General features: G+C 41.3%; 2 protein-coding genes across 2 annotated transcripts; both read left to right on the plus strand.

The window, feature by feature from the left end:
- Positions 1–32,391: 32,391 nt before the first annotated feature.
- On the plus strand, positions 32,392–46,508 carry LOC137501901 (DNA dC->dU-editing enzyme APOBEC-3H-like). The gene is made up of 4 exons (XM_068229060.1): positions 32,392–32,456; positions 33,276–33,485; positions 38,458–38,686; positions 46,255–46,508. The coding sequence occupies exons 1-4, from the start codon at positions 32,392–32,394 to the stop codon at positions 46,363–46,365; spliced, it is 615 nt and encodes a 204-aa protein (XP_068085161.1). The 3' UTR covers positions 46,366–46,508.
- A 58,365-nt stretch (positions 46,509–104,873) lies between these two features.
- LOC136879326 (phospholipase B1, membrane-associated) lies at positions 104,874–208,542 on the plus strand. Its single transcript, XM_068229061.1, has 10 exons — positions 104,874–105,068; positions 113,868–113,931; positions 124,111–124,358; positions 153,038–153,196; positions 157,223–157,478; positions 161,047–161,273; positions 186,278–186,437; positions 193,627–193,778; positions 203,972–204,140; positions 208,379–208,542. The coding sequence occupies exons 1-10, from the start codon at positions 104,874–104,876 to the stop codon at positions 208,540–208,542; spliced, it is 1,794 nt and encodes a 597-aa protein (XP_068085162.1).
- Positions 208,543–288,358: the final 79,816 nt, after the last annotated feature.

Raw genomic sequence — 288,358 nt, forward strand, 5'->3', positions numbered from 1 at the left:
AGGAACGTCTTTTCAGCAAATGCAAAGATGTAATTTCCCGTAAGAGGGTTCGAGGGTTAGTGATGAGAATTTTAAGAACCAATCATTTAGTAAAGTAAATCTCAAATTATTTGAAATGCTGAAAGTTACTAACTAGAACATTATGGGAAAAATCATTTTGATAATAATAATGTTATTGGCTTTACGTCCCACTAACTACTTTTACGGTTTTCGGAGACGCCGAGGTGCCGGAATTCAGTCCCGCAGGATTTCTTTTGTGTGCCAGTAAGTCTACCGACACGAGGTTGACGAATTTGAGCACCTTCAAATACCACCGGACTGAGCCAGCATCGAACCTGCCAAGTTGGGGTCGGAAGGCCAGCGCCTCAACCTTCTGTGCCACTCAGCCCCGCAAATCATTTCGAAGTTCGAAGGTAGGTATCATGTTTAGTCTCAGTGATAATAGGCACTTAATGTCTCTCAACTAAAAATAGAAAAAAAAAGAAACTAAAATGAAATAATATACTTTTCTTTGTAAACTTTGGAATTAATCCAGCTCCGTGCGAAAAAATATCAATTGCTTTACGGAATGAAATCTGGGTGGACTCAGGGTCTCTTTAGAAGTAAGTCATACTAGATGTATGCATAAGTTTTTTCCGGCTTCACAAGAGACGGCGCCAGCGAACAGCACGCAGCTTATGAATGTGACACATACATCAGTTTGTTCGTCTGACATTAACCTACCGACACACACGAGTTGAGTCCGCCAAACACTAGCGTCTGTGTTGTATCGTTCAGCGATCATGTCGACGTTTGTGCTTGAAAAAGAACATTTGCCGCACGCATTGCATTTCTTATTTAATCAAAAGGAAAAGGCTGCAGAAAGTTATCGTTTGTTTGTAGAAACATATGGTGAACACGCTTCATCGATTAGAACACGTGAGACATGGTTCCATGAGTTACAAAAATAATCGAAAATAGTGTTGAATTCATAGTTTTCGGGGTCGCTGAGATAAATAGTGACACTCCGGATTTTAAAGTCCAATTTCAGTCCCCTTCGGGGCGGGAGCGAGGGGGAGTGAGAAATAATAATAATAATAATAATAATAATAATAATAATAATAATAATAATAATAATAATAATAATAATAATACTAAGAAGAAGAAGAAGAATAGAAAATAGAGCCGAATTGATCATTCTCAGGGAGGCTGAGATGAATAGTGACACTCCGGAATTTGTTGAAGTCCATATTCATCATCCTTTGGGGTGGTAGGGAAATAATAATAATGTTATTTGTTTTACGTCCCACTAACTACTTTTTAAGGTCTTCGGAGACGCCGAGGTGCCGGAATTTAGTCCCGCAGGAGTTCTTTTACGTGCCAGTAAATCTACCGACACGGGGCTGTCGTATCTGAGCACCTTCAAATACCACCGGACTGAGCCAGGATCGAACCTGCCAAGTGGGGTTAGAAGGCCAGCGCCTTAACCGTCTGAGCCACTCAGCCCGGCTGGGTGGTAGGGACGAGGGGGGAATGATACATAAGAATAATCGGAAATAGTGTCGAATCCATAGTTTTCGGGGTCGCTGAGATGAATAGTGACACACTCGGGATTTTTTAAAGTCCATATTCAGCACCCTTAGCGGGGGGGGGGGCGAGGGGGAGTGAGATATAAACATATTAATAATAGAAAATAGAAGTCGAATCCATTGTTTCGGGGTCGCTGAGATGAATAGTGACACTCGGGAATTTTTTAAAGTCCAAGTTCATCACCCTTTAAGTGGGGGGCGAGGAGGAATGAAACATAAAAATAATCGGAAGTAACGAACCCATAGTTTTCGAGGTCGCTGAGTTGAATAATGACACCCGCGATTTTTCTAAGTCCTTTGGGATAGCGGACGAGGGGAGAGCGAGATATAAAAATAATCGGTAATAGTACCAAATCCACAATTTTCGGGGTCGCTGAAATGTATAGTGACGCTCCGAATTTTTTAAAGTCCAAGTTCATCACCCTTTGGGGTGAGGGACGAGGGGAGAGTGAGATATAAAAATAATCGGAAATAGTATCGAATCCTTGGTTTTCGGTGTCGCTGAGATAAGTAGTGACACTCCGGATATTTTAATGTCCATATTCAGCACCCTTAGCGGGGAGGGCGAGGCGGGAGTGAGATGTAATAATAGAAAATAGAAGTCGAATAGATAGTTTTCAGGGTCGCTGAGATGAATAGTGACACTCTGGAAATGTTTAAAGTCCAAGTTCATCACCCTTTGGGGTGGGGGGCGAGGGATAATGAGATATAAAATTAATCGGAAATAGTGACGAATCTATAGTTTTCTGCGTCGCTGAGATGTATAGTGACACTCCGGATTTTTAAAAGTCCATGTTCAGCATTAAGAGATAAGAATTCCGTAGTGTTCCCTATTGAAGTGAGTTCAGCGACCTTGGGGAGGGGGGGGGGGGGGAGTGAGACATAAAATTAATCGAAAATAGTGTCGAATCCATACTTTTCGGGATGGCTGAAATGTATAGTGACACTCCGGATGTCGTTTAAGTCCAAGTTGAGTCCCAATAAGCAGGGTTGTGAGAAGGGGTGAAGAAAAAAAAATGTGCAAATGACCGAGATTTTGGGTGTTTGTATGCATGTTCCAGCATAGGTGTCAACTAAACTTGGTACAATACTAAATTTATTTGATAAATTCACACTATCTGTAAAAAATACTGCAGGGCCAAGACACCCCTAGAAGCCCTATGGAAGGGGGAAAAATATAATTATAACTAAAAACGATCGGTATTAGTGTTGAATCCATAGTTTTCTGGACTACGGGAGACATTTCAGCCAAACTTGGTACACTTATGACTCACTATCGCGAGGCAAACTGCGAGGAGGTATGGTAGACCTAACACGCTAGGGGTGGGGTGGGAAGGGCTGAGATGTAATAATAATCGAAAATAGTGTGGAGTAGTGAGACGAATATTGATACTCCCGGCGTCGTTCTTTGTATGTTTCTTCCAGCATAGCCCTCATACAGAATTGGTACACATATGACTTACTATCTGAAAAAAATACTATTGGGTAAAACACTAGTAGCACTCCTCGTGGAGGTGGTGAAATATAAAAATAAACGAAAATGACTGATATTAATGTTTACGAGTTCGCTGAGTTGAAATGTGACACACTGGATCGATAAGTCATACTTCACCGCAATTGGTATGGAGGTTGAAAAGGGGTGAAAATATATGTAAAAATAACCGTCAAAAATGGGTGTATGTGGGTATATTCCAAAATAGCTCTCAAAAAACTTGTTACATATATGACTTCCCATCTGGAAAAAAAATGGGAGGGCATGACATTAATGTCGAATTTATTGTTGTGACTCCCTGAATATAGTTTAAGTCGACGTTGAGCCTCCATTGGAACGGTACACTGAAAGGGGTTTTGTAGTGAATAGTATAAAATGACCGAGATTAGTGTTGAATCCACTGCGTTTGGGGTCTCAAGGCTGATTGGTGAGAGTCTCAATGACAGTTGAAATCGTGTAGATCATATCTATACCGTGACTGATAAATACATGAAGTTATCACTTATTATCTTTTGGAAAGGATCAAATACTTCCCAATCAATTCGAGCTTCCACAAGGATAAAATTTTACTCAAAAATGAAATTATTTAAAACTTGAAATCGAACACATCTAAATAACTCTAAAACTATATATTAGATGGTAAAAATCCATATTCCAGAAAGGAATTCTATAAAAATTCACTTTAACATAACTAACTGGTGATACTAATCTTAAAAGTAAACATCCTAAACCAACCGGGCTACGCCGGGTAGTACAGCTAGTATCAAAATAAAGGCTGAAATATATAACATTAAATTGAGTGAGGTTGGGAGAGAGTGTTCAATTCCTTATTTTCTCATTGAGCCTGAAAACTGCCTTAATTAAGAATATCTTAATTGTTCATTTACTTGGGTAAGGGAACCTCCGTTATTGATACATTGAGACTTTTTTTTATATTATGACTCGTGATTTCAATATGTAACTAGTCAAGCTGGCAGCAGTGACGAGCCATTAAAAAAGGAGAGAATAGGGCGGTGATATTTCCGAATTTCTAAATAATGACGTTTATTGATTTTCACTCAGGTATACTCTTATTTTTGCTTGTGGTTAGGTGGCCCTTGACAGAGGTATGGGAGAATGGTGGGACCAAAATGCCATAAATTTGACCTAAGCCTAACTGGCTCCTGCCCGAAAGGAACAAGGATCAATTCGTCGGTAGCTGTCGCAAGAGAAAATCCCTCATAAAACTGTGACTGTAGGGGTTCTGGTGCCAGGTGTCAGGCCCATTGTCCATTTCAATACCTTGGGTGTAATATACTGTAGTTAAATATTTACAGTATCCTCGGATAACCATTCGCGGATGCGGATGAAGGAAGTACGGTGCGGAGCGGTTGTGGATATTATTTTGTTTTGTATATCCGTGCAAGGCTCTAGCCGTAAGTGGTTCATGATTTTCGCACAAACTACAAGAAATTACACTGCGAGACGGCCGTGTTCTTTCTCTTATCGCTCTTGTGTACTGTGCTAATGTAAAAGAAAATAATTACACAGTAATAATATCTTGTAATCTATCAGTTGTTTTCTGTGGCCTAAAGTCCCTATAAATCTTAATCTGTATTTATCTAGGAATCAGCAACCGTCACTGGACTCAGTGTTCGCTTGCGCCTCCATCTACCGGTTCGGTCCGAACTACATGGTGTTTGTTGGCTTTGATTTGCTTATCATGTGATTCAGGGTTAATTCCGTTACCCGCGGTTTATTCGTACATGTTGCAAGGATATACTCGCAGAATGGAGATTCATTGGCCGTATTGGCGCACACAATTTACGAGAAGGCATATATTATTAGAGAGGAGAAAATGAAAAAGACGAGCATTTGGCTAATAAAATATAATAATAATAATAATATTTTTAAATTTATTTCATTCACGCGATTGAACTTGAATACATAATACAATCTTCTGGCGTTTTTCCTCTTTTCTTCCCAAAATATCGTCATCCTATCTGAATTCTTCCTCTTACGCTCCTCTGTCCACTTTCTTCCAGGTTGTCGTGATATTCTTGACTCAAATTTTACATTTGTGATTTTATTTCGGCTCTCGGTGCGGTCCTCGAGATTCGCTACGTTGATCTGTTGTAGGTCATTTTGAACCTCACCCCCTCTGGGTGGGGGCGGTAGAATAACACCCATGGTATCCCCTGCCTGTCGTAAGAGGCGAATTAAAGGGGCCCCAGGGGCTCTCAACTAGGGGCGTAGGTCGGTGACCATGGGACCCTTAGCTGAGTCCTGGCTTTGCTTCCACTTACTTGTGCCAGGCTCCTCACTTTCATCTATCCTATACGACCTTCCTTGGCCAACTCTTGTTCTTTTCTGACCCCGACGCTATTAGGTTTCCGAGGGCTAGGGAGTCTTTCATTTTCACGCCCTTTGTGGCCCTTGTCTTTCTTTGGCCCATGCCTTCATTTTTCGTAGTGTCGGATCCCTTCCATTTCTTTTCTTTCTGATTAGTGTTATATAGAGGATGGTTGCCCGGTTGTACTTCCTCTTAAAACTGTAATCACGGTAATTCCGTACCGCATTTACTCTTTGTTACGATGTTGAGTAGTTTCTTTGAACGTGTTGGAGTTGTCCATTCTGTAAATGTGTGTGTAAAACTTTGCTCGGCGTTTTCTGATTTCATCCGTAGTGGTGTTTATATTTTCGTAGAGATCGTCGTGCGGTCTCTTCGTCCAGATGCCATTTGTCTTGACTGCCCCATAAATCTTCCGAAATAATTTTTCGTTCCTGTTTTTCTATGTCCTAGATTTTAGAATGACCGTCGATCACCATTGTTTCAGCTGCATAGGTTGCTTCTGGAATAATTACTTTTTTATAGTGCCGTAATTTTGCATCTATCGAAATGCTTTTCTTGTTGTAGTGAGCCCACTTTAGCTTGTAGGCCTTCTGTAGCTTGGTGATTCTTTGTTCAATGCCGGTAGAGCCCGGATTTTTATGCATTAATAGGTTAGAATGCTTACTTACTGAAGCGAGTTAAAAGTATAGTCTACCTTCACAACCATTGTGCTATGGGGATTGCATAGACACTAGGAGTACGGTCCATCAGAACCCCTATAATTTATGTTACTCTTGCTGCAATATGGAAGAGCGGGTGGCCGACACTTCCTACTAACCGAATTAGTCTGCAATCTAACCTGTTACTGCATAAAAATCTGGCCTTTAATTGGCGATTCGGTTTAGTCCCGAGGACTGTATAGTTCCACCAAGGTAATTGAAATGACTTACTTGTGCGATTTTACTGTATAGTGAAAATATCTAGGTGAGTGACTATGACAGTCAAAGTTGGAGGGTTTCGACTGGTGGTCTTCACTCGAGCTTGAATACATCACCCTCGTTTCAGTACACAAGTGAACTCACGGACGCAAAATTTCCAGCACCTCTGCACCTCCATAAACGGTAAAAATAATGAGACGTAAAACCATATCTCTGCCAGCCACTCTGCTTTCCATAATAAATTCCTCAAATACCACAAAATTCGATATTCGGATAATCCTTTAATTTTGATACAGTGGCGTAGCGCGAGAATTTTCTTTAGGCAATAGTTGACCATAAAATTGGAGACCCGGTCTTGAGCGCGGATTGTTTCCCTTCAGCAGTCACTTATTTGTACGCTTGTCGTCGGGATGCCATTTCGTCCAAGCCTGGAATGTTTTCAGGTTGTTTACTTGTGTGGCGTAGGTTATGTATGGCACCCAGTAAACTGAGAAGACATTTGAATAACAAACACAGTCACTTATCTGGGAAAGATAAGAACTACTTCAGCCTATTGTAGTGAACGGAAGCAAACCAAACAAAAGCTATGGTTCAAGGAGAAACTAGTCCGAAAAAGCACAGGAGTCCAGTTATAAAGTTCCTGAAATAGTAGCAAAGAAATGCAAACCCACGTGAGAAACAGGGAGTGCGTTTGTCTTAAATTCCGCCTCGAAATGAGGCCTCTGTGTAAGAAACAACAAGCTCAAGTTTCTCATTAATAACTCATCTTCTTTTTATTCCAAAGTGTGAGACGATGCTTATTGAACGTACAAGGACTGCATTCAAGAGAATGAGCAAACTTCTCTCTAACAAAAACTTCATGATCAATCTCCTTCTCCGTTTACTTCGGTGTTATGTATTTTGTGTCTTGCTTTGTGGTGCCGATACTTGGACCCTAACAGAGAACACCACCAAAAAACTTCGATCCTTTGAAATTTGGTGCTACCGAAGCCTGCTCAGAATATCATGGGTTGACAGAAGAACACTGAAGTACTTCAACGCCGACTCCTTTAGCTTATCTTACAAGGTAAAATTGAAGGAAGGAGAAGTAGGAGAAGAAAGAGAATATCTTGGCTACAGAATCTACGAGAATGCTATGTGCTCAGTACCCTCCACTCTTTTCCGAATTGCTGAGAACAAAAAAAAACATGGCTCTGATAACAGCCGACATCCAATGAGGATATGGTACAAGAAGAAGACGAAGAAGAAGACAATGATTCATCTGTAAAGTGAATATGTTTAAGCTCTTGAATATTGTTTTTTAAACTCCTCTTTAAAAAACTACTGAGTGGAATGACATTAATATTTCCCATGCCAAAAATATCACAAAACCTCGAAGTTTCGCAGCACACCAAGCGAAACTCACGGTTGTTCAAATACAGGTGTTTTTTCTTTTTTTGCTATTGGCTTTACGTCACACCGACACAGATATGTCTTATGGCAACGATGGGACAGGAAAGGGCTAGGACTGGGAAGGAAGCGGCCGTGGCCTTAATTAAGGTACAGCCAGGCCCCGATTTACAAATGGGTGGACTGGGCATTTGCCCAGGGCGCCAGTTTTTTGAGAGGCGGCGGCCGGCGGATCGAGTAATTATGGCCTGCGTGAATTACGTCTTAAATTCTTCTTCTTCTTCTTCTTCTTCTTGCGTTACGGCCTCTGTAGGACCACGGACAGCTCCTTCATGGATTGCATTTTCTTCTTCTCCTCCCAGAACCTCTTCATCCTTTCTCTTCTTCTCTCCCGCTCTTCTTCCGAGATATTCAGTATCCTCTTCTCTTGTCTACTCCACTGGTGACTCTCAATCCTTTTCCTGTATCCATCCCTATCGTTGATCTCTGGCATATTAGTCGGTATGTACTTCCTTTTCCAATTTTCCTTTTCTTCCACCTTGATCCCCAATTCTGACCAATCTTTCCGGAGTTCAACTACCCACTTGGTTCCTGTCTTTCCTCGTGTCCTCGCTGTTGTTTCCCATACTCTTTTCGTCATTCTATCCATATTCATCCTGATTACATGTCCCGCAAACCGTGCTCTTTTCAGTCTGATTTCTTCTGAGATTGTCCTCATGTTCCGGTATAGTTCTTCCCTGGGTCTCCTCATCCATCTCTCACCTCCTCTCTTAGGGCCTAGTATTTTCCTCAATATTTTTCTCTCTTCTTTCTCTAGTTGTTCCGCACCATTTCTTCCTAGTGCTATAGTCTCAGCAGCATATAATACAGCATTTCTCACCGTTGCCTTGTAATGTCTGATCTTTGCGTCCGTAGATATATTCTTTTTATTGTATATATCTCTGGTCATACAGAAGGCTGATCGCATCTTTTTTATCCTCTCTGTTATTCCTTCATTGCTCCTATTCCTTCCTGTTATAAATTCTCCTAGGTACTTGAATTTGTCCACCTTCTGCACGGTGCCTTCCGGTGTTGTCCAATCCTCAGTGGTATTCAATGTCTTTGTCTTGTTGTAGGCGATCCTCAGTCCTACCCTTCCGGCTATATTGCTTAAGTTGTTGAGTTGTGTCTTTGCATCTTCTTCTGTCTCACTTACTATAACTATGTCGTCCGCAAAGGCTAGACAATCTACTTGGGCCCTATTGTCCTTTTTGTCCCCAACATGCGTCTTTGGTATTCCCATTGTCTCATTCATTGTTCTCCACTGTCTGATGACTTCATCCAGAGCTATGTTGAACAACATTGGTGATAATCCATCTCCTTGTTTTACACCAGTGTTGATATCAAATTCTTCAGAGAGTACTCCTCTGAATCTCACCCTTGCCTTTGTGTCTGATAGAATTTCCATTATGAGTTTACGTCTTAAATATGTCTTATGGCAACGATGGGACAGGAAAGGGCTAGGACTGGGAAGGAAGCGGCCGTGGCCTTAATTAAGGTACAGCCAGGCCCCGATTTACGTCTTAAATTCATTACATTCAAATTACTTTTACATTCCACAAATTATTCCTATCATTTTATTAGACTATATAAAACACTTTAAACTATTCTAACTTTAAAACCTAAATGTAATCTATATATTCAAATTTTATGAAGAAAACGTGTCTTATTTCTAAAATTATTTACTTACATACAAACTATCAAACTGAACCAACGGCTTTTTAAATAAAAATAAAAACAGCATCATTCTTATTTGGCTGTTATCTTTATTTGGCTTGATAACTTTAATTATGAGAATTAATTGTATTTGCATAATGTGCGGTTTCAAAACTCATAATCTTGAAAACTGTATTATTTAATTTGTAAACAATTATTTTTTAGAACGAGCAGAGGGGCGGGCGGCTAAATATTGTTTGCCCAGGGCGCTAACTACTTAAAATCGGGGCCTGGGTACAGCCCCAGCCAAATACAGTTTTCCAGTGTGTTTACTGCTACTACTACTACTAATACTGGAACGCTGAAATTATTAATATTATTATTATTGTTGTTATTATTATTATTAAGCTGAGAGATACAAACTGGGATGCAAAGCTACAAGTTCTTAGAACCACTCCATTGGCTCAAATAATAGTAGTGTCCGGCTCCATGGCTAAATGGTTAGCGTGCTGGCCTTTGGCCAGAGGGGTCCAGGCAGGGTCGGGAATTTTAATCACCATTGGTTAATTTCTCTGGCACGTAGGCTGGGTGTATGCCTCGTATTCATTATCATTTCATCCTCATCACGCGCAGGTCGCCTACGGGAGTAAAATCAAAAGACCTGCACCTGGAGAGCCGAACATGTCCTCGGACACTTCCGGCACTAAAAGCCATACGCCATTTAATTTCATTAATAATAATAATAATAATAATACTAATAATAATAATAATTGTTACCGTGTTTTAGCGATAGGTAGAGGCGTAAGAAGGTGCGGGCGTGAATGGGTTTCAAACTACGGAATCAAAGTTAATGTAAAAGTAATTTAAAATTTAACTAGGTTATATTTTCTTTTCAAAAACAAAGCAATAACAGACATGGCAGGTACAATGTAGCAAAACAAGGGGAGATACAATATTTACAGGTTTTGGGCTTCACGCCCTGACTTCTGCGATCAGCTCAGTTTTACCACAAACACAAGTTTTAACAGAGGGGCAGAAAACCCCATTCATCCCTAGGAGCCCCTGGCTCCGAATTACACAGAAAAGCCTCCACGAGGCATATGACACTCCATTTTCCAAAAGAGCGATCCGCTCTTAAAATTTAAGCCTCTCAAAGGCCACACCCAACTCTACCTTCAAGCTGTCCTCTAAGGACGTATTCACAGGGGTAAAATACCCAACCTACAGAGGTCTATTACATGAAAAGAAGGTTGATTACATGACCTCTAAAATAACAATTTGAGAGGAGGCGATCTTGCACTCCTAATACACTTTGTTTTTTTTAAAACCTAATCTGGCTCTGGGCCGCTAACGCGAGGGCTAATCCCATACTACAGAGGTGACTTAGAGAAGAACACTTTACATTACATAAACGAAGAATAGTTTGAGAAAATAAGTTCACCTCAAAACAAATGTGAGTGGGAGCTCGAGAGGGTTAGCACTCTCTATCCCAATATGTAGCTTTACAAGAAAAAGATGAAAAGAGTAATTACATTTCAGGAAAAGGTTACATGATGGAAATGCTTCGAACCCGCCACGAGTGTTAAACTGCCGACCTAGCAAGAAAAGAAGTTATTAATAGGCCATTACCTGGTGTTGAACGGCAGAGGAAGAAAGAGGCGCTTCCCGCCTCCTGCTATGTACTTAATACACTGAAAGATGGAACAGAAGTGGCCCGGAGACCCCAAAATCAGCAGTTTATATCCTCTCGCGGAAGATTCTAGGCGTTAGGGGAAATAAAACACCCTCCCTCAAAGTTTTTATTGGCTAGGGAAAAGAAACCCCTACATAGAGGAAGAAGAAACACATTATTGGTAGAAAATTAATTAAAGAAATTCGGGATTGGCTAGATCCAAAATAAGGGGAAAAAGAGGGGTATACAGCCAACTTAAACCATGACAGAAAGAAATTTAACAAAGAAAAAACTCTTGAAATAAAAATTTCTCCAACAAAATAGTTCTTTGATTTCGCACTAGGTTGCACTATTGTAATTCTTCAGTAGTGTCCTCTAGAAGAGAAAGTTCACACTTCTTACTTCAAGCGAAACAAAAACACATCAAAAGTGACACAGTTCAAAAACTCAAAATTTTCCACGTGGTGACATCTTCTGAGAAAGTAGAGAATTAATAGAATAGATAAAGTTCAACCTTCCTCCAGAAGAGGAGTTTCAACTGGCGCAACTTTTAAATAAACGGTGTAGAGGTGTACCGCCCGGTACAGACCTCCCCCCCCAAAAGTTCCTCCAGGGGTGACACATGAAATCAGTTTGAAACAAAGTCCAAGTAATGATGTTGATACGAAGATAGATAGCAGAAGCATTTACAAGATTTCTTAATTCAGTTTCAAAATGTTGTTGTTGCAGGTGAATGAAAGTCTTTATGTTTGTAGAATTTGAATTTCTGAAGATAAACTTTTAATACTTAAAGGTGAAGAAAATTTTTGCAATGTCCACCAAATATTGTTGTTGAATTCCCAAGAGTAGTTATTGCTTATGGTGACTGTCCATGTAGTTGATGTAGATTGAGTCGGATGGCCAGACCGGCCGTTGCAGCTTGCGTCCAACGGAGGCCGCTCGGACCCCTCAAGTACCCTGAGATACCGCTCGCCCGCACTATGAGGGGAGCAGAGGTGTTGAAGTACGCCGCGCCCGCGGTGAACAGATACAGGCTGCGGGCATGTAGCAGGTCGTGCGCCGCACATCAGCCTTGGCCGGGAGGAGAGCTCCGGCTCGCCGTGCACATGTCGTCCTCTCTGGAGAGGAGGGGGCCCATCCCCCTCCCCAGTCGCTGCACGGCGCTGCGCGGCTGCGGGGGCGCTGAAACATTAAAGCTAGGCGGCAGAATTGTGTTGGACTATCATCGTCTTTGAGGGTACAGGCTTGTGGAGAGGGTGAGGGGCCAGCGGCGTGTAGATATCCATGGCATTTACTATTATGAAGCCACAGTGTAAGGTGGAGCAGGAGACGGGAGCGTGGTAATGGCCTTGGCAGGAACAGGATGGCAGTTTAACGGGTCGGGGCAGGTTTTACACAAGGCTTACATCTAAAACCAAAATATTACAGAAGGGGCAGAATGCCTTAAAAGTGAAACTCAAAAAAAAAATATAACCTTCATATCCTTTCAAAATAATATGAAGCAAGTTAACACAGAAATTACACCGGTTTCACCTGGGACAGGTGAACTCTAAATATCCTCTCGGAGGCTGGATTACTTAGCAATAAGGTAACCGGCGTAAGAAAATCGAGAATGATACAAGGCCCATGAAATCTGGGGGCAAGCTTGCCCGCGGGAACAAAATTTTTGACCATAACCTGGTCACCTACCTTCAAAGTGGTGGGTCTCCGTCCACGATCATACCTTTCCCTAACCTTTTCATGAGATACTTTAAGATTAGCTTTAGCCTTCTTCCAAAGATCTTTAATGTTGTCCGGATCTATTGTCTCGGGCAGAATGTCACTCAGAGACCAGAGGTTAGAGAGCGGCGTGTTGGGAACAAACTTAAACATCAAAGAAGCTGGAGTAAACTTGTGTGATTCATGAACCGCCGAATTCAAAGCAAAAGCTAACCAATGCAGGGACGTGTCCCACCTAGAATGATCTTCATGATGATAGGCAATAAGTGCGGACCTGAGATTACGGTTAACCCGTTCAGCCAGAGATGGTTGAGGGTAATAAGCAGATGTAGTTACATGAGAGATGGACAAGTCAAAACAGAATTTACGAAACAGATTTGATGTGAAAGCTTTAGCATTATCAGATACAATGTATTGGCACGGACCAAAAGAAGCAAAAATAGAATTTAGGCAAGTAATGGTGGACTGAGCGGTAGCCAGCTTAGTCGGAAATAACCAAGAAAATCTAGTAAAGCCATCTACGCACACAAAGATGAACTTGTTAGCATTACCTTTTGACTGGGGGAAGGGTCCTACATAATCGATATACAGGCGTTCGATGGGGCGCGACGCTTGATGCGAAGACAAAAGGCCTACCTTGGTGGACATGGTGGGTTTACTAAGCAAACAAGATTTACAAGCTTTTACAAGTTCACGGATTTCACCGTCCATACCTTTCCAAATGAACATTTCACGAATTTTTTCACGGGTTTTAAAGATTCCAAGATGCCCTCCTAATGGGGTCTCATGATAATACTTGAAGATCATAGGCACAAGAACAGCTGGAACGACAACCTTCATCAACTTATCATGCCTCGAAGGGCAACATAGAACACCATTCCTCAGAACATAAGGGACAGCATGTTCCCCAGAAGAAAGGGTTTCCATTATCGGAGCCAGCGTCGGATCTTCACGTTGGTATTTCTCAATATCCCTAAAAAGCATGGGAGCATCTGTTAAGATGGCATTAACACCAGATAGTATGGACTCGGAAGGTGATGAACTGTCGACCGGTTCGTGGGTCTCTACGTCGTTATGAAACATACGGCTGAGTCCATCGGCAACAACATTTTCAGTACCTCTGATATGCCGTACATCGAATTGGAAGGCAGAAATACGGATGGCCCAACGGGCTATACGACCTGTACGACGCGGCCTACCTAAGACCCAGCTTAAGGCTTGATTATCTGTCTCCAGATCGAAATTGACGTGTTCCAGATAGAGACGGAACTTTTCTAAGGCGAATAAGACTGCCAAACCTTCAAGCTCATATATGGAGTACTTTGCTTCTTGAGCTGACAATGTCCTAGACGCATAGGCGATGGGTCGCCTCCCTAGTTCAGTCTCTTGAAGAAGAACTGCAGCTACTGCTGACGACGATGCGTCGGTTTGGACGATGAATTTCTTCGAGAAATCAGGCATAGCAAGTACAGGGGCATTACAGAGAGCTAATTTCAGATCTTCAAAAGCGGCTTGTTGAGAAGGTCCCCACTCGAATTTGATGCCTTTCCTACGAAGAAGGTTTAAGGGCGCCGCTCTATTAGCAAAATTAGGAATGAACTTCCTGAAGAAATTCACCATGCCAATGAACCTGGCGATACCTTTAATGTCCTTGGGAGGTTTAAAATCACGTATGGCCTGTGTTCTAGAATGATCGACTGCTACACCATCAGGTGACACAATATGCCCTAGGAATGACATAGAGGGCTTAGCAAAGGCAACCTTGGACAACTTAACAGTTAACCCAGCCTTACGAAGGCGATTGAGAACTTCTCGCAAATGATCTAGATGTTCTTCAAAGGTTTCGGAAAATACGACGACATCATCCAAGTAGTGATATAAGTACTCAAATTTGATGTCGGAAAAGACCCTATCTAGTAGCCTAGTGAGCACAGCTGCCCCCGTGGGGAGCCCGAAAGGCACGCGGTTGTATTCGTATAAATTCCAGTCCGTGGCAAACGCTGTAAGATGTTTAGACTCTTCGGCAAGGGGAATTTGATTATAGGCCTGATTCAAGTCCAAGATGGTGAAGAACTTGGCCTTACGAAACCATGAAAAGCAAGAATGAAGGTCGGGAAGGGGCACAGATTGCAACACCACCTTCCGATTGAGAGCCCTGTAATCAATGACAGGCCTGAAGCCTCCTTGGGGTTTCGGGACTAGAAAAATAGGCGAAGAATACGCTGACTTAGAGGGCCTAATAATACCATCCTTCAACATCTGATCGATGATTTCTTTCAGAGCCTTCATTTTAGGTGGAGATAGCCTATACGGTGGAAAACGGACAGGAATTGAATCCGTGACCTCAATTTTGTATTCAATAAGGTCAGTAACACCAAGAGTATCAGAGAACACCTCGGGAAACGACTGACACAGTTTCCGAATACTATCAGCCTGCTCCTCAGGTAGATGTCTAAGGTCTAACAACATCTCATCCTGGGTAGGCGAAATAGATGAACATGATACAGAATTACACTTTAATAGTGGGATTTTATAACTAGAAGCAAATTTGAATGTGCACGACCTAGACCGGAGATCGAGCACAAGACCAGTGTGAGAAATAAAGTCAGCTCCCAATATAATGGGGCAAGACAATTGCTTGGCCACAAACAATTTAACTTTCCATGTAAACTTAAAAACACGAATTTTGACCAGTAAGGAACCTAGAATTTCTAATGGAGATGAATTAGCCGAAACGTATTGAACAGGAGAAGAGACATAGTCAGGGAGTTTACAAACAGATTTCAATTTAGAATACCAATCAGCCGAAATAATGGAACAAACACTGCCTGAATCTAAGAGAGCTGTTATAGGCTCGTTATTTAACTCAATCTTAAGAAAAGGAACAGGTGCGGGGGTATCCGCCGCAATCCTAAGACACTCTTTAGGGCATTCAAAAGATGAATTTGAAGGCTGGTCGTTCTCTGCATTTACAACCTGTTTACTAGGGGCTGAGTCTCGGGAAGATGGGTTAGTCGGCTCAGCCGACGCCACTAGTCACTTTTTATTATTGGCATAGCTGGAATTTGCACCAGAAGTTGAGCAGGAGGGGGTGCTATTTGAGTTTGGGCAATTCTTGGCGATATGTGAGAAGGCCCCACACTTAAAACAGCCTTGTGATGACCCTGCTCCATTCCTTGTCCCACTTGACTTGATCAGAGGACACTTATTCCGCAGATGTTCAGGCGACCCGCAAGCATAACATTTACGGGGATTGACTGGTCGGCGAGGTGGAGGCCGAGTGTTACTAAAGGAAGGCGGGGGTTCTTTCGCGACACGCAAAGAATCGGCGTATCTAACTCCTTCCGCTGAGACGGCCAATGCTTCAAGTTCAGAGAAGGTTTGCGGACACGCCGCGAAACACAAATATGACCTGTCGGATGGCGAAATACCTTCTACAATAGCCTGCACAATCTGATCTTCAGGAAAGTGCAGAGCAAACACCCTAGTGTAGAATTTGATATCTTGAATGAAATCAGCCAAGTTTTCATCCAAGCGCTGTACACGGTAATAGTACTTCTGAATCAGGGAGGACCTGGCCCTAGCCGGGATGAAGTTAGCTAGCAAATGGGCATGGAAATCCTCAATAGATGATTGCTCGGCAATGGCTCTTACGATTTTATCAGAGAGAATACCAATAGCATACGGATAGATAATTTGCAAAATTTGACATGGCGAAAGAGAAAAAACCAGAGCATGATCCTGAAATTCCACTAGAAATCTTAAAAATGAAATTACATCACTGGTGGTGTTGACGGAAAACTTAGAGATACCTCTAAGCAACATTGCCAATGGATGAGGCAAGCTACTGAACCCAGGTGACATAGTCGTTAAAGGTTTCAATGGCAAAGAAGTTAATTCAGAGCGGATGTTACCCAATGACGCACGGCGTTCAGATTCGTTGTTCGATGGGGCAGAGATAGTTTGAGCCGCAACGGTTATCCTATTGACTTCTCCCTGAGGAGGCTCTTCATCACTACCTACGTTCACTGTGGCGGGTTGATCAGTTTTGGGAGGAACTTCGCCGGTTAGCAATTGAGTGACCTTATTAGACAATTCAGAAATAGTTTCAAGGAGCGTATTAGCGTCCTTCCTCTGAACGTCATTCACCTTTAGAGACAACAGATCATTAACTCTATTTGCAAAGTGATACAGCCTGCCTTGCACACGCTTAATTTGATTAGGAGACGGATCGTTTTCATCAAAAAAGCTGACTACAGATGCTAGCCCAGTAATATTCTCGACGATCGTGGAAAGAGAGTCATCAATTTCTTTCTCTCCCAAATTGGGGATGGAAATGGGCAAATCAAGGGACTCTCTAAGCTTGTTGGTGTCGATTGCAACCGTGCCTCCAGATTGCACATTTCTGATAGTTAACTCGTATATCAACTCCTCTTTGCGCAAATAGTTAAGGAGGAGAACATCGCGAGGGCCGGGCATGATGACAGAACAATTTTGAAAAACTCAAAAATTCCAGCAACTGAGACAATTGTTAGAGTTCGAATCAAAGCAATGTTTAGCCGTCAAAAGGGGCTAAATTGAGACCCATTCAACCACGCTCTGCTACCACTTGTTACCGTGTTTTAGCGATAGGTAGAGGCGTAAGAAGGTGCGGGCGTGAATGGGTTTCAAACTACGGAATCAAAGTTAATGTAAAAGTAATTTAAAATTTAACTAGGTTATATTTTCTTTTCAAAAACAAAGCAATAACAGACATGGCAGGTACAATGTAGCAAAACAAGGGGAGATACAATATTTACAGGTTTTGGGCTTCACGCCCTGACTTCTGCGATCAGCTCAGTTTTACCACAAACACAAGTTTTAACAGAGGGGCAGAAAACCCCATTCATCCCTAGGAGCCCCTGGCTCCGAATTACACAGAAAAGCCTCCACGAGGCATATGACACTCCATTTTCCAAAAGAGCGATCCGCTCTTAAAATTTAAGCCTCTCAAAGGCCACACCCAACTCTACCTTCAAGCTGTCCTCTAAGGACGTATTCACAGGGGTAAAATACCCAACCTACAGAGGTCTATTACATGAAAAGAAGGTTGATTACATGACCTCTAAAATAACAATTTGAGAGGAGGCGATCTTGCACTCCTAATACACTTTGTTTTTTTTAAAACCTAATCTGGCTCTGGGCCGCTAACGCGAGGGCTAATCCCATACTACAGAGGTGACTTAGAGAAGAACACTTTACATTACATAAACGAAGAATAGTTTGAGAAAATAAGTTCACCTCAAAACAAATGTGAGTGGGAGCTCGAGAGGGTTAGCACTCTCTATCCCAATATGTAGCTTTACAAGAAAAAGATGAAAAGAGTAATTACATTTCAGGAAAAGGTTACATGATGGAAATGCTTCGAACCCGCCACGAGTGTTAAACTGCCGACCTAGCAAGAAAAGAAGTTATTAATAGGCCATTACCTGGTGTTGAACGGCAGAGGAAGAAAGAGGCGCTTCCCGCCTCCTGCTATGTACTTAATACACTGAAAGATGGAACAGAAGTGGCCCGGAGACCCCAAAATCAGCAGTTTATATCCTCTCGCGGAAGATTCTAGGCGTTAGGGGAAATAAAACACCCTCCCTCAAAGTTTTTATTGGCTAGGGAAAAGAAACCCCTACATAGAGGAAGAAGAAACACATTATTGGTAGAAAATTAATTAAAGAAATTCGGGATTGGCTAGATCCAAAATAAGGGGAAAAAGAGGGGTATACAGCCAACTTAAACCATGACAGAAAGAAATTTAACAAAGAACAAACTCTTGAAATAAAAATTTCTCCAACAAAATAGTTCTTTGATTTCGCACTAGGTTGCACTATTGTAATTCTTCAGTAGTGTCCTCTAGAAGAGAAAGTTCACACTTCTTACTTCAAGCGAAACAAAAACACATCAAAAGTGACACAGTTTAAAAACTCAAAATTTTCCACGTGGTGACATCTTCTGAGAAAGTAGAGAATTAATAGAATAGATAAAGTTCAACCTTCCTCCAGAAGAGGAGTTTCAACTGGCGCAACTTTTAAATAAACGGTGTAGAGGTGTACCGCCCGGTACAATAATAATAATAATAATAATAATAATAATAATAATAATAATAATAATGTCCACCTCTGTCGTGTAGTAGTTCGATTCCCACCTCAACCATCTTCAAAGTGGTTTTCTGTGGTTTCCCACTTCTCCTCCAGGCAAATGCCGGCATGGCTCCTAACTGAAGGCCACGGCCGCTTCCTTCCCTCTTCCTTGTCTATCCATTCCGATCTTTCCACCCCCACCCCCACCCCCCAGCATAAGTCCCCTGTTCAGTATAGCAGGGTAGGCCACCTGGGCGAGGTATTGGTCCTCCTCCCCAATTTCATCCCAGGACCGAAAATCTCACGCTTCAGGACACGCACTTGAGGCGGTACAGGTAGGATCCCTCGCTGATTCCGAGGGAAAAACCAACCCTGGAGGGAAAACGGGTTAAGAAAGAAAGAAAAAATGAATGAAAGTAATAATAATAATAATAATAATAATAATAATAATCGGAACTTATTATGGCAGATGTTAGTCTCAATGGGAGAAACAAGTATATCCAATTAAAATAGTAATTTATTATTTCAGTTTTTAGAAAGAGTTCAGATGTTCAAGGGGTTGTGGTGGTGTCCTCCGCGACACAGGAACAACTCCTACTAAACTGTTAAGACTGCTAACTAACTCTGAGCGTCTAGAGGGCCACGCCCTCTCTCACGCCAAGGCGGCTTGAAACGGTGAATTGAGGTGCGGAGAAGGTGGCGGAGTGGTGGCCTTGACCTATAAAAGGATCTGTCGTTACTTTTTGCTGTAGTGCAGGAGAATGAAAAACCATTCTCAGGACAGCAGACGATGGGAATCAGTCCGTCCGCCACCCGAACGTAACGTCCTCTCTCAGACCATGAGTTTTTGTGGTAGTGATTGTGGTGCGGAGAAGATAATAATGTTATTGTTTTCACGTCCCGCTAACTACTTTTGCCGGTTTTCGGAGACGCCGATATGCCAGAATTTTGTCCCGCAGAAGTTCTTTTACGTGCCAGTAAATCTACCGACATGAGGCTGACGTATCTGAGCACCTTCAAATACCACCGGACTGAACTAGGATTGAACCTGCCAAGTTAGATTCAGAAGACCAGCGCCTTAACTGTCTGAGCCAGTCACTCCGGCCTACGAAGAACATTGGGAGGTGGCGGCCGTGGCCTGCAAAATGATCTGTTCCGGCATTCGCCTTAGTCCAGGAGAATAGAAAACCACGGAAAGCCATTCTCAGAACAGCCGATGGTGGGGACCAGAGCCTCTTTTTTTTTTTTTTTTTTTTTAATTTATTTAAATGACCTTTGTTGGTACAACATTTGGCCATCCTCTATGTACAAGGAACACTCACTGCACACATATAAAATATAAATTGTCAGTGTAAAGGACATACAAGAATGAAAATCAGATTGTCACAGTCTTCAAGTAGAGAACACGACACTTAAGCTCTCTTCCGGAAGAAGAGGGGGAGAACAAACAAAACACAAAACAAAACAAAACACAACACAAAATACTACCCAACTCTGGCAACAATGCGGAAAGCACAAAGTCAAATTCTTATTTCCGCGGTTCTCAAAAAGTTCATCACAGCATTGAGAACTGAATTGTTTTCACCGTGCAACACCAATGCAGCGCTGGTCGGGAACGGCACTTGTAGAGCAGATAGTTCAGATAAAAAGCGGCTGCGAGAAGCTTCATAAAGGCCACACTTAAACAAAATGTGGTTGAGATCGCCATCCTCCGCATACTGACATCGACAGCGTGGTGAAGCCAAAACTCCTATGCGATAGAGATGTGAAGGGAAGGATCCATGATTGAGCCGCATTCGGATGACGGATACCGTTAGACCTCGTGACCGATGAAACTTATAATACCATGGCTTAGGAGGAATGTTGGGTTGTACGAGAGCATAGGCTCTACCTTTATGCAGTTGAGATGTTTCCCATTCCGTAGACCATTTGTGACGAATTTGTTGTCGAATAGTGGGAATAAAATCCATCCATGGAAGTTGCAGCGCTGTAAATAGCCCTTCCGATGCACCACGTTTGGCTAGTACATCAGCTTTTTCATTGCCGAAAATTCCACTATGGCCTTTGACCCAAAGAAATGCTATGGAGCAACCAGACGAGTAGATGTTAACAGCTCGCTCCACGATGTCATACAAGTAACCATGCGTTTGGAGATTCCACTTGAGATTTTGTAATTTCTGCAGAACACTTTGGGAGTCCGTAATGATGAGAGCAGAATCAAATCGCTTGTTTTGACAAAAACGAAGTGCAGCACATATAGCTAAAATTTCCGCTGTATATATAGAGGTTTCGGGCGGCAGTTTGAAGCTACCACATTCTCCCGTTTGTTGGCAGTAATATGCATATCCTACCGAGTCGGCGAATTTGGAACCATCCGTAAAGATATAAGTACTATTGGGCCACATGGAGCGAAGCAGAGCCGGAATGCAGTTCTGTGTACGAGGTTCTGTGGTGAGATATCTAGGTAGATAGTATATCGGCAGTCGATATGAAGAACACTGAAAGCTGGCTTCAAATCCGGGCATGGTTCGTGTTTTGAGAGTTAGTGCGAAAATCATGTTCAGTTCGTTGTAGCAGCATAACAGAAGCTGTGGCTTGTATCGTGAGCGTCGACCATGTCTCTCCGCGATAACGGTCAATCGTTGAAGTGCAATAAGAATGGGATGCTGTGAAATAGCAGAACGTTGTAAAAGAAATTTCTTGCCTAGCATTTCTCGGCGCATTTGCAAAGATAATTCTCCAGCTTCTATTAAGAGAGCATTTGTTGGTGTGGATCTCATAACACCCAAACAGATGCGGATCGCCCGAAATTGTATGGTGTCGAGTTTCTTCGTGACGTATGCAGGAGCATTCCCATACAAAAAACACCCATAATCAATCATGGAGCGTATCATAGAACGATACAAAGTCAAAAGTATTACAGGATCTGCTCCCCACCAGGTACGGGTCACAAAGCGGAGAATATTAATCGCTCGTTCAATTTTTGGAAGAAGGTGAGCAATATGGCAACTCCAATTTAGTCGACTATCAAAGTGCATACCCAAGAGGCGGAATGATGATTTCACTGGAAATGTGAATGGTCCTAAATGGATATCACCAAGCTGAGGTAAAGTCCTCTTCCGGGTAAAAGTCACCACAGTAGATTTCGATGGAGACAATTCAAGTCCATTATTATGCAACCATTTTGCCAGTTCGCAGGCCACGTAATGTAAACGGAGAGATGTAACCTCGAAGCTAGAGGAAGTAGTGTAAATACAGACATCATCCGCATATTGTAAAACAGATGCTCAAGATCAGCAGTATAAATTGTATACAAAAGCGGGCTGAGCACAGCACCCTGTGGGAGACCTTTACACACGCGACGAGGGCCATGTAAACGACTGTGTCCATCTCGTACGTAGATATATCGTTCGTGTAGCAATGTCTGAAGACCATATATAAAAGCTGGAGGGATATGGAGTGCTTCAAGCTTACTGAAGAGAACCGGAATACTGACGTTATCATAAGCTGAGCTGATATCCAGTGAAAGAGCCGTAAGATATCCATTAATCGCAAAAGCATGTTCTATTGCAGAAGTGAAGATACTGAGAGGGTCCAATGTTCCTCTCCCACGGCGGAATCCATACTGCGACTGAGGAAGCAGCTGCTGGTGTTCTAACCACCACTCAAGTCGTGTTTTCACCATCCTTTCCAGAGTCTTTACCACACACGAGGAAAGAGCTATTGCTCTGTAAGAAGAAGGGTCACTAGGGTCCTTTCCAGGCTTCAGAATAGGGATGACAATTTGAGTAATCCAGTCCAAAGGTAATTCTTCCCGTGTCCAAATGTTGTTAAAAATGTCTAGTAATAGAACATGGGCTGTGCGAGGGAGATGGGATAACATCGAATACTGGATGTAGTCCTTACCAGGGGCAGTGTTATTGTTACATTTTAACGCCTGTTGGAGTTCCGTATAAGTAAATGGCCGTAACAGAAAATGAGTGCGATCCCAGTTCGGTGAAAAGCGCCAACCGGGCAACTGCGGTACAGTCGGTGGAGCAATGTGACTATGAAAAGTCTCGACGCAATCAGACGGAAACGAAGAACGTGGGGAGCTACTCCCCACCCCTTTCAAGGATCTTACTTTATTCCAGATTGTAGTAAGTGGGGTTTCTCTGCTAATTTCTTCACAGTATCTTCGCCAACTGGATCGCTTTTTCTGTTTTAAAAATCTTTTGACCTGTGCGTTGATACGTTGATAATTAGAATAATTCTCCCAGGAAGAAAGGCGTCGATATTGTTTAAAAGCAAGTTTCCTTCTTGCAATCATTCGGGAACATTCTGTGTCCCACCACGGCGCAGGGGGATGTTTTGGAAAACAAGTAGGCTGTTTCACTGGGATACTAACCGAAGCTGCCGCATTTATGATGTGTATTAAACTGGCGTACCTTGGAAGTGGATCTTTAGGGAGAGTTGCAGTACGAAGTTCGGAGTCTATGTTCTCGCTGAAGGCAATCCAATTCGCTCGTTTGGTGTTCCATTTTGTGGTTGGGTAGAAGGTTGTAGGTAAGGCGTAGCTATTTTGTAAATGAATTTCGATAGGAAGATGATCAGATCCCAGGGAGTATCGTCGTGCTTCCCAGGTTAGGTTGGCAGCGATGGCTGGAGAACAAATAGTTACATCTACTGCCGAAGGTCGATGTCCAGGCCGAGATATTAGGGTAGGACTACCGTCGTTGAGTATCACCAGGTTGTAGTCATCCATCATATTTTGCAGGGCTATTCCAGCACGGTCCGTATAAGCACATCCCCAAGCTACACTATGGGCGTTCAGATCTCCACATATAATGTATGGAGGCTCCAGTTGGTTCATTAAACCGTCCCATTCGCCTGGTTGAATTACAATACGTGATGGGCAATAGATAGATATTAATGTAAATGCCACCGTAGGGAGGAAGATACGAGCCGCTACCACTTGGAATGAAAGAGCTCCGGGAAATGTAAGGGGTATTGCTCTGTGACGAATATTGTTGCCTATTAACAGACCACTTCCTCCATATCCATCATCTCTGTCTGAACGCAGAACACTATATCCAGGAAACCGAACTGGTATACCAGCGCGAAACCAAGTCTCGGAGAAAGCTGCCAAGTTGATGTGCCGATCATGTAATTCTTTTTGAAGACTGTGTTTATGAGCCAGCGCTGATTGGCTATTCCACTGTAATATTTTAAAAGCTTCCATGAATGTTCTGTGTTATCATTTCGCGAAGTTCCGATGCCGAAGGGATACCACGATTGGATAGGAGAATTCCGTGTAGAAGCTGTGTAACTAGGTTAAGGATACCAGTAATAAGGGATTCTGATGAAGTAAGTGGTGGTTGAGAAGAGCTGCCAGGCAAGGGACTTGCACTGCGGGGTGCTATTAAGTGCGGCTGAGGTGGGTAAGGGTTGGGGCCCACTGGACCCCCACTGACTTCATGGGGATGGTAAAATACTGGTGGGTGGGGGATAGATGGTCTGGGTAACGTCGGAGGAGTTCGCCTAGGTTGGAACACGGTAATTTTGTGATTTTGGTGTCTTGGTAATGGCGGAAAAGCTTGCTCATGTGTGAGAGGTAATGGCTGAACGACTTCAGCATATGACTTTTTCATAACAGCTTCCTTAGCTTCCTTGAATGGCATGTTATATTTGGCCGAAACCTCGTTTATCTCTAATCGTTTGTTATACTCCGGGCACTCTTTACTGAGGGCACTGTGTTGACCTTGACAGTGTACGCATTGAGGCTGAGGCAATGAGCAGGGGTTTGGAGTATGCGACACACCACAGTTACTGCATCTGTCCTGTGAACGACAGTGTTTACTTATGTGGCCGAAGCGCAAGCAATTATAGCAAATACGTACTGGAGCCACATATGGAGAAACCTCACAACGTGCCCCATATATTGATACACTGTCTGGCAGCGTCTGAGAGTCAAAAGTAACCACACAAGTCCGTATTGGAACAGCAGTTGAAACATTGTCCTTCATTGTGCGCCTGAACATACGACGAACTCGTCTGATTTTAACAGAAGAATCTATCACTTGTAATAGTTCGTCTTCCTCTATTTCTGTATGTACGTCACGAATGACACCCTGTCGAGTTATGACATGAGACGGAATGTAACCTTCTAATTGATGTTTGGAAAAGAAAGTAGAACTAACGAACCAGTTTGCTGCCTCTGCTGAATGAAATTCCATTTTAAGACGATTTTTCCCGATGGAATAAATATCTTTGATATTTCGACGTTGAGATGGACACTCCCGATAAATGATTTTACCAAACGCCATCGGATGTAGTTTACCTATGTTTCCTTCTTTCCCTTCCACATAGATGTAGTAAGGCCCTGAAGAGTCAATGTGATACCGGTTAGCCTTGTTATATTCATATGAACTGAGCCGAGGCTGTGCCCCGCTATTTTGAGGAGGAAGCACAGCTGGTTCCACATTCATATCAGAAACACTATCACCTTGACTAGAAGCTGAGCTAGACCCTGAATCACTGGGAGAAGATATCTGTTGTGAAACATTACCTGTAGCATTTTCTGGTGTTACTGCTTGCTTCTTATCGATGTTACCTGAAGGTTCTTCTAATGCACGCTTATTTGCCGCTGCCACAGATGGAAAACTTGCCTCCACATTACAGTCGTAGGTAGGTGGTAGATTTAGAACCGCCAAAGCACTCCCGACACTACGAGACACCTGCTGTATACTGCTCGGTATGAGCACATTTGACTGTGATATGGGGGGAGGACCGCCCTCCCCATATGGGCCTCCTTCCATAGCACTAACTGCTAATTAAACTGCTAGTTATTTCATGAGGCTACACACCAGTAGACGAAGTCACTGAAAGGCACGGATAAATGTCCACACAACTAAGTCCGTACGTACGTACGATAAGTGAGCGTGAGTCACACAGAGCGAACACACAAGGAACTGCACGCCACGAAGGCTACAAGCACACTCAACCAGAGCCTCTTTGTCTCCTGAATGCAGACCTGCATGGCTAGTGGAACTAGCTGCTGTTGAGTCGAAGCCCACTCTGCTTGGTGGCACAGGAAGTGCGTGTGCGAGCAAATTTTCATCCCCCTCTCTGAAGGGGTGGGGTGGGCCACCTAGAAGGTCACGCCTTCTCTCTGTCAGAAGAGTAGGCGGGATGAAGGGAGGTGGTTTCGGGGGATTTGTTGAAATAGAGAGGAGAAAGCGGCGTGGGGTGCTCTTGGCTAAGTGCTTATTGAGTCCTTTGTTACCGGTTAGTTGGCCGTGCGGTTAGGGGTGCGCAGCCGTGAGCTTGTATCCGGGAGATAGTTGGTTCGAGCCCCACTGTCGGTAGCCCTGCAGATGGCTTTCCGTAGTTTCCCATTTTCACACAAGGCAAATGCTGGGGTTGTACCTTAATTAAGACCACGGCCGCTTCTCTTCCCATTCCTAAGACTTTCCTACCCCATCGTCGCCATAAGACATATCTGTGCCGGTGCGATGTAAAACAAATAGCAAATTGAGTCCTTTGGGGTTACACACAATTATACAGATTCCAAATTATAAACAAAACTAACAAATGAAGTCCGCCTCTGTGGTGTAGTGGTTAGTGTGATTAGCTGCCAACCCCCCGGAGGCCCGGGTTCGATTCCCGGCTCTGACACGAAATTAGAAAAGTGGTACGAGGGCTGGAACGGGGTCCACTCAGCCTCGGGAGATCAACTGAGTAGAGGTGGGTTCAATTCCCACCTCAGCCATCCTTCTCCTCCAGGCAAATGCCGGGATGGTACCTAACTTGAGGCCACGGCCGCTTCCTTCCCTCTTCCTAGTCTATCCCTTCCAATCGTCCCATCCCCCACCAAGGCCCCTGTTCAGCATAGCAGGTGAGGCCGCCTGGGCGAGGTACTGGTCATCCGATCCAGTTGTATCCCCCGACCCAATGTCCCATGGAGGGTAAGCAGTTTACGAACGAATGAACAAACAAATGAAATGTCGCTGGTTGGCTGGAGTGTAAATGGATTTGTCTTTCCGCGTTTCATTCACGTAGAAGTTACTTGACCGATCAAGCTCATATTTGGTACGCTTATCGCTGGTGAAATGAAATGGGGTATGGCTTTTAGTGCCGGGAGTGTCCGAGGACATGTTCGGGTCTCCAGGTGCAGGTCTTTCGATTTGACACCCTTACGCAACCTGAGCGTCATGATGAGGATGAAATGATGATGAAGACGATACATACACCCAGTCCCCGTGCCAGACAAATTAACCAATGATGGTTAAATTTCCTGACCCTGTCGGGAATCGAACCCGGGACCCCTGTGACCAAAGGCCAGCACGCTAACCATTTAGCCATGGTGGGACTTCCTTCGGTTAACATATAGGCTACTTACCAGGGTTGTATTTACGTATGGACCAACATGGCCCAGTTCAGCAAATTTTGAGGGGCGGCAATTTTTTCTTTTTCCAATCGAAGATATAAGATAAATAACCATTGCCATAAACTTTATAACTATTGAAATACTAGCTGATGTACCCGTGCTTCGCTACGGGATTATCAGAAAGACTGACTTGGTGGTTTTCCTAACTGAATTCAACATAGGTCATTACAAAAACGTCAGTAGGAATGTAGCGATTGAAAGCAATGTTATCATATAAAGTACTCGATCAAATGAAAAACCGCACACTTTCTCATTTTCAACGAACAGTACTACGGTGCCGATCCAAGAGTCCAAAGTTCCAGAGCTGGAATAACCAGGTCGTAGACTGCCGTGAACACTCCTCTGTCGTTATTCCGTTAAATATGCACACTACTCATTCCAAACAGTGGCTCAGAGTAGGGATTGTATAGCTCGAATACTATGATGAACCAGTGTGTTACGTACCAGTAGTATCAGAAAATGTATGAACCAGAGGAATGGCATGCTAAAGAAGAAAGTTATCTAACTCCCCAGCTACTTCCCGCCAATATACAGGCAGGCTGTTACAGTCGGTACGACCAGGCGAGTTGGCCGTGTGGTTAGGGGTGCGCAGTTGTGAGCTTGCATTCGGGAGATAGTGGATTCGAACCCCACTGCCGGCAACCCTGAAGATGGTATTCGGGAGATAGTGGGTTCGAGCCCCACTGTCAACAGCCCTGACGATGGTTTTCCGTGGTTTCCCATTTTCACACCAGGCAAATGCCGGGACTGTACCTTAATTAAAGCCACGGCCGCTTCCATCCACTTCCTAGACCTTTCCTATCCCATCGTCGCCATAAGACATATCTGTATCGGTGCGATGTTAAGCAAAAAAATGGTATTCCGTGGTTTCCCATTTTCACACCAGTCACACCAGGCTGTACCTTAAAGCCAAGGATGCTTCCTTCACACCACTATTCATTTCCTATCCCATCGTCGCCATAAGTCCTACCTGTGTTGGTGCGACGTCAAGCAAATTAAAAAACCCTCGGTACGCTGCAGTAATCCTATCTATCGGGGATGAGAGGAAACAGAAGACAAAAAGCATATCACAACAAACAATGGTCAATGTAATGTTATTGTTGATAAAGTTTATGAGCTTTCTATATTGCAGGCCTTCACATTAGTTTTCTTTCGGCTCTGTGATATTAGGGTGTCTTACAAAATTATTTATATCGTAGACTGTCGTTTCTTATTCTCAGACTTTACATACCGATTTTCACTAAATTCAGTTTACCCATTTTCTCGTGACTCGGCCCTGATATGGACTTAGTAACAAAAATTCATGAATATCTCCGATTATATGCGGTACGGTAACAATGTATAATACATAAGTGATCGGAAATTTAATAACTTCTTACATAACTACTACTAACTTACGACATAACTAAAGTTATGTTAGTTATGTAGTATTTATCGATACGACCACTAATAACATAAATAACGTATTTGAGAATTACATTTCAGACCTTCCCCTAAACTACCATTTCACTCAGCGTGAATAAAATAATTTTAGCCTAGATTGCAGTGATTCATCACCCGACATAACATACCGATTTTCATTAAATTCTCTTCAGCCGTTTTATCGTGATGCGTGTACATACATACATACATACATACATACATACATACCGACAGACAGACAGACAGAAAGTACGGAAAAGTAAAAATTGCATTTCGTTGTTACTGTGGACATGACCGATGCAGAAATACCATTATTTTCAAATTCTGAGTACTGTACAGACAAAACTCTTATTTCATATATATAGATTTATCGATACGACCACTAATAACATAAATAACTTATTTGAGAATTACATTTCAGGCCTTCCCCTAAACTGCTTTTTCACTCAGCGTGAATAAAATCATTTATAGCCGAGCTTGTAGTAGTTCATCACCCGACATTACATACCGATTTTCATTAAATTCTCTTCAACCGTTTTCTATTGATGCGTGTACAATCAGACAGACAGACAGACAGACAGACAGACAGACAGACAGACAGACAGACAGACAGACAGACAGACATACAGACAGACAGACAGACAGACAGATAGACAGAAATTACGGAAAAGTAAAAAATGCATTTCCTTGTTACTGTGGACATGACAGATACAGAAATACCATTCATTTCAAATTCTGAGCAATGTACAGGCAAAACACTTATTTTATATATAGATTACCTTTCAGGCCTTCCCCTAAACTACAATTTCACTCAGTGTGAATAACATTATTGATAGCCTAGATTATAGTGACCTATTCCCCGACTTTGCATACCAATTTTCGTGAAGATACGACCACTAATAAAATAAATATATGACAATTAAATTTTAGGCCTTCCCCTAAACTACCATTTTTATCAGCGTGCATAGCCTATATTGTAGCGACTTATTTCCCATCTTTGTCTAGCGATTTTCATTAAGACACGACCACTAATAACATAAATATCTGAGAATTAAATTTCAGGCCTTCCTCTAAACTACCATTTCACTCAGCGTGATTAAAATAATTTATAGCCAAGATTGTAGCGGTTTATCACCCGACTTTACATTCCGATTTTAATTAAATTCTCTTCAGCCGTTTTCTCGTGATGCGTGTACAGGCAGACAGACAGACAGACAGACAGACAGACAGAAATTACGGAAAAGTAAAAATTGCATTTTCTTGTTACTGTGGACATGACCGATACAGAAATACCATTCTTTTCAAATTCTGAGCAATGTACAGACAAAACTCTTATTTTATATATATAGATTTATCGATACGACCACTAATAACATAAATAACTTATTTGAGAATTACATTTCAGGCCTTCCCCTAAACTACCATTTCACTCAGCGTGAATAAAATAATTTATAGCCGAGCTTGTAGTGGTTCATTACCCGACATCACATACCGATTTTCATTAAATTCTCTTCGACCGTTTTCTATTGATGCGTGTACAATCATACATACATACATACATACATACAGACAGACAGACAGACAGACAGACAGACAGACAGACAGACAGACAGACAGACAGACAGACAGACAGACAGACAGACAGACAGACAGACAGACAGACAGACAGACAGACAGACAGACAGACAGACAGACAGAAATTACGGAAAAGTAAAAAATGCATTTCCTTGTTACTGTGGACATGACAGATACAGAAATACCATTCATTTCAAATTCTGAGCAATGTACAGGCAAAACACTTATTTTATATATAGATTACATTTCAGGCCTTCCCCTAAACTACCATTTCACTCAGTGTGAATAACATTATTTTAGCCTAGATTATAGCGACCTATTCCAAGACTTTGCATACCAATTTTCGTGAAGATACGACCACTAATAAAATAAATATTTGAAAATTAAATTTTAGGTCTTCCCCTAAACTACCATTTTTCTCAGCGTGCATAGCCTATATTGTAGCGACTTATTTCCCATCTTTGTCTAGCGATTTTCATTAAGACACGACCACTAATAACATAAATATTTGAGAATTAAATTTCAGGCCTTCCCCTAAACTACCATTTCACTCAGCGTGATTAAAATAATTTATAGCCTAGATTGTAGCGGTTCATCACCCGACTTTACATTCCGATTTTCATTAAATTCTCTTCAGCCGTTTACTCGTGATGCGTGTGCATACATACATACAGACAGACAGACAAATAGACAGACAGACAGACAGACAGACAGACAGAAATTACGGAAAAGTAAAAATTGCATTTTCTTGTTACTGTGGACATGACCGATACAGAAATACCATTCTTTTCAAATTCTGAGCAATGTACAGACAAAACTCTTATTTTATATATATAGACATTATTAGTAATAGAACAGAATAGTGTTTTTCCTTAAGTTAATATCTATCTACTTGTATATAACGTAAGAGTATAGAGAGACCTAGGAAGTGATAGCCTATCACATACATAGGTATCTATCAGTTTTTTAATTTCATAAGCCACGTATACACTTGATCATTCGCCCCGAATGAGCATGCGTTTGCCCAGTTTTGCTCAGATGAGTACAGGGCGAACCGAATAGATCCGCATGCCTCAGCCCGATCCGAATGTTGTCGGTACCTCAAAGTGAGCACGTGCTCGGTTCGTGCTCAGTGTGGACGATTGATGACGAGTGGGGTAGCCCGAACAGTATGAGACGACTGCTTCTGCTATCGCTATGCATATGCGACCTCGCTCGTCCAAGTGAAGTGAAGGAAGAGTGTGAAAGACAATTTCAAGTTGAAATGGAATTGTCCCAGGATAATTCTCTTATCCTCCTGGGATACTACCACAAGTATCCCGTTCTATGGAACCCCAAGGACGAGTTCTATTACAATACCTCCACATAGTCCGGCTCCATGGCTAAATGGTTAGCGTGCTGGCCTTTGTTCACAGGGGTCCCGGGTCATCCTCATAACGACGCGCAGGTCGCCTACGGGAGTCACATCAAAAGACCTGCACTTGGCGAGCCGAACATGTCCTCAGACACTCCCGGCACTAAAAGCCATATGCCATTTCATACCTTCCCATAATCCTTTAAGCAGGATGCGATGGCTTGGCATACTTCAGGAGGTATGAGTCTGCCAATAGCTTGTTTCGAAATTTTGAAGAGGTGCTCCAAACTCGTGTAGGAGTCTCCTGTAGCCAGAAATCGCAGTGTCACAGCAAGGCGTTCCTCGGCAGATATGGCTTTCCTAAATGTTGTGTCCTCTCTCTCAATCGTAGCCATGATACTATGCAATATCCATTCAAAATCCTCGGACGACATTCTCGTAAAAATTTGGAAATTGTCATCTGTTTCTTGTCCGATCATTTTTAACAATTGAACATTGGATCTCTCTTCATACAGTTTTCTTTGTCACCACCGCTTTCTCCTTTTTGTTTTCAAGGAATGCTATAAATACATGCAACAATAATTGGCGACGATCAATTTTCGATTCACCATTGTAGACTCAGGTCAGGCAAAACACTACACTACACCTAAACACAGACGGTGTTCTCGGTCCGCACGAGATCCGAACACAGTGGAAACTTGCTCAACAGATTGGCATGCGGGTCGTACTTGTGCGCTCCCGCATCGGCAACGCATGCTCATTCGGGGCGAATGCTCAAGAGTATACGCGGCTTTACGTCGCACCGACACAGGTCCTACGACGACGATGGGACAGGGAATGGTTAGGAGTGGGAAAGAAGCGTCCGTGGCCTTAATTAAGGTACAGCCTCAGCCTTTGGCTCAAGTGGAAATGGAAAACTACGGAAATCCATCTTCAGGGCTGCCGGCAATGGGGTTCGAACCCACTATCTGCCGAATACTGAGTTTTCTGGTAAAACTAGCGGTAGTATTATTATATTTATAGTAGGTAATAAACATCTCGTCAGCCTCTGTGGTGTAGTAGTTAGTGTGATTAGCTGCCACCCCCGGAGGTCCGGGTTCGATTCCCGGCTCTGCCACGAAAAGTGGTACGAGGGCTGGAACTGGGTCCACTCAGCCTCGGGAGGTCAAATGAGTAGAGGTGGGTTCGATTCCCACCTCAGCCATCCTGGAAGTGGTTTTCCGTGGTTTCCCACTTCTCCTCCAGGCAAATGCCGGGATGGTACCTCACTTAAGACCATGGCAGCTTCCTTCCCTCTTCCTTGTCTATCCCTTCCAATCTTCCCATCCCCCCGAAGGGCCCCTGTTCAGCATAGCAGGTGAGGCCGCCTGGGCGAGGAACTGGTCATCCTCTCCAGTTGTATCCCCAACCCAGAGTCTGAAGCTCCAGGACACTGCCCTTGAGACGGTAGAGGTGGGATCCCTCGTTGAGTCCGAGGGAAAAACCGACCTTGAAGCAGAAGAAGAAGAATAAACATCTCACCTTAGATGAAATGCTGACTACGACACAAACGAATGTTAATTTTATGACTTTTTTAATTGTTTGTTGTTTGTTTTGCAGGACTCTTCGAGCTGCAAAAGTATGCCCAGCTTTCTTTGAAACAAACCGCAGTACAAGCCTTGCCTTCAGTGAACTCTGGTGTACAGCTGAATATCCAGATGGCAACAAGAAGTTGTTCCATACTGCTAGCAGAGGGCAGCAGCAGCACGCCGAGCAACAAGTTATACAGCGCTTGCAGCAGCACACGGAGAGAACTACTTTGGAACCGAGGTAAGCAGTTTAGCTGGTAGATGGCATTAGGAACAATGTCACGTAATGCTTTGTATCGAAGCTGTATTATCAACAACGATTTTTCAAGTATGGATAAGCCTTGCCTCGCAACCATTTTGGGCGGAACTGAAGATTCGTCTAAGCGAGCAGTGAGAAATGATCGCATGTTGATTGCATGTGTTCATTAAATCGTTGAATGTTGGTCTGTTTGTCTTTCTGCCTTTCATTCACGTCAAATTTACTAGACGGATCAAGCACAAATTTTGTAAGCTTATCTCTGGTACCTTCGGTTTTATGGACCAACAACTTTTGAGGAGCGGTATTTTTTTTTTCAAATCGTTCGTTCGTAATCTGTTTACCCTCCAGTGTCGGTTTTTCCCTCAGACTCAGCGAGGGATCCCACCTCTACCGCCTCAAGGGCAGTGTCCTGGAGATTCAGACGTTGAGTCTGGGATACGACTGGGGAGAATGACCAGTACCTCGCCCAGGCTGCCTCACCTGCTATGCTGAACAGGGGCCTTGCGGGGGATGGGAAGATTGGAAAGGGTTGACAAGGAAGAGGGAAGGAAGCGGCCGTGGCCTTAAGTTAGGTACCATCCCGGCATTTGCCTGGAGGAGAAGTGGGAAACCACGGAAAACCACTTCCAGGATGGCTGAGGTGGGAATCGAACCCACCTCTACTCAGTTGACCTCCCGAGGCTGAGTGGACCCCGTTCCAGCCCTTGTACCACTTTTCAAATTTCGTGGCAGAGCCGGGAATCGAACCCGGACCTCCGGGGGTGGCAGCTAATCACGCTAACCACTACACCACAGAGGCGGTTTTTCAAATCGACAATTTGTTATTATGGGTATGCCATACATAAGAAATTTATAAATTTATAATTTATAAATGTAGTGTGTGGTGTAGTGGTTAGTGTGATCAGCTGCCATCCCTGGAGGCCTGGGTTCGGATTCGCGGCTCTGCCACGAAATTTAAACGTGGTACGAGGGATGTTTGTTGTACTTTGTTGTTTAAAGGGGCCTAACATTGAGGTCATCGGCCTACGAGGGATGGAACGGGGTCCATTCAGCTTCGGGAGGTCAAATGAATAGAGGCGGAGGAGGGGGAGTTCGATTCCCACCTCAGCCATCCTCGAAGTGGATTTGCGTGGTTTCCCACTTCTCCTCCAGGCAAATGCCGGGATGGTACCTAACTTAAGGCCACGACCGCTTCCTTCCCTCTTCCTTGTCTATCTCTTCCAATCTTCCCATACTCCCACAAAGCGCCAATTCAGCATAGGAGGTGAGGCTGCCCGGGCAGTGTACTGGTCCTCCTCCCCATTTGTATCCCTAGACTCAAAGTCTAACGCTTCATGACACTGCCCTTGTGATGGTAGAGGTGGGATCCTTCGCTGTGTCCAAGGGAAAAACCAATCCTGGAGGGTAAACGGGTAAAGAAAGAAAGAAAGAAAGAAAGTTAACTTCGGGTCTTTACTGATGTTTGTTGTCAGACCAGACTATATTATCACTTCACATGCATCTCATAATTTACGCTTGTAACTTCCTTATTGTTCGCCTCTGTGGTGTCGTGGTTAGTTTGATTCCCGGCTCTGCTACGAAATTTGAAAAGTGGTACGAACGATGGAACGGAGTCCATTCGGCCTCGGGAGGTCAACTGAATAGAACGGGTTTCTATTCTCAACTCAGCCATCCTCGAAGTGGTTTTCCGTGGTTTACCACTTATCCTCCAGAAAAATGCAAGTGTGGTACCTAACTGAAGGCCACGGCCGCTTCCTTCCCTCTTCCTTGCCTGTCCCATCCAATCTCTCCATCCCTCCACAAGGCCCCTGTTCAGCATAGCAGGTGAGGCCGCCTGGGCGAAGCCCTCGTCCTCCTTACCACCTTACCTTACCGACCCTCGAGTAAACGGATTAACTTTGGGTATTTACTGACGTTAATTGTCAGACCAGACTATATTATCACTTGACGTACTGTACATCTCATAATGGAAGGAGCATATCATACAACTTAGCAACTAAAACGCATTTTGGTTGGACAAAAGGATTTTTAAATAGTACACCCATAAGTGGATATATGTTTGAGTTTGTATCTATGTGCTGATCACTCCATCAGTTCAACCCAATGATCATTTTCGTCACTGCGAAGAATGAACGCGTGTCTTTGTTCTCTTTCTAAGGAAACCTTGCAGGACTTTTGTGTGCATTGAGAATGAACTCTTAAAATCCATAAACTATGATGAGGTGATCGATGTCTTTGCCCAACTAATAGCGCGAAGAGGACCTCTTCAGCAGTGACCTCATAATGATTGGGGCAACCAACCACAGCTTTATTGACTTTTGAAGTGTTACATAATTTTGTGTTTTTTTTTCTCTTTAATGTTTTTAAAATTTATATGTTGATTATTCATTTCACTGTCTTCTTTTCGATTAGTTTCATATATACCAATAGTTTCAATGAGAAGGGGGAGGGCGACATTTTTTTAATGGCCCGGGATGGAAAAAATGTTAACTACTTAACTATCACACTACAGTATGTCTTAAGGAGGACCATTCACCGGGCGAGTTGGCCGTGCGGTTAGAGGCGCGTAGCTGTGGGCTTGCATCCGGGAGATAGTGGGTTCGAATCCCACTGTCGGCAGCCCTGAAGATGTTTTTCTGTGGTTTCCCGTTTTCACACCAGGCAAATGCTGGGGCTGTACCTTAATTAAGGCCACGGTCGCTTCCTTCTAACTCCTAGGCCTTTCCTATCCCATCATCGCCATAAGACCTATCTGTGTCGATGCGATGTAAACCCACTAGCAAAAACAAAACAAAAAGGAGGGCCATTCAGCGGAACAAAAATGCAGACTAAGTCACAGGAAAATGTACTCCTGGTTCCCTTAGAGAAGAATATGTTGCATAATTGGTTACTTCTATTAAAAATGAAGTCTAACAATCTAAGTTAGAACTCGATTTCCCAGAAAAACGTTCATGTGCAAAGTTTCTTACCTCTGACAATTTTTCGAGACAAAAACCTTTTCTGTGCTTCGGCTCATGTTTTATCCGACGAGAATCAAAATAACGGATAAACTGAATTAGACCTACAAACATACACATAGGATTTAGAATTAACTTGTCTATACAAATTCTCTAACGATTTGCTAGAAGAGTGCGCATATAATTTAATTTTACCGAACTCGATAGCTGCAGTCGCTTAAGTGCAGCCAGTATCCGGTATTCGGGAGATAGTGGGTCCGAACCCCACTGTCGGCAAACCTGAAGATGGTTTTCCGTGGTTTCCCATTTTCACGGGGTCCAACAGGACTATCAGTTTATCCGTTAGTTTGATTCTCGTCGGATAAAACATGAGCCAAAGCACAGAAAAGGTTTTTGTCTCGAAAAATTGTCAGAGGTAAGAAACTTTGCACATGAACGTTTTTCTCGCAAATCGAGTTCTAACTTAGATTGTTAGACTTCATTTTTAATAGAAGTAACCAATTATGCAACATATGCAGCTGTATCTTACTTAAGACCACGCCGTTCTTTCCCACTCCTAGCCCCTTCTTTCCCACTCTTAGCCCCTTCCTGTCCCATCGTCGCCATAAGACCTGTCTGTGTCTGTGCAACGTAAAGCAAATTGTAAAAACAATATACAGTATATCTATTTTTTTTACGCATAAAAGGAGCATTCGAACATCCTGCCGAAGGCACTCACACGTCCAGCAGAGTCGGAAATACGGCAGGTAAATTGCATGGGCCTACTTTGTAAACGCCTACATGCTACAATATGTAGGCTGTTTTTGATCAGTAGTATCACACAGGTCCACCTCTGTGCTGTAGTAGTTAGTGTGATTAGCTGCCAAGCCCGGAGGTTCGGGTTCGATTCCGGGCTCTGCTACGAAACGTGAAGAATGGAACGAGGGCTAGAACGGAGTCCACTCAGCCTCGGGAGGTCAGCTGAGTAGAGCAGGGGTTCGATTCCCACCTCAGCCATCCTCGAAATGGTTTTCCGCGGTCCCACTTCTCCTTCAGGCAAATTCCGGGATGGTACCTAACTTAAGGCCAGGGCCGCTTCCTTCCCTCTTCCCTGTATATTCCTTCCGATCTTCCCTCCCCCACAAGTCCCCTGTTCAGCATTGCATGTGAGGCCGCCTAGATGAGATAGCGGTCCTCCTCTCCAGTTGTATCACCCACGCCCAAACGTTTCACGCTCCAGGACACTGCGGTAGAGGCGGTAGAGGTGAGATCCCTCGCTGAGTCCCAGGGAAAAACCACGGTCTTCTGCTTAATTATTAGATTACTAGGAGGGAGGGAGGGAGGGAATGTAGGGTGCGACGGCTCATATGGCGCGGTTTCGGGAAGTGTTCGATGTTGATCAGATCATCAATAAAGGATTATGGCCCCCTCGTTCGCCTGATTTACAGTAAACACTTGCGATTTTTATTTATGAGGAAAAGTTTACAGGAATAATCCACGAACTACAGAAGAATTAAAAATTGAAATTAGGAACACTGCATTCTATCAGTGTCCATAAACTGTAAAGTGTGTTTCGAAATCTCATTACAAGATGTGTAGCTTGCACGGCAGCTCAGGGAGATCACTTTCAGCATCTTCTATAAATACTGGTGAGTTCCGTTTCATTTACTAGTTGATCTGTTTGTTTTATTTATTTATTTATTTATTTATTTATTTATTTATTTATTTATTTATTTATTTATTTATTTATTTATTTATTTATTTATTTATCTTGAGCATTATATAGCTGGTGGGTTCAGATTCATTTAGTTACTATACGCGTATCATGCCGCTTCTTTGAGACGACTACGCCCGCTGGCCATTGCGGGCACTGCGCTCGCTGTCACAGCTTCTCTGCGCTGTTGTGCCTCGGTACTCCGCTTCAAAGTCTTAAAATATACTCTCTGTATGTTTGTAATCGCTTAAAACTTGACTTTTCCTTGTCTAAAATTCCGAGGTCTACTTATTGTATTTTCCAGAATCGTTCACCTCTACATGAATGTGTCACCATGTAGTGAGTGTGCCGAAGCTCTTCTCTCCTACAAAGCTGCACATCCACACACGATAATAACCATCAAATTCACATCACTGTTCGCTCATCATGCCACAAATCATCGCCGTGGTTTACAGCGGATGGCAGAATGTGGTATCAAACTAGCCGTGTTCGACGACAGAGATTGGGATGACCTCACTTCGGTAATTCATAAGGTAACGAATCTATATATATAAAATAAGAGTTTTCTTTTGTGCACTGGTAAAAAATTAAAAAGAATGGTATTTCTGTATCGGTCGTGTTCGCAGTAACAAGAATATTTTTTCCTTCATCTGTACGTCTGTATGTATGTACAACCTATGTCAGAAAAGTTCCAGGACTGAGGTCGTGAAAAATAGAAAAAATGAAATGGCGTATGGCTTTTAGTTCCGGGAGTGTCCGAGGACAAGTTCGGCTCGCCAGATGCAGGTCTTTTAATTTTACTCCCGTAGGCGACCTGCGCGTCGTGATCAGGATGAAATGGTGATGAAGACGACACATACACCCAGCCCCCGTGTCAGCGAAATTAACCAATTATGGTTAAAATTCCCGACCCCGCCGGGAAACGAACCCGGGAATCCTGTGGCCAAAGGCCAGCACGCTAACCATTTAGCCATGGAGCCGGACGTAAAAAATTGATAAGTTACACTTATCAAGTAATGATCTTAGCTCCTCTCGAAGTAGTCACCTTGGTTATCTATACACAATTGCCAGCGTTTCTGGAGGTCTTGGAAACAAGCAGGAAAATTGTCAACTGCGATGCTTGTAAGCTCATGTGTCACAGACCGTTGGATGTCTGCGATATCTTGTTGAAGCTTTCCTTTCAGTCGCAATTTCACTCGCAGAAACAAAAAAAAATCGCAAGGCGAGAGGTCGGGCGAATATAGTGGATGTGGGACGACAGTGACAGAATGTCTGTCCAGAGATAAAGCAGTGTGAGGTCTTACATTGTCGTGCAGTAAGAACCAATCCTGCGAATGCCACAAATCAGGACGGCGACGTTGAATTGCTTGTCGCAAACGTTTTAAGACTTCGATGTAAAGAGTTTTTTTTTTTGCTAGTTGTTTTACGTCGCACCGACACGGATAGGTCTTACGGCGACGATGGGACAGGAAAGGGCTAGGAGTGGGAAGGAAGCGGCCGTGGCCTTAATTCAGGTACAGCCCCAGCATTTGCCTGGTATGAAAATGGGAAACCACGGAAAACCATTTTCAGGGCTGCCGACAGTGGGGTTCGAACCTACTATCTCCCGAATACTGGATACTGGCCGCACTTAAGCGACTGCAGCTATCGAGCTCGGTTGTAAAGAGTTTGGTTCACTGTTTCACCTGATGGAACGTACTCATGGTGAACTAACCCTTTACTGTCTAAGAATGCAATCAACATTGTCTTTGTTCTCGAAGGTTGACGTTTGGCTTTTTTCGAGGCTGGTGATCCAGGACTCTGCCATTCTGCACTTTGACGCTTCGTGTGGCGGTCATACTGGTAACATCAACATTCATCCCCAGCAATAATCTTTGTTGGAAATGTGTGATCACGTCTAGCTCTATCCAGTAGTTCCACGAAAATTCTTCGTCTTTCCTCTTTCTGGTCGTCTGTTAGAGTGTGCGGGACGAGTTTTCCATTCAGTTTCCGTTTTCCTAAATCGTCGCGTAAAAACCTTACGACACACGTCACGATTCAAATTAAGCTTGTCTGATATCTCACACACAGTTACACGACGGTCTTCTTGCAATAACTGCCTTACACGCTCCACATTGCATCGGAATGTGCTGCAGACGAGCAGCCAGTTCTGGGATCATCTTGCACTGAATCTGTGCCCACCCTAAACCTTTTGTGCCACTTGAACACCCTTGACAGTGCATCGCATCCATATGCTTGTGTAATCATTATCCACAGTTCACTAGGGGTTTTTCCGAGCTTAACGCAATACTTAATGTTCACTCTTTGTTCATAATCAGCGTTTATTGTGTCACTGTCACTAAACCAAATAGAGTCTTGCCAAGGCCATCAGAACATACACATACCAGATAATATAAAACCATCATTTTTCCCTTTGTTCGCATTGCAACCAACAATTGTCCCGGAACTTTTCCGACAAAGGATGTATGTAGGTACAGTATGTACGTGTGTATGTACACGCTTCATGAAAAAATGGCTGAAGAAAAATTAATGAAAATAGGTATGTAAGACCGGAGAATAACGCACTACAATATAGGCTGTAAGTACTTTTATTCACGCTGAGTGAAATGGTAGTTTAGAAGAAAGTCTAAATTCTAGTTCTCAGAAATCTTTGTTATTAGTGGTCCTATCGATAAATACTACGTAACTAGAATTAAATTTCAGATCATTTATGTTTTATACAGTTTTACCGTACCGACTATGATAACAGAGACATTAATGAATTTCAATTATTGTTCTTCTTCTTTCTTGATCTGCTTACCCTCCAGGGTCGGCTTTTTCCCTCGGACTCAAAGAGGGATCCCACCTCTACCGCCTCAAGGGCAGTGTCCTGGAGCTTCAGACTCTGGGTCGGGGGATACAACTGGAGAGGATGACCAGTACCTCGCCCAGGCGGCCTCACCTGCTATGTTGAACAGGGGCCTTGCGGGGAGATGGGAAGATTGGAAGGGATAGACAAGGAAGAGGGAAGGAAGCGGCCGTGGCCTTAATTTAGGTTCCATCCCGGCATTTGCCTGGAGAAGAAGCGGGAAACCACGGAAAGCCACTTTGAGGATGGCTGAGGTGGGAATCGAACCCGCCTCTACTCAGTTGACCTCCCGAGGCTGAGTAGACCCCGTTTCAGCCCTCGTACCACTTTTCAAATTTCGTGGCAGAGCCACCACAGAGGTGGTTCAATTATTGTTATTAAATCTATATCATGCCAAGCCACGAGAAAATGGGTGGACAGAATTTAATGAGAATCGGTATATAAAGTCGGAGAATAAGGCACTGCACTCTAGGCTATAAATAAATGTATTCACACTGGATGAAATGGTAGTTTAGGGGAAGGCGCCTAAAATTTAATTTTTAAATGCCTGTGTCATTATGCAACTGAATAAAATCTTATTCCCGACCTGTACATGACTTCATCTAGAATTCTGTATACAATGTACAATTCCGTAACGAAGCACGGGTACGCCAGCTAGTGAAGTATAATTGTGTAGCGGCAAAAAAATACGGCATAGTTTTTAAAAAATAGAGATGATGTAAATTTATTTCTCGCTCAGTCACGCGTATTTAAAAATATAAACTATACCACCAACTGAACTGTATGGATTGTAGACCATCGTGTCTTAACAGATATCCTATTCAAATGGTTCTTCAGGTTTGGATGAGTTTCCAAGGGCACGGTGATTCTTCCTCTATTCTCAGCAGTACCTCATCAGGCGATAACTTGTCCACCCGGGATACACCAGATGTATGCGTAAGTCTTTTTCCGTTTCACTAAGAGATGGAGCCAGCGAACATTACGCAGCGTATGAATTTGAAATATACGTCAGTTTGTTCGCCTGACATTAACTTACCAACACACACGAGTTGAGTCCGCCAAACACTAGCGTCTGTGTTGTATCGTTCAGTGATCATGTCGACGTTTGTGCCTGAAAAAGAACATGTGTGGCACGCATTGCTTTTCTTATTTAATAAAAAAATGGCTATGGAAAGTCATCGCTTGCTGGTAGGAACATATGGTGAACACGCACCATCGATTAGAACATGTGAGACGTGGTTTCAACAATTTAAACGTGATGATTTCGATGTGAAAGACAGTGCGAAGACGAGCAATTGCAGGCGTTACTGGATGATGACCCAACTCAAACTCAAACTCAACAGCAATTCGCACAATCATTAAACGTGTCACAAGAAACAACCAGCAGACGTTTACGAGCAATGGGGAAGATCAGTAAATTCGGTAAATGGGTTCCACAGGATTTGAATGCACGGCAAAAGGAAAATCGCAAAGTCAATTGTGAAATGCTACTTCAACGCCACGAAACAAAATTATTTCTGTACCGAACTGTGACGCGTGACGAAAAATGGATTTATTTTGAAAAAACCGAAGCGGAGAAAATCGTGGCTGCCGCCTGGCGAAGCCGGTCCTTCAACACCAAGGCCAAATCGCTTCGGCAAGAAAACCATGCTTTGTGTCTGGTGGGACCAGAGCGGTATTGGGCATTGTGAACTCTTGAAACTCGGCAAAACCGTTAATGCACAACGCTATCGCCAACAAACGATTAATTTAAATCACGCATTGATCGAAAGACGACCGGAATGGGCCACAAGACATGGCAAAGTGATTTTGTTACACCACAATGCACCGTCTCGCACAGCAAAGACATTTTGAAATCTCTTGGATGGGACATCCTTTCGCACCCGCCGTACTGCCCCGACCTGGCGCTATCTGACTATCACCTCTTCGTATCAATGTGGCACACGCTCGTAGAGCAGAACTTCAACAATTTCGAGGACGCTGAAAAATGGCTCGACGAATGGTTCGCCGCAAAGGCAAGCAGTTTTTCTCGCTTGGTATTCATAACTTTCCTAAAAGATGGGCGAAGTGTCTTGAAGCCGATGGCCAGTATTTGGAATAAAGAAACAATGAATTTCCCTTGAAAACTACGTGTTTTCTTTACCACAAAAACCGGCAAAAACTTATGCATACAACTGGTATTGAGTATCCTGTGACAACGCAACATCTTGAATTAACTCATTCTCTTCTTTTCTCTCTCTTCAAGTTTCCAAGTCTCACATCCATACAGCAGCGTATTCCAAACAAAAGTTCTGACGAGATATTTTCGGAGGTGCGTGTCAATGCTGCTAGTTGTAAAGAGGTTCCGTTTCTTGTTAAAGATGGTTTTAGCCCGGTGGATGCGGCTTACAACATCCGTCCTCGACCTACCATCCTATGTGACTTTACTCCCCTGGTAGGCGAAGGACTGTACTGTCTCTAGCCTCCCGCCACCTAACGAACACCGGGCCCCCGTGCCATTTCTGCTGACCACCATAACTCTAGAATTAACTTTTTTATTTTCATGTTGTAGGAAATGCTGAGGGCGTCTTCCATCTGCATCAGAGTCACTTCTAACTGTTCCTTATCTTCAGCTAACACTGCGATATCGTCGGCAAATCGTGATATATCTACTTATTCTCCTTGGATCTTAATTCCTCCTATTGTTCCAAGCCCATCTCTGACTTTATCTAGTGCCCTCTGTATGTACGCGTGGAACAGCGCAGGTGATAGTTAACAGTCCTGTCGTACTGTACTCCTTGCTTGATGCTCGCTTCTTATTGGTGTTCCCCACACCTCACCGCCGCAACATCGTCTTTGTACAGGCTGAATACCACCTTTCTGTCCTTGTATTCCACGACATATTCCTTCAGCATCCTAAAGAGAACTCTCCAATCAACCTTGTGGAATGCTTCTTCCAGGTCAACAAAGGCAATGCAATGAAGTGGGGTATGGCTTTTAGTGCCGGGAGTATTCGAGGACATGTTCGGCTCGCTACGTGCAGGTCTTTTGATTTGACACCCATAGGTGAACTGCGCGTCGTGATGAGGATGAAATGATAATGAAGACGATACATACACCCAGCCCCCGTGTCAGCGAAATTAACCAATGATGGTTACAATTCCCGGCCCTGCCGGGAATCGAACCCGGGACCCCTTGACCAAAGACCAGCACGCTAACCGTTTAGTCATGGAGCGGAGAACAAAGGCAATGTACGAGGGCAAGCCAATACGTATCTGCAATTTTGCTCTAATTGTCTTGCTAATTGCTCTAATTACAGATACTTATTGACTTGCCTACGTATATATCCTGTCCTTTCCTTAGTCTTTCTTCTATAATCAGTCGTAGTCCCAGAATCAATTCCCGGTGCCCATAATACCTCTTCTGAATACAAATTGGTTATCAGTGAGCAATGTCTCCATTCTTCCCACAATCCTTCTCAGAAAGATAGAGATCAGTATCTTGAAGGCATGTGCTACTAAGCTGGTGGTCTTGTGTTGCTCACATTTTTTTGCGGATGTTTTCTTCGGAAGCGGCACTAAAGAGCATTTTTTAAATCTGTCGGAAGCTCCCCAGTTTCATAAATACAGTATTCTGGACCAGAAGATAAAGCTTGTCGAACATCTGCTGTCCTGCAGCCTTAATTAGCTCAGCTGGGATATCATCGACTCCAGCAGCTTTCCCGAGCTGATTGACTGCTACGTTGAATTCATCACGCAGGATAGAGTCCCCCATGACTTCCGTGTCAACTTCATCGAAGTTTTCAATGTCCAAATCTTCAATGCCCCCAACATACAACTTTTAAAGGTGTCGTTCCCATCTCTTCGCTATTTCTCTCTAATCATACAATAACACTCCGTCTTCATTCTTACTTCCATTGCCTTTCATTCGATGGTACCCAACGATACATTTGATTGATTTATAGGTACATTCCAGTTTCACCGCCTTAATCATCTATTCCGCTTCCTTACACTGGTCCCTTAGATATTGTTATTTAACTTATTTTCCTATTTATTTCATTCCTTAGTTTTTTGTACCGTATACGTCCTTCATCGGCGTTATCTGATTTCAGTTTGCGTCTAACCTCTATTTTCTCTCGTATATTTTTTATAATCACCTCTTTCTTACATCGTGCTTTTTCTTCCAACTACTTCACTGGCTGCACAAATAATACTAGATTTCCACGACTCCCACCTTTCTTCAATATTGATGTGACTATTATTTGTCACAGCCCTGTTCGTTTGTTTGTTCTTTGTATAACGACACAACTTCATCATCTTTCGGTCTCGATAGCCCCCATTTATGTCAAGTGCTCTTTTTCAGATTCTTATACTTGAGATCACCATCACCTATAACCATGTTATGATCATTGTCTATGTCATGTCCCGCCTAGCTCCTACAGTTTATTTATTTTGTTCAGGAACATTTGCCTGACTAGAATGCATTTACAGCCTGACTTTTCATCCGTTTCATCATCACATCTGCTGTTCATCTCACAACATTGTCGAGGTCTTTTTGTATTCACTGGCACTCCTGTAACTTATTTACTACTGTACACAGTATAAAATCATCCGCAAAGAGCCTTATCTCTGATTCAAATGGTTACTCCATCCACAAAACAAAGCCCAGCATGTGTATTTAGAAGACAGTTCCTTGCAAAATAGGTTAGATTCATTTTCTACGTATGTAACTCTGGTGGTTTTCGAAGAAATAATGCTTTTACGCGTTAAATCGCGCGTTCCAGAGCACCCAAGCAAGGTTCGTCAACGGCGAGCATCGCTGACGTGGTAATATTGTTCAGTAGTCATGGTAACAAACTAACTGACAATGGTAGTGGTTGATGCCGTGATTGTTTGCGTAAGGTACGAAACTGCTTGATTTTTAGTCCCATTGATTAGGAAGAAGATAATGAAGGTGACTATAAAAATGACGTGATAAACAAGAAGGAACGATCACGCAAAAAATGAGGGGAAACATAAAAAAGAGGGTTGAAAACCTATGTCTTTAAATCCTATTACCAATTAGCTGGAAATTTGTCAACGATGAGACTTTAAAACTGATCAACAATAACTTAATAGTGATTGACTGTTGTTAGTTGAAGAGTGCTCTGCTCTTATGCAGCCATTGATCTCCGCTAGATGGCTGTAATGACAAAAACTAACCCGTCAACAATGGATGCACAACTTGTAATTTAATATAGTATAATATAAATTAATATAATATATTCTGTTTCAGGACACTGGTGATAGCGGTAACTTGCCTCAAGGAAGTACGAATAAGAAATCTAGAACCCATGAAGAAAACGATTCCGAGACATATTCAGCAAGAAAAAAGCTGAAGGTCTAAGAATGTAACCATTTTCAAGAACCTACATCTACATAATGTACCCAATGGAGGGTGTATTAGCCTGCTTACTGAAAATGAAACTACCTGATAAATCTTATGGCTCATTTGGACAGTAAATTTGTTATATACAGTATATCCTTTGCTGTTTTAAACATGAATGATTAGATTTCGTCATTTTCTGAATTACATAGTTCAATATACCGTTAATTGATTTGACCTAATCTATGTTTATCTCCTTTATTGAAACTTGAGCTAATAAAATGCAATTCATTTTTTTTTCGGGAGTTCACGTATAGGATGTATCAGAGCTTGTATTAAACGCAATGCCTAGCTTTGAACAAGGACGATTTGACCTGGTATGATATTTTAACTTCCTCCTGAACCAAATATGAGTATAGGACAGCTGGGAAGACATGACCCAAACAAAGCAATGCGAGTAGCCACTGCCGATAGGGGTGGTAGGGAAATAGGGTAAGGCGACAGACCAGTCTTGTGCTTTCAGCATGCAGGCAATCTTCTCTTCTTCACTCTCTCTCTCTCTCTCTCTCTTCCTCCCTCTGAAGGTCAGACCATGGAGATCCTTTCCCATCCTGCGCGTGTTCGAGTCATGACCCACCTGTTGACCTATATATAGTACATTGCTGCATTGTACCAGGTCACATCATCCTTGCTGAACGCTATAGACCAGATATTGTAGTTTACCCTTTGTAACATTAATACATTATTCGAATACAGACCCAAAAAGTCCCCAACTATGCTTTTGGAAAACTCAGTAAACTTAGTGTGTTGCTAAGAAATCAAAATAACACACTTAGAGACCTGTGTATTACACCGAACTTTGTCCTAATATTTAAACGATGAGATTCAGTTCTAGATAGTGGATCAGAGAACGGTACATTGTATAGGGTCTTTCATAGACCTCGCCGTTATTGGGCATCTACAATTTCCGCAGCTTCTCCTCCTATTTTTGCCCAGCCTGGTTGCTCGTCAACTCTACATCAGCTCCCTGCCGATCTCAACAAAACAAGCGGCGGAACTCCGCACTGGAAGTTTGCCATCCCAGACTACACTTCGCTCCTACCGCCATGTTCACTACCACCACCACAAAGGCTACCACGAATTTCGCCTTCAACCTTCGATGTATTCCGCCCACAACTTCAACTTACTCCCATCCTTCACCAGTAATGTCTTCATGCGTTCCCATGCAACCTACCTCTGAACGCCAGAGACTTCTACTTATCCCATCCCGCTACTTCCATCACCAGAGAATCCCCGACACACCTGCTTCAACTACAGCAGCCACCGCACCGCCACCACCGTCTCAACCCGCAATGTTTAGCTGCGTCATTCGCGGCGTTGCCACAACCACCACCGAACAAGACGTCCTACGTGAACTTCAAGCAGCAGGCGTCCCAGCACGGCGGGTGTTCCGCATTCTGAACTCTTCTGTACCAACCACATTAATATGCCTCCATCTACCGACAGAAGACGAAGTCCATCGCCTCATCTCCCGTGGAGCACACATCTACCGATGCCATCATCCAGTGGAACACTCTCGCTCCCCTCCTCAACCTTTCCCCAGACGTCCCTCTGTCGCTACACGTCATCGCACCCGGCCAGCTCATCCTCCCTACCTACCTAGTCACTACGTATGCCCACCCCTTACCGCAACTCGTTCTTTCTTCCACCCACCTCCCCCAACAGATCTCTACAGACTCCTCACAACGTCACTAAGTCACATCGCCGCAGCCCTACAACTTCTCAACCCATTATTCCACCATGGCACTCCCGTATAAAACTCCACTCCTTCTACACACCCACTCTTCCTCGCATCTCCCTAGCAAAGAGGCCCCACAACTCCTCCTCCATGACTTCGTTACTTCGTTTTCCCATCTTTCTCCTTCAACACATCTCACTCTTTTCTACACATCGCTAGGCCCGAAAGAGCGCGTCACACTTTGAGGGACCCGCCCCGCCCTTCGGGGAATGAAATACCTTGTCGCCGTCGTTGTCGTCATTGTATAGGTATATAGCTGGATATACTGTATTTGAAAAAACATATTTGCAATCTTCGACCGTTTTCACTCCATAGTTCCCACGAATATACCGTCTCCTTCGACATAGTTTTCATTGATGTAATTTACGTCTTCACTAAAGTTAATTACAAGTGAACTGCTCTTATTGTAACTGCCGGCTCCGTGGTGTAGGAGTAGCGTGTCTGCCTCTTACCCGGAGGTCCCGGGTTCGATTCCCGGCCAGGTAGGGAATGTTTACCAGGATCTGAGGGGTGGTTCGAGGTCCACTCAGGCTACGTGATTACAATTGAGGAGGTATCTGACGGTGAAATGACCGCCCCGGTCTAAGAATCAAAGAACTAACGGCCGAGAGGATTCGTTGTGCTGACCACACGACACTTCATAATCTGCAGGCCTTCGGGGCGAGCGGCGCTCGCTTGATAGGCCATGGCCCTTCGGGGCTGTTGCACCATGGCGTTTGGTTTGTTTTGTTCTTACTGTAAACATTTCCGTCACAAATGTCTTTTTCCTTTTCCAGTCACTTCCCACTGAAATGAAACCCTACAACTTTTCCAGTCAATGACTCGGTCAGAGATGGAATGAATAAAGCCCGCATCTTGCAGCGAGGATAGGAATTGTGCCGGCTGCCAAAGCCTGTCACACTCCTCTGGGGCAATGATTAATGACAGACAGATCAAATGAAATGATAGTGGAAAGTGTCGCTGGAAGGAAAGATGGGAGGGAAAACCTGAATACCCGAATAAAAACCTGTCCCAACTCCGCTTTTTTCAGCACAAATCTCACATAGAGTGGCCGGAATTTGAATCACGGAACCAAGCCAGAGGCCAACGTGCTAGCGTCTGGGCCACGGAGGCTACTCACTTCCCACTTTCAGCCATATGTGTTCACAAATTGACAGATGACGATCATCATTTCATATGGCGTTCTTGGAATTCGAAAGGGCGCGTTCCGCTTACAACGCTCTTGTGCGCCTGTGAACTATATGAGATTCAAAATTCATACAGAACAGTTCCGAAAGTACATGCCAGTGGGTTAATAAAAGTTTGTTAACGAGGCATAAGGTGTGATCGGTTATTTGGTACTAACTAGAATAACGCCACCAGGTGAACAAATGCGTAAAGCACACGATGTGTCCACGTGTACAAACAATTAGTCAGTGGTGGAGCGTCAACATACGACCACTAGTATCTCGAGAAGGGTTCGTTTATGACCCCTCGTTCTCTAAGGAGAAGAAAACACCAGAGTAATTACTCCAGGCTACTGGTGGAAACCTGGGTATCACTTCTTGTCATTGTAGAAACATAGCAACGCATTACATTGTGTGCAGGCAACCATTGTGAACCCAATGTATCCAGAAAAATTGCATCGCTTTGGTTTGGTACAGCATTAGCGCATCGGGGAGCCAGTATTTTTTCTCGATACATTTAACGTAAGCACACTCTTTCATCAAACCTTCTTTGATAACTACTTGCATGCAGCGGTGTGGTACTTCTTTCAAAACCGACAGTGAGAGACTGGGGACATTGTTTGCGGCTATATTTTGTTTTACCATTTCTAAATGAGCTCGGCTGAATTAATGTCACAATGATTAGGGGGTTGTCTCAGAGCAGTAAACTAGGGATGGGATAAACAGCTCGTTTTTCCTTGAAGCAGCTTCAACTGCTTCTGCTTCGTCCGCGAAGCAGTTACAAAACAGCAGCTGCATGAATCAGTCTCCTTCCCTCGTTGGTAGAGCAATTGAGACTCATTGCTTGAGGTTGTGTCTGCTTCTGCTTTCTGCTACTTGCGAACTGATAGTAGCAGAGTATTGACACTGCTTCGCAATTACGGTTGTTTAATTTCCGTCACATTTATTGAATGCGCAATGCTACTTTATGCAGAAAGATTTATAATTTGTTTTATACTAAACAAAACCTTACAACGTGTAATTTTTGTGTGAAAATTGGGATTAATGGATAAACTGGGTAAATAATAATAATAATAATCGTATGGCCTCAGTTACCGTGTGCAGACATTTCAATTTGATGCCATCTGGCTGTCTGCTCGTCAATTTCGACGTTCCGTTTTACTCTAGGCCCACTAGATGGCAGACCGAGTAAACCGAAACTCTCTTGGGCGTCTATGGCTGAGATTTAATGAATTTTGTCGGGTAAATACCAAATGTGTCACCAGAGATCTTTTACATGCCGACATCGTACGACATGGAGTGTCTAATGCACTTTTTTCCGCCCTTCAAAAAACCGACTACCTCTGCCGGGTTTGAACCCGCTATCTTGGGATCCGGAGGCCGACACTCTACCAACTGAATTGACACTGGATTTGAATGCTTCTGGAAAGTGCTACTTGTTTGGAAGTAAACAAATGAGGTTAGGAGTGAATTTACATCTTTAGGTTCCCCCAAGAGCACAGAAAAATCAGTAAAAGTGTACTTTTAATATTTTTACATATGGAAATGAAGCAGGAAAATGTAAAATACTATCACGGAAAGTTGTGAAAGATATTGCTACAAATAAATCATATGGATACTCACTCATTCACTCATTCACTCACTCACTCACTCCGTAGGCTCCTGAGGGACGTGAAGTTCCCGTGCCGATCTCACAATCCTCTTACATCCGTTTTGATCTTGAACCCACAATTCCCAGTTATCAATTTGGAGGGTCTGGCATGCCTTGTTTATTTCCTTCTTCCAGTTGCTTCGGGGTCTTCCTGAAGGTCTTTTCCCATTAAGAGATCCCTTGTATAGATCTAATGGTGCTCTGTTATCCTGCATCCTCAGCACATGTCCATACCAGCGCAGTCTGTTGGGTTCTATCACACTCATTATAGTGTGTTGTTGAGAGAGTGTATAAATCTCATAATTAGATATTTTCTGCCAGCATTGAGAGATAGGATGAACCATGGGACAAATATTTTTCTCTAAACTTCATTCTCAAAGACTTGCAACTGCTGCTGCTCTTTCTTGGTTATACTCCATGTCTCAGAACCATACAGAATTACTGGTCGAATGATTGTATTGTATTTTATATTGTACTTTGAATTCCTTGTTAAAAACTTGGAGCCTAATATAGGTCTCATAGAGTAAAATACCTTATTTACATTCTTAATTCTAGCTTAGTGTTCCTGTTGCCTTCGGTTTTGCTCGGCGATGAATACACCGAGGAATCAAAACTCCTCTCCTCTTTTAAAGATATATTTCTCAATCTTCGAGGCAATCTGTCAACCACCCCATGATTCGGTCTCTGTACAACCATGTAATGTGCCTTTTTATAATTTACCCGTAAGCCAGTTTTTGCTGCCATTTCCTCTAGTTCCACAATTTCTAATCCATTGCGGCCAATAAGAACAATATCATCCGCATATGCAAGGACTTTAGGTTGTCCCCAAATATGATGCCAGCAGGTACAAGAGCTAATTTTCTGATAATCTTCTCCAGTGCAATGTTGAACAGAAGAGGAGACAGTGGATCCCCTTGTCTCAGACCAGTTTCATTCTGGAAGGAATTTGATTTTCTGCCCTTGAGCAAAGCACAGCTAACATTACAATCCATACATTATTTGCATATGTTAATGAATTTTATGAGAAATCCAAACTCCATCATGATGTTCCACGGCCCTTCTCTATGGATTGAATCATATGCCTTGAAGAAATCTATAAAGATATAATGAACTGAATCCTTGTGTTCCCACACCTTATCATTAACAGTATTAATTGCAAATATGTTGCCTGTAGTGGATCTGTTACTACGAAAACCGTTTTGATAGTCCCCAATAACATTTTCAGCAAATGGTTTTAGATGCTGTAAAATAATAAAAGCCAGAATTTTGTAGGCCGTTTTACAAGAGATATACCGGTACCACGAGAATTTTGAAGTTCTTCCTTATCCTCTCCTTTATGAATTGGGACAATAAGTGATTTTTGCCATTCGCTTGGAATAACTTCATCGTGTCATATCTTTAGAATGATCTTATATATGTATAGCAAAATTTACTTTCCCCTCTAATAATACCATAAGCATACATAGTGATATACAATTAGGATTTCCTACATGGAAAATGTGAGCTAATAATGTTAGTCCATACAAAGAAATAAGATCTTCATACAAACTTATCCTCAGGTAGATTACACAAAAAGTACAATATCGGTGCGGCTGTGCCAAAACCACGAATGTGACAATGCTCTTCCTATCCATCATCTCCCTTAAGACCGCTCACACTTCCCAGCCACATATGTATATGCAGTCCATCAGAACAATTTTCATTGAGTTCATTATCCTATGCTGATGTGTAAAGGAAAATTAACCTTACTGTACCGTACTGTAGGAATGTATGTTCGAATGGCATATTTATCCGCTCCTTGAGTGTGGTGTATTTAAGGTTCCAGTCCAACTGTGAGAATACGGTAAGTACAGTCTAATGACCCCTTTTATCATTAACGGTGACACTGTAGATGTATTAAGCTTTTTATATCACTTATTTTTTTCCTCCGCCTTATTAGTGCCATATATTTTATCCAATTCGTACAATCTTGTTAATCGATAGTACTGATAATATAGGGTACTTGCTGAACCGTTGCCTACGAGATATACAACGCCGGGACATAGCTACTAATTTGTCGCTGAAAAAAGCGGCCCGTCCGTGTTCACGGTTTGGCCGCTAGATGGCAGGTTTCTGTTCTGTTCTTGGCGGACTTTAACATTGTGTTATGCGGAGTACTTGTGATGCTGTGTTGATTTTGTGCAGTTTATTGTGAATATTGTTTCTGTCGGTGAGTGTCTCTGAGGTTGAGAAGAAGGTGCACTGTTGTGTACAGTACCTCTCCGTATTTCGGATGACACTAAAAAAGCATGAAAATTGACGTTCCATAGTTTCGTTTCCGAGTGCGGTTTAAGGGAGAAATGGAAGCAAACTGTTTCTAGGCAAGGTGATACAGAAGGATCTCATTAGTTACCTAGCAATTCTTCTCATAAAACAGATTTCAGTGTAAGCACATCAATCAAACTTCCTTCTGTTTTCATTGTGTATCCTGTTCACAAACAGGAAAATGTCAAACGCAGGAAGCGTCCAGCTCCCAAAAATGATGTATTGCCATCAAAATTTAGTAAAAGTTCCAATTCAGATAACGATCAACATACCATATATTCATACGTCAGCCACAAACGAAAAAGGAGTATAAGTCTCGTTTCTATATCAAGGAAAGTCTACGAGTAACTCTGTTAAATCTAAAAAATATACGGATGAGAAAATTAAATACCAGATTACAGAAAACAGTCTGTAAATTGAGAAGTAGGATACGGGTAATGAAAACAGAAAAAAAGTTTTACGGTATCTGAACTTGACCGAAAAGCAAACCAATTGAAAAGCATACTAAAATTGGTCATTTAGGAGCTTTATTCCTGTTAGAACGAATGTAATTTTCTTCTTCTTTCTTCATCCGTTTACCCTCCGGGGTCGGTTTTTCCCTCGGACTCAGCGAGGGATTCCACCTCTACCGCCTCAAGGGCAGTGTACTGGAGCTTCAGACTCTGGGTCGAGGGATACGACTGGGGAGGATGACCAGTACCTCGCCCAGGCAGCCTCACCTGCTATGCTGAACAGGGGCCTTGTGGAGGGATGGGAAGATTGGAAAGGACAGGCAGGGAAGAGGGAAGGAAGCGGCCGTGGTCTTAAGATAGGTACCATCCCGGCATTTGACTGGAGGAGAAGTGGGAAACAACGGAAAACCACTTCGAGGATGGCTGAGGTGGGAATCGAACCCACCTCTATTCAGTTGACCTCCAGAGGCTGAGTGGAGCCCGTTCCAGCCCTCGTACCATTTTTCAAATTTCGTGGCAGGGCCGGGAATCGAACCCGGGCTTCCGGGATAGACAGCTAATCACGCTAACCACTACACCACAGAGGCGAACACAAATTTAATTTTACGGGAAGAAAAAAGAGAAATACGGTGAAACGACGCTAAATATTTGCGTAATGGGCATAACATCGCTCACCAAACAGCGGCTTCAATACGAATGTCAGAATATCTGATGCGCGGAAGAAAAGATTGGATCACTGATAATTGGTGAAAGGGCGATTAAACCTGAAGTTATTTATGACCGCAATCTCGATCCGCTTATCGGATACGCTGAGGCACAATTAAGGGAATCGGTAAGAAGTGACAAACTCTCTATCATATTTCTCTGCTTCTTTCGTGAATTACTTATTTCGTTTAAGCATATTGTAAGAAATACGTTGTAGAAAATAAGTCAGACAATTGATCTTGGTCTTTGATCTCATATCTGTTTGCTGCCTTCTGAAATTACTAGTTTTAATGAATTTTTATAGTTTTTCATATTTGAACGTGTTGCAAGAGCGGGCGAGACAGATCAGTAAAGAGAACTCTAGCGGCACTTGCCGGAAGTATCTCGAGGACGAGTCTAGTGTGCTGTATTTCCCGGCCTTGTGTATCTCGTAGGCAACGGCTGAACGCATTTTTATTATGAAAGGTGCTATGAATAAAAAATGAGATTGGGTGTATATGTAATGCCTAATGATGTTAACAGGGAGAAACTATCCATGTAAGATCCGTCTGCGGTATTAAAACGTGTGGAATCTTGAAACTATTGAAGTACAGGTATGTTCATATGCCAATCAATTACTTTCCCAAAATCAAAGAAGTGATCCCATTCGTACAATCAAATTTTGGACCTTCTAAACTGAGTCTTCAACGTACGTATTGTACCTGTTCCGGGTATCGACAGAGTACTAAGTAAAAAAATCATGCCTCATAAATATGTAATAGATGGAAATTTTAAGGATGAAAAACCTCGGAGGGTAAATCCCGGGCATCAAAGCCCCATCCACCCTACTTTCACTCCGAGCAACGGCTTCGCTTGAGAGCATATGAGTCATGGATCTGTCCGACGAAAATAAAGTGGGCAAGTAAAATAAATATCTTGAAAGTAGGGCACGAAAATGAGAAGAATTCATTAATCTAATAAAGGATAAGAATGGATTTTACCAAGTTCAAAACACAGTTTTATTCACATCTATGAGAATTTCTGTACACACGTGAAATGCCAATTAAGTTGCCTGCGCTGCAATATTTGAGATATGCTACACTTAAATTACCGCATGGGTAACGCCATCTATTGTCTTTATAAGTTCGTTATTCACTCTTGAACTGCATTCTGACATTACCAAGTCGAAACCACTCAACATCGCATATATTACAGATTCACTGCCAAATATTAGGGACTATTCCCTTTCACTTTGATGATTATATCATTTGGATATTCACACTTCATTACAAGGGTCAATGACCCTGTTTGCCCCTATGGCAAATATACCATCCACTTATTACTGTAAAAGAAAAACATAAATTACACGAACACATTTGGCATTTCCAATGGTTCTTCGTATTTTTGAGAGTATTTAAATAAGTACGTTCCACATAAAACAACAAAACACCTAATCATGAAAATCCTGCAGGTGCTTATTACTAATAGTTCGTATAATATCTCATTACAAACTACCATACTACCGAACACACGTGTCTCTCCGGGGTAACAAACTTATTACTAATATTTGTAATGTGGACATTACAACGCTGGTAAGCCTGTAACTACAGAAATGAATCACCAAATAATACACATGGCACAAACAATAAGATATATAATACGGTGGAGCATCTCCCCAGTAAATAAGATATTACATACACTCAATGCTCTCCGGAGTCTGTGACCCAGCAAAGGTCTTCTGGTATTGACCCAAGAACTTCGGTACCAGTCGGGTATCGAACCACGTCAATCTGACTCGAGGTATTAGCTGAAATTCCCTAACTACGAATTTATTTACTCCCCTAATTGGAGGAAATGCATCAACTACCGGCTCATTAAACACAGAGCCTTCCGATGGTAAAGACAGGTTACTACGCAAGTAAATATTCTAAGTACTGTGCGTTTAAATGGGTGAAAATCTCTGCAGATTAAGAATATCACATTCTTCAAAACAGGACCAGCAAAAAGAAAACAAACACGTCGAAGGGTCTGGAGTCTCACCTCCTTCTCACTCCCCCACTTTGAAGTAATATTTCACTCGCTTAGGGTAACACGCCCTGGCCGAGACAGCTGAGCGGCTGCATCCGGAATGAGCGATCTAGTTAATAATTGATACCTATCGCATACTTTTTCCGGTCACATTATTCTCAATGGTCATTAATCACATATTACTCACTTTCTCCCAATGACAATTATTATTATTATTATTATTATTATTATTATTATTATTATTATTATTATTATTATTATTATTATTATTATTATTATTATTATTATGTCCTACTCGTTGGCTGAATGGTCAGCGTACTGGCCTTCGGTTCAGAGGGTCCCGGGTTCGATTCCCGGACGGGTCGGGGATTTTAACCTTCATTGGTTAATTCCAGTGGCCCGGGGGCTGGGTATCTGTGTTGTCCCCAACATCCCTGCAACTTACACACCACTATCCTCCACCACAATAACACGCAGTTACCTACACATGGCAGATGCCGCCCACCCTCATCGGAGGGTCTGCCTTACAAGGGCTGCACTCGGCTAGAAATAGCCACACGAAATTATTATTATTATTATTATTATTATTATTATTATTATTATTATTATTATTATTATTATTATTATTATTATTATTATTTCTCATATCCTGCATATCTTTTCACATATTCTCCCTATCGCTCTCAATTTCATACACACGTACTTAATGTCCACTGTACTCAAAAGCCTATAGACTATATTTCGATGATCCTTACCGACAGGGAATTAAAGTATAATACTTCACACATTCGCATATCTTTCATGGGCAATAATTCACACCTCGAGTCAGCATTTTTTCTTCACTCAGCAACCTCCTTAAACTAAAGTAGGATGTCTATAACCATTCACATTTTAATTTGTGAATCACCTGGCTACCGTTTCATCGCGCAATCAATAACCGGAACTTACGAAGATCCTATCAGCTGATTTAAATGGAAATATTATGAAGGTCAGCAGAATTATTTAAATCCACCCCATCTACGAATGCTTCACTAAACACACATAACAACATATATGGCATTAAAGACTACTCAATGCAGATTCCCGCAGATAAATTTAGTGATTAACCAATAATCACCCTGAAGACAAATAAAATAAGGCTAATAAGGAAACTTTGAGACTCACCTATCTCGCTATCTACACACTATACATGAAATCAAAATGCTTTCTATTGAATTTATCTACAAAGTTTCCATGCTAAAATATGATTGGAATGTAATTATCGTTTTTGGTGTGTAACCTGCTATCATCTGGCGATATCCATATGGATTTAGTTGTCCATGATCACTATCTCGCTACTAGAGGGTCCTGGGTTCATCTGGCTCCACGCTGGTTTCATGATGTACTGGAAACCGCTATCTCCAAGGCGTTAAAAATCCCACGGGCTCCTTCCACTCAGGAATACCGCTGGCACATAGGCGCTTTCTCGTCGTCAGTGGTACTGGGTTCAAGGGCCACTCGCATACATTCGAACACAAATGTAAGTCGAGTTATTCGAAGTACTGTTTATCTGCCTTCTAAATAAGTACGATAATAGTAGTGACCACTCATAGGCTCGAAATGGACTACCACAAATAGCGATTAATGTTCCTGAAGATTGCCACTCACGCCCCGTTCATTACAAATAACGATACTTGATACTCTATCTATCCCACATCTTAGCGTCACTATTCAATTCACTCAGCCCTGGGTAATATAAATAAGTTTACCTGATAGCGTCTATAACCTCTGGTAGCTCCACACGAGCTCACTATAGCACTAAGATATTTTGTTCTTACTAATCACAGTATCAACTGCACGCGGGAACGTTATTTATCATGCACGAAAGGAGCGTGACATTAAAGACTATATACGCATTTTTCATTCCGATGGCAAGTTTTCGTTAATATCACGCTGAGATGCATTTCTCCGGGACAAGACACGAGTAGGAGTTCGTGAGTTTTGTAATACGTGCTGTCGCTACCACACTCCCGGAAAATGTTAGCTGAAGTAGTCGACTTTTGAAGGACGGCCAATAACCATAGCACCCCATGTCATTACTATGGTCGTCTCACGAGAAGTCGCGTGGATACAGCGTGAAGAATGCGGGGGGGGGGGGGTGTCGCACATTAATCTAATTCGGACCAATCACCATGTATATGGGGATCTCCTGTACAAGTGGAGAAAAAACCTTCACAATGTTACGACTGCGCTTTGAATGACAGACTGTCAGGCACGATCCGATTTGAATGAAAATAGTTCAGTAGATATAATGTGTAAAGGCATTTCACCTTGCACATGTCAGTTTATTCTATGTTATAGTTTATGCTATTCACGTCACAGTGATAGGTGTGTTGTGGTATCGACAGTCTTACGTTCGATCAGTACTATTTTTGTGATAGAATGAGTACAAGATATTATCACATGTGATATTCTAGAGAGTCTAAGCAAATGCGCTTCATTTATAGACAGGGTGACGCTATTTGTACTCGTCAGCGACTAATGTTTGTAGCTAAGAGTGTAGTATCCGTTACTCGTGCCGTACCTACAAGCTGCTGCGACTTCTCGTCAGACGTAGGTATTAACTTACTGTTAGCATATTAACTATCTCTAGTGCACACTAAATATCAACCAACAAAATTCATTCATTTATAGATAGGTACAGGAACAGTCCAGTAGAAGTCCGCTCTCTCTGCTTACAGCAGCACGATCAGAATGTCAAAACTGATAGACAGGACGCCAGGACTAACGTTAGCGCTAGCGGTCGCCAGCCGGGCCGACGTCAGCGGTGCCCCAGTAGCGAGCCCGGCCCCCGTCGCCAACGGTGCCGATTTAATATATATACAAGCTAAACAAGAGTGGGGCAAGCACTGCACCTTGAGGAATTCCATTATTTAATATACTTGGCTTGTTCATTCACTGCCAAAGACCAACAAACAATTACCTATTCATGGTGGCGTTAACTTGCACGTTGCGCCGATTACGATCAATACATCCATCTATTTGTACTTGCAGATAACAAGTTCAACATGGCTGGGAGATGGTCTCATGAAGATAAATTGTTTGCCACTCCAAAGAGCTCGGAAATGCCATGCATAACCGAGAAGGTGCCTGCATTTGTTTAGCCTAGAAAGATCTGGTCGCCACCTAGCTAGTACTGTACCATTTGAGCCATCAGTCTGGCCGCTGAGAATTTCTAAATCTCCGAGTACAAGGATGCATGCTGACTGGCATAAGAACTGTTCTACACGACTAATTTTTAGGTCAAACTCCTGCAACTGATGTTTCGTTGCGTTTGATTTTTGTTGTACTTCTTTTGTTCTTCCTCTTACCATTTTTATATACTGTATTGTCTCAGCGGCGCATTAGCCGTCAGCGCCTTGGAAAAGTGCAGCAATCCAACTGATGAGCCCACTGTATCACAGGGGTGAAACGCTGGAAATTTTACAATTGACAATGCCTAAAGAGTTTTATTATTATTATATTATTATTATTATTATTATTATTATTATTATTATTATTATTATTATTATTATTATTATTATTATTATTACGGAGTTTTGGTGGACCAGCAGAGGTGAAAGAAGGTACTGGGTGGAGTAGGTCTCAACTACGAAATTAAAGTTAATTTAAAATTTAACAAAGGTTATATTTTCTTTTCAAGATCAAGAAATAACAAGTACAACAGGCACCCAGTAGCATATCAACAAATTAAGAAAGTACAATTACAGTTTGTTACTGGATTTGGGCTTCGAGCCCCAGACTCACAGTCCTTGAGGAATGAGCCCAACTTTACCTATGTACAAAGTTCAACAAAGGGACAGAAAACCCCAATCATGCCAAGGAGCACTTGCTCCCAATTACCCAGTAAAGCCTCCTCGAGGCACACAGAAAATCCCCTTTTAAGAAAAAGCAAACCCGCTCTCAAAGTTCAAGCCTATTCAAAGGCCACACCAAACTCCACCTTCAATCTGCCCTCCAGGCACACAAGAACAGGGGTAATAATACCAAAACATACTGAGGCCTATTCAGTAAAGAAACAGGTCAATTACATGGCCCAAAATTCTGAGTTGAATGGAGGCGTAGCTTGCACTCCTAATACACTTTTAAAACCTACTTGGCACTAGGCCGCTTACGCAAGGGCTAATCCCATACTACGGAGGTGACACGATAAGAAAACTTATTTACATTATGAAGGGAGGAAAAACGGAAATGAAAACGTAGTCACGTCAGAACAATATGAGTGGAAGCTCGAGAGGGTTAAGCACTCTCTATCCCAATTTATAGTTAAAGAGCCAAAATTTACCAAATGTCTATTACATTTTAAAGATAGGTTACATTAGAAAGGTTTCGAACCTGCCCCGCGGGTTAAACTGCTGAGCTAGCAAGAAATGAAGTTATAAAATGGCCATTACCTTATAGATGAACTGCTGCCCGAAGAAAGAGGCGCTTCCCGCCCCCTGCTACATAATCACACAAGGAGAGATGTTACTGAAGTGGCCACGAGCCATGAACCTCAGCAGTTTTATACCCCCAAGGAAGCTTCGAGACCTTTCATGAAATAAAAGAGCCACACCCCTTCCCTTTATTGGCTAACACCAAACGTTACACACAGCATGAACAAGAAACCCAGGATTGGAGGAAAATTAATTAAGAAAATTCGGGATTGGCTGCATTCAAAACTGGCGGAAACAGAGATTAATATTGCCAACCCTAAAGATGAAAGAAAGAAATTGAACACAGAACAAACTTTGGGATATAGAATTTCTTCAAAAACAGTTCGTTCACTTCGCACCAGGGTGCACAGTTATAGTTTTTATGTAGTGACAGCTAGAAGAGAATGTCCACACTTCTTGCTACAGGGCAAAAAAACGTAAATCGAAATAGACACAGTTCAGAACACTTCAAAATTTACAATAGCGACATCTTCTGAGAAACCTTAGAATTAATATGGTTGTTAAAGTTCAGGCTTTCTCCAGTAGGGGAGTTTCAACTGGCGCAATGTTTGAATTAGCGGCGTGGAGGTGTACCGCCCGGTACAGAACCTCTCCCCCCAAAAGTCCTTCCAAGGGGTGACACAGAAGAACACCAAATTTTGTTTTAAACAAGGTCCAAGTTATGATGTTGATATAGAAATTAATTGCAGAAGGATTCACAAAAAAGGACATAAATTTTTCCGTATCCGAAGGTTTCTTAAATTGGTTTGATCCAGTTTCAAAATTCTTTGTAGTAGCTTTTGATGAAATGTCTTTATGCTTGTAGTAGTAGAATTCAGAAAGAAAAACTTTTAATTCTTGAAAGGAAAAGAAATTTCTAAGTCCACCAGATGTTGCAGTTGAATCCAAAAATGTAGTAATTGTGGATATGGAATGTCCATGTAGCTGGATAAGTACATTAGTTGCCTATTACTTTGACGGCCAGACCAGCCGCAGCTGCTTGTGTCCAGAGGAGGCCGCTCGGACTCCTCAAGTACCCTGAGATACCGCTCTCCCGCACTATGAGAGGGGTAGTGGTGGTGAAGCACGCCGCACACGCGACGATTGTTTACAGACCGCGGGCAGTTTGCATGTGGTGCGCCGCACTTCAGCCTTGGCCGGGAGGAGGGCTCCGGCTCGCCGTACACTGGTTGACCTCACTGGAGTAGATCGGGCCAGTGCTCCACTACAGTAGCGGTACGGCGCCGCACGGCTGCGGGGGCACTTAAACATTAAGATCTCGGCGGCAGAATTTTGTTGGACCATAACGATTTTAGGATACAGTCTTTGTGGTGAGGCTGAGGGTCCAGCGGCGTGGAGGTTTTTATTTGATTTTAATTAGCCACTGGTGTGTTTGAGCAGGAGACGGGAGCATGGTAATGGCCATGTCGAGGACAGGATAGCAGTTTAACTGGTCGGGGGAGGTTGTACAATGAATATTTAGATACAAGGAACCTAATTCATGGGGCAGAAGGATTAAAAATGAAACCAAAAAAATATAACCTTCCGAATTCTTTCAAAATGTAAAAAAAAACAGCTAAGTTAGCGCGGAAGTTACACAGGTTTCACCTGCGACAGGTGAACCCTAAATATCCTCTCGGTGGCTGGATTGCTTAGTAACAACGTCATCGGGGTAAGGAAATCTAAAATAATGTACGGCCCATGAAATCTGGGGGCAAGCTTGCCCGCGGGAACAAAATTCTTGACCATCACCTGGTCATCTACCTTCAAATGGGTGGGTCTCCGTCCACGATCATATCTTTCCGTAACCTTTTCATGAGACACTTTAAGATTGGCTTTAGCCTTCTTCCAAAGATCTTTAATATTATCTGGATCTATTGTCTCAGGTAGAATATCACTAAGAGCCCAAAGGTTAGAGAGCGGCGTGTTTGGAATAAACTTGAACATCAAAGAAGCTGGAGTAAACTTATGAGATTCATGAACCGCCGAATTCAAAGCAAAAGCTAACCAATGCAAGGATGTATCCCACCTAGAATGATCGTCGTGATGATAGGCAATAAGGGCCGACCTCAGATTACGATTGACCCGTTCCGCTAGAGATGGTTGAGGATAATAAGCAGAAGTAGTCACATGAGATATGGACAGATCAAAACAGAATTTACGAAAGAGATAGGATGTGAAAGTTTTAGCATTATCAGACACAATATATTGACACGGACCGAAAGAAGCAAAAATGGAATTTAAACAAGTAATGGTGGACTGAGCGGTAGCCAGCTTAGTCGGAAATAACCAAGAAAATCTTGTAAAACCATCTACACATACAAGGATGAACTTGTTGGCCTTCCCCTTTGACTGGAGGAAGGGTCCTACGTAATCGATGTAGAGGCGTTCCATGGGGCGCGACGCTTGATGAGAAGACAAAAGCCCTTGCTTAGTGGACATAGTGGGTTTACTAAGCCAACATGATTTACAAGATTTTACCAATTCACGGATTTCTCCGTCCATACCCTTCCAGATGAACATTTCACGAATCTTTTCACGGGTTTTCAAGATGCCTAAATGCCCCCCTAATGGAGTCTCATGATAGTACTTGAAGATCATTGGTACAAGAACAGCTGGAACTACAACTTTCATTTTTTGATCATGCCTCGACGGGCAACATAAAACACCATTCCTCAATACATAAGGGACGACATGTTCCCCAGAAGAAAGGGTTTCCATGATAGGGGCCAGCGTCGGATCTTCACGTTGATATTTCCCAAGATCCCTAAACAACATGGGAGCATTAGTAAGAATAGCATTAACCTTGGGTAGTATGGACTCGGAAGGTGAAGAACGATTAACCTGTTCCGGGGTCTCTACCACATTGGCAAACATACGGCTTAATCCATCAGCCACAACATTTTCAGTACCTATTATATGCCTAACATCAAATTGGAAGGCAGAAATTCTGATGGCCCAGCGGGCTATACGACCCGTACGACGCGGCCTAGCTAAGACCCAACTTAAGGCTTGGTTATCGGTCTCCAAGTCGAATTTGACATGTTCCAGATAGAGACGGAATTTTCTCAAGCAAATAAGACTGCCAAACCTTCGAGCTCATAGATGGAATATTTGGCTTCCTGAGCCGATAGAGTCCTAGAGGCATAGGCGATGGGTCGCCTCCCTAGTTCAGTCTCTTGAAGAAGGACTGCAGCTACCGCCGACGACGACGCGTCGGTTTGGACGATGAATTTCTTGGAGAAATCGGGCATGGCCAGAACAGGGGCATTACACAGAGCTAATTTGAGATCTTCAAAAGCGGCTTGTTGAGAAGGCCCCCACTCAAATTTGACGCCTTTCCTACGAAGTAAGTTCAAGGGCGCCACTCTATTGGCGAAATTTGGAATAAATTTCCGGAAGAAATTCACCATACCAATGAACCTAGCAATACCTTTGATGTCCTTAGGAGGTTTGAAATCACGGATGGCCTGTGTTCTAGAATGATCCACTGCGACACCATCGGGCGATACAACATGCCCTAGAAATGACATGGAAGGCTTAGCGAAGGCGACCTTGGACAACTTCACCGTTAACCCAGCCTTACGAAGGCGATTGAGAACTTCGTTCAGATGATCTAGGTGTTCTTCGAAGGTCTCCGAAAATACGATGACATCATCAAGATAGTGGTACAAGTACTCAAACTTAATGTTGGAGAAGACCCTGTCTAGTAGCCTCGTAAGCACAGCTGCTCCCGCGGGGAGCCCGAAAAGTACGCGGTTGTACTCATACAAATTCCAATCCGTGGCAAACGCTGTAAGATGTTTAGATTCTTCAGCCAGAGGAATTTGATTATAAGCCTGATTAAGATCCAAGATGGTAAAGAACTTAGCCTTTCGAAACCATGAAAAACAAGAGTGAAGGTCTGGAAGGGGCACAGATTGTAACAACACCTTCCGATTGAGAGCCCTATAATCAATCACAGGCCTGAAGCCACCTTGGGGTTTCGGGACTAGAAAAATAGGCGAAGAATACGCCGACTTAGAGGGCCGAATGATACCATCCTTTAGCATCTGATCGATGATTTCCTTCAAGGCTTTCATTTTAGGAGGAGACAGCCTATAAGGTGGAAAACGGACCGGAATCGAATCAGTAACCTCAATCTTGTATTCAATAAGGTCAGTAACACCAAGAGTATCAGAGAACACTTCTGGAAACGACTGACACAACTTACGAATACTGTCAGCCTGCTCCTCAGGTTGTCTAAGGTCTAACAACATCTCATCCTGGGTAGGCGAAATAGATGAACATGATACAGAACTACACTTTAACAAAGGGATTTTACAATTAGAAGCAAATTTGAATGTGCACGACCTGCTCTGAATGTTGAGCACTAGACCAGTAGAAGACACGAAATCCGCTCCCAATATAATGGGGCAAGACAGGTGCTTAGCCACAAACAGTTTAACTTTCCAAGTAAATTTAGAAATCCGAATTTTGGCATATAAAAAACCTAAAATTTCTAATGGAGAAGAATTAGCCGAAACATATTGAACTGAAGATGAGCAATAGTCAGGAAGTTTACCAACAGTTTTCAATTTGGAGTACCATTTAGCCGAAATAATAGAACACACACCGCCCGAATCTAATAAAGCTGTTACAGGTTCATTATTATATTCAATCTTAAGAAACGGAACAGGTGCGGGGTATCCGCCGCAATCCTAAGACATTCTTTAGGGCCTTCAAAAGCTAAATTCGAAAACTGAGTTTTCCTTGGGAATTCGGCAGTTTTACTTGGGGCTGAGCCTCGGAATGAAGAGTTGGTCGACTCAGCCGGAGCCACTAGTCATTTTTGATTGTTGTTGGAAGTTGCACCAGAAGGTGAGCAGGAGGGGGTGCTGTTCGAATTTGGGCAATTCTTGGCGATATGGGAAAACGCGCCGCATTTAAAACAACCTTGAGATGACCCAGCTCCATTCCTTGCCCTACTAGCTTTAATCAAAGGACACTTGTCCCGAAGATGGTCAGGCGACCCACAAACATAATATTTACGGGCAGTGACGGTTCGGCGGGGTGGAGGCCGAAAATTACTAGAGGATGGAGGGGCTTCTTCGCGACACGCAGAGTGTCCGCATACCTAACCCCTTCGGCTGATACAGTCAATGCTTCTAGCTCGACTAAGGTTTGCGGGCGCGCCGCAAAACACAAGTATGACCTGTACGATGGGAAAATGCCTTCCACAATGGCCTGTACAATCTGGTCTTCAGGAAAATGAAGAGCAAATACCCTGGTGTAAAATTTGATGTCTTGTATGAAGTCTGCCAGGTTTTCATCAAGTCGCTGCACTCTATAATAGTACTTCTGAATCAGAGATGACCTTGCACGAGCGGGAATGAAATTTGCAAGAAGGTGTGCATGAAAGTCTTCAATCGATGACCGTTCAGCTATTGCCCTAACAATCTTGTCCGAGAGGATACCTATGGCATACGGATATATAATTTTGAGAATTTGCGAATCAGAGAGGGAAAACACTAGAGCATGATCTTGGAACTCAACTAAAAACCTTAAGAAAGCAATGACATCGGTTGTGGAGTTAACAGAAAACTTTGAAATCCTTCTGAGTAACATAGCTAATGGATGGGGTAAACTGCTGAAACTAGGTGACCTAGTAGAAAGGGGCCTAATTGGCGGAGAAGCAGATTCCGAAGGTACCCTATTTAACACAAAGGGTGGAATGGACGTGCGACGATCGGACTCAGTTTCTAATGGGGCAGATGTTCGTTGGGTAGTCGCCTCAGTACTACTTCCTTCCTCTTTAGAGGAATCCTCCACATTTACGATATTTACGACCATAGGCTGGTCGACTTTGGGAATAGCAGATCCAGATAACAACTGACTAACTTTACTAGACATTTTGGACAAGTTTTCGGCAAGGGCACTAGTTTCCTTACCCTGAAGGTCATTTAACTTCAGAGACAATAGATCACATACCCTATTATAAAAGTGGTACAACCTGGCCTGTACTCTTTTGACTTGATTTGGTGATGGATCGTTTTCTTCAAAAAAACTAACTACAGATGCTAGCTCAGTAGTATTATCATTGATCGTGGAGAGAGCGTCGTCAATCTCTTACTCTCCCAAAGTTGGGATGGTAATCGGCAAATCAAGGGAATCTTTTAGCTTATTGGAAACGACTGCAACCGTGCCTCCAGATTGAACGTTTCTGAGAGATAGTTCATAAATTAATTCTTCTTTACGCAAATAGAAAGGATGGAGAACCTCGCGAGGGCCGGACATGATGACAGAACATTTTTAGAAAACATCAAAAAAAATCCAGCAACTGAGAAAATTGTTAGAGTTCGAATTAAAAACAATGTGTAGCCGTCAAAGGGGGCTAAATTGAGACCCATTCAACCACGCTCTGCTACCTCTTGTTACGGAGTTTTGGTGGACCAGCAGAGGTGAAAGAAGGTGCTGGGTGGAATAGGTCTCAACTACGAAATTAAAGTTAATTTAAAATTTAACAAAGGTTATATTTTCTTTTCAAGATCAAGAAATAACAAGTACAACAGGCACCCAGTAGCATATCAACAAATTAAGAAAGTACAATTACAGTTTGTTACTGGATTTGGGCTTCGAGCCCCAGACTCGCAATCCTTGAGCAATGAGCCCAACTTTACCTATGTACAAAGTTCAACAAAGGGGCAGAAAACCCCAATCATGCCAAGGAGCACTTGCTCCCAATTACCCAGTAAAGCCTCCTCGAGGCACACAGAAAATCCCCTTTTAAGAAAGAGCAAACCCGCTCTCAAAGTTCAAGCCTATTCAAAGGCCACACCAAACTCCACCTTCAATCTGCCCTCCAGGCACACAAGAACAGGGGTAATAATACCCAACATACTGAGGCCTATTCAGTAAAGAAACAGGTCAATTACATGGCCCAAAATTCTGAGTTGAATGGAGGCGTAGCTTGCACTCCTAATACACTTTTAAAACCTACTTGGCACTAGGCCGCTTACGCAAGGGCTAATCCCATACTACGGAGGTGACACGATAAGAAAACTTATTTACATTATGAAGGGAGGAAAAACGGAAATGAAAACGTAGTCACCTCAGAACAATATGAGTGGGAGCTCGAGAGGGTTAAGCACTCTCTATACCAATTTATAGTTAAAGAGCCAAAATTTACCAAATGTCTATTACATTTTAAAGATAGGTTACATTAGAAAGGTTTCGAACCTGCCCCGCGGGTTAAACTGCTGAGCTAGCAAGAAATGAAGTTATAAAATGGCCATTACCTTATAGATGAACTGCTGCCCGAAGAAAGAGGCGCTTCCCGCCCCCTGCTACATAATCACACAAGGAGAGATGTTACTGAAGTGGCCACGAGCCATGAACCTCAGCAGTTTTATACCCCCAAGGAAGCTTCGAGACCTTTCATGAAATAAAAGAGCCACACCCCTTCCCTTTATTGGCTAACACCAAACGTTACACACAGCATGAACAAGAAACCCAGGATTGGAGGAAAATTAATTAAGAAAATTCGGGATTGGCTGCATTCAAAACTGGCGGAAACAGAGATTAATATTGCCAACCCTAAAGATGAAAGAAAGAAATTGAACACAGAACAAACTTTGGGATATAGAATTTCTTCAAAAACAGTTCGTTCACTTCGCACCAGGGTGCACAGTTATAGTTTTTATGTAGTGACAGCTAGAAGAGAATGTCCACACTTCTTGCTACAGGGCAAAAAAACGTAAATCGAAATAGACACAGTTCAGAACACTTCAAAATTTACAATAGCGACATCTTCTGAGAAACCTTAGAATTAATATGGTTGTTAAAGTTCAGGCTTTCTCCAGTAGGGGAGTTTCAACTGGCGCAATGTTTGAATTAGCGGCGTGGAGGTGTACTGCCCGGTACAATTATTATTATTATTATTATTATTATTATTATTATTATTATTATTATTATTATTATTATTATTATTATTATTATTATTATGCCCGACTCGTTGGCTGAACGGTCAGCGTACTGGTCTTCGGTTGATATGGTCCCAGGTTCGATTCCCGGCCGGGTCGGGGATTTTAACCTTAATTGGTTAATTCCAATGGCACGGGGGCTGGCTGTATGTGTTGTCTTCATCATCATTGCATCCTCATCACGACGCGCAGGTCGCCTACGGGGGTCAGATAGAAAGACCTGCTCTTGGCGAGCCGAACCCGTCCTGGGATATCCCGGCACTAAAAGCCATACGACATTTCATTTCATTATTATTATTATTATTATTATTATTATTATTATTATTATTATGATTATTATTATTATTATTATTATTATTATTACTATTATTATTATTATTATTATTATTATTATTATTATTATTATTATTATTATTATTATTATTATTATTATTATTATTACAATTTTGCTTTTACGTCGAACCGACAAAGGTAGGGCTTACGGCGACGATGGGGTATAAAAGGGCTTGGTGTGTGAAGGAATCAACCGTGGCCTTAATTAAGGTACAGTCCCAGCATTTGCCTGGCGTGAAAAGGGGAAACCACGGAAAACTATTTTCAGGGCTGCCAACAGCGGGATTCGAACCCGCTATCTCCCGCATGCAAACTTCCAGCTGCGCACCCCTAAGCACACGGCCAACACACCCGGTAATATTTTTTTCTATTTGCTTTACGTCGCACCGACACAGATAGGTCTTATGGTGACGATGGGATAGGAAAGGCCTAGGAAAGGGAAGTAAGCATCCGTGGCCATAATTAAGGTACAGCCCAACATTTGCCTGGTGTGAAAATGGGAAACCATGGAAAACCATCTCTAGGGCTGCCGGTAATGGGGTTACAACCCACTATCTCCCGGATGCAAGCTCACAGCTGCGCGACCGTAACCGCACTGCCAACTTGGCCGGTATTATTATAATTATTATTAGCAGTAGTATTAATTATCATTATTTAATTTGTCAGGCGATCACTTTGACCCAGGAATTGTATTAATAAATCTTCTCCTTGAACAAATATTCGACGCTCAAGCAGTCGTTATGCGAAGACATATTGAACGCACAGTTTACCTGGCGTAATGAATGTCAAAGGGAAAGCCAAAAGTGAAAGTAAATGACTCCCAGAATACCACCTCGAGTGAGCTCGGGGCATCCCACGTTACAATTATCTCGGGGATTTATTTTTGGTATCTCCAAAACGGTTAATGGCTATTAACATCAACAACGATATTTTCCCTGTACTTTCTAGTCAAACAGAAATAGCCCCTATATTAGTTGAAGAAATAGGGTGTTTCATTGCGCAGGTCCTAATGCAGCTACAGTGAAACGCGGCGCTGTGGTGTAATAATGAGCTGTACGGATCAGGGACGGTACTCCTTTTTTTTCTCTCTCAGCAATTAGAGAAATATGAGATTCGGCAACTGAAATAATCCGATTTTCTGTGAAGAAACGATTATTTACCACGATGTCTTCAGCATAATAACCTCAAGAGAAAGAAACCACATAGAACTAATGAAGCTTCAAAACCTTCCATTCTACCTGCTTTTACTGGGTGACTTCTACCTATCGGACTTTACAGGCCTGTTTAAACTGGATAAGACTCAGTTTGACTTCGAATGGTCAGTGACTATAAGGTTATGGCTGTACTCGGTCAAACATTTCATTTCATAAGGACTGGACTTATCCCTGTCTATACCCTACCGCATTAATAACATAATACAGTAAATGCTGTGGTTCAATATCGCAAATACGGTCATTTTATTGCTCAAAATTACAAACTAGTTTTTTCTGTGACTTCTCATTATAATACTAGGCAAATGCTGGGGTGTACCTTAATTAAGGCCACGGCCGCTTCCCTTTTCCCATCAGTGCGTCACCGAAAACCTCCAAAGAGTTGATGCGACGTTAAACCACTAAGAAAAAAATAATTGAGTTATTTAATTCTTCATTTATGTATGTAATTTATTTAATCCTTTTACACTCCAGGGTTTGTTTTTCTACTGGAAACAGCAAAGGATCCCACCTCTGCAGCCTCAAGGGTAGTGTCCTGGAGTCTGAGACATTTGGTCGTCGATACAAATGGGTGGAGAACCAGTAACTCGCTCAGGCTGCCTCACCTGCTATGCTGAACAGCAGCCTTGTGAGGGATGGGAAGATTGGAAGGGATGGGCAAGGAAGAGTGCAGAAAGCGACCGTGGTTTTAAGTTAGGTACCATCCAGGCATTTAACTGGAGGAAAATTGGGAAACCACGGAAAACTACTTCGAGGGTGGCTGAGGTGGGAATCGAACCCACCTCTACTCAGTTGACCTCCTGAGGCTGAGTGAATCGGTTCCAGTTCTCGTACCACTTATCAAATTTCGTGGCAGAGCCGGGAATCGAACCCGGGCCTCCGGGGATCCCAGCTAATCACACTAACCACTACACCACAGAGGTAGACGTTACAATACAAGAAACCAATTCCTAAGAATTCTGAACCGTTGTTATCGTTTTATGTGCTTCTTTACTTCTGGTGTAAAATCATAATATTGTCTTTACATGGTACAGTTCTAAAGCGACGATAGCCTGTATATAGGACTATCAGGAATTTGCCATTCATAACACGCTATAATCTAACATTATTATTATTATAACCGAGGGGATCTACTCTTGTTCTAAATGATTTAAATATTGTACTTGGAGGGATAGTCTGATAGTCATCCTACCAAGCGACGTTGCTCTGCTTGAAGGCTTGCACTTTACAAGGTGCCGCGTGGTCGGCACGGCGAATTCTGCGCCGGGGCCGCTATCTCACCATCAGATAGCTTGTCAATTGTAATCACGTATAGAAGTGAGCGAATGGCTGCTTGGTTTGGTTCATATAACTATCGGCTTCCGTTTGGAATCCCATTGTCGGCAGTCCTGAAGATGGTTTTCCGTGGTTTCCCATGTTCACACCAGCTAAATACTGGAGCTGTACCTTAATGACGCCCACGGGCGCTTTATTCCTGATTAGCCCTTTCCTATCCTATCGTAGCCATAAGACCTATCTGTGTCAGTGCAACGTAAACCAAATTGTAAATTTAAAAAAGCATGTATAGTCTGAGTGGGCATCGAATCAGCCCTCAGATCTTGGAAAAAATATCCCGGACCTGGCCGGGAACCTAAACCGGGACTTCGGAATATGAAGCAGACACGCCAAACTACCCCCCGACCGAGGGAATTCCTTGCTGTATTCTCAATGTGTTAACAAAAATAATTATATTAATCAACAATGACTACCTTATAATAATTGAAGTAACGTTATTTTCTCGGGGACAATTGGAATTAAAACAGAAAGAAATACCATACCCTATTAATATGTTGTTGTTGTTGTTGTTGTCATCGTCGTCGTCGGTGGTGTTGGTGGTACGATTCCACAGCACACAAAAGAATATTTGTCAGAAGGGACACATTTCACACCGACAGAAAGGACAGAACATTAACACACTCAGCCGGATCTTTCACACTCTTTTGTAGTATACAATACCGCTTAACAGGAACGTATGGTGGGTTGCCTATATAGCGGGTGTCAGACAATATCTTTACACCCATAGTTTTCATACCCTATCCTGAAGGGCTATATCGCAGAGAGCACCAACTCAGACAGGTTTCTTAGAGATGAAATTTATATTCTCATGTGATAAATGCTATCATTCAAAGATGTTTCCAGTTTGAGCAATCTTATTACTACTCGCACTCCCTGAATATTTTGGCCGTACCATATTTTTACACTCTATATTCAGAGCATTTTGAATAAAATGGACAAACTAAGTGTGTTTATGAAGGGGCAGTGTCCTAAAGTACATCAATTATTTGAATATTGATGAAGGAAGATCCTGTTGATAAGATACCGTAATTAATTCTGACACACATTGATTGACAGCAGCGACCTCCCCTTAATACTGATTAATGACGTTTTCCTTGTACCCTTTAGTGGGCCACCTCGCCGACTGCAAACCAAAGGGGCAACTGTATTTATTATTATTATTATTATTATTATTATTATTATTATTATTATTATTATTATTATTATTATTATTGCTTTACGTAAAATTTGATTTACGTCGCACCGACACAGATAGGTCTTATGATGATGATGGTATAGGGCAGGGCTATGAGTAGGAAGGAGGCGACCGTGCCCAATTAAAGTACAGCTCCAGAATTTGCCTGGTGTGAATATGGGAAACCACGGAAAACCATCTTCAGGGCTGCCAACAGTGCAATTCGAACCCACTATCCCCGAAGGAAAGCTGACGGCTACGTGACCCAAACCACGCAGCCACCTGCTCGGTATTATTATTATTATTATTATTATTATTATTATTATTATTATTATTATTATTATACAGATTTTCCCACAAATATGGGTTCATTGGTGCGAATTGTGACGCACATGTAGATTTGGCCCTGTTTTACGGTCAGATACCCTTCCTCACGCCAACTCTAAGTGGAGGGATATAATCACAATTGCCTGTTTCTGTGGTGGTTGGTAGTTCAGTGTGTTATCTGAATATGAAGGAGAAGAGTTTAGGGACAAAAAACAAACAGCCAGTCTCCGAGCCAAAAGGATTAATCAGATGCAATACAAATCCCCGACTCGGCCGGGAACCGAACCCGGGACTCTCTGAACCGAAGGCCTCAAAGCTTACCATTCATACAAGGAGTCTGATTTTATATATATCTACTTCTATACATCGCAACACTTCGATTCCCATCTATTAGCACAACAAACGTTGTAGGAAGTTTCAATGTTACGAGCAGTCGCACTGGCGAGCATATAATGTATGTTCTGCGACAGAACACAAATTGAAATAGAGGGGAACCTTCCCCAACGAGAATCTATTTTTAAGATGGCTCGTACTTAAAAGGACATTATTTTAATAACTGACTTTATTCCTCGATCTGGTCCAGGCCCTTTAACCCACACCCCGAATAGGGATAAGATGTATGCGCAGTTTTAATCACACACCAGATACCTTACACCCAAGAGTGTATTAAATTATTATTATTATTATTATTATTATTATTATTATTATTAAGTCATTGTATCACTATATCTACTGTAAATCGTAGAGTAACAAGAATCTGAAGTATTTTACTCCGGTCTGGGAAGCCAAGAATATCGACCGAGAGGATTCGTCGTGCTGACCACACGGCACCTCATAACCTGCAGGCCTTCGGGCTGAGCAGCGGCCGCATGGTAGGCATGGTCCTTCGGGGCTCTTGCACCATGGAGTTTGGTTTTTTGGAAATATTTCACTTCTCCTTCTGCTTAATCCGTTTACCCTCCAGGGTTGGTTTTTCCCTCGGACTCAGCGAGGGATCTCATCTCTACCACCCCAAGGGCAGTGTCGTGGAGAGTGAGACTTTGGGTTTGGGGATACAACTGGGAAGGAGGACCAGTGCCTCGCCCAGATGTCCTCATCTGCTATGCTGAACAGGCCTTGTGGTGGGGATGGGAATATTGTTAGGGATATAGGAGGAAGATGGAAGGAAACGGCCGTGGCCTTAAGTTAGGTGCCATCCCGGCATTTGCCTTGAGGAGAAGTGTGAAACTTCGGAAAACCACTTCGAGGATGGCTGAAGTGGGAATCGAACCCACCTGTACTCAGTTGACCTACCGAGGCTGAGTGAACCTCTTTCCAGCACTCATACCACTTTTAAAATTTTATGGCAGAGCCGGGAATCAAACCTGAGACTCTGGGACTGACAGCTAATCACGCTAACCACAACTCCCCAGAGGTGGACAAATATTGTACTTACATGTGAATTTGTACGTGTAATTATGTAATGGTGCACGAAATATAATAGTTTAGGTTAGGCATTTTTTCTGTAAATTTCGTATAATTTCTACGTATGTCTTTTGTGTTATTATTCTATTTCACATTAGCATTCCTGCATCCTCTGTTGCGTGTTTTAATGTACTTATTATTTGTCTTCTGTTATCATGAAATTTCGGTTTGTTATAATTTCTTGTAACTTGTTTTCACATATTTATTGTATTTTGTTTTGTAATTAATATTTAATTTCATTCCTATACTACTACCTTCCACAATAAGTGACACTTGCGATGTATTTTTACTAATATATATTAACCCCGTCCGCCTCTGTGGTCTGACACTCCATGACACTGCTCTTGAGGCGATGGAGGTGGGATCCTTCACTGAATCCGAGGGAAAAACGAACCCTGGAGGGTAAATGGTTTAAGAAGGAAAGAAAGAAAGAAAGGAGGAAAGGAAGAAAGAAAGAAAGAAAGAAAGAAAGAAATATATTTAACCCTTAAAATTAGCTTTTTTAAAAAAAATGTTCGTTAATAAAGTGTAAAATTTATTAACAAAACTTATGAAAAAATGTAATTTTGAAAATTGTTCTAAAAATGTAAATACAGATTTTTAAACTACGTTCTAAAAGCTCGAATATATTCGTTGCTGTTAACAATAAGCAGTGATTATTGTTTGAACGAATACCATTAAAAACAATAAAAATATGTTTTGCAAAGAAAAAGGCAACAAAAGAACATTAAAATAGAAAACCAAACCAAACTCCATGCCACTACAGCCCTTGAAGGGCCTATCAAGCGACCGCTGCTCAGCCCAAAGGCCGGCAGATTGCGAGGTGTCGTGTGGTCAGCATGATGAATCCTCTCGGCCGTAATTCTTGGATTTCTAGACCGGGGCCGCTATCACATCGTCAGATAGATCCTAAATTCTAATCATGTAGGCTTAGTGGACCTCGAACCAGCCCTCAGGTCCAGGTTAAAAGTCCCTGACCTGACCGGGAATCGAACCCGGGGCCTCCGGGAAAGAGGCAGGCAAGCTACCACTACACCATGGGGCTGGCACAATAAAAACACATATTCTGTCATAACTCTTCATATATAACTCTAAAATATGTGTTGCCCTATTATATGCATTGCAGCAAGGAAAAATACAAAGAGCTACGTCATAGTCCTCACACACACATATATCTTGATTCCGTTCTCCTATTTTTCCCCTTCTCACAACGACAGGAATGTGTCGGAGAGTTCGAAAAGTGAAGATAAATGGCATCTTATGGATACTTAAGTAACTAGGTGAAAGATATGTCAAAATTTGCTGTTTTAAATTTTTTACCGCATGCTGTTGGTTTGCCCGAATATTCTCTGTGTTTTAGTTTCTTGTAAATAATAAAATCCCCAGATATCTCGGTTTTCTAATAAAAGAGGTTAATGAAATTGAAAAATTAAGAACGACAGCCTGTTAAAAATACGTTTTATATGTGAACTTCATTCGTCTAAGTCTTCTTCATCTTTTTTCTGAACCTTTTCAAAGTTTCTTGGTTGCAGCGCCAATATTGCCAGCCCAATGAGTTAACAAAGCAGGAGATTCCATTATGAAAAATTTCCAGCTAACCACAATGACAACTTTCCATTTACAATACGATTTCGGATAGGTACTTTTCAAGCTAGCTAACTGGTAATAAATCAGTAATGAAAACATGAAATTATAAATTAGATGTATTTTTTCTGTTGAGATTAAGGCCATTTGATCTTCTCTTCCATCTAACCACAATAGAGATGCAATGTATGTGAACTAATAATCAGAAATAGAAGTTATTAGGTCCACCTGTGTGGTGTAATAATTAATGTAATTAGCTGCCACCCCCGGAGGTCCGGGTTCGATTCCCGGCTCTGCCACGAAATTTGAAAAGTGGTACGAGGGCTGGAACAGGGTCCTCTCAGCCTTGGGAGGTCAACTTAGTAGAGGTGGGTTCGATTCCCACCTCAGCCATCCTGGAAGTGGTTTTCCGTGGTTTCCCACTTCTCCTCCAGGCAAATGCCGGGATGGTACCTAACTTAAGGCCACGGCCGCTTCCTGCCCTCTTCCTTGTCTATCCCTCCCTATCTTCCTAATCCCACGCAAGGCCCCTGCTCAACATAGCAGGTGAGGCAGCCTGAGCGAGGTACTGGTCATCCTCCTGAGTTGTATCCCCGACCTAATGTTTCACGCTCCAGGACACTGCCCTTGAGGTGGTAGAGGTGGGATCCCTCGCTGAGTCCGAGGTAAAAACCAACCCTAGAGGGTAAGTAGATTAAGAAAGAAAGAATAGAAGTTACTTATAACTATACGCTTAATGGAATACCAATTACAGTAATGAAGTGATGGACGATGACGATGAGAAAGATGATAATCAAACAGCAGTAAAAAAAGTCTACAAAAATATTAACTTATATAACTGAATCCTTAGATCCTCTGTGCTCAGGCTCAGCGCGCCGGCCTCACAGCTGCGTTCCTTGGTTCAAATCCCGTTCATTCCATATAAGATTTGTGCTGGACAAAGCGTAGGCGGGACGGGGAGAATTTTCTCCGGGTACTCCGGTTTTCCCTGTCATCTTTCATTCCTGCAACATTCTCCATTAACATTTTATTTCATATGTTAGCCATTAATCATTGCCCCGGAGGAGTGCGACCGCCTTCGACAGCCGGCACAATTCCTATCCTCGCCGCTGGATGGGGATTTCATTCATTCCATTCCTGACCAGGTCGAATGACTGGAAACTGGCTGTAGATTTAAAATTTTAAATAACTGAATCCTTACTGCATAGTAACTACAAATAATAATAACTGCTTAGAATCGCCACTGTTAACAATTTATAGTTTTATTTATAAAATCCAGTTGTTGCTGAGGAGATATTGCTGGCATTTTCTGCTAAACTAGCAGCGGTGGAAAAAGAATAGTTGTTAATGACAGCCTACCCCGAGCAAGTTAGTCTTCTTCGCTGTCATACATATTATTGTTAGCCTTCTTCAATGCTGAATTCAATATGTTACGAGTACTTCGCCACAAGTCTCTTAGTGTGTTACAGTCCACATACTGTCTTTGTAGATTGACTTTTTCTTGCTTTTGTTGTGGTCTCAGGAAAAAACTCGCTCCACTGCAACATTGGAGTGAGATAAAACACAAAAGGAACAAAATAAGCTTGGACAAGAGAAGGAACACTGTCTTGTCTAGCTTCTTCATAGACTACTTTTTCTTCCTGATAACTAAAAATCCACAGCCTGTTTCCAGTAATTCGACTGGATTAGGAATGGAATGAATGAAGCCCCCATCTAGTGGCGAGGATAGGAATTGTGCCGGCTACCGAAGCCTGTCGCACTCCTCTGGAGCAATTATTAATGAATGACAGATGAAGTGTTATTTGGAGAGTGTTATTGGAATTGAATATGACAGGGAAAGTCGGAGTACCTGGAGAAAACCTGTCCCGCCTCCGTTTTGTCCAGCACAAATCTCACATGGACTCACCTGAATTTGAACCACGGAACCCAGCGGTGAGAGGCCGGCGCGCTGCCACCTGAGTCACGGAGTCCTGATAACTATTCCAAAAGTTTAGTACTGTGCCTGTGCTTCTCTTACCGCACCAAATGTGAGTGGTAAGTAACACAATTGCCATTCGGTATCAGTTCCCTGGATTTCGTCCTACTTTCCATTTTGGGATAGAGAAAAGCTCTAGGGGCGATAAAATTTGTTGGACTACCATTCCTTCTGGGAAGTAATAATAAATAATGTTATTTGCTTTATATCTCTCTAAGTACTATTACGGTTTTCTGAGAAGCCGAGGTGCCGGGATTTTGTCCCGCTGTTCTCTTTTTCTGGGAAGTTCTTTTTAGAAAATATCCTATAATACCTCAAAAAGTAGTAGTTTGAGTTCCCAGCAGTTGATCAGTATATGGTTGAAAAAGGAAGGAGAACTCCTGAAAATCAGTATACCTGCCATCACTGTTCGTCACTTCGTGCATATTTGGCCCAGTTTAACGGCCAGATGACCTTCCTGATGCCAACCCCATTTAGAGGAAGGTCAACATTATGGCGTGTTACTGTGGTGGTTGGTAGTGTAGTGTGTTGACAAGAAGAAGAAGAATATTGGGCTGAGTAGCTCAGACGGTCGACCGCTGGCTTTCTGAGCCCAACTTGGCAGCTTCGATCCTGGCTCAGTCCGGTCATATTTCAAAGTGCTTACGTACGTCAGCCTTGTGTTGGTAGATTTACTGGCACGTAAACGAATTCCTGCAGTACAAAACCACGGCACTTCGGCGTGTCTGAAAATCTTAAAAGTAGTTAGTGGGACGAAAAAAAAATTATCAATAATAATAATAATAATAATGTCCGCCTCTATGGTGTAGTGGTTAGTGTGATTAGCTGCCATCCCTGGAGGCCCGGGCTCGATTCCCGGCTCTGCCACGAAATTTGAAAAGTGGTACGAGGGCTGGAACGGGGTCAACTCAGCCTCGAGAGGTCAACTGAGTAGAGGTGGGTTCGATTCCTACCTCAGCCAGACTCGAAGTGTTTTTCCGTGGTTTCCCACTTCTTCTCCAGGCAAATGCCGGCTTGGTACCAAACTTAAGGCCACGGCCGCTTCCTTCCCTCTTCCATGACTATCCCTTCCAATCTTCCCATCCCCCCGCAAGGTCCCTGTTCAACATAGCAGGTGAGGCCGCCTGGGCGAGGAACTGGTCATCCTCCCTAGTTGTATCCCCCGACCCAGAGTCTGAAGCTCCAGGACATTGCCCTTGAGGTGGTAGAGGTGGGATCCCTCCCTGAGTCCAAGGGAAAAACCGAGCCTGGAGGGTAAACAAATAAATAATAATAATAATAATAATAATAATAATAATAATAATAATAATAATAATAATAATAATAATAATAATAATAATGCAAAGCATCCTGATTTGACGCCGTCTAGGTTACCTGTGTATCTATTTCCTCTTTCCGTTCTACCCTAGCAGATGGGAGAGAAATGGATCATCGGATCATTGCTGGTCGATTTATTAATTTTGTCGGTTAGACACCAAATGTGTCACCAGAGATCTGTTAAAATCCGATATCATATGACGAGGAGCGCCGAATGAACATTTTTTTTCTGCCCTTCAAAAATCCGGTTTCTTCGACTTGGGTTTGAACTCGTGATCTTGGGATCCAGACCACGACACTCTAACCACTTGACCACAGAGGGAGATGGGGAGATGAATACGGAGACCAACACAAATATCCACTCACTTAGCAATAGGAATTAACTGCACACGTGAAATTCCTTGGTCTGGCCCTCTAAACCGAAGTCCAATAAGCTGACCATTCAGCCAAGGATTCTTTCTCTTCTAATATAACTGGGAATTTGATTCATTGGCTGAATGGTCAGCGTAGACACCTTCGGTTCAGAGGGTCTCTTGTTCAATTCCCGGCTGAGTCAGGGATTATAATCGCATCTGATTAATTCCTCTTGACCGGGGCCTGGGTGTTTGTGTTTGCCCCAACACTTTCCTTTTCATATTCACACAACACAACACAACACAACACAACACAACACAACACACTACATTACCAACACCACAGGAACATGCAATAGTGATTATATCCCTCCATATAGGGTTGAAGGGTATCCGGTCGTAAAACAGGGCCAAATTTACATATGTGCGACACAGTTCGCATCCACGACCCCACAGGTGTGGGAAAAGTGGTACGATAATAATAAGAAGGAGATTTAATTAGAATTACGGTAATTGATGGACTGGATAAAGTGTTTACGCTGGAGACCTCTGCCCTGGGATATTGCGACTGCAATAAACACCCAGGCACACCTGAAGATTCCTAGTAACAACGTTCTTGTCTGACTGGATTACCACACTGATTGATGTGGAACAACACATGATATCATTAGCAGGTACTTTACAGTAGCAATAATATCTCCCACTTACTAGCTAACCGTGCCCCTTCCAATGTGCTCACGACACTGCGGTTGAAGAGTTAGGCTGCAGCGGGAGCCAGGTAGTGAGCAATAGTCAGGTCTAGTGCGAACTGGAGGACGGTCTTAACCCACTTGCAGCTGGGTGACTTAGGGGATATTGTTCATCAAGGTAAGACTCTTGTTATTCACAGCTCCCATTTCACTCGGTTTAATTAACGCTTTCAGTGATTTTAAAGTTTATAGAAAACTGTTTCTTGAAAATTGAGGAGCTTTCTTGCAAACACCATTAAGTCATGTTTAAGACTTTTTTGTTTTCGTGTTAAAAATTCTTGTTAGAATGACGTACTCGCGCGTCTTCAAATGTAAATTTGTCGTGAATTAAATGTTTTTGCACGGTTTTATACTGTAGCATGAACAGGAAATTCTAACAAGGAATTTTTACACAAAAACGAAAATTTGTAATTTAAAAAACTTAATAATAATAATATAATAAGTAGACATTGGGTTTATATCCTGTATACATCACAAATATAAGCATGCAACTATGCTGCAAAAAGTGGTGAAATATGCACTTATTTTCATGCTATTAACACATGTATGAAATGCGAACATAACGTTACTAGACACACAGACACACGCGATTCACCCATACCTATACATAAAAAACATGATCATGAATAAACATCTGAATAAAAACAAAAAGTCACAGTAATTACCGTGGCGGCTGGTCAACTAGTACAAACAATCCATACATAGTTTGTGAGACGTATTATTATCAGTGTTCATTATTAAAACAATATGCACACGTCTCGTAGATAAGACACAGTGTGTTAATTAATGCACATGATAAATAAATTAGTAAGATTGTAAGAAAAGCGTGTCAAAACCCAGAAACATGAGGAAACACATTTAAATACACATTCCTCTTTCAATTTACACTGCACACCCTACTTTTCCTGTCCATAATTTCCTTTGCAGTACACTACAATAGTCTCCTCCAATTTTTCTAGATTTCGGTTAAAAAGGCACGGGGTTCGATGCCGGGCCGACAATTTTAATCGCTTCTGGTTAACTCCTCTCGCTCAAGGAATAAGTGTTTAAGTTCGTCTTAATACATATCTTCGAATACACGCATCACATTGCAAATCAATATGGAAACATGTAATAGTGAATTCATAGGGTTGGCGTCAGGCTGTAAACCTACACCGAATCCACTCAAACGTTACAACTCCAGGTAACAGGAAAATGTCAGAAATAATAAGAAATATGTACGCCAGATTAGTTTTATATTATTATTATTATTATTATTATTATTATTATTATTATTATTATTAATATTATTATTATTATTATTATTATTATTATTATTATTATTATTATTATTATTATTATTATTATTATTATTATTATTTTGCTATTAGCTTTACGTCGCACTGACACAGGAATTTCTTATGGCGACAATGGGAAAGGACAGGATTAGGACTGTGAAGCAAACGATCGTGAACTTAGTTAAGGTACAGACATAGAATTTACCTGGTGTGAAAATGGAAAACGATGGACAACCATCTTAAGGGCTGCTGACAGTGGAATTCGAACCTACTATCTCCCAAATGCAAGATCACAGCTATATGACCCAAAAACGCGTAGCCAACTCACCCGGAACAAAATTGCTCAAGGGTGCTTTTAACTGGTAACTGATTGAAGACTAGAGTTAAACTAAGTTCAGATGATGAAATAACTATTTTTACATGTAGGTGTAAATATCACCATAGTAATTAATTTGTTCGTATATTGTTATTTCGCCGTTGCGCCTAGAAAAACCGCTGTGTGATAGTATTTCAGCTTAGAACTCTGAGCAGAAAGGTTCTGTTATCTAAGGTTCAGCATTGCATGAACTCTGTCACGAATTTTCGTCCAAAGTGAGACACGTGCTGCGGGTCAGTATTCCTCCCCTCCACACTGTCACGTATGGGTATTTCGAGAGGCAACGATGATACACGTGTATTCTTCTCAACAAAGGTCGGCTGTTGTAGAGTAGGATTCGGCGTACAAGTGGCCACGGCTGGTCCGTGGTCCGACAGCTCTGCACTCCGACCGACCAACTGAGCAGATAAATGGTGGCCGCGGCTCTACCATGGCTCTCCGCCTCTGCATTCGGGAGACGGAGAGAAGTTGATCCCCACCGTCGGCTGTTCTGAGAATGGTTTTGCATGGTTTCCCATTCTTATGCACTAGGGCCAATTGCGGGAGAGTTCTTGGTATAAGCCACGGCCAGATCAAAAATTAGATGTATGGCTTTTCAGGCGTTTGCTCTATTAACCAGCATTTCGTCTTAGGTCTGACACTAGACTCGTCAGAGTGGGATGTGTCAGACCCTACCCACTTATGCTGGGGTGTATGCAGGTGAACTTATCAGAAGCCTCTTATGTGGCACAGTCTGATAACTGCATACGGGAGATAAAACTCCACCAGTCCCAGCCGCCAGTCCCTTCGCCTTCTCTCAACATCTCCTCCACCGAATCACATCCTCCTGATCTTAGAGACGGCGTTATCGTCTAGGAGGGCCGTTGTCCCCTTTAGTGACGAAATGAAAACGTTTTAGTATTAGTAGTTCTCAACATAGTAATAAAAATACCCATTTTAAAAAATACCTTTCTTACTTTTATTATTTTTGGCTTGTGTTCTAGCTTTGCACTAACTCATCGAAGGTTTTTGGCGAGGCAAAATGGAAAAAAGGCTAGGATTGGGAAGCTAGCGGCCATAGACTTAATTAATGTACAGCCCCAGGATTGGCTTGGTTTTGGTCTGAAAATAGGGAAACAAGGGAAAACTACCTTCACGGCTGATATCGAACCCACCATCTCCCAAATGTAAGCTCACAGCTACGCGATCCAAACCACCCGGCCAACTCACGTGTTATACCAAATGTTATAGAAACTGTGTGTATACCAGATGAACAGAAATATAAGAACACCAGGCACATGTGAAGGTGCGCCTCTATCTTCCATTCTGATGCTTGCTTGTTGTTTAAAGGGGCCTAACATCTAGGTCATCGGCCCGTCTTCCATTCTAACTAGAGCTATGGTCCATCAAGGAATTCTCACAAGGTGCTGTAGGTTCATGTCCAGTAGATAACTCGAAAATATTTCCAAATAGAATACAACCCATAGTGCTCGTAATATATGGCTCTGGACTGCTTTTCCATTAATGTGAACCGGGCGAGTTGGCTGTGCGGTTAGGGACGAGCAGCTGTGAGCTTGCATGCGGGATATAGTGGGTTCTAACCCCACTGTAAGCAGCCCTGAAGGTGGTTCTTCGTGGTTTCCCATTTTCACACCAGGCAAATGCTGGGGCTGTACCTTAAATAAGGCCACGTCCGCTTCCATCCCAATCCTAGGCTTTCCTATCCCATCGTCGCGATAAGAACTATCTGTGTCGGTGCGACATAAAGCAACATGTAACAATAACAATAACCATTAAGGTCGATACTATGTCTCAAGGGGATAGATATCTCATTCTACCATTTATCTGAATAACTAGAAATAATACTCACAGTTTGGTTATGGACGTCTAAGAGGGGAGATACACATTTCACTACGCTACACTTGAAGATATTCTCACCAGGCGAATGCTGGGGCTGTGCCTTAAGTATGTTATATGAATGTTCTTACAACAAAAGTGTATTTTAAACGCCATATTTTAATATGGCGGCGTCACTACCACTCACCTGCTCAGCTGTCAGGTAACATTATTTCTCTTTTATATTTAATTTAATACGTTTTATTATCCTTTTCAATGTTTGTCAGTTTACCGGTCAAGGTTGGTTTCTCCCCCGGACTTAGCGAGGGTTCCCTCAAGGGCAGTGTTCTGGAGCGTGAGATATTTGATCGGGGATAAAAGCGGGGAGGAGGACCAGTATCTTTCCCAGACGGCCTCATCTGCTATGCCGTACAGGGACCTTGTGCGGGGGGGATGGGAAGATTGGAAGGGATAGGCAAGGAAAAGGGAAGGAAGCGGCCGTGGCTTAAGTTAGGTACTATCCTGGCATTTGACTCGAGGAGAAGTGGGAAACCACTTCGAGAATGGCTGAGGTGGGAATCGAACCCCTTCTAGTCAGATGACCTCCCGAGGCTGTGTCCTCGTACCACTTTTCAGATTTCGTGGCAGAGCCTGGAATTCAAGCCAGAGTCCAGGGATGGAACCTATTCACGAAAACCACTATACCACAGATGCGGACAATTGAATATTTAAAGTGTTAAATATTTACGTACACTTTTCTCGGGAACGACAAGAACTAGGGCAACGTCTTTAAATGCCTAATGCTGCAACGAAGACTTGTGAAAATGAAAACCTACAACCTGTTTTCCAGTCATTGACCGGGTCAGGGATGTAATGAATGAAGCATATATAGGCCATTATTACGATGGGGTCGCCACAAGGAAGACTTGTAATAGATATATATTTTTCCCTAAAATAAATAATTTGAAAAAAAATTATTCGACATCGCTCGCCGTTGTAATTTTATCAGCTGCTGAAGTTAGCTAATCACATGGCTTAACGGGTGATTTCACGAGGCGGTGTTGCTAAATCAGCACGAGAGCCATGCCGGGAAATCAGCAACAAACACAAATAGTCCGTGGGTTTCAGCCGGTGTCATCGTAGCGTATTAGCTATGGCGGAATCTCGTCATCTGGAATGTCCATATTCAAATCCCTCTCCTGGAGATGTTTTTTCTTCTTCCATTGGTGCTCTCAAGCCTTGTCTTAAAACACGTACAGATTTACCAACACCGCGTCGCAAAGGCCATTTGAATTCATCCGAGAAACGATCTGATTGGCTAACGTCAGCAGCTGATTAAATGACAACAGCGCGAGATATCTAATTACCTATCATCATGAGCAGCACTGCAACGCTCATATAGCCGGTTCACGCGTTGTCAGCTATTCTATATATGTGCGTGTTTATTTGTTCAATTCCAACTCTCCGTGACCCCATAGACCAAAGCGTACAATTTCCTTCGGACGTCTACTACAGGGTTTATTATATAAGACTTCGTACGAGTACTTCTGCTCACAGACCGCGGGAATCCCCAAGCGAGCGCTGTGTGGCTTGTGTCAAACTAAGCGTGATATGAAGTTTTTGACAGCTGACGCAGAGGTTCTTTAGTAACTATTGGACTTTTAAGGCGTGTTGTATGGTTATTATCGCGATGGTTAAGTACATTACAGTGCAGAGACTATTTCTGGTCGAGTGTTATTTTCTCAAGAAGAAGAAATCAGTTAAAAGGTGCCTTAGAGAATTCCGTAAACAATTTCCCGGTTTTACAGTACCATCAAAACGTTCCGTGCAACAAGATATACACGCAAGACTTGTTCAGGAAATTAGTATTTCACATTCGTAAGCACGCAATGCAAAAAATGTATTACATTTACGATTTAATGTACTCATTCAGTGGTGAGTTCAGTTTCATTTACTAGTTTATTTTTTTATTTGTCCTGAGCATGTATGTAGCTGGCGAGTTCAGTTTCGTTTGGTTCCTATAGGCGTAATCATACCGCTTCTTTGAGACGACTACGTCCGCTCGCCATCGCGGGCACTGCGCTCGCTGTCACAGCTTCTTTGCACTCTTATGCCTCGGTACTCCGCTACGAAGTCTTAAATTATACTCCCTGTATTAGCAGCCTGGCTTGATTTTGTGTAATATGGTGAGATCTCTGTAAGTCCTCGGAACTCTAAACAGTTTGCTCCAACATCATAGCCCGAGTTAATCTATTCTTCGACGTCATCCAAATTCCTCAGGCTCGTGGGCTGGCTGTTTTTGTCCGCCTTAATATATCATCACACTAACAAGCACTACAGAAACACGAAATAGAGAATGCATCTCTCCACATAGGGTTGGCGTCAGAAAAAGCATCCGGCCGTGAAATTGGGCTTAATCCACAAGAAACTGATAAAGACCAGGAAGAAATACAATATTACGGCAAAAGTGACCCTCTCCCTTCGTATTACAATATATTACGAAATTCATTTCATCGCATAAACTGCTCTGATTTTAACGTCAATAAGACCGAGAGAAACGCTGCGTGGTTTGGGTAACGTAGTTATCAACTTGCTTTCGGAAGATAGTGGGTTCGAACCCCACTACCGGCAGCCCTAAAGATTGTTTCCATGGTTTTGCATTTTCACATTAGGCAAATGTGGGGCTGTACTTTAATTAAGACCACAGTCGGTTTCTTCCCACTCATGGCCCTTTCCTATCCCAATGTCACCATACATCTGTGTCGGTGCGACGTAAGGCAAATTGTAAACATATACACCAGGTGACCCTGAAGTCCCGTTCATTCTACTTATAAGTGTCCCGCATGCACTAGTGATGAATGGGACGCCTGCTCGCTAGTTTACAAAGGAGCACTACAACGTGCTGTATTTCGGATGTGAAACGAATAGCAATAACTTTAGTACACACGTTCTGTAACAGAGTGCATTTGTGTACACGCCAAAGATGCAGAGAATAAAGTTTAATAACTCATTAATGTTTACATGGACAGATACTCCGTTCTGCCAAACAGTTGCTTGAATGTTGAACGATCCATTAGCTCTTAACTACAACTGTGTCCGACTCGTTGGCTGAATGGTCAGCGTACTGGCCTTCTGTTCAGAGGGTCCCGGGTTCTATTCCCGGCCGGGTCGGTGATTTTAACCTTAATTGGTTAATTCCAATGGCCCGAGGGCTGGGTGTTTGTGCTGTCCCCAACATCCCTGCAACTCACACACCACACATAACACCATCCTCCACCACAATAACACGCAGTTACCTACAAATGGCAGATGCCGCCCACCCTCATCGGAGGGTCTGCCTTACAAGGGCTGCACCCGGCTAGAAATAGAGACACGAAATTAATTAAACTACAACTGTGTTCGAAGAAATACATGTATAGACAGCAGGCTTTGGCTGCATACCGGCCAGATTCTCCATAGATTAAAATCGTGTCTGTGAATTCACCGTTGCTGAAAACACCATCCATTGTTGATGTGTTGACAGAAACTGTAGCGCTACTGTATCAAATACCAGTCTACTACTGAGCGTTCGAAAACAAGGAGGCGCATTTTGACGGGTTGCGCGGAGGAACATATAGTGAGCGGCAATCCAGTTGTTATCTCTTCATATTCTGATGTAAATAGCATGTAGGCAGTAGCACCCCTGTGAAAATCAGTAATTAGATATCCCATTCATCATTAGTGCATGACAGGACAGTTACTGAAATTTGTTTTAGGATCAGTTTTATGTATGACCAACCTTTGTCCCGTTTCCTTACGGGGATGGGTATGAAGTGACACGAATATTTGTAGCAAGGTTCTATGACCGGATGTCGTTCCCCATTTATAAAAAGAAGAAGAAGAAGAAGAAGAAGAAGAAGAAGAAGAAGAAGTGTTTTTCGTTCGTTCGTTCTTTCTTTCTTTCTTTCTTTCTTTCTTTCTTTCTTAATCTGTTTACCCTCCTGGGTTGTTTCTCCCTCACACTAAGCGATGGATTCCAACTCTACCGCCTCAAGGGCAGTGTCCTGGAGCGTAAGACTTTGGGTCGGGGTTGAAACTGGGGAGGAGTACCAGTATCTCGCCCAGGCGGCCTCACCTGCTATGCCTTGTGGCGGGATGGGAATATTGGAAGAGAGAGACAAGGGAGAGGGAAGAAAGCGGTCGTGGAAGTTAGGTACCATCCTGGCGTTTGCCTGGAGGAGAAGTGGGAAACCACGGAAAACCACTTCGAGGATGACTGAGGTGGTAATCTAATCCTCCTCTACTCAGTTGACCTCCCGAGGCTGAGTGGATCCCGTTCCAGCCCTCGTACCACTTTTCAAATTTCGTGACACAGCCAGGAATCGAACTCGGGCCTCCGAGTGTGGCAGCTAGTCACGCTAACCACTACACCACAGAGACGGATAATAATAATAATAATAATAATAATAATAATAATAATAATAATAATAATAATAATAATAATTGTACCGGGAGGTACACCTCAAATCCGTACATTTAAAAAAAGCGCCTTAAGGAACTCTATCTATCAAACGAAACGTGAAACAGCTACTGCATGAAGTTGGGACATTAATCAGATGTCACTCATAAATAACAGGGTAATGTGTTATTTTAAAGTTTCCTAAACTGACTAGATTTATTTGTTTTGTCTTGGTTTACGTCAAGAAGTTTGAACCTTTCTCCATAGATGTCATTACAAAAAAAAACTGAGGTAATGCACTCTGGTGCAAGGTGGAAGAATTGTGATTTAAAGAAGTTTTGTGTTTCTAGGTTTTCATAACTAAATCAATATTCATTTATTTTGTTATTTCAAGGTTTGCAACACTTCCTTCTCATCCCGCCAGATTTTGAATCTGGCCAATTAGAAATTTTTGTATTTATTCTTCAGTCTATCACAGGCTTCCTGTAGATTTTTATTCGGCCAATAAAAATGAGAGGGTGTGTTCTGATTTAGTCCAGAACCCTCTCGACCCATCCCCACGGGTATATAAGCTGCGGCTTTTTCAAGCTACCTTGTCTTATTGATCGCCGAAATTCTGAGAGTGTATGTGTGCTAGGTCAGGAAGCGGGGCACCTCATTCTTCGGCAGGCAATACACCAGCCCAGGTAATGGCCACCAGTTTTCTATATCTGTAGCTATCTCCGCCAACTTATCCGAGGGGAAGGTTCTAAACTATAACTATGTAACCGTTTGATCTCTAAAATGTAAACTCCTTCCTTTTCATGTAAAATTTCATAAATTCTTATTCTGTAAATCGGAGATAGAGAGTGCGTTGCCCTCTCGAGTTCCCCTTCAATTTATCTTGAGGTGACTACGATTTTGTAACCGTTTTTCTCCTGTAAATTACCAAGTAACTTGTTCTTCTAGTCACCTCAGTAGTGTGGGATTAGCCTCTGCATCATCGAGCCACAAGCCCAAGTAGGGTTTGCGTTTTCAAGGAGCGCAAGTGTACGCCTCCATACATTTTGTGTTCGGGCCAGTAATTTAACCTGTTCTTCTTTTCCACGAAGGCCCAGTAGTTTGGGTAATAGCTACCCCTGTGTACAAAATTGTAAATTGTAGGTTGGGCCTAGAGAGGCCAGAAATGTGTAAGATGTTTTGTGTAATGTTGCCTTGAGTGGGCTGTAAGAAATTGGGAGCACAGTCTCCTTGGTTAAAGTTGGAGAGTATGTAAGCTCTTTTCTGAGATTCCTAATTTTACTGTAACATTGAGAGGTGCCTTTGAAAGGCTGTAAATTGGTATAGGTTGGAGCAATGTGCTCTGTCTTGGGAGATTTCTCTCCTTGTCTATGTAAACGCTACATTGGCGACATTGTAAATTTATAAATTAGGGGCTTGAAGCCCCAAATGTGTTAAATTCCCTATTCTGAGGTTTTCTATTCTGGTAACAAAATTGTCATTGTATCTGATACATTGGTTTTCCTTCACTAAGTGAAGAGTTTTGTTAAGTTTAGAGATCTGAAAAGAAATATAACCTTTATTTAAAGTTTTAAATTGATTTTCGATATTGTAGTTAGATCCATTCAAGCCCACACCTTCTTTCACCTCTCTCTGAACCACGGAAACTCCGTAATAATAATAATAATAATAATAATAATAATAATAATAATAATAATAATAATAATAATAATAATAATAATAATAAAAGAATAGTAAATAGTATAATAAATGCTTCAGTCTTTAGGAGTAAGCAGATTCTTATGAAACATAAACACTTTTAGATGTGATATAAATAAGAATAAGATTTGTAGAAGGCATCATCTCATCACCACGATTTTCTGTACGTCGCACCGACATAGATAGGTCTTACGGCGACGATGAGGTATGAAAGGGCTAGGAGTGGGAGGAAGTGACCTTGGCCTTAATTACGGTATACGTTCAGCATTGGCCTGGTGTGAAAAGAGTAAACCACAGAAAACAATCTTCGGGGCTACCGACAGTGGGGTTCGAACACACTCTCTCCCGACTGCATGCTCACAGCTGCGCGACTCTAACCACACGGCCAACTCGTTTTGTAGAAAGCAACTTTCTGGCTGGTGAGATTGCTAAACTCTTGTTGATCCCTTGTGATACAGCACGATAGACACATCACCTCCATGTACCACGAGCAAGCATAATTAATCGCTTGCATAACCTAAGACTAAGCCTGTCTTCTGGATTACTTCGTAACTGGTTTCTTCATTGACTTTTTTTTTCCAAATGGCGGCCGAGTTTATCATCTTGATCCAGCATTAAAGTTGCCAATCAACTTGTCTGCCAAAGTGCTCTCGAAATAAAATTCCAACTGGTTTCAATTTATTATCTTTCAGGCGCTAAGTATCTTTATATAAGATATAAACCAAACCAAATCCCCTAACGCAACAGCCCCGAAGGGCCTTGGCCTACCAAGCAACCGATGCTCAGTCCGAAGGCCTGCAAATCGTCCGCACGATGAATCCTCTCGGCCTTTATTCTCGGCCTTCTATACCGGGGTAGCCATCTCGCCGTCAGAAAAGCTCCTCAATTCTAATCACGTAGGCTGAGTGGACCTCGAACCAGCACTCAGATCCAGGTAAGAATCCCTGACCTGGCCGGGGATCGAATCCGGGGCCTCCGGGTAAGGGGCTGGCACGCTACCCCTTTATTGTGCGGCCAGTTTATCGATTTAGCCACTGAATAATACAAATAGTGTTCGTTGAGTCTATCCACACTTATGGTAAAAGTACAGTATCATATCTTTTATTCAATTTTGGTCCGAGTAGCGAAAAGAAGCTCATAATACTGGGATATGTACTTTTTTTAATTCCTTTCTTTCCTTCTTAATCCATTTACCATCCAAGGTTGGTTTTCCCCCCGGACTCAGCGAGGTATCCCATCTCTACCGCCTGAAGGGCAGTGTCCTGCAGCGTGAGACTTTGGGTCGGGGGATACAACTGGGGAAAAGTACCTCGCTCAGGGGCCTCATCAGCTATGCTGAACAGGGTATTGTGGGAGGGATGGGAAGATCGGAAGGTGTAGAAAAGGAAAAAGGAAGGAAACGGCCGTGACCTTAAGTTAGGTATATACCGAGCTCGATAGCTGCAGTCGCTTAAGTGCGGCCAGTATCCAGTAATCGGGAGATAGTGGGTTCGAGCCCCTCTGTCGGCAGCCCTGAAGATGGTTTCCCGTGGTTTCCCATTTTCACACCAGGCAAATACCGGGGCTGTACCTTAATTAAGGCCACGGCCGCTTCCTTCCAATTCCTATGCCTTTCCTATCCCATCGTCGCCGTAAGACATATCTGTGTCTGTGCGACGTAAAGAAAACAGCAAAAAAAGAGTTAGGTATATCCCTGCATTTGCCTGGAGAAGTGGGAAACCACGGAAAACAAATTCTTTTTTGTAGAATTGGTTTTACGTCGCACCGACACAGATATGTCTTACGACGATGATGGAATAGGAAAGGCCTATGAGTGGGAAGGAAGCGGTCGTGGACTTAATTAAGATACAGCCCCAACATTTGCCTGGTGTGAAAATGGGAAACCACGGAAAACCATCTTCAGGACTGCCGACAGTGGGGCTTGAACCCACTATCTACCGGATGCAAGCTCACAGCTGTGCGCCCGTAACCGCACGGCCAACTCGCCAGTGAAAACCACTTCAGGATGGCTGAGATGGGATTCGAACGCCCTCTTTTCAGTTGGCCTCCTGAGGCTGAATTGACCCTATAACAGCTCCTCGGACCACTTTCAAATTTCATGGCAGACCCGGGAATCGAATTCGGGCCTCCGGGTGTGGCAGCCAATCACACTAACCGCTACACCACAGAGGCGGACGGGGATATAGACTACATTTACCAGAGATATTTACTGCACAAACCTAAGCAGTTCATCAATTGTTCTCACGTAGGCTAATTGGCCCCTGAATCAGCCCACAGATGTAAGTAAAAATCGGTGGACCGGGCGAGTTGGCCGTGCGGTCAGGGGCACGCGGTTGTGAGCTTGCATCAGTGGGTTCGAATCCCACTGTCGGCAGCCCTGAAGATGATTTTCCGTGGTTTCCCATTTTCACACCAGGCAAATGCTGGGGCTGTGCCTTCATTAAGGCCACGGCCGCTTCCTTGCAACTCCAAGGCCTTTCCTATCCCATCGTCGCCGTAAGACCTATCTGTGTCGGTGCGACGTAAAGCCATTATAAAAGAAAATCTTAAATTTCTGGCAGTAACGGGTATCGAACCTGGACCATCATGGATGGCAGCTAATAAGCTAACCGTTACGCTACGGAGGAGGACATTTATGTCAGTAATACATCTGAAAGTACTGTATTTCAGTGTCGTTCGGTATACACAATTGCAAAGCCTATCACAACAGTCCTGTGAAATGAATACCCTTATGAATGGTACATATTAGTTATTTATACACTCATAATTATAAAAACCAGAATACCTTGAAAGACTAGAGATAGGGAGCTTATATTCACAGCACATGTGCATTAGTATGGTCTGCAGAAATGATTAGCATTTGAACCATGTTGGCACTCAGGTTCAAGGTCCATATCGATATCTCGGCGCACCACCACCGACTGGTAAAATGTGCCTGCGGCTCTCGATGTCGCTATAAACCGAAAGTAATGGATCAGTATGACTTAAGCAGACGTGCAGGATGCCTCGCACACATATGCGAGAACTGTAGCATCAAATGAGTGAATTTGAAAGAGGGTGCATTATTGGCATGAGAGAACGTGATGCATCCATCCGGGAAATTGCTGCTCGTGTGGGACGAAGTGTGTCGGCAATGCAACAGGTGTGTACAGAATAGTTAACAGAAGGTCGTAGAACACGACGAAATGGGTCCGGTCTCGCCAACCAGACTACACCCCCTCCTCCCCAGAACATCGACACCTCATCCGAATAGCATTGCAGGACAGGTCTACGTCCTCCTTGGCTCTGGCGCAACAGTGGAACAGTGTAACACATCGTACATATCAGGAGTGACAGTCCGTCGCCTTTTATTACGGTCTGGGTTACCGGCACGTCGTCCACTTCTCCACCTACCTTTGATTTATGTGTATAAACGTGCTAGACTGCAGTTGTGTATGGAACGACGTCACTGGGGATAGGAATGTCAGCATATGGTGTTTTCGAACGAATCCAGGTGCGTGTTCATGTCACTGTGACCAGTTTGACCTACGTGAATGACATCCTGCCACTCGTAGCCAAACCTAGACGCCATACTTCAGCAGGAGAATGCCCGACCACATATTGCTGCACGAACATGTGCCTTGTTGTCATGGGATGTCAAACTGTTGCCCTGGCCCACCCGGTCGCCGGACTTGTCACCAATCGAAAATGTGTGGGATGTGGTGAAACGACGAGTTCGGCGCTGTGACCGAATGCCAACCACTAAGGATGAACTGTGGAACCAGGTGAATGCAGCATGGATGGCTATACCCCACGACGCCATTCGCGCCTTATACGCGTCGATGCCATCACGCATGAAATTAGTTATCACTGTCCATGGAGGACCCAGTGCCCCTTAGGTAACAGGACACATGCTTAACCTAGGTGACTGAAATGCTAATCGTTTCTGCAGAACATACTAATGAACATGTCCTGTGAATATGAACTTCCTATCTCTAGTCTTTCAAGGGGTTCTGTTTTTATGAACATGAGTGTACTATCATAAAAGATGACTCTGTCCTCGTCCGCCTCTGTGGTGTAGTGGCTGGTGTGTTCGGCTGTCACTCCGCTTCGATTCCCGGCTCTACCACGAAATTTGAAAAGTTGGAAGAGGACTCAGACTCGGAAGATCCACAGTGTCCTACCTCAAAAGTCCCCGACGTGGTTTTCCGTGGTTTCCCACTTTTTTTTGCTAGTTGTTTTACGTCGCACCGACACAGATAGGTCTTATGACGACGATGGGACAGGAAAGGGCTAGGAGTGGGAAGGAAGCGGCCGTGGCCTTAATTAAGGTACAGCCCCAGCATTTGCCTGGTGTGAAAATGGGAAACCACGGAAAACCATTTTCAGGGCTGCCGACAGTGGGGTTCGAACCTACTATGTCCCGAATACTGGATACTGTCCGCACTTAAACGACTGCAGCAATCGAGTTCGGTAATTTCCCACTTCTACTTCAAGCAAATGCCAAGATGGTACCTAACTTAAGGCCACAGCCGCTTCCTTCCTTCATTCTTTCCTTCCTTCCTTCCTTCCTTCCTTCCTTCCTTCCTTCCTTCCTTCCTTCCTTCCTGCTTATCTATTCCTTCCAGTCTTTCCATCCCTCACAAGGCCCCTGTTCGGCATAGCAGGTGAGGCGGCCTCGGCGGTGGACTGGTTGTCCTCCCCAGTTGTACCCACCAACCAAACGTCTGAAGCTCCAGGACACTGCCCTTGAGGCGGTAGAGGTGGGATCCCTCGTTGAGTCTGAGGGATAAAATGAATCCTGAACGGAAAATGGATTAAGAAAGAAAGAAAGAAAGAAAGAAAGAAAGAAAGAAAGAAAGAACAATCCTCTTTAGTGAAAAAGAATGCAAGGATTTGATTCGTGAGGTGATAAGGAAAATAGAAAAGTCAAAGTGTAGCCCAATCCACTACAGATTTTGTACCATAACTCTTTGTGTTACGACAGTAGTCGCGCATCCAGGCCTGCTGACGCTAGATCAACTGTCAGTTCTTTGTAACATTCATAAAATACGTAATGTAAACGTAATTATGAATAGCAAGTGTGCCCGAGACCTTTTTGTTTTGTAACTTGCGGGCAGCCGGTTGATAAGCTCGCCTCCTGTAACAGAGTAAACGCTGGGCCGGGCGAGAAAATATGTAGCGGTTGCTTTTGCTGTGGTCAATGTGGACCAGACCTGTTTCGCTTGCTGAAGGCAACGCAACACGGCGCACTTTCTCCTCCAACTTCGATCAAATGTAATTAAAAAACAGTAGTAGAGTATTTGAACAGTTCGAACCCCACTGAAGAGGGTGTTTCGTGGTTTTCCATTTTCACACCAGGTAAAAGCTGGGACTGTACTTTAATCGAGGCCATGGTCGATTTCTTCCCACTCCTATCCCTTTTCTATCCCAACGTCGCCGTGAGACCTATCTGTGCCGGTGCGACGTAAAGCAAATTATATTTTTAAAGTGTGTATTTGAACATTCTTCTTGGTTTACTATCCTCCTTATCATCGCCCCAGTTACTTTGTCCTAGTGGAAATACTTGCCCATTATGTTAAGAGAGAAAGTAAATTAGTTTTTATTTCACTTCGTCTGATTTTCAGTCTGAAGTAGTGTGTATGTATTGTTACGTGCCAGCCCTGTCGTAGCCCCTTTCTGTACTTCTTGGAAGGGACTGGGGAGCTCCCAGCTAGCCTGGAGAACATGGCTGGCATTTCGGTGTATTGTTGTCGTCGTCTGGCTTACCTGTGAGCATCTTAGAAATTCAACGGGAATGTTCCGCCTCTAGTCACCTCGCAAATATTCTGGTTCACATCACCCGAGCTATAAAAAGGGAGGCTAACCGCGGACAGTCAGTCAGTATTGGGCTTCGTGGTGGAGTCAGTGTGGTGCTGGACTCGGAGTCGTTGGACTCGGTGTCAGTGTTGGACTCCGTGGTGGATTCAGTGTGAGACTCGGTGTGTTGGGGTTCGGTGGCTGGGCTGAGGGGGACAGAGGTGTTGGCTGTCGCTGGTGTCCCACCGAGGTCTGAAGGAGGAGCTGTGGTTGTGGTGTCGGAGTGTGCGGCGAGTGGCTGAACAGACGTCTGTGTACTACCTGAGAGCACTGTGTGTTTGTGTATTTCTGTGGACTGAGGATTGTCGTGAGTCAGTGAGGGAAGCCGCTGTCGTGAATGTGAGGATAATTGGACCTGTGTTAATATTCGTTGTTGTGAGTATCATCCATCCATTGAATACTTTTGACCAGTTGCTGTTTAGTTGCTCACTGCATAAATGTGTGAATTAATGGAACCAAGGAACAGTCATCGTGTGTTGTGTATCCCGTAGCCCTGTGTTCAAATCCAGTGGTCTACATAAAGCTGCTGTAAGAGTGACTGGACGTGGGGGAGTGAAAGTAAGGATCAGCCATCCCGACGTAATATCAAAGGGCCGGACCGCCTGCTGCACCATAAGGAAGAGAGACTTGTAAACAGACAGCAATTAGTGAGTGTGGCCATTCATGGTTAATTAGAATTATATATATATATGTGTGTATGTGTGTGTGTGTGTGTGTGCATTTATTGAAATACATTAAAATAGTGAAACAGACGGAGTTTTATTCATAACAGTATGTATGTATGTTGGATGTACGTATGTTGTCCAAACGTTATCCCGTTTCTATATGGGATCCGGTATGATCTTGGTAGCGAATTTTTACGACCGGATGCCCTTCCTGACGTCAAACTTATCAGAGGAGTTGATGAGATGTGATGAATGACGTGATATACAGTATATGACAGTAAGAAGGGAGAGGGTGAAACTCCGTGACGGCACATAGACTTCTCCCTTCGAATATCACCGAGGGGTCGTTTAAAGGCTTAACGCCTCCATCCGCTAGACAAATCACCATCAACAGCGTCATTATTTCCTCACACCATTTGAACACTGCGGAGAGGTTTGGAATTGAATCCAGGCTTTTGGCACGCAACCTAGCTAGTAGAAATTGTATGTAATCACTTCTACTGCCCTGCCGGCCAACATTCTGATGGTGAAATTTTTTCGACCATGGGACTCGAACTGCCTAACTACAGTGGCTTTCCGCTTAACGACCGTGGGCACCAAGCGGGCTAAATAAGATAATGGGTTAAATTTAGTAAAATTATAATTTTATAGATCAGCAACTACAAACGTTACTTAAACACAATGACCACGGCTGATCCATGGCTTTACAGCTCTGCATTCCGACCGACCAACCCAGCAGAGTGAGCTTCAACGGTGGATACAGCTCTACAGCCTGAGAATGGTTTTCCGAAGTTTCCCATTCTCCTGCACTAAGGCGAATGACGGGGCAGTTCCTAGCATCGTTCACGGCTGCCAACCTTCCCATCTTCACCGAATTAAATCTCCCTGGCCTGAGGGAAACGTTACCTTCTAGGAGGCCCGCCGTCCCCTTCAGGGATGGAATGAAAATTTGTGTAGTAGTAGTAGGGACAGAGTGACAAGGTCTCCTTGTAAATAAAATTGAATCATCGTGCAGCAACACCCGTTTGTTTTCAGACCGATTTTGCTGTACGTAAGTGAAAGCTGGGTGGACTCAGGATATGTTATTCGTGTTAGAAGTCTGTCTGTTAGTTCATCTGCCTAGAGGCTGGTTGGACCCTCAAAACGCACCACTTGAGGTACAACCAATGGTGGCGCCAAACTGAGGCGTACTAAGCAAGGTGAGGAAAGAAGTAGTTGGCCATTGCTTTCCTCATTAGGTCAGAAAGGGATATTGTAGTTCTACTGATCTTATGAATAATACATTTCATAACATCCAGACGCAATAGTCGTGCTCTGAATGGCATTACTCTGCCCCACCCATAACTCAGCAGCGTCCATATTGTCACAGCCATGGATTAGACAGGAACTTCGGCATTTATTTTTATTTATTTATTTATTTATTTATTTATTTATTTATTTATTTATTTATTTATTTATTTATTTATCTATGGCAAAGCAACGATAATTAATTATTACCTGTGAGAGTATGTATGTCGTAGACAAAGATAAGAATGTCGGTAGCATTCACTTAATCTTGTCATAGGTCAATGTCCAGTTGTTGCAGCCGGTCCGAGAAGTAAGGTGTAGCGTTGGTGACTAGTCCTCGGATTTTTAGGCAAAAACCTATTGTGTTCCTGAAGAAAAATTTAAAAAATAAGCTGTATTTACAAATTTCATTTTTTTATAAGGTTAGAAATGGTGGTTCTATAGTGCCTAAAAATATCAAAATTGACGTTAATATCTACTGTATATTTCCTAATATTCATATAATTCCTTTTTTATCCCTAAACTACCGAGCTCGATAGCTGCAGTCGCTTAAGTGCGGCTAGTATCCAGTATTCGGGAGATAGTAGGTTCGAACCCCACTGTCGGCAGCCCTGAAGATGGTTTTCCGTGCTTTCCCATTTTCACACCAGGCAAATGCTGGGGCTGTAACTTAATTAAGGCCACGGCCGCTTCCTTCCAATTCCTGGGCCATTCCTATCCCATCGTCGCCATAAGACCTATCTGTGTCGGTGCGACGTAAAGCAACTAGCAAAAAAAAAAATAAAAAAAAATAAATCCCTAAACTGATTAAAAATACTTTTAATTTACTCCGAGACACTAAAATATTTGCCGACTCTTTTTCAGTACATTGAACAGTATACTCTTGAAATACTTTACAAACGAAATCTTAAACCACGCTCCCCAGAAGCCCTTAAGGACCTCCCCCAGTAAACACGTCATAGTCTGAGTGTCACGAGGCGGGAGACACTGTGCATTGACCAGCTGGAAACAAAACTCTTCATTTCAATGCTGTTAAAATATTTCAGTGTTTCCGTTTCGGCAGTATATGAATGATGCCGAAAGTGTCAGCTTCCAGGTCGTCTTTAATTAAACAGTGGTTACAGGAGTTTCCCTATTTCACACGGGATTGTAAAATTTATGTGACATTTCCAGCAAAGAGGTGAGTGACATTTGTCTTATATTTTCTCCAAACGAATTATTATCAATTTAGCAAAGTAAAAATGGTACTTTAATTGATACCTATAACATGTAAAAATGAAGCTGCCTAAAGTATATTTTAGAATCTATTTTTTCATACTTGAGAGCGTATTTTAGCACCTAAAATTCCGAGGTCTTTCGACGACATACTTAGGAGGCATTCCTTCACGATGTAGAACGTATTTTTTCTTATGGCGACGATGGGACAGGAAAGGGTTAGGAGTGAGAAGGAAGTGGTCGTGGCCTTCATTAAGGTGTGAAAATAGGAAACCACGGAAAACCACCTTCAGGGCTGCCGACTGTCGGATTCGAACCCACTATCTCCAGAATGCAAGCTGACAGCTGCGGGCCCCTAACCGCACGGCCAACTCGCTCGGTGCATGTGGAATACTGAATCGTTACAGGCTCGGTGTGTTGTCATTGCACAAAAGCTAGTTTCAACTGTTTTATGCAATCTTGTCAAAACCAGGGATCGTTACTTAAACACATTGCAAGAACTCGTAAAACTTGAAAAACACCTTCCTGATTATGTCACTATAGCCTTATACAGCATCGTGCCTTGAACTCTTGCTTACTGCGATGCTTTCACTTTGAGAAACATTCCATAGGGACGAGTGGGTGCGAAACTAAACGGCAGTTTTCATTCTTCGTAAAGTCTGTAACACGGTTATCACACTGCCTACTTCATTTACCTTCTCCCTGCAACACGTTTCGATACGCAAGTCTTGTCATTCCTCGACAATAAGCTTCGCAAGCCTTCTCGTCTTCAGGATGAAAGCATGTGACAACACAGCTGATAAACAGCGTGTGTTCGAGATAGTAAAGTAAATCCTCATCCTGAGGTGGCGCAGATCTTTCAGGTACACCCCTATGTATCAGCCCTCCTCCCATTCTTAAATATCTGGCAGTACCGGGAATCGGACCCGGCCCTCTGAGGACGGCAGCTAATATTGCTAACAAATACGCTACGGCGGACGGATTTCAAGATGTATTTAGTTGATTAAATGTTTTTATGTCCGCCTCTGTGGTGTAGTGGTTAGTGTGATTAGCTGCCAACCCCGGAAGCCCGGGTTCGATTCCCGGCTCTGCCACAAAATTTGAAAAGTGGTACGAGGGTTGGAATAGGGTCTACTCAGCCTCGGGAGGTTAACTGAGTATAGATGGGTTCGATTCCCACCTCAGCCATCCTCGAAGTGGTTTTCCGTGGTTTCCCACTTCTCTTACAGGCAATCGCCAGGATAGTATCTAACTTAAGGCCACGGCCGCTTCCTTCCCTCTTCCTTATCTATCCCTTCCAATCTTCCCATCCCCCCGCAAGGCCCCTGTTCAGCATAGCAAGCTAGGCCGCCTGGGCGAGGTACTGGTCATCCTCCCCAGTTGTATCCCCACCCAGAGTCCGAGGCTCCAGGACACTGCCTTTGAGGCGATAGGGGTGGGATCCCTCGCTGAGTCCGAGGGAAAAACCGACCCTGGAGGGTAAACCGATAAAGAAGAAGAAGAAGAACTGTCTTTATCCCTACTATACAGTACATAATAATCCCCAGTGCTGTAATCAGGGCCGTTTATCGACATTTTGCACCCCGAGGCAGTAGTTATTTTGTCAGCCTTGTTCCATGTAATTACAATCCAAACACTCATGAAGAGCATGAATGAAACCAATTTGAGATTAATTCTAAACCTCTACAAAAACAAAATCTATTAAAATGCATTTTTTTTAAATTAACGTATCACATCACAGCGCATTCCGCCGAGTGCGCCCAGCCATGACCCTGCTTATTATGTCTCGCCAGGTGCAGGTCTTTTGATTTGACTCCCGTAGACGACCTGCATACAAGGGGTAAAAAACATTTTTTAATTTGTAGTAGGAAATAATTACATTTCTTGCCTTAAAATACTGCCAGTTTTTCTTCAGTTCCGCTAAGCCTTGACGTATGGCACCCTCCAGCATCTATTGACTCTTGATGAATCCATGCTATTCAGAAAACTGTTCACGGCTTACACGGTAATAGTTCTTAAATTATCCATTAGAAAATTCTTCCTTAAGGATGAATTCTTCATGTGCCTTTCATTTTTTAATAACTGCTTTTCGGAAGCTTTTCATGAAATAATGTTGCGTCTAATTGGTCTCCTAGATCATCATCGGAATCAGATTCTGAAGTTAGTAAAACTTATATATATACCGTATTTTATCGCATAAGCTCCCCCCCTCACATATTTCCCTCCCCTACGATTTTTCATCATTAAAAATGATTTTATTAATATCGCGCATAATTCCCTCTCCTGGTTTGTTCTTACTGTAGTGGCCTTCAAATGACTTGATAATGGACAACAATGAACACAGCGGTACTTGACATAAAAATATTTCCATTGTCACAACATACCGTAAATTTCAACAGTGAAGTTGCAGACGTGTTTCTAGGTCAGTTGTTACAAGTCGTTACTTTTAGATGTCAGCGTCAACAAACCTTTCAAAGAACATCTTCGACGCCTGTATTCAGAATGGATGGCGGCGCGATCTCATCAGATGACTCCAGGAGGCAAGATAATGAAGCCATCAATACCGACGATATGCAAGTGGATAATCCGGGCGTGGGAGAAAATTAGTGTCGATATTGTTAAGAAGAATTTTTAAAAAACTGGAATTTCTTGTGCCATTGACGGTTCCGAGGACGACATGTTGTGGAATAGTGAATATGAAGAAGATGTGTTATCTGAGCCTGAAAATAGTGATAAGAGTGACGAAAGTGAGGCCGCAGAATAGTGAGAGAAAAGAAACAATGAAACAATGCATTGCCGCTCTTCATTGTAGCCCAATGAAACCGTAGTATTCCTTTGTGTTAATTGAAAATAAATACCGGTAGGTACCACTTTTTTCACATACCGGTATTACCGTAAATATAACTTTTACCTAATACATCGGTTTTCCTTCCTTTCTGAATGCCTAGAAGCACCACTCACATAATTCCCTCCCTAGGGTTTTCAAGAAAATTTTTCGAGAAAAAAAAGGGGGGAATTACGCGATAAAATACGGTATTTTGGAATCATCGCGCACATTATCGACGCAAAGTCATTCTCAGTGATGATAGAACTGCCGGTCGGTAGATGCAGAGTGGGGTCTCGGCCAGTAAGTGGCCATGGCTAGTCCGTAGTGCAACAGCTCTGTACTCTGACCGGCCAACCGAGCAGAGGAGGGGTGGCCTACGCCTCTGCATTCGGGAGACGGGACAGGGCTGGACCTCACGGCTGGCCCCAGCCGTCGGCTTTCCTGAGAATGGTTTTCCGTGGTTCTCCATTCTCCTGCACTAAGGCGACTGCCGGGACAGTTCCTCGTATAGGCCACGGCCGCCAACCCCCTCACCTTCTCCGAGCATCTGCTTCACCGAAACAAATCTCCTGGCCTGAGAGACAGCGTCACCGTCTAAAAAGGCCCGCCTCCCCCTTCAGGGGAGGAATGAAAACACTTTAGGAGTAGAACTGTCCCCTCAACTTTCGCTCTCCCTGCGCGCAGTTGAGATCAGAGCCAGTCACCCTGCGTCGCCCTGGGGTCGCAAATTACGCCCGGCCTTACAGGTGCGGTGGTGGTGGTGGTGGTGGTGGTGGTGGTGTTTATTGTTTTAAGAGGAAGTACAACTAGGCAACCATCCTCTATATAACACTAATCTGAGGGAAAAAATGTAAGGGATCCGACACTTCGAAAAATGAAGATATCGGCCAAAGGAAGACAAGGGCCACGAAGGGGGTGGAAGTACAAGACCCCCTAGGCCGCGGGAATCTAGTACCGTCGGGGTCGGAAAAGAACAAGAGTTGACCAAGGAAGGTCGGATAGGATAGATGAAAGTGAGGAGCTTGGCACAAGTAAGTGGAAGCAATGTCAGGACTCAGCTAAGGGCCCTGTGGTCGCCATCCCACGCTCTAAAGTTCAGAGCCCCTGGGGCACTTACAGTTGTGTGTGGCGCAGTGGGTTGAAATAGAGCGCGCGGAACAGTCTACACGCGTGTATCGTTGAGCCACTAGCACTAAGCTCGGTCGCATATTGGATGAAGTGTTGCTATTCTCTATAGGAGAGCTTGTAAACATTCGAAAAAATTATACAAAATCGGACATGTCATTGCATTGCACAGTATTTAGAACGCAGACGCCCTATAAGAAATCCTTCGAAGTGCTCCAGTCTCAGAGCATGAAGTTATGATGTACAATTTTGTAAAGAGGAGAAAAGGAGAGGTCTCTGCCGCGCTGAGTGGCTCAGACGGTTGAGGCGCTGGCCTTCTGACCCCAACTTGCCAGATTCGATCCTAGCTCAATCAGGTGGTATTTGAATGTGCTCAAGTACGTCAGCTTCGTGTCGGTAGATTTACTGGAACGTAGAAGAACTCCTGCGCGACAAAATTCCGGCACCTCGGCGTCTCCGAGAACCGTCAAAAAATAGTTAATGGAACGTAAATACGAGTACAATAACGTTATTATTAGGAAAGGTCTCATAATCCCTCTCCAGAAAGCTGTGGGAAAGGACTGGTAAAGCTATCGGTAGAAGTGAAAGGACTGTGCGTAATATCGTTAAGTAGTGTGAAAAAGTCACAGAATATGGAACTGTGATTCGTGCTCCATGTAAAAGCCGTCCTTGTGAGAAGGAGATAAGAGTGTTTTGCGCCGAATATATCTGGAATTTTATGAAGTTCGCAAAGAAATTCCCGCTTTACGTAAACTTCTTGAGGCTTTCACAAGAAAATCTACCGTTTACAGGACGGAAACAAACATTCTGGAGACTCATAAAAAGTATTTATTTCTTAATCCGTTTACACTCCAGGGTTAGTTTTTCCCTTGGACTCAGCGAGGGATCCCACCTCTACTGCATCGAGGGCAGTGTCCTGGAGCGTGAGACATTGGGTCGGGGATACAATTGGGAAGGAGAACCAGTACATCACCCAGGCGGCCTCACCTCCTATCCTGAATAAGGCCCTTGCGTCCGGCTCCGTGGCTTAATGGTTACCGTGCTGGCCTGTGGTCACAGTGGTCCCGGGTTTGATGGCCGGCAGGGTTGGGAATTTTAACCATATTTGGTTAATTTCGCTGGCACGGGGGATGGGTGTATGTGTTGTCTTCATCATCATTTCATCCTCATCACGACGCGCAGGTCGCCTACGGGAGTCAAATCAAAAGACCTGCACCTGGCGAGCCGAAAATGTCCTCCGACACTCCCGGCAGTAGAAGCCATACGCCATTTCATTTCAAGGGCCTTCTGGGGGGGGGGGGCGTGAGAAGATTGGAAAGGATAGACAGGGAAGAGGGAAGGAAGCGGCCGTGGCCTTAAGTTAGATACCATCCCGGTATTTGAATGGAGAAGAAGTGGGCAACCACGGAAAACCACTTCGAGGATGGAGGAGGTAGGAATCGAACCCAGCTCCACGCAGTTGACTTCCCGAGGTTGAGTGGACCCCGTTCCAGACCTCGTACCACGTTTCAAATTTCGTGGCAGAGCTAGGAATCGAACCCGAGCCTTCAGGGATGGCAGCTAATCACATTAACCACTATGCCACAGAGACGTGCCTCATAAAAAGTATGGAATTTAATTTAAAAGTGTAAAATTGTGAGACATACTGATGGAGCTTAGTGGTATTCTTGCACTACGCGCAGTATCCTTCCGTGCCTTGAGACTGAATGAATATGGATCTGAATTGTCTGCCGTGTACACTGATAAGACATGGGTTCATATCCACTACACGATAAAGAAGCAGGAAGACGTTCGAGGGTTTATGGTGAACCTAGGTGCAGTACAAAGGGCAATTGTAGTTCATGTGAGTGGTGAAATGGAGTTCATTGAATGTGAAGAGTTGATTGTTGCAATCATAGAATTAACATGACGAAATGGACAGCACAAATTATACTAAATGGTTGCAGGAGCGAATCATCCCAAACCTTCCAGCTGGCTATATTCTAGTGGTTGACAAATAATTCACCTTATGATACCGCTCAGGAAAACAAACCTACCACACGTCCTGCTCGCAAAGACAGGTGGTGGTGGTGGTGGTGGTGGTGGTGGTGGTGGTGGTGATGATGATTATTGTTTTAAGAGGAATTGCAACTAGATAAACATCCTCTATTAACACTAATCAGAGGGAAAAATTAGAAGGGATCCTACACTTTGAAAACTGAAGGTACCGAGCTCGATAGCTGCAGTCGCTTAAGTGCGCCCAGTGTCCAGAATTCGGGAGATAGTGGGTTCGAACCCCACTGTCGGTAGCCCTGAAAATGGTTTTCTGTGGTTTCCCATTTTCACACCAAGCAAATGCTGGGGCTGTACCTTAATTAAGGCCACAGCCGCTTCCTTCCCACCCCTAGCCTCTTCCTGTCCCATCGTCGCCATAGACCTATCTGTATCGGTGCGACGTAAAACAACTTGCAAAAAAAACTGAAGATATCGACCGAAGGAAGACAAGTACCACGAAAGGCGTACAAATGAAAGACTCCGTAGGCCCGTAAACCTTATAGCGAAAAGGAACGAGTAGTGATCAAGGGAGGTCGAATAGGACAGAGACAAGTAAGTGGAAACAATGCCATGACTCAACTAAGGACACCATGGTCTCCAACCCACTCTCCCAAGTTCAGAGCCCTTGGGACCCCTTTTACTCGCCTCTTAAGACAGGCAGGATATTCTTCTTGCACCACATCCTCATTGGATGTCGGCTGTCATCAGGGCGATCTGGTTCTTGTTCTCAGCAACTCGGAAAAGAGTAGGGGTGCTGAGCCCATACCATTCTCGTAGATTCCGTAGCCAAGATATTTTCCTTCCTTCAATTTTTCCTTGTAAGATAAGCTGAAGGAACCTATATTGATCATGTCGAATGATGTGGCCAAAGTGCCCGGCTCCATGGCTAAATGGTTAGCGTGCTGGCCTTTGGTATCAGGGGTCCCGGGTGCGAATACCAGCAGGGGCGGGAATTTTAACCATAATTGGTTAATTGCCCTGGCACGGGGACTGGGTGTATGTGTCGTCTTCATCATCATTTCATCCTCATCACGACGCGCCGGTCGTCTACGGGCGTCGAATCAAAAGACCTGCACCTGGTGGGTCGAATACCTCCGACACATCCCGGCACTAAAAGCCATACGCCATTTCATTTCATTTCAAGTCCTCGGACACATCCCGGCACTAAAAGCCATACGCCATTTCATTTCATTTTAAGTCCTCGGACACATCCCGGCACTAAAGCCATACGCCATTTCATTTCAAGTCCTCGGACACATCCCGGCACTAAAGCCATACGCCATTTCATTTCAAGTCCTCGGACACATCGCGGCACTAAAAGCCATACGCCATTTCACTTCATTTCAAGTCCTCGGACACATCCCAGCACTAAAATCCATACGCCATTTCATTTCATTTCAAGTCCTCGGACATATCCCGGCACTAAAAGCCATACGCCATTTCACTTCATTTCAAGTCCTCGGACACATCCCGGCACTAAAAGCCATACGCCATTTCACTTCATTTCAAGTCCTCGGACACATCGTGGCACTAAAAGCCATACGCCATTTCACTTAATTTCAAGTCCTCGGACACATCTCGGTACTAAAAGCCATACGCCATTTCATTTCAAATCATCGGACACATCCCGGCACTAAAAGCCATACGCCATTTAATTTAATTTCAAGTCCTCGGACACATCTCGGCACTAAAAGCCATACGCCATTTCATTTCATATCATCGGACACATCTCGGCACTAAAAGCCATACGCCATTTCATTTCATTTCAAGTCCTCGGACACATCCCGGCACTAAAAGTCATACGCCATTTCATTTCATTTCAAGTCCTCGGACACATCTCGGCACTAAAAGCCATACGCCATTTCATTTCAAGTCATCGGACACATCTCGGCACTAAAAGCCATACGCCATTTCATTTCATTTCAAGTCCTCGGACACAACCCGGCACTAAAAGCCATACGCCATTTCACTTCATTTCAAGCCCTCGGACACATCTCGGCATTAAAAGCCATACGCCATTTCATTTCAAGTCCTCGGACACATCCCGGCACTAAAAGCCATACGCCATTTCATTTCAAGACCTCGGACACATCTCGGCACTAAATGCCATACGCCATTTCACTTCATTTCAAGTCCTCAGACACATCCCGGCACTAAAAGTCATACGCCATTTCACTTCATTTCAAGTCCTCAGACACATCTCGGCACTAAAAGCCATACGCCATTTCATTTCATTTCAAGTCCTCGGACACATCTCGGCACTAAAAGCCATACGCCATTTCATTTCAAGTCCTCGGACACATCCCGGCACTAAAAGCTATACGCCATTTCATTTCAAGACCTCGGACACATCTCGGCACTAAAAGCCATACGCCATTCCACTTCATTTCAAGTCCTCAGACACATCCCGGCACTAAAAGCCATACGCCATTTCGTTTCAAGTCCTCGGACACATCTTGGCACTAAAAGCCATACGCCATTTCATTTCAAGTCCTCAGACACATCCCGGCACTAAAAGCCATACGCCATTTCATTTCAAGACCTCGGACACATCCCGGCACTAAAAGCCATACGCCATTTCATTTCAAGTCTTCGGACACATCCCGGCACTAAAAGCCATACGCCATTACATTTCATTTCAAGTCCTCGGACACATCCCGGCACTAAAAGCCATACGCCATTTCACTTCATTTCAAGTCCTCGGACACATCCCGGCACTAAAAGCCATACGCCATTTAATTTCATTTCAAGTCCTTGGACACATCCCGGCACTAAAAGCCATACGCCATTTCATTTCAAGTCCTCGGACACATCGCGGCACTGAAAGCCATACGCCATTTCATTTCAAGTCCTCGGACACATCGCGGCACTAAAAGCCATACGCCATTTCATTTAAAGTCCTCGGACACATCCCGGCACTAAAAGCCATACGCCATTTCATTTCAATTCCTCGGACACATCCCGGCACTAAGAACTATACGCGTTTTCATTTCATTTTAAGTCCTCGGACACATCCCTATACTAAAAGCCATACGCCATTTTATTTCAAGTCCTCGGACACATCTCGGCACTAAAAGCCATACGCCATTTCATTTCAAGTCCTGGGACACATCCCGGCACTAAAATCCGTACGCCATTTCATTTCATTTCTAGTCCTCGGACACATCCCGGCACTAAAAGCCATACGCCAATTCAATTCAAGTCCTCGGACACATCGCGGGATTAAAATCCATACGCCATTTCGTTTCATTTCAAGTCCTCGGGCACATCCCGACACTAAAAGCCATACGCCATATCATTTCAAGTCCTCGGACACATCGCGGCACTAAAAGCCATACGCCATTTCACTTCATTTCAAGTCCTCGGACACATCCCGGCACTAAAAGCCATACGCCATTTCATTTCATTTCATTTCAAGTCCTCGGACACATCCCGGCACTGAAAGCCATACGCCATTTCATTTCATTTCAAGTCCTCGGACACATCCCGGCACTAAAAGCCATACGCCATTTCACTTCATTTCAAGTCCTCGGACACATCCCGGCACTAAAAGCCATACGCCATTTCACTTCATTTCAAGTCCTCGGACAAATTGTGGCACCAAAAGCCATACGCCATTTCACTTCATTTCAAGTCCTCGGACACATCGTGGCACTAAAAGCCATACGCCATTTCATTTCATTTCAAGTCCTCGGACACATCCCGGCACTAAAAGCCATACGCCATTTAATTTCATTTCAAGTCCTCGGACACATCTCGGCACTAAAAGCCATACGCCATTTCATTTCAAGTCCTCGGACACATCCCGGAACTAAAAGACATACGCCATTTCATTTCATTTCATTTCATGTCTTCGGACACATCCCGGCACTAAACGCCATACGCCATTTCACTTCATTTCAAGTCCTCGGACACATCCCGGCACTAAAAGCCATACGCCATTTCATTTCAAGTCCTCGAACACATCCCGGCACTAAAAGCCATACGCCATTTCACTTCATTTCAAGCCCTCGACACATCCCGGCACTAAAAGCCATACGCCATTTCATTTCAAGTCCTCGGACACATCCCGTCACTGAAAGCCATACGCCATTTCATTTCAAGTCCTCGGACACATCCCGGCACTAAAAGCCATACGCCATTTCATTTCAAGTCCTCGGACACATCTCGGCACTAAAAGCCATACGCCATTTCATTTCATTTCAAGTCCTCGGACACATCCCGGCACTAAAAGCCATACGCCATTTCATTTCATTTCAAGTCCTCGGACACATCCCGGCACTAAAAGCCATACGCCATTTCACTTCATTTCAAGTCCTCGGACACATCCCGGCACTAAAAGCCATACGCCATTTCATTTCAAGTCCTCGGACACATCTCGGCACTAAAAGCCATACGCCATTTCACTTCATTTCAAGTCCTCGGACACATCCCGGCACTAAAAGCTATACGCCATTTAATTTCATTTCAAGTCCTCGGACACATCCCGGCACTAAAAGCCATATGCCATTTCACTTCATTTCAAGTCCTCGGACACATCCCGGCACTAAAAGCCATATGCCATTTCATTTCATTTCAAGTCCTCGGACACATCCTGGCACTAAAAGCCATACGCCATTTAATTTCATTTCAAGTCCTCGGACACATCCCGGCACTAAAAGCCATATGCCATTTCACTTCATTTCAAGTCCTCGGACACATCCCGGCACTAAAAGCCATACGCCATTTCATTTCATGTGGCCAAAATACTCATGTTTCTACTTTTTGATTTTGTGCATGACTTCTAGCTCTTTGTTGAGCTTTGGAGTACTTCAGTGTTCTGTCAACCCATGATATTGTGAGCAGATGTCGATAGCACCACATCTCAAAGGATCGTAGGTTTTTAGTGGTATTCTGTGTTAAAGGTAAGGTAAGGGTGTGTTCTGCCCGAAGGCAGGTCCAAACCTCCCAGAGGTGTACCTGAGCCGGAGTTTACGTACGGTAGGGTGGCCAGTTCCTTTCCGCTCCTCCATTCCCTTAGCCCCCACCAACAGCGCGTGGCAACCCGTCCACTTCTCGATCACGCCCAATGTTGCTGAACTTCGGAGATCTCACGGGATCCGGTGTTTCAACATGGCTACGGCCGTTGGCTACTCTGTGTTAGGTTGGGTGTTATTTTACTGCCCCCACCCACAGGAGAATCGCACAGACACTTTAGTGTCGTGGTTGAAGGTGTAAAAGCAAATTAACCGGAACCTGTGTACAGGGTAGGCAAGATTGTGAAAGACAGTGGTCCGATTGCAGATACGGTATTTAGACAATGTCTACGGTTAAACGATGCCTAAGTATGGCTGCCGCATTGCAGATACGTTATTTATCACTTAGACAGTGTCTAAAACCGATGTTGAACCGGTCATGTTTAAACACTGCCGAGAGCACTCTTTAACCTTTAACTTATGTAATTTGTATTATCATATTGAGACGATTCCGGGAAGAAAGGTTAGTCCGACGGCCTCTCTGTGGGTCGCACGCTGCTAAATCGCAGCAATTCGTTTGACATGCACGGGGAGATACGTCTTAAAATAAGGTTTCGCTTTTCGAGAGACTTGCTTCTTGAGGCTGACAAAGTGACAGTCCGGTAACTGTCAACTTAAATACAATTCTTGGCAACCGATATATTGTATTATATACATGGGGTAATTTCCATGGAATTATAGGTCACTTCGACTACATACATATCAGAATTACTTGTCCCGATCGTCAGAGGGCTGTCACATACATCAACCGGGAGGGATTCACTTATATTTACTGCCAAGGAAACACACATAATAGTGAAAACTAAAAAGTAGGTTGTATGGGGTTTTTATATATATAATCATATAAGTTTTCGGCAACTATCAGATAGGAAAAGGCAAGTGGTGCTGATAATTGTTTAAAGAGGACTGGGGAAGAAGAGCCTTGGTCATAATAACAGCCCTAGTATTTCCCTGGTGTAAAAATAGGGAAACTACGGAAAACAATCTTCAGGGCTGCCGATGATGCGTTTCGAACCTACGATCTCCAGAATGCAAGCTACATCTATATGGCCTGTACAACACACTCGGTTACACACGACTATTGCTTCATCTTCCCTTCGTCGAAGCTACCGTATTTATGAGTAGATTACACTCGCTGTAACAACACTATAACGAAAGCTACACTTCCCCGTACGGTGGCGTGTCGCTTTAGAGTCCATAATATTATGAGTTATGAGATTTAATATCCACCAAAAGCGATACTCTTATCTGTGGGCAAGTCGTGTTCAGCCATATTTGAGTAATGTGTGGGAAGACAAACAGTTGACTGGCGTTCGGCACGCGCACCGCCGAATTTTATTGGTTGCGACAAGCAAAGAGTTACATGAAAGATACTTCTGTCTCCATTTTCAAACCAAAATTGAAACTTTAAGCGATGTCTAGTTAAACATCGATTGAACATGGTTTATGCAATGGAAGATCGTGCTCATTTTAGACGTTGTTTAGGTAGACGATATCTAAGGCTTAAAACTAGCCATCGTTTCTGCAATGGGCCCAGTGGGTTTACTATTCTATGATGATCTCCTTATCACTGTGACCTAGATCCAATCGAACGCATTTGAAAATTAGTGAAATAAAATCGTTAAGACGTTAAGCTTAGAGCACACCACCGGATGTATTCGACAGCAGTAGGCTACGTGCTGGCATCGGCTTTCAGTCCCTCCCTATCTCATTATCATACATCACCATGACCTCCTTCCCAGAAGCGCAGGTCGTCCATGACCGTCAAGTAGAAAGGCCTGCACCAAGCGAGCCGGACGCTCCCGCCACAAAAAGCCATACTCCAAATAAGCGAACTCTCTGATGAATGGATGTTTTCAACTATGTCTTATTCAACTTCTAAGGCATTGAAGCGACCATCATGTGAAATGTCGGCTTCGTACATCAAACGGTTTTGGGGGAATGAATATCTGTCTTTGTGTCTTCGCTCCCATTTAACACCATGAGACAGGACATTTTTCAAAACATATCTTATTTACGAAGTGTCGACCTCCGGATCAAAAGATAGCGGGTTCAAACACAGCAGAGGTAGTGGGATGTTTGAAGGGCGGCCCTTGCGACACTCCATGCCGTACAATGTCGGCAGGTGACACAAAATCCGACAAAATACAATAAAACTCAGCCATATAGACTCCTAAGATAAATTCTGTTTACTCTGCCGTCTAGTAGGCTTACAAGGGAAGTATCAGGTAAGAAAGTCGACCGTGCGGTTAGGGGCACGCAACTGTGAGCTCGCATCCGGGAGATAGTGGGTACGAATCCCATTGTCAGCAGCCCTGAAGATGGTTTTCCGTGGTTTCCCATTTTCACACCAGGCCACGGCCACTTCCTTCCCATTCCTAGGCCTTTACTGTCCTATCGTCGCCATAAGACCTATCTGTGTCGGTGTGACGTAAAGCAAATAGCAAGAAAGTCGAAACCTACCTTGGAATATTTTTGACACAATCGTTGTTCTCTCAGAGGACAACGTGCGGAAAATCAGCCTCCAACTTTAACTGCAACTCTCCGAAATCATGTGTTGAATCTCCCATATGGATCAATGGGATGTGGCGCCAGTACTGTACATGTTAACTGGAGTGGACAGCCCTCGTGCCCGACGTATCCGAGGCCAGTGATAAGCACATCCACACGCGCTGGTCATCTGTGGGGTGTTTCACTGAATCCAGCAATGAAATGAAATGAAATGGCGTATGACTTTTAGTGCCGGGAGTGTCCAAGGACATGTTCGGCTGGCCAGGTGCAGGTCTTTTGATTTGACTCCCGTAGGCGACCTGCGCGTCATGATAGGGATGAAATGATGATGAAGACGACACACAGCCCCCATGCCAGAGAAATTAACCAATGATGGTTAAAATTCCCGACCCTGCCGGGAGTCAAACCTGGTACCCCTGTGACCAAAGGCCAGCACGCTAACCATTTAGCCATGGAGCCGGACAATCCAGCAATAACGTAACGGTTTTGATGGTTTAAAGAAAGCAAGACAGTGAAAATGAGTTCCTCGGAGGATGACGTTTTAAATACTATAAATGTAGCGGAGGTTGTAATGAGTTATTTCCACGAAAAGGCGTTTTCGGGAAAAATTAGCTCAAAAGAAAAGGAAATGGGACAATATCTCATTGATTTCATGGAAAATAATCGTAGAGGAGTGCAATGTATCGAGGAGGTTTCTCCACAGTGGAGACAGTGAAAGCGAATCAAGTTATTCCGTTAAACCTTCTGCCGATCGCAAGTGAAACTCCGGATCCCAGCTCGAGACTAGAATGTTACTCCCCGGAAACTAGTGATGCTCCGAGTCCGCTGCCATCCAAATCGTCCAGTTCTGGTTATAAAAAGGGTGCCTGAAAACATCAGTATGGAGTGAAAGAAGAGAGCTATAAATTTCTGGCTTAACGAAGGTGGTAAACAGCGATTATCACTTTCACACGTCCACAGATATTTTGGTTTAGTGAAGTCGGAGCGATATCTTTACTTGCGAAGAAGCAGTTGGAAAATACGGGTATGTCGGCAAGTCCGACTGAACATAAAAAAATTATGTATGAAAAACTCTGTTCCAGTTCCCAGGAGGCAAGAAGGGGAAGGCGAAATGGTTTCCAGGAGGCAAGAAGGGGAAGCTGACATGTAAGTGAAGAAGATTTATGACCGTGGGCCTTGGAAACTGCACATGAACTATCTACCGAAAAAAGTAACTTCTCCGCCTCTCACACCCGGATCAGCCGTTTCACGAAACAACACAGAACTGGGAGTAGGAAAATCACGAAATGTGTATCACATTCGTATAATATTTTTTTAAATTTATTTATTTATTTATTTATTTATTTATTTATTTATTTATTTATTTATTTATTTATTTATTTATTTTTTTATTTTTTTACAATTTGCTTTACGTCGCACCGACACGGATAGGTCTTATGGCGACGATAGGACAGGAAGGGGATAGGAGTGGGAAGGAAGCGTCCGTGGCCATAATTAAAGTACAGCCCCAGCATTTGCCTGGTGTGAAAATGGGAAACCACGGAAAACCACCTTCAGGGCTGCGGACAGTGGGGTTCGAACCCACTATCTCCCGAATACTGGATACTGGCTGCACTAAGCGACTGCAGCTATCGAGATCGGTAATACAAAATAATAAGGCTGCAGAAGAATTTCTAGAGGCGGCTCGAGAACGATTCTCTATTACACACGGATCAATGCAGGTTCGAGCGCAAAATGCGATCGAAAAGGATTCTATCTTTTGTAGGTGAGAAACTCACACACACGATAGCCCCAAAAGGTTAGTTCACTCATACACTCATACACCATAATACCAACAATCAGTACGGACGGTTCTTTGTTCCCTAAATTATTTATTGTACTGCAGGAGCCGACCGGAACCTTCAGTTCTCTGGTTTCAAAAAATATGTTTAAAGCAGATAACATCGTTGTCATCGCCACAAAATGAGGAAAAGTGGGGAAAACAGAACTGAAAATATGGTTTTGAGAAGCCTTTATTTTTCGTTCTCTGAAGACAACTGTGCCCTGCTTTTCGATTTGTGGACCACATACAACTATTCATGAAGACATCCCTCCACGCAAAACAATCGAACTGCTTTAGATTCCTCAAGGTACCACGGGCATAATTCAACCGTTAGACAAATTCTTCTCCGACAGTGGGAAGCTTTTTATTCTAACTTTGCGTAATGATGTTAAATTTGAGGTTCACCACAGAGACACAATCGTTAAACTGCAGTCCTTCATACATTTTCAGTTTTGATCTCCACGATTTCGGGATATGATAAAATATTCATCGTTTGGAATGAATTACGAGTTCGTACTGCCCGCTAAATATTGTTCGGAGAAGAAGAAACAAACGTATGAAGAACAGCGCGACAAAGAAGCTGTAATTCTTTATTCTTGGTGTACAAAAACATCTTGTGCTATCATCACGCAATTTACACCAGCCATTTCTGCTATACTTTTGTGAGTAACTGACACGTGAGTGAAACAATACAGTTTCAGAGCGGGTCGAGAGACTTCATGCATATACTGCCACCACACCACAACTCCGAGCTGGCTCAGTGATGTCCAACTGCATGAGTATCGGGATTCCAGGTACGATTTCGGAACCTTGCAGTTAAATCTGGAGGCCAATTCTCCGCACGCTACCAGTATAACGATTGTATCAAAAGAAATTCAAGGTAGGTTTTGACTTGCCGTACCTGATACTTCCCTTGTTGGAGTAAAACGGACCGTCGAAAACAGATAGCGTCAAAATAAAATGTTTACATACGGTAGCTGAGGCCATATTATTATTATTATTATTATTATTATTATTATTATTATTATTATTATTATTATTATTATTACGATGTAAGATATTGAAGCGATCATCACGTGAAATTTTTGTTTCAAACGTCAAGTGTATTTTGAAAAATTCATATTTTTTGTTATCGGTCCTAACCCGTATTCAAACCCCTTAGGTGTGGAATGATTTAAGACTATTTCCTACGTAATATCTAAGACATACACCCGTCATGATAAATGTCAACCTCATACGTCAAACGGTTTCTGAAGAGTGAATATTTTTGTTTTCGTAGCTAACCCCATTTGAAACACTTGGGGGCGTTGAAATATTTAAAAACGTGTCTTAAATACATTTTACGACATGAATGAAAGGCCATTATGTAAAGTTTCACAAGTTCGTAGGTGAAAATAGTTGTAGAGAAAGGAGTTTGATTTTCAGAGTCCTAAACCCCAATTAACCCCCTGAACGATGAAATCTTTTCAAATCTTTTCTCGTGTAACATTTAGATATTACCAGCAAATGTACCCGTGCTTTGCTACGGTATTCGTCACTGTATAAGGATTAAATTACTGTACACGCAGTGAGTAAGATTATATTAAACTGCATGTCTCATAGCCTTATCCGAGAAACACCACGGGGAGGACCCCATACGTTGTTTCCAATGTAAGGTGTGTAGGCAGGTGTTAATGGCAGGCCACGTTTCCTACTTCCATTCACACTCCAGTTCGGAAATTTATACTAGAACGGCAGGCTCACTTGCCTACTGCACTTCACAATTGAGATGGAGAGTTTTCATTATAATGGCAGGCCCCTTTTCCTCATGCCAACCACAATCGAGTTGGGGAGATTGGATTATAATCGGCAAAACGTCATAGGACCAAAGTTGTAGATCTCTGGAAATCGAGCTACGATTGTGCTATCTGTTTTGTGATACGACTTACCGTTTATCCGCCAAATACCTCGGAACGAAGGTCTGCACCGTCGTTAAATTGCCTCCATATTTCGATATTTTGTGGGGTAAAAAGTGAAAAAAATGTAAACATCTTGGTATTTTTCCGTCGGTTACAGGTTAAAAGCTATAATTTTTCCAAATTTCAATTTTCTAGCTTTTTTGACAGATTGTACCACCATCTTGATTTGGGGAGATGGAGTAAAATTAGGACTTTCCAGGAAACTTTTAATCCCATGAAACCTACATGTTATCGCTTTGGATAAATGTATCCGACTACGTTCTTATGTTGAGCCCCAAATGTTAAACCTCCCAGCGTTGCCCCCTCAGGGAATTTTTGGAATTTTCAATTTTTTAGGGATCTTGCGGTCATCACCTTCTCTGTGACCAAGTTCTAGTTTCTAAGAGGCCAGGAAGTGTCTCATTATTTCACGTCTATTTTCATTTTTGTACCTTTATACATTTATAGGTCGCTCCATACCGACTTTCATTTACAGTATATGTATAGAAAAGAGAAACTATTACGTGTAATTTTAACTGTATACGGGTAAGGGTTTGTTTTTCAGGCTTTGACCTTCATTTTATACCCTTAGGCGAGAAATATTCACAAAGCCTTTCTCAATGAGCACTAACCAACACGTAAAATTTTAACTACCTTCATTAGAGGTTTTTCTGGAGTTACAGTGATCAGTGAGTGAGCCAGTGCGCTTTTGCTTTTATAAACGGTATACAGATGTAATTATGCAATTTATTCGTAAGTTACGATGTGGATATTGTTTCTTCTCGAAATATGCCTCTTCTGATGAGATCTAGTGTTTACCATGCACTATGTATTCTGGTATGGGCTAGAATAATTTTTTACTTTCGTTCATCTGTCTCAGTCTTATCCTTGGCTTTGACAATATGAAATTGACTGAGGTATGAGAGATACTAGTAATTCCATTCCTTAAGCAACCAGTCCCTGCTATGAATGGTGTGAAAATATTGCTCATACGGGCGACTGATGTGTGCATATCAGTGGGCTTGACAAACTGAAATGGAATTGCAACTTCTGACTCAGTGAGGAAATAACGGGAATCTACCTCACTCCTAGTACGCCTCTGTATTGATGCCTAGGCCATCTATGACAGCTGTTAAGGATCCAACCAGCCTTCCGAATGAGGACTGAATAACAACTCATGTAAATAGGACACATCAAAATTGTACCTATTCTATGTTGTGATCTACAGATGCGTTGAAAAAATATTTTTTTTTAAAATTTCTTTCACATCGTTTATACTTTTCTGTGTGATTGTGATTTAAGTGCTCTAATCCACAATTATTTGATTTCTTTTTGACTGAATAACTGAGATTTAGTGTTTAATGCGTACGGAGGGGTCCCAGTGCTCGAAAGGGAAAATAAATGTGAATGTGAAAATCCACTCTTGTACGACAAGAATGCAAGTTAGTTCGGAGTTCCAACAGAGTGACCAGTGGCATGTGCTGGTAATAAAATCTTGGTGGAGCACAAAATGTTGCTACCGTGAAACCCCTCACATTGGACACGGCTATAGCCTGGACACCCCTTTGGATTCGACATATATTGAATGGACCGCTCAATTCCCTATACATTTACATGTTAAAACCCTCTCCAACCCAAATTTATTTGGCACATGAAAAAGAAAATTCTTTAAAATACCCTTCAAAAAGTTATGAATAAAGTTCATGTGGAAGAATCCATACAATTTTAGGAAAAATAAAGAAAATAGAACAGTGGTTCCAAATGGAATATGAGAGAGTTACTTAGGAAATTCACAGAAAACATGAAAGTTAGTGATTCCAGTTGGAATCATAGGCCTGGAGAGGTTTAAAAATCCTCTGTAGATTCGACACCCCTCAACTCTGGACATTGGACAGCCATTAAATGACAGTTTGGACAGGTTCAAAACTATTTTGTTTTGCTGTTTTGTAATGGTTTAAAACAAGTCGTTGGAAATGCAGACTGTCGAAGAGCATGTAAAAGCAATAATGTTAATATAGTGAGTCTTCCTGTAATTTGGCTGATAAGTGTAACAATGCAATCGAATTTACACGGAGTGTGACGGTTCTCGACGCAACTTGCTGGATTTCTTCGCAGTGAATTGTAAGACCTTGGTGTTCCTAGTGATAGGTAACGTATTGGGAGTTCACGATGATATTCCTGGAATAATTGATGGATTTTGTTGCCATTGATGCTTTCACGGCCCGTACTTATACACATGATACTGTATAGGCTTTTGGGCTTATGCCGTGTCAAGAAAATAAGGTGAAAATCATTACGTTTCGCAGAGAACTGTGCTCTGCGTCATCAGAAGAAAATCTCGACTGTCCACGAGAAAGGCTTCTTAAACAATGACTTTTTAAAATTTAGACGTTATAATAGAAGTGGAAATGGTACGTTCATTCGTCACCAGGTGGCTCCCCAGACGTGGCACAGCCCTAGCGTTCGAAGCGGAAGCTGACCGAACCATCAGAATCAGTCTAAGAGGGGTCACATAACATGTGTACGTAACATGTGACATTGACACAAGCCTGGAATGAAACATCTGGCGATGAGGAACATACGAATTTGGAAAACACCGAGACGAAATAACAATAGTGAAGGGATAGCGAAGGGAACTACCTACGTAAATCCTTAATGGCTGGCAACCAGGTATTACATAATTGACAGCCAGTGTCCCTGTTGAAATTGTTAGGATTTCTACGTATTTCCATGTATGGATTTTTACAAAAAGTGATTTCCTCAGAAAAAGGTTGTCTTCATAAGACGAAGAAACAGTTTCACTTCCCAAGGAGCCACCTACTCTTCAAAAAGCTGTGCAGTGTATCAATGAGTTGGAACATTATGCGTTTTTATACCAACCAGGAATGATTGAAACTCTATTTGGATTACGTAGGAAAATTTAATTAAAAGTCGAAAAATAAAACAGTCTTGTGATTGCTTTTTTCCGATAAGCACTAAAGGGTGAGTTCTGTACGGTAAAATATGCAAATAAAAATACTGTAATGTTTATTTTTTAAATTTTATTAGACATGACATTCAGTGTACTAAATTCAAAGAACCACTCAGCATGAAAAATGAATCCTCTTTGTAAACGGAAACTAAACGTGGTGCACTCAACCAACTCTCACAAGGATGAGGCTACGCGTGTGCGTGCGACTAAACATCAGGTACCAACCGCGCAAACTGGAAATTCCGAGGGGGGCGCGAAATTAGGTGCGGGGATGCAATGCCCCCCCCCTCTCCTACCTTATAAGTCCCAGCAATGTTTTATTCGTCTTGTCCAGCGGAATAACGTTAATCTCACAGCAATAAAACTCATTCAGTTTTCCGAATTTTATTAATTTATTAAAACGCTGACATTATTTTGATGAAGTGGTGTGCTGCTCCTCCTTTACACCTTAGGACAAAATACCTCTGTATTCGGAAGACGGAGAAGGACTGGTCCCCATCGTCGGTTGTCCTGAGAGTGGTTTTCCGTGGTTTTCCATTCTCTTGCTTTAAGGTGAATGATGGGACAGTTCCCAGTATAGGCCACGACTACGAACCTTCTCATCTTCTCCGCACACCTCCTTATCCTATATAAATCTCCTGGCCTGGGAGACAGCGTCACCGTCTAGGAGGCCCGCCTCTCCGTTCAGGGGAGGAATGAAAACATTTAGTAGTAGTAGTTAAAACTGAAGACTGAAGACTGAAGACTCCACACACGCTCCAACTCGCTCGCCGTCTTGCTTGTACACGCATAGAAAAATCAGTTGCCGAAAGATTTACTTCGAGCCAAGCTTAAGACGTTACAGGTACGAAAATCCTACCACACACGCTCCGTCCTACCCAGGGGTGTGACACTTCATAGGGAACGTCCGAAGCAGTTCTGAGATGGGCCAGTCGATCTCCGCCAACTAATGAAAACTAAAATTCTCTTTTAGAGGGTTAATTTAGAGGGCAGAGGTTGGCATTACACATTCAGTTGCGTGGTACAGCAAATTCAAAACACAACACCGTTATCGTTGCGCGCGAAGGGACCTTGGTTGTACGGTATGTAATAGTGCTTGTTAGACGAAAATTTGTTGAGATTCTTTCGCATTGAACGAGATTTTTGATCCAGTTTTCTGAGAGTATGGTGTGAAATTATAATTATGCGCGTTCTTAGTGTGAAGAAATATTATTATGATCATGAACGTACTTCACATTGAACTACCCAGCTGTTGCGAGTAAACGTCTATGTGATTGTGCTTCTTACCTGCTGTTTGGAATAAATAAATTCAAAATATAAACTGTGTGCATTATGCTGTGTTTTACTTTCATCCTTTCCTTCTCGTGTTTTCCATTCCCATACATAAAAGTCGTGGGAAGGATTCAACGAACGAACGTAAGAATGAGGTTATGTTAGATCGTGATTTAGGCAAGTATGGGCGTTTTGGGGTTTTATATGAATTGCATTAACATTTTCAGTAATCAATGTTGCATTTATCACTTAATAGATGTAAATTTACATTAAAATGCGAACGGTGAAACAACGATACAAGCTAGCGTTATAACAGTATTGTCAACATACAAATACGGTAATTGCAATTTACTTTTCAAGTAAAAGGCACGAGAGAAGCTTTATATACAACTTTCCTACCGAAATACAATCATTATCTCTATCACAATTAAAATTTTAACAAAGTAACAACTATCATCATCGTGTTTACTACGAGGTACTATCGTGGGATTTATTTCCTTATGTTGGCAGAGAGAGAGTGGCCACTCTAGCTTCCATGACCTGTTTTCTCAGCCAACTTTATTATACAGGAGTGACGGATCTATTTCTCTTATATGATCCTTGGTCCTACCTGTCATCTTAGAACGGGCTGAGGCAAGACGGAGGCCCTTTACAGTTCAAAGTCTCCTTTAAGTATCACTCACCACACATGGTGACTGTAATATTGTAATTCTACAGTGGTGTTTCGTCATCCGCAACAAATGTATTCACGTATCCTATCCAACATAACTGTGCAGACGGAGCCACGGGTTTCTGCTAGTTAATACAATAAACGTGAAAATATGTTTGGAACTATCACGACTGACACTCCGAAGACCATCACTGCCACCATCACCGGAACTGACACGCCTGACCGACTTGATGCCTCTGATTAAATGTCAGACATAATTAGAATATTAACTGGGTTAACATACCAGCTACTTACTACTGTATAATACTGTTTCTTAAGGAGCTCTGGCAGCGAAAGTATTGAGCAAGTCGGAGGAAAACGTTGGTCTGATGATGTAAGAGTAGGAGGCCATGACATAAGATCAAGTGTAGTTTTTGTGCGTCTTATCTCCATCTATATGTTAGAACTATGCTCCGTTTGTTGTTTCTAGGCAGTATTTTTGACACTACATTAAGTGTTTAGTGTGTGTTAGTGTTATCTAGATAGTTTGTGATCGTTTATCACCTTTTTAGGCATTAATATTTCTTACTATTGTGCCCTAAGTATCAGCCATATTGTTTTTGCGTGCATTCGATCCATAGAGAACACTACGAAGAGAGACACTTGATAATAGGTTTACATTCCTGCCTTAAGTGTCAGCCATTTTGTTGACTTGCCACCAATATCACGGTAGTCATGGAGAAGGTGGACGCTATGTACGCCTTCGTAATGCTCTAATATGTATGGCCTTCCCGATGTTCCTAAGACACAGAGTCTACACTTTTGATTGCGGGGACAACGTTGCTCAACGTCCGTAGGTTTTTCGCCTAACATTACCCTACACTTGTCCTCCGGGTATATAGATAAATACATTATCGATTGATTAATGCAGGGACCGAATATCTCCCGGGATAAGGAGATAAACTTTCATCACATACTAACAGCCCCTTTGGAGGGTGGAAGAGCTGGTGGATGATTTGGACACTCTCTTGTCCAAGGGGTGAGAAATCGCCTCTAAAGGCGGATGAGCTACTTGTTGGCCAACGGTATGGGAATGCAGAAAGCAACGAGAAACTACTGCATTCGAGATCCAAATAGATTTCTCTAGTGACACATCATGGTTGTGTTCAAAAACAAATGTTCCGGAGTTTCAAGTCCGGTGGGGGGAAGAGTTTTGATCAACGCTGTAACAAACACTAGGTTATCATTGAAGAATAGTATAAAGAAAAGCATATGGAATATAAAGAAGATGGCTCAGGCTGGTAAAATAAACAATGCAATCCAAGAAATGGACAGAATGGACATTAAAATTATGGGAGTAAGTGAAATGCGATGGCCAGGTTCAGGTTCTTGTAACATTAATTAATGAACACAGAATTTACTACTCAGGAACATCTAATAAACAGTATCAGTCTGGAGTAGGATTTATAGTATCGAAAACAATCGCAGAAATTGTCACCAATATTGTACCTGTTTCGGAGAGAGTAATGTTGCTTCAAATAAGTGCTCTACCTGCACAGCTGAACATTATTCAGGTCTATGCTCCAACAACAGACCATAGTGATGAAGAAGTTGCAGAATGTTACTCCCAAATCACAGGTGTTTTGAAACAACTATCCAACAAAGATCTTACTATAATCATGGGTGATTTTAATACCAAGATTGGAAGAGGATCTGACGGCGATATTATAGGTCCCTATGGACTTGGTGAAAGAAGTGAGAGAGGCGAAGTTCTTAGTGTATTTGCAGGAGAATGGAAATTTGTAATAACTAACACATTCTTTACACTACCACCCAGACGTCTTTATACCTGGAAATCCCTAGGAGATTCAGATGAAAGTATTACCTGGAATCAGACTGATTATGTCTTGATAAATCAAAGGTATAGAAATTGATGTGTTTCAATGAAAACATATCCAGGTGCCGACATTAACTCAGACCACGTTCCCCTAGTTGATGTCTTTAAAATCAGAATGAAAAGAACAGAAGAAAAGAGTCAAAATATATGATATCCCAAAATTGAAAGAACCTTCCATAAGAGAAAATGCAGGAGTCCATCTCAATAATGAAATTAAGTCTCTGTCAGGTAACTTGTGCACTGAAGAGAAAATTAAAAGAATAAACTCTCTAGTGGAATCCGTTAAAGAGGAACATTTGAAACCTAATGTCACCAAAAAGAAGTCATGGATGACTGAATAAATACTTGAAATGATGGACAGAAGGAGGAAAGTGAAAAATAACCCTGATGAATACAGGAATATGAACAAGTAGATCAGGAAAGGGGTACGAGAAGCTAAGGAAAGGGAAGTACTTTTTTTCTAGTTGCTTTACGTCGCACCCACACAGATAGGTCTTATGGCGACGATGGGACAGGAAACGGCTAGGAGTGGGAAGGAAGCGGCCGTGGCCTTAATTAAGGTACAGCCCCAGCATTTGCCTGGTGTGAAAATGGGAAACCCACGGAAAACCATTTTCAGGGCTGCCGACAGTGGGGTTCGAACCCACTATCTCCCGAATACTGGATACTAGCCGCACTTAAGCGACTGAAGCTATCGAGCTCGGTGGAAGGGGAATACAGGAACAGTGCAATGAAATAGAGAAATTACAACTGAAGCATGACAGTTTCAATGTTCAGCGAAAAGTCAGAGAGGTGATAGGAAATACAAATCTAGAACAAGGAACAGGTTGGTGAATAGTGAAGGGAAAATAACCGTTGGGCAAGAGGAGCTAAAACACACATGGGAAACATATGTAGAAGAACTCTTTTATGACAACCGTCAACCTCCTGAAGTAAAATGTGATACAGGACCTACAATTCTGATGGAAGAAGTACAAACTGCGATAAAAGGAATGAAAGATGGTAAATCACCTGGCCCTGACAATGTAAATTCCGAAATTCTAAAGCTTCCCTGTGAAGATAACACTGGTCAACGATGATTTTGTTAAATGTATAATTTATGGTGATTATTATGTACTTTTGTGTGCTGATTACGAATATGAAACCAGAAACTTCCCATCACCCACAGTTTTTTGTAATTTCAAATCTTTGTTTTCATATTTACGGGTTAGCATGCTACCATTAACAAAGATTAATAAACTATTATAATTGTTGGTTTATCATACTCTTACTATTTTTTGCTTTTTATTCTCTTAAGAATGTACAGAATTCCATATTATTCATTGTTGCCACAACAATTAGAAATTTTTAAACATTGCAGTTTTCAGTTGAATTAGAGATTTCTTTCATGCGACTGTCTGCATAGAGTTGTGCTTCCAAAGTCTATTGAAAGGAGATAATTTGTGTTCAATATACAGTAGTGTTTTATTTTATTGTGTGAAAAATGCCTCGCAACCGTAAAAATAAACCAGATGGTTTCTGTAATATATGTGGCGAGTTAACCCTTAAAGCGCAGAGGCGAAGTGTTACTACTTTAATTAAGGAAGCTTATGAGTTGTATTTTGATTGCAAGATGGATTTGAATCAGAATTGGGCCCCTAACATATGTTGTCCTTCATGTGTAACTCTACTGACTGGATGGATGAAGGGGACTCGCCATATGCCTTTTGGAATTCCGATGCAGTGGAGGGAACCTACGGATCATTTGACCGATTGCTATTTTTGTGTTACTAATATCTCTGGTATATCTTCAAAGTCAAATTGTATATCCGTCTCTGAAATCAGCAACCAGACCAGTTCTACATAGTCCAGGGCTTCCTATACCTTCTCCACCAGATAGATCGTTGATGCATGGAGATGAAGAAGTTGATGTTGGTGAAGAGTTATGTGATGATAAAATGGATGATGACCAACCCTTTGTAGAAAGTTCTGCTGCTTCTTCTGAGCCTCATTTACTTACACAATCAGATCTAAATGATTTGGTTCGTGATCTTAATTTGTCTAAAGCCAAATCAGAATTACTCGCTTCAAGACTAAAAGGCTGGAACCTTATAGAGAAAGATATCAAAGTCTGCTTCTTCCGCCAACGTCAAAAGGAATTTGAGCATCTTTTTTCTAAAAAGGAAGAACTAGTTTTCTGCAATGATGTTACAGGTCTCTTCGAGTTACTAGGGCAGCAGCATAATCCAGAAGAATTGCGTTTATTCATTGATTCTTCAAAAAGAAGTTTGAAAGCGGTACTGCTTAACAATGGAAATACATTTCCATCAGTTCCTGTAGCCCATGCTGCTAACTTATAGGAATCATATGAGAACATGAAAATGGTCCTATCCGCTATCCAGTATGAAAAGTATTCCTGGCAGATATGTTCAGATTTGAAAGTTGTAGCTCCCTTGCTTGGTTTGCAGTTAGGATATACGAAATTTTGCTGCTTTTTATGCAAGTGGGATAGTCGAGATAGAAATAATCACTATATAAAAAGAACTGACCAAAAAGACAGTCATTTACTCCAGGACAGGAAAATGTCGTTCATCAGCCTCTTGTTGCATCTGACAAAATCATACTGCCCCCGTTACACATAAAACTAGGTTTGATTAAGAATTTTGTAAAAGTACTTGATCATAGTACGGATGCATTTCAATTTCTCCAAACCAAATTTCCAAAAATATCTGTAGCTAAACTAAAGGAAGGCATATTTGTTGGTCCTCAAATCAAAGAACTGATGAAAGATACAGTGTTTGAAAGCAAGTTAAAAACATACGAACTAGCTGCATGGTCATCATTTAAGAAGGTGGTCACAAACTTTCTAGGAAACTACAGGTCAGAGAATTACAGGGAACATATTAGTGAACTTCTACAAAACTATAAACACATGGGATGTAATATGTCTCTTAAAATACACTTCTTGGACTCGCATCTTGACTTTTTCCCTGAAAATCTCGGCGCTGTCTCAGACGAACACGGGGAATGTTTCCATCAAGACATCGTCGAATTTGAAAGCCGTTACCAGGGAAAATGGGGTCCAAATATGCTGGCTGACTACTGCTGGTCACTCAAAATCTACCTCTCATACTTTTTAGGTATGTAAATGAAATTTAAGTTTAGATAATAAATTTTAGTAGGAACAACAATTTTTAACATTTTTTTAAATTTTTTGAAAATTACTCAAGAACTGTGCGTGATAGAAAAATTCTAAAAAAAAGATTTGAAATCAGCAGAAAAAAGTGTACCAGAAACACCCTTTCACTTCCATTTAACAAACAAAAATTTAAATTTTGTTGCCCAGTGTAATTAAAAATGGTTCACTGCATTATTCAACGACATCTACGACTCTGGTTTCATTCCACGGGATTGACTTAAATCTGAATCTATTACACTGCCCAAAAAAAACCGGAGCTAAAACATGTGGTGAGAACAGGACCATAAGCCTCATGAGTCACTTACTAAATATATTTCTGAGGATCATTCACCGAAGAATACACAAGATCTGTGAAGAACAAATTTCTCCTACACAATTTGGCTTCAGAAATGCATTTGGTGCGCGTGAAACATTGTTTTGTATCCAGGTGCTGTTTCAAAGGTGCAGAGATGTGAATTGCGATATTTATGCTTGTTTTATTGATTACCAGAAGGATTTCGATAGAGTAAAACACCAGAAAATCGTTGAAATCTTAAAAAGCATTGGTTTGGATGACAGGGACCTGCGTATAATAGTAAACATATTGGAACCAGTCGGCTTCTGTGAGGTTGGACAAAGAAAATTCGGAGGACATAGACAATCTACGAGGTGTAAGGCAGTGTTGTATATTATCTCCACTGATTTTCAACATCTATTCAGAACGCATTTTTAAGGAAGCTCTTGATGAAGTGGAGATGGGAGTGCTCTTAAACGGGAAATATATCAAAAACATCCGATATGCCGACGACACAGTCGTCTTTTCTGATAGTGAGGATAGTTTACAGTACCTTGTAGATAGACTTACACAAAAGAGCTCTGAATATGGTCTAGATGTCAACACTCGAAAAACGAAAACAATTATAATCAGTAAAAACCGGGCTCTTACATGTCGTCTTAAGATAGGCCAGAGCAACATTAAACAAGGTCATAAATACACGTATCTTGGTACCACCTTAAATGACCAATGGGTCTTTCTGATGAGGTGAAGACCCGAATTGGAAAAGCCAGGGCTGTTTTCAATAAGATGAGCAATCTCTTTACGAACCACGGGCTAGAAATGTCGACGAAGATCAGACTTCTACGCTGCTATGTGTTCTCCACTCTCTTCTATGGTGTTGAAACATGGACCCTGACAGAATCATTGAATAAACGCTTGGAGGCTTTTGAAATGTAGCTATATAGAAGAACGTTAAGAATACCGAGGACATCGCTTGTCACAAATGTCAAGATTCTACGAAGAATGAAGAAAGAGAAAGAAGTATTGACTACCGTGAAAGCAAGAAAGATCCAGTACCTGGGACACATCATGCGGAACAACAGTGGATAGAGTCTCCTTCAGACCATCTTGCAGGGAAAAATTCGAGGAAAAAGAAGCGTTGGCCGAAAAAGAATATCCTGGCTTAAGAACATCAGAACGTGGACGTATGGTGCGAGGTTCAACGAAATGAAACGATAATTAAAACTTCAAAATATATCCACTGACTAAAATATAAAACGAATGATGATGAATAAAAGACCATGAATCCAAAACAATCAGTGGATCCAGTTCACAATGCCTTCTTTTCTGAGATGATGCTTGTTATAAAAAGGGGTCCAAAATCCAGGTCACTGGCCTCTCATAATAGTACTAATCACTGGTAAACCAGAACCATGGTGCTCCTCCTACAGTGGTACTAATCATAGGTGACGTAGACTCATGGTTTTCCTCACATGGTGGTACTAGCCACAGGAAATGTTGAGCCCTTGTTGAAGTGCTCATTTAATTAATCAGTCATTTATTCGAATGTACAGAGAATATTTCATTTTATTAAGTACTAGTAACTGCCAGGAAACATCTACATTCAGCAGCACATGTCACAATTTCTGCAGGGAGAGTGGAGCTCGGGTTTGTTTTCCAGCCAGCCAAGTTTGGAAGGTGGAATTTTGACATGACGCACACAAAGCCGAACAAGGGAACAATAGAATTCCAACGGACAACATTTCGGATGCCCGGGCGAGAGGCTAGGGTCGCTTATAAGAGATGTTTGAAGTAAGCGTCAGGTACACGATGTGTTGAGCCAATGAAACGATAGAGCCACCGTCGATATGGCGAGGCATTGGTCTAAGGAAGAGATGGCCCCAATCGAGGATACGACGGCGTCTTCGAGGACGAGTTAATAAAAATGATGACCGCATCAGTTATTTACTCTATTATTCGGCGAGATTCTGTGCAGGTAACATCTCAAGAAAAAGTTTTTATTTACGCGAGTGATCGTAAGATTTTGTTGGAAGACGCTCAGTCTATATTTTATATACTCAAGTTTTCTAATACTGGGAGGATGGTATTTAACTTGCGATTACCTAAGGGAGAGAACAGTTCCATTTAATCATTTCAAAATGCATAGTAGCCTGCCTGTGTAAATAGTTTTCCGAGGGCATAAACTTTACAATTTTCAGTCCAGCCTTTTATATATGGGAAAAATTTGATCTAGTTACGGGAGTAGATAAGAAAAGCGGTTCCGCTACTGAATGGGAACTGGTTTCACGGTCGGTGGAATTTACCCCGGCTGTAGTATTCTCGTAACCGGCCGGTTGATCTTGACCTAGTTTCTACATCGTGAACAAGGGGATGTTTTTAGACGACATCCTATAGCAGAAGCAGCAACGGAAAATATGGCATCACCTTTCTACCCCTCGATGGAGACAAAAGGACTGGTCCAAGTCTTTTCTAAAGGCAGCATTATCATCGATATGGTGGGCTAAAAGCAAGATGGGGTCGTCTGTCTCCTGAGGACGAACGCCTTAGGTCAACATAACAGATGGGTACAGTGTTTTAATGTAATTATGTGAGTGTAAACGTGTTTAATGTTGCAAAAGGGGATAGGTTAGTTTGATATTTAATTTCTGTAGATGTAGCTTTGTTTGGAAGGACTACGTCCCATTTAAAGTAAATGATAGGAAGCTTGTTAATGTAAATATAAATTGTAACATAAATGTGGACCGTTTGCATGAGGTCGCAGCTTGCTTTCTTACATTTTATTCTGATTTATTTAGCTGAGTGGTTAGCGTCATTTCTTTACGAGTCAGTTTCTTATTTTAGCCTGATATAATATTTTGTTGCCTGCTGCCATTTCTTGATGGATACAGTACTTTTGTATCCATCTCTTGGCACAGGCCAGAATAAAGTGTAGCTTTCACCAAAGTCCCAGTCTCATCCATGGCTGTGACAGTATGGAAGCTGCTGGGGTATGGGTGGTGCTAAGTAATGACATTCAGAGCACGGCTACTGCATCTGAGTGTTATGAAAGGTGTTGCTCATAGGGTCAGTCGTGCTGCAATAGCACTTTCTGACCCAGTGAGGAAAGCAATGGCAAACTACCTCACTCCTCGGCTTGCCTAGTACGCCTCATTTTGGTGCTGCCATTGGTTTTTGCGGTTTCCTTATAACCGCATAACCTTTGGTGGTGCTATTTGAGGATCCAACCAGCCTCTGGGCTGATGACCTAACAGACATAATATTTTGATTTGTTTGCTTTGATGTTTGAGACGCAGTGTACGTCTCGGGGCTTAATTGTAATTGTATATAAGGATTCAAATTAAAGTCAGGAAGGACTAGATTAATGTATTATTAATGGGAGCTCAAAGTGTATGGAAACATGCCGTCACGTTTTCTGGGATTTATTGCATGATGTGTGAATGAGAGTATGTAAGACGGTGGAGTATGGATCCACGAAGTTGTTAGCGTCATCTTCACGACTATTTTGTATATCTAGGTAGTAAATTAATTATTGGATCACGAGTTCCACGAACGCAGTTTCGTATTTCGAGTTCCGAATATTAGAATAAAATTTCTGTAAAATGTATTATTGTTATTATTATTATCATCAATTTAATATTTATTATTATTATTATTATCAATATGAGTTTCGCGCGATGTTGGATTGAGATATTTCAGTAACTTTCCGATGTTCAGACCTGATCGATTGTCAATGTGGCAATTTCTTAGTTTCAGTTTTTATTACAGAGTTCGCCACTTCCAACGTTATTATTCATGTTTACTTTGTGCGCGAGGGCTTTATTTGTGACCAGCGCGGTCTTGTTTCTTTTCATGCGAGCGAATGTTAGACGACGTCCTTCATATTTCTTACGTTTTACGCAACTTTAGGACGTGAGATATTATTTATGTGATTTTGAGTAAGAAAACGCGTTCCTCATATGGAAGGCCTGCATTTTCTTGATTGTGTGACCTGCCTCGGGTAGACTGTTGAGCAGCGTGTGTAAAGGGTTGGACCCTGTGGTTTTGATATTGCTGCTTTATTTTGGGAGACGTCGATCTCCACTTTGAGTCATTCCGCCGTGTGTTGGCGAGGGTGATATGTTTGTCTACCGAGGAGAGGTTTATTTGAGCGGCCTATACTTCGTGATTTTATTGTTTCTGTCCATGTTTCTACGGTTGTTGTAGTTGACGAAAGTTTTATATCGCGACATTTGTTTCGCATTTTCTTTTACGATATAACCGCGGAGGAATATTTTGTGTCATGTCCTCTCTTCCAGGTTACAACGTTAAAATAGGTGTTGAAAGTTAAAGCCTACTCTGTCACTTTTTATTGATATTGTATCATGTAATTATTTTTCAGGAAGCTGCATTGAATAGGAAGTGTTGCTTAAAGTGGAATTATGTTTCCTTTATTTCCATTGAGGCTTTGAGTGGATGCGTGTTGCGTGAATGCCGCATGCTTTTCTTAGTGAGCCCTGGAAAATATGACACCATGATTTTGTTTCTTGGAATGTATATATTGCCATTTACATGTTTTTGTTTTTGTGGCTCCTATCCACATTGTTTGTTATGCTCATGATATTGTTCATGGCTCGAGAGGTATATTTTGTGAGTAGGATGTTTTACCACTCAACGTGTTATATATTGTACAGTTAGGTTAGTACCCCCCACCCCTTTTTGCGCATTAGATCACGTCTTTGCTTAAGGTTAGGGACCCCACTACAATGTCAAGTGTGCAGAAATGGGGAACGTACTCATCTACAGTTAAAAGCGTTAACAAAAAGTAAAAGCCAGGAGCGTGGTGCGAGCACGCAAGCCCATGTGTTAAAATTAATGAAACTTCAACATTTGATCTGATATGTTAAGTATGTGTGTCGGCATACACTGTACATTTGTAATATATTCTGACTCTCAAGATGGACTTTAACCAGCTGGAAAGAAAAAAAACCCTGAGTCATGTGAATCTGGATTATTTGATACTTTTGCTATTTTTTAAAATATTTATCTTGTTTATTTTTAATGAACAGATTTTCCTCCAAAACTGACGTCATGCTTCGCCTTGCTTTATTTGTAGTTTTAATTGACCTCACCGTGTCCGTATTTAGTTATATGTTCCCCATCAAGATCCAGGGTGTATGCACTTTTCGGGCATTATTTTTATCATATTTCGGACTGAGCACGCCTGGGATCGGCTGACTAGACTGGGGCAAATTACCTTGATGGTAAAACGGGGACAATGTAGACCCATGGTATGTCACACATAATGGCACCACTCACAGGTAACAGAAACCCATGGTGTTCCTCGCATAGTGTGACTAATCACGGGCGCCCGTATTTCCATGGTGTTCCTCACACAATGGTACTACTCTCAGGGAACGTAGACCCGTGTTCTTGGGACCGTTTTAAGTGATTATATTGCCTAAACTGTTAGTCCTCCTAAAAATGGACCCTTCGAAGTGTACTTAGCAAGGGTATAGATGCAAAATGGAAGGGATATTGTCAATTTTTGTGAACTTAACGGAACCTCAGAAAAACTCATAATTACTTACATAAGCAATTGTTTTGTGTTAATTAACTTACCGATTTTTAATGAAAAATGTTCTACATACAGTTCTTCCCTTTAAACTGGAAACTCTACTTTAAGTGAATATTTCATTTACAATTTATTTTACGGCGCACAGGCACAGATACGTCTTACGGTGACGATGGGATAGGAAAGGGCTAGGAGTGGGAAGGAAGCAACCGTGGCCTTAAGTAAGGTACAGCCTAGTGTGAAAATGGGAAACCACGGAAAATGATCTTCAGGGTTGCCGATAGTGTGATTCGAACCCACTATCTCCCGAATGCAAGCTGACAGCTACGTGCCCCAAACCACACAACCACTTGCCCGGTTACTGTAACGTTTGAGGTACTTAACGTGCGTTTGGAAAAATAACTGTTTTATTAAGCCGCTAGAGAACCAAAGCATAATCTAGAAACCGGGCGAGTTGGCCGTGCGCGTAGAGGCGCACGGCTGTGAGCTTGCATCCGGGAGATAGTAGGTTCGAATCCCACTATCGGCAGCCCTGAAAATGGTTTTCCGTGGTTTCCCATTTTCACACCAGGCAAATGCTGGGGCTGTACCTTAATTAAGGCCACGGCTGCTTCCTTCCAACTCCTAGGCCTTTCCTATCCCATCGTCGCCATAAGACCTATCTGTGTCGGTGCGACGTAAAGCCCCTAGCAAAAAAAAAAACAAAAAAAACATAATCTAGAACTTCTTTTTCTACTTGCTTTACGTCGCACCGACACAGATATGTCTTATGGCGACGATGGGATAGGAAAGGCTTAGTAATTGGAAGGAAGCTGCCGTGGCCTTAATTAAGGTACAGCCCCGGCATTTGCCTGGTGTGAAAATGGGAAACCACGGAAAACCATCTTCAGGGCTGCCGACAGTGGGGCTCGAACCCTCTATCTCCCGATTAATGAGATTACATTTAATGGGCTTTAAGGGAACAAACAATTAAAATATGGAAAAGAAGTAAAAGTAGAGGATACAGTTTTTGGCGAGGTGGGCCTTGGACGTTTCGGGTGAGAGGTTTGGATATAGTATTCTGGGGACATACTTGTGGAGTGGACGAGGTATTCTAGAATAATTTTCGAGATGTATCATATATGATAAGTCGGGACTAGACCGAGTTTTGACATTTGCACTATGCTGCCACCTATACCATTGAACGGAAAACGGTAGAAAGCTCTCAAACATAAAGCACAGAATATCAAATATTTTATGACAGGTCACCACAAGTTACACTTACTGTCTGAGCCAGAAAAAAATAAAACACCCGATGTGTCGTATATGATACATGATATATGATCAATCAATCAATCAATCAATCAATCAATCAATCAATCAATCAATCAATCAATCAATCAATCAATCAATCAATCAATCAATCACCACTGATCTGCATTTAAGGCAGTCGCCCAGGTGGCAGATTCCCTATCCGTTGTTTACCTAGCCTTTTCTTAAATAATTGCAAATAATTTGGAAATTTATGGAACATCTCCCTTGGTAAATTATTCCAATTCTTCTCTTCATGAAAACGAATATTTGCCCCAATTTCTCCTCTTGATTTCCAAATTGATCTTCATATTGTGATCTTTTCTACTTTTAAAAACACCACTCAAACTTATTCGTCTACTAAGATCATTCTACGCCATTTCTCCACTGACAGCTTGGAACATACCACTAAGTCGAGCAGCTCGTCTCCTTTCTCCCAAGTCTTCCCAGCCCAAACTTTGCAACATTTTCGTAATGCTACTCTTTTCTTGGAAATCACACAGAACAAATCGAGCTGCTTTTCTTCGGATTTTCCCAGTTCTCGAATCAAGTAATTCTAGTGAGGAACCCGTAAATTGGAACCATACAACCCCTAAATACCCTTATAAACATGTTCAAAGATCTGTATTGTACCGGGGAAAGACGGAGAATAAGGGATAAGGGCATGAGAGTCAACAAAGGGGTGTAAGGTCCTTATGGAGCAGGTACAGAGAGAGGTATACGTTGATCAAAATAGTAGTTAATTTTTTAAATACAAAATTTATTCATTTCCTTGATCGTGACTTGACTTTTCCCTATTATTTACTTGATCAGAGTCCGACTCGCTGGCTGAACGGTCAGCGTACTGGCCTTCGGTTCAGAGGGTCCTGGGTTCGATTCCCGGCCGGGTCGGGGATTTTAACCTTAATTGGTTAATTCCAATGGCACGGGGGGTGGGTGTATGTGTTGTCTTCATCATCATTTCATCCTCATCACGACACGCAGGTCGCCTAAAGGCGTCAAATCAAAAGACCTGCACCTGGCGAGCCGAACATGTCCTCGGACACTCCCGGCACTAAAAGCCATACGCCATTTCACTTGATCAGAAAATGTATTTTTAGTAAACGGATTCACTTTCGTCTTGAAGTTACTATGAAATCAATTATAATGAATGTTTGTCATTCCAAAATAAAGTTTTCCTTCAAAGTATCATTTTCCTTCAACAGTTCTTTCTTGAACTCGTTTGAAAGAAAAGAAAATTTTTAAATTAAATTTCTTTCACTCGGAAATATGGAAACTTTTCCTAAAGTCTTTTCTAAAAAACTAACACTTGAAATTTCTAAAGTCTCTTCTAGAGTTTCTTTAAATGTTTAACACTTAAAACTTCACAAAATAAATAAAAGACGAGGAACTCATTATTACTAAGGCCGATTAGGGTAATAATAATAATAATAATAATGTTATTTGCGTTACGTCCCACTAACTACTATTTTAAGGTCTTCGGAGACGCCGAGGTGCCGGAATTTACTCCCGCGGGAGTTGTTTTACGTGCCAGTAAATCTACCGACACGAGTCTGACGTATTTGAGCACCTTCAAATACCACCGGACTGAGGCAGGATCGAACCTGTCAAGTTGGGGTCAGAAAGCCAGCGCCTCAACCGTCTGAGCCACTCAGCCCGGCGATAAAGGTAATGCAACGGTTATTATGCATAGAGACGATTACATTCAAAAGACTAAAAATACTTTTTTAATAATGTGAACTTTTTAGACCCTACACAAGTACTTCAACGATAATTAAAACAAACATTAAAGAATGCGTCTTTTCTCTTTACTGAACAGGAGAAACATAAATTAATAAATATAAATCCGGGCCTACCAACAGCAAAAGCACTTCCCAAAATCTACAAGGCCGGAGTCCTCATTCGACCCATAATAAATTACAGACCCAGTCCCCTATACAAATTGGATCAGTTCATCCATAAATTTCTTAGACAACACTATAGGTTCACTGCAAACAAGTCTATAAAGAATTTCAAAGAGCTGGTTAATAAATTAAACAACTTCAAACTACAGGCCCATCATACCATACATTCATTTGACATTGTTAATATGTTTCCAAGTACACTGACTGACAGAGCAAATGCAACACCAAGAAGGAGTGGTCAGAACTTTATGCCAATTGCAGGGTAGACTGACGTCACTGAGATATGCTCATGATGTGAAATGCGCCGCTGTGCTGCGCACGTAGCGAACGATAAATGGGGCACGGCGTTGGCGAATGGCCCACTTCGTACCGTGATTTCTCAGCCGACAGTCATTGTAGAACGTGTTGTCGTGTGCCACAGGACACGAGTATAGCTAAGAATGCCAGGCCGCCGTCAACGGAGGCATTTCCAGCAGACAGACGACTTTACGAGGGGTGAGAAGGGCAGGTTGGTCGCTTCGTCAAATCGCAGCCGATACCCATAGGGATGTGTCCACGGTGCAGCGCCTGTGGCGAAGATGGTTGGCGCAGGGACACGTGGCACGTGCGAGGGGTCCAGGCGCAGCCCGAGTGACGTCAGCACGCGAGGATCGGCGCATCCGCCGCCAAGCGGTGGCAGCCCCGCACGCCACGTCAACCGCCATTCTTCAGCATGTGCAAGACACCCTGGCTGTTCCAATATCGACCAGAACAATTTCCCGTCGATTGGTTGAAGGAGGCCTGCACTCCCGGCGTCCGCTCAGAAGACTACCAGCACGCCTGGCATGGTGCCGGGCTAGAGCGACTTGGGTGAGGGAATGGCGGAACGTCGTGTTCTCCGATGAGTCACGCTTCTGTTCTGTCAGTGATAGTCACCGCAGACGAGTGTGGCGTCGGCGTGGAGAAAGGTCAAATCCGGCAGTAACTGTGGAGCACCCTACCGCTAGACAACGCGGCATCATGGTTTGGGGCGCTATTGCGTATGATTCCACGTCACCTCTAGTGCGTATTCAAGGCACGTTAAATGCCCACCGCTACGTGCAGCATGTGCTGCGGCCGGTGGCACTCCCGTACCTTCAGGGGCTGCCCAATGCTCTGTTTCAGCAGGATAATGCCCGCCCACACACTGCTCGCATCTCCCAACAGGCTCTACGAGGTGTACAGATGCTTCCGTGGCCAGCGTACTCTCCGGATCTCTCACCAATCGAACACGTGTGGGATCTCATTGGACGCCGTTTGCAAACTCTGCCCCAGCCTCGTAAGGACGACCAACTGTGGCAAATGGTTGACAGAGAATGGAGAACCATCCCTCAGGACACCATCCGCACTCTTATTGACTCTGTACCTCGACGTGTTTCTGCGTGCATCGCCGCTCGCGGTGGTCCTACATCCTACTGAGTCGATGCCGTGCGCATTGTGTAACCTGCATATCGGTTTGAAATAAACATCAATTATTCTTCCGTGCCGACTCTGTTTTTTCCCCAACTTTCATCCCTTTCGAACCACTCCTCCTTGGTGTTGCATTTGCTCTGTCAGTCAGTGTATTAAAACGAATAAGCCGCTTCCTATCGTCAATAAGAATGTAAAGAGTTATAGTCATCTGAGTGAACTTGAAATACAAGATTCCATGAGCATAATCATGTTACTAATAAATAATAACTACTTCGTCTATGACAAGGTCATTCATAAACAAGATAGGTTAGCAATGGGGTCTCTGGCCTCGGAGATTTTGGCTGAGATCTATTTGGATTTTTTAGAAGACAACGTAATAGAGAACGGCAATTAATTTTATAACATACTGTTTTTGTCTAGGTACGTGGATGACCCGTTTGTAATTCTGGACGAACGTGTCACGGACGCAACTGCTACTCTCGATATTCTCAATAGTATAGGCCCACATATAAAGTTCACGATGGAATCAGAAAAGAATAAGTCAATTAATTTTTTGGACTTAACAATTAACAGACTCAATTCCTCTTTTACATACAGTATTTTTAGAAAGCCTACACAAACAGCTGTTACCATAAGGCAGGATTTTGAGCACCCACAGAATAAAAAAACGCCACATACAATAGCCTGGTAGAACGAGCTTTTAGGATCTCCATGACAAAGGCTACTTTGAACAAGGATTTGAATATCATCCGTTCAATAAAGAAAACTTTATCAAACGTATAATCAACAAGGTTAAGCATCGCTCACGAACCACATTACTTAAACCTAGTCAAAAGGCTTTTGCAACATTTACTTTTAATAAGGATATATAGGTTTGCTAATATTTTCAAAAGGCATAATGTCAAGGTTTCATTTCGTACCGATAATACTAACACTGAGCTGAGTCAAACAGGGCGCAACTTCCCAATCAGATATACAGAACATGTTGATGCCGTAAAGTATAACAAGTTTGCCGCTGCAGACCAGCACATACATGAACTAAAACAACTAAAGAACAAGACATTGGGATTTTAGGTAAAGGAAGTTTGCTTGATGTTACAGAGTGTTGCTATATACACTTAGATCAATACTTCAATCCAAACCTTAAAATAAATATGATTTCCGAAAAATCAAAAGTTCTATTTGGTTTTCTTATTGCATTTTTTAAAAACGTACAAGTTCCAGTCAATAGTACGGTTTTTCGTGCTATGCGTAATAGTTTCGCTCGTTATTCCTTTCTTCCACCACGCCCCCCAGATCTCCCTAACGCTGCCGCTCCTCAGCCTCTCCTCTCACTTACCCATATTCCTTCTCTCCTGCCCCAACCCACCGTGGACACTTGAACTCAATCACCGAGCTCGATAGCTGCAGTCGCGTAAGTGTGGCCAGTACCCAGTATTCGGGAGATAGTGGGTTTGAATCCCACTGTCGGCAGCCCTGAAGATGTTTTTCCGTGGTTTCCCATTTTCACACCAGGCAAATGCTGTTGTTATACATTCATTAAGGCTACGGTCGCTTCCTCCCCAGACCTAGCCCGTTCCATCCCACTGACACCGTAAGACCTATCTGTGTCGGTGCGATGTAAAGAAAAAGTAAAAACGAGGCCCGCGTCGAAGTCACTCTGACCACCAGAACAGCGATGGTACTGATATTCAGACGCAATTTTGTCAACAGGTACGCAGACTCAAAAATGTAAAGGACCATTTTCTGGTTAAAATAAAGGCAACGGCGCAACATCTCACAAAGGCATCTATTGATTTTTAACGTAGATCAGCAGTGCCGAATCACCCGATAGGCAGAGTAGGCTGCCTCATCTGGGCCATGCGCTGCTAGGGGCTCAAGGCAGTAGATCAAATTTAGACCCCATTTAGTAAATTATGTGCCTGTCCGACTCGTTGGTTGAATGGTCAGCGTAGTACTCTTTGGTTCTGATTAATTCTTGTGTTTCTGTGCGTTTGTGTTTGTCCCAACACTCTCCTCTTCATATTCGGACAACACACCACACTATCAACTACTACAGAAGCACGCAATAGTGATTAAATTCCTCCATATAGGTTAGCGTCAGGAAGGGCATCCGGCCATAAAACAGGGCCAAATCCACATGTGCGCCACAATTCGCACGTGCGACCCCGCAGATGTGGGAAAAGCTGTAGTACAGTAGTAGTAGCAGCAGCAGCAGTAGTAGAAGTAACAGAAGCAGAAGAAGACTTTCCTTCTAAAGTAACTGGAATTTTAATATAAACGTAATGATTGATAATGTTTAGCTTTGTTATGTGTTTTACTAAAATTCGGGGATGAAATTAAATACTTGGTAGAAGGTATTTATCAAGTGGGTCCGCGAAGAGCACAACTGCCTTTGGGCCCTTATAGGGCTTAATCCGACACTGCAGATCAGCCAACCAAATTTTGATGCAAATCGCAGACGCTATTAATATCCCCGTCTCCCTCCTCCGCCCATCTCTCTCCCTCCCACTCTCTCTCTCTCCCTTGTTATAATAAATGTATGTCGGAAGATGTTCGACGTACGAGCACAACAAGAGATCATGATGTAGGGTCATGTCCCACTTAGGAGTGCAATGGGTTAAATGTGACTGTTTGACTGAGCACGTGACCTAAGTTAGGTTGACGACGTGAAAGTGGAAAAGAAAGAAAAAAATAAGAAAGTATGACAGAGGGAATAAACAAATACAAGTTTAGTTAATTATTGCAGCTCATTTCACGACACTTGTCCAATTTAGGCTACAGAGGATACGGTGTGTTTATTACAGTAAGAAACTTTCTGGAGGTACGTGACCTTCTGTGAAGAATCTCGGGAGATGAAGTAAATATTTAAACGCAGAAATGATTTTTAAAAACCAAGAGGAGAAAGTAGCATTCTAAGAAATACAAAATTTGGGAGAGAGTGGGTTCGAACCCTACTCTCAGCAGCCCTGAAGATGGTTTTCTTTGGTTTCCCATTTTCACACCAGGCACCGATACAGAAAGGTCTTATGGCGACGATGGGACAGGAAAGGGCCAAGAGTGGGAAGGAAGAGGTCGTGGCCTTAAATAAGGTACAACCCCAGCTTTCGCCTGGATATTTGTGTCGTCTTCAACATTGTCTTTCATCCTAGGTTGAGTCCTATAACCAAATATCTGCAGGTCACCCATGGGAATCAACTCAAAGGAACTGTACTAGGCCTCACCGGAGGCCAGTCACCATTAAAAATGAATGAGCTGCAGGAGGTACAAGTGGTTGGAGTGAAATACTACGTACTTGTCTTCTTCTTCTTCTCCTTCTGCTTTCCCCACATACGTGCGGTTACGGCTGCGCATGTGGATTTGGCTCTGTTTACGGCCGGATGCCCTTCCCAATGGCAACCGTATCTGGAGGTCCCCGAGCCAGAAGAATTTATCACACGCGATTAAAATCCCCGACCCTGCCGGGAAGCGAACCCGGACCCTCTGAACTGAAGGCCTCAACATTGACTATTCAGCCAAGGAGTTGGACAGATTACGTACTTGTCTAACCCCTGTAATTGCAATTTGTTTTACGTCGCACTGACACAGATAAGTCTGATGGCGACGATGGGATAGCAGTGGAAAGGAAGCGGTCGTCGCCTCAGGTACGAATGAACGTACCATTTCCACTTCTATTACAACGTCTAAATTCAAACACCTGATTGTTTGAGAAGCCTTTCTCGTGGACAGTCGAGATTTTCTTCTAATGCCACAGAGCAAAGTTCTCTGCGAAACGTAAATAATTCCACCTTATTTTCTTGCCATGGCATAAGCCCAAAAGCCTATATCATGACCACCTTTTATGTATTTATGTATTTATTTATTTATATACTATTATTATTATTATTATTATTATTATTATTATTATTATTATTATTATTATTATTATTATTGTGCTTTTACGGCCGCATTGGACCACTGTAGTCAATTCATGTCCGGTCTTCTATGATTTTTTTTTCTGATCTTCCAGTATTCCTTCATTCTATCTGATCTTCGTATTTATTTATTTATTTTCTTACTCCGTTTACCCTCCAGGTTGTTTTTCCCCTCGGACTCAGCAAGGGATCCCACCTCTACCACCCCAAGGGCAGAGTCCTAGAGCGTGAGACTTTGGGTCGGGGATACAACTAGGGAGGAGGACCAGTATGCTACCTAACTCAGACGGCCTAACCTGATATGCTGAACAGGGGCCTTGCGGGGGATGGGAAGATCGGAAGTGATAGACAAGGAAGAAAGGAAGTGGCGTTTGCCTGGAAGAGAATTGGGAAACCACAGAAAACCACTTCGAGTATGTCTGAGGTGGAGATCGAACCCGGGCCTCCGGGGATGGCAGCTAATCACACTAACCACTACACCACAGAACAAACGCTGCCTAACCAAAGTTAACTGTAGTTTGTCTGATCAGAAATACGAGAGAAGAATGAGAAAATGTAATGCACTGACTATACCCAGTGTTGCTTAATTTCTATGATTGCATGAAAACAGGTGTATTCAACATGGTACGGTGATTGGCGGGTAACTTCTATGTGCAGAACTAGCTGCCTGCTTGTATTAGTAGTAGTGTCCAACTCGAAGTTCGCGGGTCCAATCCTGGCCGAGGTAATGAATTTTTGAAGGGCAGTCAATAATCTTGGCTCTCCATGTCACTGTTCATGGCATGTTATAGATTCTTAATTTCGCGTGGCTATTACTAGACCGTTGCAGCCCTTATAAGGCAGACCCACCGACGACGGGGTTGGGGGTGGGTGTCTGCCGTGCATGGGAAACTGCGTGTTATAGTGGAGGGTAGTATTGTGTGTGTTGCAGGAATGTTGGGGGCATTACAAATACTCATTCCCCGAGCCAGAGGAATTAATCATTTAAGGTTAAAAACTCCGAGCCGGTCGACGTATAAGACAAGTTATAGTCATGAAGAATGCCACAGAACTCGCGAAACCTTCACCTATAATCCAAGAGGAACACTACAAAAATTCACTATACACCACCATCAGAGACAACCGTTCGCGCTTAACTCTGTCTTCATGTTGGACAACCTAAATATTTTTCTGCGGCTATCGGAACACATCTCTACCCGTGCCATCAATGAATTGCTCGAAAAAACTGTATACATGCCGAAACCCAAGACTAAAATATATTCCTCTATATTACAATTGATTTCATATACTGTTTCTATTTTTATTAGCAAGACGATGTGGAAGTGGCTATACTGTTAAGATGTAGATTTTTTTGCAGTCTCTTGTATGTGGCGCTGAAGACTTCGAGTGTCAAGTATTAAAACTAACACCCCTTACCTAAGCTAGCTGGCCTGTCACCGTAAATTGCTGTCGGGGGAGAGGCCACAGTTCCGCCTCGAGGAAGCTTCAAGTGCATGCGTCACCCAAGCGACCTTAAATTTCGCTGGGGGTAGCTCTCTATCGCGCCGGCAAGGAAACCAGCTGTACTTGGCTTGGCTTAGATGTTCGCAATTTTTTAAACACTATAAAAAGCGTTCTAAGGAATAATTAGAAAATGTTAATACAAAGTTATTTACCATAGCCTGAGCCATGCAATACAAAACAAGACCATAAAAAGTAAATAAATAAATAACATCCGACCTGGCCTGAAATCAAACCCGGAACCCTCTGGACCAAAGGCCAGCACGCTAACCATTTAGCCATGGATCCGGACACATGCTCTTTCTAATCCTCTTCTTGGAGTTCGTGAATTTTGATACTCGTGTGTTTTGAAACTGATGAGTTCTGAGACGACACGAAACACATTAAGAAAGAAAGATGAAACTAATTTATTAGTTGTTATAATTTGCTTTACGTCGCACCGACACAGATAGGTCTTATGGCGACGATAGGATAGCAAAGGGCTAGGAATGGGAAGGAAGCGGCCATAGCCTTAATTAAGGTACTGCCCCATCGTTTGCCTGGCGTGAAAATGGAAAACCACGGAAAACCAACCTCAGGGCTGCCCACTGTGGGGTTCGAACCCGCTATCTCCCGATTCCGAGCTACAGCTGCGCGACCCTAACTGCACGGCCACTTGCTCGGTAAAATATTTTATATCTATTTAGGTTGGAAATGCCTAGTTTCTGAGTGATCTGTTCCCAGTCTTTAAATTCAATAATAAAAATATCTACTCTCTGACTGTATTCAGGCCTCGGTTCGTCGCCTTATCGAGGTATGAACAAGCTCCGACATTCTTCACACGGTTCTCATTGATTGATAGGCTTCGCAATTCACTCCCAGAGGGCAGATGTAGCGTGGTAACACATTCAGTGTCTAGGATTTAGTCCCTCCCAATGATCAACAGTAGCCCGCCCGCTGGCCTGATTCCATGCTAAGCTGGTTCGAGTCCCATTGGCTGAAAACAGTTTCACTATTAGAATGTTGGCCGGCAGGGTAGGAGAGATGGTAGGATAAAATTTCTAAACACTAGATTGCGTGCCAACGCCCAGGATTCAATTCCAAGCATCTTTGCAGTGTTCTTACGGAATGAAGGCATATCGTCGTTGCGCCTACGAAAATCGCTGATAGCTTCAGTCGCTGAATTGCGGCCAGTATCCAGTATTCGGGAGATAGTGGGTTCGAACCCCACTGTCGGCAGCACTGAAGATGGTTTTCCATTTTCACACCAGGCAAATGCTGGGGCCACGGCTGCTTCCTTCCCACTCCGTGTCCATTCCTGTCCCATCGTCACCATAAGACCTATCTGTGTCGGTGCGACGTAAAGTAACTTATAAAAATAATAAAAAAACGAAATTCGCTGTGATAATATTGTGGGAGAAATACTGACCCGCAGCACATGTATTATAAGAGCGAGAATTCTCTGAAATAAGTCACAAAATATTGAACCTTAGATGACAGAACATTGCCGGGAAAAGTTCTAAGCTGAAAGCCGGGCTGAGTGGTTCAGACGGTTGAGGCGCTGGCCTTCTGACCCCCAACTTGGCAGGTTCAATCCTGGCTCAGTCCGGTGGTATTTGAAGGTACTCAAATACGTCAGTTCGTGTCGGTTGATTTATTCCGTAAAACAACTCCTGCGGGACTAAATTCCGGCACCTTGGCGTCTCCGAGAACCGTAAAAGTAGTTAGCGGGACGTAAAGCCAATAACATTTTTATTACCTATGTATTAAGAGCGTTTATTAAGAACAGTTTTGTCCAGTCCATCCCGCCGTTCTGCTGGACCGATTTCCTTCATTCTTTTTTTAAAATTCTCTCCGAAAATACCTGCTAGTGAATCATCAGACATTGATGGGTCTTTAAGTCCAGTCAACTTCGAGTAATCCTAAAATCAAATCACTAAATAAAAAATAAATAAAGTCATCTCCGTACAGACCATGAAGGCCCTTGGAGGTGTAGAAAGTAAAGGCTTCCACTATCCGTAACCTCAGCACTTGGTGGGGTAGAGTGGTTAGTGGCCGCCTTTGCCCCCAGGAATTAACCTGGTACTCATTTTTGGTGTAGGCTGAGTGAACCTCAGGGCCATGTGCACGTCCGGAAGTGGAAATATCATTTCTTAAATTTTACGACTTCCCGATGGGGATTCGAACCCACGTCCTTTCGGGCGAACCGAGAACGCCTTTACTGCCTCGGCCAGGCAACCTCTCAAATCACTAAATGACCACTCCAATAATTGCAGGCGAAGGCTTGCCCTAGTTCGCAATACATCCTGTACTTAGCAGGTTGCTAAGCGATGAACACTTTCATTAATATTCTGATATATAATATGTAAATTTCATCCTTAGAAACGTGAATGCGTGCAGCCATGTTTGAACACTTCGTGTCAAGCCAGAAAGTATACACTTTACTATTCTCTGCTACATACTCTTTGATTCTCTGACCTTACCCTGCTTCTAAGTATTTATACCCAACATGGTAGAGCGTTCCTAACAACTTACATGGTGCTCAAAGAAAAAAAAAACGAGCTAGCTGGTCGTGCGATTAGGGGTGCGCAGCTGTGAGCTTGCATTCGGAAGATAGTGGGTTCGAACCCCACTGTCGGCAGCCGTGATGATATTTCCGTGATTTCCCATTTTTACACCATTCAAATGTTCGGGCTGTAGCTTAATTAAGGTCACGGTAGTTTCCTTACCATTGCTGTCTCATAGTCGCCGTAAGACGTATCTGTGTCGGTGCGATGTAAAGCCAATTGTAAGAAAAAACATTGCCGGGCTGAGTGGCTCAGACGGTTAAGGCGCTGGCCTTCTAACCCCAACTTGGCAGGTTCGATCCTGGCTCAGTCCGGTGGTATTTGAAGGTGCTCAAATACGACAGCCTCGTGTCGGTAGATTTACTGGCACGTAAAAGAACTCCTGCGGGACTAAATTCCGGCACCTCGGCGTCTCCGAAGACCGTAAAAGTAGTTAGTGGGACGTAAAGCAAATAACATTAACATTAAAAGAAAAAACAGTCGCCGTTCGCACAGTCGGGAAGTATCAATTTTCGACTAGCCTTTTGTGTGACCAAAGAAAGCGCATTTTGAAAAAGTGGGTGTCTACTCACCCGAACCAGTACTCAGTCAGGGCCAATTGTATGTAGCATTATCTCGGACAAAAATCGTTTGAAATGATAAGATCCAGATTCGCTCGAATGAACGAAGCACAGTGCATATTTTATGGAAAGAAATATTATAAACTACATTACGAATGATTCAATTATTATGTACCGGTAATTAATGTTCGTACAACTATTGAAAAGGGCAGAAAGAATAATAACTGCGACAAACATATCAAGAATAGTTATCTGACCTATTTATAATTAATGCTGTGGAGCAGCGCGGGTCCACTAATTTTTATTATTATTATTATTATTATTATTATTATTATTATTATTATTATTATTATTATTATTATTATTATTATTATTATTATTATTATTATTTCTTTCTTAATCTGTTTACCTTCCAGGGTTGGTTTTTCCCTCGGACTCAACGGGGGATCCCACCTCTAGCGCCTCAAGGGCAGTGTCCTGGAACGTGAAACTTAGGGTCGGGGATACAACTGGGAGGAGGACCAGTACCTCGTTCAGGTAGCCTCACCTGCTATACTGAACTGGGGCGATGGGAAGATTGGAAGGGATATACAAGAAAGAGGGAAGGAAGCGACCGTAGCCTTAAGTTAGGTACCATCCCGGCATTTGCCTGGAGGAGGAGTGGGAAACCACGGAAAACCACTTCGAGGATGGCTGCCGTGAGAATCGAACCCCCCTCTATTCAGTTCACCTCCCGAGGCTGAGTGGACCCCGTTCCAGCCTTCGTACCACTTTTAAAATTTCGCGGACCGAGCTCGATAGCTGCAGTCGCTTAAGTGCGGCCAGTATCCAGTAATCGGGAGATCGTGGGTTCGAGTCCCACTGTCGGCAGCCTTGAAGATGGTTTTCCGTGGTTTCCCATTTTCACACCAGGCAAATGCCGGGGCTGTACCATAATTAAGGCCACGGCCGCTTCCTTCCAACTCCTAGGCCTTTCCTATCCCATCGTCGCCATAAGACCTATTTGTGTCAGTGCGACGTAAAGCAAATAGCAAAAAAAAAAAAAAAAAAAAAATTTCGCGGCAGAGCCGGGATATCACGTTAACTACTACACCATAGAGGCAGACATTATTATTATTATTATTATTATTATTATTATTATTATTATTATTATTATTATTATTATTATTATTATTATTATTATTATTATTATTATCTAAGCTGAAATATTTCACATGGCGGTTTTCGCAGGAGCAACGATGACATGATGCCGTCCTCCAGAGTCCATTTAGCAACTTCACAAGCCTAATTGAGATGTGCTCGGTGTCGTGGTGATAACAGGGACTCGTATTCTATGGAAGCTAAAGAAGGTTGCACTGATCTGCTAGATACACGTCTGACAACGCCTGCATTGAATGTACACTTGTGATCTGATTTATGATCTTCTTCTGTTAGCACGGACAATTCTTCCCCACCACCGCTATTTACGTTGGACCGTCGTTGGGTTTTCTATGTGTTTCTAAGTAATTATATTAGAACCTGATTTTCATCCATTCCTTGCCTCGGATTGCATGGACGACGACGTGTGAGAAGACTAGGTGTGATTCCGCTGACAGCCCGCCAGCCTTTCCAAGAATGTGATTAACTGCCTTGTCATCCAGTGGGAAAAATGGCTTAAAATGTCTGGTGATTACTTTTGAGCTACGGAATGTTCTACTTTACATTTGGCAGGTAATTCAATTCCATTTGCCAGCCTCGCGCTGTAGGGTTAGCATGCCTGCCTCTTACCCCGAGGCCCCGAGTTCGATTCCTGGCTAGGTCAGGGATTTTTACCTGGATCTGACGGCTGGTTCGAAGTCAACTCATTCTATGTGACTCCAATTGAGGAGGTCTAGAAATCCGGTCAAAAGGATTTGTCGTGCTGATCACATAACACCTCGTAATCTGCAGGCCTTCGGATTGAACAGCGGTCGCTTGGTAGGCCATGGCTCTTCGGGACTCTTGCGCCATGAGGTTTGGTTTTTGCTTTTAATCCGATTTATTTTGATTGCCCTTGATATGTTATATGCAACTGAAATAGTTACAGGTATAATATTATAGGACCCCGCACTGTAGGGGTAGCGTGCTTGCCTCTTACCCGGAGGCCCCGGTTTTCGATATACTTTTGAGCACATACTTAGATTCCTTCGTGGAATTTTCTTCTTCTTCTTCTTCTTCTTCCCTCTAGTGGCCAAGAAGAGAAACAAAAAAAAATCATGACATTTCAAGCGAAATCCGTGTAACTGATGTAGTGACCGTAAGGAATTGATCTGTTTTTACCGAGAATAAAATTTACATGAACTTACATGATGGTGTGGATTCGAGGAAGAAAGGATTTCAGGGAGAACCCACTCTAGATGCTCGGAATCAAATATTTCGGGAGATTTCGAATCTCTTGCACAGTCCGTAAATCTGGTAAGGTGGTTTAACACACTACAACCTCTAGAAGAAATGAGGAAGTTGGCATAAACAAGAATATACCAGGTCATATAACTGTAAGGAAATAGTGTTCTGGTGAGGCTTGTTGAGCTTGATACGTTTCGTTATGACAGCAAGTGAAAGCTCACAGCCTATCTTCAGCGAGGATGTTTAAATTTAGTCCCGATGTATTCACGGACCGACTGCTGAATTATGTCTACAATGCAAGTAATAATAATCCGCCTCTGTGGTGTAGTGGTTAGCAACGCGATCAGCCCCGGAAGTCCGGGTTCGATTCCCGGCTCCACCACGAAATTTGAAAAGTGGTACTAGGGCTGGAACTTGGTCCACTCAGCCTCGGGAGATCAACTGAGTAGAGGGGTGTTCGATTCCCAAATCAGCCATCCTCAAAGTGGTTTTCCGTGGTTTCCAACTTCTTCTCCAGGCAAATGCCGAGATGGTCCTTAACTTAAGGCCACAGCCTCTTCCTTGCCTATCCCTTCCGATTTTCCCATCCCCCAGAAGACCCCTCTTCAGCATATCAGGTGAGAACCCCTGGGCGAAATACTGGTCCTCCATCCCAGTTGTATCCCCTCGACCCAGAGTGTCACGCTCCAGGACACTGCCCTTGAGGCGGCAGAGGTGGGGTCACGCGCTGAGTCCGAGGGAAAAACAACCTTGGAGGATTATGAAATAATAGACTAATAATAATAATAATAATAATAATAATAATAATAATAGTCTGGCCTCAGCTACCGTCTTGTAGGCGGTCTGAAGTCGTGCCGTTCAGACAACCTGTCTTCCGTTTTCGATATTCCGATCAGTTAATCTGTTCATGTAGTTCCTACGGTTAATATTTACATGAAGAAAGTAACTTAAATTATCTTGGATATGTTCTATAGATTATGTTCTTGTACGTAAGTAATGCTTGTAACACCTTCTTTTGAACAGCTGGGTACTAGGAATGTCTCCGGCAGGGAATTCCACAGGCGGATCGTAGCGGGAATGAATGATTTACTGTAACTAGTAGCGTGATGGGTAGGGAAACTTAGCAGAGAGATAGCTAATTACCTTGTTTGGTGACTATTTCTGGAAGAGTGCAGCTTTCGTCTCTCCTGTAATAATATAGCCAAGATAACTGATTGAGGTAGGGGGAGATATGGCAATGTCTCGGTTTATTGAAGATAAAGCGGATACATGGGTTGCATGCGCGCTGTAATTTGGTACTGAGTATGCTGTTTAAATTGTTGTACAAAACGTCTAGGTAGTCGAAAATGGGTAGAATTAAACTTTGTATAAGCAATGTCTTTGTTTTAAATGAGAGAAAATCACTTAGCCTTTTTAAATGAGTGTAGAGTGCAGAAAGTTCGCTGGCAGATTTTTATTGCGTGTTCAGACCAGGTTAGTGTTTTGTCAGTGATTAGGCCAAGATTCTTCACGGAGTCTTTCACACCGATTTCAGTTCCTTGGAACATAATCGGAGGAATGCTTTTCCTCTCCAATTTACTGTGAATACTTTTCGGCTCTGACTTTTTTCCGACCAGGGGATCCCGCAGAACGCCATTCCACGCTTTGCCATTTCGTTTCAGGGCCGTACCTGAGACTACAGGTTTCATCCTCAGTGGCAATACCGTTCAAGAAATTTGGTGTCGCATCCGCTGTTTCGACAAAATCCTGTGAAGCCTATAAACGTGCCTGCTTCTGATCGTCAGTCAAGTGATGTGCCACAAGACCAAAACACGTTTTCCTCTTCCCTAACTTCTGGGTAAAGATTTGTCGCACGGTTTCATGGTTAATCTGCAGTTCATCCGCTATCATGCGCACAGTTAATCGCCGATCGTTCGTGATTAATGTCCTCACCTTCTCAATGTTTTCGCTACTGACGGCGGTCGCCGTTTTTCAGCTACGGAGGTTGTCAGAAACACTTTTCCAGCCTCCTCAAAAATGGGTGGATCACTCGTACACACACTTCAAGGACAGTGCTTGATCTTCATAAACACGTAACAGCATCGAATGCGTTTCTTTCGGTGTCTCGCCAAGCTTAAAACAAAACTGTGCATTGATCGTCGTTCATGTTCCTGTTTGCAGCTCAGAACCAACGCACTAAACACTCACTGTGTCAAACAGGTCTTACACGGCACACACACGATGCTCAACTGTACAACGTTGGGAGCAGGTGGTCAAAACCTGCTGCTACGTAGGTGCAGCGTTGTGTCGCCAGCGTTGCCGAATCGACCGTTCTGACTTCATTCACCGAACTTTATTGTCACAGGTTGTATTTAGGGCAGTCAACAAGGTGGCAGATTGCCTAGCAGTTGTATATCTAGCCTTTTCTTAAATTACTTAAGAGCCCCTGGGGCCCCTTTTAGTCATAGGCAGGGAATACTGTGGGTGTTATTCTGCCACCCCAACCCACAGGGGAAAGTAATGGTTGGTGAATGAAAGATACAGAGGTGTATTATTATTATTATTATTATTATTATTATTATTATTATTATTATTATTATTATATATTTTGCTATGGTCTTAAAGCTAATATAATGTATTTTCCCCTTTGACATACATTTATAATAATGGCATGTGGCCTCCGGAGAGGCCTGGCGCGTAAGTCACAACGCACCTTACCCCTCCTGTGCTCGTCGCAGGCACCTGCTGTCCAGAGTCATGAATTTTGAGACTCATTAGAATGTTAATTTAGCTACTAATTTTAGCCCGTGAGTTTTGAGACTCGTGAGGTTTGAGACGTAACCATCTGTTTACCTTCCAGGGTTGATTTTTTTCTTCGGACTCAGCGAGGGTTTCCACCTCTACCACCTCAAGGGTAGTGTCCGGGAGCGTGAGACTTTTGGGTCGGGGAATACAACTGGGAAGGAGGACCAGTACCTCACCCAGGCGACCTCACATGCTATGCTGAACAGGGGCCTTGTAGTGGGTGGGGATGGGAAGATTGGAATGGATAGACAAGGAGGAGGGAAGGAAGTGGCCGTGGCAGAGCCGGGAATAGAACCCGGGCCTCCAGGCGTGGCAGCTAATCACGCTAACCACGACATCACTGAAACTTTTCCCAGTATTTTCGTTATATCTTGTATGTATATATTCTGCTTCTGCGAGAAACTTGAAGGGAGTAGCTTGCACATACCGGTTTCCTGTCCAGTTGTATTGCTACGGATCAGTGATCTAACAGCCCTCCCATACTGTGTTACGTAACTTAGATTATACCTTGCTCTTACACGAACTACGTCATATAAACGTATGTTTTAGCAGATGTAGGCCAGAGGTTGTGGAACTTTCATTCTCTTGCACACCCGCTCTCAGTTTTATTGTACAAGCTATGTCTTCTTCTTTTTCTTATGTGAATCTGTCTTGACACAGGTATCAACTGGACCCCTCTATGATTTTCTGTCCTGAGCATTTGTTTCAGTTGTTCATAGCTTCTGCCTTGCATGACATCTCTAAACTTTCCAAACCTCCATCTTCTCTTCCTCTTCTTCCATTTATTTTTCCCTACACAAGCTATGTACTCAACTGCAATTCCAAGTCCTCGGTCAACCTCAAATAATTTGGGAAAAAACATCAGAAAAATAAGAAGAAGCCGTTACAAAATCAACATATTTTAAAACACGTGAAAAACTTTAAAGGAAATATACAAAATTTAAATATTACAATGTAAAAATGTCCGCCTCTGTAGTGTAGTGGTTAGCGTGATTAGCTGCCATTCCCGGAGGCCTAGGTTCGATCCCCGGCTCTGCCACGAAGTTTAAAAAATGGTACGAGGGCTGGAACGGGATCCACTCAGCCTCGAGAGGTCTACTGAGTAGAGGTGGGTTCGATTTCCACCTCAGCCATCCTCGAAGTGGTTTTCCGTAGTTTCTCACTTCCCCTCCAGGCAAACGCCGCGATGGTACCTAACTACAAGCCACTACTGATATTGTCAATAATATTGATCGTGTAAGGGCCCCTTAAGGGAAATGCCGGGACAGTTCCTAGTATACGCCACGGCCGAAACCTATCTCATTCGCACATCTCCTTGGTCTGAGAGATGGCGTTACCGTCTAGAAGGCCCTTCAGGGACGGAATAAAAACGTTTTAGAAGTAGTAGCATGTAGCAGGCTTGGCTCACGTACGACCTGTTTTAATAAATATCGAAATTCCTTCGGTCTTTTCCAAACTCAAACAACTCTCTCACTAAATTAAACCCGTGGAAGGGGTTGTTTGTTACGAATGGAAGCTATTTTTTTTTGCTACCTGCTTTACGTCGCACCGACACAGATATGTCTTATGGCGACGATGGGATAGGAAAGGCCTAGGAAGTGGAAGGAAGCGGCCGTGGCCTTAATTAAGGTGCAGCCCCGGCATTTGCCTGATGTGAAAATGGGAAAACCATCTTCAGGGCTGCCGACAGTGGGGCTCGAACCCACTATCTCCCGATTACTGGATACTGGCCGCACTTAAGCGACTGCAGCTGTCGAGCTCGGTACGACTGTAAGCCTTTCCCCATATACTCCCTTAAAAAACTCTCCACCGAGCTCGATAGCTGCAGTCGCTTAAGTACGGCCAGTATCCAGTATTCGGGAAATAGTAGGTTCGAACCCCACTGTCGGCAGCCCTGAAGATGGTTTTCCGTGGTTTCCCATTTTCACACCAGGCAAATGCTGGGTCTGTACCTTAATTAAGGCCACGGCCGCTTCCTTACCACTCCTAGCCCTTTCCTGGCCCATCGTCGCAATAAGACCTATCTGTGTCAGTGCGACGTAAAGCAACTAGCAAAAAAAAAAAAAACTCTCCGATTTAAAATTTTAATTCAGTGTCTCAGCGAAGAGGGGGTTTCTTCTCTGAGGGGAGGCGAATACAGCCTCTCAGCCAGATCGTTTTTCCCCGTCAGTGCAAACGCCGAGATTTTTCCGACTCATCGGCACCTCTCGGAAACAGATGAGTAAAAGGGCATGATTTCCGCCCTGGGACTCTCATTTACTCGTCCTAAACAAAAAACAAACAAAAAAGGAAACCTTTCGATGAAGATCAGTACTGGATAACTTTCACTCAGAAAACCAAAGTCATTACTTACACCAAGCTAATAATAATTACTATTGTTTAAATTTGAATATTTTTCTTTGCAGGAGCAATGTAACATCTTGGACATGAATTTGGAGCTTCCTTCACTTGCCTGTTTCCTGCTGGTACTTGAAGTCTGCACAGTCTTAGCCTACACGGATAACAGTAGCGATATTAATGGAATTCTAACTGCTCACAATGGTGGGCACACCAGTACCAAAGATGTAAGTTGCTAACATCATTCCATTACTTCCACTATACAAACATATCATTCCATTCTGTCCTCGTTTCAAGTCAACATAATTGTATATTCTTTATAATAATACTTCAAATAACCACGCTATGAATGTATTAATAATAATAATAATAATAATAATAATAATAATAATAATAATAATAATAATTTATACAAATAGAATTCGAAGTATAGCGAAATACTGAATGTATGTTCCGAAACATGTGGGACGTTCTCGAGAAATGGTATACACCACAAAACAACAATCAAAGTCTTTATGAACATATGCGCTACAACATATCTCTCCTCTATTGTTTCTTTTCTGCACTGTCCTACATGGGAGACTTGCAGTGGCACCGGCACACTAGTCGCCAGCGTCTTGGAAATGTATGACGATCCACCGACGAGTCCACTGGTATGGTGGGGCGAAAAACTGAAAATTTCACGATTGAAAAACCTTCAAGTTCTTGAATAATATAATACGATCGTTTGGTAGAGATTTTATGGTGTCTAATATGCATATTTTAGACCTTGTGACCTACTTTAATGTTTTAGAGTCTACCTATTTCTATTTAGTTCAGATGTGTTTCTATTTATCATTGCAGCAATGAAATGGAAGGTTTTGAATATCAGGAGGTGGGTATATTTCTGTGAACTTGTAATACTTTTATTGTAGGAAGTATCACTAGAGGAACATACATCTTCATTATATACTGTAACGCCTTTCGGCGTTCAGTCTGTAAGCCTCTTTGAATTAACTAAGTCCCCCGACAAGCATCTTTTTTGCAAATAGCCTTGTGGTCTCCTTTAGTTTCACATCTCTCTCCCTCTCTCTTTCCCTCTCCCTCCCCTAGCGTTTTTCCCATCAAATGGGGTCCGCTGTTCGGCTAACCACCATCTACTTTTCTTACCCTCCAAGGACGAGACCATTATACTTCTAGTTAACCTACCCTCCTCCGTTCTCCTCACATGACCGCACGACCGAAGCCATTTCATGTGTACAGATTCATTCCTCGATGACATTCTTAGCTTTTATCTCCTCTTTCTGAGTACCCTCCTGCTATTGTTCCTGCATGTTTGTACACGCATGCACAGAAATGGTGTTCCAACAATCAACAATGCCCCACTCCAGTACTGAAAAGGAATGGAGGGAGTGAAGGAGTAGTGTTTAAGGCCACTCCAGTACCGAAAAGGAGGGGAAGGAAGTGAAGGGATAGTGCTGAAGGCACAGTGTGTGTATTGCTATACATCCACCACTGTGCCCTTTCAATCACAACAGTCTTGTAGCGGGCTGTCTACCTGCAGCAATGCGTTGAGTGAGGAGGTGGAGGGACGCCATGCTTTGTTTATATTGGGATACCATTTCTGTTCATGCGCCTACCAACAATCGCACTCCTTTCGTGTATTACTGTATGAATACTATATCCTGATTTCACCCTGCGTTCACTCCCTTACAACAAGGTTGGTCTGAAAACAGACGTGACGTCTCGTTACAGAATACTATTGATCGCAATTGCTAGCTCACTGGACTAGCTTTGCTACATCTTGATATTGACATTCATGTAGACTATCAGAAACCTCAGAGCGATGAGGCCGATGATAAATATGCGTAGACGAATCAATGAAAATCTTAAAAGTGTAATAAAAATTCGAAATGTCGCTCTACCGTTTTGCTATTGACAGTCAAGAATATCCTATTGTCTGCAGCACCGTGTAGACAAGTAAACACCATCAAAGTACCAATGTAACAATGACCACTCTGCTTCAGACATGTGCGAACGAAGAACAGCATTCTGTTATTTAGATTTTTAAGTAGTGAAGGAGTGAAATCTATTGAAATTCATAGACGAATGACGTTTCAATATGGTGATGCATGTTTGTCACGGTAGCAACATGACAATGTTCGGTCCCATACTGCCCGTGCAACAGTTACGATCATCCAAGACTTGAATTATGAGTGTCTTTCACATCCGCCATATTCAATAGACTTCGCCCTAGTGATTACCACATGATTGAAGGAGGCACTGAGAGGAAAAAAAAGTTATGTTCAAATGACGACGAAGGTTTGGGGAGGTGCATTAGTCGCTCCGTGGACAATTAAAGGGATTTCCTTCTTTCCTAAAGGAATCCATTCACTTCGAAAGCGTTGAGGGTCTTGTATTGGACATAAAAGCTGTTTATCAGTTTCATTGTCCAGCTCCATGGCTAAATGGTTAGCGTGCTGTCCTTTTGTCCGGAGGGTCCGGGGTTCGATTCCCGGCCGGGTCGGGGATTTTAACCTTCGTTGGTTAATTCCAATGTCTTGGGGGCTGGGTGTGCGTTCCGTCTTCAGCATTAGAATTCATCGTAGGTAGGACCTAATTCTCACAGACGCGCAGGTCGCCTATACGGCCTCTTCGGAGGCCACACGCCATTATTATTATTATTATTATTATCATCACTTTCATTCAATAAAATAAATTGAAGTATTTAAGGGTTTCATTTGACTCGCCCTCGTAATTTAAAAAATAAATAAAATCTAACTACAGTAATATTTTACTGTTCTGGTCATTTTATACTGTAATGTTTACTACTCATTCATTGCATTGTTATAATTATTGCAGGTAGAAACACATGTTGGGTCTGTAAAATCCTATCTTTCTGTTAAATACGCCATTTTAGTGTGTATTTGATAATTGAAGACCTCCCGGAAATAAGGATGTAACCAACAAATCAATCATTTTTCAGGAGAGAGGAAAATGATTTTTGGGGCTTATTTCTTGGTATACTCTACTTCAACCAATTGCATATGTGTGTATGTATGTATGTTGGGTATTCAGCCCGAAGGCTGGTTGGATCCTCAACAGGTTCACCTTTAGCTGTCATAGATGGCCTAGGTGTCACTGAAGAGGCATACTAGGGAAATGAGGAGTGAGGTAGTTTCCCGTTGCTTTCCTCACTGAGCCAGAAGTTGCTATTGCACATCAGTCTGACAAGCCCACTGAAATGCGTGCACCAACCGACCTTATGAGCGACATTTTCACACCATACATAGCAGGGACTGGCTGCATAAGGAATGGTATTACTAACGTCACTCATACCTCAGCCACTTTCATATTGTCAAAGCCAAGAACAAGACTGAGACAGGTCAATGAAAGTAACAATTTTATTCTAGCACATACAAGAAGACATAGCGCACTGTAAACACTACATCTTGCCAGCAAAGGCATATTGCATTTGTAAGCATACAAATGAGTTCATCTATTAAAAACAATATTTTATTTTTATACCTTAAGGTTTTAAAAATAATATATGAACTGGAAGTGATACGTTGGAAAGTAATCTGAAATAATCTTATGTTTCTATATAACAGAAGGGAAATCCTGTAATGCACCTGGAATAAACATGATAGGATATTATATAAGTGTAATAATAAAAATAATAACAATAACAAAAAATATCATTGCCGGGCTGAATGGCTCAGACTGTTGAGGTGCTGGCTTTCTGAATCTAACTTGGCAGGTTCGATCCTGGCTCAGTCGGTTGGTATTTGAAGGTGCTCAAATACGTCAGCCTCGTGTCGGTAGATTTACTGGCAGGTAAAAGAACTCCCGCGGGACTAAATTCCGACACCTCGGCGTCTCCGAAAACCGTAAAAGTAGTTAGTGGGACGTAAAGCCAATAACATTATTATAAAATGTGAAGACAACATTTCAAAATGAACTGTAGACGTAATTTCGTCTGTGACCTTTATTTAAATTATCTATTACACCTGATGATGAACAAAGTTCTGCCGGGTGTAAACCAGCTTGAAGTTTAAATGTAAGACATAAGATGACACCACAGCACAGAGGCGTAATGATGCATCCTATTTCCACTGAAATCTCATTTCTCAAAAAATTATTGGTTACATCCTTATTCCGAGGAGGTCTTTAATTTTACAGCCTACTTCAGGTGCCTAAACGTTGAGGACCGAAAATCCAAGGTCTAGTGATGAGATACGAAAGTTTTCTAAATATGTATCCTGTGTGTTTAGGATCGTTTCTTGCAACAATTGTCGGAACCTAGGAGTGATGTTCGCCGCCAGCAAGTGTTCCCCGAGTCCTTGCCGTTCCCTTGTGATGTGAGAAGTGGGCGTTCACGGCCTCGCCCATCGAGTGTCCACCGTCTTAGGCCGGGCGATGTGGATGTGATCGGTGCCATGGGTGACAGCCTGGTGGCAGGAAACGGAGCCATGGAGGATTTCGCCCTAGGAACGTTAATCGAGCATCGGGGAGTGTCCTGGTGTGCAGGTAAACTGTCCTTTCTCTAACACTTGTTTAGACTAACAAGAAACGTTCACTTTGCTATTATTCATTGAGAATTATATATCAAGGGATGATCAGGTTTCATTCACGGCCTTGAAACTATGACGCGAAGTGACAGTCACGTAGTGCGCGGGGTACCTGTCTGTATTTCGTTGTAATATGACCCGCGCAAGCTTTATGACATTATAAGGAAGTAGGTATGATGCAAATCTTACGTGGAATTCCCTTTAGAGGAAATATGTGTTCATCATAATGGACCCACAGAAGTACATTTTCTTTTATAACCTAATGAAATGTAGTACGCGCCATTCTCCATTGCTCAAGTAGCTACTAGCATTGCTATTGGCTAACATATAATCGGATATGACGTCTTTCCCAGCAATGATGAGAAATACATTCCGTTACCAACCCGCGCAGAATAAACTCACAAGGAAATAGAACCTATCTTTGCACATTCAAGCCAATTTCTGTCATGACAACAGTGGCCCCTCGGAGCACGGCAAGAAAAAATGTCATTTAGACTTTTTGCCGCACCTAACAATGTACACCAATCGTCTTGTTCCTAGTTCCTAAGTAGACAGGTTGGCAGCCTTATGCACCGCGCGATCACGTCGTCTGCGAGAAGAAACAAACGACAGTCATATCGCGCCTAGATGTTTGCGGTGCAAGTGGTGACCCAAGGTACTAATGTTGCGCGGCGCAAGGTAAAACATTTTCTGCGACGGAAAACAGGCCTACTAGTCAACTTGCACGCTTCCACCGTAAATTGTCCCATACGGCAAAAGGTTCATAACGATAAAATGTCAATAATGTCAGAATGTCCGTGATATCAAACTGTCCACGTTCAAGAAAAAAATCATGTAATATATGAAAGGAAGAACTATTAGAGCAATGATAACTTTACGAAGAGAGCTGTTAACCTGTTCACAAAGTCCTGTAATGCCATGGTTATTAAACATGTATCCAGATTATTTGGTTAAAATGTAACAAACTCTCCTTTTACCTGGAAAATTTTCTGACGGCATTCATATTCACCAGTTCGAAATGCATCATTACTGTTGGCTCTTACGGACGAATTGGTACTTGTATATCAACACATCATTTCTTAATTTGCTCATAAACTAGTATAGAGGAAACATATACACGAAATATACCCCCGTGCAATGTGATAACTAAGCAAAGGACTAGTGTGCACTCTTAAAAGTTCATCACAAAACATCAGATTACACTGAGACAGAAGCTTTAGGGAATCTCATCGGTCATTTTAAGGGTCGAATATGCTTGCCTTTAACAATGGTGAAGTATTGAATGTGATATTATATACTTTGATTTGGGTACTGCCCAGACTGCGTGCAACATCACAATACTGGACCACCTGGTGACGAGGAAAACTGTATTAGTTGTTTGTAGAAAGTTGTACCGTTTTATATAGTTCTATGTACATACATTGAATTTTCTTGTTGTGTTAGTTTATAATTTTCAGATGTTCAATCTTTTCTAACACCTTTCATTAAAAGCTCTATTATTTACAAATAGTTTAATTTGTAAATGTAATCAATAATTTCAAAGTAAATTCACACATAATTCTAAAAGTTTAACAATTAAAAAAAAGTAAGTGCAGAGATTAATATCCTTTTCCTGTTTCTAGAAAAGGCCTGTGTTTAAATAACGGTAATTCTGAGTGTTATTAAATAGTAAAAATGTAATTTGGCTAAAGTTTTAAATTAAATATTCTCATTATGCAATGTTTTGTACTTCTGAATTAACTGTTGATTAATAAATATTGGTTTTGAGTTAGATTCATTGTTATGATATTATACTCAACACTAACTGTGTTTTTCATATGCGATAGTTTACTTCCAACTACTGGGAAAACAACATATGCGACTGCAAATGCAAAGTATCGAAAGTGCGTTTTGTTAAATAACAATAAACATTCCTATGAAATGATGTTCAAAGGCACAGAATTACGACGGTAAAATAATGATTGTTGAATACGCTGATCTCACAGTTATATTTACTAATGTATTTTTCACTTCGTGAACAAATGCGTTTTTCACATTCGATAGTCTACTGTTGTCACAACGGTATTTTACATGCCGAGAAGAGAGTATAGCGTCATTGTATCTCGAAATACGGCTTTGTGACAATGTTGAAGGGAGAAATACTGAGCCGCAGCACATGTGCCAGTTAGAACGAATATTCGTTGATTTAGTTCATGCAATACTGAACCTTAGATGAGAGAACCTTTCTGGTCAGAGTTCTAAGCTGAAATATGATCACATAGCGCTTTCTAGGCGCAATGACGATAGAACAAAGATAGCCAACTGGAAACCGAGCCCACAGCTGCCCGATTTCACCCCGAATGCTCTACCGACAGAGCTACAATGGTCTCAGTCATACTGTGTTGCAAGAGATCTGTAGAATATGCTAAATATTCAGTTCGAATTGGTCCACAGCAGCAACTTAATGTTTGGAAAGGTGCAGATTAAATTCAAACTGTATCATAACAAACGAGATTACTACATTTCTAGGACGATTTTTTTGTTGTAAAATGTAAACAGTTACACTTTCCTTCCATCTATTGCCATTACTGCAGCAGTGGTTACAAAGAAAACAGAAGTATCGGAGATTTGTCAAGCCAAGAGTTGCAAGTTTATCTAACCGTAAGGACAGTGAAAAAACATATAGAAGATCCAAGAAAAAGGAAGAAGAAAATAAAAGGTAACGTGCTGGTACGCATCGAACTCATGATGACCAATTGGAAGTCAGTTAAAACAGCTGACAGTGCTGGAAATGTGGGTCTACCGCGTCCTGCGCATATCTTGGACGGAACACCGGACCAACACTTCAGTTCTTGAGGAGAACAGAGTCAGAGACAGGTTTTAAGATACTTTGGCCACATCTCAAGGAGGAAGGAAGGAAGGAAGGAAGGAAGGAAGGAAGGAAGGAAGGAAGGAAGAAAATGGTGGTAGAAAGGCGAGCACCTATGAGATAGGTTGATCAGTTCAGGACACTTGTTGAAAAGTCCTTATTCGAAGTTTTGCAGCTGGCTGCAGATCGATCAGCATGGCGAAAACTCTACAACTACTCCTAGCATGTCACCAAATACTGTCATTCATTTCAGTAAGAACTACAAATATTAAGATATTATTTTATTGTATCGGTAGTTGTTTAGGCAGCGTTTTCTCTTTTATGTATTCCATATACGCAATTTTGTCACTTGCTCCTTCTTTTACATAAATATTGCTTGCTTCCTGGATAGACTAGCATAACTGTATAGACTATAATAATCTGGAAGAAATAAACCTTCCAATGGCGAAATAAAAATTATCTTTTTATAATATTAACATGGATGTCATATTGTGTCTTAAGCAAATAAGATGACAGTAATTATTTTAAGGGGAAATACACGCAGGTAATTGCAGAAGAACATTCTCCACGCCAAGATTTGAAGGAGTTTATTTTGATTGAAATAAAGGTTGGTCTCCTTCAATATTGTACCAGGACGTATAGTAGGGAAGCTCTTGAATATTACATATTTCCTTTTCAGGCGGCGAAGGAACTTGGCGACAGTTCCTGACTCTACCCAACATCCTGAAGGAGTTCAACCCTAACCTTCGAGGGTATTCCACTGGTAGGGGGGAGTTTCTATCGCCTAACGCTGAATTTAACGTGGCTTTCCCCGTCTCAGAGGATGCCGACGCTCTCCAGCAGGCAAAATACTTGGTTCGGAAGATGAAACGTCACCCTTCCATTGATTTCCAGCAGGACTGGAAGGTTAGTTATCTGTTGTAATACAAAGAGAGTTCTAGAATTATTTCTGAGAGAATCTGGTGCTGAATTTGTGTTTATTTTTACTATTTGTCAAATAACTATATTTTTTTTTTGCTAGTAGCTTTACGCCGCACCGACACAGATAGGTTTTATGGCGACGATGGGATAGGAAAGGCCTAGGAGTTGGAATGAAGGGGCCGTGGCCTTAATTAAGGTACAGTCCCAGCGTTTGCCTGGTGTGAACATGGGAAACCACGGAAAACCATCTTCAGGGCTGCCGACAGTGGGATTCGAACCCACTATCTCCCGGATGCAAGCTCACAGCCGCGTGCCCCTAACTGCACGGCCAACTCGCCCAGTATTAAATAATATATAGTCCTATATATAAAATAAGAGTTTTGTCTGTACATTGCTGAGAATTCAAAAAGAATGGTATTTCTGTATCGGTCTTGTCCACAGTAACAAAGAAATAATTATATTTTTTAATTTTCCGTCATGTATGTACTGTATGTATGTACGAAGTATGTATGTATGTATGTATATATGTATGTATGTATGTATGTATGTATGTATGTATGTATGTATGTATGTATGTATGTATGTATGTATGTATGTATGTATGTACGCGCATCACGAGAAAATGTCTGAAGAAAAAAGTTAATGAAGATCGGTATCTAAAGTCGGAGAATGAGACACTACAATCTAGACTATAAATAATTTTATTCACACTGAGTGAAATGGTAACTTAAAGGAAAGTGTCAAAAATTTAATTAGGCCTAATAAATACCTATTTATTTTTATTTATACATTTTGACACCAATATGTGTTTGCCAAAGAACACCGAATAGCCGAATAGCTCACAGCTTTTTTGAAAAATAATTGAATTGTTCGTTTCGTAAAAGAAATATCAGTGAGCTTAAGAATAAGAACATCGTTTCTGGTCCTATCGAAAAGTATTAAATAACAAAAGGTATAGAGAATACTTCTTCTGTCTTCGTATTCTGCCCGAAGGCAGGTCCAAACCTCCGCAGAGGTGTGCCTGAGCCGGAGTTTACGTACGGTAGGGTGGGCAGTTACTTTCCGCTCCTCCATTCCCTTACCCCTCACAAACAGCACGTGGCAACCCATCCAAATCTTGACCACGCCCAATGTTGCTTAACTTCGGAGATCTTACGGGATCCGGTGTTGCAACACGGCTACGGCCGTTGGCTTATAGAGAATGCAAGTTTCGATTATTCATTTCTTATACAGTGTTATCATACCGACTATGATAAGAGAATTCGTGAATTTAGACTTTTGTTGCTTAGTCCATATCAACGCCGAGCATTACTAACATGGAAATATTGTTTAGTCGTGTTAACTGACGTGGCTTTTGCCATGATTGTCTTAAGGTGTAAACCCGCGTGATCATCGGTCCAAATCTACAAGGAAAATTGTGAAGATGGTTTTTTTTTTTTTTTTTTTTTTTGCTAGTTGCTTTACGTCGCACCGACTCAGATAGGTCTTATGGCGACGATGGGAGAGGATAGGGCTAGGAGTAGGAAGGAATCGGCCGTGGCCTTAATTAAGGTACAGCCCCAGCATTTGCCTGGTGTGAAAATGGGAAACCACGGAAAACCATTTTCAGGGCTGCCGATAGTGGGGTTCGAACCTACTATCTCCCGAATACTGGATACTGGCCGCAATTAAGCGACTGCAGCTATCGAGCTCGGTGAGTGAAGATGATTATAAATATATGAGAAAGAAAACGGTCCGCCTCTATGGTGTCGTGGTTAGTGTGATTAGCTGCCACCCCCGGAGGCCCGGGTTCAATTCCCGGCTCTGCCGCGAAATTTGAAAAGTGGTACGAGGGCTGGAATGGGGTCCACTCAGCCATCCTGGAAGTACGAGTAGTTTTCCGTGGTTTCCCACATCTCCTCCAGGCAAATGCCGGGATGGTACCTAACTTAAGGCCACGGCCGAAGTACGAGTAGTTTTCCGTGGTTTCCCACATCTCCTCCAGGCAAATGCCGGGATGGTACCTAACTTAAGGCCACGGCCGCTTCCTTCCCTCTTACTTGTCTATCCCTTCCTATCTTCCCATCCCCCAGCAAGGCCCCTGTAGATCATAGCAGGTGAGGCCGCCTGGGCGAGTTGTATCCCCCGACCCAATATCTCACGCTCCAGGACACTGCTCTTGAGGCGGTAGAGGCGGGATCCCTCGCTGAGTCTGAGGGAAAAACCAACACTGGAGGGTAAACAAATTAAGAAGTAGAAGAAGAAGAAGAAGAAGAAGAAGAAGAGAAAGAAAACGCAAAGGAATGATCGCTTGAAGAATAAGACAAAAGGGAGTCACGAAAGAAGGGAAGACTCGCTGTACATTAGATGCCGCAATATAACAGAGCCGGAAGAAAACTAAATGTGAATGGTGAAGACCTACCATATCGAAAGCTCATAAAAACGATCAATTACATTGTTGTTATGTGATTTGTCTCTTCTGGTGCCAACCATCTCCGATGGACGGGATTACTGCTGCGTCCAGAGTAAAACAGCCTGCCTGAATATTGGCGGAAAGTAGCTGGGTAGTTAGATAACTTGTCTGTATACCGATATAACAACGGGTACTACAGATAGTATGAAATATACATAACCTGTTCAGAGAAAAAGTGTTAAGTATGGATCTATACTGTTTTATTTTTCCATTTAAACGCTTTGGACTGCAGTCTCTCAATATGTCGGCTGTCAGCTTCACCAGACTAACAGCGTTAAGTCCTGTTGATTGTGCGCTCTGTTGTCAAATGTGTTACTGAAGACAAGTCAAAGAAGTTACGAAAATGTTTCAGTGCGTAGTTCTGATGAATTGACATGAAAGCTAAGTGCACGAAGGTGCTATAAAATGATGACGAAAAAGATAAAACTTTGGCCATGGCAGCTGTCATTGGTTGAAATCCCTTGTATACCGGATTGCGCACTGACTTATGAGCTAAATAGTCCATAATAATGTTATTGGTTTTTGCGGTTTTCGGAGACTCCAAGGTGCCGGAATTTTGTCCCATAGAAGATTTTTTACGTATCGGTATACTTGAGCGTATTTGAGCACCTTCAAATACCATCGAACTGAACCGGGTTCGAGCCCACCAACTTGGGTTCAGAAGGCCAGCGCCTCTGCTCTCTGAGCAACTCAGCCAGGTTAGTTAACCACAGGCTCATCAGATTTTCAGGTCAATAAGGGAAATGTCTGCCCGTCCCTGGCTGAATGGTCAGCACTCTCGTCTTCGCTTCAGAGGTCCCGGGTGAGATTCCCGGCCAGGTTGGAGATTTAAACTGCCTGTGGTAATTCCTCTGGCTTGAGGACTGTGTTCATGTTCGTCTTAATACACTTTTGTTCATTTACATACAACACGGTTCACTACCAACCGTTATAAAAATCCCAGTAGTGAATACATCCCTCCACGTAGGGTTGCGTCAGGAAGGGCATCCGGCCATAAAACTGGATCAGATTCGAATCAAATGCCGACCTCAGCAGACTTTGGGAAAATACAGGAAGAAAACCAATAAAAGAAATGTCTCTTATTTTCAATGGATTCTCTAAGCCACCCATTTTCAGAAGGTTTTCCTATAAAATCACTGAGCAAGTGTGCTAAGGTCAGAAGTACCACCTATCAGGGAAAAATTACTAAACATCAAAATGAATGCAAGTGAAATATTTCAAATACCTTATTTTTATTCTTGGCTTAGACTTTTTCTGATGTGTAACAAATATTTTAAAATAAACTTATTGCAAAATATAGAAATAAATTTAAACTTATCAGATACGATTTCTTAAAAAGAAAAAGTATTAAACAACAAAATATATTCCAGTATAGTATGAAAATATTTATCTGAAATATAAACATTTACATAATATCAACTTTTCTAAATAAAACAAATACGGGTAGTTTGCTAAAATATTAAACCAACGCTCCTTGTTTTAATAAAAATAAATTCTCATCATTCCAACGAGATAAAAATCTCACCTCAACAATGCTAAATGATGTACATTATTCAGAAGAAGAGCTCAGAGTGAGGAGGAAAGGAGATTTTTACATGTGATTCAATTATGTGCGTTGCTAAATCAGAGAATATTCGGCTCCCATTAGTTCATTTACACAGATATGGTGTAATTAACATTTTTAACATAATCTTGCTTCAAAATCAACGAGCTTATGAAATTAGAACACATATTGACATTTCTTCCATGAATTTTCTAGCATGCCATCTACAAGACTGAAATTCTCTGCTCTAAGCGGATAGATACAATAGCCATTCCAACAGCTCAGCTCATGGATTTATAATTATTGATCCTACCATTAGAAACAAGGCTTCTAAATCAAACCAGCGGATGTCCATAAATTAAAATACATAGTACAGTCATTAAGTTCTGAGACTTGACGCCTGGAGGATAGGCATCCACACGACTCTGTATGTTGCACACGATGCCGCATTACACGGCGCTCACCTACACAGAACCACATCCACCCTCAAAATAGTCCCCGTTGGCCCTTAACCATTTAAACAGAACCACATCCACCCTCAAAATAGTCGTCGTTCGCCGTTATACACTTTTGCCAAAGTTGGTATAGCTGCTAGAAGCACCACTGAAAGGAAACACCATGTTTCGTCTCCAGTTAATATCCGGTTGAGAAATGTCGGATCATCGTCAGCACTACTGATGAGGTCGCAACAAATCGTCATGCGATCATCACGTTGGTCTTGCGACAGGATTCGTGGCACACTGTGCGGGGTAACACTAGACATGTTGAGGTCATCCGTCAGAATTTTGTGGCAAGTACCATGGCTGACCCCTATTGGTGCTGCGAGATCGTCTACTGGTTGGGAGTGGTTAGTACGCACTCAACGTTGCAACTTCCTTTCAAAATGTTTGTGGCCGAACAGTACGCACATCATCTTCCAAACTGTACCGTCCTTGCACAAAACGTCAGTGCCACTTAAAATCAACACTGCGACTCAATGCGTCCTCACCGTCAACCTGCTGCATCATTTCAAACGTTTCGGCAGCGGTTTTGCCTAATATCTGGCAGAACTTGATGTTTGCCCGTAGCGCAAACTGTAACATGTCAAGGTCCGACGGGCGCATTCAAATCACCGTCACACAAACGACCGTACGTCTGCTTCCATTGCATGCATTCAACTGTCTCTTGGAGGGCCACCTATGCGCTATAGTGCACCACAGCGCCATCATGCGGTCAGTATCAGAACTTAATGACTATTCTACGTATGACGCCTACGAACCCACAATTCCAAACTGCAGGTTGAAGAGGTTATAAGTTCCATTTAGAAAAACATGTACTCAGCAGTTTTCACTTAAGCAACTTTGTGACCGTTCTTCATCATCTCCGTACAGGCCATGAAGGCCCTGGGAGTGGTGGAAGGTAAAGGCTTCCACTATTCTTAACCTCGGCACTTGATGGGATAGAGTGGTTAGCTCTACGCCCGGCCGCCTTTGCCCCCAGGAATTAACCTGGTACTAATTTTGGGTGTAGGCTGAGTGAACCTCGGGGCCATATGCACCCGCGGAAGTGGAAATCTCATTTCTTAAATTTTACGACTTCCTGACGGGGATTCGAACCCATGTCTTTCCGGGCGAACCGAGTACTCCTTTACCGCCTCAGCCAGGCAACCCCACACCGTTCTTACATAGTGGTAGGAAATTCCTAATTGTTGATCAAGGCGCCGAAACACCATTTTGAAGGGAATTTTGTAGGCGATGACCGATGTCAATAAGAACTTCTTCTGTGAGCAGTGTGGATCATCGTTTTCTCTTCTTATCTCAAACAACACTTCCTGTTTCCCGAAATACGTTAACTATAATGTATAACTTACAAATCGCAGTACGACTTGGAGCTAGATTATCAGGAAATGTTTCTTAAAATAATCTTCTGACAGTACCAGCTGATACTGCACACACGTACGAATAGTAAAGAAACATTCATTTTGGAATGAAATACAAGTACAAGTGTACAAGTGAGACCTCGGCAGCTGTTTATCTCAGACTAATAACACACTCACGGTTCCCTTGAAGTTCGGGATTCTGTCTTGTTGGTCGGGACTAGGCCAACATCACAGCTGGACTGGACCCATCGCAAGTACTGGCAACTCATATTCTACTCACTCAGTATGTAACTTATGTTTATATAAATACTCTCAAAGTACCTGATTTATTCACAAATTCTAGCAATGTTTTGATTTTGGAATCGGTTGTAGCTCTCGTTTGACCACTGGGTGTCTTGTCTTTAACAGCAACTGATCATTTGATTCGTAATCCAGAATGGGATGAAAGTCATTTTTTCCGATATTTTGAAAACTGTTATTGCACATTTCTTTACAAAGTTTCATCAGAATGAAGACACTTTTTCGTGACACACAGTTCAGATGATTCAGGCACCGATTTTTTTAAACAGATATTTTGTCAGAACTTAGCATCGGTATCAGGATCAGTGAGGAGTACTTGAACAACATTCGCAATGCTAATGATACCGCGCTTCCTGCTACAAAACTTGAGGATTTCCAGGTGTTCTTGGGCCGAAGCTGGGCTTTAAGTGAAAATTATGGTTCGGATCTTGATACCAAGAATACCAAATCCCTAGTCATTAGCAGAAGTGCAACTCAGGGTAGACTTCTGGCTTAAACAACACAAATTGAAAGAGTCCATAACTTTATCAACATGGGAAAGCTTCTAAATGACCTTTGGGAGCAAAGGAAGATCAGAATGAGAGTTGAAAGGGGAATATCCACACACCTTTACGCAAATAAGACATTTGCTCTGTTGAGAGATCTAACACTGGTTAAGTACAGAACAGTTATATGTTACAAGTTCCCCGTGTTTGTTTATGGAGCATTGACCAAAGCGTATGAGAAGTAGATAGAATGTGGTTTTCTAGACGGCTGTTTAGAATATTTATGTGTTGACTACGTAACTCCTTAAAATGCATTGACCCAGATGAGCAAAGAGAAAGGGATACTCAATACCATCAAACAGAGGAAGCTAGAATACTTCGGGCATATTATGAGGAATGAATGGAGTTCTAGGTACTCAAGCTCGTCATGTAAGGGAAGATATTGGAGAAGAGAGGTAGAACACGCCGACAGGTCTCCTAGTTAAGAAACCTGAGAGTAGGCCTGCCAGAAGTCTTCAGCAGAAATTTTCTGAAACGAAACCAATAAGACCAAAATCACGAAAATGATAGCGAACATCCGGCACGGATAAGGCAATGGAAGAAGAAGGAGGCACTGATTTAAAAATGGCAAAATATAACGGACTGCTTTATTGATATTCGGGAACGACTCTAGGATGTATACTGAGAACGATTTTTTGGAGGGAGAGCTACTTCTTGTAATTTTCCTTTTGTCTGCTTATTCTTCAGATTGAAGGCGTAGACTTGAGTTTTTGAAGGATTACGTTTTGGCTGGTTTTCTCTCGATGATATTAGGTCATCTGAGGCCTAGGAAGTCTTTCATTCTCTCATTTTATAATTCTTTCTTTCCTTCTTAATCTGCTTACCCTCCAGGGTTGGTTCTTCCCTCAAAATCAGCGAGGGATCCCACCTCTACCACCTCAAGGGCAGTGCCCTGGAGCATGAGACATTGGGTCTGCAGATACAACTGGTGAGAATGACCAGTACTTCACCCAGGCGGCCTCATCTGCTATGCTGAACAGAGGCCTCGGTGGGGGATGGGAAGATTGGAAGGAATAGACAAGGAAGAGGAAAGGAAGAGACCTTGGCCGTAAGATAGGTACCATCCCGGCATTTGCCTGGAGAAGTGGGAAACCACGGAAAACCACTTCCAGGATGGCTGAGGTGGGAATCAAACCCAACTCTACTCAGTTGACCCCCCGAGGCTAAGTGAACCCCGTTCCAGCCCTCGTACCACTTTTCAAATTTTGTTGCAGAGCCGGGAATCGAACCCGGGCCTTCGGGGGTGGCAGATAATCACACTAACCACTTCACCACAGAGACGTACACTTTATAATTCTTCTCTTCCTTATTTTTCCACTGATCATTCCTTCATGCTTAGTTCGACTTACTTAAATTTGTTATAACTATAAGTTCAATTGGTTCTGAGAAATGTGTACCTGCGAGAAACTGCATTCATTCTTTCTTTAAGCGACTATAGCTATATAACAAAGGTTTTGAAAAGATAATTTTCGATCTTTTTTCTCATACTGTTTTACCATGCAAGTTACGATAGTGGAAATATTCATCATCATCATCTTCCTTCCCAGTATTGGGCCATATGTCTCGTTATGGTCTTGCATTTTTTCTTTTTGCATGACTGGAAACAGGATGAGGATTTCTTTTAATATAATGTTTCTTGCGTACATCCACAGGATTTTTGTCTGCATGGGAGGGGAATTATAATTGATAATACACTGAAGAAAATGGAAATTGCAACACCCAGAAGGAGTGGTGCTACATTGCTGCAATTGAACATGCAGGACGAGTGTTCGGTTGCGATTCGATGATTACACTCTCAGGTCCCTCTGACCGCAAGTTTGGACAACAATCAATACAGGATGTGCCCACCACGAGCTGCAATACATTGATGAATTCGTCGAGGCATGGAGTCAATAAGGCCCTAGATCGCTTCCTGAGGAATTGTGGCCCATGCTTGCTGCACTGCACGGGTCAGTTGTTCCAGAGTTGTGGGTGGCTGAGGACGGTTGGCCAGTTGTCGCCCAATCATGTCCCACACACGCTCAATAGGACTGAGGTCCGGGGATCTGGTGGGCCGTTCTAAGGTTGTGATGTCGTGGAGAGCTTCTCTGGAGATGCGTGCAGTGTGAACGCGGGCATTGTCGTGCTGAAACTTCCCATTAGCAATGTTCGCCATCATAGGGACAACCACTGGATTGAGTACGTACTTGAGTCAACGTACTGTCGAGCAGTCATAGTGCCCTCAACAAGCACTAATTGTGATTTCACATTAAAGCCAATAGCTCTCCAGACCATAATGCTTGGTGTTGACCCTGTGTGCCTCTCGATAATAAGATCTGGGCGGCCCCTCTCCTCGGTACGTCGGCGCACACGATTCCGGCGATCACTGCGAGCAAGACAGAAGCGCGATTCATCACTAAAGACGACCCTATGCCATTCGTCGACCCACGTCGATCTTTCTCGACACCAGGCCAGCCTTACACGTCGCTGTTGTGGGATCAATGGAACACCTTCTGCAGGGACACGGGCTCGTAAGCCAGCTGCACGCAGGCGATTACCAACTGTTTGTTGTGTAACGTGGGGTGCCACAGCTGCTCGAATTTGCGCTGCTGTTGCATGGGATTCCATCCGGGACATCCGAATGATGCGGCGATCCTCTCTCACAGTTGTCTGTCGCGCTGGGCCTGTGCCAGGTCTACGAGTGTAGTACCTTCATTTGACCACTGCTGCCATACACGTTGTACCGTAGATGCCTGTCGGCCAACACGTGCAGCGACAGTCCTTAGCGATAATCCAGCCCCACACAGCCCAATTATCCGAGCTCTCTCAAACGGCGACAGTTGTTGATAGCGTGCTCTTCTCTGCCGTCGAGGCATGTTTGACGGAGAACACTTCACTGCTCAGACTGCAAGTCAACTACGATACACCAGAGTCCGTATACTGGAGTTGATTCCTCCGTGACCAATCACGTGGGGAGACCTGTAGCAACAATACAATGGGTCTGAAACTTTGATCGTTTACATACCTACATGGCATCGTTCCATATGTTGAAAATCAACACAAACGACCAATGCCTTCATGGTCTTGCAATTTCCATTTTCTTAAGTGTAATTTAAAATAAGACTGATAAATTATTAAATGCCCGGAAAACATAATACCATGCGCTCATTTTTTAATTTAAGGCTAGAACTTTTGTTTGAGGGTATTGTACCGGGCGGTACACCTCTACACCGTTTATTTAAAAGTTGCGCCAGTTGAAACTCCTCTTCTGGAGGAAGGTTGAACTTTATCTATTCTATTAATTCTCTACTTTCTCAGAAGATGTCACCACATGGAAAATTTTGAGTTTTTGAACTGTGTCCCTTTTGATGTGTTTTTGTTTCGCTTGAAGTAAGAAGTGTGAACTTTCTCTTCTAGAGGACACTACTGAAGAATTACAATAGTGCAACCTAGTGCGAAATCAAAGAACTATTTTGTTGGAGAAATGTTTATTTCAAGAGTTTGTTCTTTGTTAAATTTCTTTCTGTCATGGTTTAAGTTGGCTGTATACCCCTCCTTTTCCCCTTATTTTGGATCTAGCCAATCCCGAATTTCTTTAATTAATTTTCCACCAATAATGTGTTTCTTCTTCCTCTATGTAGGGGTTTCTTTTCCCGAACCAATAAAGATTTTGTGGGAGGGTGTTTTCTTTCCCCTAATGCCTAGAATCTTCCGCGAGGGGATATAAACTGCTGATTTGGGGGTCTCCGGGCCACTTCTGTTCCATCTTTCAGTGTATTAAGTACATAGCAGGAGGCGGGAAGCGCCTCTTTCTTCGTCAGCCGTTCAACACCAGGTAATGGCCTATTAATAACTTCTTTTCTTGCTAGGTCGGCAGTTTAACACTCGCGGCGGGTTCGAAGCATTTCCATCATGTAACCTTTTCCTAAAATGTAATTACTCTTTTCATCTTTTTCTTGTAAGGCTACATATTGGGATAGAGAGTGCTAACCCTCTCGAGCTCCCACTCACATTTGTTTTGAGGTGAACTTATTTTCTCAAACTATTCTTCGTTTATGTAATGTAAAGTGTTCTTCTCTAAGTCACCTCTGTAGTATGGGATTAGCCCTTGTGTTAGCGGCCCAGAGCCAGATTAGGTTTTAAAAAAAACAAAGTGTATTAGGAGTGCAAGATCGCCTCCTCTCAAATTGTTATTTTAGAGGTCATGTAATCAACCTTCTTTTCATGTAATAGACCTCTGTAGGTTGGGTATTTTACCCCTGTAAATACGTCCTTAGAGGACAGCTTGAAGGTAGAGTTTGGTTTGGCCTTTGAGAGGCTTAAATTTTAAGAGCGGATCGCTCTTTTGAAAATGGAGTGTCATATGCCTCGTGGAGGCTTTTCGGTGTAATTCGGAGCCAGGGGCTTCTAGGGATGAATGGGGTTTTCTGCCCCTCTGTTAAAACTTGTGTTTGTGGTAAAACGGAGCTGATCGCTGAAGTTAGGGCGTGAAGCCCAAAACCTGTAAATATTGTATCTCCCCTTGTTTTGCTACATTGTACCTGCCATGTCTGTTATTGCTTTGTTTTTGAAAAGAAAATATAACCTAGTTAAATTTTAAATTAATTTTACATTAACTTTGATTCCGTAGTTTGAAACCCATTCACGCCCGCACCTTCTTTCACCTCTACCTACCACGGATATCTCCCTAACAAGTGGTAGCAGAGCGTGGTTGAATGGGTCTCAATTTAGCCCCTTTTGACGGCTAAACATTGCTTTGATTCGAACTCTAACAATTTTCTCAGTTGCTGGAATTTTTTGAGTTTTTCAAAATTGTTCTGTCATCATGCCCGGCCCTCGCGATGTTCTCCTCCTTAACTACTTGCGCAAAGAGGAGTTGATATATGAGTTAACTATCAGAAACGTTCAAACTGGAGGCACGGTTGCAATAGACACTAACAAGCTTAGAGAGTCCCTTGATTTGCCCATTTCCATCCCCAATTTGGGAGAGAAAGAAATTGATGACTCTCTTTCCACGATTGTCGAGAATATTACTGGGCTAGCATCAGTAGTCAGCTTTTTTGATGAAAACGATCCATCTCCTAATCAAATTAAGCGTGTGCAAGGCAGGCTGTATCACTTTGCAAATAGAGTTAATGATCTGTTGTCTCTAAAGGTGAATGACGTTCAGAGGAAGCAAGCTAATACGCTCCTTGAAACTATTTCTGAATTGTCTAATAAGGTCACTCAATTGCTAACCGGCGAAGCTCCTCCCAAAACTGATCAACCCGCCACGGTGAATGTAGGTAACGAGGAAGAGCCTCCTCAGGGAGAAGTCAATAGGATAACCGTTGCTGCTCAAACTATCTCTGCCCCATCGAACAACGAATCTGAACGCCGTGCGTCATTGAGTAACATCCGCTCTGAATTAACTTCTTTGCCATTGAAACCTTTAACGACTATGTCACCTGGGTTCAGCAGCTTGCCTCATCCATTGGCAATGTTGCTTAGAGGTATCTCTAAGTTTTCCGTCAACACCACCAGTGACGTAATTTCATTTTTAAGATTTCTAGTGGAATTTCAGGATCATGCCCTTGTGTTTTCTCTTTCCCCATGTCAAATTTTGCAAATTATCTATCCTTATGCTATTGGTGTTCTATCTGACAAAATAGTTAGAGCCATCGCTGAGCAATCTTCTATTGAGGATTTCCATGCCCATTTGCTAGCTAACTTCATCCCGGCTAGGGCCAGGTCCTCCCTTATTCAGAAATACTATTATCGGGTACAGCGCTTGGATGAAAACCTGGCAGACTTCATCCAAGATATTAAGTTTTATACTAGGGTGTTTGCTCTCCACTTCCCTGAGGATCAGATCGTGCAAGCTATTGTCGAAGGGATTTCACCACCCTACAGGTCATATTTGTGTTTCGCGGCGTGCCCGCAAACCTTCTCTGAACTGGAAGCATTAGCCGTCTCTGCGGAAGGAGTTAGGTATGCCGATTCCTTGCGTGTGGCGAAAGAACCCCCGCCTTCCTTTAGTAACACTCGGCCTCCACCTCGCCGACCAGTCAATCCCCGTAAATGTTATGCTTGCGGGTCGCCTGACCATCTGCGGAATAAGTGTCCTCTGATCAAGTCAAGTGGGACAAGGAATGGAGCAGGGTCATCACAAGGCTGTTTTAAGTGTGGGGCCTTCTCACATATCGCCAAGAATTGCCCAAACTCAAATAGCACCCCCTCCTGCTCAACTTCTGGTGCAAATTCCAGCTATGCCAATAATAAAAAGTGACTAGTGGCGTCGGCTGAGCCGACTAATCCATCTTCCCGAGACTCAGCCCCTAGTAAACAGGTTGTAAATGCAGAGAACGACCAGCCTTCAAATTCATCTTTTGAATGCCCTAAAGAGTGTCTTAGGATTGCGGCGGATACCCCCGCACCTGTTCCTTTTCTTAAGATTGAGTTAAATAACGAGCCTATAACAGCTCTCTTAGATTCAGGCAGTGTTTGTTCCATTATTTCGGCTGATTGGTATTCTAAATTGAAATCTGTTTGTAAACTCCCTGACTATGTCTCTTCTCCTGTTCAATACGTTTCGGCTAATTCATCTCCATTAGAAATTCTAGGTTCCTTACTGGTCAAAATTCGTGTTTTTAAGTTTACATGGAAAGTTAAATTGTTTGTGGCCAAGCAATTGTCTTGCCCCATTATATTGGGAGCTGACTTTATTTCTCACACTGGTCTTGTGCTCGATCTCCGGTCTAGGTCGTGCACATTCAAATTTGCTTCTAGTTATAAAATCCCACTATTAAAGTGTAATTCTGTATCATGTTCATCTATTTCGCCTACCCAGGATGAGATGTTGTTAGACCTTAGACATCTACCTGAGGAGCAGGCTGATAGTATTCGCAAACTGTGTCAGTCGTTTCCCGAGGTGTTCTCTGATACTCTTGGTGTTACTGACCTTATTGAATACAAAATTGAGGTTACGGATTCGATTCCTGTCCGTTTTCCACCGTATAGGCTATCTCCACCTAAAATGAAGGCTCTGAAAGAAATCATCGATCAGATGTTGAAGGATGGTATTATTAGGCCCTCTAAGTCAGCGTATTCTTCGCCTATTTTTCTAGTCCCGAAACCCCAAGGAGGCTTCAGGCCTGTCATTGATTACAGGGCTCTCAATCGGAAGGTGGTGTTGCAATCTGTGCCCCTTCCCGACCTTCATTCTTGCTTCTCATGGTTTCGTAAGGCCAAGTTCTTCACCATCTTGGACTTGAATCAGGCCTATAATCAAATTCCCCTTGCCGAAGAGTCTAAACATCTTACAGCGTTTGCCACGGACTGGAACTTATACGAATACAACCGCGTGCCTTTCGGGCTCCCCACGGGGGCAGCTGTGCTCACTAGGCTACTAGATAGGGTCTTCTCCGACATCAAATTTGAGTACTTATATCACTACTTGGATGATGTCGTCGTATTTTCCGAGACTTTTGAAGAACATCTAGATCATCTGCGAGAAGTTCTGAATCGCCTTCGTAAGGCTGGGTTAACTGTCAAGTTGTCCAAGGTTGCCTTTGCTAAGCCCTCTATGTCGTTCCTAGGGCATATTGTGTCACCCGATGGGGTAGCTGTCGATCATTCTAGAACACAGGCCATCCGTGATTTTAAACCTCCTAAGGACATCAAAGGTATCGCTAGATTCATTGGTATGGTGAATTTCTTCAGGAAGTTTATTCCTAACTTCGCTAATAGAGCGGCGCCCTTAAACCTTCTTCGTAGGAAAGGCATCAAATTCGAGTGGGGACCTTCTCAACAAGCCGCTTTCGAAGATCTTAAATTAGCTCTCTGTAATGCCCCTGTACTTGCTATGCCTGATTTCTCGAAGAAATTCATCGTCCAAACGGACGCGTCGTCGTCAGCTGTAGCTGCAGTCCTTCTTCAAGAGACTGAACTAGGGAGGCGTCCCATCGCCTATGCATCTAGGACTCTATCGGCTCAAGAAGCCAAGTATTCCATCTATGAGCTCGAAGGGTTGGCAGTCTTATTCGCCTTAGAAAAGTTCCGTCTCTATCTGGAACATGTCAAATTCGACCTGGAGACAGATAATCAAGCCTTAAGCTGGGTCTTAGGTAGGCCGCGTCGTACTGGTCGTATAGCCCGTTGGGCCATCCGTATTTCTGCCTTCCAATTTGATGTACGACATATCAGAGGTACAGAAAATGTTGTTGCCGATGGACTCAGCCGTATGTTTCATAACGACGTAGAGACCCACGAACCGGTCGACAGTTCATCACCTTCCGAGTCCATACTATCTGGTGTTAATGCCATCTTAACAGATGCTCCCATGCTTTTTAGGGATATTGAGAAATACCAACGTGAAGATCCGACGCTGGCTCCTATAATGGAAACCCTTTCTTCTGGGGAACATGCTGTCCCTTATGTTCTGAGGAATGGTGTTCTATGTTGCCCTTCGAGGCATGATAAGTTGATGAAAGTTGTTGTTCCAGCGGTTCTTGTACCTATGATCTTCAAGTATTATCATGAGACCCCATTAGGAGGGCATCTGGGTATCTTTAAAACTCGTGAAAAGATTCGTGAAATGTTCATCTGGAAAGGTATGGACGGTGAAATCCGTGAACTTGTAAAAGCTTGTAAATCTTGTTTGCTCAGTAAACCAACCATGTCCACCAAGGTAGGCCTCTTGTCTTCGCATCAAGCATCGCGCCCCATGGAACGCCTGTATATTGATTATGTAGGACCCTTCCCCCAGTCAAAGGGGAATGCCAACAAATTCATCTTTGTATGTGTAGATGGTTTTACAAGATTTTCGTGGTTATTCCCGACTAAGCTGGCTACCGCTCAGTCTACAATTACTTGCTTAAATTCTATTTTTGCTTCTTTTGGTCCGTGTCAATATATTGTATCTGATAATGCTAAGGCTTTTACATCTAATTTATTTCGTAAATTCTGTTTTGACTTGTCCATCTCTCATGTAACTACATCTGCTTATTATCCTCAACCATCTCTGGCTGAACGGGTTAACCGTAATCTCAGGTCCGCACTCATTGCCTATCATCATGAAGATCCTTCCAGGTGGGACACGTCCCTGCATTGGATAGCTTTTGCTTTGAATTCGGCGGTTCATGAATCTCACAAGTTTACTCCAGCTTCCTTGATGTTCAAGTTTGTTCCCAACTCGCCGCTCTCTAACCTCTGGTCTTTGAATGACATTCTACCCGAGACAATAGATCCGGATAACATTAAAGATCTTTGGAAGAAGGCTAAAGCCAATCTTAAAGTGTCTCATGAAAAGGTTAGGGAAAGGTATGATCGTGGACGGAGACCCACCACTTTGAAGGTAGGTGACCAGGTTATGGTCAAAAATTTTATTCCCGCGGGCAAGCTTGCCCCCAGATTTCATGGACCTTGTATCATTCTCGATTTTCTTACGCCGGTTACCTTATTGCTAAGTAACCCAGCCACCGAGAGGATATTTAGAGTTCACCTGTCCCAGGTGAAACCGGTGTAATTTCTGTGTTAACTTGCTTCATATTATTTTGAAAGGATATGAAGGTTATATTTTTTTTTGAGTTTCACTTTTAAGGCATTCTGCCCCTTCTGTAATATTTTGGTTTCAGATGTAAGCCTTGTGTAAAATCTGCCCCGACCCGTTAAACTGCCATCCTGTTCTTGTCACGGCCATTACCACGCTCCCGTCTCCTGCTCCACCTTACACTGTGGCTTCATAATAGTAATGCCATGGATATCTACACGCCGCTGGCCCCTCAACCTCTCCACAAGCCTGTACCCTCAAAGAAGATGATAGTCCAACACAATTCTGCCGCCTAGCTTTAATGTTTCAGCGCCCCCGCAGCCGCGCAGCGCCGTGCAGCGACTGGGGAGGGGGATGGGCCCCCTCCTCTCCAGCGAGGACGACATGTGCACGGCGAGCCGGAGCTCTCCCCCCGGCCAAGGCTGATGTGCGGCGCACGTCCTGCTACATACCCGCAGCCTGTATCTGTTCACCGCGGGCGCGGCGTACTTCAACACCTCTGCTCCCCTCATAGTGCGGGCGAGCGGTATCTCAGGGTACTTGAGGGGTCCGAGCGGCCTCCTTTTGGACGCAAGCTGCAACGGCCGGTCCGGCCATCCAACTTCATCAACATCAACTACATGGACAGTTACTATAAGAGATAACTACATTTGGGAATTCAACAACAATATTTGGTGGACATTGCAAAATTTTTCTTCACCTTTAAGTATTAAAAGTTTATCTTCAGAAATTCAAATTTTACAAACATAAAGACTTTCATTCTCCTGCAACAACAACATTTTGAAACTGAATTAAGAAATCTTGTAAATGCTTCTGCTATCTATCTTCGTATCAACATCATTACTTGGACTTTGTTTCAAACTGATTTCATGGGTCACCCCTGGAGGAACTTTTGGGGGGGGAGGTCTGTACCGGGCGGTACACCTCTACACCGTTTATTTAAAAGTTGCGCCAGTTGAAACTCCTCTTCTGGAGGAAGGTTGAACTTTATCTATTCTATTAATTCTCTACTTTCTCAGAAGATGTCACCACATGGAAAATTTTGAGTTTTTGAACTGTGTCCCTTTTGATGTGTTTTTGTTTCGCTTGAAGTAAGAAGTGTGAACTTTCTCTTCTAGAGGACACTACTGAAGAATTACAATAGTGCAACCTAGTGCGAAATCAAAGAACTATTTTGTTGGAGAAATGTTTATTTCAAGAGTTTGTTCTTTGTTAAATTTCTTTCTGTCATGGTTTAAGTTGGCTGTATACCCCTCCTTTTCCCCTTATTTTGGATCTAGCCAATCCCGAATTTCTTTAATTAATTTTCCACCAATAATGTGTTTCTTCTTCCTCTATGTAGGGGTTTCTTTTCCCGAACCAATAAAGATTTTGTGGGAGGGTGTTTTCTTTCCCCTAACGCCTAGAATCTTCCGCGAGGGGATATAAACTGCTGATTTGGGGGTCTCCGGGCCACTTCTGTTCCATCTTTCAGTGTATTAAGTACATAGCAGGAGGCGGGAAGCGCCTCTTTCTTCGTCAGCCGTTCAACACCAGGTAATGGCCTATTAATAACTTCTTTTCTTGCTAGGTCGGCAGTTTAACACTCGCGGCGGGTTCGAAGCATTTCCATCATGTAACCTTTTCCTAAAATGTAATTACTCTTTTCATCTTTTTCTTGTAAGGCTACATATTGGGATAGAGAGTGCTAACCCTCTCGAGCTCCCACTCACATTTGTTTTGAGGTGAACTTATTTTCTCAAACTATTCTTCGTTTATGTAATGTAAAGTGTTCTTCTCTAAGTCACCTCTGTAGTATGGGATTAGCCCTTGTGTTAGCGGCCCAGAGCCAGATTAGGTTTTAAAAAAAACAAAGTGTATTAGGAGTGCAAGATCGCCTCCTCTCAAATTGTTATTTTAGAGGTCATGTAATCAACCTTCTTTTCATGTAATAGACCTCTGTAGGTTGGGTATTTTACCCCTGTAAATACGTCCTTAGAGGACAGCTTGAAGGTAGAGTTTGGTTTGGCCTTTGAGAGGCTTAAATTTTAAGAGCGGATCGCTCTTTTGAAAATGGAGTGTCATATGCCTCGTGGAGGCTTTTCGGTGTAATTCGGAGCCAGGGGCTTCTAGGGATGAATGGGGTTTTCTGCCCCTCTGTTAAAACTTGTGTTTGTGGTAAAACTGAGCTGATCGCTGAAGTTAGGGCGTGAAGCCCAAAACCTGTAAATATTGTATCTCCCCTTGTTTTGCTACATTGTACCTGCCATGTCTGTTATTGCTTTGTTTTTGAAAAGAAAATATAACCTAGTTAAATTTTAAATTAATTTTACATTAACTTTGATTCCGTAGTTTGAAACCCATTCACGCCCGCACCTTCTTTCACCTCTACCTACCACGGATATCTCCGTAACAGGTATATTTGGAAGGACATTTGATTGCTTTCAAGTCTTGCAAAAAGAAAAATGCAAGACCGTAACGGGACACATGGCCCAATACTTGGAGGAAGATGATGATGATGAATATTTCCACTATCGTAACTCGCATGGTAAAACAGTATGAGAAAAAAGATCGAAAATTATATCTTCGAAAACCTTTGTTATGTAGCTATAGTCGCTTAAAGAAAGAATGAATACAGTTTCTCGCAGGTACACATCTCAGAACCAATTGAACTTATAGTTATGTTTGTCGGGAGCCTCCGCGGCTCCGGCGGCAGCGCGCCGGTCTCTCACCGTTGGCTTACGTGGTTCAAATCTCGGTCGCTCCATGTGAGACTTGTGCTGAACCAAGCGGGGGCAGGACAGACTTTTCTCCGGATACTCCGGTTTTCTCTGTCATCTTTCATTCCAGCAACATTCTCCAATATCATTTCATTTCATCTGTCAGGCATTAATCATTGCCCCAGAGAAACCGACAGGCTTCGGCAGCCAGCACAATTCCTATCCTCGCCGCTAGAGGGGGTCTTCATTCCTGACCCAGTCGAAGGACTAGAATGAGGATGAGGATTTCTTTTGGTTGATAATAATTTAAAATAAGACTGATAAATTCTTACATGCACGGAAAACATAATACCATGCGCTCACTCTTTAATTTCAGACTAAAACTATTGTTTGAGGATATATTTGGAAGTTTGGGAAAATGTAAAAGGGGAATAGCAAATATCTCCGTCATTATTCCTCGTGCAGTAAAAAGGGCATGAGACATATAATACCGTAAAACTGAGTTAAATCCACATCCGTTGTCGATCTCAATAAAATGCGGACAAGACCAGGAATAAGAATGGTGGGGGTGGTGATTATTGTTCTAAGGGGAAGTACTACTAGACAGACATCCTCTATATAACGCTAATCAGAGAGACATACGGTAATGAAAGGGATTCGACTCTTCGAAAAATGAAGATATCGGCCAAATAAAGACAAGAGCCATGAAGGGCGTGAAAGTGAAAGACTCCCTAGGCCTCAAAAGCTCTAACACCATCGGGGTCGGAAAAGAACAAGTGTTGACCAAAGAAAGTCGGATAGGATAGGTGAAAGTGAGGAGCCTGGCGCAAGTAAATGGAAGCAATGTCAGGACTCAGCTAAGGGCCCCTTGGTCGCCAACATACGCTCCCAAGTTAAGAGCCCCTGGAGCCCACCCCTTTTAGTCGCCTCCTACGACGAGCAGGGGATACCTTGGGTGTTATTCCAGGAATAATTCGATGGATGTGTGCCCTGTGTGTGACTTACAGAACTACATGAAAACAGCAGGGCATACTTTTATGAAACCTGCAATTATTATTATTATTATTCGTCTTCTTCTGGTTCCGTCTGTTCACAGAAGGTTGACGACTATGTTTCCCTTATCGAAGTCGTCGTTTCGTGGACGTGGAACCACTGTCGAACGTACCGCGTCCAGGATAACATCTCCACCCATGACCACGTTTCCTTCTATCTCGCCATCTATGATCAGTTGTATCAGGCTGCATTTGCCATTTCGGTAGCTGCCTCTGTAGATCAGTGGTAGGGTGTCGGCCTCCTGATCCCAGTATAGTGGGTTCAAACCCGGCAGAACCCGGGAGAAAGTCCATTCGACACTCCATGTCGTTTGACGTCGGCATGTAAAAGACCTCTGGTGACACATTTGGTGTTTGAAAACGAAAATCCACACCCTATTTGCAGTCATTTGACCGGGTCAGGAATGGAATGGAATGGAGCCCCCATCGACCGGCGAGGATAGGAATCGTGCCGGCTGCCGAAGCCTGTCGCACTCCTCTGGGGCAATGATGAATGACTGGCATATGAAATGTTATTGGAGAATGTTGCTAGAATGAAAAAGGACAGGTATAACCGGGGTCCCCGGAGAAAACCTGTCCCGCCTCCGCTTTGCCCAGCACACATCTCACATGGAATTACGGGGATTTAAACTACGGCACCCAGCGGTGAGATGCCAACCTGCTGCCGCCTGAGCCACAGAGGCTTCACATTTGGTGTTTACCCGACAAAATTCATTAAAACTAAGCCATACATGCCCAAGAGAGATTCGACTAACTCTGTCGTCTAGTAGGCCTAGAGTAAAACGAAACGTCAAAATTGACAAGCAGGCAGCCAGGTGGCGTCAAGTTAAAATGTCTGCACATGGTAGTTGAGGCCATACGATTATTATTATTATTATTATTATTATTATTATTATTATTATTATTATTATTATTATTATTATTATTATTATTATTATTATTATTATTATTATTATTATTATTATTATTATTATTATTATTATTATTATTATTATTATTATTGTTATTATTATTGTTCCGAGGTATCTGTGGAACAGCAGAGGTGAAAGAAGGTGCGGGCTGGAATAGGTCTCAACTACCAAATTAAAGTTAATTTAAAACTTTAACAAAGGTTATATTTTCTTTTCAAAATCAACAAATGACAACAAATAACAAAAGTGTAACAGGTACCAAGTAGCAAATCAACAAATTAAGAAATTATAGATTACAGTCGTTACAAGTTTTGGGGCTTCGAGCCCCGTTTTACATTCCTTGAGCCCTCAGCTCACAACCAAAGGGCAGAAAACCCCTTCATACCAAGGAGCAATTGCCCCTAATTAGAATGTCAAGCCTCCTAGAAGCACGCAGAGATCAAATTTGGAAAGAGCAGTCCCGCTCTTAAGTTTACAAGCCTATCAAAGGCCACAACAAACTTCACTCCTAACTGCCCTCAAGGCACACATACAGTGAAACAGGGGTATCTTGTACCCAACCTACAGGGCCTTCACATGAAGAAAACAAAACTTTGGGTTAATTAAATGGCCCAAAAAAACCAAATTGACTGGAGGCGTAGCTTGCACTCCTACATGACACTTCTTAAAACCTAGGTGGCACTCGGCCAGTTATACAGGGGCTAATCCCATACTAGGGAGGTGACTCGTAGAAGAATAATTCATTACATTAAGAAGAGAAGAAAATCGGTTATGAAAACGTAGTCACCTCAAAACAACATGAGTGGGAGCTCGAGAGGGTTAAGCACTCTCTATCCCAAATTGCGGTTAATCTACATAAATATAGTAAGGTTTACATTGAAAAGGATTCGAACCTTCCCCCGCGGGTTAAAACTGCTGAGCTAGCAAGAAATAAAGTTCTTAAACGGCCATTACCTTGTTGATGAACTGCTGCCCGAAGAAAAAGGCGCTTCCCGCCCCCTGCTACATAATCACACACTAAGCAAGTTGTCGATGGAGTGGCGACGAGCCATGAACCTCAGCAGTTTTATATGCTCGGGGAAAGTTCGAGACCTTTCGTGAATAAAACAGTCCCGCCCACTACCTTTTATTGGTCGGCTAAAGATTACATGTCAAAACTGAAGAAGAAATCTAGGATTGGTGGAAAATTAATTTAGAAAATTCAGGATTGGCTGAATTTAAAACTGGCGGAAACAGAGATCAATATTGCCAACACAAAAAATGAAAGAAAGAAATTTAACAAAGACCAAACTTATGGATACAAAATTTCTTCAAAAACAGTTCGTTCACTTCGCACCAGGGTGCACAGTTATAGTTTTTATGTAGTGACATCTAGAAGAGAATATCCACACTTCTTGCTACAGAGCAAACAAACACAGATCGAAATAGACACAGTTCAGAACACTTCAAAATTTACCGTAGTGACATCTTCCAAGAAACCTTTGATTTAATACAGATTTTAAAGTTCAGAGTTTCTCCAATAGGGGATACTTTTTAGGCGCACAATTTAAATTTGCGGGATCGGGGTGTACCAACCGGTACAATTATTATTATTATTATTATTATTATTATTATTATTATTATTATTATTATTATCAAAAAAGGCTTTCACAGCAGAGTCCTGGAGGGGCGTGCCATTCCAGCTGATGAGTCCAAATGGCACGTCTGGACGAAACTCTGCATAATACACACGGCCTAACCACCCAAAAGCTGGTTCTATTCCTGTGATTTTATTATTATTATTATTTGCCATTTTGCAAGATATGACCGAAAAAGTCTATTTTTTTTATTATTTTTTTTTGCATTTCGCGATAATTAAGACTTCATGTGGTTTCCCATGTCGACGGAGTACCTTCTACATGGTGACGTGATCTACCCAAACTCAGAATTTAATTTTGAACATTTTTCTATCCTGGCAACATTTTTGACAGAGCCATTCGTAATGGAAATATTCACCAGTTCAATTTGTTATTGCCAAGTCCATCAACGACGAGTTTCGGTGACATGGAAATATTTTTAAGTCGTCGTGTAAATGGCGGTGGTTGTAGTCGTGATTGTCTTTGTAAGGGTAATGCATAACGGCATCTCTGCAACTAAAATCCCTGAACCGGTAGGGAATCGATCCCAGGACCCTCCTAAATTCGTAACGCTGACCATTAAGCCAAGTAGCTGGACTATTATTATTATTATTATTATTATTATTATTAATTATTATTATTATTATTATTATTATTATTATTATTGTCGTTGGTATTGTTGTTTGTTGTTACCGCGTTTTCGTGGATCACAGAGGTGAAAGAAGGTGCTTGTTGAAATGGGTCTATCTACGATAGTTTAAAACTTTAAAAATAAAGGTTATATTTCTTTTCAGATATAAAAATTTTAACAAACAACAAAATTTCAGGTTACGGAGGTAGTTTTGTACAAAATAGAAAAGCAGAAAAACCAAGAATTGATAAGTTACGATTTGAGCTTCAAGCTCATAATTTACAAAGGTCCCAACATCACTAATGTTGCGTTTAATTAGATAGGCAAGGAGACGATCTTCCAATTTCTTTCACAGGAAATTCTAAATCACAATTTTGAAGAGCACTTTGCTCCAGCGGTTACAAGTTACGGCCTTCCAAAGGCACCACTCAATATTACACAAATATCCATTACATTACAAGAAAAGAGCCTCGACGCTGCACCCTTACAGCCTACTCAAGGCAACCATTAACTTTTACAATTCGGATAAGAGCGTCTTTTGCTCGATAACTGTTACACTTTCAGGCCTCTCGCTCTAGGCACAACCTACAGTTTACAAGACCATATCAATGACCTTTTAAGCTTACACAGGGGTATCTAGTACCCATTTTACTGGGCCTTTATGGAAATCAACAGGTTCAATTACTGGCACCAAAAACAAAACGGTATGGAGGCGGCCACTTGCTCTCCTTGAAATTAGAATTTAAAAACCTACTTGGCCTTGTGGCCCGACGGTGCAGAGGCTAATTCTAAACTACTGATGTGACTAGAGGGACAAGTTAAGTTACAATTTACAAGCGAAAACGGTTACAAAATCATAGTCACCTCAAGATTAATGGAAGGGGAATTCGAGAGGGGGTAATGCACTCTCTATCCCCGGTTTTCAGTTTAAGTACTTATGACTTACTTGAACTTTTACATGAGAAGGAAGAAAGCTTACATTTTAGGAAATTGACTGTTACATAGTTAAAGATTGGAACCTTCCCCTCGAGTCAGCTTGCGGAGATAACTACTGAGATAGAAAGATGGTGGCCATTACCTAATCTGATGTTCTGCCTGCCGAAGAATGAGGCCTCCGCCTCCTCTCTTAACACACACACTCAGTAACGCGACGATCAATAAGACAAGTTAGCTAGAAAAGACGTCAGCTTTTATACCCGAGAGAAAGGTTCGAGAAGGCTCTGGACTAAAACCAGACACATCCTCTCACTTCACTGGCAGATAAAATAGGTACAAGAAGCGTTTGATCGGCTGAAAAATAAATAAAAATTCTGATAGGCCAGACTTCAAAGCTGACGGGATGAACAAGAAGTGTTGCAAAACCTTGAAGTATCAAAAACAAGGAAAGTCAATTCAGTTCAGAAAACCTATAAACACAAAATTTCTTTAAATTTCTAGCTGTTGCACTTTGCACCAGATTGCCTGACATCAGTTCTTTAATAGAGACATCTGTGAAGAAAAGTGCAAACTTCTTGAAATAGTTGTTGCAAACTGTGATACACAAAAAAACAAACAAACAGGAAATCCAGACAGTTTAGGAAACCTTAAAATAACACATTACTCTATCACTTTAGTAGTGACATCTGTTGATCAACGTCACAACGTCTTGCACTAGTTGTTTCAATTTTTATGTGATAGATAGCGTTCTTCAAGGCGCTTCATTTAAATGCACGGGGTTGAGGTGTACCTCCCGGTACACTTAGTATTAGTAATAGTAGTAGTAGTAGTAGTAGTAGTAGTAGTAGTAGCAGCAGCAGTAGTAGTAGTATTTAGATTTATTCCCGAAGCTGAAATTGTTCAGAGCTTCTTGGTTAAAAATATCTATTGATCCACAGGTTATTACGATCTTCTTTGGAGCGAATAACCTATGTTCCGTTCAATGCTACAATAAGGAGAGGAGCACGGCTGAAAAGCACAAGAGAAGACTGCAACTAGCGTTGGATTATCTCCATGAAAATCTGCCCAGGACGTTCGTCAATCTGATTCCAGTTCTCGGTAAGTTCATTATTTGGAACAAAAGTTTACAACTGGTGGCCCACAAGACTGCCTTGAGGAACTCCCCTCTTAATTATTACAGGATCAGGTAATGCTTCAAGAAAAAAAGTATTTTGTCTAGTCCAAATGCACTCATTTTTGCCAGTAGTCTCCCATGATCTGCCCTGTCAAATGCCTCATATACGTCAATCGCGACACAGTCCATTTGACCTCCCGAATCTACTATATCTTTCAGGAATCTTACAAGTTGAGCTTCAGTGGAATAACCTTTCCTAAACCCGAACTAGAGCGGTTGTACCAGCAAAATCGAAACGTCGTCACGTTTGGGTACCAGTAAACACCGAAAGTCAATTTTTGTCGCTTTTATAAGGTATAGTCCTATTTTAGACGGTAGTTAGCTCTCTCGTCTTCAAAGCGGAGGAAAATCACCAGTGCGATTTTTTCCCCATTCTGCTCTCTCTGCATGTCATTTTTTCTTCTGTTTACTATTTGTTTTATGTCGCACCGACACAGATAGGGCTAGGAGGGGGAAGGAAGCGGCTGTGACCTGTAAGAAAAGTATTTACCTGGTGTGAAAGTAGGAAACTACCTTCAGGGCTGCTGACAGTGAGGTTCGAACCCACTATCTCCCGAATGCAGGTTCACAGCTAGTCGACCCTAACCGCACAGTCAACTCACTCGGTTTTCTTGTAATTGTGTCGTGGATTGACAGCTTCGATATCGTCATAGCATTATTGAGTGTTATTATGTTCATTGTTTATTTATTTCGACTCTCCCCAACTCGAGATTGCCCCGGAGGACACAGTATACAAAAAAGGCAAGATAAATATTAAAATTAATTGTGAGTTAGCACATTTGACATACTGTATGTTTGAAAGATATGATTCTTCAGGATTTGGATGGAATATTTCAAGGCAGTCACTGCAATTTATTTTATTAATGCCTGATTGAGATTAAATGATTTGAAGAACTGGTCGAAAAAGAGAGGAATGTTTCCTCTAGCGCCAACCATTAATCCTATGAGTTCGATATCATCCAGCTGGTATTCTTGTTGATAGATTGGGATGGTTGTTTCAAATGGTGTTTTCTTTTCCTCATGCACCTAATTGAGTTGTGTTTCGGATGTCTCGAATATGATTGTCGCATCTATTATATAGCCCTTTCGGTGGTTTTTGAAGGCTATCATGTCAGTTCGACGGGTGAACGTGAGTTTCTTAACGTTTGAGCAATTCGTATTATCTGCGTGTAAAGTTTTCTTATGTTAATTTTGTAAGTGCGGGATAATATGACATTAATCTCTTCGTTAACCCCAGAGCTTTGTTTTCGTGTTTCATAAATATAGTCATATCCCCTAAAGTAATGTAAGTGCTTGTATGTAATAAGGGGCGTAATGTTAGGACCTGCAAGGCCTGCAATGCAGGCGGGCCCGGGCCTTTAAAGGGACCCACAGACTCCTCAGAAATACATAAAAGTAATATATTAATGTCACTCGGCATAGAAATTATCAGGACGGTTCTGTAGCAGCAGTTGAATTTTTAAAAATGTGTACGTTGAGGAATTACCACTTGGTTGTACATAACAGCAGTTTGTTGTACCGAGTGTAACACAGCACAGCTATAAACAATGCATGCCCTTACTAACTCTCACAAAAGACCTGCACCATATTATTGAAAAATAATTACAGCAATGAAAATATAGGCCTATACCAAAATATCATATTTCAGTTATCGTATTATGCACAAATTTTGCTGAACATTTATTGGACAGCAATGAATAATGCCAATAAAAAGTTGGTCAATGTCAACTCAGTTTTGAAGGAGCTCTCAGTTAGACTTATCAATAGTGCGGTTTGATATTTTTCTAACTTTATTTGAACAGCTTTTATTTAATTTTGTTCTTCTTTTCTGTATTCGAATAAATTATTATAACCGAGACTTCGCTATCAGTTACAGAGATTAGATTTACATTAGTTATTCATAGGTTTTTAAATTTTATTTGAGTGGGTCCGGCAGGCGGGCCCGTACCGCATTCATTGCGCTTCTGTATGTAATCATTTATGGTAGTGCTCTGTTCGAGATCTTCCATCTTCCACGTGAACTTTACACTCGCGAGTGATCCATTCAGCCACGACCATCTTAATATATAGAGGCCTGCTACCAATAGTTGTGACGTCACGCGTATAGTGCTCACTCTCCGTCGTCGCATGTAATTCCTATCTTGCTGATACGATACTTTTTCTCACAATGTGACAAAGGAAATGCAATAATAAGCCTATAAACACATAACATCGAAGAAACACTATCAAACGAATACAAAGGCCTACGAATACACAAATATATGCACTCAAGGTAGTAACTTATATTACATATCGTAAAATGTTCGACTGAAGGCTACTCACCGGGACTGTACGCTTATGGTGACTAGGCGATTCGTTTTCTCTCAAACAACAATGTCATTCGTTTATGCTTGTTGGAGCACATGATTTTGTTAATTATTTATGAATAACTGTTAAAAAAAGGATTTACCAAAATATGACAAATCTTGGTCACAATACTCATTAACTCAGCAGCACACACCTATACTTGTCACAGCCGTTTCAACTTTCATTATCAAAACATTGAAAGAAACATCCCTACGATTTCCACTGTTTAAAAATTTACCTTCATCAGATATCAAGGTCTGAGTTAATGTGTATCTTTCCACAATTTGAAAAGTAGTATGACGGTCACTAAGCAAATTGTTGAAAATGAAAACCTACAACCTGTTTTCCAGTCATTGACCGGGTCAGGGATGTAATGAATGAAGCAGATATAGGCTGTTAGTACGATGGGGTCGCCACTCCCAAAGTGATTTATCAATGAATGATAGATGCTATGAAATGAGAATGGAGAGTGTTGCTGGAATGAAAGATGACAGGGAAAACCGGAGTACCCGGAGAAAAACCTGTCCCGCCTCCGCTTTGTCCAGCACAAATCTCACATGGAGTGACCGGGATTTGAACCACGGTATCCAGCGGTGAGAGGCCGACGCGCTGCCGTCTGAGCCACGGAGGCTTAAGCAAATTGTTGCTGTCTCTAAAATGTAAATATATTACACTTATTTGAGCACATAGTGGTATTAATTATTTAAGAATAACAGAAAAAATATTTGCAATGATATGATAGATATTGGCCACAACACTCATTAACTCTACTGCTCACACTCACACTTGTCACAGAAATTACTAGGTTCTTCAACTTTCATTATAAAAACATTAAAAGAAACATCCCTACGATTTCTACTGTTTAAAAATGCATCTATGAATCAAGTATCAAGGTCTCAGTTAACGTGTAACTCTCCACAACAATTTGAAAAATAGTATAATGGTCACTAGGCAAACAGTTGCTGTCTCTAAAATGCCATTATATTACACTTATTTGAGCACATAGTCTTGAACGTTAGTTCGTCATTCTGAAAAATATCCCCTTTCCTTTCTTCTGGCGATTTTCGTTTGGCAGGTGTTGGTTGAGACATACATGACGGCTGCCCAGGAAATATAGTTGTCACAGCATCGTCAGTTAATTTTGGCTTTACCCTAGGCACAGTTAAAACGTAACCGTCTGGTCTTTTTGCAGTGTCAACTCGAATTATGTGATTTTCGGAAAAATGTTTATTACAGACACAGGCATATTCACTGGGATCAAAATTAGCACGGTGTATAACATGAATCCATTTAGCTCGCTTCTTCTTATCGTTAGGAAACGCAAATGTTGAGAAAGCCATCTCATTATTTGAACGGTAATTGGATGTACATCCAGGCACACTACACGTTCGTCCCATTTTGAAAAATGGAGCATACACTACACTAACACATTATAATTATCATAATTAAATAATAAACTTTGGAGTACTTTAGACAATTCATAATAGCTCAGTGAGTCGCCTAACCTATCACATAACCTAGCAATACTTCCTAACACCATGGCCATGGTGCTATAGTATTTAACACATTGCTGAAAATACATCTTTTACTGATGCGTTTTCGTACAGTTATCACTTGGAAACACGAACGAACACCTCTAATAACGGTGAAATAACAACAACGTGCTACCAAACCACCACGAAAACAAGATTCGTACCTCCATACGAATGCACTAAACGGCTGACGTCGTCACTATGTAAATGTCATGTGTAGCAGGCCGGAAATTCGAGTTGGCCGTGATTCAGCTGATGTGGCTGCCATTTGTTGATATTGGGCGGATCGTCACTTGTTTTAAACGTCAAATAAAGAATCTCCCTCACTCGCACTTTTTCTCCGTTAACGGATTGGGGGGGGGGGCAGTCACCCCCCCCCCGGCTACTTTCTGGAGAAAAATATTATATTTTTATTCCATTTTAGCAGGCTGAAACTAGGAATTATTTTTAAAAAGCAATTATTCAAGCCTGTCGTCTTATCAGCTAATTATTTCCTTTATTTATTTATTTATTTATTTATTTATTTATTTATTTATTTATTTATTTATTTATTTATTTATTTATTTATTTATTTGACTTTAGCAGTGGCGAAGTTAGAGCTCGTGGCCCTCTCTTACACTTAACCACGTGAATTACAATTTTAATACATATATAAAAGAGATGTACCTACTATTCTATTCTAAAATCAAGGATAACTAACCTAAATAAAACACTTGGAGAACATATAAAGAAGAATGAAATCTAAGCTCAGCAAATAAAACAAACTAACGAGTAATCCGGAACATAAAAGTAAAAAAAGAATGAGAAAAGTCATAATGAAAAGTTACATACTAACTGAAAAACATAAGCAGTGCATAAACAGTACGCATTACATAATAAATTAACAGAAATACAAGTGTGGCAATAAACAGTTATCTATGTACAGGAGTTAAAAACTAAATATCATGTAGATTTACTCTATAAGAATATAAGAATATAATAACAACCTCATAATAATTATAAAAACAACAGTGTTCTTCAGCTGTACAGTAAAATATCAATGTTACTAGCCTACGTACCATAATCACACAACCTATCAGACTCCCTTCTGGATATTGCGCGCCAGGGTCACACACATTATTCACAACAGGGGTAATACTTCACCTCATTATTTTTGATTCGGCCGGGTGACGTCACAACTTTACCATCGCACCCAGCCGACCCAACAAGCATATCGGCCAGACGTCTAGTTGGAAGTCGGCTATAGACAATGTTCACCTGTATTGTCCTGGACGTCCACCACTCCATCTCGGAAGAAACCATCCTCTCCGACCTCCGCAAGACGGGAGTGTACAGCGCAACCCGACTCTACAAAGACTCCGTTCCAGCACAGATGTCCACTGGGGCTCACATTCGCAGCCGTCTTCATCGCGTGGAACCCACTTCCAATCAAGTTCTTGAACAATTACCCGACTACTCATCTGATCTTCCTGCATCTGATGCTTCCACTGCTGCTTCTACGTCACCTCCCTACACCACGCCGCCACAACCATTGTCCTCTCTCTGCATCATTTCTACCACTACGATCACCACCACCATATCCTCTGTTCACAGCCCCATCACAAACTCTCTCACCACTTCGGTTACTACCCATACCACCCCTATAATGATAACTACTGTCCCCTCCCCTCCCAACCTTACCCCATCAAGCCAACAACCAGCATCTGAAACTGCCACCGACACGACGCCACCATTATCGCCAGCTACCTGCGTCATCCGAGGAGTGGACCCGCTCTTATCCACGGATACCATCGTCCAAGCCCTTCGCCAGACCGGAACACCAGTGCGCCGAGCAACCCGGATCTTCAATACCTCAGGACCTACATACCTTGTTCAACTTCATCTACCGACTCCGGACACCGCCCAACACCTCATCAACAACGGTATTCATCTCCACAGCCGCATTCATCAAATTGAACCCTCTCGTTCTTCTCCCCAAACTTCCACCCGACCTCGTCGCCGTCCCTGGCCAGCTCCACATTTCCTTCCACCGAGCCCACACATCCGTTGTTACCCGCCTCCACCCGATTTCTCTCCCCCACCGCCACTCCTATCAAACCCCCTCCATGTCTTACTCACTTCACTGCATCATTTCTCTTGTATCTTCCACAACCTAGCCCATTCCTTGACCCCTCTCACACACCCTTCACTAGTCCCACAGCCTCTGAATTATTCCTTTACCCAACCATGCTTCCCTACATGTTTATACTGCAGTGCATAATCTTTGTAACATGCTACAACCGGAATTGTAAAGCTGTAATACCACTGTTGAAAAATTTTCTGTACTTCCTATTGTAAACCCCTTGATATAATAAAGCACCTCGCCCATCTCCTACATATTCTCATCCTTTACCCACCTCCTTCTTCCGTCACATCTCCCCAACCCGCCCGCATCTCTTGGCCAGAGAGAGGGCGTTACCCTCTAGGTGGCCCGCCCCACCCCTTCAGGGTGGGGAATGAGAGCATTGTTAGTAGTAGTATTGCGCGGAAAGAAAGGTGATCGTCATTTGCTTTAAACGTCAAGTAAAGAAACTCCCTGACATGTACTTTTTCTCCGTTAGGTAACGGATTAGGGACAAAATTATTAGCGGAAACACGCAAAAAAATACTGTTCGTACCGGCTAACCGATTTCTATAGCACTACAGCGAGTAGTGGAGACTTTGCATGTGCTGTGAAGAAGAGTAACAGCGGTACCTTTTTTTTCTTGCCACTGGGGTATGATTCACCCGCTTGCCGCGTGCATTCGTCAGTCTGGCAGTCTCTTTAGTGTCTGTTAGTTGTTTAGTGTCCGACTCGTTGGCTGAATGGTCAGCGTCCTGGCCTTCGGTTCAGAGGGTCCCGGGTTCGATTCCCGGCCGGGTCGGGGATTTTAACCTTAATTGGTTAATTCCAATGGCCCGCGGGCTGGGTGTTTGTGCTGTCCCCAACATCGCTGCAACTCACACACCACATATAACACTATCCACCACCACAATAACACGCAGTTACCTACAAATGGCAGACGCCGCCCACCCTCATCGGAGGGTCTGCCTTACAAGGGCTGCACTCGGCTAGAAATAGCCACACGAAATTATAATTATTATAGTTGTTTAGTGTGCAGTCAAATAGTGCATGATTTTAACTGTATAATCACACCGTACTGAAAAGAAAGAACTGTATTTCAGTTACAATTTTCCCTCTGCTTGTTTTCCACAGATGTGTCCGTAAGTGTCCGGCTGAAGCGGTCCATTATGTGCCGCATTCTTCACACGTTCTTCTGCCAGTGTTTCCACTTTGGCAGAGACACAGATAAGATGGCTACGATTACGCAGCTGGTTCGGGAGTATCAGAAAGCAGAGGAAGAACTTGTAAGTTACTTGGCATATATCACGTTTAGATTTGCTCTTTCTTTCCTGGACGTTTTACCAGTTCTCGGGTTTCGGTGCTAATGTGGATTAAGCCTAGTTTTACGGCCGGATGGTCTTCCGTGGAGGGATGTATTTTATATTGGTCATTTCTATAATGGTTAGTAGTGTGATTTATTTATTTGTGTATTTATTTATTTATTTATTTATTTATTTATTTATTTATTTACTACCGAACAAGTTGACCACGCGGTTAGGGTCGCGCACTTGTGAGCTTGCATTCGGGAGATAGTAGATTCGAACTCCACTGTCGACAGCCCTGAATATGGTTTTCCCTTGTTTCCCATTTTCACACCAAGCAAATACAGGGGTTGTACTTTAATTAAGGCCTCGGCCACTTCCTTCCCACCCCTAGCCCTTTCTTATCCCATCGTCACCATAAAACCTTGTCGTGATCCTAAGGATTGAACAGACTGGGGACTTAGGTTCGAATCTAGGTTAAGTTGTGAACAATCAGACTGACCTGACCTGACACCATTTTAATATCACCTTATATTGCCAAACCTCAGCAATATTTACAAGCAATATAATGTACACTAACTTATAGTCTTTTAACAGTACTGAGCCTGAGGGAACTCCCTAACTCTCAAATTCCTGCTGTTATAAAATGTCCTTCCATTTCCCTATAAAAGTCTCTTGAAGTACCGTGCTACTTTCAAATATAGGTCCATAAAATACCAATAATACTTAGTTCGGAGGACGATTTCTTCCTTGATTCTTCTCTCTTCTGTCTTCCGGCGCTGGTCTCCGGCTGCCGTCCATTTGACTTCCTCAAAAGAATTATGTAAACTCCAAGACTCGGACTTGGAATCTCTCCTCGTGTGGACTCCTAATCTCGAGTATGAAGGTTGAAGCCTGGTGTTACTAAGTCCTTTCTCCACCGAGTTTACTCCTGCTTACTATTTGAGCATCTTTCTACAGGTCCTTACAGAACCTCTATTGTCCTCCACCTGAATAAAGTTACTTTGCAGACTCTCTCTGTCTGGAAGTGCTCCCTCTAAAACCCACTGCTGACAGCTGGTGTCGTTAACTGCTATATGTGGAAGCCTGAGGGCATGGTCGGCCTCTCCCTGCATTGTTCTCTTCATCTGGTTTTACACTGCACCTCTGAAACATGACACATAAATGTTCCATATCTAGCCAAGCCCTGAATATTCTAGTAACTCATCATTGAGATATAATAATACAAGGCCAGAGCAAACAAGGATAGGTTGTAGTGTTGTAGTGTCGAGTGTGTAATGGGTGTTCCACCAGTCATTGTTGGAGTTTGGGAGTCGGACTGGGACGAGAGTAGTGTAGGCTGCTGCCTTTGTCCCACCGGTGGCAGAGTATCTGAGCAGAGTACAGTGTGTGGACTGCCTTGGAGTACTGACTGGAATACTGTACGTGTACCAATATAGAGTGAGCTACTGGAGCTTTACGGCAATAGACCTGGTTGTCATCTGTGTCCTGCCGGAGTCAGGGTATCGCAGCATATGGAACAGAGTACTTGAGTACTGCCTTGGAGTACTGTGTGTGTTACCATGGACTTTAGACCAACTTGAGTTAGCATGTGGAACAGCTGTTGTGAGAAGAATTAGAGTAGTGTTACCTCTTATTGTTGTGCTGGTTAGCACTGTTGAGCTTTTGCTGTCTAATTGTTAGTGTTAAAGTATTTCACTCTCTTTGATTCTGTGAATTACTGGACTTTCTCTGGAGTTGAACCAAGGAATATTCATCGTGTGTTGTGGTGGCCAGAAGCCATGGGTTCAAGTCTATCTGCAGAAGGGTGTTGTATGTAAAGTGACTGAGCCTGCAGGAGTGAAAGTGAAAGGCCTGTCAATGAGGATTACCTTCTTCCAGGTAATGCCAATAAGCCAGACCAGCTGCTGTGTAAGAGGACAGTTACTTATAAATAGGCAGTAATTAGTGAGTGTGGTAATTCATAGTTGAATAGAATTGTGTACAGTATGTATATATGTGTGTGTATGCATTTGTTGGATCATCCTGAAATAAATCCGAGCAATGAAGCAGATGGTGTTTTATTCGTAACAATGTTTTTATAGTTGTTGTTGCTTGGGTCATCAGTCCACAGACTGATTTCGTTACAGCCCTCTATGTCTCCTGATCCTCTACTAACCCTTTCTTCATTTCTATGTAACTTTTATGTCTTATATTTACTCTGATCTCTTTATCATATTCATACCTTGACAGCCCTCAGTGTCCCCCAATACTCTAACAACCCTTTTATTTCTATGTAGGCCTAACTGTTACGTCCTTCATTTACACTAATCTCCTTTTCATTTTCATTTCTTGACCTCTCTCTACTTCTTATCTAACAAACTTTTCTCAAAAAGTAACTGAATTCATTCTGGGTGTCTCAAGATGTGCCATGTCTCTTCATCTTGTTAAAGTTCACCAAGATTTTACCTAATCATTCTTCACTCACTCGATTCAGTAGTTAAAAAGTAACTATGACCAGTGGAAGTCTGTACATAAAAATGTAAACAGAATCTGGGATGGGTTTAAAGTAATTGTTGAGGAATGTGAAAATAGGTTTGTACCTTTAAAAGTGATAATGAATGGTAAAGATCCACTATAGTATAACAGAGAAGTAAAGAGACTAAGAAGCAGGTGCAGACTGGAAAGAAATAGAGTTAGAATTGGCTGTGGAAGTAAGGAGAAACTGAAGGAACTTACTAGGAAATTGAATCTAGCAAAGAAGTCAGCTAAAGATAACATGATGGCAAGCATAATTGGCAGTCATACAAATTTTAGTGAAAAATGGAAGAGTATATATAGGAACTTTAAGGCAGAAACAGGTTCTAAGAACAACATTCCAGGAATCATCAATGAACAAGGGGAGTGTGCATGCGAGGATCTTTCAAAGGCAGAAGTATTCAGTCAGCAGTATGTAAAGATTGTTGGTTACAAGGATAATGTCCAGATAGAGGAGGTGACTAATACTAAAGAAGTAATAAAATTTACCTATGATAACAATGACATTTACAGTAGGCTAAGATACTAAAGTTGAAAAATAGAAAAGCAGCTGGAATCAATAAGGTTTCGGAGGATATACTAAAGACAATGGGTTGGGATATAGTACAATATCTTAAGCACATTTTTGATTATTGTTTGCATGAAGGAGCTATACCAAATGAATGGAGAGTTGCTATAGTAGCCCCTGTGTATAAAGGAAAGGGTGATAGACATAAAGCTGAAAATTACAGGCCAGTCAGTTTGACATGCATTGCATGTAAGCTTTGGAAAAGCATTCTTTCTGATTATATTAGACATGATTGCAAAATTAATACAGTAACTGGTTTGATAGAAGACAGTTTGGGTTTAGGAAAGGTTATTCCACTAAAGCTCAACTTGTAGGGTTCCAGCAAGATATAGCAGATATCTTGGATTCAGGAGGTCAGATGGACTGTATCGCGATTGACTTGTCTAAGGCATTTGTTAGGGAAGATCATGGGAGACCACTGACAAAAATGAGTACAATTGAACTAGAAAAAAGAGTGACTGAATGGGTTGCTATATTTCTAGAATATAGAACTCAGAGAATTGGAGTAAGCGAAGCTTTATCTGTCCCTGTAATAATTAAGAGGGGAATTCCTCAAGGTAGTATTATTGGACCTGTATGTTTCTTACAAGTATAAATGATATGTGTAAAGAAGTGGAATCAGAGATAAGGCTTTTGCAGATGATGTATTCTGTGCAGAATAATAAATAAGTTACAAGATTGCCAGCAACTGTAAAATGATCTCGATAATGTTGTGAGATGGACAGTAGGCAATGTTATGATGATAAACGGGGTTAAAAGTCAGGTTGTGAGTTTCACCAGTGGCGGTGGGTTCTCAGGAGCACAGGAGCACGTGAACACCCAGTTTTAATACATATTTACGCATTCATGGATAATTTAAAACTTTCCTTTCTTTCGACCAGATTTCGACAATCGATCGAAAGCACTCGACTTATATCGAAGCTCCGCTACACCGACAGTTGTTCGTTTTGACTGACAGTGCAGCGAGCACACTGGATAATGCGCTATTGTGCTGAAGACTATACGCATGCGCAAAGCAGATGACGTCATGGTTTTCTGCACTGATATTCCCATTAGCGAGGAGCACGGTAAGGTACGTGCCTTGTCGTCTAGAGCCACCCTCAACCCAGTGGCAGTATTACAGTTGACCACAAGGGTCCGCCACCTCCCCTATTACGGTTAGCCACAGCCTCCCAAGATTTCGCTAGTACCCTAATTTTGAATAGGCATTTTCTAGCTCGTTGTGAACAGGTGTTTGTAATCGCGGGAAGAAGTTTTCTTTACCTTGTGACTGGAAAATCTTTTCAGGTGAAATTAATTTAAGTATTGTGTTTTGCTTCTGTGTTTGTATGGTTTGTGACCGTGGTATTCTTTGTGTAAGAGGAAATGAATTCGGTTCAGGTAACTTTAACCAGTGAAATATTAACCTATCAGGATAAGTTAGAAATTAAAAGGCTTGGACCGGACAGACCGGATTTGATTATCGAAAAAGTTACAAAAACTGACAAACGCGAGTATAGGCGTAAGTTTAAGAGAGACGTGTACGAAACACGCAAGTGGCTCTGTGGATGTAGATCTAGGAATGCGCTTTTTTGTTTGCCATGTTTATTGTTAAGCAAAGGAAGAAGTGTATGGAATTCAGCTGGGTGCACAGACCTTGCTCATTTGAGTAGAAAAATAAATAAACATGAAAATTCTCATGCACACAAAAACGCGAGTATTGAATTCTCAATCCTAGGCCGTGTCAATATCACCACGCAACTGGATTCCGCTTACCGTGAATCGATTAAGAAACATAATGAGCAAGTAGATGCAAATAGGTATATACCGTCTAGATTAATCGACTGTGTTAAGTTTTGTGGAGCTTTCGAACTGTCATTGCGTGGCCACGACGAAAGCGAAAATTTTGATAATCCTGGGATTTTCAGGGGACTAGTAAACTTTGTAAGCTCTATTGACAATGCAATGAAAGAGCATATAGAAAGTGCTACCGTTTTTAAAGGTACTTCCCACACTATTCAAAATGAGCTTCTTGATTGCATGTTGAGCGTGTGCAGAGATGAAATATCTAATGAGATTCATGCCGCTCATTATTTGGCTTTTATGGCTGATGAAACGACAGATGTTTCTACATTGCAACAAATGGTAATTGTTTATAGATATGAAGTTGGAGGGGTTCCGGTTGAAAGGTACTGGGGATTTGTCAACCCGAAAGCTCATGACGCGGAGTCTATTTTTGGAATTGTTCATGCAGAATTAGAACGCCAAGTGGGGAGTCACAGACAGAAGGTTATTGGACAATGCTACGACGGAGCGGCAGTATTAAGTGGGGGTAGAAACGGGGTGCAGGCCAGAATAAGGGAGATTTACCCTCAAGCGTATTACATCCATTGTTATGCTCATCAGTTCAATTTAATTTTACGGAAAGCGGCATCTATAAATAGTTCGTGTAGGATCTATTTTTCCAACTTACCAGCCTTTCCAGCATTCTTTTCTCGATCAGCGCAGAGAACGAAAGTTTTAGATTCGCTGGTAGAGAAGAGGCTTCCGAAGACTATAACCACCAGATGGAATTTCTCAGCTCGTTTAGTCCAAACCGTATATGAGAACACGGACAATTTAATAGAATTTCTCGAAGAAATTAAAAATTCATCTCATGTTGACGATGTTACGAGGCGGGAGAGCTCCGGGCTTCTGTACAGTTTGAGAGATACGGAATTTATGTTTTGGCTACAATTCTTTCACCGTTTGATGCCACATGCAGACATTCTTTTCAAATTACTACAGCACAGATATATCGATGCAGTTAAAGTGAAAGAACATATTTCAGAATTCCGAAGGCATGTTGAGAAAGTCAGGGACTGAACCACGGACTTGGACGCTGATATATCCTCCAATGATCAACTCGCTCAAAGGAGGCGAAAAAACTCAGATCGTTCAGTAGCTGCTAAAGAAGTATGTGATGTAATAACTGTTCACATGGAAGAACGATTTTCATTCCGTTCTCACTTACTGGCTTCTAGTCTGCTTGATGTACGTGCGTTTGGTGTCTATTCAGACTCTTTTCCAGAAAGAGAACTAAATACAGTGGCGTATATGTATCCCTGCCTAAATAAGACACAGCTGAAGACTGAACTAGAAGTATTGTATATGAGAAACGACTTCCAGAAAGCTGATGGGGCCATTTCCATGTTGCAGTTTCTGCTTGACAATGAACTAGATAGGGACACATTTCTCACAAGTATGCGAATTACTCCGAATTGTTGTCACAACCCCAATGACGACAGCGGAGCCTGAGAGGTGTTTTTCTACTTTGAAACGAATTAAAATGTTTCTGAGGAACACCATGACTGGAGAACGACTGTCAGCGCTGGCTATGCTTGCTATTGAGAAGATATTTGTCAACATCAGTGACTTCAATCGTAAAGTGATTGAGAAATTTGCGCGATTGAAGGACAGAAGGATTGCTTTCCTGTACAAATAATCAGCATTTACGTGAGTTGCTAATCTATATTCTTTCCTTTAAATAAATAGTGTTGTTGGTTGTACTGCATGCTATAAATTGTTTAGAGAAGTGGCTATAATTTGCAAAATGAGAATAATTACCATGTGATACAGTAGAACCCATTACTAACCGAGATAATGTGGAGACTATTGGGGTCAATTCGGAAATATTTATTTTTTTAAAAAACCGTAAATGCGGTACACATTCCTTCTATGCTTCTCGTCATATCCAGGTGAATTTCGTGCTGTTTAAAAACCAGGAATAGTGCTCGCATCCTTCAGTGTTCACAGTGCAGTAAAGCTATTATGAATTTTACTATTGTTCTACACTAAGACAGCCGGCCCGCGGTGTAGAGGTAGCGTTCCTGCCTCTTACCCGGAGGCCCCGGATTCGATTCCCGGCCAGGTCAGTGATTTTAACCTGGATCTGAGGGCTGGGTCGAGGTCCACTCAGCCTACGTGATTACAATTGCGAAGCTATCTGACGGTGATATGGCGGTCAAAAAAGCCAAAAATAACGGCCGAGAGGATTTGTCGAGCTAACCACACGACACCTCGTAATCTGCAGACCACCGGGCTGAGCAGCAGTCGCTTGGTAGGCCATGGAGTTTGGTTTGGTTCTACACTAACACCCAGGTGAACTTCGTGCTATTTAAAAACCAAGAATAGTGCTCGCATCCTTCAATATTTGCAGTGTAGTAAAGTTATTGTGAATTTTACTTTTGTTCTACACTACGGTAACAAATTAGTTTCGTATAAAATTTATCCTCGGTTACAGGGGTTCTACCAAATTATTTGTGAAGAAAGAACCGTACAAGGAACTGTTAGTGAAATGATTTATGTACCTATGTTACTTTTTTGCTGATTTGAGACATGAACAAAATGTTGTTGTGAACTCCTTAAAAATTTTGTCACGAGCCACCACTGAGTTTCACAAAGAGAAAATGTCCTCTCATTTTTAATTGCTGTGTTGATGGGGTAAAAGTTCCTTTTGGGGATCATTGTAAATACCTAGGTGTTAACATAAGGAAAGATCTTCATTGGGGTAATCACATAAATATGACTGAATAAAGGGTACACATCTCTGCACATGGTTATGAGGGTATTTAAGGAAAAAATCCAAATCCAAAGAAAAGCAGCTCAAATTGTTCTGGGTGATTTATAACAAATGAGTAGCATTACAAAAATGTTGCAAAGTTTGGGCTGGGAAGACTTGGGAGAAAGGAGACAAGCTGCTCGACTAAAGAGTACGGTATGTTCCAAACTGTCAGTGGATAGATGGTGTGGACTGATATCAGTAGATGAATAAGTTTGAGTGGTGTCTTTAAAAGTAGGAAAGATCACAATATGAAGATAAAGCTGGAATTCAAGAGGACAAAATTGGGGCAAATATTTGTTTATAGGAAGAGGAGTTAGGGATTGGGATAACTTACCAAAAGAGATGTTCAATAAATTTCCAATTTCTTTGCAATCATTTAAGAAAAGGCTAGGAAAACAACAGATAGAGAATCTGCCACCTGGGCGACTGGCCTAAATTCAGATCAGTAGTAACTTGAATATATCTTCATTCACCTTCAGCATTCTTCTGTAAGACCCCATTTCAAAAGTTTCAGTTCTCTTTCTTTCTGCACTAATTGGTGTCCATCTTTAACTTTCATACAATGCTATACTCCATACAGAGGTCTTCAACATTATCTTTCTAGTATGCATATCAATGTTTGAAGTGAACAAATTTCTTTCTTAAGAAAGACCCCCAAACCTTGCTTGTGCTACTATGCTTTTTATTCAGTGGCAGTGGACTCTCAGGAGCAGAATAGCATGAGAACACCTGGTATTTACATATTCATAAATAATTTTTAAATTCTTTTCTTTGTTTCAACCTTCAATCTGGTTTCATCAATCGATCGACTTGTATTGAAGCTCCATTATGCAGACACTGTTCGAATGCAGGGAGCACACTGGATATTGTGCTACTATATGGATGCACATGCAATTACGTAATGGTTTATGCATAAATATTCGCATAAGCAAGGCGCACAGATTACACACCTAGTGTAGGACCTCCAGCATATAACACATAACTTCGCAAAGAAATATATACCGTACCAATTTTACCTTAAAATCCTTTTATAAGATGGATGTGTTCATTATGAATGCCAGGGACCCACCCAACCCACCCAAAAAAGGTACATTTACTTTCATAACCTAATGAAATATTTCACATGTCTTTGCCCAGCTACAAGCACAGCCATTGGCCGACATGACATCATTCCCAGAATTCCTAATTCACTGCTTCCGTTACCAACACGTGCAAAGTATAAACATAAGAAAAGTCTCTGTTAGAAGCTGTAACCTATCTTTGCAAATTCAGGCCAAGCTCTGTCATGAGAAAAGGGCCATGCTCCTTTAGAGAGGATTTTAACTATCGCACTGCCTGCACAGCAAGGAAAAAATTTAATTTAGTAGCTGTAACCTATCTTTGCAAATCCAGACCAATCTCTGTCATGAGAACCAGGGCCACACTCCCTTTAAGAGGCTTTTAACTATCACCGCAGAGTATACTGCCCACACAGCAAGGAAAAAAAAATTAATTTAGTAGTTGTAACCTACTTCCGAATGCTGGGATGGAATAGCTCCCATGCTTTTCATTGGACATTTCCTTAACAGCTGGTAACAGTTCACAGCTTGTAAAGACACTCCTATCAGCAATACTGTGGATTAAGCACAGATCAGAAATAAAAGATAGCATCACCTGCCATCGAGCCTCCGTGTGCAATGAGTGGAGTGCCTACATTAGGCTTATGCCAGAGCACGGTAAGGTATGTGCCTTTCTGTCTACAACCACCCTCTAACCAGAGATAAAGACAACGATAGTATTACCGTTGACCACAGGGTCAGCCAGCTCCCATGTTATTGTTGGCTACGGCCTTCCATAAGCTACTATTACACTGCATTGCCTGAAGATTTCGCTAGCAATTCTGAACAGGTGGTTTGTATTCATGGGCACATTATTTTTATGCTTCTTGTCACACCTAGGTGAACTTTGGCCATGCAGTTAGCCATTCCTATTCCATCACCACCATAAGACTTATCTGTGTCAGTACACCATAAAGCAAATTGAGAGTTGGGGGGGGGGCGGGGGGAGTTCTCGCATCTTTTAATGTTCGCTAAAATACAGTATTGTAGCAAAGTTGCTGTGAATTTTAGTTTCACCGAGCTGAGTAGCTTTTCAGCCCTGCATTCGGGAGGCAGTGGGCTGGTGGTAATATTAGTCTTGTTGTACACTCACAGATTAGTGTTGGATAAAATGGATCCTTTGGCACATTTGAGACGCGAACAAAAATGTTGTTGTGAACCCTCTGAAAATTGTGTCACGGGCTGCTACAGATTTTATGCCCTCCTTACTTTAACCAGTGTTAGCTTTTCCACCACCCAAGTAACAATAGTCATCTACCCCACTTCCTTTAAAATATTTCCTAATTTAATATTTCCTACTTCACCTAATTTTATAACACTGAATTCCATTACTTTTGTTTTGGATTTATTTATTTCTATCTTGTACTCCTTCTACAAGATGTGCGAGTGGTAATAGTGTGCTGTTCAACAGGTATCGAGTGGAAGGTACGATACTCGAGAAGACTTCACCGTAGTTATCCAGCCTTTCATAAAATTCTTCAATGCTCCTCTAGAAAAATCTGAACAGTTGAAAGAAGTGATTGACATCTCATACATTACCTATGACTGTTTCCATTTCAGTCAAAAAGGACACGCTTTAGGTATGTATCAGTTATTTTCTTCACATATTTGTTAGTGTTATCATAGTGAACTTATTATAAGGCTTACAGTAGCAGTCAAAAAGTTTAAGATCACATTCGAATACCAGGAAATGTCACCTCTAAACCTAAACATCAGCTTTAGAAACTTGGTAACTCTTTCATCTAATCCGTACTAATAGTATAAAGAGAGAAGTTTTGTGAGTTTGTTTGTGAAGGCTAATTACAGAAACCACTCAATTGATTTCAGCATATTAGTTTGACATTAGAAATCCAATTTTCTACTAATTATTATAGGCTATTATGCTAACTTATTAGAAGAGCAAATGGTTTAAAAAAGACTAGAATAAGTTTGAAGAACTGAGTGTTAGGGACCCTTAAAAATGAATACACTGCCGGAACTGTTGGTCGTAATGAAGGTGTTGATGATTACTGTTTTAAGAGGAGGTACGACCGGGCAACCATCCTCTATATAACACTAATCAGAGAGAAAAAACGAAAGGGATCCGACACTTCACAACATGAAGGTATCTTTCAAAGAAGGACAAGGGCCATGAAGGGCGTGAAAATGAAAGATTCCCTGGGATTCACAAACGTAATACAGTCGGGGTTGGAAAAGAACAAAAGTTGACCAAGGAAGGTCGGATACAATAGATGAAAGTGAGGAGTCTGGCACAAGTAAGTGGAAACAATGCCAGGACTCAGCTGAGAGCCCTGTGGTCACCAAACCACACTCCTGGAGCCTACCAAATCTAGATAGATTTAAATTTTGTAGAAAAGAGTTTGTGTACATTTTCTTCCAGGAAGAGACACTTTTCTGTGTTTTGATGCATGCTTTACCCAATAAAAACTAAAATAACAAGTAAATTGTCATTGTATCAAAGTATGCGAGATTTAGAATGAAATTTCTCACAGAAATATACATATGTATTTTCTTCATAATTTTGCCAGATAATCACACAATTATGTATTAAACAAGCATTTCAAGTGTACAACCAGAGGGCTTACACATTGAACATGGTACAGCTGGAAAGATTAGGGTGAAAGCCCAACAATCATTATACTTCTTCACTCTGTGAGAGGTGTGATCGTGATCAGCACATTTTAGTATTTGTCGCCTACGGGAGTCAAATCAAAAGACCTGCATCTCGCGAGCCGAACTTGCCCATGGACACTCCTGGCACTAAAAGCCATACGCCATTTCATATTTCATATCACTGGGCCAACGAGAATCTACACATCACCATGAGCAACAATTTGATAGTAAAGCCTGGGTAGGAATAGTCGGTAAACTTTTAATCGGACCTACATGCTACCTGCTCAGTTGACAGGTCAGTCATACTGGCACTTTCTGCGACAGCACCTAACTAAGCTATTCAAGGATGTTGCACTGGATTTGCTATGTGGTTCATGCACGATACGTCATCACATTTCAGTTGAGTTGCCAGAGACTTTCTCTATGAGCATTTCTCGCTCGGCTGGATAGGCCTTGCAGGACCAGTCATCTCACTGCACATATCCCAGATCCCAATTTACTGGACTATTGCCTGTGGGGCCTTTTCAAGGCCATTGTTTATCAAACATCCATTATGGGCTATGCAGTGCTTCACCAGCATGTGGAACAATGTTGCTGTCAACTACGTGCAGCTTGTGAATGTATGAACCAATCAATGATGCAACGGTTCTGGCATGCATTCAGGCGCAAGCAGTAGCGTAGCAGGGATTGACCGATGGTGGTGGGGGTTATAGCTACAAAATGATGATAGAACATAATGATAGTGCTTATGCGTGTGTGGTTCGCGCATGCATGAGTGCCATTATAAGGACACCGATACAAGTAAATAATGATGATATTCAGATTACAGTAATGATACACTATAAAATCTTCCATTAACATACAGAACAAGAACAATGTGATCAAAGTGAACAGTTTTACATTGAATGGTATGTTTAGATTACAATCTGAAATCCAACTTTCGAGGCTTCTTAGAAATTAGATTCGAGATATCTGTTGGTTTTACAATTGTCTCTGTGAATGTTCAAAAGAGTCAACCCATTAGTTGACATCAACTTTTTAATGTCAGTTTTTGTTCATTTTCTTTTGAAAAATTCCATGGGGGTGAAGGGTTATGCCCTAAAGCGCAAGGTGGATATTTTGAGCACTTCTAGTAGTGTGATGTATCACTGCTGATATACAAAAATGACCAGAGTTACTCGAAATTAGACATGCCAAGTGGGGAAGTTACTAATAATTCCATCAAAAATTTTGAATGCCTGTAACTCATAAATGATTCACCATAGGATGTAAGTTCATAGGGACAGTTTATATTGTTTTGGAGTGTACTATCTGCACCCTTATACCTGTCACACTTTGGGAACACCCAGTATTTTCCAGATTTTATTGAGTTTGGCCATGTGGTATCACAGATTATATGAACGTTACCCTGCTTTTCAGCCAGATTTCCTGTTAGGAGGGATAAATTCACTATTGCGTGATCTTGTGGTAAATAGTGTATTGAGTGTATATATGAAGAGAAAGAAGCATGTTGGGAAAACACAAACACCCAGACCCCAAGGCAGAGGAATTTACCAGGCATGATTAAAATCACCGACCAGGTTGGAAATCGAACCCAGGACCCTTCAAACTTAAGATCAGTATGCAGACCATTCAACCAAGGAGGGTAAGTTACCTAGGAAAAGAATGGACTTAGAGCAGTGGAATGTTAAAGAATCAGAGGGAGACAAAGGAAATAATGGGTAAACTCAGTGCTTAATGATCTAGTTGTAAGAAGTGTGGGACTAATTGAGACCATAGAGCTATTTGCAAATAGAAGATTATGGAGAAGCAAAATTAATACACAGAAGATTGGAGACTGAACTTTGAATGGCATATCAGTCTATCACATGCCAGCCCTGTTGTTGCCCCTTTGGTATTTCCTAGTAGAAGAAATGACTAAGTCAGACCAGTCAGCCAGCATGAGAACATGCTGCGGTTTCTCCATTATTGTTCTCTTTTTCTGGTTGCCCTGTGGGCCTTTTGAAATAGGAAGTGAGAAACTTTCCTCTTTAGCCACATTTCAATATTTCTAGTACTCCATCAATCAGGATATAAAAGGGAGGCTAGCCACCAGTATCCCACCAGAGTCAGAATATCATTGTGTACTGAGCGGAGTGCTGTCTGTGTGTGCTGCCTTGGATTATTGAATAGTGTACCGTACTGCATGTGCACCGACATGGAGTGAATGATTGGAGCTGGATGACAGTAGTGCTGGTTGTCATCTGTATCTCACCGGAGTCACAGTATCGTCATGTACTGAGTGGAATGCTGTGTGCATACTGCCTTGGAGTACTGCATGAGTACTGCCATGGACTGTAGACCGACTTGGGGTCTGTATATGGAACAGTTGGTCTAAATAAGACGGTGCCATTATATTTTTGTGAGGAATATTGTAGTGTTGGTTAACAACATTCAAATTTTGCTGTTTAGTAGTCAGTTTTAAGTAGTTCACTGTATGGAGCGGTCGTGTGAATTGAGTGTGTTGACTGTGTGAGTGGCGGACTTTCTTTGGAGTTGAACCAAGGAACTGTTGTTGTGTGTCTTGGTGGCCAGAATCTCTGTGTTCAAGCTTGTCTGTGTGCAACTGTTGGAGTGTGTAAAGTGACTGAGCATGCAAGTGAAAGTGAAATGTGGAGACTGTCAATAAGGATTCTAGCATCCCTCAGGTAAAGACAGCCCACCTGGACTTTGGTGAGAGACTAGTAAATAGGCAGCAATTAACGGAGTACCGGGCGAGTTGGCCGTGCGCGTAGAGGCGCGCGGCTGTGAGCTTGCATTCGGGAGATAGTAGGTTCGAATCCCACTATCGGCAGCCCTGAAGATGGTTTTCCGTGGTTTCCCATTTTCACACCAGGCAAATGCTGGGGCTGTACCTTAATTAAGGCCACGGCCGCTTCCTTCCAACTCCCAGGCCTTTCCTATCCCATCGTCGCCATAAGACCTATCTGTGTCGGTGCGACGTAAAGCCCCTAGCAAAAAAAAAAAAAAAAATTAACGGAGTGTGGTCATTCATGGTTGAACATAACCGTATGTGTACTAACTGAGTCATCCTGAATTAAATTAGATAGTTCTTTAATCATAACAGTATGTATGTATGTATGTATGTATGTATGTATGTATGTATGTATGTATGTATGTATGTATGTATGTATGCAATAATCCAATTGTTTTTGTCTCTGTTCAGGTGCCAATATGCTGTGGAATAACATGTTGCAACCTGTGGGTAATAAATCTTTATCCAGCCTTAACCATGTGATGGAGAAATTCACGTGCCCTTCAGCCGAGGCACCGTTTCTCTTCACCAACAAAAATTCACAGACCTTCTTCAGGACAGGGAGACAATTTTAGAATGGAATGATTCTGAAAGTAGGGCTCATGAAGAAACTTATGGTGTGTACAAATAGTTTGGAGAGAACTTTACATGCCAGGAAAATAATGATGCCTTAAAGCATGAAGATGTATCCACTGCACAGTGATCCGGAGTCCCTGAAAACAGGCCAAAACCTCTTTCAAGTTGTTTGAGTTGAACCCTTCAGTTTTAGGGTTGAAAATATTGCTTCGGGCTGCTCTGTCTCCCATTGTCTCCCATGGAATTTCTAGCAGGTCTCTTCTATCTTTTTGTAGTGCATAATACTGCATAGGTTAGAGACTTTGGAATGTGGCCAAGCGGTGTGTCGCTTGTCAAGTGGTGAAAACAGTGGCTGAATTCCCTTCTCCAATTAAAATATATTGGTTTCTTACATACAGTATTTACACATTCTGGTGGTTCTTTGAGGTAGCATGGAAATCACGTTGCTCATGAATAAATTCTCTGTCAGTCACTTCTTCTTATTCTTCTTCCTCTTCCTCCATTCCCTTTTCCAGATTCTCTCTGGGTAGGGTAGTGTACTAAAGCCCTCCAACTTACTTGATCTTTCCCCCACACCTCTTCCAGTACTTTATTTGCTATTGACTCCTCTATTTGCAATACAGTCCAAAACAGAGCTCCTCCATCTCATTCTAGGCTTTCCCCTAAGGCAGTCTCTGTAACCATGAAGGTTCTCTTTGGTATTCTGGCTCCTGGCATTCTCATCATGTGTCCAAACCATTTTAGCTTTGCTTTATCAATCTCTTCTTGAAGTTTACACACTCCCACGCTTCTCCTTATTTCCTCATTTCGTATTCTATATTGTCTTGTCTTTCCCTGTATGCTCCTCATGAACCTCAGTTCAGCTGCTTGTATCTTATTTTGGTTCCGCTTAGTCAACGTCCAGGCTGCTGAAGCATGGGTCAGTATAGGTTTGTAATAGGATGAGTATAAAACCTTCTTGCACTTCATTGGCACATCTTTGTTCCATACAATATCTCTCACACACTGGTAGAAACTTGCAGACTGCTGTATTCTTAAATCAATTTCTCCATCCAAATTTCCATCCTGTGACATTGTACTGCCCAAATATTTAAAATTTTTCACTACTTCAAAAGGTTCAATTTTTATCACTCGCCTGGATTTTCTGTTACCTCTCATCATGATCAAAGCCCTGCTTTTCACAGTCCTAATCTTCATTCCAAAATTTCTAAATATTCCTTGCTTGTTTTGCAGCCTCTCTTCATTATCTGTTGTAACTATCCGATATAAAAGTGATTTAGTTACCTGTATTGTTTCTAATCTATTCTTAATCATTCCAATCAAATGAAACCCAGTCTCAAATTATTCAATACTGATCTGGACTCAGAGCAGTTGCCCAGGTGGCAGATTCCCTATCTGTTGTTTTCCTAGCTTTTCTTAAATGATTTCAAAGAAATTGGAAATTTATTGAACATATCCCTTGGTAAGTTATTCCAGTCCCTAACTTCCCTTCCTATAAATGAATATTTGCCCCAATTTGTCCTCTTGAATTCCAACTTTATCTTCATATTGTGATCTTTCCTATTTTTAAAGACACCGTTCAAATTTATTCGTCTACTATTGTCATTCCACGCCATCTCTCCGCCAACAGCTCGGAACATATCGCTTATACAGATATGATTCTCATTTTCCTCTAATTCTTTACACATTTCCTCCATTTCTTGAGCTGAGTTTTGAATTACTTGAAGTATTTCATTTAATTTACTGATGTTTGCACACATTATGAGCTTTCACGTTGTGCTATAAAACTTTGCTGATCGCACATGATCATAATAAATTCCTGGTGTCTCCTGGTACTGCTTTATCTGGTAATCAATTGATGAAATTCTTCCTATACAAGCCGTCATGTGGATGAAGAAGATCTCCAACATTAAGGTTGTCAACTTCATCTTCAAATTCTGAAATGATTAATCTTCTTTCAGCTCAACGATAGTGGAGCTATTACTTTTAACATGCTTTCTACAAAAACAATTTTGATCTATTCATACACACTTCCATAGTTTTATTCCCTTTCTTTTGGAGAACACAATTTACTCCTACAACTTTTATAACTGTATATGGTCCTATCCATTGATCTGATAGCTTCTTTGACCTGCCTCTCCTCACTGATTCATCATGCAGTAGTACTTTATCTCCTACTTTGAAACTTACTTTGTGTGTTCGTTTGTCTCATGACCTTTTGGTTTTTCTTTTCGACTGGATGAGAGCTTTTCAGGCTATCTCATGGTTCTCCTGAAGTGCGCTTTTAAATTTCTCTAACACACTTTTCTCCTTGCTATATTAATTGTTTCTGACTTCCTTTGTAGTACTCCTGGGATGTTCGCCTTCCTTCCAAACATCAGTTCAAATGGAGTATATCCCGTACTGGTACTTGGTGTTGTATTATATACAAACATAGCAGCTGACAGAAATTCATCCCATTTTGTTTGGTCATAGCTTACATAATGTCTCAAGTATTTGGTGATACTGGTGTGTGATCTTTCTACTGATCCATTCAATTCTGGTCTGTACACAGTTGTATGCACTTTATTTAGGCAGAGAAGTTTTCATAGCTTCTTCATAATTTCGCTCATAAAGTCGCTTGGTCTATCAGAATAATGTTCGGTATTCCATATATCAGAATTACATTATCCATCAAAGCTTTAGCTACCGTTTCTGCTTCTTGATTTGGTATAGCTGTGGATACTAGATATTTTGACAACAATTCTTGCATGTTAATATATATTGACTAATATGTTCTGTTTCAGGTAGTGGACCTACAATATCTAGCACAATTTTCTCCATTACGCCATGAGGTGTATCTGTAATTTGCATACTCATTTTAGTATATGGTTGTGTTACTTTATTCCTCTGACATGATTCGCATTTACGAATGTACGGTACTCTTCTACATCCTGTCACATTCCTGGCCAAGATGTGTACTGACTCAGTGTCTTAAAAGTACATTATGTTCCTTGATATCCCCCGATTTATGATTCATGAAATTGTCTGATCATTTTTCTCTTTTCTTCTGCCGTTTTCCCTTTCTCTTGCGATCCGTCTGTTTCTATCTTTTCATGTCCCATAGCTCTGCTCTTTTGTGAGCTCACCTTGGTGTTCTAGTCTGTCTCTTCATTATAAATTACTGCTTCACTCATAACAGGGAATACTTCAGCATTCCTTCTATTCTACTTAAAGCATTTGCATTACGGTTAAGCTTTCCTTTCTTATACTGAATCTTGTAATCGTATTCCTCTAATTTCAGTTGCCATCTCAAAAGTTGTGAACTTGGATCCTGTACTGAAAAGATCCATTTCAACGGTTTGTGATCTGTTACTATCACAAATTTATGACCATACACATAAGGTATGAAATACTTGACTGCAAAAATTATTGCACATAGTTCTTTTTCAATTACACTGTAGTTCTTTTCGGCTTTATTTAGAATGTGTGATCCATATGCGATTGGCAGATCTCTACCTACTGGTCCCTGAGATAAAACACATCCTATCACATAATCACTTGAATCTGTAGTAATGTTGAAGGGTTTTGAGAAATCTGGATACAGTAGTATTGGAGCTGTCGTTAATTTCTCTCTAAAAAATTAAACTCTCTTTCTTGGGCATAGCCTCATTCATACTTTACTCCTTTCTTTAGTAATTCATACAAAGGCCTGCAATTTTTACTATGATTATCTATAAACCTACTACAATATCCTGAAAGTCCCAGAAAACTTTTCAGCTGTTGAGTCGTTTGTGGTTGTGGAAAATTCTTGACTGTTTCCACTTTCTTGGGGTCAGGTTCAATTCCCTTATCTGAAATTACATGTCCCAAAAATTGAGTTTCTGCTCTTACGAATTTGCACCTATCTGGGTGAATTTTTGAGTTATGTTCCCTTAATCTTTCAAAAACCTCAATCAATCTTTGATTATGAGTGTCAAACGAGTCTCCATGCCATACGATATCATCCAAATAAACTAAGCTTTTTAATTCATTTAATCCACTTAATACTGTTTGCATTAATCTCATGAAAGTAGCGAGTGACAACCCCATTGGCATTCTTTCGAATTGATAATGTCTATCTAAAGCAGTAAAGGCTGTCTTTTCTTGGCCCATTTCATCTAAATGGACTTGATATTATCCGCTTGCTTAAATCAATAGTAGTAAAGTATTTAGCTCTTCTTGACTGATCAAGAATATCTGTAATGTTAGGTAAGGGATAAGCATCACCTATTGTGACTTCCTTTACCCATCTAAAGTCCATGACAAGGCAAAATTTTCGCTTGCCTGATGCATCCACCTTTTTCTATTTCTATAAAATTGGTGCGTTCCATGGCGAAGCAGAACTCTTCAATGATATCCTCTGCTAAGAATTTCTCTATTTGTTTCTGTACTTCTTCTTTTCATGCTTCTGGTAGTCTAAATGGGTGGACATTAATTGGTGCCGTATCCTGTTGAAGAAGAATAATAGAATGCTTAAGCATGTCTGTACACATTAACTGGTCACCTTCTAGATAAAATGTTTCATTATACCTTACACAAATTTGCTACCATGTGACTTGTCCTGATCTGCTCAGTAACTCTCTTAATTCTTGGTTTTTCCGGACTCATTGTACAGCACTCTTTTATGCTACCAGTATCCTCTTCTTCTATTACTCCAAAGGGGGGAATCTTCTCCCCCGTTGTCTCCTCCAAGTGAAATATTGGGCTGTTAATGTAAACCTTATCTTCAGTAGTATTTAATACACTAATCATTGCTTGGTATTTCTTTGTGGTGGTAATACAGCTGGATATTCTCATTCTTGGACCTAATTCCTGTTTAGAAATTATTCCATCACCATATTCTTTATCAACTTCTTCTGCTCCGGGTTTCAGCTTCATTTCTACTGTAGCTGCTGCTCCAAACAGATATATGTATTCTCCTAAACTCAAGATCTTTTGCTCACAATTTATCACAGAATTCCATAACACATTCTGTCCTAGAATTCCATCTTGTGGGATGTTGAACTCCTGTCCTACTACATGAAATTTGTAAGACCTATCTCCTATCCTTAAACTAGTTTACCCTTTTGTTTTCGATGATCCCTCCGTAATTCCTTTCATTTTCATGGTATTCCGTCTATTTTCTCGGCAGTTCTCGGGAAGGCTAGTTTCCTTTATTATGCTAACATCAGCACTTCTGTCAATTAAATATCTTTTATACGGTTCATTTTCTGATCCCTTGATTATGACTGTAAATGGTCGATTGCTCTTTTTTATATTCATTCTCTTCCACCTTAGGGGCCTTTCCACTTTCTTGGCTTGTACTCTCCCTTGCTGTATGAGGCCATTCTTGTTTAATACCAATATAAATGGTCCGTTATTGGACATTATAAATTTTCTAGGTAACTCATTCCTAGTTGCCAGCGTTTCACCCTCATGTGCTAGGTTGGGCTCATCAGTTGGTACCTAGCACACGTGTATCAAAAACCAGCAATCTTTCATTAAATGTGACACCCTGTCAAAATTATAACATTGTTTTATCTTCGCCTGGTGTCCTACTGTTTAATTCCAGCACTCAATTTTCTTATATCCCTTCTTTCAACATTGAAAGCATTTAATATCTTTCCTTAGCACATTGATTCGTGTATTTCCCATGTTTTGTTGTTGTTCCTCACAGTTTCCTGCTGTAACACTACAGTCTCTACTTTCATGTCCTGTTCTCTAACATTTTTGACACTTCACAACCCTTCATCTCTTGCCGTGCGTCCTATTTTATGACATTTAAAACATTTCATTGTACTTGTTACTTTATTAGTGGTGCAAATTTTGTGTTGGTTGTATTCTACATACCCTCTCGTGTTCATGCTTTTCTTTAAGTAACAATCCATATTACTGTGTCCCATCTTCCCACAGTTATTGCATGTTCTGGTATGAATTATACCCGGTTGCTTCGATTCGGCTGCGATAAGAGGCTTCCTCTTCTATCGCATACGTTACTGCACTCTGAAAGTCTTTGCGTGCTGACCACGTACATTCAATTTAACACCGGAATTACTTAATCCTCTAATGAAGTACACATGCACTAAGTGCTTCTCTATCATCCTAATCCTGTTGGTTTCTCCTGGACTCACTATTTCTAAAGCTGCATTGCGAAAGGCTGTGAAGAACGGCTCTATTCGTGTTGCCCACTCCTGTACATTCTTGCTTTTTCCTTGACGAGTTTCTGACATCTCGCTAACATAATGTTCGAGTGTTTGTTTCTCCACATAGTATTCATTTAATAAGGTCTTCTCGGTTGGCCAATTCTTTACCTCACGCCTAACCATAAGGTTACGCCTGGCTTCTCCCTTAATTCTGAATAATTCATATTGGTAGAAGAATATATGTTCTTCTGGTTTAATTAACTTTAAAGCTGCATCTACATCTGGCCAGAATTCCCTTAACTGACTCTTATTCTTTCCATCACCAAGTTTGATTGATTCTGCTAATCTGCATACAGAATTCACTGGCATATAAATATATGTTACACTTTGAGTAGGTGCCTCAGTTTCCTCAACATTACTAGCATTGGACATAACATCTTCAGAATGGTGTGATATTTTACCTTTATACTTTGAATTTAGTCTCAATAACTTAAATTGTGGCTCTGAGTATGACTTACCACTTGTTGACGTCTTCTTCAATGGGCTGTTGGCTGTTGATCTCCGCTTGTTCTGGACTCCTGGACCTGGACTTCCCTGTGACTTAGTCTTCTTTCAGCTTCTTCTTGTCGTACTGCTCTCTGAGGTATTTGAACCTGGGAACCCCACATCTGACACCATTTATGTTGTGCGGCTGAGCGATGTGTCACTTGTCAAGTGGCGTGGGAGCAGGATGGATGGTCTTGGAGAATACTAAGTGAGAACAAATGACTGAATTCCCTTCTCCAATTAAAATATATTGGTTTCTTATATACAGTATTTACACGTTCTTGTGGTTCTTTGAGGTAGCATGGAAATCATATTGCTCGTCAATGAATTCTCTGTCAGTCTCTATACTGCCAATATCTATAGTCTTCTTAAGACTGTAATGTATTTCTCGTGTCTCCACTTACTGGCTTCTGAAGTTACTGGAGTACAAACTTGACTAAACCCTGACGTCTATTTTCTTCCTTCTTACACTACGCTACGGGTCGACCTGACTGTCGACCTTCGTGTACCTCTCTGCTCTGGCTACTCGCTACTGATTACTGAACTCCCTTATCTTCTCCTCTAGCTACTCTCTTATACTCTGTCGCAGGCTGACTAATTTTTATTGCCTGATAGTGGTGCCTTTCTTAACGTCGCCACAAAGTTATCCCTGTTTATAGTTCCCAGACTTTGTTTGTCCTGCTTACACATCTGTGTTTACTGCTAATGAGCAGTCCCTAATTTCACTCTATGACTGTCACAAACATGTTTTCCATGCACCTGTACAATTATATACATAGAGGTTTCATAAGGCTTATCAGCTTTCCCTGTACAATTCCATTCTGGTCATAAATATGTACGGTACTGTAGGTTACATAAACCTCTTCCGGTTTCATCAACTCTCTGCTTGATGTTGGCTGGAGTTCGGTCGATGGACAGAACACACTTAGTATCCGATAGCAAGGCCTTGGTATTAATTTTTCACAAGGAGCAAACATGAACAAGTTTTGTTTACTGATTGTAAAAGAGGAAGGACTGAAATTCTTCTGGACATAGAAACCTCAGTGACATAAGGTGGCAGTCAAATTAAACCTCGAATATAAATAAAAATTTCATGGAAGTTTCTACCATAACCTACTTGTAACCATCTATAGAGCAGTAAACTAAAATGAAGAAAATTCTGGGTGAAAAAACAAATGTATTAAAAAACATACTGGCTCTTGAGTCTTGGAAATTTTTCATTGCCAACAAATAATTGAGACATCCTTTCATTTTCAAAGTCTCTGTCAAGATAAAGGCCAAAAGTTTCACGACTACCTGAGTTGTCTGGAATATCCCAGGGCATTAACTCCTGGAATTGTTAGCCTAGAGACCTGTTTTGAGAAGTTGGCATTCTGAGGTTTTGGCCAGGTTTTCAGGGTCTCTGGACCACTGTGCATGTGCAGCTTCAATAATCCTTACCAAGAACAGTTCCCATATGATGGTTCTGAACGTGTTAATCGGGGCCGATGACCTTCGATGTTAGGCCCCTTAAAACAACAAGCATCATCAAGCAACATGTTAATTCAAGAACAGCAGATTCTGTGAGCTAAGAAGTCCATGCAGATGTAGTAATTTTATGAATAAGAATATAATTATGTATTTTTTTATTTACTGCTTGTTTCTAATTAATATTTTCACCTCCCACTACTCTATATCCCAAATTACCAAACAGAATTCCATCTTCTTCTCAATGGATGTAGGCTGTCACTTTAGTCCAGGCCTTTCCGCTAACAGTTACTCTAATAAGCCAGCTATGATGAGGTTCCTCAACCAGAAAATGAGCCTTTGCCCATTTTCCCTTCATCCTTTTACTTTTTCTTGCAGTACAAGTTGTTGAAGATGGTACTACTCATTATGAATAATGTGGTCAAACTATCCTGTCTTTCTTTCTTTTATGGTTTTTGTTATTTCAGCTTGATATCTCGTAAGTTTAAATAAAGTCATAATACTTTCTTCAGAAATATGTAAATTAAAAGTCCACCTTTAGTCGCTACAACAAAAGTTGATTAGAAACACGATTAGTGATTCATGTTTTGGCCCTTTTGGGGCTTTTTAGTCTTGAAAATAATATAAAGTGTAAGAAATAATCTAGAGAATACACCACATTAAAAGTCTATAAAAGAGAATTGATCTTGACTATAAACTTTATATTCTTTTCAAGACTGAAAAAGGCCCAAAAGGGCTGAAATATGTATCACTAATTGTGTTTCTAGTTAACATTTGTTGTATTGACTAAGGTGGACTTTTAATTTACATATTTCTGTACTGTAAAGTAAATACGGATCAATTGTGAGATTCTTAAATTGCAATACTTTCTTCATGCGACAGAATGCCGGTCGTGTGTTCTCAATTCGGATTTTAGTGTGTCTACTCCTTAGTCCTGTTCCCTGATATGGAGTCCTAATGCCAACCTTAGCTGAGGAGCTAATGAAAATGAATGAATGATGGTAAATGAAATTGAGGAAGGAGGTGGAAGGAATCAGCTGTGCTCTATGAATAGGAACTGTCCTGGCATTTGCCTGAAAGTGAAAATGGGAAACAACAGTAAAACATTCCCAGGACAGCCACCAGTGGGGTTCGAACCCACACGTCTCCCAAATCTAGAGCTTGACTCCATGGTCGAAGTCACTCTGCTTGGTCCATCTCTCATTTGATGAAGATCCTAAACACTCCGTATTCTGTACTCTATACAGTTGTTTCCCATTGACATAGATTGGATTATAATTGTCACAGCTCTTACTTATGAGCAACAATTTTGTTTTTACTCTAGTAATACTGTAATTTATTTATGTTATTGTTTTTGTGTCCCATTAACTATTTTTGATGGTTTCTGGAGATACCGAGATGCTGGAATTTTGTCCCGCACAAGTTTTTTTATATGCCAGTAAATCTAACAACATGAGGCTGATGTATTTGAGCACCTTCCTAATATGGCCAAAACACGTCCTGTCATTCTAATATGATGTTTTTACAACTGTGAATTGTAAATAAACTTATAAGTACTGACTAAGTGGAACCAACATACTAGTTTTTCAACTCTCACATTACACACAACACTATTCTTTAGCACAATAACACATAGTTTCCTGTACAAAACAGGATCAGCCCTAACAGAGCTGCACAAATCTAGCAATAGCCACATGAATTTAAAAAAAAAAATGAATTGCCATCCTCTACATCCTCGAGAGCCTCTCTGAACAACTCCTCTGAGTAGATATTATACATTCATGAAAACAGTATACAACGCTTGAGATTTTTGTTCTCACAGAATTTTTTTCCATATTTACAGTAACAGCTCATAGTCTACACGAGTAAGAGTGTAACATTTCTGTTTTCATACACAAAGGCACACATAAACAGAATAGCGGACTTACCCTTCCATCAGTTCTTGACACTCCCCATGTAACAGTTTAGACCACATTATGTTTAATTAAGTCCATCCTCAAGTAGAGCTGTCGGAATGCACTCTGTCTCCTTCCAACTGTTGCACCCACTCTGCTTGATGATTTCCATGGTTTCTCTAAACGATATGAGACGAATGCAATGTGAAGATAGTCCATCAAGCAAGTCCCTTGCTAATCGCTTTCCTGGTACTTGCTACTTGCTACTTGGAGAGCAAGCAGAGATGGGTGTGGTGGGGAAGGGGAAGACGCTCTAAGAAGTCCCGAGTTTCATATAAGCACATGTCGCCTTAGCAAAGGTGAAATGTTTTGTGTATGGATGTGATATCAGTGAGCATGAAGAAGATAATATTATGCATGTAGAAAAGGCTTTGCTGCACCTAACACTCAAAGTTTCATTGAAACAAAAATGTGGTAATACCGGTATGTTTTTCAAGATTTTTGCTGAACAAGAGCAATAATAAAAGGATGTATAGTTAGGTGTGAAATTAGTGTGTTCATTTTTTCTATTTATAACAAAGGTGATATAAAAATTTGCATTTAGTATTAGCTCTAACTGGTTTTGCTATTTTAGTAAACTTATTTGAGAGAGGTAAATGAAGTGAAATGGTCATACATAACCTAACAAATATTACAGTGTTCAGTTACAGTAAATATCTAGACCTGTAATAATTTCAATACTATTGCCTAGAAAAGAAGACGGAAACAAACAAAAAGCAGGTCATGCAAAAAGCAAACAGCAGTTTATAGGCACAAATACTGGAAGTTTTTTTTTGTACATTTGAATTAAAATGATAACACTGCACAAGTTTCAACAGCAGTTTCCTTCATTGCTTTCCAGTACAACATGTTCATTTTTAAATTACCAACATCTTGTGCAATTACTGTAATTTGAAAATCAACTACCTACTAAAATATTACAAACAATGCATGCCTCTGTATTGGTACCTCCTTTCACCCTTTGCAAAAAACGACTACTTTATCCTCTGTACCAAACAGAAGCAAAGATCAATATTGTGCACTTGCAGTTACAGTTTATTAGCTGGGAGCCACCTGGGAGCTGACTTCATGATAAAGTTTCCAGTCATTACATATGTAAAGAACGAAACGAAGTCTGAAAGTTTATTTTCATATTAAATATTTAAAATATCCTTTAAAATAGTTTGTATTTCACTGAAAATGCTGGTTAACACTGTAATATCCATTTATAGCATTAATTCGCAATAATGGAACTGGCCTTAAAGGTTTGCAATTATGATGAGATGTAAAGAAAAGTGAAAAAGAAAAAAAGAAACATCATGCTTATTTTCATCACACATACAACGGTTAGAATACAACATGAGGTTTTCATAAAGGAAAAAGCCCAAGTACAGTACCATATTGTATCATTTTGTTCTCCCCTACCTCTTGAAAAATGATGCAGTGAGGATTTACATTATCTACATTTTTCAAAAAAAAAAAACTAAATCAATAGAGACATGCAGAGTATTAGCAAATTCAACCATAGCCCAAGGAAGCTTCCCAGTCTACCACACATACATGGTCATTTTTAAATGTAACAACAACTCATGCAATTACTGTAATTTGAAAATCAACTACAAAAAAATATTTATAAACCATGCATGCCTCTGTATTAGTACCTCCTTTCACCCTTTGCAAAGAATGACTACTTTATCCTCTGTAGCAGACGAAAGCAAAGACCAGTGTTGTGCATGCGCAGTTACAGTTTATTAGCTGGGACCTGGGAGCTGACTTCATGTTAATGCTGTTGATGGTGATTATCAAAAAGATAAAGAGTGTATGATCGTGGAAGAAAATCAGTTGTTCTATTAACAGTGAGGCACTATTTTGTAAATTTAAATTTGATCAGTTGCCATGTTCTAATAAAAGGTTAAACTTTATATACAGAACTTAAATCTACTGCACTATTCTGCCATATTAGTATTTAATATAGGTAATTCAGAGTAAGTAACAAACTAGAAATATCAGGATGAATTAGGAATTTACACTGAGTCAGCATATGGCGATGGAAAGAGCACCTAATCTTAAACCCCTGGCAAATTCACTGATTTTATCCCTCTTTAAGAATGCAAGTTCAGTTTCCTTGCTATTGAAGATGCTGTGGCTATGTTCAATGAATTTTATTTATCAAATGGCTTCTAGTGCCGGGAATGTCCAAGGACATGTTTGGCTTGCGTGGTGCTATTTGAAGCCCATAGAAAACCTGCGCATCTGGATGAGGGATGATGATAATGAGGTAGGGACAGGGTGAAACTCGGTTTCGGCACATAGCCTACTCCTGTCAAATAACATCAAGAGGTTTGCTCAAAGCTTTATATCTCCATCCGACAGACAAATCACCATCAACAGCATCATATGCCCCCACTTGATATGAGCACTACAGAGAGGTTTGTTATTTAATCCAGGCTTTTTTCATGCATTCTAGTGATTAGAAATTGTAGAAATTTCTACCCTGCCAGCGAACATTCTGATGGTGAAATTTTTTTCGACCAATGGGACTCGAACCGGCTAACCATAGTGTCAGACCATATAGACTTCAATGTCTTAATGATCATGGCCACCACACAGGCTTTGTTCAACGGAAATTACCAACAAGTACATTTTTCCAAAGTGTGTAATGAGAAATCCATTTTTAAAAATTATATCAGATTACCAATGATTTTAACTCAAGAAAGAAGGTGATTGGAATACATAAAAAGTTGGATTAAAATTCTTAACAAGAAATCTTAAATCATTTATTACAAAACTTAAAAATTACAAAACAAAATTTTTAAAAATAGCTACTGGAGATCTAAATAAATCAAAAAAATTTTCAATGCTAGTAATAATAAAATATTTAATATACTATCCCTAAGGTTAGTGCAAAAGAAAAAACATACAACTGACAACAAAGTAAAGTTGTTTAAACAGGTAGAATAAGAAAACTAGCAAGTTATAATATTTCAATAATATTTCCAGTCCTTCCACTTAATAAAATGGATTTTTGAGACCGTATCCTTATAATCTAAAACCATGTATAAAATTTCAATATTTCTTACAATTCTAAAATTGTATGAATAATAATAATAAACAAATCTAACAAACTCATCATTTTAAATGGCTCTAGCATGTACAGTAGTCAGGAAAATAGGTTTTCACAGTGTCTGGGTTGTCCCGTAGGTTTCGCTCAATAGTTTTAATGATGCGATTGATATGATTTCCAATATTTACAGTGGTTCCTTGAGCCAAACCACCAGTCAAGTTGGAACGCCTGTCCCAGTAGAAAGGTATGTATTTCATTTCCTTCAGGTAGTAGACAAGACATTTCAGCATCTGAGGAAGAGAGAACAATTGAGCAATTCAATTTTTATTCATAAATTTTTAAAATATGAGAGAATGCAGCAAGATCCTATAATGTCAATCAATCGTCATCTCTTGATTACAACAACTGATGATTTCTCAAAGAAGATAAAGATAAGAGCTGACAAACGTGTAGTTTTCACCTTCAGCCTACACTATTGGACAATGGCACTGAACTTAAATGGAGGCGGGTTATACATGTTCATTCCAAACAAACTTTGAGCAAAATACCTTAGTTCTAGTTTTGGGGAATAATTTTATAGACTGAATGAACTTCCTTAAGGCGAGTCATAATTGCACAAGTATTTTCAGATTTTCCCCTAACAGAATAATTAACATTTCAGCATCTGAGGAAGAGAGAACAATTGAGCAATTCAATTTTTATTCATAAATTTTTAAAATATGAGAGTGCAGCAAGATCCTATAATGTCAATCAATCGTCATCTCTTGATTACAACAACTGATGATTTCTCAAAGAACTGATAGAAAGGGATTTTGTTTCTAAGAATTTCTACAGAAAGCATCATTCTTTACGTTGGTAACACTATAACACGTACAACTGTCTGAACTGCAATTCTTGATTAGCAGTTAAGTGTTTCATTTTATGAATGCTTATACTGCAATTAATTATTTTGATCTAACTTCCAGCATTTCACATTCTCAGTGTAATAAAGTACCTCTACCTGACAAACTACTGAAAGAATAATACTAAAATATTTATCAAATTTATAAAACAATTACAAAATGCCATTGAATTCAGATTGTACTGAAATCTTTCTCATTCTCTAAATGAATGAAATGAGAAATGACCAGCACATATATCTAGTCTTCAAAATCTACAGTGACAGTGTCTTCTCTTCCATACTGTGGACACAGAGGGTACGGTGCTGTGGTTCAAGAAATTGTCATTGCTTCTAGAGGAATATGAGATGCATCACATACTGTTACGTGCCAGCACCATGGTAGCTCCTTTTGGTGCTTCCAGGAAGGGGCTTGTGACTCAGATGACCTGAAATCTCTCAGCCAGCTTGTGGGTGGGACCGGCCTATATGTGTATTGTTCTCGGCGGCCGGCTTACCTGTGACTCTCTTGGAGACTCAACAGGAATGTTCTGCCTCTAGTGACATCACAAAATTTCTGGGCCAAATCACACGAGCTATAATAAGGGAGGCTAGCCGCAGACAGTCGGTCGGTGTTGGACTCGGAGTGACAATTGGGCTCCGAGGTGGAGCCGGTGTGACACTCAGTGAGTTGGGGTTAAATGGCTGGGCTGATGGCAACAGAGGTGTTGGCTGTCGCTAGTGTCCCACCGAGGTCTGAACCAGGAGCTGTTGTTGTGGTGTCGGAAAGACCAGTGTGTGCATGAACTAGAGGTGACAGAACGGTGTGTTCGTGTAATTCTGTGGACTGAGGATCACCGTGAGCCAGCGAGGAAACATGTTATCATGAGTGCAAGGATAAATGGACCTGTCTTAATGTTCGCTGTTGTGAGTAATCATCCTGCTGTTGAATACTGTTGAGCTGTTTACTTGATCACTGCATTGGGACTGTGTGAAGTACTGGACTATAAGTGGAGTCGAACCAATGAATAGTCGTCGTGTGTTGTATAGCCAGTGGCACTGTGTTCGAATCCAACTGTCTACACACAGCAGCTGTAGGAGGTGACTGGACTTTGGGAAAGTGAAAGTAAGGATTATAGACGTTCCCAGGTAATGACCGGCCGGGACTCCCGGGTGTGTATGCAGAAGAGAGATTTGTAAATAGACTGGTAATTAGTGTGGCCATTCATAACTGGTTAGAGTTCCTTGTGTTTGTATGTGTGCGTGCATTTATTAGGTCATCTTAAAATAAATTAGAGTAATTAAATAGATGGAGTTTTATTTGTAACAATATATAACAGGTAAGAGAACTCTTTCCTTCCAAAAATGCCTTTAATTAAAAGGAACTCATAAATCTTACTCAAACTATAAGTATCACTTCATTCTGGTACAATGAACTTAAAAGAGCTGCCAAAACAATTCCTCAAAATTTAACAATTCTAGCTTGAGAAGTTTTAGAGACAAAAATGGAATTCTTAACAATGACAAGATCAGATATTCTTGCTCCCTTAAAGAACTACAATGAAGATATATCATTAAAGATATAATCAGAAACATCCTACATATAACAGGTAGCACTTCCAGTAATAGTATTCTGGGTGGGTATAAACTTAAGTTAAGGTACCTAGCTTAAACATTTCCCTTCATATTCAAACCAAAGTCATTTCCGTACAAGCCATGGAGGCCTTTGGAAGAGTGAAAGATAAAGGCTCCCACTATTCATAACCTCAGCACAAAGAGGGAAAGAGTGGTTAGACTATGACTGGCCACCTCTGCCCCAGGAATTAACCTAGTACTCATTTTTATGTAGGCTGAGTGAACCTCAAAGCAATGTATCTCACCAGGAGTAGAAATCATTTTTTCTGAATTTCCCAACTTCCTGAAAAGCAAATTGAACCCACATCCTTCAGTGTGAATTGAGGATGCCGTTACCATCTCAGATATGTAGTTCTACAATCAAAGCAGCATAATATTCAATATTTCAAAAATATGTTCACATTATCACATTTCATATTGTTTCCAAACAATGTGGATTTTCATTTTCATAGCTAAATGAATATTCCAATGTACTGTAGAGTAAAACCTCTCATACAAATACACCTAAGAGGAATTATTTTTTCTCTATAATGTGGAGCTGGCCATTCTGGAGAGAGATACATGTGTAGTAAATGGAGTGAAAATTCAAAACTGTGCATTTTCAGGCATGTACTGTAGATTTTTAAAAAAACAATGATTTTTATTTCATACATTTCCATACCTGCCAACCCTTCCGATTTACCTGGAAACTTTGCATTTTTAACTCGTCTTCCGATTTTCAACTTTATTTTTACTTCTTCCTATTTTTGACCAATATAACCTCCAGTAAGGTCAATACTCTTCCCCTATGATAAAGGATAAATTGTTATGTGCTTGTGTAATTTACACAACCTCATTTTCAAGTGTGTTCATTTTACGCTTTATTTCACAAGTAAATCGTCCGTCACCTTCGTGTATCGTACCTCCTGCTCACTACAGCAGTGTGTGTTGCTGTACAGCCGGGGATTCAGGATGGCAATCATCCTTCAAGCAAGAGAGGCTAGTGCACACTAGCGACTCAGTTAATTGGGACGAAAGAATGAGTTTGTTATTGTGTGGTTTGTGTGCTTTTAACATCGTTTCCGTGCATAGTTTCATTGGAGTTCTAGGCCATGTGTTATTTCTTGTGGTTCTGTGCTTTTCCTCATGTCAAAGTCGTTTGTTAATAATATATGACACATACTGATCTGTTTTGTATGTGTTAGTTTTGTATATTTCAGTGCATTTGTGTTTATTCTTACTTCATAATTTTAATGTGTTAAAATTATTTCAGGGAGTGGTGTCATGACAGTTATTTTCTCTTCACGTTATGGCCAAAAAACATAACAAATGTTATCTCCAAGCGTTCAGAGATACCTATAAAATTACAAATTTCTGTTCACTTTACAGTTTAATAAGGGAAACTATTATGCATTTTGTTACATGTGTTGGTGTGGTATAAATATTATCATTTGTATGTATGTCTCATAAATGAGAATGATTAGGTACATTTTCTTGTAACCATTTTTATGTTTTCTCAGTGTAAGATCTCAAATTTAATGGTCAATTCACAATGTACGGTAACTGTGGAAATGTATGCCTTTTATCCTGTTCTCTTTTCACCTAGACCGTGGCACAATAACTGAAATCCAAGAATCAAAAAATCTTCCTATTTTAGATTTCTAAAAGTTGGCAGGTATGCATTTCGAACCTCACCGTTGGCTGTCCTGAGAATGGTTTTCTGCAGTGAGCCAACCTTTTCTTATTGCTCAATTTCTGATCATAAATATTTGTAAATGTACGGTATGTGATCAGAGGAATCACATTATCACAAGTGTCAAAAATACTGTAGTATTCGGGAGATAGTGGGTTTGAACCCCACTGTCAGCAGCCCTGAAGATGGTTTTCCAAGGTTTCCCATTTTCACACTAGGCAAATGCTGGGGCTGTACCTTAATTAAGGCCATGGCTGCTTCCTTCCCACTCCTAGGCCTTTCCTGTCCCATCGTCGCCATAAGACCTATCTGTGTCGGTGCGACGTAAAGCCAATAGCAAAAAAAAAAAAAAAAAGGATATTAGAGAGGAGAAGGAGAGTTGCAAGAGGAACGGTATGACATTAGAAGTGGAAGAATTGGAATTATGGAAAGGATCTGGTCATGATATTCATAGATGTAACAAAGGCATATAGTAGTATTCCCAGGGAGAAGGTTTGAGAAACCTTGGTCAAAAAGAAACTGGTACATGAATTGTAGAAATGGTGCAAGCAATGAACAACAACTGCATCAGCAGTTTCTGGTTAGAAAGACAGAATGGTTTAGAAATGAACTAAGACAGGGGAGTGTGCTGTCACTTCTTGTGTTTCTAATGGTTATGGATGAAATTGTAAAGGAGAAAAAAAAAAAAGGAACCATATGGGAATAGGGAGATGAAGTTATTACTATTTGCAGACATCACTGTGGTAAGGGGAACGAACAGCAAAGAAGTACAAGAACAGCTTGATGCACTGACAAGAAAATAAAAAGTATGGTATGAAAGTCAGAGTAGAGAAAAGCAAGACCATGATGATATCAAGAGGACAAAGACAAAAGAAAGGCGTTGTGGAAATTGGCAGTCAGAGCCTTGAAATGTTGTTGACAGTTTCAAATACCTAGGGAGTGAATACAGAATACAATACTGGACATGAAGATTAGCATGGGGGTGCTACAGGGCAATGTACTCTACCGGAGTGTAAGAAACCTTGTCTGGAATACGGAAGTACCAAGGAAGTGTAAAAAGATAGTGTACAAAATGTATTATGCACCCATATTGACTTACTTTCATCATAAATAACATCAGGTATGATGATGACACTGTTCTACTTGCAACCAATCACCAAGATCGATTGGAACTATTTAATGCTGTCACTGAAGCCAGCAGCACCATGGGATTGAGGCTTAATGTAAAGAAGACCAAGTGGACTACTCTGGTGCTACGAATATTTGCCCCAAATTGTCCTCTTGAATTCCAACTTTATCTTCAAAGATCACAATATGAAGATAAAGTTGGAATACAAGAGGACAAATTGCAAATATTCATTTATAGGAATGGGAGTTAGGGATAGGAATAACTTACCAAGGGAGATGTTCAATAAATTTTCAATTTCTTTGAAATCATTTAGGAAAAGGCTGGGAAAACAACAGATAGAGAATCTGCCACCTGGGCAAAGGAAAGAAGATGGCATTTGAGGTGATCTCACAGCAGCAAAGGACCAGATTGCAAGAGTGGCAACATTTAAATACCTGGGATGTCACATCAATGATGACTGGGACCTTGCTCACAAGATCCGATGCAGAATTGAGCAGGCAGAACTTCTTTTCAGAGACTTAGAAAACTTTTTACAAGCCGTGATATTTCCATTACACTACGGACACAACTATTCCGGTGGTACATTTTCATCATTCTGTTATACGGCGTTGAGGCATGGACACTAACTGAGATCATGTGCAGGAAGTTGCAAGCATTTGAAATGTGGACGTACCGAAGGATGATGAAGATACCTTGGACAGCTAAAATGACCAATATAGACGTTTTGCACCGTATGAACAAAGAACTAGAAATTCTCACTACCATCAAGAGAGGGAAGCTAGAATACTTTGGTCATATGATGCGGAACAGTATATACGACCTTCTGCAAGTAATACTCCAAGGGAAAATTAATGGAAAACATGGTCTGGGATGAAGTAGGACATTGTGGCTCGGCAACCTGAGCCAGTGGTTTGGGGTGACAAAGCTTACTCTGTTCAGAACAGCTATGAACAAACAACAGATTGTGCTACTGATCGCCAATATTCTGCGACGACACGGAACCTGAAGAAGAAAAAGTATTGAATTATGCAGCTGAGACCTGGACAATGACAATTGGGGGGGAGTACAATTTAAGGCAGCAAAATTAGATACCTACGAAGTATGATAGGAAATACCAAACTGAAACACCTAAGAAGTATGATAAGAAAGACAAGGAAGGACAGTCTGATAAACAAAGATGTTAAAGGAGGTAGGAATGGAAAACCTAAATGAGAGAATTGACTGATAGGAGTAAACTAAGATGGTTTGGGCATGTAAAGAAGATAGAGGAGGAAAGAATACCAGAACAGATGATGGAGATGAAGTTTGAGGGAATGAGAGTGTGAGGGAGACCTAGAACAAGTTGGATCAATTCAATAAAGAGGAATGCAAGAAGAAGAAACCTGGACCTGGGACAAAGTGATGGAAGAGGAATGGTGGAAGGAGAGAGGAAGGTGGAGAAATAGCATAAACATCCCAACCTGGCAGGAGCTGGACAAGGGTAAAGGAGGATGATGATGATGATGCAATGTTGCTCCTACATGTGAACGTGTTTCGGTATTTTACTAACGAAAGGCAAAGGTGTGACAAATATAATCCGATGAAAACCCATTTGAATGCAGAAAATCAATGCCTCAGTTCATGGGAACTGTCTGATTCAACACAGCTTCTGCACTGTTCCAGTAAGGGCACTATTTTCCTATAACAGCACGAGAGATAGTCTCTCAGGAAGGTGGAGGAAACTGAAAAAAACTCAGATTAGAAATAAGCTGCTACTACCACTGCTGCTGCCACCACCGAGGATGCAGAAAGAGGTGGTCATCAGGATTTGTTCATATGCTATCAGTCTTTTGGCTGGCGACAGTTCAATCTCCCTCCCTACAGTCCCGACCTTGCACTTAGTGACAATCATCTCTTTATGTGACTGAAAAAGTTCCTTGGTGGGAAGCATTTTTTACACTTCATGACAAAGTGAGCAGCGAATTAGAAATGGTTTTCTTCATAGGCGGTGGACTTTTACAACGAGGGTCTACATAAACTTGTCCCACAATATGACTAATCTATATACACTGACTGACAGAGCAAATGCAACACCAAGAAGCAGTGGTCAGAACTTTATGCCAATTGCAGGGTAGACTGATGTCACTGAGGTATGCTCACTTTACGAGGGGTATGGTGATCGGGCTGAGAAGGGCAGGTTGGTCGCTTCGTCAAATCGCAGCCGATACTCATAGGGATGTGTCCACAGTGCAGCGCCTGTGGCGAAGATGGTTGGCGCAGGGACATGTGGCACATGCGAGGGGTCCAGGCGCAGCCCGAGTGACGTCATCACGCGAGGATCGGCGCATCCGCCGCCAAGCGGTGGCAGCCCCGCACGCCACATCAACCCCCATTCTTCAGCATGTGCAAGACACCCTGGCTGTTCCAATATTGACCAGAACAATTTCCCGTCGATTGGTTGAAGGAGGCCTGCACTCCCAGCGTCCGCTCAGAAGACTACCATTGACTCCACAGCATAGACGTGCACGCCTGGCATGGTGCCGGGCTAGAGCGACTTGGATGAGGGAATGGCGGAACGTCGTGTTCTCCGATGAGTCACGCTTCTGTTCTGTCAGTGATAGTCACCGCAGACGAGTGTGGCGTCGGCGTGGAGAAAGGTCAAATCCGGCAGTAACTGTGGAGCGCCCTACCGCTAGACAACGCAGCATCATGGTTTGGGGCGCTATTGCGTATGATTCCACGTCACCTCTAGTGCGTATTCAAAGCACGTTAAATGCCCACCGCTACGTGCAGCATGTGCTGCGGCCGGTGGCACTCCCGTACCTTCAGGGGCTGCCCAATGCTCTGTTTCAGCAGGATAATGCCCGCCCACACACTGCTCGCATCTCCCAACAGGCTCTACGAGGTGTACAGATGCTTCCGTGGCCAGCGTACTCTCCGGATCTCTCACCAATCGAACACGTGTGGGATCTCATTGGACGCCGTTTGCAAACTCTGCCCCAGCCTCGTACGGACGACCAACTGTGGCAAATGGTTGACAGAGAATGGAGAACCATCCCTCAGGACACCATCCGCACTCTTATTGACTCTGTACCTCGACGTGTTTCTGCGTGCATCGCCGCTCGCGGTGGTCCTACATCCTACTGAGTCGATGCCGTGCGCATTGTGTAACCTGCATATCGGTTTGAAATAAACATCAATTATTCCTCCGTGCCGACTCTGTTTTTTCCCCAACTTTCATCCCTTTCAAACCACTCCTCCTTGGTGTTGCATTGTCACTGTCAGTCAGTGTGTATAAAATAAGAGTTTTGTCTGTACATTGCTCAGAATTTGAAAAGAATGGTATTTCTGTATCAGTCATGTCCACAATAACAAGAAAATGCACTTTTTACGTTTCCGTAATTTCTGTCTGTCTGTCTGTCTGTCTGTCTGTCTGTCTATCTGTCTGTCTGTATCTATGTACACGCATCACTAGAAAACGGCTAAAGAGAATTTAATGAAAATCAGTATGCAAAGTTGGGGAATAAGTCGCTACAATCTAGGCCATAAATAATTTTATTCACGCTGATTTAAATGGTAGTTTAGGGGAAGGCCTACAATTTAATTTTCAAATATTTACGTTATTAGTGGTCCTATCTTGATAAAAACTGGTATACAAAGTCGGAGAATAAGTCGCTACAATCTACGCTGAAAATAATTTTATTCACGTTGAGTGAAATGGTAGTTTAGGGGAAGGCCTAAAACTTAATTCTTAAATATTTGCATTATTAGTGGTCCTATCTCATTGAAAATTGGTATGCGAACTCGGAGAATGAGCCACTACAATATAAGGCTATAAATCATTTAATTAATGGTGAGTGAAATGGAAGTTTACTGGGAGGCCTAAAATTTTATTCTCAAATATTTATATTATAAGCGGTCGTATCGATAATTACTACATAACCAAAGTTATATAAAATTACATTTCTGACCATTTACGTCTTATACATTTTTACCGCACTGGCTATGATAACACAGATATTCATGAATTTGTATTTTTGTTGCTAACTCCGCCGAGCCACGAGAAAATAGGTAAACAGAATTTAATGAAAATCGGTATATAGAGTCGGGGAATAAGAAAGTACACTTTAAACTATAAACAATTGTATTCGCCCTGGATGAAATTGTAGTTTAGGGGAAGGTGCCTAAAATGTAATTGTTAAATACCTATGTCATTGGTCCTATCGAAAAATGCTACATAACCAAAGTTATAGAGAACACAATTTCTGGTCATTTATGTTTTATTCAGTTTTAATGCACCGACTATGATAAGAGCGGTATTTCAGAATTGGAAGAAAACTAAATGTGAAGGCCTACAATATTGAAAGCGCATAACATTGATCAACAATGACATTACATTGACCATTGTTTGTTGTGATGTTCTTTGTCTCTTATGCTGCCTCTCAACTACGATAGATGGGATTACTACTGCGTACCAAGTATAACAGCCTGACTGAATATTGGCAGGAAATAGCCAGGGAGCTGGAAAACTTTATTCTTTAGCATGCCATTCCTCTGGTTCATACATTTTCTGATACAGCTGGCACGTAACACACAGTGGTACATCATAGTATTCTAGTTTTTCAATCCCTACTCTGACGCGCTGTCTTGAATGAGCAGTGGGTATACTTAAGGCAGAGGCTCACTTAGTAGAGTAGTAGTAGTGGTGGTGGTGGTAGTAGTATGGCATAGTCTAGAATAACGATTAGGGCTATTCCAAATTATAACAGCACAATTCACTAAATAACTCAAAATTGAACCCTGTAAAGAGCCTTTTTTAAGAAAAACTTCTTCCCCTTCATTTTTATTAAATTCTACATTCATTTTATTCCAAATTAGCAGTGAAGAGGTGGTTTCTCCCCTGGCTCGGAGGAAAAATTTGCCTTGAAGTCAGATAGATTTTTCTGCCGCCAGTGACTGAATTGATACTTTCCGACTCATCGATACTCCTAGGAAAGAGATTAGTAAAAGGGCATAGTTTTTGCCCTGGGAGTCGCCACTATTCAACCCTCTCCCCACCGAAAAGGGACGAAGAGTGTTCACGAATCATGGCTGTCTGCGGCTTGGTCATTCCAGCTCTGGAACTTTGGACTTTTAGGTCGGCAGCGCAGTCCTGTTCGTTAAAAGTGAGAAAACGTGTGGTTTTCCATGTGATCGAGTATTTCATATGAAAGTACTGCTTTTTATCGCGTCATTCCTACTGACGTCATTTTAATGTATGTTCATTCCAGTTGGGAAAACCACTAAGACAGTCTTTCTGAGGATGTAAAAAGGCAGGTGGAGAGTGAGTGTCTACCATTATAATGAAAGCTCCCCAACCTGATTGTGACTGATGGTATGCAAGCAGGCCTACCATTACAGTGAAAATTTCCTAACTCAGTCTTCATATGAGAAAAGATGTTTGGTGACTTCCCCGTCGCGTTTCTAGGGTAACGCTAAGAGCTATGTAATTTCATACCATCTTGCTCACAACGTGTACACTACCCAACCTAGAATTCTGTATACAATGTAGAATTCCGTAGCGAAGCACGGGTAATCAGCGAGTGTTCCAATAAGCATGAAATTAAATAGAAAAGTAGCTGAGGGTATGAATAATGGAACAAAAAAAGGAATTTACCAATTATATATATTTTATTGGCAAATGTTCCTTACATGAGATAAATTAAAATAATTTCATTCCAGCGTTTTATGAGAATAATCGTCCGTCTCAAATTAGAGGAGTTTTCCTGACTTTACAAAAAAACTGCTGCAACATCAGCACGTAAAAATGAACATTTTATTCTTGTGATATATTAAATGGATTTCACTTAACTTAATGCACACAACATTTAATGATATTGTACCTATTTTGATGCACTTACCACTTTTAGTCTTCCCTGCACACCTTTTTTTAACATCAAGTGTTGTGTTTTCCTTTTTTGGGATTGTACGATCTAACACGTTTGGATTCCTATCTGACATTGGATGCATATTGAACTAAGAATGTTCCTTCAATAATTATTTGTCAAGTTTTCTTTTTAGCTAACTATTATCATTGTATATCTTGAACTTCTTTTGTACGTCTTGAGCTTAGGATGTCCCTCATGGGAATGAAATATGTACTGTTAATAAATAGGTAATTGAATTCTGTTTATAATAATAATAATAATAATAATAATAATAATAATAATAATAATAATAATAATAATAATAATAATATGACCTCAACTGCCACATTTTAATTTGAAGCCATCCAGGCTGCCTGCATGTCAATTTCAAAGTTTGGCATTACTCTACCTGATAGCAGAGTAAACTGGCAACCTACAAGTGAATTTTTAAAATAAATTTTGTGAAGTGAACACCAAATACATTACCGAGATCTTTCACATGTTGACTTCATACAACACAGAGTGTCAAATCGACTTTTTTTTTTTTTTTCTCCATGCTTCAAAAATCTGACAACCTCTGATGAGTTTTAACCTGCAATCTCAGAATCCGTAGCCCAACTCTCTACCACTGAGCTGCAGAGGGAGCTTACAAGAACAAAAAAGGGTAAGAATTAACACAACACGAGTGGGTTTAAAAGAGGAGCCAGATCCTCCAATAAACTCATCTGACTGATATACACAGGGTTGGTTACAGTTTCTGGATGTAAAATTCACAACCAGGAATGGTAACTTCCACACAACTACAGGGAACACAATAACATAGGCATCAGTAAATATACGTAAGTAAAAGGACATTATTTTATCTATTCAGGAGATTGTTGCTCACCCAGTCGCCTGTGTTGCGAGCCTGTCTCCCGCCAAGCACTGTGCCCTAATGTGGTCAGCACTAAGTCATAGTGTTTTTGCACAAGATTTTCTGAAATTTATGAAGGTATTATGTATATACACACGCTAAAGTAATGCAAATGGCACTGGAACAACACACTGAGCACTAAACACATGAACACTTGACTAAACAGAACCTTATGCTGATAAAGATCTCAGCAGACTGCAAAGAAGTGGAAATTTTGACGCCGAGAACCGCATCACGGCAAAGTGCTTGGCGGGAGACAGGCTCGCAGCGTGGGTGACTGGGCAAGGGACAATCCCCTGAATAGATAAAGAAATGTCCCTGTACATGAGATATACCACTTCTGTGTTTCTAACTCCAGTAGGTATCTGAACTTGAGCAAATTTTATATGAAACATCGTTTACTAGCACTCTAAAAATTACATGCCTATACTCACATGAATGAACAGAAATCCAGTGCTCTGTTGCCAGAACTGTTGGTCTCGTTTTTCCATCTCCCACAGGAAGACGGTTTTTATGTAATAGCTTGAAAGACGGTCCCACTTCTGACAATCTCTGAGGTACTGGAGAGTAAGTAGAAACAATCTGTATTAGTGTTATGTTACCTCTACAACTGGCGGTGGTAAACACTCTACCAGCAGCCAATTTTATGAGAAAACTGCTTGGTGAAATATTTAGCCTACTTGATTTTAAGCTATATCATATGTTACAACATCATAATATACATCATTCTAAAGCCTGAACTTGGTCATCAAATGTGAAAAACAGAATATTAAAATTTCAGAACATAAATACATATTCCTTATGATACAAAAATGGAACATGATGATAAAAATCTAAGGGAATACCGTATTTACGCGAATAATACCCGCACATTTAAAAAAATTTGAGGCACGAAATTGGGATGCGGTTTTTGCGTCAAAGTTGGCATTTCTTTTTTTTCAAAATAAGCCTACCTAAAGTTAGGGTGCGGGGATTATCCGGTGGCGGGGATTATTCGCGTAAATATGGTATATCTCCATGCCATCTGACAAAATTTGAACACTGTACATAAGTTTTTTACAGAAAGTTAATCTTTTACTAGCAAATTTAGTGCAATTGGACTAGACAAAAGAGTGATTGAATGGGTGGCTGTATTTCTAGAAAATAGAACTCAGAGAATTAGAGTAGACAAAGCTTTATCTGACCCTGTAATAATTAAGAGAAGAATTCCTCAAGGCAGTATTACTGGACCTTCGTGTTTTCTTAAATATTCAAATGATATGAGTAAAAAAGTGAAATCAGAGATAAGGCTTTTTGCAGATCATGTGTTATTCTGTATAGATTAATAAATAAGTTACAAGATTGTGAGCAACTGCAAAATGACCTTGAAAATGTTGTGAGATGGACAGTAGGGAATGATATGATGATAAACGGGGTTAAAAGTCAGGTTTTGAGTTTCACAAATAGGAAAAGTCCTCTCAGTTGATGGGGTGAAAGTTCTAATTGGGAATCATTGTAAGTACCTAGGTGTTAATATAACGAAAGATCTTCATTGAGGTAATCCCATAAATGGGATTGTAAATAAAGGGTATAGATCTCTGCACATGGTTATGAGAGTATTTACAGTTGGGCCCACGGGATTTGGAGTCTGACATCTGAGTGGCGAAAGCAGTAACTATGAAGTATGCTGCGCTGTCATAGTTACCTTCATCTCTGGCACATCACCTTTCATACAGGCTGAGTGTTTAATAAAACATGAAGGCCTAAAGCAATTAAAAAACTCTGGCCCGTTTCTAAGCTCGTGGTTCCCCATTTTCACACCAGGTAAATGCTGGGGCTGTACCTTAATTAAGGCCACGGCTGCTTCCTTCCAACTCCTAGGCCTTCCCTATCCCATCATTGCCATAAGAGGGAAAAAGAACTAAGCTTGTGCTAATAATTCCAACATTCAAGACAGAACACGTCATTGCTTATAAATATGAGATTTCACAATCACTAACAAAATTATAAGTTTCTGACAATAACCTGAACGAGTACACATGTTAAAAACAGAACAGAACTGTACAACTAGCCACTGATTAACTTACAAAAAATTAACGAACAACTAAAATAATATTCAGAAAATAAACACGTAAATACATAAAGCAGCAACAGCTCACACAGTACCACTCTGAATAATATCACAAAAGTGACTGAGCAAGCCAACCCATGTGGCAATGGCTTCCTTAAATGTAACATCGCTGTTATTGTTGCCATAGCAATAGACCATTTTCAAGCAGCGTTAGTCAACTTTCTCTTGCTGGTGACGCTAAACGTCAGACTCCAAGCAGTGTTAGTCAACTTTTTCTGGCCGGTGGCGCTAAAGGTCAGACTCCAACTCTCATGGGGCTTAGTATAGGGGTTGTAGTAAGGATGTAAAGGAGAGGGCATACAAGTCTCTGGTAAGACCCCAACTAGAGTATAGTTCCAGTGTATGGGACCCTCACCAGCATTACTTGATTCCAAAACTGAAAACTGAAAAAACTGAAAAAAATCCAAAGAAAAGCAGCTCGATTTGTTCTGGGTGATTTACAACAAAAGAGTAGCATTACAAAAATGTTGCAATGTTTGGGCTGGGAAGACTTGGGAGAAAGGAAACGAGCTGCTCGACTGAGCAGTATGTTCTGAGCTGTCATTGGAGAGATGGCGTGGAATGACATTAGTAGACAAATAAGTCTGAAGGTGGCTTTCAAAATAGAAAAGATCACAAATATGAAGATAAAGAGGATGAATTGAGGTAAATATTTGTTTATAGGAAAGGGAGTTAGGGATTGGAATAACTTACCAAGGAAGATCTTCAATGTATTTCCAATTTCTTCACAATCATTTAAGAAAAGGCTAGAAAAACAATAGATAGAGAATTTGCCACCAGGTGACTGTACTAAATGCAGGTCAGTAGTGATTGATGTCGATGTAGTGACTGAGTGCATTAGAACTGTTGAAGAACATGTAATTGTATGTACAGAGCATATGGTTCTGAAGGTGTGACTCTAGTCCATGTTGTGACAGCAACTTCTTCAGTTGCTTAGTCACTACCATTAACTGATGCAGCAGACTATTAATATCCAGTAAACTCAGCTTTGTTAACATCATCACTACTCGTGTGTTCGGGATCAACTTCAGTGTCTTCAGAATCAGATACATTACTTTGTTCTAGCCAGTCACATGATTTTCTTTCCCCAGGATTATTTTCATTCATATTTTAGGCCTAGATGAATGATCTTCTTCTTCTTCCTCTGCTTCTTTTTATTAACCAAGAGGTTGGTAGGTTTGCAGATATTCCTTTTTTCTAATGCCAGACTCTTCTCTTCACCGTATTCTCTTCCTGGCTTGATCAAATCAATAAATACCTGGCTTGGTCTCCCTCTCACATTATGTTTTTCCATTTTTCCCTCCAGCCGATGATTATGTACACTAAACAGTAGCACACGCCAGGATCAAAACATGGGCTACCTCTAGACTTAGGTTATCTGTTTCAATAGTTGGTTTAGTGAACGTCGAGACTTAAGTGTTTTGAGCTGCAGCCAATAGAAAATGGAGTAGGCTGCTGTGTTCTCAGTGCTGTTTCACATGCTACTGTCCTGACCTCTGCTACTGTCAATAATCAACACCTGATCAGAGGAGATGGTAGCAAATTAAAGTCCAGCTTTGTGGCAAAATGGAAAGAATGCTTGCCTTTGATCCAATGGCCCCGGTTCAATTCTCAGAATCAACCCTCTGGTACTCTTAATTCCCGTGGCTTCAGGACTGGGTGTTTATGATGTCTTTGCTATTTCTTTCATCCTCATTAGGTCATTGTTTCAAGGAACATGTTGCACAAGGACTAAATGAAAATGCTGAAGGAAACACAATAGAGTAGCCTATGCAGTGGCCTCCACGGTATGCACTAGCCTTGCGTCTTGGGTGGTGTGCTAAGTCCCAACTGACGAGCCTAACTTAGCACACGAGGGCGAGGCGCAGGCAACCAAGAATGAGTTAGCTGGAAAATTTATAATGTCCAATAACGGACCATTATATTGGTATTATAAATTTACTCATTCAGGACAAATATTTTAGGTTCCCCATGGGAATCAACATTTACATCAAGTTCAAGGATGTCGAAGGTTGTATGGTCCTAGGAAAGGTAGATGCTGCAATACAGGAAAATCAAGGAAACCTTTGGAGAAAGGAAATCTAGGTGTATGAATATTAAGAGCTCAGATATAATAATAATTTTGTGTGGCTATTTCTAGCCCAGTGCAGCCTTTGTAAGGCAGACCCTCCGATAAGGGTGGGCAGCATCTGCCATGTGTAGGTAACTGCATGTTATTGTGGTGGAGGATAGTGTTATGTGTGGTGTGCGAGTTGCAGGGATGTTGGGGACAGGACAAACACCCAGCCCCCGGGCCATTGGAATTAACCAATGAAGGTTAAAATCCCTGACCCAGCCGGGAATTGAACCTGGGACCCTCTGAACCGAAGGCCAGTACACTGACCATTCAGCCAACGAGTCGGACAAGAGCTCAGATGGCAAGCCACTTCTAGGGAAAGGTGACAAAGCAGAAAGATTGCAGGAACATATCCAACAGTTGTATCAAGGTAAAGATGTAGATGATTTGGTTCTGGAACAAGAAGAGGATGTTGATGCTGATGAAATGGGAGACCCAATTTTGAGGTCAGATTTTGACAGAGTTGTGAGAGACCTAAATAGGAACAAGGCACCTGGAATTTATGACGTTCCCTCTGAATTACTAACTGCCTTAGGAGAAACCAGCATGCCAAGGTTATTCCATTTAGTGTGAAAGATGTATGAGACAGGAGAAGTGCCACCTGATTTTTGGCAGAATGTTGTTATACCTATTCCCAGGAAAGCCGGTGCTGACAAGTGTGAAAACTACCACACCATTAGTTTAGTATCTCATGCCTGCAAAATTTTAACATGTATTATTTACAGAGGAATGGAAAGACAAGTTGAAGCTGAGTTGGGAGAAGATCAATTTGGTTTCAGAAGAAATGTAGGAACATGTGAAGCAATCCTGACTTTACGTCTGATCCTAGAGGATCGAATTAAGAAGGACAAGCCCACGTACATGGCGTTTGTAGATCTAGAAAAGGCATTCGATAATGTTGATTGGACCAAGCTATTTAAGATTCTGAAGGTGATTGGGACCAGATACCGAGAACGAAGAATTATCTACAAACTGTATAAAAATCAGTCTGCAGTCATAAGAATCGAAGGCTTTGAAAAAGAAGCAGCAATCCAGAAAGGAGTGAGGCAAGGCTGCAGGTTTTTTTTTCTTTTTTTTTGCTAATTGCTTTACGTCACACCGACACAGATAGTTCTTATGGCGATGATGGGATAGGAAAGGATGGGATAGGAAAGGCCTAAGAATGGGAAGGAAGTGGCCATGGCCTTAATTAAAGTACAGCCCCAGCATTTGCCTGGTGTGAAAATGGGAAACAATGGAAAACCATCCTCAGGGCTGCCGACAGTGGGGCTCGAACCCACTATCTCCCGGACGCAAGCTCACAGCTGCATGCCTCTAACCGCAAGGCCAACTCGCCCAGTAATGAATATATATAGATCGACTTACGAAGTATATGCATGTATACAATATTGCAAACCTTCATTTGCAGATTAACTGCTGCTAAATTATACATCATATCGACAAACGGATTGTACCATGGGTAAAATTCAGATAGAAGCGTTGAATAGGGTGACATTTGGGTAAGGTATTCCCACAGTGCATTACTTTTCAGTACTAATATGTCAGCTACAAACATAGAATTTGGCTCACGTATGGCTTTGCTGGCAGGACCTAGTGTTTACAGTGCACTATGTCTTCTGGTATGGGCTAGAGCAATCTTGTTACTTTCATTGATCTGTCTCAGCTTTCTCCTTGGCTTTGACAAAATGAAAGTGACTAAGGTATGAGTGATGCTAGTAATACCATTCCTTCTGCAGCCAGTCCCTGCTATGAATGGTGTAAAAATATTGCTCGTTGGTGTATGCATTTCAGTGGGCTTGGCAGACTGATATGTAATAGCAACTTCTGGCTCAGTGAGGAAAGCAACGGGAAACTACCTTACTCCTCATTTCCCTAGTACGCCTCTTCAGTGATGCCTAGGCCATCTATGACAGCTGATGGCAGAGCTGTTGAGGATCCAACCAGCTTTCGGGCTGAAGACTAAACATACATACATGGATACAGGGTGGGCAACGTTCTTGTAGAATTAGATGACTCTACATTTCGATAAGTGATTCTAACTACGAATTATACGTATGCAAAAACCAAAATGTAGGTATAATCGAAAAATAGAGACAAATGTAACATATAAGGAATAGAGATACGACGAGACGTCATAGCACCAAAGTTGTAGGTCACTCCAAATTGAACTGAGATTGTGTCATCCGTTTTGAAATACGACTTACGGTTTATCCGTGAAATATCTCAAAACAAAGGTCTGCACCGACATTAAAATTGCTGCAATATTCCGATATTTTTCGGGGGTAAAAAATAAAATATGTCAAGATTTTGAAAACTTTCTGTCGATTACAGGCTAAGATAATTTTGCCAAATTCCAATTTTCTAGCTCATCCGGAAGACTGTGCCTCAATCTTGCTTTGGGGGGAGGGGGGGGAGGGCGGTAAAATGAGGACTTTCAGGAAACCAAAGCTAACAAATATGCAGATGGTCATCATTACACCTAAAATGGATAACTGTACAAAAATTTTGCCAAAATAGTTGGTGTTCAGACGCACGGTTGTTACGATATTATTTATATAGATGAGTTATTGGCAGGCAAGCATTCTACCACTGAATCATTGATGTCGAGGAATGAATTATGAAAAAATGTAACTTTTGCCTTCAATTTTATACTTGATATGAATGCGTCAGTGAAAGATGAATGAATTTTGTAACTGATAGTGCCAATGTCTGCACTATGTGTCACAAATGTTGGCATTCTAGTGATATTGTATTTTGTCGCAAGTGTGACATTTGGCACTTCAAGGGTTAAGAAGAATTTTAAAGGGTTAAGCTGTATGTGCCTAATGGGTTGAGATAAATGAGCAAATTCTATATCCTTAGTCAGAGGAGGAAGAAATGTATGTATTCAAATTCTGTGGGGATTGTAATGATATTTTAAGTTTTCCATGTGGTAACACTGGTTGCAGTTACACGTAAGAAGATCACGAGGAACCCAACACTGATGTAAAAAGAATCACAGAGCCTCACCTTTATAAGTTTAATAATGTGCTTCATAGTACCATAACCAGTCATTATTCTCCTCTCTTGGTCATAGAAAGACATTCTCCAGAGTGTTTCTGATGGCGCATATGCTGGGGCTTTAGGCACAATGCACCAAGTCTGAAAAACAAAGACAAATTAAGACATCAGTTATGGTCATAAATTTAATGAGGAATTTAAAAATCATTGTAATAACATTATATTTAGAGGAACTCAAAGAATTGAATACAAGTAGAAATCATGTCAGTCTCACAGTGATAATAGTGATCTCACCCAGGAAACCGTAATACCATATCCTGCAGATTACCTTTCATGAATTTTATCACAATTTTACCAATGCCTGTCACACATTGCAGGTTAAATGCCATATAACTCATTTGGGATTATGTAAAAAATAAAATAGCAAGTGTTAATATGGCAAATGCACAAGAAAATAGGAACTGTGAAAATGTAATTAAGAGATCTTGTGAGGAAACTTTACATTCTGTGACACCTGAACTTTGCACGTACAGAAAATTGAGAATTATTATTGGGAGAAAGTCCATCTCTCAGAAAATACATTAATGACACAGCCTCTAACTATTGATCTTGAGGACTCGGATTCCAAAAGTGACGATGATAATAATTTCCATTTCAGTGATGATATATCAGATGTAGATGAATAAATAACTTATACAAACAGATGCTTATATTGTAAATAGTAACCATTATACAGTACTGTATATACACTGTCCATAATATTCTAAACCTACAAATTACAAAAAACCAAAAAATCAATAAAAATACAAAAAAAACATTTTTAAAGCTACCTTTGGAGGTCCGAAGCCCTCATGTGAAAATCTGATTGGATATGTAAAAGCTGTAAATATGCGACAAATCAATTACAATCTTTCGCTACTGTAACACTTGAGCCCCAGAATATAAGTGAACATGTTCAGGCTTGCGCTGACTGCTTATATGTTCGTTGTACTACCCTTGGCGAAAGCAAGGTGATATCACGCCAGAGCGCCTATCACTTGCTTTCGAATAAAATTTGGTATAAAATACAGTAATCATTTTTGGTATACAACAATTTGAAACAAAAAACTTCAGACCTTTCTGATGAACTCAATCTCTATTTTGAAGACAACCCAGTACAAAAAAAACTTTTTTGCCAAAGCGTGTAAAGTAATTAAACTTCAGAAATATATTTCTAATAGTGAATTCCATAATCCACCCAAATTTTATGAAAATCGGACAGTGCGTTTTCATGTAATGTTACTACAAAGTTGTTGTTCACAAAAACCGGGCAAGAAAATAAATACTTTTAGCATTCCACCTAATATAACTTTCACAAGAAACAAATAAAAATATGCATGTACCACCAGAAGAACACAGAATAAAACAAGCTTTATGGTGGTGTGATTATATTTTAGATTGGTGGTCTGGTTCAAATGTTATTAGCGTTTAAACACGACCGTACATACTTTCTGCAGTAGTGTTAATATAAGGAATGATATTATGATAATTATTGGGGGATATTAGGTTGTGTACAATTAATTATCAGCTGACGCATTTCGATCCTGCGACCAGGATCGTCTTCAGAGCAGTAACAAAGCATAATGGCAATTGTCACTCCATAGTAACCAGACTCAAGATAGAGAGACCCAGTTAGAAATATAGTTCATTCCAGGGCCTCCAGAGTCATGGAGAAAGATGTTGATGAGTTAACTAATGAGGGTAGCCATGATCTACTCAGTATATAGCCGTCACCTTTGTTAAACCGCGAATGGTCGCTAGCTGAAATGTAATGTGAGTGGTCGCGCGTGAGACTTTCTCTCACATTAAAATAAATATATTTTTCACAGTTTTGTGGGGCGTAAGACTGAAATTTACTACTGAAATGAAACGCAAGTTATACCTTATATATTTTAGATAAAAATGAAATTAAAAAATAAAATGGCATATGACTTTTAGTGCCGGGAGTGTCCGAGGACAAGTTCGGCTCGCCAGGTGCAGGTCTTTTGATTTGACTCCCGTAGGCGACCTGCGCATCGTGATGAGAATGAAATGATGATGAAGATGACACATACACCCAGCCCCCGTGCCAGTGAAATTAACCAATTATGGTTAAAATTCCCGACCCTGCTGGGAATCGAACCCGGGATCCCTGTGACCAAAGGCCAGCACGCTAACCATTTAGCAATGGAGCTGGACATAAAAATGAAATGATTAGCTGTTTATTAAAGACACAAATTACTAGTTAAAATAATATATGCAATGTACATAAAAATAACTTCCGTCCTGAAGTTGTAAAAAATAAAATCTCACACATGCATTATATCTAGTAATATTTATGTAAAAAGCAAGGTTTCTGAACACAATAACATTATGATAACATCTGATATCTTATAAACCAAAACATCCAACAACAGCAAACATCCTCCATATTCAGTCTCCATGGTAAATTTAATGTTCAGATGTATGCTATTCAAGTGATTCCAGGATCAGATGGAACTTTACATCATTCAGTTTACCGTAATTCCACCCATACTAATAGATATCTTCGTGGGTCCTTTCATCACCATCCTTGCCAAAAGCGTGCTGTGCGTAACACCCTAATCAACCAAGCAAGGGAGGTTTGTGAGTAGGATAAATTAAATGGTGAACTTGAGTTCCTAACCAGAACATTTCTGAGCAATCGCTACTTAAGGAAACAGATTGACGAAGTGCTACATCCTAAGCCAAAAGACAGATTTTGACGTGATTCTCGTCCTTTGAGCCTGGCCTTCTTGCCATATGTACAATCTGTCATGGATAGGATTGGCAATATACTCAGAAGCACAATATCAAGACCATTTTTAAGCCTAATACCATCATAGGCAATTGTTTGCAATCTGTCAAAGATCCTATTGGTTTAAACTGCGCTGGAATATATATGATTTCTTGCTCCTGTGGATCGGTTTATGTTGGCCAAACATGTAGGAAGGGTTAAAGAACATCGCAAGCACTTACGTCTTTGCCAGCCAGAGAAGTCTGCTGTCGCAGAACATGCCATACATAATGACTAGAGCCCGGATTTCCATGCACTATCAAATCTCAAAATATGCATGCATTCATGCACTATCATATAGCAAAACATGCACGATAAACTGGAAATATGCACAATCAAAATTCACTTCCTTTTGAAACATTTGTACAACAACTAATTTCTCCAAATTGCCTTGATTTAAGCTCGTCGGTTTATCTGTCAGCACATCCTTAAGCACAGAAGTTCTACGTCACAAAAAGCGAGGTCAAATTGTACGTCTTTTACATTTTCACAACAGTACGTCTTATATAAGCTTGACGAATGAAAATCAGGATTTGAACGGATCACTTTTTTCAACTTATATCTAGCTGCCGCAGTTATACTTCTCCGCACGATGATGGCAGACACATTAGTTTCTCCTCAATAACTGGCATTGATTGCCTGCTGCGATAACAAAGTGACGAGTGACAGTTCCCGGTAGGAAAATCCAGGATAAGAATGGAAGAGGGTTCTGTGCAAAACCAGCTGCTAGCTCAGTAACGCGGCGTCACAGAAATGCGATACAAGTTTTATTTTGTTTGTCTAACACAGACGAAAGAATAAGCTGTCAATGAGTAATGCACAATTTATGGTTCGATTTATAACAATGTATAACTGGGACAATTTAGTCCCAAGAATTACACAGATCGACGTGGGGCCTTCCGGCTTACGTCAATGTTTACTCAAGCAGCAGATAAGAACGCGTTTGGTTAATTGGATTATGTACTAATTTTGGTTGTCATGTAGGATGCCAGGAATACATTCTCCCAGTTTCTCAGTAATAGACATTCTGTATAACGTGGAAAAAAGGCCCCAAATTCTGCAAACCAACATTTTTAAAAGGCACTAACATGCAAGTTAGCATTATATATGCGCCAAAGTCACAAGAAATGTCATATTATGCAATATTAAACGTCCAAATATTTGCTATTAAATCCAAAATCTTCAAAATATGCATTATGCATGAATCTTGTCCTAAAAAGGCCAAAACATGCAAACATGCACGGAAAAGAACGGTTATTTGGAATCGTTAAGCCATAAAACGAATATTTGCGAAGTTTGAGAATTGTAACCAGCTTATTTAAAAACATGCATTTGCATGGAAATCCGGGCTCTAATAATGACCATCAAATAATTGTTGATGCAACTTCTGTTACTTATAAAGAGAAACATTTTATTCCTAGAATCATTCGTGAGGCGACAGAAATTGCTAAATGCCCGAATAATTTTAACAAAGATGATGGCTATATACTGAGTAGATCATGGCTACCCTCCATAGTTAACTCATCAACATCTTTCTCCGTGAGTCTGGAGGCCCTGGAATGAACTATATTTCTAAGAGGGTCTCTCTATCTTGAGTCTGATTACTATGGAGCGACACTTGCCATTTATGCTTTGTTATTGCTCTGAAGACGATCCTGGTCGCAGGATCGAAACACGTCAGCTGATAATTAATTGTACATGACCTAATATCCCCAAATAATTATCATAATGTCATTTAGTGGTTGTCAAAGACCACGTATTAAGGAATGATCTTCATTGGAGTTATCATATTAACGAAGTAGCTAAGCGAGGTTATAGATCTCTTCACATAGTTATTATAGTATTTAGGGGTTGAAGTAAGGATGTAAAGGAGAGGGCATATAATTCTTTGGTAAGACTGCAGTTGGAGTATGGCTTCGGTGTATGGGACCCTCACCAGGACTACTTGATACGAGAACTGGAAAAAATTCAAAGGAAAGCAACATGATTTGTTCTAGGTGATTTCCGACAAAGGAGTAGTGTTACTAAAATGTTATAAACTTTGGGCTGGGACGACTTGGCAGTAAAGAGATGTTCGGCTATGTGGTATGTTTTGAACTGTCAATGGTGAGTTGGCGTGGAATGACATAAGTAGAAGAATAAGCTTGAGTGGAGATTTTAAAAATAGAGAATATCATAATATGAAAAAAATTAGAATTCAACAGGACAGATTAGGGCAAATATACATTTACTAGCAAATGTACCCATGATTCGCTACGCTATTGTACCTTGTATATGGAGTTCTACATAAGTTACTGTACACGCAGTGAGAAAGATTAAATTAAATTGCACATCTCATAGCAATATGTGAGAAAAATATGGGGAAGACCCCATACGTTGTTTCCGAAGGAAGGTGCACGTTGGGGGAAATTTAGATGATAAAGGAAGGTCACATTTCCTACTGCCATTCACAATTGAGTTTGGGAGTTTCTACAATAATGGCAGGCTCACTTTCCAGCTGCTATTTGCAACAGAGAAGGACAGTTTTCATTACAATGACAGGCCCCCTTTCCTAATGATAGTGCCACTTGAGTTGGAGAGATTTGATTGTAACCGAGACATACTGCGCTATCCAAACCATAATGAATCGAGATACAATAATAAGGCGTAGGACCGAAGTTAAAGGTCTCTCCAAATAGAGCACCCATTGTGTAATCTGCTTTGTGAAATGATTTATGGTTTAGAAAGCTGTTACCACAAAAGGAAGGTCTGAACCATCATGGAAATTGCCTCCATATATGGATATTTTCTGGGGCCTAAAAGTAATACATTATTGAACAGCCTGGAATATTCCCTTACAGGAAAGAGTGTGCAGTGACCAGGCAAAATAATGTACATAACAAATGGACGTAACGTATAAGGGATGTTTCGCATGTAGTCTACAGATTTTACAGAAAATCAATAGTATAAGAGAAAAAGGAGGGGTTTCCTTATAAACCCCCATTCTATTCAGTGATTTTAAAATCATGTGCATATCTAAACTTTCTCCTGGATCAGTATACTCTATATATGAAGTTTGGTCTATCCAGCCGATTTGCCGTCATGGTGGAACAGAGGGACAAACAGACATGAAAGCTAAAAACCACAGATACGGTCTTGAGTTGACCTAAATTGGATAAATATCTGAAAAATTGGCAAAATAAACAAAATTACAGACAGCAGACCCCCTAGAACTTTTCTTATAACTTATAGATAAGCATGGGCACATTTATAAGTGCAGACGTATATTTCGAGATTTACTGCTTTAAACGGTAGGTCATATCAACAAAGGAATTCTGCCATCAGACACCTCTGTTAGTATTCTACGTGGTTGGTCCTATGACATTTACTCCTTTCTCCTATATTTACTGGTTAGATTGAATTAGAAACATTAAGTAGGGTGAAATTCGGGTACATTATTCACACATTACTTTATTTTTCAGATACTTATACAGCAGGTGGAATCATAAAATTTGGCTAACATATGACCACTAGTCATGTCAATATGCGTACCACATTTGATGATTCTATCTTCCCTATAAGTGTGCCAAACGATAAGATATATGTGTAAAAAGTACAAAATTAATTTGAAATTGAGAAATGCAGCTCTATCTAACGTATAAGGGATTGAGATACGACAATATGTCATAGGACCAAAGTTGTAGATCTCTTGAAATTGAAACATGGTTGTACATTCTGTTTTGTGATACAACTTACCGTTTAGTCACCAATTATCCCAAAATGAAGGTCTGCACCATCATTAAAATTCTCTCCATATTTTGATACGTTCTGGGGCCAAAAAGTTATACATTTGAACAGCTTGCAAATTTTCCTCAAAGGAAGGAGCCTCTAGGTTTCTGGATTAGCACTCGCATACATACGAAGTAATTAAGGAAGAAAGTATTACAGTTATTAAAGTTGAAATTAATAGAAAATAGTGTTACGTGCTCAAGTGACCATCAGCTTTGTCACAGCCCCTTCGGTATTACCTGAAAGGGGATGACTAAGCCGGCTCGAGGAACTTTCCAGCCCACCCAAGGACATGCCATGGCCCTTCCTCTATTGTTCCCTTCATCTAGCTTCTACATGCGATTTCTGGAAGATGCGATGGGAAGGTTTGATCTCCAGCCAAACCCTGAATGTTCTAGTGGCCCAACATTGAGGTATAAATACAAGGCCCCTGCAAGCGAGCTGTTGTTTTGGTGTCGGAAAGACAAGTGTGTAGTTAGAGACGACAGAATGGAAGACGTGTACTACCTGAGAGCACTGTGTGTTTGTGTATTTCTGTGGACTGAGGATCGCCGTGAGCCAGCGAGAAAAGCCGCTATCGCGAGTGTGAAGGTAAATGAACCTGTGTTAATGTTCGCTGTTGTGAGTATCGTCCTGCTGTTGAATACTGTTGAGCTGTTTGATTGTTCACTGCATGTGACTGTGTGAATTACTGGACTGCCTGTGGAGTTGAAGCACCGAACAGTCGTCGTATGTTGTGTCGCCAATGGCACTATGTTCAAATCCAGAGTCTACGCACAGCTGCTCTATGAGTTGATTAACTGAACCTGGGGAAGTGAAAGTGAGGCTTAAGCGTCCGGAGGTAGCCAAGCGGGCTGAACCTCCAACTGTGCGTGAGGAAGAGGGACATGTGAATAGAATAATAATTATAAGTCTAGCCATTCATAACTGGTTAGAATTGTGTGTATAATATGTGTGTGTGCATTTATTAGGTCATACTGAATAAATTAGAGTAATGAAACAGATGGAGTTTTATTCTTTCTTAATCTGCTCGGTTTTTCCCTTGGACTGAGTGAGGGATCCCACCTCTGCCGCTTCAAGGACAGTGCCCTGGAGCTCCAGACGTTGGGTCGTGGGATACAACTGGGGAGGATGACCAGTGCCTCGCCCAGGCGCCCTCACCTGCTATGCAGAGCACGGGCCTTGCGGGGGACGGGAAGATGGGAAGGGATAGACAAGGAAGAGGGAAAGAAGTGGCCATGGCCTTAAGTTAGGTACCATCCTGGCATTTGCCTGGAGGAGAAGTGAGAAACCACGGAAAACCACTTCCAGGATGGCTGAGGTGGGAATCGAACCCACCTCTACTCAATTGACCTCCTGAGGCTGAGTGGACCCCGTTAAAGGCCTCGTACCACTTTTCAAATTTCGTGGCAGAGCCAGGAATCGAACCCGGGGCTCCAGGGGTGGCAGCTAATCACACTAACCACTACACCACAGAGGTGGACCTGGAGTTTTATACGTAACAAAATGTTGTCAGAAGTTCGAATAGACCCCATGTGTGATTCATCATTGTAATCAACGTGAATCAGTGGACCACGTACTGCAGGTTTTGACCACCACTGGGAACATTCCAGAACGTCGGTTTATAGTGAATGCACACTCATACAAATGTTTTTTCACTTTTTGTTAATTACTGCATGCCAGTTGAGACCAAAGGCCACACAAAAATGGAGGCACAGTTAAATGCGCTCTTCAACATGGTGATGAAAAAGATGGAGGAGAAGATGGAAGAAAATCAAAAGAAGATGGAGGGGAAGATGGAAGAAAATCAAAAGAAGATGGAAGAAAATCAAAAGAAGATGGAGAGGAAGATAGAAGAAGGCCAGCTGCTTTATGAGTTGATTGACTGGACCTGGGGAAGTGAATGTGAGTCTTATTCATCTGTAAGTAGGCAAGCAGGCTGGACCTCCTACTGTGCGTTAGGAAGAGGGACTTGTGTATAGACTAGTAATTAGTAAGTGTGGACATTCATAACTGGTTATAATTGTGTGAGTTTAAACAATAGGATTATAACTGAGGACTGCCAGATGGGACAAATAGGCCTATGTAAATAACAAGTGGATGTATAGTACTGTAAAATGAAATGTCCCTCATTAAATTGTGATGATATGAGTTAGGATACACTCGTAAGAAGGCTGAAACAAGAGGAGAAATTCAGGCGCAGGGATTCTTGGGTAAACAGATAAGAGGATAACTTATGGTGTTATTACGTAAGTATAAAGAGGCAAGACAGAGCAAATTTTTTTAAAATCAGAAAATAGAAGTAGAAGAGAAATGCAGTAAAATTTACAGCAAATGCCCGAAAACACCTTCGGTGTAAAATCATAGACTACACTCCGTGGTATTGTTCAAATGCTAACAGCTCCTTTAGAGCCATTCGATGACGACTGTAACCTCCAATGAGATTCTGCAAATATCCAGCAGAATGGCAGCATGGCGTCACTCTCGCCTTCTACGCAAGGAACAACCAAGAGTTTACAGGAATTTTGAAGAAAATGACATTAACCTATGTTACTTCCCTGATGGCAAGACGCCAGAGACGTTGCCATGGTAACCAGTAGGTTCGTTGTCGGTCTGTCGGCCACTCAATACAGAGCATGTATGTTGGGTATTCAGCCCTAAGGCTGGTTTGATCCCCCACAGTTCCACCAATAGCTGTCATAGTTAGCCTAGGCATCACTGAAGAGGCATACTAAAGAAGTGAGGTAGTTTCCCATTGCATTCCTCACATGAATCCCGCACAAAGTGCCTCATTTGAAGAGTAAGCAAAATTGTGCTCCAACAAAAGTTGTTTAAAATGAAGGGACGTTTCACATGTAGTCCACGGATTTTACAGGAAACCAATAGTATAAGAGAAAATGGAAGAAAACTGTTGTGGTTACCCTATAAAGCCCCATTCTGTTCAGTGATTTTTAAGTCATGTGCATATTTAAACCTTCCCCAGGATCAGTATACTCTATATATGAAGCTTGGTCGAGATCTATTGAGCTGTTTTGCCGTGATGGTGGATCAGACGGACAAACATCCAAACAGACATGAAAGCTAAAATCCAGTGATACAGTCTTGAATTGACCTAAATAGAATAAATATCTGAAAAATCTATAAAACAAACCAAAATTACAGACAGCGGACCCCTAGAACTTTATTTATACAGTGTGATTCAGCTGCCCCTCCACTGTAGTTTTATGCAACCCACAATATTCATTCCGTCCTGAAAACTTCTGCTCTGCCGGTATGCCGAGACAACACAACCGGATATCCTGGTATTTACTGCCTCACCATAATAGGGCGCCATAATATATACTTGTATTAAACAGCGGAAGACATGTGTGTGCCCTCTAGATCATATGAACCTGATTCCGTGCCGGCAGAACACTAAATTGATATTGTAACCGCAGTAAACCTAATACTTGCTATAAGCTGCCCAGTGTGCCTTACAGAACCGTAGTGTAGTTGGTAAAGGTTGGTGGAGTGGGCTTGCATGCCAGGTGGGAGGTTCGAGTCCATGACGAAGGTTACAAATTTTTTAGATCTTTGTTTAATACGTACCGCATGCAACGTAAGTTCAGTATCCACTTTCATGCAAATTGTGTGTGAATTACTGTGTTTGTCACCCTAAGAAGGGCCGATTAGTTAGCAGGCCGGACACATACAGATTGTAAATAATGGGAACACAACTGCCCTGACAATGCTTCATCGCAGCAAATGCTCGATGTGATGACCATTTTAGTTTATGCACATGTGGGCCCAGTGTCCAATAGATCGTCTTGTGCGCTGAAAGCATTCCAGGCGTAATTGCTCAGCAGGCATCCGTGATGAGTTGCCGGAGCTGATCAGGGTTTTCTGGCGCTTGATTGTACACAACATTCTTCAAATGTCCCCACAAGAAAAAGTCTAAAGGCATTAAATCCTGTGATCTGACGGGCCAAGAAACAGGGCCTCCTCGTCCTCTCCATTTACCTGGCAGATGGTTATGAATGGGCAAAATCGAATATGATGGACCTTCATCCTGTTACAACCACATTGTCAAACGATCGTGCAAGGGCACATCCTCAAGCAGCAGTGGAAGTTCCTGATGCAGAAAGTGCAGGTAGCGTGGGCCCATCCAATGACCCTCAAAGAAATAAAGTCCAATCAGGCGATCCCCCAAGATTCTACACCAAACACTCACTCCCCATCGTACTTGATGGGCCGCCTGTCGCACCCAGTGAGGATTGTCCGGACTCCAATAGTGCATGTTGTTGCACTGTGGAAACACGATTCTTCCGAGAACAAGATTTACGATACGAATGCTGCATCATTATCCAGCCTGCCTAATAGCCACCAAAAGAACTCCATTTGAGCTTTGAAATCCTGCCCATGGAGCTGTTGGTGTAGCTCAAGGTGGTATATGTGAAATTTATGTTCATGCAGTATTTGCCAGACGGACAAATGGCTGGTGTTCACCTGTCATGAGCTGCCTCCAGAATGGCCTTTCCTATTTCACCAGATGTAATGAGCCTATCACGGACTGGAGGCTGGTTGGAAATCGCGCCTGTTGTCCTTAGGCATCTTTCAACACGGCGGAATGTTGTAGCAGCCGGGTGTCGCCTGTCGGAATACTATTCCTGGCACAGACGTAGTGCCTCACATGCATTTTGTCTTGCTTCACCATAAATGAGTAGTATGTCAACTTATTCCTCTGTGGAAAACATGCCGAATGACAGCAGAGATTACAGTACATTCAGGCCCAAACCAGCGGAGTATGCACAGGGCACAAGATGAATAAGAGCGTCATTCTACTGTTTGAATGTGGTAAATGTAGGACTGTGTTTACGTATTCAACATCATACTGATGCAAAAATATTTGAACGATGCAGGACTCGAACCGCCACTGGGACATTCCGTTGATTGCTAGGCGAACACCTAACCACATCTGCTATGCTACACTGCTGGAAATATGCTGGTAGTACAATGAGAGCAAAGTACATACACCATCCGGTTTGATGTTTAAGACATTAATTACAGCACTGTTACCTACTTTTATGCATTCATTCCCCTCTTTGTTCCACCTGGTCACGAGGCACGACACATTAACATAGTTACATGGTTAAAGGATGTTGCTAAATGATTTCAAGGTGTCATGTTTTGTGAACAGATGTTATAACATTTTGCTAGGGTTCAGAATTGTGTGCAAAATGTGCTCACTGAACATTAGTACCATACAGTACGCCTGCAGGGGAATAGCACCCCTATAACCATGTGCACGTTAGTTGGGCTGCAGCAAATGATATTGGAAGTGGCTGCTGAATCACTCTGTATAGATAAGCATGGGCAAGTTTATAAGTGCAGATCATGATTTCGAGATTTACTACTTTTAAACGGCAGGTCATATCAACAAAGGAATTACGCCATCAGACACGCCTCTTTTAGTGTTCTACATGGTTGATCCTATGACATTTACTCCTATTGCCTATATTTATGGGTTAGACTGAATTAAGAAACATTAAATAGAGTGAAATTTGGGTACAGTATTCACACATTACTTTATTTTTTGAATACTTCTACAGCAGCTGAAATTATAAAATTTGGCTAACATATGTCCACTGCTCGTGTCAATGTGCATACTGCATTTGATAATTTTATCTTTCCTATAAGTGTGCCAAACAATAAGATATACATATAAAAAATACAAAATTAACTTAAAATTGAGAAATGCAGCTCTATCTAATGTATAAGGGATCGAGATACGACAATATGTCATAGGACCAAAGTTGTAGATCTCTCGAAATTGAAACGTGATTGTGAATTCTGTTTTGTAATACGACTTACCGTTTAGCCACCAATTATTCTGAAATGAACGTCTAAACCGTCATTGAAATTGCCTCCATATTTCGATATGTTATGGGGCCAAAGAGTTATACATTTGAACAGCTTCCAATTTTTCCTCAAAGGACAGAATGTCCAGGTTTCTGGATTAGCACTCGCATACAGACAGAATAATTAAGGAAGAAAGTATTACAGTTAAGAAAGTTGAAATTAATAGAAAATTGGATTATAAATGAGGACAGCCAGATAGGAGAAATAGACCTATGTAAATAGCAAGTGGATGTATAGTACTGTAAAATGAAATGTCCCTCATTAAATTGTGATGATATGAGTCAGGATATACTCGTAAGAAGGCTGAAACAAGAGGAGAAATTCAGGCGGAAGGATTCCTGGGTAAACAGATAAGAGGATGACTTATGGTGTTATTACTTAAGTCTGAAAAGGAAAGACAGAGCAAACAAAAAAAACAAAAAAAAAATTTGGAAAACAGAAGGAGAAGAAGAAGATGAAGAGAAATGCAGTAAAATCTATAGAAAACGCCAGAAAACACCTTATGGTGTGAAATCATAGGCTACACTACGTGGTATTGTTCAAATGCTAACAGCTCCTTTAGAGCCAATCGACAACAACTGTAACCTCCAACGAGATTCTGCAAATATCCCGCAGAATGGCAGCACAATGTCTCTCTCGCCTTCTATGCAAGGAACAACCAAGAGTTTACAGGAATTTCGAAGAAAATGACATTAACCTATGTTACTTCCCTGCTGGCAAGCAGCCAGAGACGTTGCCATGGTAACCAGTATGTTCGTTGTCGGTCTGTCAGCCACTCAATGCAGAGCATGAAACCTGCACAAAGCAGTAATTTTCTACATCATTTGAAAAGTAAGCAAAATTATGCTCAAACAAAAGTTGTTTAAAATTAAGGGACGTTTCACGTATAGTCCACAGAGTTTACAGAAAATCAATAGAATAAGAGAAAATGGAAGAAAACTGTTGTAGTCTCCCTATAAACCCCCATTCTATTATGTGATTTTAAATCATGTGCATATCTAAACCTTCCCCTGGATCAGTCTACTCTATATATGAAATTTGGTCGAGATCTATCCAGCCATTTTGCCGTGATGGTGGAACGGATGGACAAACAGACAAACAGTCACAAAAGCTAAAAAATACTGATATGGTCTTGAGTTGACCTAAATCAGATAAATATATAAAAAATTGGCAAAACAAACAAAATTAGAGGCAGCAGACCCTCTAGAACTTTATTTATATAGATAGGACGAGGTGTAAGGGATTGGAATAAATTATGAAAGGAAATGTTTGAAAAATTTTCAAGTTCATTGAAAATATTTAAGAAAAAGCTAGGTAAACAATATAAATAAATGTAAATATGAGGTAAACGATTGATGGGGATTCTGCCAGCTGGGCGACTGCCTTAAATGCAGATCACTGATTATTGATCGATTTGAATGTGTGTTCCTTTCGATTTTCTATCTTTCCTTGAATTATTTATGTGTTTATCCTATTATATGGTCCTATTTTTATCTCAATTCTTCTATATATGAGTTAATAAAATAATTAGAAAACCTTCATCAGTGAAATGAGAAAAACTCAACACAAAGTATTGCAATTTTCTCCCAAACAATGCTCCAATACATACCGCTGATGAAGAGATGACAGGCTGACGAACTGGAGGTTTGGGCCAATGTTCAACCCCAAATATAAACAAAGGTACCATATCGATTGAAAATTCCATTACTTGAGATCCTTGAACTCTATATATATCCAAAGTGATTGCAGTCACTGATCTTCTGCGATGTATCTAAAGAAAAAAACAGAGGGAAACACTTTGCAATGTATTTTACAAACATTATTTATTTGTTTTATTTAGATTATTAGATTACTACAAGAAACGATAAGCAAATGTGTTCTTACTTCAAAGCAAATACAAGGGTTAGACAAGGCTGTAATCTAACATCCTTATTGTTTGTAGTATACATGGACTATTTACTGTACGGTATCAAATGGCAGAGACATAATCAGTTGGGTAGAAATAATTTATATCAACAAATGGGAATGGCAGACTGTCCAAAATGTTTTCAGTCTAATATCTTGGGGCTTTAAAAAAGCAGATATGATACAAAATTAGTCTTACCAAGACTACAGTGACGTCAGTTGGGAAGAAACCTAATGACAGCTGCACAACAGTAATAACAGTAATGATACGATATATATCTCAAGTCGTAAGTTGTACACGACAATTACAACTTATCAATGTGATATGCTCTCTGCTACAAGACAAACTTTCCAGTCAGTTTTAATAATGAGCTTGTCAAATGAAAATGGCAGTGTTGTGATATATTGTTATTTAAAGAACTGAAGGAAAAGAAAGTACTGGATGCATCTGTATAATGTAATTAATGTAATTAATTAAATTAAATTTGACTGCAATAGTCTTCCAGGCCAAACCTGTCACCTAAGCTTTACTGTAATCTTTAAGTTTCTAAATCCATTAAAAAGAAACTGTTTTTCAAAAATACTGTTTGTCTACACCAAAGTCCCATGGTTGAGGTTGAGTGAGATGAACTTATATGGCCTGTTTTACGGTTGGATGCCCTTCCTGATACCAACCTCAGTTGAGGATCTAATGAAGATGGTTTATTTACTTTCTATGTCCAGATACACTGCTAAATAATGTTTTTCCAATATTCAGATACAAGAACAGCTTTATCATTGGCCTGCAAAATGCACAACATCTTCCTTTGTGCATGGTGATGGTAAATGCTGACAAACCAGAAGGTGCTTCATCCTGTAGTGGTCCACAATCACAGGTGATGTCTCCTTGTACATAGCCCCATTTAACTAGGTTAGACTTGTACTTTGAAACACCTGTCCACAGTCAATTGAGGGTCTTCAAGATAGGATACGGAAGGTGAAAACCTGCAGAAGGTTCTTCCTTTAAACACAGGGATGGATTACGTACACAGAAGGAGCCTCCCCTGTGATAAACAATCAGGTCTATCCTGAGCAACGTTGGGAAAATCCCAGCAGCTGATCCTTCTACAACCGAAGCACTGTGGTATATATAATGAAGATGATGAAACTGGGTAAGGAGGGGGAAAGGAATCAGCTGTGGCCTGTGAATTAGAAGTGTCCCAATATTTGCCTGGAAGTGAAAATGGAGAACCTCTGGAAACCATTCTCTGAACAGCTGACAGTGGGCTTTGAACTCATGCATCTCTCAATGATCAATACTGTATCACGAATTCCGCAACTTGTATTGCAAAAATTTACGTGCAGAATGACTGTAGTTTGTTTACTTCTCGCGGCCTTCTCGTGGAAGACATGATCAGGTGGTCAACAAGGCTGCCAACCTATCTAGTTAGGAACTAAGGTAAACACTAAGAAAAGGTGAATTATAAAGGCGAATTACAGTTTTTTTCTTGCCATGTGGACCTATCATTCGGGCAAGTAACCAAACCATTGGTAAGGATTGGTTACGTCCGGTTAGTGACAAAACCATTGGACTGTGATCAAGCAAAGGCGGTCTGAGAGTGTAAGCTCCCATATTAGGGCCACAATGTGGCTTTTAGGCATCTAGCAATCCGTAGGGTGAAAGTTTCCTTTACATTTTCATTTGTGCTTTTATTCTGCCAGGGTTGATAAAGAAATCTAATTATCATCACTGACAGGAGACGTCTCATCCCATTTTACTTCGGCCAGTAGCAATGCAAGTAGCTACTTCAGCAATGGAGAATGCCATGCGCTTCTCTTTATTAGGTTTTAAAAGTAAATGTACTTCTCGGGCGGGCCAGTGGGTTCCTGGACATCACAATGAATGTATCGCTCCTCTAATACCAATCCAAAATAAGATTTGCATAATTTCTACTTCCTTATAATGTTATAAACCTTGGGGTACATGGTGCATGCATATTTTTTACCCTCCCTATGCAGAGCTTGGCTCCATAGCAGCAGTGCGTTAACATGCTTGGCCAGTCGCTCAGTTTTTCAAAAGTATCAATGAAGGAAATTAAGAATATTGTATCTTCAGCCTTGCTTGAACCACATGTTGTTTGCTTGAAATATCATATGATAATGAGTGAAGAGGCTGGTGGAGCATGTTGCTTAATACACGTAGATGTTGTTATTGAACTGGTGTACACTGGTGTATACCACTAGATGTCAGTGCTAGAGCAACAAGGTTCCCGCACAATAATCACACATCCTTTGTGAGTGAACACTTGGCGCGTCAGTGCTCTAGCTGCAGGAGTGTGATAGTGACGACTCTTTGTTGTTGTTCCCGCGTAGTGATTTGTGACAATGGAAAAAACTGAGATTCGAGCAGTGATTAAATACTTTGTAAAGAAAGGTATGAAAGCAAAGGAAATTCATGCCGACTTTCAGAACACACTGGGGGACTCTGCTCCTTCATTTTCAACTGTTGCTAAGTGGACCAGAAGTTTAAATTTGGTCGGGAGAGCTTAGATGATGATCCGCATAGTGGACGGTCAAAAAGTGTTACGACCCCAGAATTTATCGCAAAAGTGCATAAAATGGTCATGGAGGATCGTCGACTGAAAGTGCGGGAGATTGCTGAAGCTGTAGGGATGGCTCCTGAATGGGTATATTATATTTTAACCGAAGAATTGGGTATGAAAAAATTATCTGCAAGATGGGTGCCGCGGCTCTTGACATTGGACAATAAACGCACCAGATCGGACATGTCCGAACAAAGTCTGGCCCGTTTTCAGTGCAACCAACAAGATTTTTTGCGCCGATTTGTGACTACAGATGTAACTTGGGTCCACTACTATACCCCATAGACAAAACAGCAGTCAAAGCAGTGGAAACATGCTGATTCACCACCACCAAAGAAAGCAAAGGCAGTGCGTTCGACCGGAAAGGTCAAGGCCTCAGTTTTCTGGGATGCAAAAGGCATTCTGCTGATAGATTATCTTCCTACTGACCAAACAATTATGGGGCAATACTATGCAAACCTCCTAGACCAACTACAGGAAAAGATACGCAAAACAAGGCCTGGTTTGGCAAGGACAGGTCATCTTTCATCAGGACAACGCTCCGCTGCACATAAGTGTTATTGCCATGGCAAAACTTCATGAACTGGGATACGAACTGTTGCCACATCCACCTTATTCACCTGATTTGACACCATCAGACTCATCTATTCCCCAAGCTGAAAATTTTCCTCGGTGGACGGAGATTTTCTACAAGGGAAGAACTGACAGCCGAACTGGAGAGGTATTTTGCAAGCCTGGAGGAATCTCATTTTCGAGATGGGATCAAGGCATTGGAACATCGCTGGACCAAATGCATTAGTCTACAGGGAGATGATGTTGAAAAATAAAAGCAGTTCCACCGAGATAAGATACTTAATTCTAGTACATTCCGAGAACTTTTCAAACCACCTACGTATCAGATGTAGATAGTACTGTAAGAACCTGGATGTTATTATAAGAAAAGATCTTCATTAGGGTAATCACATTAATGAGGTTGTAAATAAAGGTAACAGATTTCTTCATATACGTAGTTAGGAGGGTATTTAGAGGTTGCAGTAAGAATGTAAAAGAAAGGACATATAGGTCACTAGTAAGACCCCTGTTAGAGTATGGTTCTGTTGTATGGAAACTCAACAGGATTACTTGATTCGAGGACTGGAAAAAATCCAAAGGAAAGTAGCACAGTTTGTTTTTGGATGTTTTCAGACAGAATAGTACTGTTACAAAAATGTTGCAAACTTTGGTCTGGGAGTAAAGAGACGAGCTGTTGAACTAAGTGGTATGTTCTGAACTATCAGTGGAGAAATGACATGGAATGAAATTAGTAGACGGGTAAGTTTCCATGGTGTTTTTTAAAGTAAGAAAGACCATAACAGAAGATAAAGTTGGGATTCAAGAGGACAAACTGGGGAAAATTAATTTATAGGAGAGAAAATTAAGGGATTAATAATTTATCAAAGGAAATGTTTGAGGAATCTCCAGCTTCTCTGAAATCATTTAAGAAAAGTCTAAGTAAATAACTGATAGGGAACCTGCCAGCTGAGCAATAATCCTAAATGCACATTATTGGACGGATGGATGGATGGATGGATGGATGGATGGATGGATGGATGGATGGATGGATGGATGGATGGACGGACGGACGGATGGACGGACGGACGGACGGATGGATGGATGGATGGATGGATGGATGGATGGATGGATGGATGGATGGATGGATGGATGGATGGATGGATGGATGGATGGATTCGATCAATCAATCAATCAATCAATCAATCAATCAATCAATCAATCAATCAATCAACCAACCAATCCTGATCTGCATTTAGGGCACTCGCCCAGGTGGCAGATTCCCTATCTGTTGTTTTCCTAGCCTTTTATTAAATGATTTCAAAGAAATTGGAATTTATTGACACCTCCCTCGGTATGTTAGTCAAATCCCTAACTTCCCTTCCTATAAATGAATATTTTCCCCAATTTGTCCTCTTGAATTCCAACTTTATCTTCATATTGTGATCTTTCCTCAAACTTATTCGTCTACTAATGTCATTCCACGCCATCTCTCCGCTGACAGCTCAGAACATACCACTTACATATCAGATGTAAGGCTTTTCAGGCGTTTGCTCTATTAACCAGCGTTTCGTCTTAGGTCTGACACTAGACTCGTCAGAGTGGGATGTGTCAGACCCTACCCACAAGCTCTTCTTCTTTCTCTCAATTCTGCCCAACCCAAACTTTGCAACATTTTTGTAACGCTACTCTTTTGTCGGAAATCACCCAGAACAAATCAAGCTGCTTTTCTTTGGATTTTTTCCAGTTCTTGAATCAGGTAATCCTATTGAGGGTCCCATACACTGGAACCATACTCTAGTTGGTGTCTTACCAGGGACTTATATGCCCTCTCCTTTACATCCTTACTACAACCCCTAAACACTCTCATAACCATGTGCAGAGATCTGTACTCATTATTTACAATCCCATTTATGTGATTACCTTACATTCCTTATATTAACACCTAGATACAGTAATTACAATTATCCCCAAAAGGAACTTTCACCCCATCAACGCAGTAATTAAAACTAAGAGGACTATTCGTGAAACTCACAACCTGACTTTTAACCCCATTTAACAACATACCATTGCCTGCTCTCCATCTTACAACATTTTCGAGGTCACGTTGCAGTTGCTCACAATCTGTAACTTATTTATCACTCTATAGAGAATAACATTATCCGCAAAAAGCCTTACCTCGGATTCCACTCCTTTACTCATATCATTTATATATATAAGAAAACATAAGGTCCGATAATACTGCCTTGAGGAATTCCCCTCTGAATTATTACAGGATCAGATAAAGCTTCACCTACTCTAATTCTCTGAGATCTATTTTCTAGAAATATAGCAACCCACTCAGTCACTCTTTTGTCTAGTCCAATTGCACACATTTTTGCCAGCAGTCTCCCATGATCCACCCTATCAAATGCTTTAGACAGGTCAATCGCGATACAGTCCATTTGACCTCCAGAATCCAAGATATCTGCTATATCTTGCTGGAATCCTACAAGTTGAGCTTCAGTGGAATAACCTTTCCTAAAACTGAACTGCCTTCTATCGAACCAGTTATTAATTTCACAAACATGCCTAATATAATCAGAAAGAATGCCTTCCCAAAGCTTACATACAATGCATGTCAAACTTACTGACCTGTAATTTTCAGCTTTATGTCTATCACCCTTTCCTTTATACACAGGGGCTACAATAGCAACTCTCCATTCATCTGGTATAGCTCCTCCGACCAAACAAAAATCAAATAAGTACTTCAGATATGGTACTATATCCTATCCCATTGTCTTTAGTATATCCCCAGAAATCTGATCAATTCCAGCCGCTTTTCTAGTTTTCAACTTTTGTATCTTATTGTAAATATCATTGTTATCATATGTAAATTTATTACTTCTTTGGCCTTAGTCTCCTCCTCTATCTCGACATTATCCTTGTAACCAACAATATTTACATACTGCTGACTGAATACTTCTGCCTTTTGAAGATCCTCACATACACACTCCCCTTGTTCATTAATTATTCCTGGAATGTCCTTCCTGGAACCTGTTTCTGCCTTAAAATACCTAAACATACCCTTCCATTTTTCACTAAAATTTGTATGACTGTCAATTATGCTTGCCATCATCTTTATTTCTCTATTATAATAATGTGGGTATTTACCATTCCTTACCAACCTTAAAGGTACAAACCTGTTTTCGCATTCCTCAACAATTTCTTTAAACCCATTCCAGAGTCTGTGTACATATTTATTTACCGTTTTCCACCGATCATAGTTACTTTTTAGAAACTGCCTCATGCCTGCTTTATCAGCCATATCGTACTGCCTAATAGTCCTACTTTTAAGACTTTCCTTTCTATCACATTTATTTTGGCTACCACAAAAACAGCTTCATGATCACTAATACCATCTATTACTTCAGTTTCCCTATAGAGCTCATCTGGTTTTATCAGCACCACATCCAGGATATTTTTCCCTCTAGTTGGTTCCATCACTTTCTGAATCAGCTGTCCTTTCCATATTAACTTATTTGCCATTTGTTGGTCATGCTTCCTGTCGTTCGCATTTCCTTCCCAATTGACATCTGGCAAATTCAGATCTCCCGCTACAATCACATTTCTTTCCATGTCGTTTCCCACATAGCTGACTAACCTATCAAATAATTCCGAATCTGCGTCAGTGCTACCCTTTTCCAATCTGTACACTCCAAATATATCAAGTTGCCTATTATCTTTAGAAATGAGCCTTACACCTAGAATTTCATGTGTCTCACCTTTAACTTTTTCGTAGTTTACAAATTCTTCTTTCACCAGAATGAACACTCCCCCTCCCACCCTTCATATCCTATCTCTACGATACACACTCCAGTGCCGTGAGAAAATTTCTGCATCCATTATATCATTTCTCAGCCATGATTCAACTCCTCTTACAATATCTGGTAAATATATATCTATTCTCTCTTTCTTAGCATTAATCCCGACTTGCAGGGTCTGCTGCTTTGCTACATCTCCTCCATTTCTGTCTGTCGTTGACATCTTCTGGTGTTAAGCCAACACTGTGCATGTCTGCCCTGATGTTGTCAGTCCATCTCTTTGCCGGTCTTCCTCGTGGTCTTGTTCCCTCTGGGTTGATGTGGAGCGCTGTTTTGGCAACTGAGTCGTCCTTTTTTCTCATGACGTGGCCGTACCAGCGGAGACGGGCTTCCCTCACTTTGTCTATGATGGGCGCGACACCAAACCTTTGCCGGACGTCCGTGTTCCTTATGTGGTCACATCAGGTCAGCCCCATGGACCATCGAAGCATCTTCATCTCCATGGTTGTCAACATTTGCTCCTGTTGTTTCGTCATGGGGCGACATTCAGTCCCATAGATCGCTGCTGGCCGTACCACACTCTTATAAACTTTTGCCTTTAGATATTGAGGCATCTTTTTATCACAGAGGACTCCAGTGACCTGTCTCCACTTGATCCAAGCTGCATTTACCCTCATCCGAGTATCAGGAGTGGTGTCACAGTTTGAGGTGACAACGGATCCTAAGTACTTAAATTGCATGGTCTTCTGCAGGTCTTCTTCACTGATACTTATGGTACCTCTGGTTTGGGGGCCACATTCCAGGTATTCTGTCTTCTGGATATTGAGGTGCAGTCCATTTTCAGCCAGTCTGTCCTTCCACGTTTGAACCTGATGCTGGAGTTCAGGACGGGTTTCTTGTGCAAGTACCACATCATCGGCATAAAGAAGGGTCCAGGGATGTGAAGTCTGTATGTCAGCTGTTGCCGTATCCATGCAGAGGATGAATAGCAATGGTGAAAGGGCAGAACCTTGATGAACACCCACAGTGATATTGAAAGGCGGAGAGATTCCAGCAGGACTCCGGACAACACTAGTGGAATTGCGATACAGAAGTTGCACCCAGCTTACATACTCTTCAGGGACGCCATGACAGCGAAGAGCTCGCCAAATAAGTTCGTGTGGGATACGGTCAAAAGCTTTTTCTAGGTCTAGAAATGCCATGTGTACGCTCTTCTGTCTCTCTCTGTGCTTTTCCATCAAGAGGCGTGTGGCATGGATTGCATCGATGGTACTGCATCCCTTAACAAATCCACACTGGTTTGGTGTTACAGAGACAATACATCTGAGTCTACTGTCAAGTACACGTTCAAAGATCTTGAAAGTATGACAGAGGAGTCGTATAGGGCGATAGGTCGAGCAATCACTCACATCTCCTTTTCCCTTCCAGATTGGAACTGTTGTGCTAGTTGTCCATGTGTGTGGAAGCTGTTTCTCGGCGATGATTTGGTTGAAGAGTGAGACAAGGAACTCTGAAGCAGGCTTTCCGAGCATTTTCCAGATTTCCGCTGGTAAGTCATCTGGACCAGTTGCTTTTCCATTTTTCATTTTGCTAATGGCAAGCATTACTTCCTCAGATGTAATTGAGGGAACAGGGCCTACGATAGGATCAGGTAAATATATATCTATTAAATTACTTAAATCTATTCCTTTCTTTACAATACTTCTACAGTTCAACACTAACAATTTTATGTCATCCCTACTTGATTTCCAGTGCCCTGTTCCCTTATCACCGCTCCCTAGGCCATCCCGTTTCCATGAATGTACCTCCCTATTACCCTTCCAAACAAATTTCCTAACTTATACGTACCACTGCAGTTTAAATGAAGGCCATCTGAGCGCAGATCCCTATCTCCTACCCACCCATTAGGATCTAGAAATTTCACTCCCAATATGCTAACGGGGCCTCAAACACAAAATGTTTGGGAAACCCTGCCCTTCACCACAGAAATATATCACAGTAGAGGGAAACTTTACTATCAATACACACAAAAGACCATGAATTCATACATTAATACGTATTTCTCGGGTACTACGTAGGTGATTTGAAAACTCTGGCCGAGTGGATTTGCACAAAAAAAAAAAGTCTTAAAATGGCACATTTCTTGAAAAATACTACTGTAAAAGTTGAAAAAGAAAAACCTCTAACCATTAAATGTATGAAGTTTGGTCCCTGATTTATAATTCCACAACCGAGAAAACTAGAGGCATTTGGCATCAGAACATAGACTGTAAACTCTAATGTATACTTTTTAAAGAGTATCTTGAAACAATAATGGCTGATTTGAAGAAACCTACTAAAAGTTGTCAGTTGACAGTGGAAAACCATGCGGAGTGACATAACATCAAATGATTGCAACATTATGCGGTATTAGAAGCATCATTCAGCCGGTATGATTTGAGCTGTGCTCAGAGGATGATGCAATTTGCATGCACTTCAATTTAAAGAGCAAAGAAACAAAAAGACATCAAAAAGTCATAAAAATCAAGTAAATTACTTTAAAACTGGGATAACTCGAATGGGAAAAGCTTGAATGGGGATCCACAATTCTTTTCTTATTAGGAAAACTTATGACTATTTCCACATCTTTGGTTTTAAGTTCTCATAGAGCCTGCAGTATCTCTCCATGCAATGGGTTATATTGCTGTTTATTAGGAAAAGACATATTACAAAATTAAAACATTACAATAACTGAGAATAACAATAAAAATCCTTGTTAAAGTGGATAAAATCTAAAAATCCTGTCCTATAATATTGTGTAACAGCATTAGAACTCACCATTATGTGATCACTTTCTATAGTGACAAGTGCTTTGTCTACAACATGCTGCATCCACTTCAAGACATGCTCTCTCTTGAGCAAGCCAGCATCATTCAGCCACCGCTTGAGCCTCTTCTCTCTGAAAATAATATGAAAAAAAATATTTCTGATCCATGAAAAGTTAAAGGAGCAGTCCAGTCTAAAATCACTTGTTATTATGATTGTTTAAAGAAATGGTAAATAAATACTTACAAGAATGACTGTTTTTGTCCGAACTCGATGCAGTTATGAGAAACGGCAATAGGGAGCTTGGTAAAATACGTGTGACATAACTTTCTCCACTTAATGTCACCCATGTATGTAGTAACTGCATTTAATTGTATATTTGAGTGTAAAAATCATTAAAACACAACTGGCTAATGAAATTTTGTCAAAATATACATAATATTTGTATGACACTCTTTTATTTGAATAAACAGAATGTTAGGCCAGTACAACATCCACAGCAGCTCTTAATATTTGATAAATTCCATCAAGTTCAGGGAAATTGTTTCTTATCCTATTCACTGCAGATTTTTTTGACCAGCTGCAGTCCATGGATTAATCCAAATTACTATCTGTTTATATACTATGAATCTTCACATCTTATGAACTGGGATATCTCACTTCTTTATAGAATGGTTACATTACAAAATTCTGTTTTTTTGTTTACTGAATTCAGAATTATTTTCTGTGGTTAGGGGGGTTCTTGGTCCTGCGTGTGACATGCTGACAGGGCCTCTGTGTCAAGAATTAGGTTATCGAATATACAAACAACTTTCATGCACCCCTCTACTTTCTTTACATTTTGGTACTCATGAAAAGATGTTTCTGATGTCAGTTGGTGTTGTACTACAACTTTCACATTTACACCCTGAAATACTATAGCTTCATCCTAATACAACAATTTCTTTACAGAACAGCAATTCCTTGCCGCTATTTGATTGTGCAGAGTTCGTATTGGTTTTGAAGCAATATCATTTCAATTCATTCATATTCATACTGATATTGGTTTCAGTTCACTCAGTTCACTCATTTTATTCACCTGCCAATGGAGGTGTTAGTGTTGAACTGTAGAAGTATTGTAAAGAAAGGAATAGAAATAAGTAATTTTTTTTTTGCCAAGGGCTTTACGTCGCACCGACACAGATATGTCTTATGGCGACGATGGGAGAGGAAAGGCCTAGGAGTTGGAAGGAATCGGCCGTGGCCTTAATTAAGGTACAGCCCCAGCATTTGCCTGGTGTGAAAATGGGAAACCACGGAAAACCTTCTTCAGGGCTGCTGATAGTGGGATTCGAACCTACTATCTCCCGGATGCAAGCTCACAGTCGCGCCTCTACGCGCACGGCCAACTCGCCCGGTAATTAAGTAATTTAATAGATATATATTTACCAGATATTGTAATAGGAGTTGAATCATGGCTGAGAAATTATATAATGGATGCAGAAATTTTCTCATGGAACTGGAGTGTGTATCGTAGAGATAGGATAGGAATGGTGGGAGGGGGAGTATTCATTCTGGTGAAAGAAGAATTTGTAAGCTACGAAAAAAGTTAAAGATGACAAGCATGAAATTCTAGGTGTAAGGCTCATTTCTAAAGATATTAGGCAACTTGACATATTTGGAGTGTACAGACCGGGAAAGGGTAGCGCTGACACAGATTCAGAATTATTTGATAAGATAATCAGCTATGTGGGAAACGACATGGAAAGGAATGTGATTGTAGCAGGAGATCTGAATTTACCAGATGTCAACTGGGAAGGAAATGCGAATGACAAGAAGCATGACCAACAATTGGCAAATAAGCTAATATGGGAAGGACAGCTGATTCAGAAATTGATGGAACAAACTAGAGGGAAAAAAATTCTGGATGTGGTGCTCGTAAAACCAGATGAGCTCCACAGGGAAACCAAAGTAATAGATGGTATTAGTGATCATAAAGCTGTTTTTGTCATAGTCAATAAATGTGATAGAAAGGAAAGTCTTAAAAGTACGACTATTAGGCAGTACCATATGGCTGATAAAGCAGGCATATGCAGTTTCTAAAAAGTAACTATGATCGGTGGAAAACAGTAAATAAAAATGTAAACAGACTCTGGCATGGGTTTAAAACAATTATTGAGGAATGTGAAAACAGGTTTGTACCTTTAAAGGTGTCAAGGAATGATAAAGACCCACCTTATTATAATAGAGAAGTAAAGAGACTAAGAAGGAGGTGCAGATTGGAAAGAAATACGAATTAGAAATGGTTGTGGAAGTAAGAAGAAATTGAAGGTATTATTAGGAAATTGAATACGGCAAAGAAGGCAGCTAAGGATAACCTGATGGCAAGCGTAATTGGCAGTCATACAAATTTTTGTGAAAAATGGAAGGGTAAGAAGGCAGAAGCAAGTTCCAAGAAGGACATTCCACGAATAATTAATGAACAAGGGGAGTGTGTATGTGAGGATCTTCAAGAGGCAGAAGTATTTAGTCAGCAGTATGTAAAGATTGCTGATTACAAGAATAAGTTCCAGATAGATGGGGCTAATGATAAGGAAGTATTAAAATTTACATATGAAAACAATGACATTTACGATAAGATACAAAAGTTGAAAACTAGAAAAGCAGCTGGAATTGATAAGATTTCTGGTGATATACTATGGGTTGGGATAGAGTACCATTTCTGAAGTACTTATTTGATTATTATTTGGTTGAAGGAGCTATACCAAATGAATGTAGAGTTGCTATAGTAGCTCCTGTGTATAAAGGAAAGGGTGATAGACATAAAGCTGAAAATTACAGGCCAGTAAGTTTGACATGCATTGCATGTAAGCATTGGGAAGGCAGTCTTTCTGATTATATTAGACATGTTTGCAAAATTAATAACTGGGTCAATACAGGGCAGTTTGGTTTTAGGAAAGGTTATTCCACTGAAGCTTAACTTGTAGGATTCCAGCAAGATATAGCAGATATCTTAGATTCAGGAGGTCAAATGGACTGACCTGTTTAAAGCATTTGATAGGGTGGATCATGGGATGCTATTGGCAAAAATGAGTGCAATTGGACTAGACAAAAGAGTGACTGAATGGGTTGCTATATTTCTAGAAAATAGATCCCAGAGAATTAGAGTAGGTGAAGCTTTCTCTGACCCTGTGATAATTAAGAGAGGAATTCCTCAAGGCAGTATTATTGGACCTTTATGTTTTCTTATATATATAAATGATATGAGTATAGAAGTGGAATCCGAGGTAAGGCTTTTTGCGGATGATGTTATTCTGTATAGAGTAATAAATAAGTTACAAGATTGTGAGCAACTGCAACGTGACCTCGATAATGTTGTAAGATGGACAGCAGGCAATGGTATGTTGATAAACCGGGTTAAAAGTCAGGTTGTGAGTTTCATGAATAGTCCTCTTAGTTTTAATTACTGCGTTGATGGGGTGAAAGTTCCTTTTGGGGATAATCGTAATTACTGTATCTAGGTGTTAATATAAGGAATGTAAGGTAATCACATAAATGGGATTGTAAATAATGAGTACAGATCTCTGCGCATGGTTATGAGGGTGTTTAGGGGTTGTAGTAAGGATGTAAAGGAGAGGGCATATAAGTCTCTGGTAAGACCCCAACTAGAGTATGGTTCTAGTGTATGGGACCCTCGCCAGGATTACTTGATTCAAGAACTGGAAAAAATCCAAAGAAAAGCAGTACGATTTTTTCTGGGTGATTTCCGACAAAAGAGTAGCGTTACAAAAATGTTGCAAAGTTTGGGCTGGAAAGAATTGGGAGAAAGAAGACAAGCTGCTCGACTAAGTGGTATGTTCCGAGCTGTCAGCAGAGAGATGGCGTGGAAAGAAATTAGTAGGCGAATAAGTTTGAGTGGCGTCTTTAAAAGTAGGAAAGATCACAGTATGAAGATAAAGTTAGAATTCAAGAGGACAAATTGGGGTAAATATTCATTTATAGGAAGGGGAGTTTTTAAGGACTATATTTATATCTTTTGCATTTCTCAAATAGTCCTTAAGGTATTGGGTTCTTCCATTTTTTTCAATTTCTGAATTTTGAGTTTTGTAATCTACCATGTGATTTTATGGCTGATGGAGTCTCAAATAGAGACGAAACATGTCCCTAAATATATTTAATATGTTTTTAAATTAAATAGTTCACTTGTAAAGTGATGTGTATTGATTGGGTGGATTAAAACCTAACATTGTTCCTTAGTTTTAAGCGGTATGTTCCGAGCTGTCAGAGGAGAGATGGGGTGGAATGGCATTAGTAGACAAATAAGTTTGAGTGATGTTTTTTAAAAGTAGGAAAGATAAAGATAAAGTTGGAATTCAAGAGGACAAATTGGGGCAAATATTCATTTATAGGAATGGGAGTTAGGGATTTGAATAACATACCAAGGGAGGTGTCAATAAATTTCCAATTTCTTTGAAATCATTTCATAAAAGGCTAGGAAAACAACTGGTAGGGAATCTGCCACCTGGGTGAGTGCCCTAAATGCAGATCAGGTTGGTTGGTTGGTTGGTTGGTTGGTTGATACACACACAGCCAACAACATGCTGACCTAGCTTGCTTTTCTGGAAGTTGCACTGATACAATGATTGGATGCGTGTATTTGTTCTTCAGTTGATGACTGACAGGTTTTCTGTAGATGGCATGTTAACTGACAACTAAACAGTGTTATATTTGTTTTGAAGTTGTTGTTGTTGTTGCTGTTATTGTTATTGTTGATGATGTTGTTTATTATTATTATTATTATTATTATTATTATTATTATTATTATTATTATTATTATTATTATTATTATTATTATTATTATTATTATTATTATTATTATTATTATTATTATCATCATTATCATTATTATTATTATTATTATTATTATTATTATTATTATTATTATTATTATTATTATTATTATTATTATTATTATTATTATTATACTGGCTCTGGAAGAAAGAGAGCAGAAGCTTTTGAAATTTCGTGTTACAGAAGAATGCTGATGGTGAGATGAGTAGATCGAATCACAATACTGAATCAAATTGGTGAAAGGAGATTGATTTGGCTAAATTTGACCAGAAGAAGAGATAGAATGATAGGACACATCCTAAGTCAAGTGATTCCAACTGAGGTGCTCCCATGGCGCCGGCCGGCCCCGGCAGCAGCCCTGGCTAGGTGATGGGGGAAGGAGGAGAAGTGGCAGAGGCAGAACCACAGGTCGTCAAGTCAGCACGCAGCTTACGAAAACAATATTATTTATGACAATTCTGTGCCCATATAAACACACAATTTATTCTGTACATACATTGTGTTTACCGTAATGTACTTTTAGCGTTTATGTCGATTGTTGGCATTGTTTTGCGGCAACTAATTTACCAATAATGGGTACAATCGATTTGGCAGTAGAAATTTTAAACACAGCCTCTCAGACAACATCCGATGGAGAAGTCCTAGTTCTATATAAATTCAGAATTGAAAACATCTGTTCGCAAGCATGAGTTGTACCGAACATTGACGTAAATTTTAAATCAAGTACATGAAGTCTGGGAAATTCTTGTGGATGAACACCTTTGTAAAAGGAAATTCAATCACCGTTGTAGTGGAAGTCCCTGTCCTTTAGGATTGCCTTGCACTGTAGGTTTATCAAATCTGTTTGGAAATATGATGGTGATTTTTCATGACGCGCTGAAAATGGTGTCATAAATATTTCAAGTTGAGGTGCCATATCATTCATTTCTTTGAATTGGGAATTGAATTCATGGTGCAAAGTCTGTAATTACGTCTGATAGTCTCTAAGATTTTCGTAAGTAGACAAATGTAATGATTTTAATGAAGTAAAATAGTCAAAATTTCCGGCTTCAAGCTGACTTTTCAATAACAAACTCTGCATTTTGAAAGCCTAAATTCTATCACACATAGTGCTAATCATTGTGTTTCTCCCTTGCAATGAAATATTTAAATCATTCAAATGAGACGTTATGTCTGCCAAGAAAGCGAGGTCAGCTACCCAATTTTTATTCCGCAAAGTTGGTTGTGGAGAACCTTTCATCTCCACGAGTAGAGCAATTTCTTCAACTATTGCAAATAGGTTGCTAGCACTTTCACGCAACTTAACCAGCGCACAATACAATAAAAGGGAATGTCACTATATTCTGCCTCAAGATTTTTTAAAAATTCTTTAAACTGTGGATGGTTCAAACCTTACTTTCTGCAGAAATTTACACATTTTGAAACAGTATCCATAACAGATTTAAAGTTGCGAAAGTTGTTTGCACATAATTGTCCTTGATGTAAAATACAATGCACTGTATGGAGTAGGTGGGGAAGGAGGGGAACGGTGCTGCTGAGTGCAGCGCTGGTGCGCTCCAGCACTGAGTGCTCGAGTTGGAAAGGTCTGTCCTAAGTCATGCAGGACTTGTTCAGTTAGTTTTTGAGGGATGTGTAGGTGGTAAGAACGGTAGGGGTAGACCAAGGTATGAAAATGACAAGCAGATTAGAGCAGATGTAGAATGTAGTAGTTGCATAGAAAGGAAAAGGTTAGGGCACGATAGAGTTGCATGGAGAGCCGCATCAAACCAGTCTTTGGTCTAATGACTCATTAGGAATTAGGAATTACGATAGCAGGCCTCACAGTTCTCTTCCCACCTGAAGTGTTGATTCAGTCTTGACAATAACCACTATATGAAAGATAAATTCTACTTCCAATACATCATATTCGACCGAGCTCAATAGCTGCAGTCACTTAAGTGTGGCCAGTATCCAGTATTCGGGATATAGTGGGTTTGAACCCCACTGTCGGCAGCCCTGAAGATGGTTTCCCGTGGTTTCCCATTTTTACACCTGGTAAATGCTTGGGCTGTACCTTAATTAAGGCCACGGCCACTTCCTTTCCACTCCTAGCCCCTTCCTGTCCCATCATCGCCATAAGACATATCTGTCTGTATCAGTACAATGTAAAGCAACTTGCAAAAAAAAAAAAAAAAAAATTCCATCATGTTCGTAATCAGAAGCAGATACCAGTAGTTTCACACCACCCAAAGGTAAATTCTGTTGCAGGCAAGTTTTTTATCAAGAGCTAATATTGTGCTCGTAAACTGGATGTTGTCTTGCGCTATCAGTGATATCCATAATAATAATAATTTCGTGTGGCTATTACTAGCCGAGTGCAGCCCTTATAAGGCAGACCCTCCGATGAGGGTGGGCGGCATCTGCCAATTGTAGGTAACTGCGTGTTATTGTGGTGGAGGATAGTGTTACGTGTGGTGTGTGAGTTGCAGGGATGTTGGGGACAGCACAAACACCCAGCCCCCGGGCCATTGGAATGAACCAATGAAGGTTAAAATCCCCAACCCGGCCGGGAATCGAACCCGGGACCCTCTGAACCGAAGGCCAGTACGCTGACCATTCAGCCAACGAGTCGGACAGTGATATCCATAATATTATGCTTTCTCAACTTTGAAGTGGGATGGGCTCATCAGAAGTTTATATGGAAACATTAAAGTTGCGGTATTTGACATAAGAATAATGTGAAAATAATTTACCCATCTCCATAATCTTGGAGGCATTGCTGCAACTTATTCTGATCAAACTTGTTAACTTTCATCTGGATATATCCACTGTGACTGGTGGTAAGGAACTGCAAAAGAATACATAAACATGTCATCCCCAGAATGTGAATTTCAAAACCAGTCAAGCACTAATGAAAATGTTGAGTAGGTGTAGTACTGGTCTCATCACTATGAGAAAACAATATCAATGAATGGCATTAGCACTTAGAATCAATTGGCCTCAGCCCTAAACATGTTTCTGATTTACAAAGCACTTTACCACATGCATTTGAATGCATTACATCAAGAGTTTGTAGAGGTAAGAGTTGGCAATATTGACTTGACATAACAATGTCTTTGTTTTTAATAAAATAATAATATAGTTTCTCTTAGAAGAAAAAAGAAGATAATAAAATGAGAAGAGTTGTTGATTTTTCTTACAAAATTGTACAAAACTATTTTAATCCTCCTAGTCAATACTTTTACGTCCAATTAAGACGAAAGTTCACATATAAATAGACATGTTTCGACCCGGCATTGTGTCATCCTCAGTAAGACATGTGTGATGCATTAAAACATAGGAAACATACAAAATGAAATGTTAATTAAAAAGTTTTTAAAAAGCATGGTGAAAGTTAAAAAACTGTGAAATGTTGATCGCTAAAACAGTCTTGAGCAGGAAGGGTTTTTGTTGTCCTTTGGTGTGATTCAACTGGTATCTGTATACTGTTGGCTTAGTTTTTTTTGTTCCAACCTGGGCTGATATACAAGCATTATTGAAGTTGAACCATCTGATTTTAGTCTATAAAATGGATAATACAAATTGACTTAAGGTTGAAAAGTGGTGACTAACAGGAACGACATGTAAATTGAGTTATGAAGAACGAAAATTAACTTACGTTACGTGGCCCACTTGTATTCAACAATGAGATTCATAGACTGTAAAGAGTTGTGAGTCTTGAATGAAGTTGAATGAGGTTGCATGTTAAAATCATGTCAGGGTCGCCAATTATCGCATATTCAGTCTCATTACTGTTATTTATTTCCACTACTATTTACACAAAAAGAAAGATCCAACTTAGAAAAAACTTTGGTCTTTACTGTAGCACAGCACAGTTATCTTGCATATAATGACACTGATACAAAATTACTTCACATAGTTTCATCAAAAATGTATTATTGAAGGCTTAAAAGGGTTGAATGTAATGCATTCATGATTGGAATTTATGTGAATTACCAGGTGAGTTGGACATGCAGTTTTTATCTTGTTGCAGACTTATTTTCCATTACTTCCTTTCCTTTACATGTCTGCTTATGTGTGCTCATTTCTGCTAAGAACAAAAGGTGGCGTCGGCCCGATTTTTCATGTGCGTGATGGGTTTGCTTGCTTGTTTGGTTGGCAACCTTTAATTTTTCTCTATATTCGATGTCTTGGCTTGAGTTTGTGCTCTACATTGTGTTTTGTCGCTGATACTGTATGATTCACGTTCGTCTTTCTGCACGATATGAATACGTATTATGCAGCGAGGAAGTTGTTTATGTTGTCTGTTTGGACTGGGTGTGCCATACCCCTTTCATGGTAATTCAGGTTTCTGATCTGTGCTTTCAGATCGAACTCATGAGCCATTGACAGAAGCATTTTATGCTGCACAATTCTTGGCGTTGCACCGATTCGAGAAAAACTGCACGAGAGTCATCTACGATGGTTTGGACATGTACTAAAGGCAGGGGCTGACACTATCGCGAAGACGATAGGAGACTAAAAGGACGAGCAAAACAGCGGTGGGCCGATACCCTTCACAAAGATCTGAAGAGCATCAATCACCACCTTGTCATAGCCCAGCCATACAGTTCAACAGCTCGCATAACAATACGATAGATTTTTGATTTGAGATTATCTTTCATCCTCCGGTCCCAAGTGATGCCGGTTGTTGTTTGCCATTTCATCCAGGGGACAACGAATCCATATAGCAGACCCCACCATCAGGAGGGACAATTGCTGATGAAAAAGAAAAAAAAGAACATTAATGTGACAGTTATCCACTATGATGCCATTTGTCTCTTACTGTAGTTATAAGCAGCCACTTGTAAATAAAGCTGTGCTTAATTGACTAAATAGTGTATCTTTTACTTCACCCAAAGACAGATATGCACCAGACAACATTGTCACAAAACCCCAGCAGGACAAGACAATCCCTTACCTGTCCCCGCCCATGCTGTGAGCTTGCATTCTCCTGAATAGTGGGTTTAAATCCCACTGTCGGCAGCCCTGAAAATGGTTTTTCTGTGGTTTCCCATTTTCACAAACGGCCGCTTCCTTTCTACTCCTAGCCCTTTCCTATCCCATCGTCGCCATAAGACCTATCTGTGTTGGTGTGACTTAACAACCAATTGTAAAAAAAAAAATTAAATGTAAATCTCCTGACCCAGGTGTCAGACCCACCTCAACACTGCACTAAGGTGCACATCATCAAAATAAATCTGATCAAAGATCATCACAAAGTAGTAATATTTTCATGCTGTTTTTTAATTTTTGATGCAGAAGATTTGTACTCACCAGTAATGAGGTTCCAGAATGAGGATTTGGTGTGATAAAACTCCAAAACACTCCAGAAAACAATGACAAACTTACCTTTCATACACTACACCTCAATATAGGAATTTTTAAGCTATGACAATGCAGAACAAAATAAACATTGATTTCATCCTCATTAGATTCAAACAATCTACCAGGTACTTTTTCTACAAGGGTCAGACTACTGTTTCATAGGGTAATCATTCATCATTTGTCTCATGCACATTAACTGGAAATTGAGGGTTAATATACTGAACTGTACTCTTGAGGGACAAAATTCTGGCACCTTGACATTTTCAAAAACCATTAAAGCAGTTGGTGCAACTTAAATATAATAATAATAATTATGATAATAATAATAATAATAATAATAATAATAATAATAATAATAATAATAATAATAATAATAATAATAATAATAATAATTATTATTATTATAATTATTATTATTATTATTATTATTATTATTATTATAATTATTATTATTATTATTATTATTATTATTATTATTATTATTATTATTATTATTATTATTATTATTATTATTATTATTATTATTATTATCTCTCTTCTCATGCTGACATATTGTTTATTTTCCCATCTCCTTCCCAGTTCTCCATAAATTTTCTGATATATTTGTAACTATCACTGTCACGTTAGCTTTTGTACAATTGCAGCCGTTGTGCCATCTAGTGAAAATGAGTGGCAACAGAAGAGACAGAGCAATACTTCAGCTGACAACAGTCAGTCAGTGTGATATTATTGTAAATCACCTTTATAGGTTTAATACATTGTAGGCCATCACACTATTATCTTGTGGGATTTTGATATTATGGCATCTGAGGTCTATGGATTACTCCATTTTCCCCAACGTTTCTATGATTTTCTTTCTCCCTGTTCTTCTAGCTAACTAGAAACCTTGACAACTGAACAATATTTCCATCATGTAAAATTGATATGAACTTGAAAGGAAATAATTCTGGTTCCACCTTATTCAGATCACATCTGTGGATTTTTTGCTTTTGCAAATTCGATTTCAACCTCACAGAGTGTTATTGGAGGAACAGAGGCTGGGGTATGAAGAAGTTCTGGGAAGAAAAGGAAAATAAAAATACTCTGCCAAAGTCATAGGTTCTAAGCAGTTGGCCAATTTTGTTAATTAAAAAATAAATATTATAATAATAATAACAATAATAATTAGTGTAAGTTGGAAAAGGGAAAGTGTATTTTATATAACTACGGTATTGTTTTTGGTTATTTTGCAAAGCCTGAAATTACGAGTATTAAATACAGCACTTTATACTGATAAAGGAACCTGCTTTCTCTTGCTTTTATTTTACTTTTTTCTTTAGCAATTTTTCAAAAACTGATGTTATTTCTTAATTTATGTTGCCAAAACATACGCATTAACATAAAGTAAACTACCACTATTCATTAGGATATCAGAATGTAACATTGATAAAATAGGAAACACTTTTTAGCATCACCTGGCAAGAGGCATGGCTTATGCTCCAAGGCAAGCGGATCAGTAGACAGCTGTGCCTAACTGGGCGGGATGTAATTTCTGAGTTCTATTGTAAATAAACATACCTGATGCACTTTGTACCTACTTGAATATCTTTGGCTGGAATCTTCAGTTCCATATTTAGATCATATTCATTTGGTTTGGAAATCTTCAAGTTTTCATAATAACTGCCCGAGTATATTATTTGCTTGAAGAGACACTTGAAGAGAGGATCAGCATTTTCCATAGCAGGAATCAGATAGTGCTGTAGTATCTGGAAAACAAAGCAAGCTATATTCAATGCCTACAACACGCAGCTATTAGAGCAGTATTGATATTGGAAGAATTTTACCTCTGTTAGATACTCATTGTTTGCTTTAATTTCATCCTCTTTCAGTGAAATACTGGCTGATGTTATTTCATTCAAATATGAATCCAGTTGATGATAATCCATATCTGTATCTTGAACAGTATTCTACAAAAAGAAAATAACACATATTTTTACCTTTTAAGTGCTTTTGTCAGGTGAACAGACAATTCTACGCTGAATTATTTTTAAAACAGTGTATCTTGTCATGGGTTTGGGTCAAATGAACCATCAGCCTCTATCTACTGTTAATGTGTTTTTGGGTCTCCATATTATATACGGTACTGGCATTTACTCAACAGTTTGTATGAGAGAAAATTAATTTTGTGGCCATTTATGAACACTGAAAACTGCATCAAAATAATTTCCAATATAGTAATAGTATTACATGTTGACTTCTGTTAATTTATCAATAGAAGTTTAATGTTTTCAGAAAAAAGAGAGCAGGGATGTACAGAAACCATGAAACCACAGAAAATCACTGAGAGTGGGCACACAACACCACAATCGACAAGAAACTTTAGCACTGGCACCTTCAAGTGGTACGTCACTAACACTGAGGTCTCAAAACAAAGAATTACATACTTCAGATGGAAAATGGGAAACCATGGAAAACCACCCTCAAAGCTGTTGGTAGCGCAGTTTGAACCCGCTATCTCCTGAACGCAAGCTGACAGAGCTAACTCGCTTGGTAAAGTTTCAGTATACCTCATTCCAGATTCTAACTCCTGCCTTGGGCTTGAACAAATGTTGCAAATACCAGTAGGCCTACTTATTAAAACCATTTCATTTTTATTGTTAACATAATAACAGTGGCGAAGCATGATATTTTTTGCTGGGTAGGCAAACAAACGTGTTCAATTTCTCAAAAATCACAGCCTTATTCTACTAGAAAGGCTCGAGGTCGAAACTTCCTTCCCTTCAAGAGGAACAAACGTTGACTAATACCAGGTATGGGAAAAAAGTAAAATAGAATAATTATCCTAACTAAATTGTATTTCTCACTTACACATTAATAAGAAAGTAGAAGTGTTATTTCAAGTTAATAAAAAGAAACCTTAACAGCTCCATAAGTGCATATATAACTACATTAATGAGTCCTTAGAAAATTGCTGAATGATAAAAATTTAATTTGGTCCGTATTGAACTGAGATTACAATTAAAATTAAAATATATTGTGGTTCCACCTTTTCAATACAAGAAAAATTATTAAATGCAAAGTTACATTATAAGTCAATCACAACTGAGACCGGTTTCAACCTCTAGTCAGGGTCATCTTTAGCCTGTTGTTCAAAAGGTGCAAGGTAAAAATTCACCCGCAAATAACAAGAGCGCGTAGAAAATAAAAACTTTTTCAACTGACCAAAGTTAAAAATCGTATAAGAAAGATGCACTAGGTATTCAAAGGTCTTTTAAATTTTTCAAAAGGTACAAGGTAAAAAATTAACTAGAAATTAAAAGACATAGAAAACATAAACTTTTTCACAAGACAAAAGTTCTATATCACATAAAAAAAGGTGCACTGGGTATTCAAAGGTCTTATAAATCTTGATGTGGAGATAAATAATTATCTTGATGTTGGATAATAACAAGAAAAGGTAGTTATTATTTTGTCAACAGCTTCAGTAATTCATTACATCTTGTCTTTCCCTCCCACCTAACATTTTCTTATGTTGTGCACCTCTGGACTTGGACAATCCACAACTACCAACCATTTTAAAGACTGTTGCTTGATAACATTTACATATGGTAATACTAAATAGTCACTTCAACTGAATCTGCCTTAAGATTCCCATCCATCCTGGGTTTCCTGGAACAGTCCTGTTTTTAGCAACATGTCCTGGATTTTGAAAGAAAGCCAAATGTTCCACTTCTTTGCAAATGTGTGAAAACATCATTTTGACCACCATTATGCTCAGCTTTGCCTTGTCATTTAATACAACACGTGATCTTTGGTAAGAAACATCGCTCCATTTCCACTCGCAAGATGAACAGATAGACTGATAAGTTTCTCTGTTGTTGTTTAAATTTTGGAAATAGGAACAGGAACTGGAACTCGGAACTCTGACTAACTAGTCAAACATGTAAATATGGTGTTGTGATCATTATAAGCATTGAAAAGCGACCAGCAGCATCATCGTGCCTGAATGGAAATGTGGTATGACTGACAACATGTGGACTTATCAAAGGGCAGGAAGATTTTATAATTTCCTTAATGCCACACCAAAACAGATAGGTTTCATGGCAATGAGGGATAGGAATGGGAAGGAAGCGACCATTGGCTCAATTTAGGTACAGCCCCAGCATATGCTTAGTATGAAAATGTGAAACCATGGAAAACCATCTTCAGAGCTGCCGATAGTGGGGTTCGAGCCCATTGTATCCTGAATGTAAGCTGATACAAAGGGCAGGAAGAAAATATGATGATGATGATGATGATGATGATTGTTGTTGTTTAAAGGGACCTAACAGGAAGAAAATATAGAGTTCACTTTCTGCAGTACAAAAATTTATGCTGGACATGGTGGGAGATCAGATATCAAAAGCCACATGAAAACTAAGAAATACAAGCTGAATGTTCAAATCAGGAATTCAAAATGTATCATAACACAAGTAATTACATGCAAGTGAAAAGTGTTAGTGATATGGAAAGTCAATCAGCAGCTCAAGAAGCAGCAACATTTGTATACCATAACACAGTGCACAATCAGAGTTTCAGATCAATAGATTCCACCACAGCTATTGTAAAGAAGCTTTTCAATTAAAAGTTCACATGTTCCCAGACAAAGTACAAATCTATAATTGGACGGCATTTTGCATCAACCAGCTAAGCGACAATTTTCAAGAAAACTGAATACAGTACTGGTACCGTACCATCTATCGCCTAAATAGCCAATCGCATCTACCGTCTATCTGCCTTTTTAAAAGAATTGATTCGTCAAGTGGTATTTGGCATTCTGTAACATCTCCCATATAACACAGGTATGTAGTACAAGTTATTGCTATAGGGCCTGTACATTTTTATCAGTGCATGCTTGTTTTTTACTGTGTCTCACTGTAAGTGTACAGTTGGTTTTTGGATTTAAGTTACTTAATTTCATCAAATGCCTTTGCTGGCGGGACCTAGTGTTTACAGTGCACTATGTCTTCTGGTATAGGCTAGAACAATTTTGTTACTTTCATTGATCCGTCACAGTCTTATCCTTGGTTCTCACAATCCGAAAGTAACTGAGGTATGAATGATGCTAGTAATGCCATTCTTATGCAGCCAGTCCCCGCTGTGAATGGTGTGAAAATGTTGCTCATAGGATCGGTTGATGCATGCATTTCGGTGGGCTTAGCAGACTGATAAGTAGGTGTCGTCCCATTTGCGATCAGTCTCATGTGCGATCAGTCCCATTTGCAATCACTCTTATCAGTGACATACAGTCAGGTTGCTGTGAGGGAATTCCCTGCTGAAGGACTGGTTCAGGAAGACATCCCTCAAATAACTGGCGAAACAACATACTAGGATTTTTACGAATCGTATGTTGAAACTCATTAAATTACTTATATTTACCGTTTGATACTGATGCATTAACAGCGGAACTGACAGAGAATAAAAAGAGTTACCAGATGGTTGTGGGTGTAAAGGCAGTTAAATGAGTTTTAAGTAGGTCAAAAGATGGGCGTATTAAAACCGTTAAATTTTACACTGGTCCGCCTCTGTGGTGTAGTGGTTAGTGTGATTAGCTGCCACCCCCGGAGGCCCGGGTTCGATTCCCGGCTCTGCCACGAAATTTGAAAAGTGGTACGAGGGCTGGAACGGGGTCCACTCAGCCTTGGGAGGTCAACTGAGTAGAGGTGGGTTCGATTCCCACCTCAGCCATCCTGGAAGTGGTTTTCCGTAGTTTCCCACTTCTCCTCCAGGCAAATGCCGGGATGGTACCTAACTTAAGGCCACGGCCGCTTCCTTCCCTCTTCCTTGTCTATCCCTTCCAATCTTCCCATTCCCCACCAAGGCCCCTGTTCAGTATAGCAGGTGAGGCCGCCTGGGCGAGGTACTGATCATTCTCCCCAGTTGTATCCCCCGATCCGATGTCTGAAGCTCCAGGACACTGCCCTTGAGGCGGTAGAGGTGGGATCCCTCGCTAAGTCCGAGGGAAAAGCCAACCCTGGACAATAAACAGATTAAGAAAGAAAGAAAAAATGTTTACACTTTCCAATTTCAAAACAAAGGATTTTGCTGTAACACTTTGCTTCTTCGAGAGTGCTACCCTTTTTTTAAAGAAATTATAGATCATTTCAAACCAGTTAACTTACACTTTCTTATACAGTAGGGGACACTATTAAATTACTGCTTTTTATTTATTTTTTGCTATTTGTTTTACGTCGCACCGACACAGAGTCTTATAGTGACGATGGGACAGGAAAGGCCTGGGAATGGGAAGGAAGCATCCGTGGCCTTAATTAAGGTACAGCCTGGTGTAAAAATGGGAAACCACGGAAAACCATTTTCAGGGCTGCCGACAGTGCGGTTCGAACCCACTATCTCCCGGATGCGAGCTCACAGCTACGCGCTCCTAACCGCACGGCCAACTTGCCTGGTAAATTACTGCTTAAATAATGCTCAAACTGTTCAAATATTCATACTGACACATTAAGTAAACAGCTTCTCAAAATATAATTTGCCTGCTTTCATCTTTCTGTATGTATGTCTACCCCTTAGTCTAGTCTCGTTTCTTGATACCGGGTCGGGGATGAGATGAGATTAATTTATATGGTACGTTTCTACGGCCGGATGCCCTTCCTGACAACTCAGTTGAGGAGCTAATGAAGTTGAAATGTGTTATGGTGAATGAATTTGGGTAAGGGGGTGGGAGGACTCAGCTCTGGTCTGTGGATAGGAACTGTCCCGGCATTTTCCTGGAAGTAAAAATATTAAACAACACAAAACTATTCTGAGAACAGCCGACGGTGGGGTTTGAACCCACACGTTTCCCGAATGCAGAGTTTGGCTCCATAGCCGTAGCGCGTAAAGAGGCGCGGCCACTCAGCCTACTTTGACCTATACATAAAAATTATAATTTTTGTCTGTACGCTCGGATTAGATGTACAAGATTCCAGAACTTAATATTAAGAAAATAGATTAAAATAAGTTGAAGAAATTATAATTCTATAATGACAGCGCGAAAAGATGAAATCGCATTCGGGAAATAGTGGGTTCGAACCCCATTGTTGGCACCCCTGAAGATGGTTTTCTGTGGTTTCCTATTATCACAACAAGAAAGTGTACCTTAACTAAGGCTACGCCGCTTCCTTCCCACTCCTAGCCCTTTCCTATCCCATTGTCGCCATAAGACATGCCTGTGTCGGTGCTACGTAAAGCCAGCGGTAAAAAGAAAAACACCCATGTCACCATACATCCCTGACTTTTCCGTAAATTTCTGTAAGAGTATCCATAAGATAAAGCACAAGGCTTGCCTCTCTTCGTTTCAATGACCTGCATGTCGTAAGTAAGCACGCAGATAACAACAAAAGCTGCATTAAAGCAGGATATCTACAGCTGGAATAATTACAGTATGTTAAAAACTGTAGACTAACATTACCTCAAAAAACGTTCAGGAGAGAGGGGACGGGTTGGGAGAATCCATATCACACGGTTGCGTGGAGTACGCCCTAATTAGTAGTCCCCCTTCTGCATGGACGTTGGAAAACCCTGATAGGCTGCTGATAATTTTACAGTGATCGCAAATGGGACTCGAACTGGTCTTTCTTCTCATTCTTTTTTTTCCACTGTAATGGGAGTGATCGCAAATGGGACAAATTTTGCTGTGATCGCAAATGGGACACAACCGATAAGTAATAGCAACTTCTTGCTCGGTGAGGAAAGTAACGGGAAACTACCTCACTCCCCATTTCCCTAGTATGCCTCTTCAGTGAGGCCTAGGCCATCTATGACATCTGGTGGCAGAGTTGTTGAGGATTCAATCAGCCTTAGGGCTGAACATACATATCAATTTCACCAAGCAGTTTAATAATACATTCAAGAAGGTCATAAGCTTTCATTAAGTTAATAATTAATTAAGTCTTATAAGTCATTCACTAAGGTCTTGAAGTAGATATGCTAGCACAGGTGGTAAAGGTGCACCTGGAAGGATGTTGGTTCGAATCCTCGTCAGGTAGTCAGAATTTAGGAATGATACTACTACTTCCTTCTTTCTTCTGTTATTTGTTTTACAAGGGCTGCACTCGGCTAGACATAGCCACACGAAATATTATTATTATTCCACAAAATCAGCTGTCTACAGTGAAATATTTGGATGGCTAGAATCTCATTACCAGCTACACAACAGTCATGTTGTCATTGTCGTCGATTTCAACATACTGACAATTAGTAACATGAACGGTGATTTAAGCACAAACAGGCAAAGTCAGCAATTAATAAATTCTGTTCTTATATAATTCAGTACCAAATTGTAACGGAAAAACTTTCGACTTATTAACTTACTAACTAATCAACATATTTCAAATACTGAATGCACAAAGTCCGCCTCTATGGTGTAGTGGTTTGTGTGATTAACAGCCACTCCTGGAGGCCCGGGTTCGATTCCCGGCTCTGCCACGAAATTTGAAAAGTGGTACGAGGGCTGGAACGGGGTCCACTCAGCTTTGGGAGGTCAACGGTGTTCGATTCCCACCTCAACCATCCTCGAAGTGGTTTTCCGTGGTTTCTCACGTCTCCTCCAGGCAAATGCCGGGATGGTACCTAACTTAAGGCCACGGCCGCTTCCTTCCCTCTTCCTTGTCTATTACCTTCCAATCTTCTCATCCCCGACAAGGCATAGCAGCATAGCAGGTGAGGCCGCCTGGGCGAGTTACTGGTTCTCCTCCCCAGTTGTATCCCCTGACCCAGTCTCAAGCTCCAGGACAATGCCCTTGAGGCGGTCGAGGTGGAATCCCTCGCTGAGCCAACGGGAAAAACCAACCCTGGAGGGTAAACAGATTAAGTAGAAGAATGCACAAAGAGCACAGACCCGCTACTGCCAGAGGATATACGCTACCTGGCGCTAGAAATAGAGCCAGATATTACATTGCATCGGGCAAAATCTAACACTACTCGCCGGACTTCATGTAAATTTAAAGAGCGTACTACGAACAACTGTTCATGAGGCTGAGACACGAACGGGAACTCTCTATGAATGCACTGAAGTTGATTCTGAAGCAGACTGTGTTTACTGTAACCTTTATTCAGCTATAAACCCTCGGGTGGTGGCGGGGGTACTTTGTGAGCTGGCGCACATGTATTTTGTTCGATTGCGCTTATCTTTAAACTTTACCGGGCGAGTTGGCAGTAAGGTCGTTGCCCGACTTCACGCCGTCTGATGTGGCATGCAAAACCGCGCATGCAGTTCTTATTTATATCTCAAAAAATAATTGTCCGATTTTGAAAATACTTACATATTTGAACTTGTACGCAGATTAACTTTTAAATCAGCTGTATAAATTTGTGCCGTTCCATTTAAAAATATGGAGTTTGTATTAATATCTCGGTCGTTAATCACCCCATGGACTAAGTAGCGCGTTATTTTTTAAGACCCTGCGTACCATTTACGAATATGAAAACAGAATGCTGATATCTTTAATTGTTTAGAAGTTATTTGCGTGTAACATGTTAGGTGAATAACCCTGTATATATATTTGTTTTCGATGAAATATCATGCTATTGAGTTAATGAATCCAATACATCAATATATGATGAATAACAATTAGCAATTTTGTTATTAAAGCTAGTTCAATCATAGTGGTCAGAAAGTACCCCAAGCCACCTCTCACGTTGCACCAACGAGCGCCATCTGTCGGTTCCCAAGAAGAAGAAAAAACAACAGGTAACGGAAAAACATACCTCATTTGGTTTACAGATAGGATAATTCGAAAATTAAAAGTAAACGAACATTACAGAAAGCGGAAGCACATTACGAAACATTATGATAGTCAATATAAAATGCTGAGAGCTCAAATTAAATCTGAAATTAAAGTCCGCACGCAAAAAAATACATTGAGACAGTGGAATAAGGCAGGAATAAGGTATCAATAATGATGTCAGATCTTTCTGGGCATAAGGTATGTTAAAAGTAGGAGAATTTATTTATTAATGTGGGATCCCCTGAGTTCTAGACGGATGGAAATATGGATGTTTTAATACTCAAATTATAAATAAATGAAAGTGGATGCTTGTGATAGTACATATATCACACCCCCGAATTATATGTAGAAGTTAGAGATATTATTGTCAGTATTCGATTTATTATTATTATTATTATTATCGGTATTTCATTTGTATGTTTTGTCATTTATATTTATAAGCTGGAAGATATCCACATATGTAGGTATGAGTAATTTGTTTTGCATGAGTGGGAAAACATTGCTTTAATAACTCTGGTAATTTGAATGAGTCATATGGCTGCCCCAGAGTTTGTTGTGATGTACTTGTGTCGGGAAATTCATGAGTCATGTATATAACCCAGCCTGATGAGATGAGCTTGTTGTTGTATTAGGAAAGTTTGGTGATTCATGGAATATACCCCAGAGTTTGTTATTGTCTTGGGAGGAAGAAGTAGTTCAGGGCTTGGGCTTGAGAAGAGGACCACCCATGATTGGCTGGCAAGCACCAATCCAGACGTATCATCTGAGAGGAGGGGGATGTTGATGTCTATAAAGGTTGATCATACGGCGGCAACCAGGAACATTATGAGAGACATTGTAAGGGACATTGTAGGAGATTGTAAGAAATATTGTGAGAGTGATTGTAAAGGAACGAGAGGGAACTACTACAACTACAAGCAGTAACACTGTATGAAGGAACGACAACTGACGCACTGTACGGGAAGGAAGTGGTGTTGATACACGGTACTGGAGTGACACGGCTGCAATGGACTGGACTTCAAACGATCGTGGAGCGTAGTCTTGTTATGTTTGTGGAAAGTGGCTGATTGTGGAGAGTGCTAGCGCATTAAGTATTGTAGCACTTGTGGCGGCCTAGCATTATATGTTGGTGAAAGCTATCTCAGACTTTCCATAAATTTATATGTTGAGGATCGACAGACGTGTGTGTATATCTTTACAACAAGTGTTAAAATATGTGAACACAGTAGTACAAGGTACAGTATCTGTGTGATGTGATAACTGCCGATTATGAGAATCGGTAAATCGAATTGATATAGAGACAGTGAAGGGTGTTTATCTTCATACATGTACATTGTTCATCGGACCATCTACAAATGGTAGCTTAGTTCTCACTTTCGTTTTCCCACGGTTTTCATTATTGTTGTTGTTGTAAATATGGAGTCTTCCAGCAATATTTTATGTGTGTATTATATGTATAATGTTGTATGTTGATGAGGTGCTCATGCACGGAATTTGTTCAGAATATAGTTAGCTATTTTAGAATCAGTGTTATTGATGAACCTAGGTGCAGTTCCTACCTAATTAGTCGTTTTCAGGAGGTTAGGTAAGGCCTGCAGCAGATGTACCAGTACGCAGCATTATGTACACGCCCTGGGATATAAAGTTTATCATGCTCTTATCTAAATTCGAGGGATCCATTCTGGTGAACTCTGGCGCCCATACTACGGACATTTCGGTTAATCATGCTTATTAATTTTATTAAGTTTTTGAGTAATTTTATTTATATATTTTTATTCATGATTTTATTATTATTATTTATCAGTAGTCATCAACTTGTTACAATGGCTTCCCAACGTGTGGCTGAATGATTGGTACATCTGTTAGGCTTATAAGCGTAGGTGCACTTGTCAGGTGTGGTTGGAATTCTGCGAACTATGTCAGTGAAGTGTTTTATATGTACGTGATATGTATGTTGGAGTATGAAGAAATGTTGTAGCGAGTCCAGTATTATAAAATTGAGAAGTAGAGAGGTTTTTAAAGTTGCTGGTACTAAGAATCAGGAGAAGAGAAGGCAAAAGAATTCCACCACATCGAGTTTATCTAATTTAAGTGAGAATAGCGAAATGGCTGATAGTAGGAAAGATCAATTAGCAGCGATAGGTGAGGAACCGAGTAACCCGTCTCAAATTCAGAATGTAGGGGATCAAGAGGAGGCTTCCATTCGTAGTATGCTTCAGTTGCTTCTTAGTAAGAACGAAGAGTTGAAGGGTGAATTGTACAGTAAGATGGATAGTCAGAGTAATGAATTAAATTCATTGAGTGTTGAATTAAATGCCGTTAACAGTAAAATCGATAATAATAATGTTGAACTGTTCAGTAAGATTGATAATCAGAGTGTTGAATTAAATTCAGTGAGTGTTGAACTGTCCAGTAAGATTGACAGTCAGAGTAAAGAACTGAAGAGTGAATTGAGTTTTTTAAGTAATGAAATATACAGTATTAATAGTGAATTAAATTCAGTTAGTACGGAATTGTCCAGTAAGATTGAGAATCAAAGTAAGGAGTTAAATTTAGTGAGTGTTGAATTGTCTAGTAAAATTGATAGTTTAAGTAGTGCTGTGAATGGTAGAATAGATGAATTGAACCAGAAGTTTGACCATCAAAGCAGGGAAGTTCAGGAAGTCAATAATAAGGTAGAAGCTCAATGCTTGGAATTGACTGAGAAAATTGAATGCCGATTTAATGTAGTTAGGAAAGAATTTGTTGAAAACAGCAAGGAATGTGATAAGAGAATAAAAATAGTGGAAGATAAAGTCGAAGAAATAGATAGAATTAAATCCAATCAGAACGTTTTAGCGAAGCGTATAGATGAGAAGGATGAGAAATTGGAAAAAGACCTTAAGTCGGTAAAAGATGACCTCAAGTCAGTAGAAGGAAATGCCAGAATGGTAGTTGAAGAAGGAATTAAAGCATGTCATGTAAAGTTAAGGAAGGAGATCAGTCAAATCCAAGTAGGTAGCAGCATATGTAATAGGTACGTATCTTGTACGAAGGACTCTGAATTACCCAAGTTTAATGGTCGGCAGTTTAATCCGATGGAATTCTTGAAAACGGTGGAGAAACGGTTTTCCAAGAATCTTGACGATGGTTTGATTGAGTGGAGTATGGTTGATGAGCTGTTGGATGTTGCATTTGTTGGAGAAGCGAGATCTTGGTTTCAAGTTTATAGACAAGGTATTTCGAGTTTGGAGGAATTTAGGGAGAAATTTAGTTCTAAATT

Source organism: Anabrus simplex, chromosome 8 (assembly GCF_040414725.1).
Source record: "Anabrus simplex isolate iqAnaSimp1 chromosome 8, ASM4041472v1, whole genome shotgun sequence".
Taxonomy (NCBI): Eukaryota; Metazoa; Arthropoda; class Insecta; order Orthoptera; family Tettigoniidae; genus Anabrus; species Anabrus simplex.

Coding starts and splice junctions, on each gene's coding strand:
- LOC137501901 (XM_068229060.1), top strand. CDS start 32,392: ATGCGGGTCGTACTTGTGCGCTCCCGCATCGGCAACGCATGCTCATTC. Junction 32,457..33,275: donor TTCGGGGCGAATGCTCAAGA/GTATACGCGGCT, acceptor TTTGTTTTGCAG/GACTCTTCGAGCTGCAAAAG. Junction 33,486..38,457: donor AGAACTACTTTGGAACCGAG/GTAAGCAGTTTA, acceptor TGTATTTTCCAG/AATCGTTCACCTCTACATGA.
- LOC136879326 (XM_068229061.1), top strand. CDS start 104,874: ATGGAGCTTAGTGGTATTCTTGCACTACGCGCAGTATCCTTCCGTGCC. Junction 161,274..186,277: donor ATTTCCAGCAGGACTGGAAG/GTTAGTTATCTG, acceptor ATTGATCCACAG/GTTATTACGATCTTCTTTGG. Junction 186,438..193,626: donor CAATCTGATTCCAGTTCTCG/GTAAGTTCATTA, acceptor TGTTTTCCACAG/ATGTGTCCGTAAGTGTCCGG.